At 39.1% G+C, this 288358-nt stretch overlaps 1 protein-coding gene across 1 annotated transcript; it reads right to left on the reverse strand.

Moving 5' to 3' along the window:
- Positions 1-37448: 37448 nt before the first annotated feature.
- Positions 37449-226707, reverse strand: MEI4 (meiotic double-stranded break formation protein 4; the record flags this gene model as incomplete). Its single annotated transcript, XM_079716285.1, has 4 exons — positions 226467-226707; positions 186913-187448; positions 87188-87319; positions 37449-37718 (listed from the first exon to the last, which is right to left on the reverse strand). Exons 1-4 carry the CDS (start codon positions 226696-226698, stop codon positions 37449-37451), a joined length of 1170 nt encoding a protein of 389 aa, XP_079572411.1. The 5' UTR covers positions 226699-226707.
- Between the last annotated feature and the right edge of the window lie 61651 nt (positions 226708-288358).

A 288358-nucleotide genomic window follows, 5' to 3' on the forward strand; every position in this document is an offset into this window, starting at 1 on the left:
CTTGGTAACCGTAAGGCAATGGTAATTTTTTAAAGCTCCCAGTTGAATCAGTATACACCTAGGATTGTAATCTACTGGCTTACACACTTAGAAATGTGTTCCCATGTTTCTACTGGAATTTTAGCCCATTGTCTCTTGGTTTGCCCTTTGTGGCAATGAAAGACATCTGGCCACTGGCATCCTAGAACAGTTCTCCAAATGTTTGAAAGTAAATCCACCCCTCAGGCACTTCCCTGAGCTAAATCAACCTAGTGCCTTCACCTCACGTCTTAGAAGCCTTTCTATCCTTTTCATTATTTTTGTAAGTCTCATGAGGAATTCTTGCAACTTTAAATCTCTTGGAAGGCAAAAGACAAAAGTTTAGGGAAAAAATAGGCTTTACTGTAATTATAGTGGTAAAGTTTATTACCAACTCACACCATTATTCCCTGGTCAAAACATTCTTAGAGTGTATCAATAGTTTCTATTTTTGAAGTAGTTATTGTCTATTGGTGTCTGATATAATTCAGTTTTTCCCAAAACTTATGTTAGAGATTTTCTTAGTATTTTGAAGCCTTCTGTTGAGAAGAGACGACTTATACATTTCATTAAATTTGGGGGGATAAGAGAAGGCACTGTTGAGCAATAAGTCTCAAGGAAAGATTCTATGGAAAGCCCATTTCTATCTTATTATAGCAACGTTTAGGTGTACTGTATTCCTGCTTTAAATTCTGCCTGAAGCTTGTCAAATGGAAGTAAAAGCTAGGTGGGAAAAGTATCTTAAATTTCAACTATTGAACAAAGAGTAAAATTTCCCCCAAAGCAATGAACCATTTAATTTCTACCAATGTAATCTGAGGGAAAAAATATCAATAGAAGAAACTTAGAAACCAGAATATGCACTCAGCCTTCAGAGACTCCAAAAATTCTGGTTCAGGGAAATCAGAAAAGAAATCTTCTCAATACAGCCTTGATTGAATTTTTGGCCTTTATTTACAAATTAAACTTAATTTGACAGAAGATTGGCAAGGACACATAGCTCTTGGGAATTCAAAATCTGCTCCAAAATCATCATAGCACTATGTAAACTGGACAAGCCCTGTACTATGAAGGGGTAAAGAGACTTATCCTAAAATAAAGAGTGGATGATATTTTAAGATGCCACATAAATGGCAGTTAAAACTTACTATATGTTAGGTTTTAGGCAAGAGATCAAATAAGAATTCCTACCTGTGAGCATGCACACTATAAACTTAGAAATAAACTTTGTTTATTTTTTAGATCAGCCCTAAAATCGAACTTTCAGAGACTGGGTGGTGAGACAAAGTAGATCGAAGAATCACAGTAATATTTTTCACAGTTAATTTTAAAATAACTAATTACAAAGAAATGTTATTGAGCACATAATAAGAAAAAGTTTTAAATTAGTCCATATCTATTTCTGTCGAGGAAATTTTAGTTGCGCCCTTTGAGGCAGATTGAACTGGAAGAGGATTTTATTTAATGTGGGGTCTGGGTTGTATGGGGGAAAGCATACAAACTGATTTTTATGACCTATAAAATTAAGTTGTAAAAGTTACTGAGATCAGTATTGACTGAACAGATAGTATTTTTTTTTTTTTTTTTTTTTTTTTTTTTGTGGTACGCGGGCCTCTCACTGTTGTGGCCTCTCCCGTTGCGGAGCACAGGCTCCGGATGCGCAGGCTCAGTGGCCATGGCTCATGGGCCCAGCCGCTCCGCGGCATGTGGGATCTTCCCGGACCGGGGCACAAACCCATGTCCCCTGCATCGGCAGGCAGGCTCTCAACCACTGCGCCACCAGGGAAGCCCTGAACAGATAGTATTTTGAGGGTCATCTAAGATTAATTATCATGTCAGTAACATGCCATTTGAATTAAAAAAAAAAGAATTACTGATCTTAATATTGGTGATCAAAGAGTCAAAAAAGTATTATCTACCTAGAATGCTCTCCATTGTGTGATGTCAAACTGGTGCTGATGTCAAACCTACTGTTTTAGATTCCCTGGGATGGAAGGTTTCAGTAGACACTCTGAGGAAGTTATTCTTGGTCCTTTTCTCTGAGAACAGTCTCCCATCCATAATGGTTGGTCCACAGGGACCATAGTTTTCTCACATCACCCTGGTTCTCTGGCAACATCAGGTTGGCCCTGACTCACCTTGGTTAGTCATATTACCTCAGGAATGTGAACCGAGGGACAGAGCCTGGGCCTTGGGTGCTGAGTCCCCTTAATGGCAGTGCTCTAGGGAAAGACTCACAAACTCTTGATGCTACGAGCCCTAGATCCAGTTTCATCTTTTCTTAAGAGTTGCTTCTCCAATATTTAAAAATTTTTTCTTACCATAAATTTCCTTTTAATAGTGAAGATTTCTCATGCTGTATCTATTATTAAAAAAAATTCTTTACTAAGTAAGTAATCATGACATTAGAGCTTAGGAAAGGCTTCAAGGAGTCAGCTAGTTCAGCTCCTTCATTGCATATGAAGAAACTGACTTTAAGTTTTTGAGTTAATTCTAACATCTACAAGAAGTAGAGATGAGGGATGAGAGCTTGGTTCTTACTTTTGCTGAGTGTTCCATTCTAGTTCCTGTGGTTTACCGAGGTTACAACAAAGACTTATGGAACACAGCACAGACTCTTGGTCCACATATTATGATTCCTTCTCCTCATGCTAAATTTCTCACTTTTCATATTTCTTAATTTTTTATTGCTTTCACTTTATGACTGAAGCAAAAGAACCAAGGATTTTCATAAACACTCTATCTAGAAAAAACCCAAAATTAAGTCTCATAGATTATTATTTGTAAATAAAATGTATTTGGATAGGGAGAATTCAAAATTATAAATTAATCAATTAATTCAAAATTATTTATTACGTCTTTAGCGTGTACCAGGCACTCTTCTAGTGTCTAGGGGATACAGTGGTGAATATAGATAAATCTCTGTCCTCTTGGAGTTTCTATTCTAGTAGAGGAAAAGATAATTATGAAATGTATATAAAATATACAGTCTACTACATTGGAGTGAATACCAGGAAGTAAAATACAGCAGGAAGGGAGATAGGCACGTGTGGTGTGGTATGGCAATTTTAGAGAGGGTGGCCTCACTTAGAAGATGACTTTTCAATAAATCCTCAAAGAAATAAAGTAACGAGCTATGCAAATACCTGGAGACAAGCAAACCAGAAAGAGAGAATAGCATATGCAAAGGCCCTGAGGCAACACCATATCTGATTTTTGCCAGAGACATGGCTGGTGCAGAGTGAATAAAGGGGAAAATCATAGGAGATGAGGTTAGAAAAGTAAAGGAGTCTAGGAGACACAGGTCACATAGTGCCTTATATTCTACTGACTTTGTCTGTTACCCTGATGCAAAACCATTGTGGGGACTGAGGAGAGGAGAGATGTATTTTTACCTGCCTCCCTGTGGCTGCTGAAGTCAGAAGCAGGGAGACAAGCTAGGGAACTTGAAATATTCCAGAAGAAAGATAATGATGGCAGCAGAGCAGTGAGAAGCAGGAAGATTCTGGGTGTATTTGAAAGATGGAGCTGACAGGATTTATTGATGAATTAGATACAGAGTATGTGAGACAAAGAGGAGTTAAGGAGACCTCCAGTGTTTCCACCCAAACAACTCAAAAATAGAATGGCCATTTACCAACAAATCCCCTAAGGTTGAAGCAGATTCCATAGGCAATGTAAAATGTAAAAATAAGACTGTGATGTAGGGTGCCAGGGATTAAGAATATTCCAAGAAGGAGTTTCTTTAGTGTCTATCATGTGCTCAGACATCACTGAGTGTGTACTGTAAACCTGTGTCTGAATGTGGGTATGTTTTTACCCCAAATTCTCAGAGACATTATAACCATCTACAGTTACTCATCAGGACATCCTTAACCGTCTTTCCAGACAAGGTGAATTGCATGCTTGTGACTCAGGCACAGTGAGACTGCCCATTTTTTCCTGATTTTCCTATCCAAAGGCTTGGTTTATGAGTGAAACTGATTGTTCAAATGTTAAATTTCTTGTGGCCGGGACTGAATTGGAATTTTTAAATGAAGTCCTAAACACATTCTTGTTACAAGTGCTTCTTGGGTGATTAATCAATGTATTTAGGACGAAAGTTTATTCTTTATTGTTATTTTGCCAAATATAGCAGAAAAGCATTTGACTAATAGATAACAGAAAACATAAGGAATCAGAGAAATTGATTTAAATTCAACATGTTCTCATTTTTGTGCCAACTTCAAGTACGTCTGTGAAAGTGAAAATTTTCTTCTCAAATTAAACTAATTTCAGATGAGAGATTTGTTTTCCTCTACCCCAATAATGGACCATCTGCTCAATGGCCTTGGCTTTCTGTAAGCCCAAAAGAGCACAGTACCACCCATTAAGAGAGAAGGAAGAAGTATTTCTCTCTGGTTTAGAAACATCGCCCACTTCCAATAAATGTGAGCCATTCTTTCTTTCTGTTTCCAATAACTCTTAAAACCAATTGGTCAGTTTTTGCAGAATGAAGCTATCTTCATGGCTGTACATTCATTTTTGGTGTCGGAACACGAGTAGGACCCAACTTTTCCAATTTTCTAACAAAAACCCAAATTTGTTCCTTTCACTGAAAAATAAGGAAGAATTTTCTTTTTGTATTGTTGTTCGGAAAGAGCCACACTTTCCCATCTGAGTTGCTTCTGACTAGATTCAAGAATCATCATATTCATTAATTATTTACTCAATGCTTCCCTCCTTCCTTCCGTAAGCACTTATTAAACATCTACTAAGTGCCAGGCATTTGCTGGATACTGACAATAAAAAATGAACAAATCAAGGTCCACCTTTAAGCAATTTACAGTAAAAAAAGCATAAGCAACTAAATACAAAATAAGTGACACCAGTATTTCTCAGCAGGGATAATCTCCCTCTGAACTTGCTGCTTCCAATCCTGTCCCCCTCCAGTCTCTTCTCTACATAGCGGCCAGAGTAATCTTTTAGATGGTGTAATTCTCATGTCCAAAACCTTCCTATGGCCTCTCATCACACTTAAATTCTGAAGTCCTTGGTAGGGTCACAGTATGACTTGGCTCAACCATCTCTCTGAACGCCTCCCCCACCAATGTGCCCAGGACACATTAACCTACTTACTCTTCTTAGAGCTCCCAAACATGTTCCTGCCTCAGGGCCTTTGCATGTGCTTCTGCATGCAAAGCATCCCTTCAAGTATCTGCTCAAATGCCATCTCCTCAGCATCCTTCCTTGATTATCCCATTCCTTTGTATATAATGAGGAAATCAGGGAAGGACTCTGATGGTGTTACACCACTTTATTTTAAATACCATTTATCACCACTTGACAACATATTTATTTCCTTATGGCATAAACCATGTTCCAGATTTTAAGTGTCATGCAGGAAGGAATTTTCTTTCTGTGTTGTTTATATTTACAATCCCTTACTTTAGAGATAGGCCTGACATAGAGGAAGTACTCAACTAATACTAGTTAAGTGGTGTCACAAGTTATGGAAGCACAGTTGGGTAAGTGGATTGAGTGGCAAGCTAGGGAATTCAGGGGATAATTCACTGAAGTAGCATGTGAATAGGGTATAAAAGATGAGCAGAGATTTGATTGATGGGGAAGGAAAGAAAGGGAATGTCATGAACAATATATGCATACAAAGCAGGTACCCAATAACGTGATGAATTAAATGAACTCAGAGCATGGTGTGCTTGGGGGAAATTGTGTATCCAGAAGATACAGATATGGCATTCATTACTGTTAGAGAAGTGACTGAGAACAGTGGAATTTCTTTGAGGTTAAGCATCAGGGAAAACCAAGAGAGATTCTAACTCCGGATAATGCATTTGCTTTAAGGCAGTCTGTCCTTTCCCCTAACCTTCTTATTGATGACAAGTATCTCCATGAAGAATTTGCATTCATCTCTAATGAGTTTATGGTAATTAGCAGTTTTAAGGAATAAGCCTTCTGCCATTCTATTATTAAAATTATCTATAAGCAGACAGGTATACTCTCTGCTCCTACAGTCTTGAAGTTACATCCTCTTTATCTTTCCTTCCCTCCTAGCTCCAAGCACAATGCCTGACACATGGTTAGGAGCTCAGTAGATAATGACTAGAGCAGAAGTTTAAAATTTTTTATTTCAAATGTAAATATTTTAAATGAATCAGGAGCACTATTTTGAGCATCTCTACGGCGTTTTTGTAAAAGGACTAACCATCTTCATTTATCCATCTGAATTATCAATTGCCGTGAGTATTTAAAATGGGGCTGTTTCGGACTGGTCAGAATGTCCGTTCATCATGTTTGCAATGACTTTGTGTCATTGCCATCCTTTAGTGACCAGGAGAGGGGCCATCTCCTCTGAGAGGGACATTCTGTTCTCAAGAGTTTTAGGAGTCCTCAGCACCACCGTAGAGCTTTAAGAGTCCTCAGCACCACTACTTTGGTACAAGTCACCCCACCTTTTTCTAACAACTTAGATTTACAAGTTTGTGTTGTAAATATTGGTTCTGCCACCCACCTGTATATGGCATTCCCCAGGGATGGGAATAATTATTGATGCTTAACTCTGTGTCAAGCATCTAATGGAATGTCTTTCATTTATTCAATGAACACATATTTCTGAGGTCTGTATAAGTTAGGCACTATTTACTGTGTTTTATATGGGGCATAAGACAATGAACAAAAAACCAAAACCCCTTACCTCCAGTGTCTTATATTCTAACGGGAATAGATAGGAAATAAAAAATAAATAAATAACATATGTGGTGTGTGAGAAGTCGTTAAATGTTAAGAACACTAAAGCAGGGAAGAAAGTTGGTGATGTGGTCAGGAGGAAGCTTGCAAGTTAACATAGGATGGTCTGAGCGACCTCAGAGAGAAGACAGCATTTGTGAACGGACCTCAAGAATGTGAGGTTGTATGTTTATCTTTAGCCATTTTCAGTTGCCTGGGTACAGATGGATATTTAGGAAGAGAAATCTGCAGATATGGAAAGCAACAAGTAGAGAAGACTTGAGGTGAGGGTGTGCCTGGAATGTTCTTGAACAATAAGGAGGGCTGCAGCAGAAGTGAGGAGGAGAAGGAAAGGAAATAGGTCAGAGACAATGGGTGTTCAGAAGGTAGAATATCTTGTGGGTGACACAAGGATTCTGGCTCCTCTTAGAGTCTGTCTGGGCCACCGGAGGATTTTGAGCAGAGGTGTGACATTATCTGACTTCCAGGATTACTCGGACTTCTGTGCTGAGGATCAAATGTAGGTGGGTGAGGCAGGACTGAGAATCGTAAGTGCTCATGGGATGCTGATCAAGCCAGATCTCCACCAGAGATGGGAGACGGCTTGTGCACGTGAGCAGGCTTCGTTATGGGCTCCTGAGTTCCAGAACTCTCTTAACTGTAGTCTCTGGACACTGAGCTGCCTGCCCTTTCAGATCGCCAGAACCTCTAACCTATCCTGAGCTTTCTCTCCTGAAAGCTGAATTCTGGCAAGTTTTACCTCATACGTCTAAGACATCTTTTTTTTTTTTTTTTTTTTGACAGGAAAGTAGGATTTATTGGTGGGCAAGAGTAAGGAGGGGACAGTGCCAAGGCCCTCATGAGCTCGGGGCCCGCCATGTGTCCAGAGGGTCACGATTAGGGATGTATCCGACCCCACAGCCATCGGGGATGAGCTACTTTTCTCCCACCATGTTTTCAAACTCGTCTGCATTAAACTTAGTAAATCCCCACTTCTTGGAGATGTGGATCTTCTGGTGGCCAGGGGACTTGAACTTGGCCCTGCGGAGGGCCTCAATCACATGCTCCTTGTTCTGCAGCTTGGGGTGGATGGACATTATGACTTGGCCAACGTGGACCCTGGCCACTGTGCCCTGGGCTTTCCAAAGGCACCGTGCATACCTGTCTAGAGCCTAGATTAGGGACAGCATGCCGGTCACTAATGTCCACTGGAAAGGGCTGTCTCCAAGGTCCCTTAGGGCAAACCATACAGGCAACAGGCTGTGTACACTATACCCAGGAGGCTGCTGTTTGCAGACATTGCACACTGGGCCCTCATGGGGAAAAGAGCGCAGTCAACTTAATTGGCTGCAAACATCTAAGACATTTTTTACTTTACATTTGTTTCCTTTGAGTGTGGGCAAGGCACATTGGATTAGCAAATTAAAATGTACTAATTGTACATTATCTCTCCTAAGAAAAACAGATGGTTGTGTTATTTAAAAAAAGAACGATTTTAGAAAAATATCCAGTTGTGAATGAAGAAGTGTCTGAAGATAACCTAATGCCAAGGTTGGGCCTTATCTAAAATGTGAAACTGTCAACATTTACCTGGAGCTCCTGTTCCCTCTTTTTTCTTGCTCATCCCTTCTGCAGTTAGGCTCCTGGCTGCTCAGGGCTCGCACGCCTGGATATCTCCACCTTCCTCACTCTTACGTAGATCCACACATTACAGCCCCCTGTTTACATCTTGTGCTCTGCTAGGTGCCTAAGAGTTAAGATCATTTTCTCATGAGATACGGCTAAAGGAAAATGACTACATTACCACTCTCAAACAATGTCATTCCTTAATCTAGTTAAAATTACTAGTATATATTTGAGCAGGTTGGTTGCAGGTAGTTTTGATTTAGAAAACTTGTTGACACCTTTCAAATCACCTAGAAAGGAGACACCCACTCGGACCAAATGAATGACCATTAGCATCCCCGGGAATACTGTGCAACCTAGGATATTATTTTAAAATGTAGGGTTTGTTATTATTCAGGTGTGAGGAGGCCAACAGGTCAGAGGATGATTGTTCTTGAAAAGACAGATCATTAAAGTCGCAGATGCCAAGAGGAGAGGGGCGTGCTGTCCCATGAGGGGCCATGTGTGGAAGCCGCGGGGTTAGGTAAGAGGCTGACAGAGCAGGGAACACAAGGGCGATAGCCTTTCCTGTGGTTTCCATAGGACAGTATGGGCAAGCAGTGTAAGCATGTTCAGGATTGGTTAGTTTGGATCATTTCAGCAGGCTCTGGGGTCTAGGGACTGTCCCTAGTTATCTGGCACCTGGCCCTGGAGTGATTCGGGCAGGTGGAGGGTACCCAGAATGTAAGAGGCCTGTGAAAGCCCCTACAGGAGTGTTGGGGTATGGATTTTGGATTGGATGGTTTGCATATGAAAGCTGTGCTCTCAGCCTAGTAGTTCCCTACCTTTAGGAATTGGCTAGCCCTGGCAGGGACAGTCTCTCCAGGATCAGCAAGGGCCCAGATGTCAAAGATTCAGAGACATGGTAAATATAGACATTGATGCATATGTCCTGACTTCAGAAGATTTCATGTCTCCTGAACTCTCAACAGAAGAAAACATAAAGTGGATCTTCCCTGAGTGTGAACCATGATAAGCAAAGCAGATGTACTGATGAGGTTTTATGTATTTATTTTTGGCTGTACCACATGGCTTGTGGGATCTCAGTTCCCCAACCAGGGATCGAACCTGGGTCCCTTGCAGTGATAGCGTGGAATCCTAACCACTGGATCGCCAGGGAATTCCCCTGATGAGGTTTTAAATTTCCTCTAAATTTCACTACAAGAGAGATTTTTCAGAGGTTTCAGATTATCATTATACTCTTTTGGAACCTGCCAGGCTGTAAACCTCTCTACTTGGAATAAAATCCTTAAAAGGATCTTTGACCTACTCATGATGGTAGACAAATAGTCTTGTCCACATAGAAGTCTAAGTAGTTTCTGACTCATACTTGCACCTAAGAGTTATGTGTCCTCTAAAAATCTCTTCATATAGAAAAATTCATTGCAGACAATACTTCAGTTACACTAAAGTGTTCTGTAAAGATGTGGCAAATGCAACTGCATTTTAACTTCTCCCCCTTGATGTTTGCTGAGAAGCTTGTTATTTCTTTATTTCTCTGAACAATATCCAGGCAGCTTCAAGAGAAAATCCATTAAGGCCCCTAAATTTGCATTTGTATAGCAGTTTTCTCAATTCTTTAACACAGTATGGAGGAAAACATTATGACAGCTGCCATGCACCCCTAAAGAAACACTGTGTTGGAAAGTAAGAGAGGTCTGTGGAGGATTTGGACTCACTTGAAAAAATCAGCTGCAGGACCTGCCAAATTGCTGCTAGCTATCGCAGACACGATGCTCATTAAGAAGCCCCACTGGCTCACGATTTATTGATTAGAGACCAAATATCCTGGAAGACTCATAAATTACTCTTTAAATGGGCTTTTAAACATCCCTCCTACATCCCACCAATGGATTATGCTTCAGATACATTTGCAACTGACTTAATCTATGTGAAAATTTACCCGTTCTTCCTATCTCATTACTTAGATTGTTATATAAAAAGATTATGTAACTGGAATATATTTAAACAACAGAGTTTTTGTTAACAAGATATTATCAGTCCTATTAAATTCTAAAAACGATTTTCAGAGAGATGTTATTTCAAATCTAGGTTTTAATATTTGAGTGATTTGCTAAAATGCTTTCTGGATGTAGGGGTTAGGGCATTCACACGGATCAGGCTACGGATATTTTTATTGTAAAATAGCTTTCTTTAATTTGGAGGAGAAAAAAAATCAAAGTATCAGAATTTTCTCTACCTCCCCAGATATGAAGGATATTTAATAGTTTCTGCAAAAGCTTGAATCCAAAAAATTGTCAGCATTCTGTGCATGAGGTATGAGAATTAAAGAAACCAACCCCTGGTTTCAAACAGTTTAGAAAATTGAAACTAAAATGATTCCATGCTAGCAGTAAACTGGACATAGAAAAATAAAACAAAATAAAGAACAGATGGGCAAACAACATCATGTAAACAACAAACTGGTAATTTTTAAAACTATGAAGTTAAAAAATAGCTGGATATGGGCTTCCCTGGTGGCACAGTGGTTAGGAGTCCGCCTGCCAATGCAGGGGACACAGGTTCGATCCCTGGTCCAGGAAGATCCCACATGCCGTGGAGCAACTAAGCCCATGTGCCACAACTACTGAGCCTGCGCTCTAGAGCCCGTGAGCCACAACTACTGAGTGTACATGCCACAACTACTGAAGCCTGCATGCCTAGAGCCCATGCTTCACAGCAAGAGAAGCCACCACAGTGAGAAGCCTGTGCACCACAACAAAGAGTAGCCCCCGCTCGCTGCAACTAGAGAACGACCACACGCAGTGATGAAGACCCAACGCAGCCAAAAATAAATAAATAAATACATTAATTTTTTTTAAAAAAGAATTTCCTTCCTTTTAAAATAAAATAGCTGGACATAGACTTAAGTAGGTAGAACAACTGAAAAACTGGAAGACGATAAATGTGTTAAAGCATCTTCTAAGTGTCATTCATTTATTCAAAGACAAACCCTTATTCAGAACTATACTATTGATGGCCTTTGTCATGTTAGACATTGAAGAAACAGTGGCAATCTAGCCAATGTTTTCTTTATCATGGAATGTAAAGACTATTTTGAGAAAACAAAGATAAGGTACAACAAAAGGATGGCATGAGTGAACATTAAGTATGAAATACTTTGGGAGCATATCACTGGTCCAGAGGACCAAGGATGAAGACTTGTTTCCTGAGGCAACAGCATTGAACAGAGATGTAGATGAGGCCCTGGCATCAGAGACTGAGTGATGTCGTAAGATAGAGGTGGTGGTGGTAGTAGTGGATGTATTGGGTGGTTGGGGAAGTGACTACAGATAAAGGACACAACAGCAGAACAGAAGCTCTGAGCTGAGGAAAAGGATAGCAAGTCTTCAGAACTGAATGCCAGTCAGCACTTGCAGAGAACAGTATGAAGATCTGATGAGCAAAAGGCTAGACCACATAGAACCTTAAAGGTCTCAGTCAGGAATTCCAACTTACACTAAGAGAAATGAGAAGCCATTGGTTGGTGGCTTTAATGAAGAGGTTTTAAATCTATACTTAAAACTAAACAAATCACCTGAAGAACCATGTTGGCAGTAGCATGGAGGCTGGCTTGTAAGGCAGTGATAAATGGGGGGTAACTAGGTATGAGGTTATTTCATTAAATTATGTAAGAGATGATGGGTTTTTTTTGGACTAGGCTATTGGAAGTAGGGTTCAGGACTAGAGAAACATAGAGGAAGTGAAAAACCATAGCACCTGGACATTGACAGCATGTGAGTAATAGAAAATAGGAAGAATCAGGAAAGATTCTTAAGTTTTTAAATTGAGCAAACGTACAGTTGTTGGAGGATTTATTGAGGTAGGAAACACTGGAGGAAGAATAATTTATGGAAGAGTTCATGAGTTCTGTTTTGGACATGTTGAACTTGAAGTGTTATACAATAGTCCTGTGTCATGACTTGCAAGCTGTTAGCTATGTATAGTATAAAAGGTGCAGTCAGAAGAGAGGTCTGGGCTTTGTCAGTCAGCATGGGCTGGATTATGTCACAGCAAAATTTCAGGAAATTAGAACAAGTTTTTGTTGTTGTTGTTGTTTTTTTGCGGTACGCGGGCCTCTCACTGCCGTGGCCTCTCCCGTTGTGGAGCACAGGCTCTGGACGCGCAGGTTCAATGGCCATGGCTCACGGGCCCAGCTGCTCAGTGGCATGTGGGATCCTCCCGGACCGGGGCATGAACCCGTGTCCCCTGCATTGGCAGGCAGACTCTCAACCACTGCTCCACCAGGGAAGCCCAGAACAAGTTTTATTTCTTGCTTTTGCTACATGTCCATTGTAGATCAAGAAGGGAGTTTTTCAGATCATTTAGACACCCAGGCTGATTGAAGACTTACTTTGTTATGATGCTGCCACCTCTATTGGGGGCTTCAGTGTTGACCGTGGCAAGGCAAAAGAGTACATAGAAGGCATATCAGCTCAAATATGTCTTGTCCTGACATGACACTTGTCACTTCCATTTACATTACATCAGCCAAGGGAAGTTATATGACCTCTGCTGCAGTTTCCAATTATCTTCTAGGAAGAGGAAGAGATCCATAAATTTTTTTGCGAGTGCTAGTAATGGCTACCACAGAATTGATGATGTCATTTTAGGTGATCTTAACATATGGCGCATGTAGTGAATACTTATCACGTGTGATGCCCCAGTATTTTGCCTAAACTTTGGTAACTCCTCATATTATTAATCTATCTTCACAAGACAGAGGACAGAATATTTATATTCCAGACCCTCTTGCAGTTTTAGATGCAGGCGTACGACTTAGATTTTTCCAGTCATTTGAACCCACTTGAGATTTGCATAAGAAAGTTAGAACTGTGAAGAGGTGACCATGACATGAAGAATACACACTCTAGCACATGTGATGACCGAGGCTCTGGCTCTTTCTGGGTGTGGAGGAAAGGAAGGGAGTGGAGCATCAGGCTTCCAACCCTGAGGGCAGTCAGTCCCAAGTGGCATATGGCCGTGGTATCTTTTCCAGAGCCGCCCCTTTGGTGCAGTGTCATTGCCCCTGGATGGGTAGCTTCAGAATCTGATCCTCTGACTCTTCCCTAATTTACATTAGCTCATAAGTTCCCTTTAAAAATCCATTTTCTCTTTAAATAAATCAGAATATTTTATAGTATTTGCAGTTACAAGCCTGACCAATATGGTATTTGATTCCAGGAAAGGCAACAAGCCCTCAAAGAAATGGAAATCAGTGAGTGGGTTATTTAACCTGGTTGAGCTTTCGGGTATTGAAGATCTAGCTAGTCCAGAACTGGGGACTCTGGTGGTTAATGGCAGAGCAAGTTAAAAAGTTACTTAAATCATCCTCTACAATGAAATGGCTATTGAAGGCAAGACTTCGGAAAAGCATGTAGCTGTTGATAAAGAATGAGTAGGGAGGACTGAGGATTACCAGGAAGAGAAGGAAGACTGGCTGCTTCTAGCTGGACTGGGGAGCTTAGGGACAGAAAATGATTAGATCAAAGTTTTAGATTCTTGGCTCAAGGCAGATGTTAAGAGAATCAGGGACTTGCTGTGCCTGTCAAAAGTATTTGTTGCAACAGCAAGATTGACATAGTTAAGAATAAAACATCAGGCTTGATGCGCTGGGTTGCTGAAATTCAGATTAGCTTGAATTCACCTCTTTGTCAGACTCCTTAGTAACAGCATGGTGAATGGAAAAGATGTGGACACTAGAATCAAAAAGAATGCATTTGGGAGAGCCCTAAAGGAAGAGAAATACCTGGACATTTTGTTGAGTTTTGGACACCAACTCTGAGTTTATACTACTGGCTGAGCCACTTCTGTAATTCACTAAAAATGCTGGGTTTATTGGGGGTCAGGTGATTAATGGATGTCTCAGCCAGCTTGGTCTACTACAACAAAATACCACAGCTGGGTGGCTTAAACAACAGATTTTTTTCTCACAGTTCTGGAGGCTGGGATATTCGAGACCAAGATGCCAGTAGAGTCAGTCAGCCCACCTTCAAGACTCATCTAAATGTAATTACCTCCCAAAGGCTCCGCCTTCCAATACTGTTGCATTGGGGTTTAGGGCTCCAACACAGTAATTTGGGGAGGGACACAAACATTCAATCCATAGCAAGGGAGGTTGGGCGCGAATATATTTCAAAGTAGGCCCTGTGGGTTTGCAAATATCCTGTTGCTATTTCCCTAGTTCCTTGTGATAGTTGGAATAAATATAATCAGTAAATGGAACGATTTGCATATTGGATTCATAACTCATGGAGCAAACTCTATTATGGCTGGCTAAGTAGAAGTTCCTGGACCTATTCTTTGCCTTTAAGTTTAAATTTTAAAATTAAAAGCCAAAGTGTTATCATATCTCAGGTGGAATTATAGGGATTTATATTCCCACCAAAGTAGACTTTCCTACATTTAATTAGGTATTAATTCTAATTTCAAGTACTGTTTTAGATTCAGTCTTATTTCATGAGGAAAATTTTAAAAAACAGGCTTGGAATAGCACTTGGAATGCAGCTATTGATATAGTAAATACCATTTCCTATCCTAATAGGAATACTAGAGAACAACAGTAACAGTTTGCTTTTACCTGGTACAAACAGCAGTACATCTTTAGTATCTTGTCTTCAGAACTGCATTACATCTATGCCTCTGTACCATAATTTATTCTAGGGGGACCTTGATCTTCTCACAATGTCAGGGAGCATCAACCAAGTTCACTATATTGACAACATCATGAGGAAAGGAATTTGAAAGCAAGTACTCTAGATTTTAGGTGGACAAATTTTGTATGCATGCTAAAGTCTGGGTAATAAATACCATGAAAATACAGAGGTCTGCCGCCTTAGAAAAGTTTCTGATTATCCTGTGGTATAGGACATGGTACGATATACTATTTGAAGTGAAAGGCAAGTTGCTGTACCTTGCCCCATAGTTCTCTAAAAAAGAAGTCCAGTGAATTTCTATGGATATTGGAGAAAATTATCACCACATTTGTGTTGGCTGCTTGATTGATTTGCCAAGGGACTCCAAGGATGCCTTTTTTAAAGGGAGTCTCAGCAAGAGAAGGCTTTTTAGTTGGACCACATGCCATGAAAGCAACCCTCCAATGGGCCCTATGACAACCAATCCGATTGTGCCCAAAGTATCTGTGGCAGAGGAGATGTTGTATAAAGCGTGTGTCAAGTCTTAATAGGAGAATCATAGTATAGGTACCCAAGGTTTTGAAGCAAAATTGCAACCTCTTTGCCAGTAACTCTTTCCTTTTGATTAACAGTTTTTGGTTTTCTCATAGAAACAAGATCATGATAGGCACTGGACAGCTAGCAATAGAGCACCAAATGACCTGATCTTATATTCATAAACTCGGTGTTACCTAATAGTCCAAGCTCTAGAACTGATTACGCCCGGCAATAATCCATCAATTAGAAATCATATATACATGTTTGACCTCAAACAGGTCCTGAAGGACAAATAAGTTGCATAAACACATTCGTCAATCAAAAATAAAAGAAGCTGGGAATTGAAGTGCGGCCAAGATGTCAGAGTAGGGTGTCCCTGACCTTACCCCCTCCCATGGGCACACCAAAATTACAACTATTTACAGAGCAACTATCTATGAGAATGACCTGGAGACTAGCAGAAAAGATTTTCCACAACTAAAGATACAAAGAAGGAACCACAACAAGATGGGTAGGAGAGGTGGAGATGCAATATAATCAAGATCCACAGCCCCAGGGAAGGATAATGGTAGGATAATCACAATTGCAGAGGTTCTCCCCAAGGAGTGAGGGGTTTGAGCTCCCCAGCATGGGGGGCTGCACCAGGAAGATGAGTCCCCAGAATGTCTGGCTTTGAAGGCCAGAGGGACTTGCATACTGGAGAGCAATCCCTATCAAAATACCAATGGCATTTTTCACAGAACTAGAAAAAAAAATTAAGTCAGTTATTCTTTTATTTTAAAAAGGGCATCACATGTAGCTACAAAAAGACAAGTAAAAAATAAACAAACTGGACAATAAAGTGATAAACAGTTTTTAATCAATATACTATATAATACAGCATAATTATTGCAATAGGGAAGGGGGTTCAGGGTAAATTAAACTCAACTTCAAGTTTTACAAACGTGACTGGGCAGAAGAGCAGAATGAGGGAGTGAGGTAGGGGCCTGGAGGAGGCTTGAGCAGAGCCCGGGAAGTGAAAACATTGCAAAGGGTTGGTCAATATAAATGCATTGAGGCCAGCTGTGTCTGTCAGCTGGCAATTATTGAAGTTAGGATTCTTTCCTACCACAGAGACCTGGAGACAGAGGCACTGTCCTTCCTAATGGTGATTACATTTCAAAAGAATGAACTTTCAGGACCTTGAGAAGACATTCCTGAGTTCAAGGACATACCTGTATATCTCAAGGGAGTAGGGGAAGGGTGCACAGTTGTAAGCTCTGTTTAGCAAATGCTCTAAGAAAGTCAGAGGCCTACCTGATGAGGTATTGGCTAGAACACACAGTATATTCTTTGAGCAGCCTTGAGTTTTCTTTCATCCTAGGGGGTTAGGGTCATCCTACGGATGCAGCCTTGAGCTGTTAGAAATTATGCTAGTGCTGTTCAAGTCTTTTAATGGGGGGTGTGCATGCGCGCGTGCATGTGTGTGTGTGTGTAGGTGATGAACTAAATAATTTGCGCTCAGAGTCTGTAGTCCTTTTGGCCAAAGTTGAGGCTTTGTCAAAGAGAGAGATCAGAGGAGACTGACTAGAGTTTGGTCAAGGAGAGAACTTCTGTAATGTCATAATCCCAGTGTCCCACTGGTTTTCTACTATCATTCCCCATCAACTTGCTTTCATAACTCATGAGGAGGTCCTATAACAAACAGATTGAGAAGGAAATAATCTGAGCCTAGTTCACTTGGCACCACATGGTGGCACTAATCAGAACTGGACAGTTGTCACATTAAACCCATTCAGAGGTGGCCATAAAGACAGTAGAAAAGGAATATCCTCTCAAAATACAGAAGTTCAAGTGTTCAAGTTCAAGTTCATATTTTGTGTTCTGCTTAGAGAGAGATATGGCTGAAGGCTGGCTCCATGCTGACTCATGAGTAATAAGCAACAGTTTGACTGGTTGGTCTGGCACTTGATGGAAGAAACTTGAAGTGTTGGTGAAAAGGAAGTTTGGGGTTAGATTTATGGACTTATTTCTCAAATGTATTCCAAGTGAATACTTTGTAAAAGGTCCTCACCGTGGAAGAGGCTCTCAGTAATCAGTTGGACAAAATGACCTTCCTGATGGATGAAGGTCTGATCCCTTCCCAGTCACCCCAGAATCTGCCCAGTACACTCAGGAATAAAGTGACCATGGTGCCAAGGACAGTGAATTTCGATGGATTTCCCCACAACAAGGCTGACCTGGACACCACAGCTGCTGATTACCTGATTTTTCTGCATCAGGAAACAATCCTAAGGCCCCAGTAGGGTTCTATACCCCAGGGAAGCTATTCAGTTTGGGGTGGTAAATTAATTATGTAAGGCTGCTTCCATTATGGAATAGAAATTTGTCCTTAGTAGGATAAATGCTTAATTTGGATTTATTTTTTCATCCATGCTTATTCTCCTTCCTCCAGCACTGTCATTCACAGACTTTATGAAATATCATATTTAGTGTTAAGACTTTGCACATAACAGTTCTGCCTTTTTGAGAACTCATTTTTCAGTAAAAGAAATAAATCAGTGGGCCAACTGTGATGAAAATCACTGGTCCTATGGATACTATGATTGACGAAACGCTTGCTTCCTTCTCGAGAAGGTGATGATATATTTGTTTATAGGTAGTTGCAATGGGATGGGTGGTGGCCTGTGGCTATTTGGAAGATTAATTTTGAAAGAAGGATATTAATGTCGGGTCAGTAAGAGTGGACTGCTGTGGATCTTTGCCATTTTTGGTCACCTGAGGTCTTAGAATACTCTCCCTATTTTTTATAATCTCTATATTATGAATCCTGTCCAGCTAGGAATCAGAAAACTCACATTTGTTGACTCTTTGCTGTCTGAGTGAGGACAGATGCAGACATGTGACCTAAGTTCCCCTAATTAGACACAATTTTTTTTTTAAATGTTGAGCCTTCTTTTAATTTATTTATTTTTATTTTTGGCTGTGTTGGGTCTTCGTTTCTGTGCAAGGGCTTTCTCTAGTTGTGGCAAGCGGGAGCCACTCTTCATCGCGGTGCGTGGGCCTCTCACTGTCGTGGCCTCTCTTGTTGCGGAGCACAGGCTCTGGACACGCAGGCTCAGTAGTTGTGGTTCACGGGCCCAGCTGCACTGCGGCACATGGGATCTTCCCAGACCAGGTCTCGAACCCGTGTCCCCTGCATTAGCAGGCAGATTCTCAACCACTGCATCACCAGGAAAGCCCCAGACACAATTTTGAGAGACTTGGATGCATACGTGAGAAATGTGAGGAGGTTGCTGTGTAGGGGGAAGCATAGTGGCAGAGCCCTCCCATTCTTCAGAGGCACCACTAGCATTTTCACTAACACATTTTCCTAGCATGGGTCCTATTTCTGGGATTACCTTTACAGACTGTCTCTCTCACCCTCCTCCAGATTTTGTGAGCACTCGAATATGAATAAATTCCTTTTCTGCTTAAGCTAGTTGATATGCAGGTGTTTTCAACTAGGCACTCTGACCCATAGGGCAAAATTATGGTCACTAAAACCATGGGGACAAATATTTCTCCTAGAGAGAGAGACTGTATGAAGTGAAAAGAAGGCCTGAGAGTAGAATCCTGAGGACCTTCACGGTGACTCATCAGGTAGAGGAAGAGAAGCCAATAAGGGAGAAGGATATAGAGGTGTCAGGGATGTGGGGACACCATGCAAAGAGCGTGGATCACTGTGTCCAGAAAGGAGAGTGTTTCCAGAGGAGAGTGGTTGTCCTGAAAGAGTAATGGGGAATAACAATCATCTTTTATTGTGCTGTTTACCCGACTACCACATTTCATCATCACAAGAACCCTATCAGAGAGGCAATATTTCCTAATATGAATTGAGGAGAATGAGGATGATAGGGAAATAATAGTAGATACCACAGAAAATTATTTAAATTAATGAGAAATAGAGTGTTAGAGGAAGATGTGGCACACTGGGAGGCTGTTTGTTTGTGGTGTGGAAATTTGGAAAAATTTAAAGACACTGGAGAGAGGACATAGAATGACATAGAGAGAACGTGATACAAAATGTAAATAACCTCATTACCTTTGATAGGAGGAGGCCAACATAACTTCATTATTATAAAATTGATAAAGAGAAGATGGTTGTAGATGGACAGGCTTACGTTTGATAGCAGGAATTAAAGAGAATTCCTGTTTTTTTCTTTTTCTTTTTTCTAATTTCTATGTAAAGTACAAGATAAAGTTATTTGCTGAGAATGAGGAGAATTTGTTCAAAATTCTGAGGAAAGAAGAGGTGCTTTGAGAAATTTCTTGAGGACGAGAGTTGAGGACAAAATGAGAAAAAAAGAAGAGGTTCAGGGTGCAGCTACGCTGAAATTGGTAACAGTGAAAATATAGCAGCACGATTAGGTCTTCCTTTGTGGTTTTCTCCAGGAACACTCAGCAGGTGGGTATAGGACACAGAAGATGGATCACAGTCCTCATCCAGAGTTGGAGAAATGGAGATGTAAGATACCCGCCACCGTCTTTGTCAGTAGGACAGAGATATGCACACCCTATGATAAAACTCAGTATGGGCCATAGTGGTGGCACAGAGCAGGAAGTGATCAACCCCACTGGGGGACCACTTCATAGATAAGGTGCCCCTCGACTTGGTGCTTGGAAGACTTGAGGATGGGCTATGTGTGACGTGAGGAGTGTACTCAGGGCAAAGGTAAACTTTTATGAAAACGTCTTGGTTTTGATAATCGACTCTCTGTGCATTCTGAGTAATGTAGGGAAATAGGTCATAAATATTTCTCACAAAATAAATATTAAACTGGGGTTGCACATCCAATTCCAGTGATTTAGTAATCTTGTATTGCCATCTTGTCATTGATACTGGGACCAACTGGAGAGACTAGGCCAGCTTACACAAGACGTTACTGCTACATTCAGGTGTGTAGCTAGTATCAATAAATGATATTTCACTGTGCCTATGAAGCTCCAGGTGGACAATAGTGACCCACTGCATAACAAACCCATCAACCAGCATTTAACCTTAGATGATTGCAAACAAAACAAACAAATGAACAAACAAAACTGTGTTTCTCAACACATGCTAAGATTTTACTTTCTAGTGCTAGGTTAGTGATGAGTGTATCAGTAACTTAGTTTCATATGATGTCTCTCATATCCAAAGGCACTATGGTAAAAGGTACCAGTTATGGTATCTGGAAACTAGTCTATAATTTAAAGTGATGGAGGTAACACAGAGAAAGTAAAATAGTCTATGGATATTAAGTTAAATTTGCTGAAATAGTCAAAGGCTGTGAGTGCATGTCTGAATGTCTGAGGTATTTCCATATATGTTGTTTCTAATGTATACTATATATTTTTTAAAATAAATTTATTTTTTGGTTTTGGCTGTGTTGGGTCTTTGTTGTTGCACACGGGCTTTCTCTAGTTGTGGAGAGCAGGGGCTACTCTTCATTGTGGTGCGCGGGCTTCTCATTGCGGTGGCTTCTCCTATTGTGGAGCACGGGTTCTAGGCATGCGGGCTTCAATAGTTGTGGCACGTGGGCTGTAGAGCACAGGCTCAGTAGTTGTGGCGCATGGGCTTAGTTGCTCCACAGCATGTGGGATCTTCCTGGACCAAGGCTAGAACCCGTGTCCCTGGCATTGGCAGGCAGATTCTTAACCACTGCACCACCAGGGAAGTCCAAGCCTATATTTTCACACTTGCTTTATTTTCTTTTTTTTTTTAACAGTGAGAATAGATCACTTTCATTGTTAGTATTTAGGGAATACTTAATGAGTGTTGTATCAGAAAATTAATGGACTTTAAATGTTAAAACGTTTCTTGACTTCTCAATTATAGAATTGCATGTAGGATTAACATTTCTTTCCAACAAATATTATGTAAATTATTATATCATTCAAAATAGAAGTAAAGGCTTCCCTGGTGGCACAGTGGTTGAGAGTCCGCCTGCCGATGCAGGGGACACGGGTTCGTGCCCCGGTCCGGGAGGATCCCACATGCCGCGGAGCGGCTGGGCCCGTGAGCCATGGCTGCTGAGCCTGCGCATCCAGAGCCTGTGCTCCGCAACGTGAGAGGCCACAACAGTGAAAGGCCCGCGTACCGCAAAAAAAAAAAAAAAAATCTGGTGGCTCACAGACCGAACTGGAAAGCTGAGGATCAGGTTTAGAAAAAGGCAGAAAGCAGGCAGCAGTGGGAATCTAGGAGCAGGAAGTGTGCAACAATCTCATCAGCGTGCTGTGGCTGGGAGCAATGAGCTACAGCTTGTTTCAGTGATTCTGCACAGGAGTCAAATGTTAGAGAGGGAGTTTCCAAATGGTTCAGCTTGTGTCATGCGAACACCTTTCAGCTAGATAAAAAGGCATCTTGATTTTTTTTAGTGTTAAAAAAGACTGTACACAATGGGACAAGGAAATTCACAAAAGAAAATTAAGATGCTCTTTCCAAAAGATGAGGAACTAACATCCTCTCTCCAGATCCCATTTAGGAGAAGGACCCAAATTCAACAGGAAATCAGAATGAGAATCAGGAGTCAGTGCAGGAAGCCTGGCATGTGAACCACACACAAAAAACTGTCTGTCTAGGCTGCAGGCATGTGAAAGCCAGAGTCCCTGGCTGGCAGGAAAAGGTCTCCTAAATTTACCGCTATTTCAGAATGTCACTGGTTCTAGACTTCTGCATGACTGGTTTGTCTACGGCAGGTCAGCAAATTAAATTACAGAATATAGTGAAGCATGTTGCAGTTTCTAGCACACATAACTTATGGCTGACATTTGTTGATTATCATAAATATAATGGGAAAGATTCAGCCAGAGATTGAGTTTCATTACGGCTCAGCTATGAGTCCACTTAGAATTCATGTAGAACATTTGGAATCAAAGGGGATAGGAATAAATAAAACTTGTTTAATACGATCTCTGTCACATTCTTTGTGACTCTGGAAAGTTCTTAAACTCTCTGTGCCCGTTTCCTCATCTGTAAAATAGGACTAATAGAAATAATAGTACTGGCCTATGTTAGAGAGTTGTTATGAGGGTTGAAGGAGGAAGTACATGTAAAGTGCCTGGTGCATAATAAACACTAAGTGTTCACTCATCTGCTTCTTAGTGTCATTATTTTTATTATTATTATTATTATTATTTTTTGCGGTATGCGTGCCTCTCACTGTTGTGGCCTCTCCCGTTGCGGAACACAGGCTCCGGACACGCAGGCTCAGCGGCCATGGCTCACGGGCCCAGCCGCTCCACGGCATGCGGGATCTTCTTGGACCGGGGCCCGAACCCGTGTCCCCTGCATCGGCAGGCGGACTGTGAACCACTGCGCCACCAGGGAAGCCCCTTAGTATCATTATTTTAACTGTAGAGTTCACAAAGTAGTTTTCACAGATATCATTCCATTTCATTCACACAATCCTATGGTGAGATTGTCCTTGTTAAAAAAAAAAAAAATTAACAATGAAGAAATGGAGTTTTTATTTATATGACAGGTATAGAATGATACCCTCATCTTTTAACCCAAGTACTAGAACCTGTTGCATGTGTAAAAATACATATCAAGGGAAGACTTCCATGAAGACAGAAAAGAGACAAAACTTCCAATGCTGGGCAGTCACATTTAGTAATAAGGGGTAGGTACCGTGAACAATTTTAGTCTAATCATTTATGCATACATTCAGAGAAACACATTTTCCAAGCAGAGATACAGATACTTTTTGTTCTTTCCACTTGAAAACTGAAACACAGATGCTCTGTATTACAAGGAGAAACCGAGAGTATTAATTTACTTGTCCTAAGTCACACGATGGCTGGGCCCGTGATGGCCCTCTGTTCTCCGTTCTTCCGTCCACTCCACAACACATTCCCCTGCATCTGTGCCTTCCACAGCCTGTTCCTTTCTGGGCTTCACTGTTGTCTCCCTGTGGGAAAAATAGAAAAGCTCTCAAATGAAACGGGGAGCAGTGAGAGCTGATGGACAAGGCAGATGGCCAGTCAAGTCCCCATATCTCTTTTCCCGGATCAAAGGAAAATGAGTCAACAAGAACTGCCTAAACTTTTTGGGGGAACATGTCACTGAAATGCTTTATTTATTTATTTATACATCTTTTTCCTGTGATGTATAGAGTTATAAAGACATTTTCTGTCTACTTCATAGGATTGTTGAGAAATGCCAAATACTGTCAACAGGCTCATACTCATCAATTTCAATCATGAAATGGAGATATTTTTCTTTACACTTACAACAGAAAAGTATGATTTTGGAGCCAATATAGAGAAACTGTGCTTCACATGTATTATTTATTTCCATGCCTAAGACTTAGGAATTAACTCTAATCCATATACGGTTGTCTGATCTTGATCCTCGCATTTTGAAAGATTTAACCTCCTTTATCCTCGGAAAGTGTTACTCATACTGGCTTACAAAACAATCAGATACTAGAGCAGAATTTATATCTATTTCATTTAAATAAATGCCACCAATTGGATATCGCTGGTGTCTTTCTGAACTTCTTTTATTCTTCCAAATATAAAGGAATGTTTCAATCATCCCAGTTTTACTTAATGGAGTGTAAATTGCCCACCACTGTAATTATCACAGGCACATGCTCTGTATGTCTAAAATGAACTCCTAAAAAGAGTGCACACTGGAGTTTTACTGTCAGGGTAACTTTATTCTGTACACTTAGTTTCCACTTTTGCAGAGCACATGGCAGCTGAGGGCAGCTGAGTGCTCAGAATGCAGGCTCTTGACTCAGTGGCTCGTTACCTCTTTGAATCTTGGCTCTGATTTTTTTTTTCCCAGCCTTTTGATTATGAGCTAATTACTTACATGCTCTGTGCTTGCTTCCTGAAGCAAGCACAGAGCATGTAAGTAATACATGCATTACTTACAACATACACAGAGCATGTAAGCAATGCATGCATTACTTACAATACTCTCAGTTTCTCCTTGTAATATAGCATGTAAGTAATGCATTCCTAAGTATATTATCATCCAACTGGGGATGATAATATACTTACCTCATAAGGTTGTTAGAAGGATTAAGCAAAATAATAAATGTCAAGAATTGAGTGGAGTGCCTAGCACATACCAGGGGTTCACTAAACGCTGGTTATTACAACCTGCCTTAATAAAGTGATGGTGCAAAGGCACATGGATTAGATGGTATGTATGAAAGAGACTCTAATTAAAAGGAAAGTGTGTCATGAGCCAAGCTCATACTAACCTTAGAAATTATTTTTAACTTTTCACATGGAAATAATATCAGTATATTCATTTGGAGTTGGAGACATCCTCACATTTCTATAGTAACTTCTAGCTCTGTTTTTTGGTTTGTTGGTTGTATAATTGGAGTTGCTATATTTTCTCAGCCCAGTCTCTGGAACTCCCTCCTAGATTTTATCAAGTTGTGAGGTAAGATGCCTAGCCAGCTGTGGCGAGCTACACTTCTTGGTCATGAGCCACTGTGGAAGGGGACAAACCACACATTTTAATGGACCGTGGTCACTCCTCCCAGGAGAGTGCCCTAGCTCTGGAGTCCTCGCAGAGGGGAAGATCATGTCAGGGTAGTTCCAGGACCTGCACCCCGTCCTCAGTGCAAGTTAGCTATCAACACTTAAGGACCACGAGGTAAAATATAAGAAAGGATAATTTGTTTTCCAAACAATAGACTTAGTTTCAAGAGGTTTGGATCTCTTTTTACAAAATGAATGTTGAAGTCGAGTGTGAGTTTGAAAGAGAAATAAGAACAAATACATCCTTTTCCATGCTGGTGGAGTGTCTGGTGTTTCTAGTGTTCCTGAAATGATTAATCATTCATGAAAATGTCTTAGCAAGTCATTAAAGCTAAAAGGAGTGATGGTTCTGTTCCGTCATCACATCATCACATCATCGGGGGTGCTGTCTTTAGGTCACTCTGGAGATTACAGTAACATGGTAAAGCCTCAAAGTGGTGAAAATAAATTAAGCACAAGAGTTGAGAACAGGCCATTGTTTATTATACATCTCACCATATTCCAGGATTGAAAGAAGATAGAATTTCATCTCTAGGGTTGAGAAATAGAATCATATATTTATAACTAAACTATATTTACTGTATGTATAAAAACAGAACTGGAATAAGAGAAATATTCTGATACTATTTGGGATGCCCAATATCTCGACTTAAAAGTAACATCCTGGGGGCTTCCCTGGTGGCGCAGTGGTTGAGAGTCTGCCTGCCGATGCAGGGGACATGGGTTCGTGCCGCAGTCCGGGAAGATCCCATATGCCGCGGAGCGGCTGGGCCTGTGAGCCATGGCCGCTGAGCCTGCGCATCCGGAGCCTGTGCTCCGCAACGGGAGAGGCCACGGCAGTGAGAGGCCCGCGTACCGCAAAAAACAAACAAACAAACAAAAAAACATGTAACATCCTGTCTGCATCTCTCTGCATGCTCCATACTGGGACTAATGCAGAAAGCTGTAATTAGTTTATATCTCTTAAACTCAGATTATAATAATTTTTAAAAATACCATCAACAGAGAGTATTTTAGTGAAGGAACTAAAAGCTAAGTGTAAACATGCTCATTTTTAAAGTGCTATTAAGGTTGATATGTTTATAAATTTGCTACTCATTTTAAGTAAATCATGAATAATTTAGGTTCCCCAAATCCTCCTTTGGAATTTTAAAGCACTCACTGGGGAAGTTTAAAAATTCAGTAATTTGGGATGACTGAATTTCTACTTTCTGAATGATCTTATATGTGGTAAGCCCTCCTGTTCAGTAAAAAAACAATGATTATGGCAGTGGTTCTTATTTTTTGTTTTTTAATTTTTATTGGTGTATAGTTGCTTTATAATGTTGTGTTAGTTTCTGCTGTACAGCAAAGTGAATCTGTTATACGTATACATGGCAGTGGTTCTTAAACGTTGGTGGAGGGCTTGATCCAACACAGATTTCTGGGCTCTACCCCAGCCTTTCTGATTCTAACGTAGGTCTGGTGTGGGACCCTAGAACATGTATTTCTAACAGCTTCCTAAGAGTTGCTGATGCTGATGGCCTGGGGCCCACATTTGAGAACCACTGCTTTACATCAGAGACAATTGAGTTTAATGTTATCACTGTAAATCTGGTTGCTTGAATGGATTGGCTATGGAACACTTAACAACTACGGAATAAAATACAACAGAAGTTCACCAACCAGTTAAGCAGCCACAAGAGAAATTAGATTAAAATATCAAAAGAAAATATTACAAATTCAGAATGTACACCTATGAATTATAAAATGGAGTTTGATGTCTTGAATATTAGATTCATATTTTCTTTTTACAAGCTTTACTTCCTATTTGTAGTTGATTCTTAAAACAACTTAGAGCACTTTCATATTAAATGAAAGACAAATAAGAGGCCAACATCATTTCCTATGTGTCAATCATATTCTATAATATTTAGACAATTCTTAAAAGAGTAGCCCATTCTTTAGCCAGATAAATTTAGTTCTGTCCAATTCTATAAATACTTTTAAAAGAATAAATGGACTTTAAAAAATAATAAAAATCCTATATATATTTTTTTCAGTATTGGGTAAATATCATCACCCTAATAATCTCCTTCAGCAAATACAAGCTGATTTTTTATTTGGTGTTATATTGACTGTTGGGTTGTTATATTGGCTGTTAAAAGAAAATTTCTGTTTTATAATCATGATAAAAGATAAAGTTTAGTACGCTTATTTTTCATATGTACAAATAATTCATTTGCACAAAGTTGGTGCTTAATAGTTGATGAATAAATGAAACCACATTATCACAAACCAGAGCCATCAATATTTTTTAAAAATCTACAAATGTACATAAAAATATGGAAACGTGAAAGGCTTTTTTTGCTTGCCTCTGTAGGAATATCCTGCCCTTACTTATAGGACGACAACAGACATGATTAATCAGTACCACAGGTTGTGAAAGAATTGCATCTATTTATAGATTCAAGAACAAAATAATCAGATTTGTTTCCTCTGACCACTGGGCTGAGCACTGCACCCTGACAGCCCACCTACCCTACCTTTAGAGAGAGCTTTGCACTTTTTGAACATTATTGTTGGAAGATGCTCTATAACATATCTAAAGAGTCTTGACTATGGTAAAATGCTACAATCCAGAAAAGGACAGCTGCTCAGCATAGGTTGAAGAATCCAAAATAAGCTAAAAATGAACCGCCACGCTATAAGAGTTGTAGTTGAGGGCTTATAAAGCTTTGATGACAATCACAAAGAAGTGGTATTTTTGAAAGTTTCATGAAGTGCCAGGACAGCTGATTAGGGGAGTCGACTGCAAAGACAGAATTCCTGGGGGTGAAACCCAAGTCTTCCCTTCCTGGTTTGCCTGAGTTCCTCATCTCTAAAACGGAGGTAACAATGTTACCTATCACATAGAGTTGTTGGGGGAATCGAATGAATAAATATATGTAAAATGCTTAGACCAGCGCATCTGTTTATTACATATATATGTATACTACATATAATAAATACTATATGAGTGTAAGCCCTTAACATTTTTATTATTTCCTCCATTTTAGGAGTGTTCTATGGTCATTATTTCCCATCCTATCCTACATCCAATTTCATCGCTGCCTAAATGCTAATGTCTCCATTATTATTATCCCCCAAGTCTTAATTGCTACACCATTCTTAGATATTGTTAATTCTAGCTTAAATCATTCATTCATTCATTCTCTATCTTTCACCATTTTACTGAAACACAGAGATACAAATATCTCATTTGATCTTTTTCACCAGCAGGCAATTTAGACCTCAATACTATTGGGTTCACCAAGTAGTTACTTGGGTCAACTTTTCAGCCAGCCCAACACATACACTGCACAGTTAACAGTGTTGTAGACCTAAACACAGGAAATGAAGGGTTAGGTATTGTAGAAATGACTGAAGTTAAGTGTTTACATAAACCTAATACCAAATAGAAATAAAATGTATCTCCATATTGTACCTTAAGGATGACCCCCAACACCTTGTCTCTTCTTCTGTAAAAAATACATTTTCTAGGCTAATTTTCAGACCATGAAGCTTTGAAGATTACTGGAATTATTCTTAGGGTCACTACATTGTTTGACTGCAGTGGAAAAAGGGCCACTGCTGTTGCTTGTATATTTATCCACCTTGTCTAATCATTACAGCAGAGAGATGATAGGGTGATGTTGTGGGTAGTGAATTTGTACAAATCTTCAGAGGTGTTCCCAGGAATCAAATAATAGAAAAAAATCCATCTAATTCAGGATCGGGAATATCTTTCGTGTGTTCAACTAGGAAGTGTGGTGCAGAAAATTATCTGCCCCAACTCTTTAGCCTCTCGTGTATCCATACCCTTTGACATGTAACTAAATTTGCAAGTCTTCCCACTCAAGGTGGAGTGTACTTCCCTGTCTCTTTCCTCTGGGCTTGACCCTTTGAAGTACTCGGCCCAGGCATGTAGGCAGGAGTAACAATGTGTGCATACTCAGCCTAGACCTTTTGCTCTTGCCCAGGGTAAGCACATGTGGAAGAGAACAAAGCCCAATCTATAAAAAGGAAACTTGCCCAGGGGGAGCTGCCAAGTGAGGAGAGATTTCCAGCAGAGCCCAGATGAACTGACCCTGAAGCAACCCACAGATATCTGAGAAGAAACACTTATTGCCATATACCACTAAGATTTTGAGGATCTTTGTTACATAACAATAACTGACACATTTTGTTTCAGTATTATAAAAAGGGCTTTATCTTTTCTAGTGATAGAAAGCTAGAAATAACTCCACAAATGTGTGTCAAATAACGATACGATTTTATATAAATTGTTTTTTAATACCAATGACATTCAGGAATGGTAATTAAATTATAAACAATATCACATACAATTAATAAAGCAAATTTGTAGTGCCCTAAATTGCACTATAGGAAAGTAAATAATGTTTTCGCATTAAGTTAGTTGGTTATGATTTTTTTAAAAACTTTATTGGAGAATAATTGCTTCAAAATGGTGTGTTACTTTCTGCTATTTTTTTTTTACAACTTTATTGGAGTATAATTCCTTCACAATGGTGTATTAGTTTCTGCTTTATAACAAAATGAATCAGTTATACATATACATCTGTTCCCATATCCCTTCCCTCTTGCATCTCTCTCCCTCCCACCCTCCACATCCCACCCCTCCAGGTGGTCACAAAGCAGCGAGCTGATCTCCCTGTGCTATGAGGCTGCTTCCCACTAGCTATCTACCTTACGTTTGGTAGTGTATATATGTCCATGCCTCTCTCTCGCTTTGTCACAGCTTACCCTTCCCCCTCCCCATATCCTCAAGTCCATTCTCAAGTAGGTCTGTGTCTTTATTCCTGTTTTACCCCTAGGTTCTTCATGACCATTTCTTTTTCTTAGATTCCATATATATGTGTTAGCATACGGTAGTTGTTTTTCTCTTTCTGACTTACTTCACTCTGTATGACAGACTCTAGGTCTATCCACCTCATTACAAATAGCTCAGTTTCGTTTCTTTTTATGGCTGAGTAATATTCCACTGTATATATGTGCCACATCTTCTTTATCCATTCATCCGATGATGAACACTTAGGTTGTTTCCAGCTCCGGGCTATTGTGAATAGAGCTGCAATGAACATTTTGGTACATCTCTTTTTGAATTATGGTTTTCTCAGGGTATATGCCTAGTAGTGGGATTGCTGGGTTATATGGTAGTTCTATTTTTAGTTTTTTAAGGAACCTCCATACTGTTCTCCATAGTGGCTGTACCAATTCACATTCCCACCAGCAGTGCAAGAGTGTTCCCTTTTCTCCACACCCTCTCCAGCATTTATTGTTTCTAGATTTCTTGATGATGGCCATTCTGACTGGTGTGAGATGATATCTCATTGTAGTTTTGACTTGCATTTCTCTAATGATTAATGATGTCGAGCATTCTTTCATGTGTTTGTTGGCAGTCTGTATATCTTGTTTGGAGAAATGTCTATTTAAGTCTTCTGCCCATTTTTGGATTGGGTTGTTTGTTTTTTTGTTATTGAGCTGCATGAGCTGCTTATAAATTTTGGAGATTAATCCTTTGTCACTTGCTTCATTTGCAAATACTTTCTCCCATTCTGAGTGTTGTCTTTTGGTCTTGTTTATGGTTTCCTTTGCTGTGCAAAAGCTTTGAAGTTTCATTAGGTCCCATTTGTTTGTTTTTATTTCCATTTCTCTAGGAGGTGAGTCCAAAAGGATCTTGCTGTGATTTATGTCATAGAGTGTTCTGCCTATGTTTTCCTCTAAGAGTTTGATAGTTTTTGGCCTTACATTTAGGTCTTTAATCCATTTTGAGCTTATTTTTGTGTATGGTGTTAGGGAGTGGTCTAATCTCATACTTTTACATGTCCCTGTCCAGTTTTCCCAGCACCACTTATTGAAGAGGCTGTCCTTTCTCCACTGTACATTCCTGCCTCCTTTATCAAAGATAAGTTGACCATATGTGCATGGGTTTATCTCTGGGCTTTCTATCCGGTTCCATTGATCTATCTTTCTGTTTTTGTGCCAGTACCATACTGTCTTGATTACTGTAGCTTTGTAGTATAGTCTGAAATCAGGGAGTCTGATTATTCCACCTCCGTTTTTCGTTCTCAAGATTGCTTTGGCTATTCAGGGTCTTTTGTGTTTTCATGCAAATTGTGAAATTTTTTGTTCTAGTTCTGTGAAAAATGCCATTGGTAGTTTGATAGGGATTGCATTGAATATGTAGATTGCTTTGGGTAGTAGAGTCATTTTCACAATGTTGATTCTTCCAATCCAGGAGCATGGTATATCTCTCCATCTATTTGTATCATCTTTAATTTCTTTCATCAGTGTCTTATAATTTTCTGCATACAGGTCTTTTGTCTCCTTAGGTAGGTTTATTCCTAGATATTTTATTCTTTTTGTTGCAATGGTAAATGGGAGTGTTTTCTTGATTTCATTTTCAGATTTTTCATCATTAGTGTACAGGAATGCCAGAGATTTCTGTGCATTAATTTTGTATCCTGCTACTTTACAGAATTCATTGATTAGCTCTAGTAGTTTTCTGGTAGCATCTTTAGGATTCTCTATGTATAGTATCATGTTCTCTGCAAACAGTGACAGCTTTACTTCTTTTCTGATTTGGATTCCTTTTATTTCCTTTTCTTCTTTGATTGCTGTGGCTAAAACTTCCAAAACTATGTTGAATAAGAGTGGTGAGAATGGGCAGCCTTGTCTTGTTCCTGATCTTAGTGGAAATGCTTTCAGTTTTTCACCATTGATGATGATGTTGGCCATGGGTTTGTCATATATGGCCTTTATTATGTTGAGGAAAGTTCCCTCTATGCCTACTCTCTGCAGGGTTTGTATCATAAATGGGTGTTGAATTTTGTCGAAAGCTTTCTCTGCATCTATTGAGATGATCATGTAGTTTTTCTCCTTCAGTTTGTTAATATGGTGTATCACGTGGATTGATTTGCGTACATTGAAGAATCCTTGCATTCCTGGAATAAACCCCACTCGATCATGGTGTATGATCTTTTTAATGTGCTGTTGGATTCTGTTTGCTAGTATTTTGTTGAGGATTTTTGCATCTATGTTCATCAGTGATATTGGCCCGTAGTTTTCTTTCTTTGTGACATCCTTGTCTGGTTTTGGTATAAAGGTGATGGTGGCCTTGTAGAATGAGTTTGGGAGTCTTCCTCCCTCTGCTATATTTTGGAAGAGTTTGAGAAGGATAGGTGTTAGCTCTTCTCTAAATGTTTGATAGAATTCACCTGTGAAGCCATCTGGTCCTGGGCTTTTGTTTGTTGGAAGATTTTTAATCACAGTTTCAATTTCAGTGCTTGTGATCAGTCTGTTCACATTTTCTATTTCTTCCTGATTCAGTCTTGGCAGGTTGTGCATTTCTAAGAATTTGTCCATTTCTTCCAGGTTGTCCATTTTATTGGCATAGAGTTGCTTATAGTAATCTCTCATGATCTTTTGTATTTTTGCAGTGTCAGTTGTTACTTCTCCTTTTTCATTTCTGATTCTATTGATTTGAGTCTTCTCCTTTTTTTTCTTGATGAGTGTGGCTAATGGTTTATCAATTTTGTTTATCTTCTCAAAGAGCCAGCTTTTAGTTTTATTGATGTTTGCTATCGTTTCCTTCATTTCTTTTTCATTTATTTCTGATCTGATTTTTATGATTTCTTTCCTTCTGCTAACTTTGGGGGTTTTTTGTTCTTCTTTCTCTAATTGCTTTAGGTGCAAGGTCAGGTTGTTTATTCGAGATGTTTCCTGTTTCTTAAGGTGGGTTTGTATTGCTATAAACTTCCCTCTTAGAACTGCTGTTGGTGCATCGCACAGGTTTTGGGTCCTCGTGTCTCCATTGTCATTTGTTTCTAGGTATTTTTTAAATTCCTCTTTGATTTCTTCAGTGATCACTTTGTTATTAAGTAATGTATTGTTTAGCCTCCATGTGTTTGTATTTTTTGCAGATCTTTTCCTATAATTGTTATCTAGTCTCATAGTGTTGTGGTCGGAAAAGATACTTGATACAATTTCAATTTTCTTAAATTTAGCAAGGCTTGATTTGTGACCCAAGATATGATCTATCCTGGAGAATGTTCCATGAGCACTTGAGAAAAATTTGTATTGTGTTGTTTTTGGATGGAATGTCCTATAAATATCAATTAAGTCCATCTTGTTTGATGTATCACTTAAAGCTTGTGTTTCCTCATTTATTTGCATTTTGGGTGATCTGTCCATTGGTGAAAGTGGGATGTTAAAAGTCCCCTACTATGAATGTGTTACTCTCGATTTCTCCTTTTATGGCTGTTAGTATTTGCCTTATGTATTGAGGTGCTGCTATGTTGGATGCATAAATATTTACAATTGTTATATCTTCTCCTTGGATCCATCCCTTGATCATTATGTAATATCCTTCGTTGTTTTTTCTAATAGTCTTTATTTTAAAGTCTATTTTGTCTGATATGGGAATTGCAACTCCAGCTTTCTTTTGCTTTTCATTTGTATGGAATATCTTTTTCCATTCCCTTACTTTCAGTCTGTATGTGTCTGTAGGTCTGAAGTGCGTATCTTATAGACAGCATATATATGGGTCTTGTTTTTGTATCCATTCAGCAATCTGTGTCTTTTGGTGGGAGCATTTAGTCTATTTTCATTTAAGCTAATTATTGACATGTATGTTCCTAGTCCCATTTTCTTAATTGTTTTGGGTTCATTATCGTAGGTCTTTTCCTTCTCTTGTGTTTCTTGCCTAGAGAAGTTCCTTTAGCATTTGTTGTAAAGCTGGTTTGGTGGTGCTGAACTCTCTCAGCTTTTGCTTATCTGTAGAGGTTTTAATTTCTGCATCAAATCTGAATGAGGTCTTTGCTCAGTAGAGTAAACTTGCTTGCAGTTTTTTCTCCTTCATCACTTTAAAATGTCCTCCCACTCCTTTCCAGGTTGCAGAATTTCTGCTGAAAGGTCAGCTGTTAACCTTATGGGGATTCCCTTGTGTGTTATTTGTTGTTTTTCCCTTGCTGCTTTTAATATGTTTTCTTTGTATGTAATTTTTGACAGTTTCATTAATATGTGTCTTGGCGTATTCCTCCTTGGATTTATTCTGTATGGGGCTCTCTGTGCCTCCTGGACTTGATTAACTATTTCCTTTCCCGTATTAGGGAAGTTTTCAACTATAATCTCTTCAAATATTTTCTTAGTCCCTTTTTCTCTTCTTCTTCTGGAACCCCTATAATTCGAATGTTTGTGTGTTTAATGTTGTCCCAGAGGTCTCTGAGACTGTCCTCAATGCTTTTCATTCTTTTTTCTTTATTGTGCTCTGCAGTAGTTATTTCCACTATTTTATCTTCTCTGCCTCAGTTATTCTGCTATTGATCCCATCTAGAGTGTTTTTAATTTCATTTATTGTGTTGTTCATCGTTGCTTGTTTCATCTGCAGCTCTTCTAGACCCTTGTTAAATGTTTCTTGCATTTTCTCTATTCTATTTCCAAGATTTTGGATCATCTTTACTATCATTATTCTGAATTCTTTTTCAGGTAGACTGCCTATTTGCTCTTCATTTGTTAGGTCTGGTAGGTTTTTATCTTACTCCTTCACCTGCTGTGTGTTTTTCTGTCTTCTCATTTTGCTTATCTTACTGTTTGGGGTCTCCTTTTTGCAGGCTGCAGGTTCATAGTTCCCATTGTTTTTGGTGTCTGTCCCCAGTGGCTAAGGTTGGTTCAGTGGGTTGTGTAGGCTTCCTGGTGGAGGGGACTAGTGCCTGTGTTCTGGTGGATGAGGCTGGATCTTGTCTGTCTGGTGGGAAGGTCCACATCTGGTGGTGTGTTTTGTGGTGTCTGTGGACTTATGATTTTAGGCAGCCTCTCTGCTAATGGGTGGGGTTGTGTTCCTGCCTTGCTAATTGCTTGGCATAGGGTGACCAGCACTGTAGCTTGCTGGTCGTTGACTGAAGGTGGGTGCTGGTGTTGAGATGGAGATCTCTGGGAGATTTTCACTGCTTGATATTACGTGGAGCTGGGAGGTCTCTTGTGGACCCGTGTCCTGAAGTTGGCTCTCCCACTTCAGAGGCACAGCACTGACTCCTGGCTGCAGCACCAAGAACCTTTCATCCACACGGCTCAGAATAAAAAGGAGAAAAAGTAGAAAGAAAGAATTAGTAGAAGTAGAAAGAAAGAAAGGAAGGAAGAAAGAAAGAAAGGATGGAGGGAGGGAAGGAGGGAGGGAGGAAGGAAGGAGGGAAGGAAGAAGGGAAGGTAGGAAAAAAGAAAGAAAGAAGGTAAAGTAAAATAGAAGTATGTTAAAATATAATAAAGTTATTAAAATAAAAAATAATTATTAAGAATAAAAATTTTAAACAAAACAAAAAAACAAAACAAAAAAACGGATGGATAGAACCCAGGGACAAATGGTGGAAGCAAAGCTATACAGACAAAATCTCACACAGAAGCATACACATACACACTCACAGAAAGAGGAAAAGGGGAAAAAATCATAAATCTTGCTCTCAAAGTCCACCTCCTCAATTTGGGATGATTCATTGTCTATTCATGTATTCCACAGATGTAGGGTACATCAAGTTGATTGTGGAGCTTTAATCCGCTGTTTCTGAGGCTGCTGGGAGAGATTTCCCTTTCTCTTCTTTGTTCTCACAACTCCCGGGTCTCAGCTTTGGATTTGGCCCCACCTCTGCGTGTAGGTCACCGGAGGACATCTGTTCTTCGCTCAGACAGGATGGGGTTAAAGGAGCAGCTGCTTCGGGGACTCTGGGTCACTCAGGGCAGGGAGGAGGGAGGGGTACGGAGTGCGGGGCGAGCCTGCGGCTGCAGAGGCCGGCGTGACGTTGCACCAGCCTGAGGCGCGCCGTGCACTCTCCCGGGGAAGCCATCCCTGGATCACAGGACCCCGGCAGTGGCGGGCTGCACAGGCTCCAGGGAGGGGAGGTGTGGACAGTGACCTGCGCTCGCACACAGGCCTCTTGGCGGTGGCAGTAGCAGCCCCAGCATCCCACACCCCTCCTTGTGGTCCGTGCTTTCAGCCGCGCCTCGCGCCCGTCTCTGGAGCTCCTTTAAGCAGCGCTCTGAATCCCCTCTCCTCACGCACCAGGAAACAAAAGGGAAGAAAAAGTCTCTTGCCTCTTCGGCAGCTCCAGACTTTTCCTGGACTCCCTCCCGGCCAGCCGTGGCGCACTAGCCCCTGCAGGCTGTGTTCACACCGGCAAACCCAGTCCTCTCCCTGTGCCCGAGCCTCACCTCCCAGCCCTGCCCGCCCGGCGGGTGAGCAGACAAGCCTCTCGGGCTGGTGAGTGCCGGTCGGCACCGATCCTCTGTGCGGGAATCTCTCTGCTTTGCCCTCCACACCCCTGTGGCTGTGCTCTCCCCCGCAGCCCCGAAGCTTCCCCCCTCTGCCACCCGCAGTCTCCGCCTGCGAAGGGGCTTCCTAATGTGTTCAGTAGGTGTTCTGTAGGAGTTGTTCCTCGTGTAGATGTATTTCTGATGTATCTGTGGGGAGGAAGGTGATCTCCACATCTTACTCTTCTGCCACCTTCTCCGGAAGTCACCCATCTTCTGGTTATGATTTTAATAATTGAATGAAAGTCAATGAAATTGTGTGACTTGAAAATTAAACCAATATGTTCATAAGTATAAATATACTTTTAATAAATATAAAGTATATTTCTAGACAGATGTTAGACTTCATTTCACATAACAACTACATTTTAACAACAGGAATATTTTATATAATCAATAGAATCAAAACAAACAATTTGAAAAACAAACAGAACATTTTTAACTAATTAGTACTTTCAAAAGGACTTGACAAATATGTTGATTAGATGAAATTAAAGGCCGTTAGTTTTACAAATGTTAAAAACTTTTCCCCTACATGAGTCCCCTCTAAGACAACAGAAAATTATATAAGTGAAACTATTTAAGAAAGAAAAGTTTAAAAAAATCTTATTTATAACCACTTATTTTAAATGCTCTGTTGATAAAGTAACAAAACATAAGATCTCTTCTGTTACTTTTTAGCATCTATTACATGAAAATCTTTTAAAATGTAATTTTTTAATAAAAGGCAATTAATGGTCCATTTTAGAGAATAACAGAACTAGGCTGTATTGAGTAACATATTGTAAGATACCATTCCATAAGAATAAGGAGGGCATTCTCAACTAAAACTGGCTGATTTTAGTATAGAAATATGACTCATAATCTTTTATACACAATTTAAGACTATTAAATTGATTTAATGATTATATTTAGAGATGCATTTAAAATGCTCATTTAAAAATATTCTTGAAAATCTGTTAAGCACAAGATCTTCATATATTCAACTTTAGTATGCTTCTGATATTTGGTAAATTGCTAAGGAAGTGAGTTATTTTCAACAGTTCCCATCTCTACTGAGTTCAAGAGAGTGCCCAGTCTCCATAAATAAAAAGTAAATAAAGGAAATGCATCAGAGAGTTGCAAAATAGTTTCATCATGCTTCTGAAGAAATTTCTTGATTTCTTGGTCCTCATGCCCTATTCTTGAAGCGTTGCCTTCTTCAGTTTCCTTCTGAAGAAGTTGTTCCAGAATGCAGAACACAGAGAAAATATTTTCATAGCGTGTCACATCGTAACTGGCTTGCACCTACAGATAAACAACAAACTAATGAGAACCTACTGTATAGCACAGGGAACTCTACTCGGTGCTCTGCATGACCTAAATGAGAAGGAAATCCAAAAAAGAGGGGATATATGTATATGTATAGCTGATTCACTTTGCTTTACAGTATATACTAACACAATGTCGCACAATACTGTAAAGCAACTGTACTCCAATTAAAAGAAAAAAAAACTCCTTTAAAAAAATACTGGTTGTAGCTCAGATCAGCAAAAGCCAAATAAAGAGGTCAAATTTTTCAACAAAAAGTAAAATATTTGGCTTATTTAACACCTTCTATCTTCCCATTCCGCTGATTGGAGTAGGGGGAGAGAGGAAAAAAAGAGAACATTTCCGCTTCCAATCTTGGTGAATGACTTTTCCTTCTCACGGTTTACAAAGTTCTGAATCCTTTCTCTACGGTGCTGCTATAATTTGTTACTGAGATGAATCTGCGAATACTCGGCAGAGAGTCTAACACACAACAAATCTTGTGTGTTGAATTCAACGTTTCACCAAAGACTTCCAATGCCTGATACTCCTGTCAATGATAACAAAAGGATCTTTGGTGGTAGGACTTTAGGAACGTGTTTCGAAGTATAACTCAGTCCTAAAGCAGTTAGGGTTATGACCTGTAAGCGACTGGATGTGATCTCATCCTGAGACTACACAAACTGGGGAGGAGAAGGATTAGACTGTGTGGAATCAGACAGATGGTCATGAGAAGAAATGTAGATGTTTCTTGTAGAAATTATTTGGCCTAGATGCCTGAAAGTGAGAAAAAAATCAAAGGAAGGCCTAAAAAGTGCACAATGGAAAGCAGAACATGAGGGGATACAGGAAGCATGTAAAGATATAAACTGGCTTTATCATTTGCTTATTAAGAAATATGTTGGAAACATTCCAACAAATTTATCCACTGTAATAACACATAAATAAATAAACATTCTGTTAGAGCCCAGAGGAATTATCTTCAACAAGGTTGTCTGATAAAAGAATCAAACATATACAGATAACTGATACTTTCTTTTTCTTGATTGAGGTATATAATTGACATCACATTATATTAGTTTCATGTGTACAATGTAACGATTCAATATTTGTATATGCTGCAAAATGATCATCACAATAAGTCCATTTAAAATCCATCAGCCTACATAGTTACAAATTTTTTTTCTTGTGATATTTTAAGGTTGACTCTCCTAGCCACTTTCAAACATGCAATACAGTATTATTAACTATAGTCGTCATGTTGTACATTACATCCCAATGACTTATTCATTTTATAATGAAATCTGCACCTTGTGACTCCCTTCACCCATTTTGCCCCCTACACTCACCTCAAGCAACTCCCAATCTGTTTTCCATATCCAGGAGCTCAGTTGTTTGCTTTTCGGTTTCACATATAAAAGAGATCACACAGTGATTATTATTTTTTTACAACTTTATTGGAGTATAATTGCTTTACAATGGTGTTAGTTTCTGCTTTATAACAAAGTGAATCAGTCATACATACACATCTGTTCCCACATCCCTTCCCTCTTGCGTCTCTCTCCCTCCCACCCTCCCCATCCCACCCCTCCAGGCGGTCACAAAGCACCGAGCTGACCTCCCTGTGCTATGCGGCTGCTTCCCACTATCTATCTACCTTACGTTTGGTAGTGTATACATGTCCATGCCTCTCTCTTGCTTTGTCACAGCTTACCCTTCCCCCTCCCCATATCCTCAAGACCATTCTCAAGTAGGTCTGTGCCTTTATTCCTGTTTTACACTTAGGTTCTTCATGACATTTTTTTTTCTTAAATTCCATACATATGTGTTAGCATACGGTATTTGTCTTTCTCTTTCTTACTTCACTCTGTATGACAGACTCTAGGTCTATCCACCTCATTACAAATAGCTGAATTTCGTTTCTTTTTATGGCTGAGTAATATTCCATTGTATATATGTGCCACATCTTCTTTATCCATTCATCTGATGATGGACACTTAGGTTGTTTCCATCTCTGGGCTATTGTAAATAGAACTGCAATGAACATTCTACTACATGACTCTTTTTGAATTATAGTTTTCTCAGAGTATATGCCCTGTAGCGGGATTGCTGGGTCATATGGTAGTTCTATTTTTAGTTTTTAAAGGAACCTCCATACTGTTCTCCATAGTGGCTGTACCAATTCACACTCCCACCAGCAGTGGAAGAGTGTTCCCTTTTCTCCACACCCTCTCCAGCATTTATTGTTTCTAGATTTTTTGATGATGGCCATTCTGACTGGTGTGAGATGATATCTCATTGTAGTTTTCATTGCATTTCTCTAATGATTAATGATGTTGAGCACTCTTTCATGTGTTTGTTGGCAGTCTGTATATCTTTTTTGGAGAAGTGTCTATTTAGGTCTTCTGCCCATTTTTGGATTGGGTTGTTTGTTTTTTTGTTATTGAGCTGCATGAGCTGCTTATAAATTTTGGAGATTAATCCTTTGTCAGTTGCTTCATTTGCAAATACTTTCTCCCATTCTGAGGGTTGTCTTTTGGTCTTGTTTATGGTTTCCTTTGCTGTGCAACAAAGCTTTGAAGTTTCATTAGGTCCCATTTGTTTATTTTTGTCTTTATTTCCATTTCTCTAGGAGGTGAGTCCAAAAGGATCTTGCTGTGATTTATGTCATAGAGTGTTCTGCCTATGTTTTCCTCTAAGAGTTTGATAGGTTTTGGCCTTACATTTAGGTCTTTAATCCATTTTGAGCTTATTTTTGTGTATGGTGTTAGGGAGTGGTCTAATCTCATACTTTTACATGTCCCTGTCCAGTTTTCCCAGCACCACTTATTGAAGAGGCTGTCCTTTCTCCACTGTACTTTCCTGCCTCCTTTATCAAAGATAAGGTGACCATATGTGTGTGGGTTTATCTCTGGGCTTTGTATCCTGTTCCATTGATCTATCTTTCTGTTTTTGTGCCAGTACCATACTGTCTTGATTACTGTAGCTTTGTAGTATAGTCTGAAGTCAGGGAGCCCGATTCCTTACTATTTGACTTATCTCACTTAGCATAATGCCTCAAGGTCCCTCCATGTGTTGCAAATGGAATGACTTCATTCTTTTTTTTACAGCTGAATAATAGTCCATTTTACATACATATATATGTATATGTGTGTGTGTGTACATATATGTATATGTGCATGTGTATATATACCCCACCTGTTCTTTATTCATCCATCGATGACATTTAGGTTGTTTCCATGTCTTGGCTATTTGGCTGTTGTAAATAATGCTGCAATGAACACAGGGGTGCAATGCACATATCTTTTCTAATTAGTGTTTCAAATTAGTTAAGACTAATACTCAGAAGTGGAATTGTTGGATCATACAGTAGTTCTATTTTTAATTTTTTGAGGGATCTCCATACTGTTTTCCATAGTGGCTGCACCAGTTTTCATTCCCACCAGCAGGTGCACAAGGGTTCCCTTTTTCTCTACATCTTCACCATCATTTGTTATTTCTTGTCTTTTTGATAATAACCATCCTAACAGGTGTAAGATGATATCTCATTATGGTTTTAATTTGCATTTCCCTGATGACTAGTGATGTTGGGAATCTTTTCATGTACCTATTGGCCATGTGTACATCTTCTCTGGAAAAACATCTATCCAGCTCCTCTGCCCATTTTTTAATTGGATGGTTGTTTGCTATTGAGATATATGAGCTCTTTATATATTTTGGATATTAACCTCTTAACAGGTATATGATTTGCAAACATTTTCTCACATTCAGTAGGTTGCCTTTTCATTTTGTTGACTTTCTTTGCTTTGCTGAAGCTTTTTAAAAGTTTGAAGTAGCCCCAGGTTGATTTTTGCTTTTGGTGTCAATCCAAAAAATAATTGCCAAGACCAGTGTCAAGGCACTCAGTGCCTATGTTTCTTCCAGGAGTTTTATGGGTGTAAAGCAGGCAGAGTATGTCTTGGTCCCTTTCCATTTGCTTGGAGAATCTCACTTTGGGCATATTTAGCTCTGCTTCCAGGTGGGCTGGGGTTCCCTGTAGTTATCGCATTTCTCTACATTGTTTGGGACTTTGATTTTACCAGAATTTATCTGTCTTGAGTTCCACCTTTATCCCAAATGCCTATTCTCATAATATTAATTGGATAAACTCTTTTTGCTCCAAGATATTTACATGTCATGGAATGTTAACTTGAAACTAACTCCTCCATTTAGAGACAGTATACATTTAACTTACACCCCTTAGCAGCCCTCCTGCTCAACGTGACTCAGATGGCATGTCTGTGGGGGAGGTCTTTCCTGTAGTTCCCAAATTTTATCACACTGGCAGCTGCCTGCTCTGCCTAATCATATGTTCAGACACTTTCTGAAATAGTGCATGATCTGAATAAAAACTAAAATAAATGGAATTAAGATGACAGCTGATACCCTTCTACTATATTTTGATGTAATTTTTACATTCTCACTGTCAAATTAGACTGAACCACACCAGTGCTGGAAAATCCGCAACACAGATGAAACATACTCACCTGGAAAACGCCCACGTGTTTTTGCCTGAACACCTACCAGGAAGACTGAATGAAGCCCGATATACAAGCATGATGGCTCTATACCTCCAACAGAAGGCTATCAATTTGTCTCTCTATCTGGGTCTTTCTGAACTGAAGGACCCCTGAGAGGCAGCTTCGATAGTCCCATGACTACTTCTTATACCTAATCCCATTTTATACAGTAGGGGACCTTCAGAAGAGGAAATACTTTCCTGGTAGGAAAATCACCATGTATTTTTGTAGGTCACTTTTAGAATTAAATATTTCTTTATTTTTCTTTTTCTGAGTTGGGCTTGAGAAAGTCAAAGTATCCAAATATTTATTTAAATAATAAAAAAAATAATATTTCTTTACATGCTGCAAAATTTTACTTCAAAACTTAGATTATGAAATTAAGGCTATAGACAAATGGTGCCAGTTTCCTAATTGTTGTTTCAGTTGAAATTCAGTCAAGGTTAACTTGATATTTTTATAAAGACTTATTATCCTTGAAGCAGACATATGTACTTGCTTACTCTATACCCACTTCTCCCTCATTTTTCATCAACAGAACCCCAGTTTTGTTCAGAATGACAACAGATGAACAAAAAATGTATATTTTCCAGTCTCTCTTAAGGCTAATTCTGGTCAAAGAAATGGAAATATAAGTAATTGGGTGGAGCTTCTGGGAAAGTGCTTTAATAGCAGGCAAAATCTGGTGGAATGCACTTTTGCCTTCTCTCTTCACCATTGGTCCTGCTTGGAAATACAGATGTAATGCTTGGAGGTCCAGCAGCCTTGTTGTGAGCCTGAGGATGAAGGCTGCCCATGGATAAGTAGGAAGGGCCAGATTCTGGATGGAATCGTGCCGCTCAATATACCCACGCAGGATGGCTGTACCTTCCTGCACTGTGCTGGGGCTCCCTTCTTCCATTTTGTCTTTAAAATCGGAAGCTTGAGACTTGATCTAGGCAGGAAGGAAACTCTTACGTTTCCTTTGTCTTGGAAAGGTGCTGCTTGCTGCTGTCTCTGACACAGAAGGGACAGAGATGGCTAAAGGGACAAAAACCGTCACACTCCTTGGCAGCTGATCATGTAGCAAAACGTACTGTACATTTAAGGTGTGGCTTGCAGTTTGGATGCTTATATTTAATGCTGAAAAATATGAAAATGTAAATAGTTCACTAAATTCAATAATTTAAGTGTGCTAACCAAGGCCATGCAGAAGTGCAGTCTGACTCTTTCAGAAATAATCATGCTGCTATGGAAAGGGTAAAAACACAACACGACATTTTTCTTATTGCTCCAAATGTAAGAGATGAAGGAGAAAACTGGATCGTTAAAGGGCAGAAAACCAAGTCAAAGAGTACAGGTGCATGGCCTAAATGTTAAATTAAATGTTCACGGAATATAATATGCCACTGGCTCAGTATCCCACATGCCAGATTTTATTAGACAGAAGCAATAAGTAAGATACAATTAAAACAAGCAGTTTCTAAAAGAATGAGTTCAACACAGTACTTTAAAGGAAAAGGTCAGTTGTCTACCTGATAATTAAGTGAAAAACTTACCCCTAAGTTTTAATAACTTAGCATTTTTTATCTACTAGAAGGCAGTAGATTTCAGTCAAGGAGCTGAGGAGGATGAAAGTTAACTCTCTAGCAGCTGTTTACTAAGCAGATTGCAGCTTCTGAAGCACACGAAAGGTACTGAAAGAGCCCAGTGCAATACTGCACATGACCATGCTAGCAACAGTGCCTGAGAACAGAGTAGCAGAGCCACATGCATCTTATATATCATCTGTATAAAATATAAATCTCTCACACACACACACACACACACAATCAAGGAACTTATGGCTGCAACAGAACCCTGGCAACCTGGGTGCCAGACCCATACCGAGGGAGTATAAGGCAAAAGGCTGATCAGAGCAGAGTGTAGTTAGTTAATTAGGGAAGATTTCCTAGAGATGATTTGTGAGCCAAGGCCCAAAGGGAGCGAGGGGTATAGACTGGTGAATCACCTTTTGATCAAAGTGTCAGGTCAAAAAGAATAAAAAGGATTCAATGGATATTAATCCATTTTGCTTTAACAGATAATGGTATAGTTATCTCCCTAAAATGTTGCATCCTAGAGACTGGTTCTAAGGGGCTTATTACTAATTTGTAGGTAACTTAGATGAAAAATTCTAAACTATTAAACTATTACAATGACTAGCATTTAGGATCTTGATATTTTGCCATGTTTCCAGTGGGAAGATTTATACATAAAAATATCAATGAAAGAAAGACATAACAGAATTTTTTAAAAATCTGTCATAATTAGCCTTGTTTAAAGATGATGGTTTTCTCATTAACCAATTTTACCTACTTTTCTCAAATCTGTTTCTTGAGGCTGAATATTAAAAACACAGCACAGGATCACAAATTTTCAAATAAGTATTATCTATTATCATTTATCATCATCATCATCGTTATGTTTTTACCCAAAGTGAAAAAGATATCATCCCTATCCCTACCCATAAGGTACTTTGAACCTAGAGGAAAGCTACTGGTATTATTCAAGTACTGTACTATGGTCAACTGTTGGGGGCATTTCACGTTTACTGTGAACTGTTCCTGTAGAGATGTGTGAGAACCTGATGATGCACCTTCATCTACTTTCCTCTACCAAGGAAATCCTTCATGAATAGCAGTCATCTAGCAGACAACTCCTTTTTGCATAGAAGGGTGGTAACAAGGAACCTAAGTGTGAGACGATCGTCTTTCTGATATTAGAAGGCCCTGAAGTAGGCATAGGTGTGGGTTAAAGATGGCATCTTATAGGAAATAGAAAAAGGTCCAGTTATTTGACTAGTGTGAGATGAATCAACTTGTTCATCTATTCTAGTGGTAGGTTGGTAAAAATGACCTTCTAAGCAGTATGCCCTTTTGGTGACTAACTCAATAACATCACAGATTAAACCCCAAGTGCTTTAAATTTTATATTTGCACATTTCTCTGGGGAAATCTCCTGTGGTTTGACTCCAATTCATCCCTTTCTTGGTCATCAGAATAGCAGATTGTTGGACATAATAATAAGATAGATCCCACATCATTTTTAATTCTCAAATCTCTTCGTGTAAAGAACAGAGAGTTCCCGATACAGGGACAAAGCATTTCTTTGTTCTATGAGATCCCCTGAGTCAACTTGAAGTAGCTTTACCCTGCATCCCCACTGCTTTCCTTAGGATCTGCGCCCTTAATTATGGGGTCATCAACCCCACTCAGAGAAACTTTTTCACTACTTTATACCACAATATTAAACTTAGTCTCAGGCTGGAAATGCCTTTCAAGCATTTTGAGAAGCAAACAGATCATTTATTTGTCTGGACTTCCATAACAGCAGTTCTTGACAAAGCAGTACAAACCGGATGACTTTGTTATTATTATAAGAGTCTATTAAGTGAAAGAACAGGGCTCACAGACTGGAATAAAAGTAGCTGAATTCATTAAGGATGAATTTAGCTGCGAATACTTAGCACTTTATGACGTTATGTTTCTGCCTGCCTCACGCGCCTCCTCTCTTGCTTCAGTCCTGTTACAAGCACTGACTGGGTACCTTCGAATGCCAGACCCCACGGTGAGAGCTGAGAACGCAGAGGTGGACAGGACAGGATACCTACCTGTAGGAGAGCTCCTCGTATGCATCTAGGGAGACAGAGAAGTAGAAAATAATGGCAATGCAGAGTGCGTGCATGCTCTAAGGGCTACGGAGGAACGCTAAAGATAGCTGAGTCACATGTGTGAGAAGACACTGAAGGGCAGGAAACGAGTTAGTCACGAGTGATCACCCTGTAGGCTCAGCTCCTTCTGGATGGGCTAGCAGGATTCTTTTGGAGAGATGACTTGAAAGTTATTGTCAGCACAGGCCAACGCCGAGTTAGTCACGAGTGATCACCCTGTAGGCTCAGCTCCTTCTGGATGGGCTGGCAGGATTCTTTTGGAGAGATGACTTGAAAGTTATTGTCAGCACAGGCCAACGCCTGTTTGGCTTCCACCACAGGGCTCTCAGTCTCTGGTCGTTCAGGATGCACTGAGGCAAGGGAGCAGCAGAGAGCTTAAAGGGGGAGTTGGGGGCTGTCAGCATTCTCTGCAACAGCTCACTCGGCACAGACCCCACCTCTCAGCCTTCTTTAAGGCAGTGGAACCAGACCCATCTGACCGGTGCATGCAGTCAGAGGCCAAGTCAGGTCTATACGTTAAGAAAATCTTAAAGACTGTGAGTTTGGTTCCATGAGGTCTATAGTCACTTTCATGCCTGACACACTTACCTTCCTGAAGGAAGGCACAAAGAACAAGAGAAATGACGAAAGTATAATTTGTCATTATTATACTTTATAGCAGAGAGAATGCACTGCTTCACTAAGTTAAGCCACCACCGCCATGCAGTTCAGACACCGCGTGAGTAGAAATCAGAGCTGGTGAAATGTCTGATGTATATTAGAACCAGAGATCCAGATGGCTATTATTTACGGCAAACACATGTCCAAATAGCCAGTGGGGATAAAATCAACAAGATACTTTCTTCTTTAGGACTCTAAATAAAGACTATCCAAGATCGCATCAAAACCTGCGCAACCAGGCAGGAACCAGATTTGCTGGAGTAGAATCGATGACCACCCAGACTAAAAAAGAATCTCCTAGAGGCTGCTTAGCTAAGCACTGATAAATGTGCCAAAGTAAGCAAGAAATGTAAGAGCACTGGATCCAAAGCCTAAGATTAGTGGCAACAAGGGGGTGGACTCATAGTGACCAGATCTTTTCCAATGCTTTTGTTTGGAAACTGAAAGCTAACTTTGGCCTCAGATAAATCTACTAATTATCTCCCAAAGCACAACTGAACGGGATTGTATTTATAGAAATTAAAAGCCAACACATTTGTCCCTTTTTCTTCCTATTTTAAACATGTGTCACCACTGATTCAATGAAATCATTTTATCAGAACTTGCTTTCAAAGGCTAAGTGGAACTGCACAACACCCAGGAAAGTCTGGAAACACAAAAGAGAAAAAACTGAATGTGTTCTCATGAACATTTATTGACATAGAGACTGTGTCTATAGCAAAGTGAGTACTGCATTTCTTGTTCTTTTGTTCTTTTTAAAAAATCAACTGACCACCATTTCTCTTTTTTTTAAAATCAGATTTTTTGAGATATAATTGACATACAGTAAAATTTACCCTTTTTAAGTGTTTGGTATCGTGAATTTGATAAGTTACTTTTAAGAACAAAGAAATGTCATAATAGAAATAATCTTTGAATAAAAGAAAAAGCAATCATGCTATAGCCATGTGATATTGTTTAACAACATTTTAAATGTTTTGCTACCTTCTAGTTGATTTATTAAAAGATATATAAAACATTTAGTGTTTTTTTACTATTATATGAAATACTTCTATAACCATGATTATAATAACTATAATTTGTTACTTGAAGATACTCTAGAGAATTTTTTTTAAAGTAAAGATCCATATGCAATGCAGAAAGTTTAGGACAAGGCACTAGACTTCAAACTATGAGACAGTTATCTGGTTTGACTATTTTCATTACCTTTGTGCTGAGAGGCTGCTGGGGAAATTTATCTGTTACAAAAGTGCTAAGTGGTTCTACAGAAAGCTTTGGTATGTTAGTGCTGGTGAAAGTCACTGCCTGATAACAAATGTAAAGAAAGGAATATAGAACCAGAGGACCTAACCTTCTGTCTCTCCTTCAAAGAACATCTCCTCAGTAGCTACAGCCAACCGCATGCTGAGATGGAAATTATAGAAAGATGACTAGAAGTATGGCTTCATATCCTTTAGGCATCACGGTTCAAGGTAGAATTACATATGGGAATAAGCATAATACAATGGGATGTATATTGTAAGAGTGTTATTCTATTTGCATTGCTCCTGGATGAGTTACAGTCAAAAACATGAAGAATGCGCTCAGCACATATTCTCAGTGGAGAATGCTAAATGCCTCCGTTTTAAACTAGCAGTGGCTTACAAGGAAAATTAAATACGTTACGGGGAATTAAGTTAACTTAAATGCACTGAAAATAAAACAAGTGGGAGAACAACTCAGTATACGTATATTAATACACAGGTTATAAAAGTCTTTTTTAGATACATGTTGCAAAACGAAAATTGGCCAGTTGGTCAGAAGTGCAGACCCCTGAACCAGTGGCTGGCATCTGAAACGAGGGCAGTCTTGTTGGGGACTATGTCTTTGCCCTGTGAAGTCTGCACTAAGTCCAGGTGACTAGCATCAGGACTGAACTGATCTGGAATACACCAGTCTGCCTTGAAGTTGAGGCAAGTTACACGAAGGTATTCAAAAGTTATAAGAAGTCACAAGAATGTAAAATAAATTTCCCAAGATTTCTTCCTCATCTTTCACACTTGTTTTTACTGAGGTATAACATCTAACGTTATATTAGTTTCAGGTGTACAACATCATAATTCAATATCTGTATATATGTGAAATGGTCACCACAATAAGTCTAGTTAACATCCATCACCACCAAACAGTTACAAATGTTTTTTTCTTCTGATGAGGACTTTTCAGATTTACTGTCTTTGCAAGAGGGAAGGGATGTGGGAACAGATGTATATGTATGACTGATTCACTTTGTTATAAAGCAGAAACTAATAAATAAATTTAAAAAAACAAAAAAATAAAAAAAAATTATATGGAGTTTATGTAAAAAAAGAAGATTTACTGTCTTAGCAATTTTCCAATATGCAATACAGTATTATTAACCATAGTTACCATGCTGTACATTACATCCTCATGACATGTATTTTATAACTAGGAGTCTGTACCTTTTGACCACCTTAACCAATTTCACCCATCCCCCCCCCAGCCTGTTGCATCTATGAGCTTGTTTTCGGTTTGCTTGTTTTGTTACCATCCATCACCATACAGTGGACCCCTTTCACCCATTTTGCCCACTCCTAACCTCCTTCCCCTCTGATAACCACTAATCTGATCTCTGTATCTATGAGTTTGTTTGTTTGTTTTGTTCTTTTAGATTCCACATATGAGTGAAATCATACACATTTCACTTAATATAATACCTCCGAGGTCCATCCACATTGTGGAATATGGCAGGGCTTCATTCTTTTTAATGGCTGAGTAGTATTCCACTGTATTCATATACCACATCTTTATCCATTCATCATCCATCAATGAACACCTAGGTTGTTTCCATATCTTGGCTCTCATGAATAGTGCCACAATGACATTGGCATGCATGTATCTCTTTGAATTAGTGTTTTGTGTTCTTTGGATAAACACCCAGAAGTGGAATAACTGGGTCATTCTTTATTTTTTGAGGAATCTCCATACTGTTTTCCATTGTGGCTGTACCAAGTTACAGTCCTTCCAAAATGTACAAGCATTCCTTTTGCTCCACAGCCTACCAACTTTGTAATTTCTTGTCTTTTTGATAATAGTCATTCTAACAAATGTGAGGTGATCTCACTGTAGTTTTGATTTGCATTTCCCTAATAATTGGTGATGTTGGACATTTTTTTCATGCACCTGTTGGCCATGTGTATATCTTCTTTGAAAAAAAAGTCTACTCAGATCCTTTGCCCATTTTTAATCAGATTGTTTTGTTGTTGTTGCTGTGTTGTATAAATTCTATATATTTTGGATATTAACCCCTTAACAAATATGATTTGAAAATATTTCTGATTCAGTTGGTGGCCTTTTAATTTTAATCATGGTTTCCTTCACTGTGCAGAAGCTTTGTAGTTTAATGGAAACTCATGTTTATTTTTGCTTTTATTTCCCTCACTTTTGGAGCTAGATTCACAACAACATCGCTAAGACCAATGTAAATGAGTTTCTGCCTATGTTTACTTCTAGAAATTTTATGGTTTCTGGTCTTACATTCAAGTCTTTAATCCATTTTAATTTTTGTGTATACTGTAAGATAGTGGTCTAGTCTCATTCTTTCACATGTGGCTGCCCAGTTTTCCCAACACCATTTACTGATGAGATTGTCCTTTCTCCACTGCATGTTCTTTGCTCTTTTGTTGTAAATTAATCATCCACACATGTGTGGGTTTATTTCTGGGCTCTCTATTCTGTTCCATTGATCTGTGTGTCTTTTTTGTTGCACCAGTACAATGCTGTTTTTATTACTATAGCTTTGTATTACAGTTTGAAAAACACGGAGTACTATATCTCCAGCTTTGTTCTTTTTTCTCAAACTGTTTCGCTTATTCAGGGTCTTTTGTGGTTCCATATGAATTTTAGGATTATTTGCACTAGTTCTGTGAAATATGCCATTGGAATTTTGATAGGGATTGCACTGAATCTGTAGATTGCTTTGGGTAGTATGGGCAACATTTTAACAATATTAATTCTTCTAACCCAAGAACGTGGAATACCTTTCCATCTACTTGTGTCTTCTTTGCTTTCTTTCATTAGTATCTTATCATTTTCAGGATACAGTTCTTTCACCTCTTTGGTTAAACTTATTCGTAGGTATTTTGTTCTATTTGATGCCATTATAAATGAGATTTTCTTAATTTCCCATTCTGATAGCTCATTATTAGTATATAGAAACAACATCATTTCTGTACATTGATTTCATATCCTGTGACTTTCCTGAATTCATTTATTAGTTTTAACAGATTTTTTGGTGGAGTCTTCAGGGTTTTCTATACGTAGTATCATGTCACCTACAAATAGTGGCAGTTTTACTTCTTCCTTTCTGATTTGGATGACATTTAATTCTTTTTCTTACATAATTAGTGTAGCTAATAAGACTTCCAAAACCATATTGAACAAAAGTGATGAGAGTGGGCATCCTTGTCTTGTTTCTGATCTTAGAGGAAAAGCTTTCAGCCTTTCACCTTTGAGTATGATGTTAGCTATTGGTTTTTCATATATGGTCTTTATTTCGTTGAGGTACATTCCCTCTATACCCAGTTTGTTGACAGTTGTTATGATAAATGGATGTTGAATTTTATCATATGCTTTTTCTGCATCTAATGAGATGATTTTTACTCTTCATTTTGTTAATTTGATGGATCATGATGATTGCTTTGCAGATGTTGAACCACCATTGTGTCTCTGGAGTAAATTCCACCTGATCATGTTGTATGAGCCTTTTAATGTATTGTTGGATTCAGTTTGCTAATATTTTGTTGAGAATTTCTGCATCAGTGTTCATCAGGGATATTGGCCTGATATTGCTCTAACTAAGTGACAAGAATACAAATAAAATTTGCAAAATTTTCACCTCATATTTCATACTCTAGTGACCTCACATGGTACTGTTTAATTAGGTGCCCCTTGCTATTTAAAACCCTTTCACACCATCACTTAGATGTCTATTCCTCCAGCTCAAAATCTTTCAATTAGATGGCACAAACAGTCCAAAAGGTAAGTAAGTATTTATAACTAACAAACAAAGGTAAATATTCCCACAATATTTATGTCTGCTTGTTGTTCTGCTTCTCTGGAGCTTTTCTGTTTTTCATCAATAATAAAATCTATGTCATTCTAAGGCACAGCTGCCCCACCAGAATAGCTTTTCTGGGATAGTGGAAGTGCATCGAACAGTGTCTGTTCTCTTTGCTCTGGGTTTGCTCTAGACACTTTCAGGGTCCAAATATGGATTCTGAGGGATCGAATGTGAGCCTCAACTACTCAGGGAAGAGCAGTCCTTAAAACAGACCCTGAGGCCCTTGTTCTCATGAACTTCCACAGATCATTCCTAGCATGGCATGTCCTCGTTGTACAGACAGAATCCAAGACAACTTCTAAAGCAGCAGCACAAGTCTACACTGAAGATGGCTACAAAGGTCACTGGTAGGAGGGCGTTCTTCTCTCTTCAACCACTAACGGGGCAACTGCAGCATGTAGAGAGGAACTTCTCAACCTTTATATGAGACAAGGATGCTGTTTACTGTGAAATGCTGTGAGGATGCTATGAAATCAAAGATGTAAGTTTGCATGGCCTATGTGTTCTAAATTCAGCCCTGGCACAGTTTCAGAGAATACTCAGAAGCTTGATTTAAAGGGGGAATAAAACACTTATGATTAATTTCGAGTTTGCTTGAATTTAAGCCTTGTGATTTGGTGTTTTAAGTGTTGTTGATGTGCATGGTGTTTTCTCTACATAATACAAGACAATCCCTACATGTACTTTTCATGTCATCATTTTCTAATTCTAAATGTTTGACTCAGTTTTAGAGACACAAAAACAGGCAGTTGATATTGAAACTTGAAAAATTTGATAGCCTATAAATATAAAACAGCATCATATTTTGCTTAATACATTTACTTAATATGAGGAAATATTATATACATATTTTATTTTGAATCCAAAAGAAGTAAAATGTTTTTTTTTGTGTGTGTGTTTATTTGTTTTGGTTAATTTGTTTTCCCAGGTTACTCATGTTTCAAGAGACATGATAGCCTTGTCATGCCAAAGGAATATCCGGTATCCTGAACAATTCTATCCTCAGTATCACTGAATAAATTTGGATTCTGATTGTTTTTAAATGTTGACAATTGTAGAACAGATATTTAGGTCACTGACTGTGGGATCCTCATGAGATTTCAAACGTTTTCCACCTTAAATGTCTATATGTTGCCACATCATACAGATTCTTACACAAAAACCTGGAGTGTAACCTAACCTTTAGGAGATCCAGACCTAGACCTATATCCTTGTTGTATTAGGTTAAGCCATATCAAATTTTCTATATTTGACAGTTGTGACCTACAAAAACAGCAGTTTTATATGGTTCAATACTATATGTATGTATCCCTATACCAGTAAATAAACTTTAATGGTTCATTTGATTAAGAACAAAATGAAAACAAAACGAAAAGACAACCTACGGACTGGGAGAAAATATTTGCAAATCATGCGGCTGATAAGGGCTTAATTTCCAAAATATACAAATAGCTCATACAGCTCAATATCAAAAAAACAAACAGCCCAACTGAAAAATAAGCAGAAGACCTAAATAGACATTTCTCCAAAAAAGATATACAGATGGCCTATAGACACATAACAAGATGCTCAACATCACTAATTATTAGAGAAATGCAAATCAAAACTACAATGAGGTATCAACTCACACTGGTCAGGATGGCCATCATTAAAAAGTCTACAAATAACAAATGCTCAAGAAGGTGTAGAGAAAAGGGAACCCTCTTGCACTGTTGGTGGGAGTGTAAATCGTACAGCCACTATGGAGAACAGTATGGAGGTTCCTCAAAAAGTAAAAAGAGAGTTGCCATATGATTCAGCAGTCCCACTCCTGGGCATATATCCAGACAAAACTATAATTCGAAAAAATGCACGCACCCCTATGTTCATAGCAGCACTATTTACAATAGCCAAGACATGGAAACAACCTGAATGTCCATTGACAGATGAATGGACAAGGAAGAAATGTTAGGTATATATACAATGGAATATTACTCAGCCATAAAAATGAATGAAATAATGCCATTTACAACAACATGGATGGACCTAGAGATTATCACACTAAGTGAAGTAAGTCAGAAAAAGAAATACAAATGCCATATGATATGACTTATATGTGGAATCTAAAATATGAAGTAAATGAGCATGTCTATGAAACAGAAACAGGCTGACAGACATAGAGAACAGACTTGTGGTTGCCGAGGGGGAGGGGGTGGGGGAGGGATGGATTGGGAGTTTGGGGTCAGCAGATGCAAACTATTATATACAGAATGGATAAACAACCAGGTCCTACTGTAGAGCACAGGGAACTATATTCAATATCCTGTAAAAAACCATAACAAAAAAGAACATGAAATAGTATATATATATATGTATAACTGAATCACTTTGCTGTACAGCAGAAATTAAAACATTGTAAATCAACTATACTTCAATAAAAAATGAAATAGAAAAAATAAAATAACAAACCTCTGATCAAATAGCTGTAGGTCATCTGAAATTAAAACATCCACTATAAAGTGACTATTTCTGACTTAGCTAGCTAATGGTCAACAATTAACTGCATGAAACTAACTTTTATAAAGATTGCCATCTAAAGATTTCACCATGTCCCTTTACAATGTATTATTATGCTTACCTTTTCCGAAGACTTCTATGCTCATCTCCTATTAATTGTGCATTTTAGACATCTATTTCAAATCATTTCCAGTATTCATTAGGAAGAGTCCTATGATGATTATTTATTGTTGAACACTTCAAGTTTGGAATATTGACAATCAATGGTACTTAATATACTAATTAATTCCTTTTTATTTGTCACCTACAGGTAGTCAGGCTTTCGAATCAGGGGGTTATTTATTTATTCTAGTAGGGTGTGTGTGTGTGCGTGTGCGTGTGCGTGTGTGTGTCGGTCGGGGTTGGGGAGAGAAAGCGCACGTAAGCAAGAGAGCTATAAATGACAAAACACAGGCAGAAGCCCATGGAATCAGCTCTTCCCCACCCAGCGACACAGCACTGCTGCCCATGATGACCACTCAGGGCCCGGTGCAAAGCAGTCTTTCAAAAGTGGTCACAGCAAAGGAATTAATTGTTTGATGCATTTTATTGCTAATTTGCTATATTAAATTTTAATTATTAAAGACTGAATATCATTAAATGCTCTCTTACCACTTACTTGCATCAGGTTCAACATATTATGACTTCACTTCTATTTCACGGTGAAAGTAGTAATGCGGTTTTCAAAAAAGTCATACCATGGATTATCTTCTCCAAGCAATCTTCTGATTCTCACATCTTTTTTTTTTTAATGATGTTTCAATAAGAATAAGAGATTTTTGAGAGGAGGAAGAATCATTCTCACATTTTCCAGTGCCTCAGGGAAAACGGCATAATTTCTTTCCTTTTGAATACGGGCATTTCAACCGTCGAAAGATTATCTTCCTAAATATTTGGCCAAAGAAACCTGAGCAACGCCATCTGCTAATGGGCTCTTATCAATACAACCTGGAAGAATCGTAAGAAACTTGGAAGGAAAGCTATATATATCTTCTGTTTGTAGCTAGTAACACTAAGAGTTAAGTGTGATTCCATTTTATTTGCTTCAGACAAAAAATAAGTATATATATTATATATATATGTAAAATTATATATTATATATATGAATATATAATATATATGAACAACATGAATAAATAAGCAGTTAAAAGCAAAGTGGGTATTTCTAGGATTTCCATTGGAATGTACTTTAAAACTCCATTTTTTCTTAAATGTTCCACATTCCATCCTGAGCCTTAAATCAGTGCTGCTTCATAAGTAGTATCCATTCTACAAAAGATTAACAGAGTCCTTGTACTAATGGGCATGACCCTAACATTTGACAATTTCACTGTGCATTTCCGTTTTCTTTTCTTTCTCTTCCTTCTTTCTCTCCTCTTCACCCCCACTTCACACTTTTTCTATTTCTCTTCCTAATTTGAGAAGCACTGCCTGAGACATTTTGTCATTGAAGTTGTTATGGTATTTTGTCTCATATTTTGCTAAGTCATTATGTTTTATATTTTTAATGGCTTTAACTGATCAGTAAACAGCTTGTCTTGGCAGCAACATTGTGGGGTTGCTATTACTGGACATGGTATGAGGAGAGGTAATATGTAGGAGAAGGCAGAGGAAACTGATATTTATTGTGATGCCAGGGACCTGACATATAAACTCTTATTTAAACCACACTGGGTTAGGCAGTTAGTATTATCATTGTTATTTTATAGACCAAGGAACAGTGCAACTGACCTGGGTCATGGTATAGCTGTGATCCTCCATAGGTCTCTATGGCTCTGAAGCCTGTTCTTTTATATCCTAAACTCCAGTATCTGGTGGTGAGACCTTGATTTACATCATCACATTGCAGAAAAAGAATTTGAAGTAGATAAATTACCTAATCTCTCTGGATTACAGCTTCTTTGTCAAAAAATGAGGATTTCCATTCAACTATCCCTTGAATACTGTGGTTTGATCACTTCCATATGGACTAGCGCTCCCAAAGTGCCCAGATTAAGTGGTACATGCGTCTCTTATGCTGCATGATTGGCATTTTATCATGAAATACATAATTTAACGCAACTCTTAATTCTTTCAGCAGTCTTAAGATCTGTTAAATTCTGTTGCCACAGAACAGTATTACAAAATTTATTTAGTATAAAACTATATGGATCAGTATTAATCCAGTGCTTGTCATTTAGTATAGAAATCCCTTTCCAAGATTCTGAATTTCTGAATTTTGAAGCCCTAAAAATCACTGACTATGGTTAAAACTACTCTTTGTCCAGTTTGCAGAACATTTGCAAAGCTTGTTTCACAATTTCAGAGATGTCTAATGGGGTTTAAAGGCTCCTAGATCTTCTGCAGTCATGTCAAATAGAGCAAAAAACTAAAGCTATTGTTAAACTACACTTTGTTCATACTTATCATACAGTCAGTTATTCAAGGAGTCATTCATTCACATAACGTTTCCTAACTGCCGATGGGCCACATAAAATTCAGGGCCTCTATGTAGTAATGAACCGAAAAGATGTAGACTGTGCCTCGTGGAGTTTACAGTCTAATTAAGGAGAAAGAAAAGAAACAACTAAACGTGCACGCGCACACACACACACAGTGATGAGCACCACGAAGAAAACATGGAACGCTGTGACAGATCGGCTTAGGGGATGGGGAGCTACCCGTGGTGGGCCCAGCAGGGGAGGGGGTGCCTATGGAGGGGCCACCCTTGTGAAGGGCGTGGGCCGAGCACGCCAGTACATGAGCTGGGCTGGGTACCTGGGTCCATGTACACACCTGGACAAGCTGAACCCCATCCTTTAGCCATGACCCTTCAGCTTTTTTTTTTTTTTGCGGTACGCGAGCCTCTCACTGTTGTGGTCTCTCCCGTTGTGGAGCACAGGCTCCGGACGCACAGGCTCAGCGGCCATGGCTCACGGGCCCAGCCGCTCCGCGGCATGTGGGGTCTTCCCGGATCAGGGCACAAACCCGCGTCCCCTGCATCGGCAGGTGGACTCTCAACCACTGCGCCACCAGGGAAGCCCGACCCTTCAGCTTTTAAAGGAACCAAATTGCTAACAGGCAAGACCTTCCACCTCCCTGCCTCCTTCAGGGCTCACAGAAGACAATTTTGCCTTCCTGTGTAAACATTTCTCCTGAACGTAACTTTTTATATTATGGTGTAACATCTGTTTCTAAATCTACAAAATTAAACTGAAATTAAAATGAGTATATTCTACAGCATGATTATAATTTCTCAAGGTTTTTTTCAACGGACTTCGGGTTCTTTCTGGTCTTTTTTTTTTTTTCTAGTAGGACAAAAGAGCACCAGATGTCAAAAGCTTCCAATCCTAGCTCTGACTTTGCAACTTGCTGGATGAAGTCCTTTCTCTCCCTTGAGTTTTGTCTCTTCATTTGTAAAAAGAAGGATTGGCTGTGAGGTATGTAAGTACTTTAAGTCATCTCCAGCTGTAAATTCTATGATGATCAAAAACGAGGTAAGGCTCTGTCTGAATGTTAAGGAATCCACCTCATGGTGCTAAGTCTACAAATACGAAAATATGTGTAGGAGGTGTGTTATTTACTATAGAAGTCTTGTTTAAACATAATTCATAGGCATTTGCCAAAAAAATGCTTAATTAACTGATGAAATCTCCCTCAAAGGAAACCTACAGTTTTGAACCTAATCTAAAATGGTATTTCAGTAGTTAATTTAAAAGGAAGAACTAGTTTCAATAATTTATTATCAGAAAGCATTACGCTAACCAGATATTCACTACAAATTCAGGACATGTTTTAGAAACTACACTGCCCTGCTGTAAAAAAAAGAACTTTTAATAATGCAGCTACCTGATGAAAACCAGCACATCACAGCTTCGCTCAGTGTAATTACAGTTTTGCTGGCTCTGTAACAGTCATGTTTGTAAACTGTTTGATTGGCGTGTAATTATGTTTTCTCCTAAAACTCTCCCTGAACCTCTCTGTTAATGTCAAAAAAAAAAAAGGCGTTCCAAAATTAAAGGCAGTCAAATTGAAGCGACATCCGTTTAACTTTACAGTTTGGGCACCTCGCTTTAGGAAGTAAAGTGATGTTGCGCAGTGTTGCATAACTCACTCTACACTTTATTGGCGATTCTTTTGTTCATCCCCCATGGCGTTTAAAACGTGGGTTTAACACGCATCATTAGAATGTTTACATTGGAAGGGAACCAGTTTACCCATGTCCCTTCTGTCTCTCCTCGCCCCATCTGCTCTTCCGCCTGCAGCCCCTGCCCGTTGCCCCTCCGGGGGTGGCAGGACGGCCCTCAGAAGCCTCCCCGCGGAGCCGTTCCACATCGTGCCCAGCCTGACCTCGGAGCCCTCGCCAGGTGGCGTGTCCGGCAGCCCCACAAATCCCGATTCGGCAGGTACCCGCTGCAGACCCATGTCCCCCCTCCACTCCGCCATTCACACGCTCACCAGGTATCTGCCCCCAGCACTCTGCAGCCTCAGGACGTCTGTGCTCGCTGCCCCCTCTCCCTGACGGTCCCCGCACTGAACAGTCACAAGAGTCCATGCCCTTGCTTCACCCAGGCTGGTGTTCAAACGTCACCTCTGCAGGGAGGTCCACCCTTCCTAATGACAGCGCCCCATTCCGTTCCATCTCCTCCTCTCTGCAACTGACTTCTCTTCACAGCACTTACTAGGGGACATTATTGATATGTAGCTTTTTTTCATTTAAGGTCCAGGAAATACTTTGGCTCACTGCACAGTATTCCCAGCATGTAAACTGGTCTCCAGTATGGAGTCGCCATTCAGAATATAAAAGCTGAATGGGGGAGTGACTTTTCTGAGGACCTCCGCTGCCTAAGGCAGGGGTCCCCAACCTCCGGGTTGTGGCCTCTTAGGAACCGGGCCGCACAGCAGGAGGTGAATGCAGACGAGGACCGAAGCTTCACCTGCCGCTCCCCATCGCTCGCATCACCACCTGAGCCATATCCCAGTCCCCTCACCGGCCCCTTCCCGTGGGAAAAGTTACCTTCCACAAAACCAGTCCCTGGTGCAGAAAAGTCTGGGAACCGCTGGCCTAAGACACTGGACTGGGCCAAGTGGGAGATGCAGCCAAGAGGAGGCTGCATCCCAACAGCAGGGGAGCAGAACCCAAACAAGGACAGGGGCTGCGCCAAGCACAGGGCTCCTCTTCAGCTGCCCGTCCCTGATCTTCCACAGCGGGGGCCACACTGTGCTTCATCTGGGCACTGCTGGTGGGGACCTTGGGATGACCCCAGAATCCAGGCAAATGTGAACACCTACTTCATACGTAGCCTAGACGTTAATCCAGTCTTAGACTCTTTCTCTAGAGAGTTTGCTCAAGAGCTCTGTCTTTTGACTTAAAAGGCAGGGAACAAGAACTTTAGAGGTGGGTTCTTACCTTCCTTTCTTTCTCATTACCTTCAACACCTATACTTTTTCCACTTTTGAGTAGAAATCACATAGCTGTTCTTTTGGAGAAACAAGGGGGCATTGAGAGAAGAATTTATTGCACAGTGCTCTAGATTGTGCCTTTAATAGCTTGTTTGTTCAATTTTGCAAGGTAAAAAAATATAGTTTTAAATATATACACACACACACATGTATGGACATGGAAGACTTCATTTACATATATGTTACTGCTGGTGTGTAATGGTTTAACCTACCCAAGTTTTCCTTTTCTTCAAGTATGTGTAGTGCTGATCTGTTCACAGAGGCCCTGCAGTCTGATTGCCAAAAGCACATAATATCAGTGTCTGAACATATACTGCTACTAGGGAAAGCAAGGCAAACGGATAAATGTTCTGTATCCTGAGTTTTCTTATATAATCTAAAAAATTAAAAGTACTGTACTTACTTGCGTAATTAATGAAATTAGTATAATATTTGTAACCAGAAAAATGCTACTTCTACTCATCAATTGCATATCTTTCCTGCTATTGGCAACTTTTCTTTTTAAATTTTTCCTGCACATGTGCCTAGGCTTCTGAAACTCACTGGCCACAAAACATGTCCTAGAGTAGTGTTTCCCAAACTGTGTTTGATTAAAAGATGCTTCATCCCAAGAAGATAAAAAGATTTCATGGTCAATAAGCTTGGTAATATTCATAGTAAAGGCTCCGATAAGTTCTTCAGCAAATACATATGAATAACTTTCTTTAAACCAATGTTTCCTATACTTTTATTTTGAATGCCTTATTCACAGAACAACAAGATCTAGTGAGACAATGATCTGTGGGGTATTGATTTGGGAAATGCTAGTCTCCAAGCCTTTTGGATCATACTCTTCTTTCTGTTATCCTTCCCCTTTTTCCTTCTCCCAGGTCGTTGCACCTGCCATGACACTACCCATCACTTAGAGCCCATTGCAAACACTCTCCTGGGGATTACCCTGCGTCCCTTCCTCCACCCTCTCTGCCCTCCTTCCAATAACTATTTTCCCCACATCTACTGTGTGCCAGGCTCTGTGCTTGGCTCCCACGATGTAAGATCAACAGACTGATTACCCTTGAGGAGTCCTGCGGATGTGGAGCAACACGGAACCCAAGCTGAGCTGATAACTGGGCTGAACAAGGATGAATTAGGGAAGTGATCCAGATGAAAGGGGACACAGGACCGTATGTGTGTGCAGAGGAGTAACTGGGGGAGGGTTATTTGGTGCACATGACACATTATGTGCAAAAGTAGCTTGACCTACAGGAATCTGCGGATTTCCCTGCCCTCTCTAGAACTCTCTCTAGGGAGAAAGTAGGGAGGTGGGCTGCGAAGGAGAATGATGGAGAGGTAAGAATGACTGTGATCACAGAGGGCTCTGCATGTTAGGCATATTGAATTTATCCTCTAAACCAGAGGTTCTCAACCTAGACTCCGCTTTTGCATTACCTGGAGCTTTTAAGAAATGCTTATTCATGCAGCCGGCATCAATTCAGGGGGCGTCGAGAGGACACTCTACTGCATAATGCTCTAGATTTTGTCTTTAACAGTTTGTTTAACTTCGCAAAGTTAAAAAAATAAGGTTCTATATATCTTTTTGGGCACGGAAGATTTATTTTATTTACATGTATATTACTGTTGGTATATAAGGGCTTAACATACCCAAGTTCTTCCTTTGCTTTTAAGTATCTGTATCGCTGCTCTGTTCACAGAGGCCCTGCAGTCTGACTGCCAAAAGCACGTTATATCACTGTCTGGAGTAGGGCCTGTCTTTCTGTTTTGTTGTTTAAACTTCACAGGTGATTTAATAGGCAGCCAGAGTTGAAACCGCTGTTGGATGCCTTGGAAACTTTGAAAGCTATTGAAAGATTTTGAAAAGTATGAAACAGGATCAGATTTATATTTCAGAGATATTACTTTAAAGGAAAACAAAAGATGTCTATGATTACAGAATGATGTTTAACCCCGAGAATCCCTGGCATGCAGAAGCCATCCAAGAAACATTTGGTGCAAGAATAAATAGGAAGCAAACAAAACATTTGTGGTAGACACTGGAGCCCTTGCTTTCCAAGCTGGTCAAGGGAGGAGTGACAGCAGCAGGAACAGAGCTCTCTAATAAGGACAGAGAGCAGGAGAGTATTGTCTCAAATCTGACCCTTTTTGTCAAAACCTTTCTCTAAGGGCTGTCTGGTACCCAGGGTAGGGGCATGAGGTTGGAAGCAAACAGACCTGGTTTCTAATACCTACCTAATACATACAACTGTTTACTTTTGGATGAGTTATTTATTCTCTTTAAGCCTCAGCTTTAAGATCTGTAAAATGGGGATGAAGATAAGACAAATGAGGTAATGGTTAAGAATCATTTAGTCTAATGCCTGATATAGAATGAAAACTCATTAAGTGTTCACGGAAAAAAAACCTTATGACTGACACGTACTTCCTGGGAATTCATGGAATTTCTCCCCTTTCTGTTCTATGTGTAGCCACCAAACACACCAACTATAAAGAGAAGTTTCACCTACAAAGTATAGCTGTTAGCATACCCTAGGCATATGCTTAGTCTTTCTTAAAGCAAACATCTTGGGATGCCAATATGGCAACACAAAAACATGTACATAGCTCAAAACTTCGCCCAAATGCACTTCTAGGTGAACAGTGAATGAGTAGCATGGTATAGAGAGATTGTGGGAGGCCTGGAGAGGTCAGGCCAGTAGACGGTATGGCAGGCTGCAGGACCCAGCATCAAAGGGTCTAAACCAAAGAAAGCTATAGAGAATATGAATATTATAAAACTTTGTGGCTGTTTTAATCATTATAAAATGTCAACCTCATAGAAAATATAGTATTTATTCAACTGTCTATGAAATATTCACAAAAGGTGATCATATATATTATATATGATTCAATATATAAAGTAAACACAAAAAGAAATACATAGGCCGCATGATCTAACCAGAACACAATAGAAATAGTAATTAATAATAAAAATATAAATAACCAAAAATAATAGTTAAGATTAACTAAATACTACAAATACTGCTTTGGGCGTTTTATATGTTTTTGTTAATTTAATGCTACCAAACACCCCTTGAAGTATTTATTACTATCGTCTGCATTTTACAGATGAAGCTTAAAAAAGATGAATGACTTGTCCAGCTAATTAGAGGTGAAGACAGCACTGAAATTCAAGAAGTCTTATGTCAAACTTTGTTTAACCACTATTCTACACTGCCTCTCAAACTCTTGGAAATGAAATTTTCTTTCTCAGAATGAAACTTTAAGTTAAAATAGTTTTTTTTTAAACAAAAGAAATGCAATTCAAGAAAGAAGAAAAAATAAAGTCAAAAGCAGAAGTTAATGAACTAAAGACTGAAAACCAATATACATACTAAAGATTCAACATGTTTTTTTTTTGAGATGTGCACAATAATAACAAATGACCACATACTCTAATTATAGAAAAAATAATTAGCAGCATTGCTTCTACTAGTAAGAGTAATGACAATATGAGAGCCAACTGTTACACAGAATTTACTATGTGCCAGGCACTGAGCTAAGTGCTTCAATTTGTACTACATCAATTAATCCTCACAATAAACCTTCATGATAAACACCCTAAAAAAACTCATTTTACAGATGAGGAAACTGAGTCTCAGAGAAGTTAATTAACTTGCTTAAGTTCACCCAATTACTAAGTGCCTGCATCAGGTTTTGAATTCATGTCCTTTTGATTCCGGAACCCAATCTCATATGATTATACATGTAGCTACTCAGAGAAAACAAATATCTAAAATTACGAACAAGAAAGTACATGTAACAAAGTAAGTGAAGAATATTAAAATTTATTAGAGAATACTAGGAAAAAAAATTGTGTGGCACAGAAGTCAAAACCTCTATTAAATGACTGATTTTTACCAGGAAAATGGTATTGACTCAAGCTGATGTAAGAAGGAGTTTAAAAATGCATAACCATAAAAAAATGGGAGGTGCTGTTTTAAAACAAAACAAAAACCTTTCAATAAAAGAACCCGGCCTAGATCGTTTTATATGTAAATTTTATCAAGCTTTAAGAGGCAGATAATTCCATTACTATGTAAATCTTTGCAACCCATCAAAAGGGCACTAGGGAACAAGACAGACAAATGAAGATGGCATTACAGGGGGTGAGGCAGACAATAAAGTAGCCGTTACAATGAAGTAACTTTAGATAAGTTCTATGAAGGCGATGGGGTTGAGAGGAATTCTGCTTCAGATGCTACTGCCAGTACAGCCCTCTCCGAGAAGCGGCTGGACATGACCAGATAGGCAGAAAGCGGCATTCAAGGGAATAACAGAGAGAATAACAAGGAAAAACACCCTGCGGCAGGAATGTAAGGAACATGAACGGGAGACAGAAGAAAGGACAGAACAAAAATATTAACAGTGAAGAGGGAGGAGGGGCTGAGATCCTTCTGGAGAGGCAATTCAGTCATCCAAGTGACAGAGGGTGGTAACCGGGGAGACGGTGAGACGGGAAAGTTGTGAATTGTATTTTGGAAATGCTGACATTCAATATACACGTGTAATATGTTATATATATTGTATATGTATATATACACACACATATATCTGTTTTACTCTGAACATGGTCAGGGAGGCATAATGAAATGCAAAAAAATATTTTTCTATAAGTGGTCTGATATAATGATATGAAATGTAATAAAAGAAACTCTGAGTTTAGACTGAGACATGTGGTTTATTAATGAAAAGATGCTTCTTTATGAAATAAAATCATTCTACAGCATTTCAATCCATCATGATGACCCCTGTTCACACCTCTCTGAGTGGGAACAGATCTCCTAGTAAAGTACACTGACCAGAATGTTGTTTGGTGGAATGGAAAAGAATAGGCAACAAACTGTGCCACAGAATCTTTGAAACTGTCAGTTCTAAGGAATCAATAGGAGTACCTTCAAATTATTGTCTGTGTAATTGGAGAATCTGTATCAAAGCAATAGGAATCATTCTTCTATGATGAAGTCAATGTTCCACTCCTTTGAACAATGCTTTCTCTAATCAGTTCATCAGTAACAACTTCCTGTCCCTTTCTTCCAACTATTTGCTGAATAGCAACCAAAACGAAAATGTATCCATATTTTAAAAATAGGTCTTCTTTTTTTTTTGTGGTACGCGGGCCTCTCACTGCTGTGACCGCTCCCGTTGTGGAGCACAGGCTCTGGACGCGCAGGCTCAGCGGCCATGGCTCACGGGCCCAGCTGCTCCACGACATGTGGGATCTTCCCCGACCAGGGCACGAACCCGCGTCCCCCGCATCGGCAGGCGGACTCCCAACCACTGCGCCACCAGGGAAGCCCTAAAAAATAGGTCTTTTAAGAAGTCCGTGATTACCAAAATGAGAAATTCTGTCCTGAAGACGACTCATTGTATTATAATTTTGAGATATAGAGATGTTCCAGATTATCACAGCATAATCTGAAATTTCTGCTCATGAACCTTCTCTAAAAGAATTGCTTGAGGATCTGCTTCAGCAAATGAAAAAAGGATTCTAAAAAGTGGATATAAAAATGGAATACATACTAAGGAAGGCTCTGATGACTATTTTTCAGCAATAAAGTATTTTTAATTAAGGTATGTACATTGTTTTTTTAGAAATAATGCAATTACACACTTAACAGACTACAGTATAGTGTAAACATAACTTTTATATGCACTGGGAAATCAAAAAAATTGTGTGGCTGGCTTTACTGCAGTTGTCTGGAATTGAACCCGCAATATCTCTGAGGTCTGCCTGTCCCTAACGGTAAGACACAAAACAGCACATCACTGTTTACCTTATTTAACCTGACCTCCATTTAGGTCTCCAATTGCTTTCTTAATAAGGCTTACCAAAATGTGTAATTATTTTATTCTTTCTTGTTCAGGGTCTCCCTGTTCCACTAGAATGTAAGCATCACAAGGGAAGGGATTATCACCTTTTTATTCACTAATATATTCTTAGTAACTTGCAGTGTTATATGCTGTTTACATCAGATAAATAATAAATAAAACTAACAAAGAAAAGTACAAAATAATTGGTTGGAACACAGATACAACAGGAAAATGCTAATAAAAATCAAGTAAGCATGGACATATAATAGACAAAACAGAGTCAAGATGAAAAGTACTGAATAAGACAAAAAAGGCTTATTTTGTATTGAGCAAAATTATAATTCACCACAAAGATATATTGGTCATTTATCAATATAGCTGCAAAAAATGAACAAGCAATAAAAACCTGTCAAAAACAGAAGCAACAGATGTGCCTACAATCAGAATAATTTAACATTTCTAAGGTTGTGATAGATGAAGAAGACAAAACATAAGTAAGCCTATAAATAATATAACCAGATAATTATAACACAGAACTTGTTACCAGACAAAGAGAATACAGTCAGCCCTCCATATCCGTAGGTTCCACATCTGTGGATTCAACCAGCTGTTGGTTGAATCTGCTGGATGCAGAACTGGCAGATGTGGACGGCCGACTGTACTACATCTTTTTCTATGAGGGACTTGAGTGTCCTCGGATATTAGCATCTGGGGAGGGGGAGAGGGGTCCTGGAACCAGTCCCCCCCAGAGATTGAGGGATGACTGTGTATTCTTTTGAAATAACCCTGGAACAGTTTTGTTCTTTTTTTTAAGTCATGTATTAGGTTACAAAGAAATTCCAAAACACACCAAAAAGTGTAAGTCATAAAGGTCTTGCTAAACCATAATATAATTAAATTGGAATTTAAAAAGAAAAGGATAGCAACAATGCCCATAACCAATTCAAACCACTTGGAAATAAAGATACACAGCGTGTAGCTGGAAGAAAAGACAATACCGTAAGAATGAATTATCCTTATATCAAACTAAAGAATCACTGCAGTACCAGTGAAAATCCTAAGAATATACTTTAATGACCTCACCAAGCTGGCTGTAAAGTTCACTAGGAAGAGAAAATTAAACTTATCAGTAAATAGATGAGTGAAATTAAAAAAAAAAAGAACCCTATTCACATAACAGCAGAGTTCTACAAAGTCTCATGCTGTCCATCAGATACATGGCAAATCAGCTGTATTCAAAAGGCCACACACCATTTAGGATTCAGTTTGAGACACCTTTGATTCCCTCTATAAAAGCAATAACAGTAACACCAATTGGTTGTAAGATTTAAAATTTTAAAATATTCGAAAAATATCAAAATTAGTACTCTCTTTGAATTCTATATAACCTGATTAAGTAATGTGTCTATTAATTTCTTGAATTTTCATTATTTGCCAGATATTTTCTCCTTTACACTTAATGACCTTCATTTGAATCTTACTGTAGGGTGTCCAGTGTCCTTTCACATACCTGATTTTAACATCTGCGTGCAATAGGTACATTAAGATTATCCTGCTTTATAAATAAACAAACAGCCCCAAAGTTTAGTTTGCCCAAATCTATGTAGCTGTGAGTGACACAGGTCTAAGCTTAGCTCTTGCACTCCACACTCTGAAGCCCTGAGGGGCCAATGCAGAAGATCTTGATGTACGGTTGGAGATCAAAGGGCATTCCCCAAACCACATGACATGCTCCTGGGCTCTGTCTCTAAACGGGTTATCATCGGTCTGTTTCCCTTCTCCATCTCTCAAATAGTTACCAATGTTAATTTCATGAAGCCTGTCCTTCTTTATACCTCTGGGTAACCCTTCATGTGTACAATGGCATAAACAGATGGGGTTTCATGGGAACATAAGACAGGGATACGCAACAGAGTCTGGGGAGAGTCAGGTAGGCACCTGAGCTGAATTTGAAGGATGAGGAGTCAGCAAAGAGAAGGAAGGCTGGGGTTAGGGAATGACATTCTAGCAGCGAGGGAGTAACCAAGGCAAGGATGTAAGAAAGAGAACACCGCCTGTCAGTACAAACTGTGCCAGACTGGCTGGAAGGGCCAGTTCACACAGCGGCTTGTCTATCATGCGAGGGAGCTTGGGTTTAACCAGGGGACTAATGAGGTGCCGGGGAATGGATGCAGGTGCAAGAGAAGCACTGTTGATGGAGGCCTGTGGGAGCTGGGTGAGGAACTGATGCCCAGGGTAAAATGATGAGAGTAAGGAAATCCTATTAGGAGAGAAATAGCAACTTCTTCTCCCAAGAATACAAAGCGCCTATTTTGAATTCTAATTCTTTGTTAAAGTTAGAGTTAAGCCAGCTGTCTCAATTACCAGCTCCCGATTCTACTGAGATGAGTAAACCATTACAGTTATGTTTCCTTGACAGTGTGATTTCTTTCCAAAGGGAGAGTGGGGAGGAGACTTTTTTGAAGCTACCTTTTTAGCGATCGCAGAGTTTTTCTCCATTTTATCTTAGCAAACCAGAAAGTCTTTTAAAATTTATCTGCTTTGACCTCTCCCAAGAAGAAAGCTTACTAGTTAAGGGCCCTGAGTTTGGAGTCAGATAGGCCTGAGCCTTAGTATCCATGTGACCTAAAGCAGTTTATCCCCCGTCTCTGAACCTCAGCTCCTGAGCAGTAATGCGAAAATAATATATATCTTGGGGGGCTTGTAATGTTTAAAAGCAGTACTTTTCTTAAGTACTTAGCACAAGTTCCATACATAGAAAGGGCTCAAAAAATAACAGCAGCTATTATTATTATTATATTGACGTAGCATAGGTTGATACCTAAAATCATGAGGCTTTGAAATTAGTAAGGTTTGAATTCCAGCTCAGACACCAAGTTTCTGATCTCAAAAGTTATTTATCATCTCATCTGCAAATTGGAAAAAAAAATTATACCTACACCAGAGGGTCGTTTTGGAGATTAAATGAGACAATGTAAGCCCAGCACATCTCTGGGCTGGCACACAGCGAGCAGTCAGGGCATGTTTACACTACCATGTGCACCACCACTACCACGACCCCTGTTGTTAGTAACCTCTTCCCAGCTCAGTCATGAGTCTAACAGGCCAGACACAAACGTTTTCACATAAGCTCTTTACATAAGCTACTGCAATATGGCTATTACTGGGGCAAACATATATTTTGGCCAAAATTACTTCCTTTCTTTCCTCCTTATCTTTGTTTATAACCATGTGTTTTAGTCTTTAAAGAAAAATAATACTTTTTTTTTCCTTATTAAAAAAGACATACCACATGATCCATGAAAGAAATAATTGGTGAGCTGGAGTTTATTAAAATTAAAACCTCTGCTCTCAGGGCTTCCCTGGTGGCGCAGTGGTTGAGAGAGTCCGCCTGCCGATGCAGGGGACACGGGTTCGTGCCCCGGTCTGGGAAGATCCCACATGCCGCAGAGCGGCTGGGCCCGTGAGCCACGGCCGCTGAGCCTGCGCGTCCAGAGCCTGTGCTCCGCAACGGGAGAGCCACAAGAGTGAGAGGTCCGCGTACCGCAAAAAAACCCCAAAAAACAAACAAACAAAAAACAAAAAAACCCCACCTCTGCTCTATGAAAGACAATGTCAAGAAAAGACAGCAAGCCAGAGGCTGGGAGAAAATATTTACAACAGACACATCTGATAAAGGACTGTTAGCCAAAATATACAAAGAACTCTTAAAACTCAACAAGTAGAAAACAACCCAATTAAAAAATGGGCCAAAGATCTGAATAGACACCTCACAAAAGACACACAGATGGCAAATAAGCACGTGAAAAGATGCTCAACATCACATATCATCAGGGAAATGCAAATTAAAACAACAGGAGATCGTTATGCACCTACTAAAATGGTTAAAATCCAGAACGTTGACAACACTAAGTGCTGATGAGGAAGGAATTCTCATTCACTGCTGGTGAGAGTGCACAGTGGTACAGCTACTTTGAAAGACAGTTTGGTGGTTTCTTACAAAACTAAACATATTCTTATCACATGATCCAGCAATTGTGCTCCTTGGCATTTATCCAACGGAGTTAAAAACATGTCTACACAAAAACCTGTACACAGATGTTTACTGCAGCTTTATTCATAAATGCCCAAACTTGGAAGCAACCAAGGTGTCCTTTAGTGAATGAGTGGATAAAGAAACTGTGGAACATCCAGAACATGGAATGTTATTCAGCACTAAAAAGAAATTAGCTATCAAGCTACGAAAAGACATGGAGGAACTTAAATGCACATTACTAAGTGAAAGAAGTCAATCTGAAAAGGCTACATACGGTGTAATTCCAGGTATATGACATTCCAGACAGGGCCAAGCTATGGAGACAGTAAAAAGATCAGTGGTTTGGGGAAGGGGAAGAGGTGCAGAGGCAGAGCACAGAAAATATTCAGATCATGAAACTACACTGTGTGATGCTACAGTAGTGGGGACCTGTCGTCAGACATTTGTCTAAACCCACAGAATGCACACCACCAAGAGGAAATCTTAATGTAAGCTCGGGACTCTGGCTAATAAAGATGTGCTAGTGTAGGTTCATCAACTGTAACCAATGTACTGCTCTGGTGGGGGCACTGATCATGGGGGAGGCTGTGCATGAGTGGAAACAAGGGGGTACATGGGAAATCTCTGTAACTTCACCTCAGTTTTGCAGTGACTGTATAACTGCTCTAAAAGTAAAGCATATTAAAAAAAGGCATGCATAGTATAATGGAAACAGAGAATGTAGATTAACAAAGAATAAATAAAAATCATTCATAATCCATCACTCTACAATTACTGCTGACATTAACATTGTATTGTACATTATTTCACTCATTTTTACATTTGTTTCTGTTTTTTTCTTATTTAAAAAAAAGATTAGTTCTAGGGCTTCCCTGGTGGCGCAGTGGTTGAGAGTCCGCCTGCCGATGCAGGGGACACGGGTTCGCGCCCCGGTCCGGGAAGATCCCACATGCCGCGGAGCGGCTGGGCCCGTGAGCCATGGCCGCTCAGCCTGCGCGTCCGGAGCCTGTGCTCCGCAACGGGAGAGGCCACAGCGGTGAGAGGCCCGCGTACTTCAAAAAAAAAAAAAAAAAAAAAGATTATTTCTAGACAAAAGTCTTATATTGAGCACGATGGCCAAGGCTTTCATCTCAAACACTGAAGCAAACAGTTGGGGTGAGTGATACCATCTCTCGTTTACATTTAAAGGGTAAATTTAATAGCATGTCTTTAATAGAGCAAATTCTCAAACAAAAACCTTAACTAGAATCCAAAGGATTTAGAATCCTCATTTAACTTGCTCCCCCCTGCCTCCATGCTGTGCTTTTAGGAGAAATATTACAATAAGAATAAGAAGAGAACACATGATTTATTTTTTAAGAGGAAGTTCACTGTCACAAAGAATCACTATTAACGCAGTCTCTTTAGTTCAGCTAAGTCCAAGGACAAGTGATATTCACCAGCATCACACTTTTCAAGATTATCTAGAAAATATTTAATTATGTTGAATTGATTCGTAGTTAAACATAAAATCCAATTAACCAGAATAGCCCATTACTTGGATATTCCAATAAAATATTACATAGTCTTTGAAGAATGAGTCATTAAAAATGGATCTTCTTTAACATAGCTACCTTTTAGATTGTACTTTCTAAGACTCTCATTATTTCATTTGCTAATCTTCTAACAGAACCTATTTATTTATTTTTGTCTGTGTGCCGTGCAGCTTGCGGGATCTTAGTTCCCTGACCAGGGATTGAACCCATGCCCCTCCCAGTGGAAGCAGGAGTCCTAACCACTGGACCACTAGGAAATTCCCTAACAGAACCTAATTTAGACCCTGAAATAGAAAATTCCTGAGACGTACATTCAAGGATTCAGGCCAACCTTCGGATTTAACTCTTCTGGAAGAGACGGAGCTTTAGTACTTTGACAGAGAATAAGAATTCCGCAGACCTTGATCTGTCACAGAGTTTCAGTATAGTTTTCAAAGCACCCAGATACACACTGTCTCATGTGCTTTTCACAGCCATTTAAGTTATGTAGTGAAGATATTGTTATCTTTCACTTACAACAAAGACACAGATTCAGAGATATTAAATGGCTTTTTTCCTATGGGCACAAAACACTGAAATTGCAGAGTTAGCACAGCCTTCTTGTTTTTCCTACTGTGAAAATGAGCAACCTTGGGCATGTCACAGAATCTCCTAGGAGTTCTTCTTTCACTAGTAAAATGCAGGGATCAGGCTAGATGACCTTTTCTTTCCCACCCAGCGGGATGATTCTATGAGCTATCACCCTCTAGAGCACAATGCTCCTGGGCCCTAACAGTTAGGTAGTAGGAAACCTTATTTTGCTGGAAATAACCTTTCTTACTGACTTTATTGATCCCTTTTCCTCTCAAAGTGTGGTTCACAAATTCCTGGGGGCTGAAGACCCCTTAATAGTGTCTGTGAGTTAAAACTATCAGAATAAAAGTAAGAAATTATCTTTTTCACTATCTTAATATCTGTTAAGATTATACAAAAGTGATAATGGGTCAAATTGTGAGCACCTGAGCACCAAATCAAAGCAGTGGTACCAAACTGTCTAAGCAGGTATTGTTTTCTTCATCATCTAGCAGTACAAACAAAAGTAAAGAACAAAACAAAACAACAACAACAAATGCTACCTTCAAGAATGTCCTTCACGGAGCAGTAAACATTATCCATCTTATTAAACAGCCATTCCTGAGTGCACATCTGTTTAATCATCTATATGACAAAATTGGAAGCATGCATAGAGCACTTCTGCTGCATGCCTAAGTATAATGGTTTTCACAAGAAAAATGACTTGGGTGATTGTCTGAGTTGTAAGCTGAACTAACTTCTTTTTAGATGGAACAACATTTTTACTTGGAAAAATAGCTATTAGAAAACTATGAATGACGTGAAACCACCATTTCAAAGAAAACAAATTACAGTATTTGCTGCTGATGCTAAATTCTAGCTTTCAAGCAAAAATTAGACGTTTGAAAGATTTGTATCCACCACAATGGGCTGGTAAGTTTTCTAATATTTAGAGACTTTTCTAATGAGATCAATGGTAATATTAACAGAAATAATTTTTTTAGTATTGTATAATGAAATGTGTCAACATTTACAAACTTTATGTAACTCAGTGAACCAGTATTTTCCAAATAATTAATGCATGGGTACAAGGTCCATTCAAAGTGCAAGCTAGACCAAAGGATTTGAAGATAACACAGTATGAAAAGTTCACTGTTGTGATTTCAAATCAGTTGATGCCCAGAGCAAACACGTCTGGTGTTTCTCATCTTTCTTCTTGTGTGCTTCTCCATTCCTACAATTCCCTCCCATTTTTCACTGTGTCTCTATATTCTCATTCTTTAAGGTCTATCAAATCGTGCATATAGGAAGCGCTAAAGAAGCATGTATTAATTTGTGTTAAATTATAACACAAATACACAACAAGCCAAATCTTTCAAATCTCACCTCACTCAAGAAAAACAAGTACTTACTGCCCATTTCCCATAAGGAATTGGGGATTCAGAGGTGCATGTAATACACATTCTCCCTGGAGGACAGACATGCCTCCTGCACACTCTCTACCTGGGAACCTCCCACGGCAGCCCAGTCCCCTGTGGTCTCTTAGTCCACATCTTGGGCAGCAATCACTTGAAGCCTCTGAGTTCTATGTCTATGTCTATGTTAATATATGTTGGCATACACTTCACTGCTCGGGAAGACCAAGCCCTTTGAATGCTTGCTTGACTGGTTTTAGTGCAATGAAAAATTCACTTGCTCCTTGTCCACAGTTTAGACGTGAAGACTTTTCAATTACTTAGTTGCTGTCTTTCTGTAAAAGTTTTTGCATTTATTTGTATCGCATCTTGATTCAAAAAGGAATCAAAGCATACCAAATTGTTACATGTATATGCTTTACACATACTTTGAATTGTGAACTTCGACTTTTTCCCGGGTAGGGACACGTGCTACAACACTCTCATGATGCTGTGCAGTGGCTGCTACTCCCATTCAGTTGGCCACACCATCACAAGGGAAAACAATCAGGACACTTAACACCATTCTGTGTCCATAAGACCATTCTGTTTTTCACTTTCAGTATAGTATTCAACAAATTATGCACGAGACGTTCAACAGTATATTATAAAACAGGCTTTGTGTTAGACGATTCTGCCAACTGTAGGCTAGTTTAAGTGTTCTGAGCACATTTAAGGTGGGCTGGTCTAAGCTCTGAGGCTCCGTAGGGTAGGTGTCTGAAATGCATTTTCAACATACAACATGTTCAACTTATGACAACCCATCGTAAGTCCAGGAATATATGTACCTCCTCCTCTGTGACCCCAAAGAAACCTGGCTCTGAACTAACAGTGGCACCTCCAGAGTTTCCTTGAGAGAGGAGCTTAGGCAAAGAGAAGGGGGTGGGATAACATAGCAGATCTGGATGTGCTGTGTCACGGCCACCAAGCTCACCTTCCCAGACATCCTAGCAGAGCTGAGCCCAACGCCCACAGCAGCGACCTTCATAGCGCTCACTCACCACCCTCTCTTCTCTACTTCTCATCCAAAGATTTTTCATTCTTTCATTCATTTTCTGAGCTTAGATGTACCCAGCACTCTCGCAGGCACTGATCAAAGAGTCAGGTACCTGTCTCTCAGGCCCCTTTCCTTCTGCTTTACTGTCATTTGACTGATTCCTATGCCCACTGAATGAACCATCTTAGAATAATGAACCATACCTCGAATGATTTCTCGGCCTTGTCAATTGCGATAAACTTCACCACCTTCACCATAACCGAAAGCTACAAGTGGGTGCCCCAATTCTAAAATCTTAAAACTCTAAACTTCCATACGCAGGACACAGCTTTCCTTCTTTTTGTTTCTCTCTTTTATTCACTAGACTTGACACTTGACACCCCAGGCCATCCAAAACACCTCTCTTTATCACTGTACCTTTTAGTTGCTTTTGTTTTTTCCCTGTTTTACTGTGATATAATTGACTTATAACTTTGCATTAGTTTAGGTGTTTTGCCTAATGATTTGATAGATATTTTTATCATGAAATGATTACCACAGTAAGTTTAGTTAACATCCACCACCTCACACAGTTAGAAAGTTTTTTTTCTTCTTTTTTCTATATATATATTTATTTATTTATTTATATTTTTGGCTGCATTGGGTCTTCATTGTTGTGCTCAGGCTTTCTCTAGTTGCAGCGAGTGGGGGCTACTCTTCATTGTGGTGCACGGGTTTCTCACTGCAGTGGCTTCTCTTGTTGCAGAGCACAGGCTCTAGGTGCGCGGGCTTCAGTAGTTGTGACACGTGGGCTCAGTAGTTGTGGCTGGTGGGCCCTAGAGCGCAGGCTCAGCAGTTGTGGCACATGGGCTTAGTTGCTCCGCGGCATGTGGGATCTTCCCCGACCAGGGCTTGAACCCGTGTCCCCTGCATTGGCAGGCAGATTCTTAACCACTGCACCACCAGGGAAGTCCTAGTTTTTCTTTTTATAATAAGAACTTTTAAGGTCTACTCTCCTAGCAACTTTCAAATATACAATAGAGTATTGCTTACTATAGTTAACTATATTGTATCTTACACCCTAGAACTTATTTATCCTGTAACTGGAAGTCTGCGTCTTTTGATCACCCAGCCCCTATGTGACAGTATGGTATTTGTCCTTCTCTGACTTATTTCACTTGGTATAATGCCCTCAGGATGCAACCATGTTGTCATAAATGGAAAGATTTCATTCTTTTTTAATGGCTGAATAATATTACATTGTGTGTGTATTGTATGTACATGTACACTATATCTATATATATTTATACCCCATTTTCTTTATCCACTCATCCACGGATAGACACCTTGTTTCCATGTCTTGGCTACTGTGAATAATGCTGTAAAAAACATAGGAATGCAGATTCCCGTTCGAGATCCTGATTTCATTTTCTTTGAATATATACCATAAGTGGGATTGCTGGATCATATGGTAGCTCTATTTTTAGTTTTTTGAGGACCCTCCATACTGTTCTCCACAGTGGCTGCACTGATTTACATTCCCACCAACAGCATACATTTTCTTCATGTCCTTGCCAGCACTTCTTATCTCCTGTCTTTGGATGATGGCCATTCTAAGAGGTGTGAGGTGATGTCTCACTGCAGTTTTGTTTTCCATTTCTATGATGATTAGTGATGTTGAGCATCTTCTCATGTACACATTGGCCATCTGTACATCGTCTTTGGAAAAATGTCTATTCAGATCCTCTGCCCATTTTTCAAATCAGATCTTTTTTTTTTTTGCTATTGCATTGCATGAATTCTTTATGTATTTTGGATATTAACCCTTTATCAGGAATAGATTCGCAAATATTTTCTCCCATTCCATAGGTTGCCTTTTCGTTATGTTGATGTTTCCTATGCAGGAAGCTTTTTAGTTTGGTGTAGTCCCAGTTTATTTTTAATTTTGTTGCCTTTGCTTTTGGTGTCAAATTCATTTCTTTCTATTTCTTCAATAAGTACTTTTTAAAGTACCAAATATGTACCTTCTCAGAAAAATACAGAGAGCCATAGATCAGCCTTTCACCTGAAATCATTCTTTTTAGGTCCTCAGAGGATTTCTGCACAAAGTGAACATGGTGAGATTTAGATTCCAACATCCTTTTCTTTCTTTTTTTCCTTTTTAATTTTGAGTGAATCACAGCTTAGAAAACAAGTGGTGTGTGTTTCAGGGTCAGTGAGAGTTGCTGATTATGGGTTGATTCCTTTCTACTTAAAGTGAAAAATCCTGATTTGATCAACACATTTCTTTCTTTCATAGGTGAGTTACAGAGAGAGAACAATGGATAAGACGTTTTCGCTAACCTCAGTACATTAAAAAAAAAAAGCATGTAAATGATACTGGATTCTAATGATTTCCAATAAAATGTGTTAATATCTATCATACAGAGACAGGAGTGGGAAGGATTTGGGTGCTCTTGCCCTTGGTGATTAGAGAAGACTTCCAAGAAGGCATTAGGTTTCAAGTGCATCAGAAAATCGTTCAGAACAAATATAATTTTACTTGCCACAGGGAGCAAAAGCAAAACAATCAGGAAAGGATGCATTATTGAAATACATTTGGATTTTCTCATGACACTGAAGTGACTCTGATAATTTCTTTTCAGTACTGATAGATCTCAATCTGACAGCCGTTAAAACTGCAGCAATACATTCTCCCGCTTATGGAAAAAAGAAAGAATCATATTTAATTGACATTTTATTGCTAGCCTAGCCAAGTACAGTGGAAATAACTGGTTTTATTTTCTGTACTTACTCAAAACTTCTCTTATATTAATTGTACTGTAAGGCACAGAATTGTTGTGACAGCCACTGGTCACCTGGTCTCCCCACAACATTTTGCTCCTGCATATAACAAATGACTCCATATACCGCCTCAGAACTTGTAGAAAGAGCCCCAATGATTCTTTTATTTAAGCACATTTAAATTTTTTTTATTAACTTTCCAAAATAAATGAATAAGGAAATGTCCCCTCACTCCTTTCAACTCCTTATAAGGGCACAGAACCTTTAAAGGTGATAGGAATTCTTGTTAAAAATGACTTCCCCAAGAGTCCTCCAGTTTCGCACTAAAGAATCTGTGATGGCAAAAGAAACTCTAAGCAAGAAGCCGACTGAGCAGAAGAGAGAAACATAATCCATAACCTCCCCCTAAATTCTCCTGTACTTGCCAAACAACAGGCTGGGGGATTGGGGGCACTGGTGCCATGTACATGGCAAGATGTGGCAGAAGCTCTGGAAACCGTCAGTGCTTGGCACTCTAGTCCTACTGTTTCTGGTTAACTCATCAAAACACTATGGTCAAGGCTACCGGAGTCCATGTCGGGTCAACAGAAATGCGCTGACCACAGGTGCCACAATCTGCTCTCCAGGACAGGAGTGGGAGGGGTGTTTCTCCTGTCATTGAGTGCACTGACCAGGGAGAAAGGACACAGGCAATTGTGGGAAAATTCTGGTCAGATCCAATGATAATTTTCTCCTTATAAGGGAAAAGGAAAAAGGCAATTAAACAAACGAAAATATAGATCCCATGAGAAACACTGAGGTGACACAAGAAAAGGGATAGCATCCTAAATACAAGGAGGAAGAGCACAACGGAAAAGACTTACCAAGGAGACCAGAGTAAACAGAGGGAAGCGGATGTGGTAAGCTCGGCGGTAGGCAAGGATGTGTATGTACCATTATGAGAGGGGGAAGCCAAGAGAAGATAAAAAGGCAAGCGTATTTAATTACGGAAAGCATGTAAAAACTGAAATAAAAATGGAATGCGGTGAAATGATGAAAATTTATGAGAACTAAAATTCCAAAAGGAAAACTGAAATCCACCATTGAAGATAATAAACTGAAGAAGCAATACTACAGAAAGTCAAATAAACAATGAAGGAAGAACTTGAAAAGTTCTACTTGACATATAATGGGTAAAGACAAAGAAATTAAAATAATAAGAAAATATGATACATATAGAGAATGTCAACTATAAACTACAATGACTGGTCTTTTTGAAGACATAATTTTTAAAAATGTTTCCTCGAAAAAATTCTCAATGAAATTCTATATAGTTTTATTTTTGAACTTGAAAAAAATTATTCTCAAGGCCATTTAGAAGTATGAACAGGAAGAACACCTAATAAAAAGTAGTTATAACAATTGGGTATTAAAATATCTAATAAAACTAAGGTAACTAAGTTAATGTGGTGGTAGCCTAGGAACCTACAGGTTAGATTAATAAACAAATGCTGTATGTGAAAACAAAGTATAAACTAAAGGAAGCATCACAAACCAAAGGAAAGTCATTAGAGTGATTCAACAAATAACTGGGAAGTTGATTTCTTTTTCCACTTGGAGCCTCAGTTCACTCTATGCATCAATATATTTTCCAAATATATTAAATAAAGGTAGAAAAGTAAGATATGAGATGAATCAATTTTTAGCAATATGATGAACCAGGCTACCAAATTAACCCTCATGCTACAGAATACCTAAGAGTATTAAATAGATACATTCCCCCTCACTGACCCATACAGACACACAAACCTAGAATTAACAGGAGGAGGAGAGGGGCTGAACTGTCTAGAAAATAAGGATCACTGTGGGAGTCTGAAATAACAAGAAAGAGCAAACACGAAGAGCTGGTCTGCCCGACACTGCTGAAGCTGTGCTACTGGGGAATTTACCAATTCCTTGCTGACAAACATTTTGGGTTTTGCCTGGCTACCTCCACACAGGACGGAAGACAAAGGCTGCTGCCTGTACAGGGTGAGATTTTGGAACTGAGGCAACCACACGAGGCCGAAGCCATCAAAAGTCACCGTAAGTAGGTGAACTAGGGAAAAAAAACAAAAGGAGAGTGTGAAATCTTCTCTGCTTCACTTGGTTCCCAGTGGATAAGACAAAGGGAAAAAGAATTTCTGAAAATTCGGAGTTGTAAACCAACCCTCACCCAGGTTGGAGACCAAGTTCGCATCTATTTTAACATTTATATGGACTGTCTTATTCCTTGAAGGTTAAGTAGTCCTAGGTCCTAAAGCCACTTGCATGTATTGCTTTGTCCAGGAGTCTAGGAAAGGGTGTGGAGATCTTGGCTTCCCTTTCATTTTTTACTATCCATATAATATAAATATATTTGTGGATTATATTAAATCCACATAATATAAATCTATATAATAAAATATAAAACCATTGCCTTTAACTTCCTTCCTCAATGTGTGGCAAGGAGTGGGGGATGGATTCAGGCATGGTAAGTGTTGTAAATATAACAATAAATATACTCTGATATATTAACTGCATATTTTAAATTTTTGCCTCAAAAATTTTACCAAATTACTGATTTCTGTGTAATTATTTAGTGTTTTGTATTTGTCCCATCATTCTTTAACATAAAGATTTCAATTTTCAATACACACTTCTGAATTAATAAGCAAAAATTTAGAGAGCTGAGAAAGCTTGATCAATCATGGAGAAATGACTAGCCTAGATCTTCAAGACAGAGGAAATTAACCCCAATATGTTCATGTATTGCTAGAAGGCTTCTGTTAGGTTTTCAGGGTTTGAAAGACGGTGACCTTTCAAGGTAGACAGAGAGATTTGGTTTGCAGGTGTGAAAATACTCAGAAATTCCACATTTAAATTTTAGGACATGGCTTTGTGATCACGAACTCTACTTTTAAAAGAATTATTCATATCATGATTCAAAAAGTTATGAACAATGTTTGTGTCAAGAGAAAAACAAACAGAAACAGATTCATGATCCATTCTAACAAGCATCAGTAATGTCGCTATGCTTTGTGTGGGCATCTGCTCTATACAACCCTTGAGATGTTCTCCAAACTAAAATGGTAAAATGGCCAGAAAAGTGGAGTGACCATGATGCAATCTGTTTGAAGAATACCCATAAACCACATGTTGGATTGGCTGCCACTCTAAGTCTTTGATTCAACTGCCTGAACACAAAAAACATACTTCTCACCAAACAGCAACTGCATCTGATTTTAGAATTAAGCTCAGAGGAGTGGATTTTCCAAAGCCACTAAACTAGTTAATGATGGAGCCAGACCAGAACCCAGGGCTCCCAGCTGGCACTCTGCTCTATGTCCCCACATTTCCCCAATTCTATTACATCTCTGTCTTCATTATGATCAAATCATGAGTAAATTAATAATTACTTGAAAATGTCATTTTTAAGAATAACTCATTTTCATACTTTGAGTTGCCTTGTCACAGCCTCTTCAGATATGGCTTCTGAAATTAGAACATAGAGGCCATCAAAATACTCACAAGTACATAGTAATGTATGGCCTTTAGTGATAAATCACCCTAGCCTTTATCTTTCTTACAAACTGATTATGCCCTCTAGCATGAACTACACAGGGATTCAAATGGTTATTTTGAACTACTTGTTCTTTAATAGGTTTTTTTAAATAAAAAAGTCTGCCTATCTTTTTATAGCTTTCTCCTTGGTTTTTTTTTTTCTCAACAGGCCTATGGCTTTGAATTTTTTTTTTTTTTTTTTTTTTTTTTGCGGTACGCGGGCCTCTCACTGTTGTGGCCTCTCCCGTTGCGGAGCACAGGCTCCGGACGCGCAGGCTCAGCGGCCATGGCTCACGGGGCCAGCCGCTCCGCGGCACATGGGATCTCCCCGGACCGGGGCACGAACCCGTGTCCCCTGCATCGGCAGGCGGACTCTCAACCACTGCGCCACCAGGGAAGCCCTGGCTTTGAATTTAAAGAGAAAAAATGGGTAATTAAAGTTACCAAACATTTAATGAGGATATTATGGTAATAGAGAAGATTATGCAAAATAAGGCATCTTAAACAGATCTTAAGAAATTTTACTTTTAGATAAAAATAAACGAAAACATCCACTTATTTATCCAGTGTTAACTTCTCAGTAATATTATCTAAGTGGAAGCCATACTCCATAGAAATGCTGTAATGGTGTTTTATTTTAAATACTCACCACCTGCACGCCATTCTACCATAAAGCATTTATGTGAAGTAAGCACAGTGTCCAAAGCTTTAGCAGGTTTCTAAAAGGCTAATTATTTTTACATCCCACCACCGCAGAAACTTATAATAGTCAAACCTGTGAAACCAATCTTGGAAATAGAAAAAAACAAAAACAAAAGCAAAACACATGCTACCTAATGTCTCTCAAAGACAATCAGAATTTATGTTTACTCCTCCCATCTCCCCCCTACCCTCTCCTGCTCTCATTTCTCACTGCTTTTTGCCAGAGACACCAGGTGTCTCTCAGTTTTAACCATTCATGCTACTGGTGCACATTGACATGACCGTGACCATTACAGAAGGCACTGGAGAGAAAGCAGATACAAAACCAAACGTCTATAGGATTCCTGCCACACTTTCCAGCTCATCAAGGCCCTGTTCCCAGTCTGCTTGCCAGAGATGTTTCTGCCCAAGCTTTTGGGCAGACGCTGTCTTAAAATAGAGCCTCCTTATTCCTCTCTTTCCCCCCCTTCCACTTCTTCTCTCTATAATACAATCTATTTGTTGGGAAAATAAGTTGTTTTTCCTATATAGGCTGGATTTTACCAAAGGTTTCCTCATGGTTAATTTAACAGGTTCCTCTGCATTGCCTGTAAGTTTGTAACTCATTCTAGAGCCTTCAAGTTCGATGTGTTGACAAGACAGACTACTTCAGAAGTCACGTGGCATTTTAACCAGGCATCTGATTCCAAAGCTCATGCTCTGAGCCAAAATAATTTCACTTCCCCTTGGAGCCATCTCTTAAAAAGATCTAGTCTCCATGTGGCAAATGCCCCAGTTAACGTTCATCTTTGTTGCCAGTTGAGCTGATAGATAGAAGTTTTTTCTTAATAAGCAGTAGCTACAAAAAGGCATTCAGTGATGTGGACACGTTTAGGCCAATAGTATATTTTGACAAATTTTAAGCCTTATTTCATCCTTACCTAATAAATTATTATTTGCATCAAAAACACTGGTAAAGGAAAAATTGCGCTAATCTAAAATAGAGCTCATTATTGGGAATTTCTAAGTCCTTGTTAAAAAATTCAAAATAAAAAGGGAAAAGCCATACTGAAGACCCCTAATCCCTATATTGTCCACTTGAGCACAGTTTGATGCAAACTCTATTCTCACCGATGGACTGACTGCTGACTGCATCAGGCTTCCCAGATCTTAGAGATGATCAAAATATGCATCATTTGAGAAAACAATATGGTTTCTCTCTCAGCTGAAATAGGTCAGCTGTTTCTTGCTCTGAGCTATGATTACTTTTCTCTTTATCTTACTAAAAATGATTATTTTGTTGCCACATTTTGCCCTGATGTAAAAAATTAGTTTACTTTGGAGAAAGTATGCATAAACTCATTCCAGATTCAGAATCTTTAATTTGCATGTTCTATTTTTATAAATGAGTTGCTTAGCTTTTATTTTAATTAACAAGCTAAACAGACATTTGAAAAGTAAAAATGCTTCCTGATGTAAGCAGGCGAGTTTTTCTGCTTTCTTTTGCTAATATGCTTTACTTCCAATTAAAAAAATCTGTTTTCATGTAGAAATTTCATTTACTTTGTAAACATTAGGCTTATAAAGTATTTAACATGAGTAGGCATATAATACTCTAAATTCAGATTTCACCCCAACCTTATCAATATTCCAAAAGCATTGCCATTTCTAATAGCTTGGCTACTATACCCAAAACATGCTGAGAGGTATGAACTGTAAATAAGGAGAAAATATTTCTGTAAAAAAGCCATTAAAAACTGAAGTTTCATTTTAAATGAATATTATAGTTCTGATGCTCAGAGACTTTTCTTTTAGAATCTATTTTATATTTTTAATTCTGAAATATTTTTTCAACATAAAAATATTTCACAATATAAAAAGCATAGCTCTTGAGTACACAAACTATATATTTTCAACACTCATTGATATTTTTCTTATATTTACTTCAGATTCCATATTTTTAAAAGAAACTTTAGAAGTATGAATATACTGGAGAACTGTTTCATGTGTTTGTGTGTTTGTTAGAGTTGCTTTGTGTATATAATTTTCAAAACTGGTTTGAGAATCTCTCCTCCTTGGATACTTCCTTCTTCCCTATAAGTCAACATTTATGCTTTCAAAATTTATCACTGTTGACACATGAAGACCTAATTTATTCATTTTAACTGCTACAGAATATTCATTTTTACCATACCACATCCAGCCATCTTTTGAAAAGGGACAATGTTATTTCCAAGTTTTAGCTACTTCAGAAATGTTAACATGCACATCCCTGTACAGGTGTCCTTTGTACAGTATACAAAGTATCTTAGAGCATATATATCTTTAACTTTACCCAGTGATAAACTCCATTTCCCCACACAATCACTAACACCTGATATTGTTGCTACGTTATCTTTTTTTTAAAGTTAATATCAATAGAATCGGTATGAAACATCTCATTGTTTTCTAGACTTGCATTTCCTGGAACTGCTGAGGTTGATCATCATTCAGGTTAATTTTCCTTCTGTGTTTTCCCTTCTATTAAAGTGCCTTTTCATATTGTTACCTCACTTTTCTATTGGATTGTTTACCTCTTCTTATTGGTATGCAGTTCATTGTATAATATACAATATTATATAATTATAATGATAAATTTTACAGATTTTTTGAGGGAAATACCATAACTCTATTTACCATGTGAACAACTGAAATATACCTTTATAAAAACATTTTCTTTCTCAGCTGTCTTGGTTCCATAAACAATTCTAGCACACCGAGGCCTTGGGAACTTGACAGCCAGTTGGGAGGAAGAAGACAAAGCTGCTGGTACTTACTGGGGATATGCCCCCCGGGAGAAAGACAAGAAGTTGATGACTAGGCCTATCTCCTCCTCAGGTGGACCTCCTGGTATTTGCTAGTAGGAGGAAATTTTATCTATGGAACATTCTTAGTTGGACATTCCTAGCAAAAGAATTACTTATTTAAATGGACCCAGAATCTATGAGACATAGCTCCTTGAAGATGGTCATACAAGCTGTAAAATTCTCCGGGTTATAAAATGGAGATGCTTAACAACTTAAAGCTCCCTCTGTGTGAGACACCCCACAAAATCTCACTTGGGGACCTCATCTACTGTTCGAGGATAGAGAGACACATCTCTCAACAAGGACCCTGGGAAACACAGAGAATGTCCCACATTTCGTTCTGATTCACCTTTGCCCTGTGATTTTCTGTCTCTTTGAAATAATTAGTTAAGCTGGTATTGAATAAGGTCTCTCTGATTCATAGGATCCAATCTGACAATCCAATCATGAGTGTGCTCACATGTATGGGCAGCGATTTTGCCTGGATAAGCCTGACCCTCTCTGAACCTCTGTATTATCTACTTTCTGCCTCGTTTCTGGACTCCATTTCTGCCTATCTGATTTTACTTGAAACAACATAGAAATGGTCTTTCTATTGATTTCAGTTTCTTCAAAAAATACTATCTTTGCCACCTTCCTACTTATTCTCGCCTCAAGGCAACTGGTTTGTTAATGAGGCCCAAATTGGAGCCAGGATTGGAGTTAGGATTCTTCAACATTCATATAAAGTATAAACTAAACAGTTATGCCTCTTTTTCCATATTGCCTTTCTGCATTAACAAAACACTCCACTTGTGTTAAAATTTAAAAATAAAATATACTGATAAACCAGCTTTCAGTAGTATAATATTTTTGTAATGCCTGATCAAAAGGATGATTCTGTGAAAATCAGGTACCATCTAGATCTAGACAAACCTATAAACTTATTAATAAAATTCTAATAAATAAAACAGGAAACTTACTAAAAACATGTGTATTGTTTTTTATAGAGATATCCACCCCGTGCATTCTCTGTAACTATTTGTGTACTGGCTGGCTTTTCCTAGATGGCAGCTGCTTGAATTCTATCTGAAAAGAGGAAGAAAGCTATTCAAAGAAGGAGTTACAGAATTTTCCAACACAAAGTCCCAATGGCATAAGGATAAAAAAATTAAAATCAATGTCTTGATTTTGTTCTCTGTTTTGAACAGCCAAACAATGCAGGCCCTTAGAAAATCAATATGTCAGCAGTCTATGGAATCCTATGGGAGCCACCTTTTCAAAGTTATTTTAAAAACAAATAGAAAATAAAGGTGATTATGTCACAAGGTGGTGAATATACAATAACTGTGGTGAGAAGATTCTGTCACTCCAAAAATGAATGACAGACACAAATTCTTAATTTTAATCAATTGATAAAGAAAAGACTCCAACAGGAGAATACAAAAAAAATAATTTGTCAAGATATTAGGACAGTTTTATGCTCAGCATCATGTAAACAATTTTTTCAAGACCTAAGAAAACTGCATTCAAATAAGCACAGCTATAGAAAAGGGTAACAAAATAAAAGGATACAAGCCCACTTTATCATAAATCTGGTTCACAGATTACAGATGAAGGATATATTAAAATTGACACAAATATATTATCTACTATAATTTTACCTCTATAAAAATAGGTGAGACAGTATACATATCAGATGAAGACAAGTTAAAATAAAAACTGTCAGTGAAATACAAAGAACTAAGGTGGGCAGTCAGTGGCTTATTTATTTTATAACTGGAGGTTTGTACCTCTTAATCTCGTTCACTTATTTCCCAGCTGCCCTGGCAACCACCCATTTGTTCTCTGTATCTGTTCCCTTTTCATGAAATCTTTTCAGGACTTGCAACCTACCTTGATCACTTCCTTGATCTTGGAGCTCCTACAAATGGCACCATGCATTTTAACACTTCACTGTTTTTTTTTCCACTAGTAAATGTGCCTTAATTCTTTCTCAAATGGATTTTTAGCTCCTTGAGATCAGTAACAACTACTTTTTAAAAATATATCTAACAGGGGCTTCCCTGGTGGCACAGTGGTTGAGAGTCCGCCTGCCGATGCAGGGGACACGGGTTCGTGCCCCGGTCCGGGAAGATCCCACATGCCGCGGAGCAGCTGGGCCCGTGAGTCATGGCCGCTGAACCTGCGCGTCCATAGCCTGTGCTCCACAATGGGAGAGGCCACAACAGTGAGAGGCCCGCGTACCACACACACACACACACACAAATATATATATATATCTAACAGAGCTCTTACAAGGGGTCACCATTTAACAGTCACTTGAAAAACTGCTGACTAGACGATTTACCATGACATTGATTGAATTCAAGTAGATTATATAATATTTTGGAATATGTTATTAAATGTAGAGAATTTAGACGTAAGAACTTGGTTTAAAGCATTTAATATTATATAAATATATATATATTTCTCTTATTAATTTATTCTCTTTACCAAAACATTTCTGTCTCTGATTTCCTTTATTTGTGTTTAATTCTAACCACAGAAAGAATAATATTAAGTGAGCTGAGAAAGTGAATACGTAATATGTCACTGTCAACATTAAAACATGGGAATGACTTCTGTTCCTTAGACACATTTGTCAGCAGTGACATAAGATTTTGCACAGATAAAAGAGCACTGTTTTCAACCTTGGTTGCACACTGGAATCATCTGGAGAACTTTAACAATACCAATACCTGCATCTTAACCCCAGAGACCTCCATTTAATTGGACTGGCATATGGCTTGGCAACGGAATATTTAAAGTTAGCCACGTGAGTGTCATGAGCAATTAGGAGTAAGAACCACTGGTCAGAGGCTGTTCTCCATTTATCATCCTCTCCTGTTCACTTTGCTCTCACTGCTTTGCTTTAGGAACACATTGCCTTCTTGGAGAGGTTTAAGGCCATTCCTTTGCCATCACTAGTGACACCTCTGGCACAGATATACCAGTAGGGATGATAAAACGGCATTACTCTGAAAACTATTTTCTGAAAATATCCTTCTGTAATTTCAGCAGGCAGCAACAGTATTCATGTACATTAGAAATAAGGTAACGACTAAAATATCAGCCTGGCAAAAAGAGAGGGGAGGAGAAAGGGAAAGAAAAGTTTACAGCTGCATTAACTATAAGTGAAAGTTACAGTGTCAAGTTATATGTACCTGATTGATGGCGCCCAGATCATCAGCGAAGCTGTTTACTTCTGACAGAAGCAGAGACATTATAGATTTTCTCAACAAGCTGCAACTTCCCAGGGTTACCAGACTCTGAGAGACGTAACGCTGCACCTGAAACTAAAGATCAAAATGAGTTGATTTCTATTTTCTATCAAGTTAGCTCAAAATATATTTAATGGGCACTTTCTAAAATTTACTGTTGAGCTCCATGCTGCAGGGAGTACAAAAAGTGTCAACATAATTCTGGGTCAGTCTCAAGCAAAACTGTGAAACAGACAGACTATCATAATAGAAGTAATGAAATTTTATAGCAGTTAATATTTTGAAATGTGTGACAAGGTGCTAAAATGGAAGTCTTAGCTGAAGAACCAAAAGATCATATTATTTAGAGAGAGTACATACAGAATGAATCAAGATGATAAAACAAGACTCTCAAGCCCTTACCCACTAAATATATTGGGTGGGCCAAAAAGTGCCTTCATTTTTTTAAGTAAAAATAAAAGACACAGCTTTCCTTTTCACCAAGAACTTTATTGAACAACGTATTCACCCTTTTGCTCCACTACCTTCTGCCATTTTTCAGGCAACTTCATAATTTCATCTATCCAAAACTTTTTATCTTTTTGAGCAAAGAACTGTTCCAGGTACCTTTTACAGTCTTCCAGGGAATGGAAATTTTTTCCATTAAGAGAATTTTGTAAAGACCTAAATCAATGGAAATCTGAAGGTGCAACATCTGGTGAATACGGCAGATGAATCAGAACTTCCCAGCCAAGCTGTAACAATTTTTGCCTGGTCATCAAAGAAACGTGTAGTCTTGCGTTATCTTGATGGAAGATTATGCGTTTTCTGTTGACTAATTCTGAACACTTTTCATTGAGTGCAGCTTTCAGTTGGTCTAACTGGGAGCAGTACTTGTTGGAATTAATCGTTTGGTTTTCTGGAAGGAGCTCGTAATAGAGCATTCCCTTCCAATCCCACCATATACACAACATCACCTTCTCTGGATGAAGACCTGCCTTTGGTATAGTTGGTAGTGATTCATTTCACTTGCCCCACAATCTCTTCTGTGCCACACAGTTGTACAGTATCCACTTTTCATTGCCCGTCACAATTTGTTTTTAAAATGGAACGTTTTCATTACATTTCAGCAGAGAATTGCATGTGGAAATATGGTCAAGAAGGTTTTGTTCACTTAACTTATGTAGAACCCAAACATCAAAGCGATTCACATAACCAAGCTTGTGCAAATGATTTTCACGCTTGATTTGGATAAGTTGGATTTGAGTATGTCGGCTATCTCCCGTGTGGTATAACGTCTCAATTATTGTTTCAATTTGATCGTTATCAACTTCAACTGGTCTACCCGACCGTGGAGCATCATCCAGCGAGAAATCTCCAGCAAGAAACTTCGCAAACCACTTCAGACACGTTCAATCAGTCACAGCACCTTCTCCACACACTGCACAAATCTTTTTGTGTGTTTCTGTTGCATTTTTACCTTTCTTGAAATAATAAAGTGTAATATGCCAAACTGTTGCTTTTTTTCTTCCATCTTCAATATTAAAATGGATACACAAAAATTCACCAATTTTGATGTCTTTTTTTAAAAAGCACGTTGATATGACAGCTGTCACATACAGTCTTAACAAAATTGTTTCGAATGAAGTTAAAGACAACTAAGTGCTACTAAAGCCATCTAACGGAGAAAAAATCAAACGAACCTTTTGGCCCACCCAATAGATATGGAGATATAGAGGTAGAAGTGGATAAACAGGGTAAGAGAAAAAGTTTGAAGACGTTTTTGAGGAGAGTCCCACCTCCAGGTTGCAGAGGGACAGGTGTGGGTGTGGGCGTGGGCGTTTATTTTCCACTAGCCAAAAGTCTAAAGTCACAATGTTTTAGAGTGAGGAGAAAGAAATGTGGGACTCTGAATTTTCATCTAGAGGCAGCAAAAGAACTCGTCATTAAATAAATTTCAAAGGATTGTGGGAGACAATAAACTATATCCCCTATAGTTAGTAGGAGAAAGGCCATTTGACTATAATTCACATTAAGTTGAATATAACTCTATCTGGAATTTCATTAAATCTTTCCTTTAATATATCTGGGAGAAAGGAGGCTCCATGGAGTATCTCAAAACACAGAAACAGCATCTGCCTTGCCACTGTTCTCTATGGGCTTAAAATCAGATTGAGGAGACACTGCTTTTATATGTAAAATGTTTAAATGACAATGCTTAAATAACTAATGCCATATGAAACTAGGAAATGCCATCTGTGTCCTTTACGATGTATACTTAATATAGATATTTCTCAAACTGATATTTTAATAATATACTTTAACTTTCAAAGTTAATCAGTGGGGCTTCCTTGGTGGCACAGTGGTTGAGAGTCCGCCTGCCGATGCAGGGGACATGGGTTCGTGCCCCGGTCTGGGAAGATCCCACATGCCATGGAGAGGCTGGGCCCGTGAGCCACGGCCGCTGGGCCTGCGCGTCCGGAGGCTGTGCTCCGCAACGGGAGAGGCCACAGCAGTGAGAGGCCCGCGTACCGCCAAAAAAAAAAAAAAAAAAAAGTTAATCAGTGACACTAAGAAAGTGAATGGATTATAGACTTCAAAAGAAATTTCTATTATAAATCTGGACATGCGTAACTAGCTGTTAATAATAATTTTTGAAATCGACTTATCAAATTTAAAACTAAAACCACATCAATTTATTATCATAGAAAATCATAGTTATTTATTATTGTTATTTCCTAACAATGTAATCAGCTAAGACTCCCATCTTTTGTAACTCTCCAGTATGACTTATTAGATGTCACATGTTTTACAACATTTTAATTTGTACCTGAAAAAAGAGTACTTTTACCTAAGCCCTAAAAACTTCGGTTGAGTATTTCACTGATGCTTTAATTGTTTATTTATCTTTTTTCCTCAATATTTAATCTTTAGGAGATAACTTAAAGAGAAGAAAAATTTCACCATAAACTGAAAGGGACTTTACAGAATGGGGATGAAATGAAAGTGTGACAGGGTAGGCTACAGACTCTGGAGCCCAACACTGCCTGAGTCAAATCCCAACTCCATGCTTACTAACTTGTACTAGCAACTTACTTAACCTTTTATGTCTCAGCTTATACATCTGCAAATCAGTGACTGGGACAGCACCCACTACCTAGAGCCGTGCATATTAAGTTAGACAGCAAAACTGATTAACATAGTGTCAAGCCCCTAGCAAGTGCCCAATAAGTGTTAAACGTTATAATGTAGGATAATAATGTAAAAGCATTGAAGGTTATACGTGTAATTCATTGACTCTTAAGAAGTTAAATACTAGAAGTAAAATCCATTTGTCTAGAGTTAATACAGTCCTCTTAGAGGACATTGCTGAGAAGGAAAGTTCACCACAAAGAGATTTTCCACAATACAGCTATGAACTGTGACTGTCTCCCCAGTATGACTGAGGTTCAAACGAGAGCAAAGACTAAGTATAGAGCCATTAAGGTGATTTAAAATTCTGTGGAGCCGGAGGAAGATGGTGGAAGAGTAAGACGCGGAGATCACCTTCCTCCCCACAGATACATCAGAAATTCATCTACACGTGGAACAACTCCAACAGAACACCTACTGAACGCTGACAGAAGACCTCAGACCCCCAAAAGGCAAGAAACTCCCCACATACCTGGGTAGGTCAAAAGAAAAAAAGAATAAACAGAGACAATAGGATATGGACGGGACCTGCACCAGTGGGAGGGAGCCGTGAAGGAGGGAAGGTTTCTACACACTACAAGCCCCTTCGCGGGCGGAGACTGCAGGTGGCGGAGGGGGAAAGCTTCGGAGTAGCGGAGGAGAGCACAGCAACAGGGGTGCGGAGGGCAAAGCGGAGAGATTTTGGCACAGAGGATCGGTGCCCTCAGGCACACACCAGCCCGAGAGGCTTGTCTGCTCGGCCACCGGGGCGGGCGGGGCTGGGAGCTGAGGCTTGGGTATCGGCTTTCAGTCGGAGCGCAGGGAGAGGACTGGGGCTGGCGGCAGGAAGAGAGCCTGAAGGGGTTAGTGCTAGCCCAGAGGGAGTCCGGGGAAAGGGTCTGGAGCTACCGGAGAGGCAAGAGACTTTTTTCCCTTTTGTTGCCTGGTGCGCGAGGAGAGGGCATTCCCCTCCCTCCCCTCTGCCTGAGTGAGCCAGAGCCCCCGAATCAGCGGCTCCTTTAAACCCGTCCTGTCTGAGCGAAGAACGGACGCCCTCCGGCGACCTACGCGCAGAGGCGGGGCCAGGTCCAAGGTGAGAGCAGAGACAGGGAAATCTCTCTGTGCAGCCTCGGAGGCAGTGGATTAAAGCTCCACGGTCCATTTGATGTGCCCTGCGTCTGTGGAGTGTATGAATGGACAGCGAATCATCCCAAATTGAGGAAGTGGACTTTGAGGACAAGATTTAAGACTTTCCCCCCTTTTTACAACGAATTATCCCAAATTAAGGAGGTGGACTTAGCAAGATTTCAGACTTCTCGCCCTTTTCCTCTTTTTACAACGAATTATCCCAAATCGAGGAGGTGGACTTGGAGAGCAAGATTTTTGATTTTTCCCCCTGCTCTCTTTTTGTGAATGTGTATGTGTAATCTTCTGTGTAAGATTCTCTCTGTATAGCTTTGCTTCCACCATATGCCCCAGGGTTCTATCGGTCCGTGTTTTTTTTTTCAATAATTACTTTTTAATTTTAATAACGCTACTATATTTCATACTTTACTCTATTTTACTTTACCTGCTCTTTCTTTTTTTCCTACCTTCCCTTCCTCCCTCCCTCCCTCCGCTCCTCCTTCTTTCTTTTTCTTTCCTCCCTCCCTCCCTCCCTTCTTCCATTCACTCTTCCTTTTGCTTTCATTCCTCCCTCCCTCCCACCTTTCTTTCCTTCTTTCTTTCCATCCTTCCTCCCTCCCTCCCTCCTTTCTTTCTTTCTTTCTTCCTTCCTTCCTTTCTTCCCTTCTTCCTTTCTTTCCCTCTCTCTTTCTTTCTTCTACTAATTCTTTCTTTCTACTTTTTCTCACTGTTATTCTGAGCCGGGTGGATGAAAGGCTCTTGGTGCTGCAGCCAGGAGTCAGTGCTGTGCCTCTGAAGTGGGAGAGCCAACCTCAGGACACGGGTCCACAAGAGACCTCCCAGCTCCACATAATATCAAGCAGCGAAAATCTCCCAGGGATCTCCATCTCAACACCAGCACCCAGCTTCAGTCAACGACCAGCAAGCTAGAGTGCTGGTCACCCTATGCCAAGCAACTAGCAAGGCAGGAACACAACCCCACCCATTAGCAGAGAGGCTACCTAAAAACATAATAAGGCCACAGTCACCCCAAAACACACCACCAGACGTGGACCTGTCCACCAGAAAGACAAGATCGAGCCTCAACCACCAGAACACAGGCATTAGTCCCCCCCACCAGGAAGCCTACACAACCTACTGAAACAACCTTAGCCACGGGGGACAGATACCAAAAACAACGGGAACTACGAATCTGCAGCCTGCAAAAAGGAGACCCCAAACACAGTAACATAAGCAAAATGAGAAAGCAGAAAAACACACAGCAGGTGAAGGAGCAAGATAAAAACCTACCAGACCTAACAAATGAAGAGGTAATAGGCAGTCTACCTGAAAAAGAATTCAGAATAATGATAGTAAAGATGATCCAAAATCTTGGAAATAGGATAGACAAAATGCAAGAAACAGTTAACAAGGACCTAGAAGAACTAAAGATGAATCAAGCATCGATTAAAAACACAATAAATGAAATTAAAAATACTCTAGATGGGATCAATAGCAGAATAACTGAGGCAGAAGAATGGATAAGTGAGGTGGAAGATAAAATAGTGGAAATAACAGATGCAGAGCAAAATAAAGAAAAAAGAATGAAAAGAACAGAGGACAGTCTCAGAGACCTCTGGGACAACATTAAACGCACCAACATTCGAATTATAGGGGTTCCAGAAGAAGAAGAGAAAAAGAAAGGGACTGAGAAAATATTTGAAGAGATTATAGTTGAAAACTTCCCTAATACGGGAAAGGAAATAGTTAATCAAGTCCAGGAGGCACAGAGAGTCCCATACAGAATAAATCCAAGGAGAAATACGCCAAGACACATATTAATCAAACTGTCAAAAATTAAACACAAAGAAATCATATTAAAAGCAGCAAGGGAAAAACAACAAATAACACACAAGGGAATCCCCATCAGGTTAACAGCTGATCTCTCAGCAGAAACTCTACAAGCCAGAAGGGAGTGGCAGGACATAATTAAAGTGATGAAGGAGAGAAACCTGCAACCAAGATTACTCTACCCAGCAAGGATCTCATTCAGATTTGATGGAGAAATTAAAACGTTTACAGACAAGCAAAAGCTGAGAGAGTTCAGCACCACCAAACCAGCTTTACAACAAATGCTAAAGGAACTTCTCTAGGCAAGAAACACAACAGAAGGAATATACCTACAATAACGAACCCAAAGCAATTGAGGAAATGGGAATAGAAACATACATATCAATAATTACCTTAAATGTAAATGGACTAAATGCTCCCACCAAAAGACACAGAGTGGCTGAATGGATACAAAAACAAGACCCATATATATGCTGTCTACAAGAGACCCACTTCAGACCTAGAGACACATACAGATTGAAAGTAAGGGGATGGAAAAAGATATTCCATGCAAATGGAAATCAAAAGAAAGCTGGAGTAGCAATTCTCATATCAGACAAAATAGACTTTAAAATAAAGACTATTAGAAGAGACAAAGAAGGACACTACATAACGATAAAGGGATCGATCCAAGAAGAAGATATAACAATTGTAAATATTTATGCACCCAACATAGGAGCACCTCAATACATAAGGCAAATACTAACAGCCATAAAAGGGGAAATCGACAGTAACACAATCATAGTAGGGGACTTTAACACCCCACTTTCACCAATGGACAGATCATCCAAAATGAAAATAAATAAGGAAACACAAGCTTTAAATGATACATTAAACAAGATGCACTTAGTTGATATTTATAGGACATTCCATCCAAAAACAACAGAATACACATTTTTCTCAAGTGCTCATGGAACATTCTCCAGGATAGATCATATCTTGGGTCACAAATGAAGCCTTGGTAAATTTAAGAAAATTGAAATTGTATCAAGTATCTTTTCCGACCACAATGCTATGAGACTAGACATCAATTACAGGAAAAGATCTGTAAAAAATACAAACACATGGAGGCTAAACAATACACTACTCAATAACGAAGTGATCACTGAAGAAATCAAAGAGGAAATTAAAAAATACCTAGAAACAAATGACAATGGAGACACGACGACCCAAAACCTATGGGACGCAGCAAAAGCAGTTCTAAGGGGGAAGTTTATAGCAATACAATCCCACCTTAAGAAACAGGAAACATTTCGAGTAAACAACCTGACCCTGCACCTAAAGCAATTAGAGAAAGAAGAGCAAAAAACCCCCAAAGTTAGCAGAAGGAAAGAAATCATAAAGATCAGATCAGAAATAAATGAAAAAGAAATGAAGGAAACAATAGCAAAGATCAATAAAACTAAAAGCTGGTTCTTTGAGAAGATAAACAAAATTGACAAACCATTAGCCAGACTCATCAAGAAAAGAAGGGAGAAGACTCAAATCAATAGAATTAGAAATGAAAAAGGAGAAGTAACAACTGACACTGCAGAAATACAAAAGATCATGAGAGATTACTATAAGCAACTCTATGCCAATAAAATGGACAACCTGGAAGAAATGGACAAATTCTTAGAAATGCACAACCTACCAAGACTGACTCAGGAAGAAATAGAAAATATGAATAGACCAATCACAAGCACTGAAATTGAAACTGTGATTAAAAATCTTCCATCAAACAAAAGCCCAGGACCAGATGGCTTCACAGGCGAATTCTATCAAACATTTAGAGAAGAGCTAACACCCATCCTTCTCAAACTCTTCCAAACAATATCAGAGGAAGGAACACTCCCAAACTCATTCTACGAGGCCACCATCACCTTGATACCAAAACCAGGCAAGGATGTCACAAAGAAAGAAAACTACAGGCCAATATCACTGATGAACATAGATGCAAAAATCCTCAACAAAATACTAGCAAACAGAATCCAACAGCACATTAAAAGGATCATACACCATGATCAAGTGGGGTTTATTCCAGGAATGCAAGGATTCTTCAATATACGCAAATCAATCAACGTGATACACCATATTAACAAGTTGAAGGAGAAAAACCGTATGATCATCTCAATAGATGCAGAGAAAGCTTTCGACAAAATTCAACACCCATTTATGATAAAAACCCTGCAGAAAGTAGGCATAGAGGGAACTTTCCTCAACATAATAAAGGCCATATATGACAAACCCACAGCCAACACTGTCCTCAATGGTGAAAAACTGAAACCATTTCCACTAAGATCAGGAACAAGACAAGGCTGCCCACTCTCACCACTCTTATTCAACCTAGTTTTGGAAGTTTTAGCCACAGCAATCAGAGAAGAAAAGGAAATAAAAGGAATCCAAATTGGAAAAGAAGAAGTAAAACTGTCACTGTTTGCAGATGACATGATACTATACATAGAGAATTCTAAAGATGCTACCGAAAAACTACTAGAGCTAATCAATGAATTTGGTAAAGTAGCAGGATACAAAATTAATGCACAGAAATCTCTGGCATTCCTGTACACTAATGATGAAAAGTCTGAAAAGGAAATCAAGAAAACACTCCCATTTACCATTGCAACAAAAAGAATAAAATATCTAGGAATAAACCTACCTAAGGAGACAAAAGACCTGTATGCAGAAAATTATAAGACACTGATGAAAGAAATTAAAGAGGATACAAATAGATGGAGAGATATACCATGCTCCTGGATTGGAAGAATCAATATTGTGAAAATGACTCTACTACCCAAAGCAATCTACAGATTCAATGCAATCCCTATCAAACTATCACTGGCATTTTTCACAGAACTAGAACAAAAAACTTCAAAATTTGTTTGGAAAAACAAAAGACCCTGAATAGCCAAAGCAATCTTGAGAACGAAAAACGAAGCTGGAGGAATCAGGCTCCCTGACTTCAGACTATACTACAAAGCTACAGTAATTAAGACAGTGTGGTACTGGCATAAAAACAGAAAGATAGATCAGTGGATCAGGATAGAAAGCCCAGAGATAAACCCACGCACATATGGCCAACTTATCTTTGATAAAGGAGGCAGGAATGTACAGTGGAGAAAGGACAGCCTCTTCAATAAGTGGTGCTGGGAAAACTGGACAGGGACATGTAAAAGTATGAGATTAGATCATTCCCTAACACCATACACAAAAATAAGCTCAAAATGGATTAAAGACCTAAATGTAAGGCCAGAAACTATCAAACTCTTAGAGGAAAACATAGGTAGAACACTCTATGACATAAATCACAGCAAGATCCTTCTGGACCCACCTCCTAGAGAAATGGAAATAAAAACAAAAATAAATAGGACCTAATGAAACTTCAAAGCTTTTGCACAGCAAAAGAAACCACAAACAAGACGAAAAGACAACCCTCAGAAGGGGAGAAAATATTTGCAAATGAAGCAACTGACAAAGGATTAATCTCCAAAATTTATAAACAGCTCATGCAGCTCAATAGCAAAAAAACAAACAACCCAATCCAAAAATGGGCAGAAGACTTAAATAGGCATTTCTCCAAAGAAGATATACAGACTGCCAACAAACACATGAAAGAATGCTCAACATCATTAATCATTAGAGAAATGCAAATCAAAACTACAATGAGATATCATCTCACACCAGTCAGAATGGCCATCATCAAGAAATCTAGAAACAATAAATGCTGGAGAGGGTGTGGAGAAAAGGGAACACTCTTGCACTGCTGGTGGGAATGTGAATTGGTACAGCCACTATGGAGAACAGTATGGAGGTTCCTTAAAAAACTATAAATAGAACTACCATATGACCCAGCAATACCACTACTAGGCATATACCCTGGGAAAACCATAATTCAAAAAGAGACATGTACCAAAATGTTCATTGCAGCTCTATTCACAATAGCCCGGAGCTGGAAACAACCTAAGTGTCCATCATCAGATGAATGGATAAAGAAGATGTGGCACATATATACAATGGAATATTACTCAGCCATAAAAAGAAACGAAACTGAGCTATTTGTAATGAGGTGGATAGACCTAGAGTCTGTCATACAGAGTGAAGTAAGTCAGAAAGAGAAAGACAAATACCGTATGCTAACACATATATATGGAATTAAAAAAAAAAATGTCATGAAGAACCTAGGGGTAAAACGGGAATACAGACACAGACCTACTTGAGAATGGACTTGAGGATATGGGGATGGAAGGGTAAGCTGTGACAAAGCGAGAGAGAGGCATGGACATATATACACTACCAAACGTAAGGTAGATAGCTAGTGGGAAGCAGCCGCAGAGCACAGAGAGATCAGCTCGGTGCTTTGTGACCGCCTGGAGGGGTGGGATGGGGAGGGTGGGAGGGAGGGAGACACAATAGGGAAGGGATGTGGGAACAGATGTGTATGTATGACTGATTCACTTTGTTATAAAGCAGAAACTAATAAAAAATAAATTAAAAAAATAAAAAAATATAAAATAAAATTCTGTGAATATTATTATAAAATGGCCTCTCTTCTTCCTTACATTTAATTAATTTATTTATAAATAAATAGGCCTCTCACTGTTGTGGCCTCTCCCGTTGCAGAGCACAGGCTCTGGACGCGCAGGCTCAGCGGCCACGGCTCACGGGCCCAGCCGCTCCACGGCATGTGGGATCCTCCTGGACCGGGGCACGAACCCGCGTCCCCTGCATCGGCAGGAGGACTCTCAACCACTGCGCCACCAGGGAAGCCCTTCCTTACATTTTAATTGTCACTTGCCCTTTTGTAAATGCAGTGGAACTTTGAGGGAGGCTGACGTGGAGGCCTGGGCTCACATTACGCACGAGGCAACTGCAGCGGAAACCGCGGGAGGACCTGCCAACAGCCACGCCATCATTTTCTCCTCTAGCACATCTTTCTGCATTTCAGGGACAGAGGAGATAGAAATCAATTTCCCCAGATTCCTCTGCAGTTAGGATTTTGGAGGAGGTTTGAGTTCTGCCAATCAGAGCACTCATTTGAGAACCGGATTTAGCCGTGCGTTACGGAAGAAGAGGAGGGGGCTCAGGGCAAGCGTTTTGCTGGCGCGGACTGTAGCAGAGGCGGCACAGTTCTGGGTTATCCTGCAGCTGGTCCAGAGGCTTCCTGCGCTTCCAGGTTCTCAATCCTAGTAGAAGCAGCGGGATGCTATCTTGGTGACCCACTGGTTTAGGGAGTCATTGCTGTAAGCTCAGTCTTCCCAAAGGTGCTTGGATCTATATATCCACCTGGAAGATTCACAGAGCTCAGTGCCACGTTGAAGTCTTGAAATATTCAGGGGTGGAAATTCCTACCACATGCCCAATAAATGTGCCTATTTGACCTGTTCAGGACATTGAAGGATCTTGGAGAATAACAGTGAGTTATCACAAAATTAATCGGGTGGTGTTTGTAATTACACAGTGCTAATTACTGTTCCAGATGTAGCTCCCTGCCTCTGATACATATTAGACAGGTCTTGATCTGGGGGTTTGCATTCACCTAGGAGACAGCAGGGCACTTTTCCTGTCCTATTAAGGCTATGTCAACTTGCTGGCTCCGGGCCATTATTTAATAGTTCATAGGATTCTGATCATTGAAACGTTCCACAGGACATTGTGCCAGTGCACTGTACTGATGACATCATGCTGATATGGCAGGGGTTTTGAGGGCCCTGGTAAATCACATGCATTCCAGAGAGGGAACCCCAGAATTCAGGTGCCTGATACACTTGGGCAGTTTCTCGGTCTTAGGCATGTTGGAATACACCCCTAAAGTGAAAAACATGTTGCTTTAGATGTACTTACTATCACTAATAAACAGATACAATGCTTGATGGGTCTCTGGATATTCGAGGCAACATATATTTCTTTGGTTTTCTACTCAGATGCACATATTGAGAAACCACAAGGCTGTGAACTTTGAGAAAGGCCCAGAGGAGCATATTAAGATCTCTAGCTGGTCTACGTTGGGGAACAAGAGGCTCTGCCCCATGGACCTTATGACCAGTAAGAGCCACTATTCCTGGAGCTAATCAGTACACCTGTAGCTGACCCTAATGAGACAATCACGGGGCGGGGGGGCACTTGGGTTTGGGAAGAAAGTCATAACTTTCTTAACAAGTAAATATTACCCTTTATAGAAAAAAAGAAAAACTCCTTGCTTATGCTATTTGGCCCCAGTAATGACTGAATGCGTGCCTGATAGTGGGACACCACGTGACTATACGCCCAGAGCTGTGAACTGGGTATCACCTAAGGTTAGGTATACACAGCGATACTCCATCATCAAGTAGTTGTACTAGATACAAAATTGGGATCAAGCGGGAACTAAAAACAGAAGTAAATTTTCCTTCAACAGTTAGTTCCAACTGGAATACCACTTCTTATAAGGTTGAGGGACAGGAAACTTATGTTCTAAACCAGTGACCAATATCCGATGCTCTTTCTCCCACATCCAGAATATACAGGTTGAGGAGCCAAGGTATGAAGGTCAGACTGGGAACTCTCGATATTACATCTAATGGTTTATTGGCAAAGTGTTATTGCCATCCTTGTGGCATTGGATTTTGTCTTAGAGGTCTACATAACCACGTGAAAAGGGTTCCGACCAAAGGACCAAACAATGGCTCCGTGGACTGGAAGCTGAGATTGCCACCTGGCTACATGGATTTCTTCATGCCACTGTACCAATGGCAAAAAAGAAGTTCCTGTGTTGGCTGGTGCAATTGACCACTATGGTGGAGGAAAACAGGCATTTACAGTGCCGTGTCAGCAGGGAAGATTACATCTGGAAGCCAGGGATTGCCCTCTATTTCTGACATGTCCCAGTGGCAGAAATAAATAGAATACTACAGCAACCTCATGAGGCAAGATGACCAAAAGGTCAGATCCTTCAGGGATGAAACTCTGGGTAGATCAACTAAGTGAGGTTCTGGCTGAGGACAAAGGGAGAATGTAATTGGCAGTGGAGGGAGAAAATCAATACAAATTATGGACTTATAACCAGTTATAGAACCGAAGGCCATGATGGGTTACTTTATTCCTTCTTTGTGGGTATGTGTGCGTGTTTGTGTATTTTATAATTTAGTCCATGAATTACAAAGTATCAAACTAGAACTGTGACTGAACTAGCATAGGGATGATCATCACATCACACTATATCACATGAAAAGATCGAGACTGAATCCCTCCTTTTGATAAGAGGTCTACAGGTTTTTGTTTCTACAGAGCACTGGTGCATTATGTTTTCACAGCACATTGCTGTTGCTATTGAGATTTGGTGGAAGTTTGAATACGGGAAAAAGGGAGTCTATGAACACTGAATAATTAGAGGAGCAGTCCACAGCAGGTAGACTGGGATCACCACTCAAATATTCTTCAAGCATTCTTCCAGTGCTGAAGAGGCTAAAACTCTTTTTAGAGAGGGTTCTGGATATAACGTAAATGTTTGTAGTAAGTCGATCTTATGTAAGACATAGTCAGAATTACTTGAGGTGAAAGGCAGGTTGCAGGGCATCCCTTTTGAATGATGATACAGTTCCTAGAAGATGCAGCATGATTCTGGAACAGGTGGCAGAAGTGTTCCTGATTCAGGAGATTCCTGATGATGACAGAAGTGCTTTCGATCTGGGACTGGCAGCTTTGGAAACTTCTATCTCTGTGCTGCCTCGATCATGGCAGAAGCAGCAGAAACCGTGATTCTGTGGTGTGGTTTACAAGAGGAGATTTTAAGACAAATTTCAGAACTGTGCTTAATGTGAGCACTGATCCCAAAGATGCAAGTTCAGTAGAGAAAGAGAAAAGAGTAAAGAGAACCAAGCAGAGATTCAAGAACGTGTGAAATAAAAACTCAAGGCAGATGAGCTCAGGAGCAGAATGAAGATGACTGAGGAAAGAGTCTATGTACTTGAATACAGGTCAGTAGAATTTATGCACCCTGAGGAATGAACAGAATCTCAGGGGCGCATGGGACAATACACACACGTCTATCAAGTGTAACTGGGATCCAGAAGGAGAAATGGGTCAGAACAGGCAGAAAATGTTTGAACAAATAATGGCTGAAAACTCCCTGAATTTGGCCAAAGACATACATTAAAGAATCTCATTGAACCCAAGCAACAAATATAAAAAGAAAAAGTAAAGCCTAGGCATATCAGAGCCAAACCCTTAAAACTGTGGTTAAAGAGACAAAGTTGAGAGCAATCAGAGAAAAATGACACCTTACAGGGCACATAATACAAATAACTGTGGACTTCCCATCAGAAACTAGGGTGGTTTGAAAAGACTAGATTATTATCTTTAAATTGCTGGGGAAAAAAAGAAATGTCAACCTAGTATTCTATATCCAGCAAAAAATCCTTCAAGAATGAAGGTAAAATAGATATTTTCAGGTAAAATAGATATTTTCAGATAAGAAGTAAAAGTAAGAAAATAGGTAACCCACAGAGCCACAGTATAAGAAATGCTAAGATAAATTATTTTTATGCTTAGTAGAAATGATACTAGTGGAAAATTTGAATCTTCATGAAGAAATGAAGGCCATCAAAAATGGTAACTATTTGGGTAAATATAAAAGTTTATTTCCCCCTTAATTTCTTCAAAATACAAGTAAAAATATATACAATATTGTCTTGGATGTGGATGTAATATATGGGACAATTATAGCATAAGAAATAAGGGCATGAGCCAATGATCAATTTATCGCCTCCCAGCTCCAAATTCACCCTTCAATATATGATCAGCGACAGCAGACACCATTTTTTAAAATATCTCTCCTTTACATGAGCAACACAGTAGGTTTCTCAGCACAGGATGCTGAGAAAGGATTAACTGCATGAGAAAGGTTTCCTGCTCTTTCTGGCTGCTGCACAGCGGGCCGGCGGCGTCGATGGGAGGACACCTGGTGGAGCTCAGCCCCAGCTGCCCATCCAGAACATCCGGCCCCCTGAAGACCTTGCAAGCTCACCGTAGCCTGGCGATAATCCTCCCACAACCCTCTCTCCGCAGAAACCAGCAGCCTGAAGTCCTCCTGCCCTGGGTGCCTTCTGCAGGCATCAGGGTGGCTTGTCTGCAGCCCAGAAGGTTCCTGCCAAGCTGACCCTTCCTCTGTGGCTTTCCTGTGACCTGGAGGGTTTCCTCTGAGCCCTCACTCCCTGTGTACACTCACTCCACTAATTGCTGACCACCTGAATCCTGCTGCATGAAAATACAACATATAGACCCTCGTGTAATACAGCTGAAGATGCTCTTGGAGGCAAATTTAGGGGGGGAGCATGGGAAGAAAAGCCTAAATCAAAGTAACTGATCGTTCACTATTTCTTACCTTCATTCATCTGGAAAGCAGAAGCTAAGCTGCCTTTGAGGGCCTTAGAGATTACATTGCCCACCTCTCATCAGCCAACCATGATTTTGCAATTTGATCTTTTTTTAATTCTGGATAACAGCTCTCCCTTTGCCACCCCTCCCCCAACAGCCCCTGGCAACCACTAATGTACATTCTGTCTCTACTCTGTCTCTATAGATTTACCTATCTGGACATTTCATGTAATAGAATGCTACTACATGTGGTGTTCGTGTCTGCCTCGTGCCATTTAGAATATTTTTTCGAAGTTCATAAATTCTGTAGCATGTATCAGTATGCCATTCTTTTCCATGGCCAAATAATAGTCCACTGTATTTATGAATATACCAGTTTTGTTTATCCACCCATCAACTGACGGACATTTGGGTTGTTTCCATTTTTTGGCTATTAGGAATATTGATGCTATGAACATTCATGTACATGTTTTTAGATAGATACATGTTTCAACTCTCTTGAACACATACCTAGGAGTGGAACTGCTCAGTAACATGATAACTCTATATATAACTTTTTGAGGAAATGCCAAACTGTTTTTCAAAGTGACTACACCATTTTATATGCCCGCCAGCCATGGACAATGATGAGCTTCTCCACATCCTTGTTCCATCCTCATCAACACCTGCCATCTTTTTTATTTTAGCCATCCTACTGGATGCGAACTGGTATCTCATTGTGCTTTTGGTTTGTACTTCCCTTAAGGACTAACACTTCTGAGCATCTTTTCATGTTGTTTATTGGCCATCTGTATATTTCCTTTGCAGAAATATCTACTCAACTCATTTGCCTATTTTTATTGGTTTATGTATCTTTTTTTATTACTGAGTTTTAAGAGTTCCTTATATAGTCTGGATATAGATCCCTTATCAGATATATGACTTGCAAAAATTTTCTCCCATTCTGTGGGATTTCTGTCTATTTTCCTGTTATCATTAGTAGCACAAGTTTATTTATTTTTTGTCTTTTGGCATCTCTGTGTTTGGTTTCACATCTAAGAAACAAATGCCTAGCCCTAGGTCAGAAATAATTACTCCTATGTTTGCTCCTCAGAATTTACAGTTTTAGTTCTTTAACCTACAATCCATTTTGAGTTAGTTTTGGTATATGGTCCATTTGCATGTGGATATGCAGTTGTTCCAGGACCATTTGTTGAAAAAACTATCTTTACCACACTGAATTGCTTTAGTACCCTTGCTGAAATCAACTGTCTACAAATTTAAGGGTTTACTGACAGATCCTCAATTCTATTACATTAATATATATACGTATCCTTACCCTTACTCTTTGCTATAGATTTGTAGCAAGTTTTGTATTTAGGACATGTGAATCCTCCAACTTTGTTCTCCTTTTTGAAGATTATTTTGGTTATTCTGGGCCCTTTTTTTTTTTTTGGCGGTACACGGGCCTCTCACTGTTGCGGCCTCTCCCGTTGTGGAGCACAGGCTCCGGATGCTCAGGCCCAGCGGCCATGGCTTACGGGCCCAGCCGCTCCGTGGCACGTGGGATCCTCCCAGACCAGGGCACGAACCCGTGTCCCCTGCATCAGCAGGCGGACTCTCAACCACTGCGCCACCAGGGAAGCCCTCTGGGTCCTTTTTATTTCCATGTGAACTTTAGTGTCAGCTTGTCAATTTCTGCAAACAAATGTGGCTGGGATTTTAGTAGGGATTGTGTGGAATCTCTAGATCAATTTGAGGAATATTACCATCTTAAAAATATAATTCCTGAACATGAAATATTTTTCTCTTTGATTTCTTTCAACAATGTCTGGTAGTTTTTAGCAAGGATATCTTGTACTTCTCTTGATAATTCATTCCTAAGTATTTTGTTATTTTCATGCTAATATAAACAGAATTATCTTAATTTCATTTTAGAATCAAATCACTTTTTGAATATGTATTTTATATATAACTTCCCTTAATATATTTTTTTCTTAAACATGTGCAAGAAACTTGGGTCAGAAACAACTAAATTATCAATACATTCTTCCTATAGTATATAAGATAAGTCAATAAACCTAAGAATTGTGGGTGGGAAGCAAAAAAAAAATTACATACAGCATCTCCTTTGGTTCCCTTTTTGCTTCAAAAAAAATTAACTTCAGCCATTAAAGATAGGAAATGAAATTTGTAACAGAATTATATCATCGAAGTGGTACTGCTGTGTAGCATTTTCATGAATATTTGGGATATACAATACTATGGATTCTGTAATCATCTCTATATTCTCTAAAATGTCCATCACCTAACCTCTCAGGAGGCTCCCATAACTTGGGGTGTAACTTGCCTATCCCTCTGCTGCTGCTATAGCTACTACTAGGATACTTACAACTATTACTACTACTACTACCAGAGATAATCTGGTCACTAAGAGTTCAGACTCTGAAGCCAGACGCCTGTTCAAAACTTGACTCTGCAAAGTACTCCCTATGTGACCATTGGGAAGTTACCACACTTCTCTTCACCTCAGTTTTCTCACTTGTAAAAGGGGGATAAGAAGAGTTAAAATTTCATAGGTTTGTTTTGAAAAATAGATGAGTTAATACACATAGGTACTTGTAACAGTGCTTGGCACATAGAAATGCCCAATAAATGTCAGCTATTTTCAACTCCAAGAAAAGAAGATAACAAAATGGAAGTATGGAAATGTCTTTCTTTCATCTCACCTGCAGCTTTATGAAGTGCTTACATCTCCTCTACCCTATTTCTTTTCTCAAGGAGGAGAAGTGCAGGAATGACTGGGCTCTGGACTGAAGTGCCAAAGAAGGAACAGGCTGGGTGAAGAAATAACAGGATCTGTGCCTTTGGCTTCAGCTCTCAGGGAACATCATCTCTTTGTGACTGCAGTGATAAGAGACTCTCAGAGGGTGCCTATCTCCTGACTAAGAGTACACCCCAGTTAAAAAAAAAAGAGGGCTTCCCTGGTGGCACAGTCGTTGAGAGTCTGCCTGCCGATGCAGGGGACGTGGGTTTGTGCCCTGGTCTGGGAAGATCCCACATGCCGCGGAGCGGCTGGGCCTGTGAGCCATGGCCGCTGAGCCTGCGCGTCCGGAGCCTGTGTTCCGCCACGGGAGAGGCCACAGCGGTGAGAGGCCCGCTCAAAAAAAAAAAAAAAAAAGGGTAAAAGGGTGACAATTAGGAGGAACAAGGTATGGCCAAGAATGCCTAGATCAAGCACTGTTGTTGGCCAGAGATATGCACATATGCCTGACACAGGTACATCCCAGTCCTTTAAGGCAACGTAACAGGTAGGCCTTCATTATAGTAGGGCTTTTGCTCTAAAGACAGTGCATAGGTCTGTGGGCAGAATTCTGGAAATCTTCTCCTCAGAGGTGCCGCTAAGGAGAAATCTACAAACTAGAGCTTAGCAGGTTTCCAAAGGAGAGACCTAGTGTTGGATAACACTGGTCGGTGGGAGGGATAACTCCAACCAAGTGTGTTTAGAAAGACAGTAATAGTAGACAAGTTCAGACCTTGTCAGAAGAACAGCAAGAAGTGACAGGCACCCTGGCAATCAAGTTCAATACAAGAAAGAAGGGTCTGAGAAGAGGTCATGTTTGAAAATCCATGATCAGCTGTACACTGTAGGATCTCAGTTTTGAGGATAAAGTAAGAAATTGGGAAGGCTGACAATGCAGGGAACCAAGCAGAGAGAAATAAGACAGGAACTCAGTTCCCATGCCTGCCAGACACAGGCAAAGCACAAAATATGCTTACTGGGATTAGAATATGAGGTCTGCAGTTCTAGAAGCACTACTGATTTGAGATGAAATTATCCAGGGCTCCTCGAATCCTCGCCATGGAACAGCTGGGAGCCCAGGGCTTGAGGAAGAGTTAAGCACACAGATATGGGTCAACTGACTGCTGGGGAAATAGGTAGAAGGGACAACGTCCCACTATGTGAAGATGCTCAAATACTTCGTGTATCATGGAGCTTCAAAATAAAGCAAGGCTTTAAAAACAATCAAAAGGTAGGCAAACGTTTGATTAAGTTTAGGGCAAGGAGTAAAAAATGTAAAAAATAGTGGTACAGGGCTAAAAGATGACCAAAAAAACCCTTATGCATTTACTTCCCATTTTTCCCATTCAAAGGGATGATCTTCAATCTGGAGATAATAAAAAATAGTCTAAATAGAAGATAATATAATGCAGAATTAGAAGTTCAAATTCAGTGATTACTGGGTAGAGCAGATGTAAGTGCTTTATAAAGCTGCAGATGTGATGAAAAAAAAGACATACTGTGAGAACTGAACTACCTGAACGGAGCTCAATGTTTAAAGAATTTTATCCTAAAGTACACAAGGTACTTGTAAATGTAACTGATAATATATTCATGATAACTGTTGAGAAATCAGAAAAAAGGCCCTAAGGAATAGAAATGGGCAAGTGACACATGGATTTTAAAAAAATATGAGAGTAGACGTCTTGATTCATAGAATAATACATATGTGGGTACTGGGACAATTCTAGACATTACTATGCAGAAAATTTTTGACAACTAAGAACCATACAGAGTCCAGGAGAAAAGTGCATCAATTAATAAATGTCAGGCACACTAACCTTAATTCCTGTCCTGTTATGATAGAGTTGGTATACTCAATCAAAAGAAGTCCCAGACATAGAATGTAGTGATTTCAACAAAGGCTCTGAGCAAGCCTTTAGGATTTCTTGTGGTTATAATAGGGGCCGTATGAGTTTCAGGCTGGTTGAATGAACTGCATATGAATTGCATGTGTGGATTGTAACTGCAGGGGCTCCTCTAACATCATGCCACAGTATTGGTCCTTTGGTCACATTTTTAATGAATAATTTGAACAAAATCTTGCAAATCAAAATTTAAACTATGCAATACTGGAAGAAACAGCTTGTGCTGTGGTACCAAATCAAGATTCAAATGAACTCCCTCAGCTACAATAACTAGCCCTAATTACGTGAAATTTAATAGGGATGTGTGAAAAGTTATGTTTATTTAAATTTCTATAACTGCTGAAAACAAGAATTGTAACTACAGATATTGAAAATATCTTTTAATATGCTAAGTACCTACTCAGGTTGGTGCTAAGGACAATTAACATTCAGAAGAATCCAAAAGGTCCCAAAAGGGAACAGTGGTACCTTCATAAAGGTCTTCATATTTCCTATAAGATTTTCTCACGTAGGCTCAGACATGGGATAGGCAGTGATTTCTGTTAGACTTTGTCATTTTGTTCAAGCCAATGTGACTGAGAATCTGGAAAGGTGTGGGGCCCTACCCAATAAACTTTAAAACAGCCATCTGCCTATATGCAGAGCGGGTCTTGCTTATTTATGAAACTTCTCAAAGGTAGCAGATTAACTGAACAAAATTTCATTTCCTTATCACTGGGGACTGTGTGACATTTGAATGGAAGTCAAAAGTAAATAATAATAATAACATGGCATTTTATATGCTCAGCAGGATCTGAGGGGGTTGTAGAAATTCTATGCTTTGTCATTTATTCAAATGGTTCCTATCCTTGAGTCACTGACATGTGTTTAAAGATGTACATGCTAGTAAGAGATACATCATATCACACTTCACAAAAGAATAACAGCAAACATGTAAGTGTTAGCAAGTTCACACTGAATTCTGGGAAACAATCTGAAGAAAACAGTTTGAGATCAAAGGTACATAATTATCACTGAATAACCAAACAAGTAGTAGAGATTGGTTATATGGAAGGACTGCCTTGGACATGCATTAGGATGCTGAACCACGCCTTCTATTTCTATGATATCTATTTGTATAACTCTACTAATGAAGGAAACTAAGTTAAACCAACTAAAAATGTCTATTAGAACAACAAGAACTATGCTAGTTTTTTCTGCCTAAGAATTTAGGCAAAAGGCTTGGGATACTCCATTTACTATCCTGACAATACTGATAATGGCATTTCCCATTTTTAAAAGAATTTGAAAAATGAGGCAATTAAGACTCAAAAATGTTAAGGTTACATGGTGAGTGGTAGAGTCTAGTACTAGATTTAGATTGTTTTTTCAACTTGAATGCCTAATATCTCTGCTGCGAGTAAAGTAAAACTTACAGGATAACATGGCAACAGAGTAGCAGAAAATAATATCAGTAAAAATACACTGCAATTTATTAAGCTTTTATGTTGCATTATGCACAATGCTTAGTGTCTATATATTATATCATTTAATCCTCAAAACAATCCTAGGAGGAGGTGTAATCTCAATATAAATAATAGGAAATCGTTTGAGAGAGAGTAATCTGTTCAAAGTTAGATCAAATACACATTAGAATCAGAATTCTCCTGTGCTCTTAACCATTGCATACCTAAAGCTATCATATCCCAATCTCTCTTGGAGGCATAATTAATCTGAAAGCCTCCAAGAGCATTCATGGAGAATGTTCAACCACTTGCCATATTTTGATAAGAATGTTATTACCACTTTGAATTAAAGATACACTTGCTGGACTATAAAGTATTGATTTCTGTTACTAGACCAACACTGGAAACAAGCTGAACTGTAAGGGAAAAGAGACTCAAATACACAGGTACAGATGGTATCAGCCCTAAATCTGGGTGGACAATGCACTGATAATTGTTTCCTACTTCCTGAAACATCTAACATTATATTTCACCCCTTTATTTCCCTAGTATTCTACAGTTAACATGCATTAATTGTATAAAACAAGAAAACCAAAAGTCTATGTAGAACAAAATATATATACTTTAGGGAATGTTACTCCAGGAAAGCTGGGGAAATAAACAGGTATGAAAACCCTCTTCCCATAAATGTTACAAGCGTACCTATGAAACTTCTGAAATAACCAAAATATTCAGCAATATAAACTGTAGCTATTAATATAAATCTGGATTATCAGAATTGAGGTGACCACAGTAGTCAAGCAACTTAGAGGTAGAAATGTCCAGAGAATTGACCTCTGGAACTAACCACAGCTTTACACAAACCATATGAAGGGCCCTGCCACCGCCCTAGCCCTCCAGGATCTGAGCAGTGCCAATCTGTGGAAGAAAAGCTGTTTTACAAAGATCTTAGAACTTCAGCGCAACAAGAGTGAAGGTTAGCAATCCAAACTCAATCGAAAGTAAATCACAGTAAAAAATTTTCAAGGCTCTCACTCATATGAAAAAATATATACTACAAAAGTAAATATGTTGTACAGTTTAGAGTAAAAGTTACTGCTGCAATTAATTACATAAAATGATTTTTTTTAAACTGCATGTGTTAAGATTTCCTATGAGGTAGGAGATTATTCATGAAAATGCCATGATTCTAAATAGGACACAACAAAATTAAAGCTATAATAGTCAAAAGTAAATGGTCATACATTCATTCATTCTTTATAGCAAACTTTGACTGAGTGTAGACATTGTGCAAATGACTGAGCTAGTCCCCAATGTCACTTAGAATTCAATAAAGAATAAAATAAGATTACTTTTGCTTTAGTGGTTACTTCTGCCTATGGTGGGAAGATAATTTAAAAAGCTTTCAAAATGCAATCCGATTTGATCCTGATGTGAAAGGATTCTTTTCAAAAAGTTTAAAACGTGACTCCTACAAATTTGGAGTGAACACATCAGTGGTGTATTTGTATCATTAATGAGGGTAAAGAACATTTGAGGAATTGAGCATTGGCTTTAAAGAAAGAATACTGTAATAAGACTGCTAGGTTAGATACAAAACTGGTTAATACCTTACAGAATAAATCCCTAACGTAACCTCCAGGATAATCTTTTTCTTTTCTTTTTATAAGGTTTGAGAGAGTTTATGCATTTATGCATTAACACAAATGGCTGTGCCTAGTAGGGCTTATCTTTTCAACTGTACAGAATCATTTGCATCTATACTAGACAAGAATCAATGTGTTAATACAGAACTTTACAGAGTCAGGGCTCTGATGAAGTACATTCCCAGACATTTCAATACTCCTTGGGTTAGCCTATTAGATAAGGCCCTAGTATGTCACTAAGAGGATGATCAGCCAACCTCTTGTCTTATTTCTAGCTCTTGATAATGTATCTTAACACTAGATAAAGCAGTATATTTTAATGCATTGTTGAATTCTTAAGAAAGAAAGAGGGATCCTCAGAGGCCAAAAGACAAAGAGGAAATAAAGAGAAAAAAGATGAAATCAGACAATTAACTTTTAGAAATGGATAAGCTGGGACTGCCTTGTCAGTAAACAAGTACTAACAGCACAGAATTCTCAACTAATGACTGGGCACTTCTGACGCAAGCGAAAGCCTGAGATTCCCTAGATTAAGTCTAAAGGGTTAAAGTACTAATGAAAGGCATCCTGGGAAACATCTACTAGCAAAAGAAACTTCCAAATTAGTAATAATAATACCAGTGGAAGAACTAGTAATAATCATCTCTAAGGACATGCAAAGTCAGCTATGTCTACATGGGGTCTGCAGTTCAAATTTATACTACTGAGTATTCCAGGACCCCAAGCTGAGAAAGTCAGCTAATTTCTTCTGGCAACTAGAAGATGCAAATATAAAAACACTTTTTTTCTAGTTTTACTGAGATATAATTGATATATAATCTTGTGTATGTTTCAGATATATAATTTGATGATTTGATGCACTTACATATTGTGAAATGATTACCACTGTAGGGTTAGTGAACACCTCCATCACCTCACATAATCACCGTTTCTTTTTCTGTAGTAAAAGTTTAAGATCTACTCTCTTAGCATCTTTCAAGTATATAATACAATATGATTAACTATAATCACCATGCTGTACATTAGATCCCTAGAACTTGTTCATCTTATAGCTGAAAGTCTGTACCCCTTGACCAACATCTCCCAGTTTCTTCCACCCAACAGCCCTTCATAAACACCGTTCTAATCTCTTTCTATGAGTTCAGCTTTTTTAGAATTCACTTATAAGTGATATCATATGGCATTTGTCTTTCTCTGACTTATTTCACTTTGCATACTGCCCTCAAGCTCCACCCATGTTGTCAAAAATGGCAGGATTTCCTTCTTTCTTGTGACTGAATAATATTCCATTATATGTATATATGCCACATCATCTTTACCCATTCATCTATAGACAGACACTTATGTTGTTTCCTTCCTTATCTTGGCCATTATGAATAATGCTACAATGAACATAGGAATAAGGATATCTCTTTGAGATCCTGATTTCATTTCCTTTGGATATATAACCAGAAGTGGAATTGCTGGATCATATAGTAGTTCCAATTTTAATTTTTTGAGGAACCTCCATACTATTTTCCCTACTGGCTGTACATTTTACATTCCCACCAACAGTGCACCAGGGCCCCTTTCTCTACATCCTCATCAACATTTATCTCTTGTCTTTTTTATGACAGCTGTTCTAACACGTGTAAGGTGATATCTCCTTGTGGTTTTGTTTTGCATTTGCCTGTTGATTTGTGATATTGAGCGTTCTTTCATGTACCTGTTGGTCATGTTTATGCCTTCTTTGGAAAAATGCCTGTTCAGTTCCTCTGCCCATTTTTAAACAGATTGTATGTTTTTTTTGTTATTCAGTTGTACAAGTTCTTTATTTTCTCCCATTCTGTAGGTTGCCTTTTCATTTTGGTGATTCTTTCTTTTGCTGTGCAGAAGCTTTGAAGTTTGATGTAGTCCCACTTGTTGAATTTTGCTTTCGTTGCATGTGCTTTGGTGTCATATCCAAAAAAATCACTGCCAAGACCAATGTTAAAGAGCTTCTTCCCTGTTTTCTCCCAGGAATTTTATAGTGTTAGCGCTTATGTTTAAACCTTTAATCCATTTCAAATTAATATTTGTGAGTGGTATAAGATAGGACTAGGGGTCTGATTTCATTTTTCTGCATGTGGTTATACAGTTTTCCCAATACAATTTGTTGAAGAGACTATCCTTTCCCCACTGAGTGCTCTTGCCTCCCTTTTCAAATATTAGTTGACCATATGTGTGGAGGATTTATTTCAGCTCTGTATTCGGTTCCATTGGTCTATGTGTCTATTTTTATGTCAGAACCATACTGTTTTAATTACTATAGCTTTGTAGCATGGTTTGGAAATGTGTGATGCCTCCAGCTTTGTACTTCTTTCTTAGGATTGTTTTGGTTATTTGGGGTCTTTTGTGGTTCCATAAGAATTATAGGATTGGGGTTTCTATTTCTGTGAAAAATGCCATTTGAATTTTAATAGGGATGCCATTCAATCTATAGATGGTTTTGGGTAGTATGGACATTTTAACAACATTAATTTTTTCTGAGCAATGAATATAGAATATTTTTCTATTTATTTGTATCTTAACTTCTTTCTCCAACATCTTTAAGTTTTCAGTGTACAGATTTTTCACTTCCTTGGTTATACTTATTCCAAACTATTTTTTGGTTTAATTTATTTCTGGCTGTGTTGGCTCTTTGTTGCTGTGCAAGGGTTTTCTCTAGTTGTGGCGAGCAGGGGCTACTCTTCATTGTGGTGCACGGGCTTCTCATTGTGGTGGATTCTCTCATTGTGGAGCATGGGGTCTAGGCACACAGGCTTCAGTAGTTGTGGTGTACAGGCTCAGTAGTTATGGCTTGCAGGCTCTAGAGCACAGGCTCAGTAGTTGTGGTGCACGGGCTCAGTTGCTCCGTGGCAGGTGGGATCTTCCCAGACCAGGGCTCAAACCCATATCCCTAAAATTGGCATGCAGATTCTTAACCACTGTGCCACCAGGGAAGTCTCCAAAGTATTTTATTGCATAATACATTTGGGAGTGCTCCAGCCTCTTCAATTATTTGGAAGACTTTGAGACAGATTGGCATTAATTTCTTAAACATTTGGTAGAATTCATCAGAGAAACTACTACAAAACCACTCTTGAGGAAAACATTCCCAACTTAGTTCTTCAGGATAAACACAGATTAAATTCAAATATGGGCTTATAATAAAAACTGACCAAATAAACTTGAAAATAAGCCATCATCCATTAAACAGCAATAACAACGTAACAAATTTGGATCTCTGATGACTTCAGACATAACTAGATTTATGAAATATAGGCTATAAAATAACTATGAATGAAATGATGAGATTTGAAAAAATAAAAGTAACTGAAAAATAAAATATTAAAATTATACACAGTTAATGAGAGAAATAGCAGTTTAGTCACAGTTAAAGGGAAAGGTAGTAAGTTAGAAATGGATATAAAGAAATCATCCAGAATATAGAAATATAAAAAATAGAAGATATTTTTTGGCCATGACATGGCTTGTGGGATCTTATTTGCCTGACCAGGGATTGAACCTGGGCCACAGCAGTGAAAGAACTGAGTCCTAACCAGTGGACCATCAGGGTATTCCCAAGAAAGGATGTTTAATATGTGAATAGAGGTTAAGAGACATAGAGAATAGAATGACAAGATATATGTTTATAGAGTTGTTGGTTTTTTTTTGTGGTATGCAGGCCTCTCACTGTTGTGGCCTCTCCCGTTGCGGAGCACAGGCTCCGGATGTGCAGGCTCAGCGGCCAAGGCTCACGGGCACAGCCACTCCATGGCATGTGGGATCCTCCCAGACCGGGGCACGAACCCGCATCCCCTGCATCGGCAGGTGGACTCTCAACCACTGCGCCACCAGGGAAGCCCCTGCTTTTTCTTTTAAAGAGAGAAATCTGGACAGGAAACAATATAGGAAAATATAAAGGAAGAAAGTTTTCCAGGCATAAGGAACAACAAGAATTTATAGATAAGGGAAGCATAACGTATACTAACAGAAAAGAACAGACTGACAACATAATTCCTCAATAGCAACAATTAAAGCCATAAGTCTTTGGTATATTATCTTCAAGATACCTAGAAATAACTGTGTACCTAGCAGAACTATTCTTCAAGAACAAAGACAAAATAAGACAATTTTAATGACTAAAACATGATTTCAACACTTAACTGTACTGAAGGCACCTCTGAAGGTTGGACTTAAAGAAAAAGGAAAATGGTCCCAGGAGTCTCTTTTTGTTTAGTATTCTGAAGAGGTCTGTTTCCCTTTTCTTATGTCTATTTATTTAAAAGTTTTTTTTTAGACATACTTTTATATTCATTTTAACCTGCATCAAAAGAAAGCTTATCCCAATACTGACATTCGTTGGATGTGTTAAGTAAAGCCACACACTGCATAGTGAAAAAAGGGATAACATGGTAAAAAAAAAAAAAAATAAGGCTTATGTTCTCAGAAAGCTCAGTAAAAAGCAAACACAAACTTAAATAATACATGGAGGAAATAAATGAAGAAAATAAAATAAGAAAAGCAGGTACATATAAAGGTTAGATATTGTGAAAATCAGACTTTCTTAAAGAAGAAAATAGAACAAATGAATCAGAATAAATTCTCAAAGATCAAAGTAAATAAATCTTCCTAGAAGAAAACAAAAGATCAGATATAGGAAACTGAAGGACCTCTTCTTCCAAACAAAATTGATACACTGAAACCAACACCAAGATATATGTAGGAAATATTAAATCCCAGTTAAAAAGAAAGGCTCTTATTATTTCCTTCCTAAGGCAGTTGTTGGATCTCTTTAATGGAGGAAAGCTACCAGCCAATTTCCAGTTCTCAAGCATCACTTAAAAGTATTTCCCACATCGCAGGTTAATGTATTCATAGGGGGAAGACAAGGGCAAAGTGAAGAAAACTTTGGATGGAAAGAACTTGGGGTGATCAATGGTTAAACATAGACAGCCTTTTGGGGAAGAGCCTGGACTCTAGAGCAGGAGCTCGCACCTCTTCATTCTTTGATCCATGAGTAAAGCTTTCCTTTGCTTCTGAACCGAACTTGGTCTCACTCTACTGACGCAAGCAACACCAGACAGAAGGACCAACTCAAGAGGATCCCATTAGACTACTGCATTTATTTTTCTCAAGTTTGTTTTTCCCTTCAGAGAAGATCTCTTAACAAGCATGAGCACCAAAAGTACTTGTTTTTGGCTTTAATCTTCACTAGCTCTTTAAAAGAGCCATTACAGGGGAGAGACCTTCAAGATGGCGGAGGAGTAAGATGTGGAGATCACCTTGCTCCCCATAAATACATCAAAGATACATCTACATGTGGAACAACTCCTACAAAACACTTACTGAACACTGACAGAAGACCTCAGACTTCCTCAGAGGCAAGAAAATCCCCACGTACCTGGGCAGGGCAAAAGGAAAAAACAGAGAGAAAAGAATAGGGACAGGACCCGCACCTCTGGGAGGGAGCTGTGAAGGAGGAAAAGTTTCCACACACTAGGAAACCCCTTCACTGGCGGGGATGGGGGGAAGCTTCAGAGCCAAGAAGGAAACGCAGCAACAGGGGTGCGGAGGGCAAAGTGGAGAGATTCCTACAGAAAGGATTGGTGCCGACCAGCACTCACCAGCCTGAGAGGCTTGTCTGCTCACCCGCTGGGGCAGGTGGGGGGTGGGAGCTGAGGCTCAGGCTTTGGAGGTCAGACCCCAGGGAGAGGACTGGGGTTGGCTGCATGAACACAGCCTGAAGGGGGCTAGTGCGCCACAGCTAGCCAGGAGTGTGTTTGGGAAAAAGACTGGACCTGTGGAGAAGCGAAAGACCTTTGTTTTGGGGGTGCGCGAGGAGAGGGGACTCCTTCTCAGTGTGCCCACAGAAGCAGAGTACCAACTAAGTGAGCTCCAGAGATGGGTGCGAGCCGCGGCTATCAGATTAGACCCCAGAGATGGGCATGAAATGCCAAGGCTGCTGCCGCTGCCACCAAGAATCCTGTATGCAAGCACAGGTCAATATCCACAACATCCCAGGAGCCTGCGCAGCCCGCCACTGCAAGGGTCCTAGGAACCAGGGACAACTTCCCCGGGAGAACACACAGCACACCTCAGGCTACTGCAACGTCACTCTGGCCTCTGCTGCCTCAGGCTTGCTCTGCAGTTCAATTGGACAACTGTACCCCTCCCTCTCCCTGGCCTGAGTGAGCAAGAGCCCCCTAATCAGCTGCTGCTCTAACCTCCTACCATCTGGGCGGGTAAGACTCCTGCAGGCAGCCTACACACAGAGGCGGGGCCAAATCCAAAGCTGAACCCCAGGAGCTGTGCGAACAAAGACGAGAAAGGGAAATATCTCCGTGCAGCCTCCATGCAGACTCAGGAGCAGCAGATAAAATCCCCACAATCAATTTGATAAACCCTGAATCTGAAGAATACCTGAATAGACAACGAATGTTCCCAAAACTGAGGTGGTAGACTTTGGGAGCAACTGTAGAGTTGGGGTTGCCTTCTGTATCTGATTTGTTTCTGGCTTTTTATTTATCTTAGTATAGTATTCAGTGCTTTTTATCACTGGTGGATTTGTTTATTGATTTGGTTGCTCTCTTCCTTTATATATATATATATATATATATATATAGTGTTTTTCCTTTTTCTCTTTTTTTGAGTGTCTATGTGTAAGCTTCTTTGTGTGATTTTGTCTGTAGAGGTTTGCTTTTACAAACCTAGGGTTGTCCTAGGGTTCTGTCTGTTCTCTTTTGTTTGTTTGTTTCTTTTCTCTCTTCCTTTTCTTCAGAGCAATGTAGCTGGCAGGGTCCTTGGTGCTCCAGCCAGGTGTCGGGCCAGAGACTTCGAGGTGGGAGGGCCACATCCAGGACACTGGACCACCAGAAACCTCCCGGCCCCACGTAATATCAATCGGTGAGAGCTCTCCCAGAGATCTTCACCTAAACACAAAGACCCAGCTGCACCCAAGGGCCAGCAAGCTCCAGCGATGAACGCCCCATGCAAAACAACTAACAAGACAGGAATACAACCACACTCATTAGCAGAGAGGCTGCCTAAAGTCATACTAAGTTCAAAGAAACTCCAAAACACATCACTGGACATGGCCCTGGCCACCAGAAGAACAAGATAAAGTCCACCCAGCAGAACACAGGCACAAACCCACTGGGGGCAGACACCAAAAATAACGGGAACTAAGAACTTGCAGCCTACAGAAAGGAGACACCAGAAACAGTAAGTTAAACAAAATGAGAAGACAGATATATATGCAGCAGATGAAGGAGCAAGGTAAAAACCCAATAGATCAAACAAATGAAGAGGAAATAGTCAGTCTACCTGAAAAAGAATTCAGAGTAATGATAAAAAGGATGATGCAAAACCTTGGAAACAGAATGGAGAAACTACAAGAAACGTTTAACAAGGACCTAGAAGAACTAAAGAGCAAACACACAATGATGAACAACACAAGAAGTGAAATTAAAAATACTCTAGAAGAAATCAATAGCAGAGTAACTGAGGCAGAAGAACGGAGCAGTGACCTGGAAGATAAAATAGTGGAAATAACTGTCACAGAGTAGAATAAAGAAAAAAGAATGAAAAGAATTTAGGACAGTCTCAGAGACCTCTGGGACAACATTAAATGCACCAACATTTGAGGTATAGGGGTCCCAGAAGAAGAAGAGAAAAAGAAAGGATCTGAGAAAATATGTGAAGAGATTATAGTTGACAACTTCCCTAATATGGGAAAGGAAATAGTCATTCAAGCCCAGGAAGCACAGAGAGTCCCATACTGGATAAACCCAAGGAGAAACAGGCCAAGACACATATTAATCAAACTATCAAAATTTAACTTCAAAGAAAAAATATTAAAAGCAGCAAGGGAAAAGCAACAAACAACACACAAGGGAAACCCCATAAGGATAAGAGCTGATCTTTCAGCAGAAACTCTATAAGCCAGAAAGGAGTGGCAGGACATATTTAAAGTGATGAACGGGAAAAACCTACAACCAAGATGACGCAGCAAGGATCTCATTCAGATTCAATGGAGAAATTAAAACCTTTACAAACAAGCAAAAGCTAAGAGAATTCAGCACCACCAAACCAGCTTTACAACAAATGCTCAAGGAACTTCTCTAGGCAGGAAACACCACAGAAGGAAAAGACCTACAATAACAAACCCAAAACAATTAAGAAAATGGTACTAGGAACATACATATTGATAATTACCTTAAATGTAAATGGATTAAATGCTCCCATCAAAAGACACAAACTGGCTGAATGAATACAAAAACAAGACCAGTATATATGTTGTCTACAAGAGACCCACTTCAGACCTAGGGACACACACAGACTGAAAGTGAGGGGATGGAAAAAGATATTCCATGGAAATGGAAATCAAAAGAAAGCTGGAGTAGCAATACACACACCAGACAAAACAGAATTTAAAATAAAGAATGTTACAAGAGAAAAAGGAGGACACTATATAATGATCAAGGGATCAAACCAAGAAGAAGATATAACAACAGTAAATATTTATGCACTCAACATAGGAGCACCTCAATACATAAGGCAAATGCTAACAGCTATAAAAGAGGAAACTGACAGTAACACAGTAATAGTGGGAGAGTTTAACACCCCACTTTCACCAATGGACATATCATCCGGACAGAAAATTAATAAGGAAACACAAGCATTAAATGACACAATAGACCAAATAGATTTAAATGATATTTATAGGACATTCCATCCAAAAACAGCTGATTACACTATCTTCTTAAGTGCACATGAAACATTCGCCAGGATTGATAACATCTTGGGTCACAAAACAAGCCTTGGTAAACTTAAGAAAATTGAAATAATATCAAGCATCTTTTCCAACCACAACACTATGAGATTAGAAATCAATTACAGGGGGAAAAAACATAAAAAAACACAAAAACATGGAGGCTAAACAATACACTACTAAAAAATCAAGAGATCATTGAAGAAATCAAAGAGGAAATCAAAAAATACCAAAAGACAAATTACAATGAAAACACGATGATCCAAAATCTATGGGATGCAGCAAAAGCAGTTCTAAGAGGGAAGTTTAGAGCAAATAAGCTAAATCTAACCTTATCAAATAAAAAATAAAATAAAATAAATAATCTAACCTTACACTTAAAGGACCTAGAGAAAGAAGAACAAACAAAACCCAAAGTTAGTAGAAGGAAAGAAATCATAAAGATCAGAGCAGAAATAAATGAAATAGAAACAAAGAAAACAATAGCAAAGATCAATAAAACTAAAAGCTGGTTCTTTGAGAAGACAAACAAATTTGATAAAACTTTAGCCAGACTCATCAAGAAAAAGAGGGAGAGGACTCAAATCAATAAAATTAGAAATGAAAATGGAGAAGTTACAACAGAAACTGCAGAAATACAAAGCATCCTAAGAGACTACTACAGGCAACTCTATGCCAATAAAATGGACAACCTGGAAGAAATGAACAAATTCTTAGAAAGGTATAACCTTCCAAGACTGAACCAGGAAGAAATAGAAAATATGAACAGACCAATCGCAAGTAATGAAATTGAAAGTGTGATTAAAAATCTTCCAACAAACAAAAGTCCAGGACCAGATGGCTTCACAGGTGAATTCTATCAAACATTTAGAGAAGAGTTAACACCTATCCTTCTCAAGCTCTTCCAAAATATAGCAGTGGGAGGAACACTCCAAAATTCATTCTATGAGGCCACCATCACCCTGATATCAAAACCAGACAAAGATACTACAAAAAAAGAAAATTATAAGCCAATATCACTGATGAATATAGATGCAAAAATCCTCAGCAAAATAGTAGCACAAAGAATCCAATAACACATTAAAAGGATCATACACCATGATCAAGTGGGATTTATCCCAGGGATGCAAGGATTCTCCAATATATGCAAATCAATCAATGTGATACACCATTTTAACAAATTGAAGAATAAAAACCATATGATCATCTCAATAGATGCAGGAAAAACTTTTGACAAAATTCGACACCCATTTATGATAAAAACTTTCTAGGAAGTGGGCCTAGAGGGAACCTACCTCAACATATTAAAGGCCATATACGACAGACCCACAGCAAACATCTTTCTCAATGGTGAAAACTGAAACCATTTCCACTAAGATCAGGAAAAAGACAAGGATGTCCACTCTCACTGCTATTATTCAACACAGTTTTGGAGTCCTACCCATGGCAATCAGAGAAGAAAATGAAATAAAAGTAATACAGATTGCAAAAGAAGAAGTGAAACTGTCATTGTTTGCAGATGACATGATACTATACATAGAGAATCCTAAAGATGCCACCAGAAAACTACTGGAGCTAATTAATGAATTTGGTAAAGTTACAGGATACAAAATTTATGCACAGAAATCTCTTGCCTTCCTATACACTAACAATGAAAGATCAGAAAGAGAAATTAAGGAAACAATCCCATTCAACACTGTAACAAAAAGAATAAAATACCTAGGAATAAAACTACCTAAGGAGACAAGAGACCTGTATGCAGAAAACTGTAAGACACTGATGAAAGAAATTAAAGATAATATAAACAGATGGAGAGATACACCATGTTCTTGGTTTAGAATAATTAACATTATGAAAGTGACTATACTACCCAAAGCAATCTACAGATTCAATGCAATCCCTATCAAACTACCAATGGCATTTTTCAGAGAACAAGAACAAAAAATTTCACAATTTGTATAGAATCACAGAAGACCCCGAATAGCCAAAGCCATCTTGAGAAAGAAAAACAGAGCAGGAGGAATCAGGCTCCCTCACTTCAAACTATACCACAAAGCTATGGTAATCAAGACAGTATGGTACTGGCACAAAAACAGAAATATAGATCAATGGAACAGGATAGAAAGCTCAGAGCTAAACCCACACACATGTGGTCACCTTATCTTTGATAAAAGAAGCAAGAATATACAAGGGAGAAGAGACAGCCTCTTCAGTAAGTGGTGCTGGGAAAACTGGACAGCTACATGTAAACGAATGTAATTAGAACACTTCCTAACACCATACACACAAAAAAAAAACCCTCAAAAGGATTAAAGACCTAAATGTAAGGTCAGAAACTATGAAACTCTTAGAGGAGAACATAGCCAAAACACTCTATGACATAAATCATAGCAAGATCCTTTTTCACCCACTTCCTAGAGAAATGGAAATAAAAACAGAAATAAATGAATGGGACCTAATGAATCTTAAAAGCTTTTGCACAGCAAAGGAAACATAAACAAGATGAAAAGACAACCCTCAGAAAACGAGAAAATATTCGCAAATGAATCAACGGACAATGGATTAATCTCCAAAATATACAAGCAGCTCATGCAGTTCAATATCAAAAAAAAAAACAACCCAATCCAAAAATGGGCAGAAGACCTAAATAGACATTTCTCCAAAGAAGATATACAGATTGCCAACAAACACAAGAAAGAATGCTCAACATCATTAATCATTAGAGAAATGCAAATCAAAACTACAATGAGATATCATCTCACACCAGTCAGCATGGCCATCGTCAAAAAGTCTACAAACAATAAATGCTGGAGAGGGTGTGGAGAAAAGGGAACCCTCTTGCACTGTTGGTGGGAATGTAAATTGATACAGCCACTATCAGAACAGTATGGAGGTTACTTAAAAAACTAAAAACAGAACTACCATATGACCCAGCAATCCCACTACTGGGCATATACCCTGAGAAAACCGTAATTCAAAACGAGTCATGTACCACTTTGCTCATTGCAGCACTATTTACAGTAGCCAGGACATGGAAGCAACCTAAATGTCCATCAACAGATGAATGGATAAAGAAGATGTGGCACATATATACAATGGAATATTACTCAGCCATAGAAAGAAATGAAATTGAGTTATTTGTAGTGATGTGGATGGACCTAGAGTCTGTCATAGAGAGTGAAGTAAGTCTGAAAGAGAAAAACAAATACCATATGCTAACACATATGTAATCTAAAAAAAAATGATTTTAATGAACCTAGGGGCAGGACAGGAATAAATATGCAGAGGTAGAGAAGGGACTTGAGGACACGGGGAGGGGGAACGGTAAAGTGGGACGAAGTGAAAGAGTAGCATTGACATATATACACTACTAAATGTAAAATAGATAGCTAGTGGGAAGCAGCTGCATAGAATAGGGAGATCAGCTTGGTGGTCTGTGACCGCCTAGAGGGGTGGGATAGGGAGGGTGGGAGTAGGGCACAGGAGGGAGGGGATATGGGATATATATATACATATAGCTGATTCACTTGTTTTACAGCAGAGGCTAACACAACATTGTAAGGTGACTATGCTCCAAAAAAGATGTTAAAAATAATAAAAAATTTAAAAAATAAAGTAAAAAAAAATAAAAGTGCCACTATCAAAAAAAAGGTTAATCATAATATCCCCATCACATTGAATTAAGAGTAGATTAAGGAGTTAATGTTTTAATCCTTGGAATAATACCAGAATGTAATACTAATATCCATTAGAGTTCTGATCAGGTAATAATTTTTCTAAGTTTTGAGCAGTAATATGATTAAGAAAAAAATAATCACCTATATAAAATGTTTAAACTACAGTACCACAACTTTAAGTAAATTAAAAGTGAAAAACAATTGTGAGAAAAAACACCTACTAAATATGACAAAAGAGTTAATGGTGCTAGTCAAAAAGCACTTAAACCAGTTAAAACATTATTGAGTACCCAATGATTAACAGCAAAATGTTACTAGATAATTCATACAGAAGTAAACAGAGATAATACACCCTACTATATATAGATAACTAATAAGGACCTACTGTATAGCAGAGGGAACTCTACTTAGTACTCTGTAATGGCCTATGTGGGAAAAGAATCTAAAAAGAGTGGATATATGTATACATATAGCTGATTCACTTTGCTGTACACTTGAAACTAACACAAGATTGTAAATCAACTATACGCCAATAAAAATAGAAAAAAAGAAATAGAAATAGTAAATACAGTAAATATATATAAAAAATGTTCTACACCTCAAAATAACCAAATTTAAATTAAAACAAGGTATCACACTCATTAAATTGGAATATAATATTTAAATGTGAATGAATGAAAATACTGTATATTTACACTGAAACTGTATTTTTTAAACAGCTAAATAACCAACAATGTAGGAACAGTAAGATTAGGTTGTATCCACTAAATAAGTACCATAAATATTAAAATTATATAATAACACAGAATACTTATAATACACAGCAGAAAAGTATGAAAAATAATAGTGTAAAAAACTAACTGATGGTTTTTAAAATAAATTTTTAAAATGTGTGTATACTAAAATGACCAGGAAGGAAATTTTAAGTTTCTAACGAAGAAGGATTGTGAAAATTAATTCAGTGTAATTTGAGAGTTGTATTGATGTTGACATTTCTGTTTAAAAAGCTCAAGAAATCGTGAATTTAAGAAACCAATTAGATTGATATAAATGTAACTCATATACTGCTGTACATCTGAGACATACAAATGTTTACCTTATGAAAAGATATGAAAGATAAGACTCCTATTTTGACAGATCCTCTAATGCTTTCCAAATACGATATAAAGGAAAATTAGATATAAAATAAACTTTTCCAGGGACACTGATTATAAACACTAGTTTCAAATGAAAACTTAAGGTAGTAAACATACAAAGCACCAAAACATAATGAAAGTCCTGAAACATAGGCTATGCAGCAAAGTAAATTTTCCAGACTAGTGGGTAGGTGGCAGAAATCATATTTAAAAAAAAAAAAAGACAAGCTCTAATTGAATAAAACTTTGAAAAAGCCTTGTTCTGTTGGCTTCAATGACTTGGTTTATAGATTGTGATGAGCAGGTTCTTACACACTGGCTAAGGGCTCTTCAGCCCGTGAGCAATGAGGCTCAAGTCATTACCAAGACGACAAGGCCAGTGAGCAGCAGGAAGACGGCGCTGCCCGAGTGAGGGACAGGAGCACTGCCTAGTGCAGCCCTTAAGAGCACGGTAAGCCACGGGATATGTGAGATCTCTTCCTGTGTTACCTGAGCTCTGGGCCCTAAAAGCCAGTCTGCTTGAATTATTCTGGCCTATTTCAGGGAGGAAAAGAAAAGAAAAAGAGCGAAAAAGTAAAATGTTTTTTCAAGAAGAACCAAAACATTGTCAGAGTAGTTAAGAGTAAGACTAGAGAAATAAGAAGAGGTTGTAGAGCCTACAAAGGCTAAGCTAATTATTGCTTTGAATACGGCACATGGCAAACTTCCTTCAAGATGGTACAGATTCATGGGGAATGAACAGAGAGCAGGCCAAGTCCAGAGACAACCCAACTGGCCATGAATGACAATCAGAACTCAGGTCTGCAGAGGTGTAAACAGAAAGGCAACTCTGATAAGGATTCAGTATCAGGTGGCGAAGGTTACCCTGGATGTAAGAATTGAAATCTAGGGATCCTAAGCTCATGGATGCTCCTCGCCCCTCAGGGAACTTTAGCATTCAATCCTCACAAAGGGAGACATCTTTCAGAAGGATGCAGGAGACCGTCAAGGACAACTTACCCCACAGGGTGCGAGAAAGTGTTGCCTTTATTGCCTATATTTTTTTCAGTACCTGAGTTATACCAAGGATAATGTACATAGAGTAATAATAAAACTGAGCTACAGATAAAATGCTGGAAAGCAGGAATATTTTAAAAAGTAAAATAAACAGGCACACACACACACACACACACACACACACACACACACACACACACACCAGTGTCATCCAGCAACAAATACAGGATGAATTACAGCTTCACTCAATAACATGATCAGATCTTACAGACATAACATTTGTCTCAACACATTAAAGAATGTTTATGGTATTTTATTTGCAAAAAGTTCAAAAACAGACAAAGCTAAACTATATTCTTTAGAAACACATGCATAGGTAATATAACTATTTCAAAAAGGAAAGTTATTGGTGTAAAAGTCAGAAAAGTGTCTATGTCTGGTGGAGAGGGGTGCCAGTTAAATTTTATTTCTTGACCTGGGGTGGTGGTTACATGGGTGTTCATTTTCTAACCATCTGTTAAAATGTGAATGTGCGTGTGTGTGTGTGTATAACAAAGCACTTTTCTGTATGTAAGTTAGTTGGAAAGAAGAGGCCTAAAATTGAATAATGCCGTCATCATACTCTTGCAAATTCAAGAGAACATGACAGAAACTGAGCCCAGGAATGTGTGGGTCAGTATAAAGGGCCAGCCACTAAGAAGCTTGGTAGAAGACCCGGGCCTTTAGCACATTCGACAGTGAGTCTTCTTGTGAGATGACACTGAGCACCATTTTAATGAGGAGAATAAAATAGGAGTCCTGTCTAGTGAACTCAAGTAGAAAACCATATGGGAAAAGCATGTACAGATTTGATGTTTGGGTGTACACTCTTCTGGATACTTCTGACAGATTTTGCCCATGGTCTGAATCTAGAATTTTGGCCGACATGGTGTTGTTTCACTTAGCCACTCCACTGTCCCTCCACCACCACACAGGGAAAGGGAGCAACTAGGAATCTGTTCACAGCTGGAACACGGTCTAGCTCTTTTTAAGACTCCACCCACCTTTTAATCAGCATTCCCTGTAATTGGCCCCTTGTTCTTCTATAGATGAGAAAACAAAAGATAAACTGATAGTGATTATAAGAAATGGAAGTGATGTTGGCTTCTCTAAGGTACTGATAACTTCTTTTATGTATCCAGGATGCAGCAAAGTCAGAGTTTGGGGTCAAAGGTAACAGCAGTAACAGTCTGGGAGGTTGTGTCAGGAGAGGGGCTTGGGAATGCCTGGGATGATTTCCTCTGACTCCTGGGGCTTGATATGATTTTGTTTCTCCTCATCTGGGTCTCCACTTTAATTTGGTCTGTGGGCTGATTTCTACTGAGCTGAAGGAGATTCACTGTCCATCAGAGGCCAAAACTAATATCCAAATGTGCCCTCACTATGTACAGGACTGCTCAGAGCCCTGTAGGATGTCCCCATAATACCTTTTAGGTCACATCTTTGAACACTTTAAGTATGGAGCTAATATTTTATGACCAAGACATTTTTATTAACAAAAAGTGTTACTGCTTCTTTTTCTTAGTGGTATTTTAGACTATGAAATCCTCTTTCTTATTTATAAAAGTTTGCTTTGTTTTGCTCTTGATTTCCTTTTTTTTTTTTTTTTTTTTTTTTTTTTTTTGCGGTACGCAGGCCTCTCACTGCTGTGGCCTCTCCCGTTGCAGAGCACAGGCTCCGGACACGCAGGCTCAGCGGCCATGGCTCACGGGCCCAGCCGCTCCGTGGCATGTGGGACCCTCCCAGACCGGGGCACGAACCCGCGTCCCCTGCATCGGCAGGAGGACTCCCAACCACTGCGCCACCAGGGAAGCCCTTGATTTCCATTTATTCTAGTGTAGCAACTCATCACTTCTTTCCATTCTCAAAATTTCTGTATACTATCTTGCTGCCTTCATTAGGTAGCTTCAGTTTTATTGTTTCCTCCTTACCCATACATAGCAATGTGCGTTGTTATTCTCCCTTCTGTAGGCACTTAACTGTAAATACAATTAACTTCCTAAATAATATAAGTAGCTGAACTAAGCTAAAATACTACCTTGCCTAGATGTTTTAATACACTGTCAACCTGACTTTGGCTTTTTATTCATTCTCTTGTAAGTAGATATTTTAAATTATTAATAGTAAATATTTAAACTACTGTTGGCAAATTTTGAGCCTAAAATATATCATTTCATAATTAAATAACCCATATCCAATTCAATCCAATCCAATTTGATTTTGTTATTTAGAATACTAAATCAAAGCTTTACATCAAATAAGAGCCAAAGATGGACTGTCAATACAAGTACTCTAACATGACTTCAAGTAAGCATTTAAACAGTTTATTCCCTAAGTGATGTTTTGAGCTGTAAACTTATTGCAATTGTGAATACCAATGCTTGGAATACTCTAGTGTTTAATGTTCAATTCCAACTTGTCCTAATGAAATTCTCACCATCATCTGAATACTGTCATCATCATATTTATCTTTTAAAGACTACATTTGCTTACTCCTTCAGGCTATAATTCATATAACTGCTCTTTTTCACAAAAAATCAAAGACTCTACTTATTACCTGGTTAGAGACTACAGAGAATAAAAAATAAACATTAACTTTGTTATTCAACATAAACTCCCAGGCACCATTATAATTCTGTGCATTATTACAGATCTTCCTTGACTTACAATGGGGTTACATCCCAATAAATCCATTGTAGTTGAAAATATCATTATGTCGAACATGCATTTAATACACCAAACCAACCAAACATCATAGCTTATGCTAGCCCACCTCAAACGTGCACAGAACATTTGCATTAGTTTACAGTTGGGCAAAATCATTTAACACAAAGCCTGTTTTACAATACAGTGTTGAATATCTCATGTAGTTTATTGAATACTCTACTGAAAGTGAAAAACAGAATGGTTATATGGGTACAGAACTGTTGTCAATCACTAAGAACTTCAACAAGGAGAAAATATGAGAAAGTTCATAACAGAAGTCACAGACCTGAAGAATACAATAACTGAACTGAAAAATACACTAGAGGAGTATATGAACCAGTAGACTATATGAACAGCAGACTACATGAACCAGGAAAGGAACATGAAGGCAGAGGAACTCACCCAATCAGAGCAAGGAAATAAAGAAAGAGAGGGAAGGAGGAAGGGAGGGAGAGAGAAGGCGGGGAGGAAGAAAAAAAGTGAAGACAGCCTAAGGGACTTTTGGAACAACATCAAGAGGACTAACTGTCAAATTACAGGAGTCCCTTAAAGTGAAAAGAGAAAGGGGCAGAAAACTTATTTAAAGAAATAATGGCTGAAAACTCCCATAACCTGGAGAAAGAAAAAGACATCCAGATCCAGTAAGCTCAGCAAGTCCCCCCAAAAAATAAATCCAAGGAGGACCACAACAAGATACATTATAATGAAAAAGTCAAAAATTAAGGACAAGAAGAGAATCTTAAAAGCAGAAAGGAAAAAAAACATCTTGTTACATAAAAGGGAATGCCCATAAAACTATGGGCAGATTTCTCAAGAGAAACTTTGCAGGCCAGAAGGGAGTGACACAATATATTCAAAGTGCTAAAAGAAAAGAATTCCAACCAAGAATATTCTACCCAGCAAAGATAAGAGTTTTCCAGACAAGCAAAAGCTAAAGGAGTTCATCACCACTAAGCCAGCCTTACAAGGAATGTTAAAGGGATTTCCTTAAGGTGACTAGCTAATAAGTAACAAGAAAATATATAAAGTGTAAATCTCACTGATAAGGTTAAATATATAGTATATATAGTGTATTAATCACTTATAAGGCTAGTATGAAGGCTAAAAGACAAAATTAGTAAAACTGTAATTACACAGTTAAGGGATATACAAGGTGAAAGGGGCAAAGTGAGACTAGCATTGGCATATATACACTACCAAATGTAAAATAGTTAGCTAGTGGGAAGCAGCAGCATAGCACAGGGAGATCAGCTCGGTGCTTTGTGATGACCTAGAGGGGTAGGATAGGGAGTGTGGGAGGGAGGCTTAAGAGGGAGGGGATATAGGGATATAGGTACGCATATGGCTGATTTACTTTGTTGTACAACAGAAACTAACACAGTATTGTGAAGCGATTATACTCCAATATAGATTTATTAAAAAAAATATAAAACATGGTTGGGGAGAGAGGAAAAATGTAGAACTTTAGAATGTGTTCAAATTTAAGTTTTTTATGAACTTAAAATAGACTTTTATAAATATTAGTTTTCATATAGAAGCCTCACATTAACCACAAAGGTAAAACAATGGATAAACAAGAGACAATGAGAAAGAAATCTAAGCATACCACTAAAAAAAGTAATCAAACCACAAAGGAAGAAAACAAGAGAAGGAACAGAGAAACTGCAAAACAGACAGAAAACAATGAGCAAAATGGCAATAAGTACATACCTATCAGTAATTACTTTAAATGTAAATGAACTAGATTCTCCAAACAAAAGACAGAGTGGCAGAATGGATTAAAAAAAACAAGACCCATCTATACGCTGCCTATAAGAGACTTACTTCATATGTAAGAACACACACAGACTGAAAGTAAAGGAATGGAAAAAGATATTCCATGCAAATGCAAACCAAAGGAAAGCTGGGATAGCTACACTAATATCAGATAAAACAGACTTCAAAACAAAGACTGTAATAACAAAGAATGGCATTACATAATAACAAAGGGGTCAATCTAACTACAGAATGTAACATTTGTAAATATTTATGCATACCATACAGGAGCACCTAAATATACAAAGCAAATATTAACAAATCTAGGGGAGAAATAAACAGCGATACAATAATAGTAGGGGACTTTAACACCCCACTTACATCAATGAATAGATCATCAAGACATTAAATCAATAAGGAAACATCACATAATAAATAACGCATTAGAACAGATTACCTTAACACGTATATACAGAAAATTCCATCCGAAAGCAACAGAATACAAATTCTTCTCAAGTGCCCTGGAACATTCTTTAGGATAGATCATACGATAGTCCAAAATACAAGTCTTAACAAATTTAAAAGGAATGAAATCATATCAAGCATCTTTACCATTGTGGTAAAGATGGTATGAAACTAGAAATCAATTAGAAGAAAAAACTGGAAAATTCATAGATATGCAGAGATTAAAAAACATTCTACTGAACAATCAATGGATCAACAAAGAAACCAAAATCAAAATCAAAAAAATCTGAGACAAATAAAAATTGAAACACAATATACAAAAACTTATGGGATGCAGCAAAAGTAGTCCTAGGAGGGACATTCATAGTGATAAATGCTTACCTCAATTAACAAGAAAAATCTCAAATGAAAAACCTAACTTTACACCTCAAGGAACTGGAAGAAGAACAAGCAAAGCACAATGTTAGCAGAAGGAAGAGAATTACAAAAATTAGAACAAAAATAAAGACTGAAAAAAATAGAAAAGATCACTGAAAACAAGAGTTGGTTCTTTGAAAATATAAAATTGACAAACACTTAGCTAGATTCACCAAGAAAAAAAGAGAGAGGACTCAAATAAATAAAATCAGAAACAGATGATGAGACATTACACTGATACCACACAAATATAAGGGATCATAAGATGGTACTTTGGTATCAACAATGGTAAGATAGTATAAACAATTATATACCAACAAACTGGACAACCTAAAAAATGAAAAAAAATCCTAGAAATAGACAATCTTCCAAGACTAAATCATGATGAAGTAGAATATCTGAACAGACTGATTGCTAGTAAGGAAACTGAATCAGTAATTAACACTCTCCCAACAAACAAAGGTCCAGGACCAGATGGCTTCAAATTCTACCAAACATTCAAAGAAGAATTAATACAAATCCTTCTCAAATTCTTCTAAAAAGCATTAGGGAAGGGAATACTTCCAAACTCATTTTATGAGGTTAGTATTACCCCACTACCAAAATGAGACAAGGACACCCACCAGAAAAGAAAACTACAGGCCAATATTCCTGATGAACATAAATGTAAAGTTCCTCCAAAAAATACTAGTGAACTAAATTCAATGATATTTTAAAAGGATCATACACCATGACCAAGTGGGATTTATTCTAGGGATGCAAGGATGGTTCAAAATATACAATTCAATGGGATACATCACATTAACAAAATGAAGGATAAAAGTCATATGATCAAATGTATGGACACCAAGGGGGGAAAGTGGCATGGGGTGGGTGTGTGATGAATTGGGAGATTGGGATTGACATGTATACACTAATATGTATAAAATGGATAACTAATAAGAACCTGCTGTATAAAAAAAAATTAAATAAAATTCAAAAAGAAATTTTTAAAAAAAGTCATATGATCCTCTCAATAGATGCAAAAAAAAGCATTTGTCAAAATTCAACATCCATTTATCATAATAATTATCAACAAAGTTGGTATAAGGGAATGTACCTCAACATAATAAAGGTCATTTGACAAGACCACAGCTAACATTATATTCAACAGTTAAAAGCTGAAAGCTTTTCCTCAAAGATCAGAAACAAGACAAGGATGACCACTCTTGGCACTTTTATTCAACGTAGTATTGGAATTCCTAGTCTGAGCAAAAAAATAAATAAAAGACATCTAAATTGGAAAAGAATAAGTAAAACTGCCACTATTTGTGGATGACATGATATTATATATAGAAAACCCTAATGAATCTACAAAAAAAACTGTTGGAACTAATAAATGAATTAGGTAAAGTTCCAGGGCACGAAATCAATATTTAAAAATCTTTTGTGTTTTTATTCACTAATAACAAACTACCAGAAAGAGAAATAAAGAAGACAATTCCATTTACACTTATATCAAAAAGAATAAAATACCTAGGAATAAATTTGACCAAGGAGGGTGAAAAAAACTGAACACTAAAAACTGTAAGACACTGATAAAAGAAATTGAAGATGACACAAATAAATGGAAAGACAGTCCATGCTCATGGATTAGAAGAATTAATACTGCTAAAATGTCCATACTACTCAAAGCAATCTACAGATTCAATGTAATCCTTATCAAAATTCCAATGGCATTTTACACAGAAATAAACAAACAGTACTAAAATTTGTATGGACAGAAAAGACCATGAATAGCCAAAGTAATCATGATAAAGAAGAAGAAAGTTGGAGGTATCACACTCCCTGATTTCAACCTATATTGCAAAGCTATAGTAATCAAAACAGTATGGTACTGGCATAAAAACAAACACACAGATCAATGAAACAGAAGAGAGAGCCCAGAAAGAAACTCATGCATATGTTGTCAATTAATTCATAACAAAGAAGCTAAGACTATATAATGGGAAAAGGACAGTCTCTTCAATAAATGTGTTGGAAAAACTGTACAGCCACATGCAAAAGAATGAAACTGGACTACTGTCTTACACTGTATGTAAAATTTGGCTCAAAATGGATTAAATATTTAAATGTAAGATCTGAAATCATGAAACTCCTACAAAGAAACATAATTGATAAGCTCCTTGACACTGGTCTTTTAGATGATTTTTTTAAAAATTTGACATCAAAAGCAAAGGCAAAATTCAACAAGCAGATTACATCAAACTAGAAAGCTTCTTCACAAAAAAGGAAACTATCAAAAAAAAATGAAAAGGCAACTTACTGAATGGGAGAAGACATTTGCAAAGTATGTATTAGAGGTTAATATCCAAAATATATTAAGAACTCAACACCAAAAAATAAATCAATTGAAAAATAGGCAGAGGATTTTAACAGAAATTATTCCAAATAAGACATACAGAAGGCCAGCAGGTACATGAAAAGATGCTCAATATCACTAATCATCAGAGAAATGCAGAGCAAAACCACATTGATATATCACCTCACACCTAGTCAGAATAGCTATCATCAAAAAAACAAGAAATGACAGGTGTTGGTGAGAATGTGGAGAAAAGGGAACTATTTTGTGCACTGTAGGTGGGAATGTAAATTGGCATAGCCTCTATGAAAAAGAGTAAGGAGTTTCCTCAAAAAATTTTAAATACCGTATGATCCAGCAATTCCAGTTTTGGGTATTTATCCAAAGAAACAAAAACACTAACTCAAGAAGATATATGCACCTCTACGCTCACTGCAGCATTATTTACAATAGCCAATTTATGGAAACAACCTAAGTGAATGGATAAATAAAATGTGATACACACACACACACACACACACACACAGAGGAATATTATTCAGCTATTAAAAAAGAAGGAAATCCTGCCACTTATAACAACATGGTTGAACCTTAAGGGTGCTAAATTTGAAATAAGTCAGATAGAGAAAGACAAATACTGTATAATCTCACTTATATGCGGCATCTGAAAATAAAATAAAACCCAAGCTCAGATACAAAGAACATATTGATGGTTGACAGAAGTGAAGGGTGGGGAGTGGGTGAAATGGGTGTAGGGATTCAAAAGGTACAAACGTCCAGTTATAAAATAAATAAATTATAGGGATGCAATGTACAGCATGGCAACTACAGTTTATACTGCATTGCATATTTGAAAGTTACTAAGAGTGTAAACCTCAGGCACATTGTTTAATATATCTTTTAATTTTCTCCTTCAAAAGTTCTATCTGCTTACATTTTTTTCTCACCCAAATTAATTCATTAATAATCAGTGATCAGCATGGATTATATAATCAAAATAATACTTAGTACCTTGCATATTTAAACTTTTGATAATTAAGGAATATAGGAAATGTTTCTTTGTGGATTCCCCAAAGAATAGTTATTGTATGGGTTAACAGCAGCTGTTATATATTCCATTGCTGTGCTTTCCAAATCATTCATAAATATTAACCAGAAACTGAAAAGCAACTACTCAGGGAAAACATAAAGAAAAGAAAACTATAAGTAATATGTTTTAGCTCTAACTTCACAGAAAAAGGTTGTTTGTTACCATTATGTAATACCCCCTTTTGAACAAGAATGAGATATATTTCCATACACACCTCCCAGGATTCTAAAATGCACAATTTCATAGAGTGTAAGAGTTTATTAACTGCCTTCAAAAAGATCTGAGAAATCAAGTACACACATTAAATAGTTATTGTGAATGTCCAAAAGTAGCAAAAATTAGCTAAGTGTTGCATATCCTTACTTGCATACATAAATACTGTTTTAAAGATATTACATAGGCATTTTTACCAAATATATCTTCATACTGCTAAAATACATTATTAAGATTTACTCCTAAGGTGACTTATTTTAAATGCCCTTCTAGAGAATATTTTGAAATTACTTCATCATCTCTAAAGCAATAAGCTTATCATAAACAATAGCATCAAAATACACTGTATAGAATTCATTATGCTAGGTAGCATTTTGAGTATCCTCTGTAGATTAACTCATTCAATCCTCACAGCAATCTTATGAAGTAGATATGATGATTTTCCCTCTTTTACAAGATTAAGGAATTGAAGTTCAGAGGGGTGAAGTGACTTTCCCAAGGTCACACAGTAAACAAACGGTGAAGCCAGGATTCAAACCCAGACCATCTGACGTCTGATACAAGAGTCTCTTTTCTTAACTACATGCCGACCTACCAAATACATATGTATGCTTGAATAAATTTGTTTTCCAATACTGGAGATGCATCTATAAACAATGGAATGATGTCTCTGATGCCTATTTACACAGCTTTAATCAATTGTTAAAAGAAAATTAGAGTACAACTGAGATTTAATTAAACACTCTTGAATATCCAATCATGCAATCAATTTCAATATAAGCAGTTCTGATTTTAAGTAGATAGATTTTTTCCCTTCTCTTCCTGCTCACAGCAAGAGATCTAATCAAGAAGATATATCCAAATGCATTAATTTGGAGACAGATCATGGATTGTTACGATATAAAAGGAAACCATTTGTCACATCCAAAGGACAAACAAGGATAGATTCTGCTGCTTGTGCACTAGAAAAAAAATGTATTTCATTTCTGGACCCTTCCTTCTATATTTTGTGACCTATTTATGTATTGACCTTTGATGATTAAGAATTCAGGGTGTCTATGACTTGCATTTTCCCTTTGATAGCAGTAAGACTCTACTAATGGGGCCAAAACTAAAATGGCCCCCCAAAATCTGAGTTTTAATTACTTTTTTTTTTTTTTTTTTGTGGTACGCGGGCCTCTCACTGTTGTGGCCTCTCCCGTTGCGGAGCACAGGCTCCGGATGCACAGGCTCAGCAGCCATGGCTCACGGGCCCAGCCGCTCCGCGGCATATGGGATCCTCCCAGACCGGGGCACGAACCCGTATCCCCCGCATCGGCAGGCGGACTCCCAACCACTGCGCCACCAGGGAGGCCCCTTAATTACTTTTTACATTACAAAAATAAGAGCCTAGGAGCTTTGTATAAGCTTTACATTAACAATGATGTTCAAACAAATGCTTGCAAAATGTATTGAATAACTTGCCTTTACCTTTTATTCGCTGGCACTAGGCAAATGCCTTCTTTACCTCTTGCCAAGCTCATAAACAGCTGTATTCCTATGATCATACTCCTCAAGATGCCTTCCCTGGCAGCAGCTGGCCTAGAGATCAGTGTCCAATCATGGTGTACCGAGACACACCGCTCCCATTCCCTTCTTTCCAGGACAGTTACCGTTCTGAGGTCAAAACAAGGCTGCCAGAGTCCCGAACAGGTGGCGGAAGGAAGATTTGGAGATCCACTCAAATGTTAACCACAGAGTTTCACTGCTTGGCACTAAAAATGCTAGACCATCTGCCAGGTACACCTCCACACTCATGAAAGCCATTTTGTCATGTCTCTCCTCACCTGGGAAGGTTCGGTGGACATTAATGAGATTCCACATCTGATCGCAGGCAACATATACAAGCTGGACTTGCTCAGCAGGCACTGATTTAGCTCACTCTAACTTACATTCATGTATGCATGCCCAGCAACATGGCTCTTCTACTTGGCAGGTGTTACATTTCTAATGTCACCAATTGCAACTGCATATGCTGTGAGGGAATTCCTTCCTTCCTTCCTTCCTTCCTTCCTTCCTTCCTTCCTCCCTCCCTCCCTCCCTCCCTCCCTCCCTCCCTTTTTTTTGGCACAGACTGTAAAGGCAGCAAATACCATCGTGTCATACAACCAGAGCTGCCAGACTTAGCAAATTAATAGAGGAAATCCAGTTACTTTGAATTTCAGGTAAACAAGGAATAGTTTTTTAGTATAAGCATGTCCCAAATATTGCCTTTCATTTGGTAACTCTACAGGCAACATGATTATCTGAATTTGATCAAAGATGTTTAAGCCCTGGTTAGTAGGTCAGCTTGATTTAACAGATTAGTGGACAATATGTCAAAAGATGGGTTTCTCAGCCTCATTCCACCTCTTCCCATATGCTAACTCTCAGTTTATCCCCTCCCTCTGTGAACTCCAGTCTTCCTTATAAAATAGGCTGAATGATGATTTTCCTGTCAGTCTTACAGGGCAGAAAATGAACTAAATGAACAGAAGTGAAAGAATTCTAAAAATTGAATGTAAGACAACCTTATCTATGAGTCATTATTAATCAGTATGTTTTTAATAAGAACAGTTGACATACTATCTTTCCACATAGAAACAATTCATAACTTACCTGTTTGAAAATAAAACTATCCCATTAATTGTTCAAACTACTTCAGTCTGTTTCTCTCCAAACCATGCCATCCAACTACTATTGTAAAGGTCACAAGGGCCTCCTTAACTACGCTAAGTAAATCCTAACCCAGCAGTCTCCATTACTTATCTCTGTTCCCTTTGTTCACTACAACTTATTACAATGTGTGAAATTGTTTTACGTATTTATCCACCAGCACGAAGCCCACTGCCTGGCATACTAGAGATGTTCAATAAATATGCTAATTAAGTAAACAAAGGTCACTAATTGGTCCTCATCTAGCTTGTCCCTTGTAGTCGACACTAAGATGGGTCCCCAGATCCCCATCCAATGAAACAGCTGTTGCCCCAGCTGTGAGGAATGCTCTTGGCAGATAGCCTTCAACGGACAGTGTCTTCAGACACTGCCTCGGCTACAGGGAGCTACCTCACCCAAAGTATCAGCCCTTCTCTGGGTGCCCACACTCCAGTGGGAATACGATGACCTGGCTTTTTGGCCCAGCCTGGGAGAGCTCTGAAGGACCATCCCAGCTGCGGAGCTCCACTGAGGGGTCAGCCGAGGTTGCTATCGGGCCTACACAGGGGCTCCACTTCTCCTGTAACCCTCCTTCCTGACCCTCTCTTCCACAGATTCTGATCCCAAAGACCTCCTGGATAGACATCCTGCACGTTACACTTCTCAGAATTTGCTTCCCAGAGAATTCAACCTGCGATAGTCTCACAATAGCTTCTAACAGAGATGAAACTCCCTCTTAGAAACAAGCGCCGCCCAAGATTTTCATCTTTCGCCAGTTCTCTTTTCCCTTCTTACAAACATGAAGGTGCCAGAATTACCAGAGCCAGTCCTCCTGGTTCTCTTGCTTTTTATTTTATTTTTTAAATTGTTTTACATTCTCTCTTTAGTCGATCTCAACCATTTCTATATTTCTTGATGTTAAGGGTTCCCACACTGATCTCTAATCCACACTGCTCTTCTGAAGTTCACATTTGTACACTTCATCTGAATGGCATCCCCATTTGGCACCGTCATCTGGAAGCAGGGACACCTTTGCTGCCTTTCAATTAATTCTTCACATGCCGACCACTGATCTTTGAAAAACAAATCAAACCACATTTTTCTACTTCAGTGGCTTTCCATTGTATTTTTAGATAAAAATTCAAATTATTTTCATGACCTAAAAGGAAGCTGAGGGCTTCCCTGGTGGCGCAGTGGGTGGGAGTCTGCCTGCCGATTCAGGGGACGCGGGTTTGTGCCCCGGTCCGGGAAGATCCCACGTGCCGCGGAGCGGTTGGGCCCATGAGCCATGGCCGCTGAGCCTGCGCATCCGGAGCCTGTGCTCCGCAACGAGAGAGGCCACAACAGTGAGAGGCCCGCATACGCAAAAAAAAAAAAAAAAAAGAAGAAGCTGAATACTTTTCATATCAGTGAACATTTGCTCTTCATATTCAATCAGATTCATAATTACCCAAACTGGGATGCTTTAGCGAGTGACACAGAGTGCTATTAACAATTACTCCAAGACAACACACAACAAGCAAAACAAGCCCAGGAGATCGGAGACGTATGTTCAATCTACGTATAAGATGTCCACTACATTGTTTTCACTTTCTGAAGTTAGAGAATGCCTACAGCTAGTTCTAGTGTCCTAATGTTCACAGCTCTCAGTACTAATTTAGGTCCCAAATGCAGTAGCTACATACATGTTGTGTGTGAAACCATAAAGATAAGATGTCTCGTGGAGACATGGTGTTTAACTAAGCCGGTGCTTCACAGCCTTTGGTGTTCTTCAACATCACTGCTGGGACATTTTCAAAATGTATGACCGTAGGATCTTTCCAGAACCACAAAATCAAAATGTCTGGGGATAGGGCCAGGCATGTGCATTCTGGAAAACCTTTCCAGGGTGAGAACCATTGCACAACTCTATGACTGCTTCAGCCACTTTTTAAGTTAAAAGGCAAATACACTAAAATTGATTGTGAACCCATATCTGCAGTGAGAGTATTACCAGACTTAGCAGTACTGATTACGCTTAGACTAGTGCTTGGCTTTGCTTTAGAATACTCCAGCAATAATAGTATTTTTTTAGGAGTGAAGAGAGATAAAACATGAATGGCAAATGTTGATTACTGTTGAAACCAGGGGCTCATTACATGGCTGCCCACCCTTACAGTAAGTCCCCTACATATGAACCTTCAAGTTGCGAACTTTCAAAGATGCGAACACATGTCCAATCACATAAGTTAGTTCACGTGTCTGGTGTATATTTTCAGGTGTGTGCATCCTCTACAAGTGGTTGTGCTTTTGTGTACTTTATTGCACAGTACTGTATAGAGTACAGTAGTACAGTATCTTTATTTCAAGCCCAGGATGTCCAGAAGCAGTGGTGATGAGGCTGGTACTACCGTACTTTTCAAGGCACTGCACTGTAAGATTAAAAATGTTTTCTTTATTTTTTGTGATTGTTTGTTTTTTATGTATTATTTGTGTGAAAAGTATTATGAACCTATCACAGTACAGTACTATATAACCAATTGTGTTAGTTGGGTACCTAGGCTAACTTTGTTGGACTTATAAACTGGACTTATGAACATGCTCTTGGAACAAAACTCCTTCTTATATAGGGGACTTACTGTACTTTTGCATATACTTAAAACTTTTGATAACTAAGTGCTTAAAAAATAAGATCCATTGGTAGAAACAAACAAATGACTGATTTACTAAAATGAACAAGTGAAGTCCAGCTATTTCTATTTCTCAAATAACTTTAATTTAGACCCTCTCTTTCCACTATCCTTATTTAAGGCTTTTATTAACTCTCACCTGAAATCTGAATTTACTTTTTTTTTTTTTTTTTTTTTTTGCGGTACGCGGGCCTCTCACTGTTGTGGCCTCTCCTGTTGCGGAGCACAGGCTCCAGATGCACAGGCTCAGAGGCCATGGCTTACGGGCCCAGCCGCTCCGTGGCATGTGGGATCTTCCCGGACCGGGGCACGAACCCGTGTCCCCTGCATCGGCAGGCGGATTCTCAACCACTGCGCCACCAGGGAAGCCCCTGAATTTACTTTTTAACTCACTCTAATATCCCATAATGAATAGAGTCATTCATTTTCTCATTCATTCTTCAAAATGCCTTTATGAAGCAGCGTATCTATTTGCAAAGAACTAGGATATGACAAGAAGCTACTACCCTTTTAAGGCTGCCAACGTGATAAGTCATAAATCCGATGAAGCCATTTCCCAGGGAAAAGAAAACAAAACTATCATCTGTGAAAGAGGTGGGCAAACCTTTACTGTAAAGGGTCAGATAATAAATATATTAGGCTTTGTGGGCCATAAGAGCTCTCTTGCAACTACCCATTCTCCTATTATAATGCAAAAGCAGCCATAGATAATATATAAACAAATGTGTTGATGTGTTTCAATAAAACAAGGTGACAGGCTGAATCTGACCCACTAGCATAGTTTTCTAACCCTGACCTGTATTAAACAAAAAAATTTCTTTAAAATAGTAATCTAAGGTACTTCATGACTACCCCAAACCGCACTTATAGTTGTATTTCCTACTACTACCCCATGTCTGGAAGCTCACATTTTTTATGTTGCCACAGATTTGGGTAACTCTTTGGTTGAGCACATATTAATACTCTAATACCCAGAACAAATATAACTCTGTAGGTGAATCCTGCCCCATATTTCAAACATTCCTTGAATTCTGGTAGAGTTAACAGCACCCCATACATGTATATGTAAAATGCTGTGAAAGTACTTATTACATATTCTTTAAGTTCTTATCTCCACCATCACTGACCTGGTTAATCTGTAATCATAGGGTTTCTGAAGGGAATTTCTGGGTGTTTTAAAACATCAATAAATATAGAATCATAGACAGTACCACTTCAGCCTCTCAGATTAGATACTGCACTTCTTCTAGGAAAAGACAACCAAACAGTACTGATAAAATTGAACTTTATTTCTCTTTCTTAAAGGCCAAAGCAATATATATATGCAGAAATAGGACTTCATGGAAATTAACAGCATGACTCATGTGCACTTTATGTATGTGCTTTCTAAAATCATTCCTTTAGTCCTCTTTTTTTTTTTTTTTTTTTTTTGCCAAGACCCTAATGAGGTTTCTGAGCATGTTTTTTCCTCACACTCAGTAACCTGAAACAGGCCAGGTGAAAGGGACAGTTACAGTCAGGTTATTCATCCCTCTTCTCTTAGGAAGAAGCATTCCTAACATACCAGGAAAAGGAGAAATCATTCTATTTTTAGGGATCTCAAGAGAAAGCGATTTTACAAACTCCTCTGGTAATCTGTTCTAATGCTTAACACATTTTGCTGTCAGAAAACAATCTTCGTAAGTCCCTTATGCTACAGAATAAAATGATTTTTTCTTGCTCTGTTCTTGGGGGAAATGGAAAACAGCTTGTATTACCTGTGTAAGAGACGTGAATATGTTTAAAACCTGTATGAAATTATCCCTAACCTATCTGCCCTCATCCTTATAGAATTTTTCATTTCTTGAAGCAATAATCCTGGTTCCAAACTGCAAGGTATTTGAAACTTAATTCCAAATATTTATTTTTCTTGTCTAACGTACTAGTACTAAGTAACAGCTTATACTGGCTTTCTTTCCCTACATTTTATAAAAATAAGAATTATTCATCAGACTGTAAAGTTCTAATTATTATTTAAGAGAAATTTAAAAAATTAGAAGTTAAAATTCACCTCCTATCTTTTGCTTAGCCCCTGAGCAATAATGTTCCCCCAGCAAAGTTTTTTTTTAACTTGAGAAGATTCTTCAAATATCCTTTTTTTTTTTCTTGTGGTACGCAGGCCTCTCACTGCTGTGGCCTCTCCCGTTGCGGAACACAGGCTCCGGATGCGCAGGCTCGGCGGCCATGGCTCACGGGCCTAGCCTCTCCGCGGCATGTGGGATCCTCCCGGACCGGGGCATGAACCCGTGTCCCCTGCATCGGCAGGCAGACTCTCAACCACTGCGTCACCAGGGAAGCTCTCCATTTTTATATAATAATATCTAACTGAAAATAAATGAACATGGCATTATCTAAAGTAGGAGGTCTGAAAGCACATGAAGTTATAACGATTCACCTTGAATAAGAAAAACATATAGCGGTATTGAGATAGTTTGCAGATACTATTTCATTCATATTCAACACACCATTGTCTGAGTTAATCAGAAAGCTAAAGGGATGACAGAGGGAAGGAATTCTTATTTGTGTCTAAGTCTTATCATTCTTCACTACTTATACTTTACTTTTCCAGCCTGAAGATATTTTCTTTATCTTTCTCATGCAAGATCAAAATATCTTCTATTATTTTATTCTACTTTATTGTATAATAACAAAAGTTACAAATAACACACTGCTCAACAGGATTTCAAAGTGTTTTATCATTAAAATGTCATATGCCTAATAGTGATGCTGAAAGTACAGATAAAGCCTGCTGATCGATTACCCATAAAATATATTTGATTGGCATATTATACCAGTATTAAGATCTGTAGGATCTTATAGGATCTCTATGAAATAAAATTGACAGATGATTCTATCATAGGAGACTAGAAAACTATCATGTGTAGATCAGTGCCTCTCAAGCCTGGATATACTTCAGAATCACTTGGGAAGCTTTTAAAAGTAGGTTGATACCTGAACCACATCACCCAGATATTTTGATTTCTCTGAGATGCATCCTGGACATCAATATGTTTAAAAATTGGCCAAATAATTCGAATACACAGCAAGGGATGTGAACCACTGATGGAGCTACGTAACAGAGAAAGCACTATACTAAAAAATGGAAATAGAAAGGAAGGAAAGAAGGAGAGAAAAAAAAAAGAGAAAGAAATGGTCTGGTAGAAAGGGGCAGTGTGCTGAATTGAATAGACAGGCCAATGAGAAATGAAGTTGTCAATGGCTAGTTTCTCTGTCTCTGCTGGGAACCACTGCCTTTATTGTTTCTACTTTTCTGTTTACTCCATTCTCCTCTGTAAAATCTGGATGCTACTATTTCCCCACAACTCAACATTCTGATCAACCCCTGGATTGTATAACCCTAAAGTTCTAGTGTTCACCATCAGCTGACTTCAGTATCTTGTTCCAGTTCTAAATTCCTAGAGAGCAAACCTGTCTTTACTCACTTGAATTAAGCATTCTCTCCTGGTCAATTTATTAGTTGTAACCAAGAACGAAGCAGGTACAAACATGGCCACCTACACCTATCCATCACCATGATCTGTGGATAGGGGAAGCTTTTCTTAAATGATGTTAGAGAGATGAACTAGAATATAAGGACTGTTTTCCATTCTGAATATATTATTATATACATTATTATATATTTTATTATATATTTATTTTATATATTATATATTTATATATATATAAATATATAAATATATAAATATATAAATATATATTATATATATTATATATTTATATTATATAATAATTTATTATATATATATATTATTATATATATTATGTATAACATATTATTGTATATTTTATATATATATATATATATATATATATAAAATAGTATATTATATATATTCAGGTTTAGCCTGAATAGGTTTGTCCACTTTGCCAAACTTTGCTATTTATGGCTGACTCTAAAACTCACAGAGTGCACAATATGTATGATCACCTTGAATTTTGCAAGCTCAAACTGCAATGTTCCCAACTGGTCCATCCATAGTTCAGCATTCCCAAGGGTCAACTGCCTCTAGCTTGATTCTTTGGCTTTTATTTCTTCTGCTTATATTCTCAGTTATTACACTCCTACTAACTGCATAAAATCTAGTCCAATAAAGCTGGAATGAAACCTGAATGGCTGTAATTTTGGTACACCAGGTGGACTAATGCTCAAGTAGTCACACTGACAGCGCAGATAACAGAATATTTCCATAACTGCAGAAAGTTCTATTGGACAGTGCTGGAATCCTGTTCTATTATCCAGGCATCAGTATTTTACTGTATTGTAGGTTTTCTATGCTGTATGTAGGTATCCAAAATTATTTTCTTCAGTTTTAGTTTTGGTTACCGTACCAGAACATAATGAAAATACAAAATGTTTCAAATGCTTGGTCCAGATATGATCAACTCCTGATTTTTTTTAATTAATTAATTTGTTTATTTATTTTGGCTGTATTAGGTCTTCCTTTCTGTGCGAGGGCTTTCTCTAGTTGCGGCGAGCGGGGGCCACTCTTCATCGCGGTGCACGGGCCTCTCACTGTCGCGACCTCTCTTGTTGCGGAGCACAAGCTCCAGACGCGCAAGCTCAGTAGTTGTGGCTCACGGGCCTAGTTGCTCCGTGGCATGTGGGATCTTCCCAGACCAGGGCTCGAACCCATGTCCCCTGCATTGGCAGGCAGATTCTCAACCACTGCACCACCAGGGAAGCCCAACTCCTGGTTTTTTGTGTGTGGATATCCTGAGAGCTTTGCCCAAAAAGCTGTCCAATTCATCAGCACTGTTTCCAATAGGACATGTGACCAACCTATCTCATATCTTGGTTTAAATTGTTTCCTAAAACACTATAGCTTCCTCGTGTTTGGAAGCTTTAAATAAAAACGTTTTTAAAGAAAGCTTTAAGCAAAAACACAACATCTAAAATAATAGCTAGGAAATAAGCAGTCATATTATTTAACAGTCTTTTCAATACTCACCATATATTCTTCCCAAAGTATCACAAGTCATGGCTACCTTTCTGAAACTAGAATGCAAATGTCATACTATTCTAAGTCTACACTAAAAACCAGAAGTTTTCTTTTTACATATCTCAAATGTAATATATAAAAGATGTTAATGTCCCACTTTCAAGTTGGTTTGTAGCTTGGAAATACTGCATGGAATTTTTACCACCTACATGTTTCTTGTTTTAATTATTGAAGTATAGTTGATTTACAGTATTACATTAGTTTCATCTGTACAACATAGTGATTTAGTACTTTTATAGATTATACTCCACTTAAATTTATTATAAAATATTGGCTATATTCCTTGTGCTGTACAATATATCCTTGCAACTTATATATTTTATACATAGTAATCTGTACCTCTTAATCCCCTACCTATATTTTACCCCTCCCCCTTCATATATCCAGAATAATGTTCAGAAACTTGCCAACTTGGTTTCATCAATAATAGGTAAATGGGATCACTCTGAATAAAAGTGTCAAAAATCTATAGATCCCTAGTGAATAATTTAAATTATGGAAAAAGATAACACATAACCTGTATATTCTGAAAGGTAAAAAGAAACGACTTAAGAGGTAAGTGAATTTAGTTACTCACAGTTAAAGCAATTTCTTCTAAAACATATAAGAAGTATATTTTGAGCTGAATTTTTTTTTTTTACCGATGTGAGTGACATCTTCCTATTTTGAATTTGGTAACACCATTAACCATGTCAGAAATAAAAACAAAATACTACTACTAAAACAGTAAAGAAATATTTGTACAAAACTGATACTAAAAGAAAAAGACATACATATGGTAAGTTAATCATAGACAATTTTTAAAAACTGATCTAAAACTGAGGAGAGGGGTTGGAGCAAATCAGTAAGACTAGTCTCATTGATTTGAACCTGCAAGTGATGACTATTAAAGACAATTTTATAAAATTCATGACTGTCTTAGTATCAAAATAATCATTTTTATCCCAAACAGTTCTGTTAAAGACATAAGGTATTCAATCCACACTCCCTCACCACCATCCTGAGGTAACCACTGGCCTTCTTTCTGTCACTATAGTTTGGCTTTTTTCTAGAAATTTCATATAAGTGGAATCATACAATATGTAGTCTGTTTTTGTATGGAATCTTTCACTTAACATGATGTTTTTAAGATTTATCTATGTTGTAACATACAAGTAGTTTGTACCTTTTTATTGTTTAACAGTATTTCATTGTGTGGATATACCACAATTTGTTCATTCACAAGCAAATGTACATCTGTGCTGTGTCCATTTGGGGGTTGTTATGAAAATTCACAAGCAAGCACTATTATAGTCTAGCATATAGCCTATGTTCATGAATGTATCAGGTGTACTTAAAAAGAATGTGGAGTCTGCTGTTGTTGGATGGGGTTTTCTATATATGTCACTTGGGGTTGGTGTTTGATAGGCTTATTGATTTTCTACCTACTTGTTCTATCATTTATTGCAGGAGGAGTATTAACTTGTCTTACTCTTTTTAATTCTGAAAGTTTTGTGGTTCCGTTATTCGGTGCGTATACATTTATAAATGTTATATCTTCCTGATGTACTGACACTTTTAACATTACGAAATGTCCCTCTTCTCTCTAGTATTATTCTTCCCTTAAAGTCTATTTTGTCTGACATTAACGTACCCACTCCAGGTCTTTTATGCTTACAGTTAGCATAGTGTATCTTTTTTAATCTTTACTTACAAACTATTTATGTCTTTGAATTTAAAGTGCCTCACTTATATTATAGATACCATATAGTTGAATCTTACATTTTTGTCTAGAATGAAAATCTCTTAATTAGAATGTTTAGTCCTTCACATTTAATGTATTTAAGGTTATTTATTAATAATATTTAATAAATTTATGTTCAATGTTTAATATAATAGTTAAATGATATTAAATATATAAAATAAATTATTATTTAATTAACTATTCAGATGTTGGGATTTAGTACTGTCATCTTGCTTTTTGATTTATATCTGTCTCATCTCTTTTTTGTTCTACTATTCCTTCTTTATTGCCTTCTTTGTGTCAAATGTATAGTTTTTTATTTACCTGTCAATTTTTTAGTGGCATTTATGTGTTTGTTTTTAGTGTTATACTGAAAATTATAATATGCCTCTATAACTCACCATGATCTCCTTCAAGTTACTACTGACATTTCCAGTACAATACAGTAAGTTTCCTCCAGTTTAGCTCCATTTTCCCCTTCTTGTACTATTGTTAAAACATACATATTTACTTATATTAGAAACACATTTATAGTAGTTTGTACATAAGTGTGTGTTTATAATTTTTACTTTACTGAGTCATTAACAGAAGAAATTAACAGGAGAAAACTATAAATATATTTCCTCACACATTTGATACTTCCAGTACTCTTAATTCCTCCTAGGATCCCAGTTACATCTGTAGTCACATCCTTTCAGCCTGAAGAATTTCCTTTAGTGATTCTCTTTTTTTTTAATTGAAATACAGTTGATTTATAATATCATGTTAGTTTCAGGTGTACGGCACAGTGATTCAGTTATTTCTTCAATTTATATTCCATTATAGGTTATTACAAGATATTAAATATAATTTCTGTACTATACAGTAAATCCTTGTTGCTAAGCTATTGTTTGTATCTGTTAATCCTACATTCTAATTTGTCTCTCACTATGCCCTACCTTTGGTAACCATAAGTTTGTTTTCTGTGTCTGTGAGTCTGTTTCTGTCTTGTATATAGATTCACTTGTATTATATTTTTAGATTCCACATATAAGTGATACGATATAGTATTTGTCTTTCTCTGTATGACTTACTTCACTAAGCATAATATTCTCTAGGTGCATCCATGCTGCTGCAAATGGCAATGTTTCATTATTTTTAATGGCTGAGTAATATTCCATTGTATGTATATACCACATCTTCTTAAGCCTGTTGATGGGCACTTGGGTTGTTCATAGTTTTTGTCTTTTCTGTATATATAACCAGGAGTGGAATTGCTGGATCATATAATAGCTCTATTTTTAGTTAGTTTTTTTTTTTTTTTTGTGGTAGGCGGGCCTCTCACTGTTGTGGCCTCTCCCGTTGCGGAGCACAGGCTCCGACGTGCAAGCTCAGCGGCCATGGCTCACGGGCCCAGCTGCTCCATGGCATGTGGGATCTTCCCGGACCGGGGCATGAACCCATGTCCCCTGCATCGGCAGGCGGACTCTCAACCATTGCGCCACCAGGGAAGCCCTTAGTTTTAGTTTTTTAATGAACTTCCATACTGTTTCCCAATAGTGGCTGCACCAAATTACATTCCCACCAACAGTGTAAAAGGGTTCTTTCTTTTTCATACTCTCTCCAGTCATTCTGACAAGTGTAAGGTGATACCTCACTGTGATTTTGATTTGCATTTCTCTAATAATTAGTGATGTTGAGCTCCTTTTCATGTGCCCGTTGGCCATCTGTATGTCTTCTTTGGAAAAATGTCTATTTAGATCTTCTGCCCATTTTTTGATTGGGTTCTTTTTTCAATAGTGAATTGGATGAGTTGTTTGTATATTTTGGATATTAACCCCTTGTCAGTTGCATCATTTGCAAATATATTTTCTGATTCTGTAGCTTGTCTTATTGTTTTCGTGGAGGTTTCTTTTGCTGTGTAAAAGCTTTTTGGGTCCATTCAGTAATTCCTGAAGTGCAAGTATGCTAAAAACAAATTCTCTCCATTTTGCTTTATCTGTAAACATCTTTACTTTACTCTCGTTTTTAAAATTCTGTTATCTCCTAGATACAGAATTTTTGTTGTCAGCTTTTTTCATTCAACACTTTGACTATGTCATTCCATTGCCTTCCCGCCTCTTATTTTTGATGAAAAGCCAGATGTTCATCATGTCATTGTCTTTCTTCTCTTGCTGCTTTAAATATTTTTCCCTTTGACTTTGCTGACAGTAGTTTGACTATATTCGGTCTATGTGTGTTTTTATTTATATTTATCCTATTTGACATTCAGTGAGCTTCTTCAATCTGCAAGGTAATGTTTTTTTCATCAAATTTATATTGTTTTCTACAGAAAGCCTCCATTAGCAGAAGTAAGAAGTGGTTCCCAAAATTTTAACTGGAATCATTTATGAATCGATGAATCTAGTAACCAGAACATAAATCTTGAACAAATACACATAATTACAAATCAACTGGAGAGAACTGACATCCTTACCATATTGAGTTTTATTATTCATGAATATGGTGTAGCTGTCCATTTATTTTACTTCCCTTGTTAATGTTAATCTTTTTTCCACAGAGATCTTACATAAATCTTCTGTGTTTCTTCCTGTTTGTTTTTTGTTGCTATTGCAAGTGGACTTTTTTCCTATCCAATTTGTTAATTAATCATTACTAGTATAAAAACCTTTGAATCTGAATAATGACTTTGCATCTAAGAACCTTCTTAAACTCTGACTTTACATCTGAAAACCTTGTCAAATTCTAATATTTCTAATCTGTACGTTCTCTTGTATTTAGTACATAGATTAATCATATTAACTACAAATATGGACAGTTTTACCTCTTCTCTTCTAATCCTTAGTACGTATTTCCTTTTCTTGTCTTACTACATTACTTAGCACCTTCACTAAAATGCTGTATAGAAGCAGTGATACTATTTCTTATTTTAAAACAGGCATGTTTGAAATTGATCATCAAACACTTCTACTTATAACAATGTTAGAGTGTTTATTAATATAGGTTTATTAACAAATTTTTGACTGGAGACATACTACAGCCATAGGCATTAGTTTCTGCAAAAATCCCCCAGTCAATAACATGTTAAGGGAGACCTTCAACATGCTGGGGGAGTAAGATGTGGAGATCACCTTCCTCCCCACAAATACATCAAAAAGACATCTACATGTGGAACAACTCCTACAGAACACCTACTGAACACTGGCAGAAGACCTGAGACTTCCCAAAAGGCAAGAAAATCCCCACATACATGGGTAGGGCAAAAGAAAAAAGAGAAAACAAAGACAAAAGAAGAGGGATGGGACCCACACCTGTGGGAGGGAGCTGTGAAGAAAGAAAAGTTTCCAAATGCATATATATGGGACCTAGAAAAATGATACAGATGAACCAGTTGGCAGGGCAGAAATAGAGACACAGATGTAGAGAACAAATGTATGGACACCAAGGGGGGAAAGTGGCAGGGGGTGGTGGTGGGATGAATTGGGAGATTGGGATTGACATGTATACACTAATATGTATAAAATGGATAACCAATAAGAACCTGCTGTATAAAAAAATAAATAAAATAAAATTCAACAAAAAAAGTTTCCACACACTAGGAAGCCCCTTCACTGGCGGGGACGGGGGGTTGGCGGGGAAGCTTCAGAGCCTCGAAGGAGAGTACAGCAACAGGGGTGCAGAGGGCAAAGCGGAGAGATTCCCGCACAGAGGATCGGTGCCGACCGGCACTCACCAGCCCGAGAGGCTTGTCTGCTCACCCGCCGGGGCGGGCGGGGCTGGAAGCTGAGGCTCGGGCTTCAGAGGTCAGACGCCAGGGAGGGGAATGGGGTTGGTTGTGTGAACACAGCCTGAAGGGGGCTAGTGCGCCACAGCTAGCCGGCAGGGAGTCCAGGAAAAAGTCTGGACCTGCCAGAGAGGCAAGAGACCTTTGTTTTGGGGGTGCATGAGGAGAGGGGACTCCTTCCCAGTGTGCACAGCAGGCAGAGCACCGCCTAAGCAAGCTCCAGAGACAGGCTTGAGCTGCGGCTATCAGCACGGACACCAGAGATGGGCATGAAAAACTAACGCCACTGCCGCTGCCACCAAGAATCCTGTGTGCAAGCGCAGGTCACTATCCACCTCCCCGTGGGAGCCCGTGCATCATGCCACTGCCAGGGTCCTGAGATCCAGAGACAACTTCCCTGGGAGAACACACGGGTGCCGCAGGCTGGTGCAACCTCACGCTGGCCTCTGCTGCCTCAGGCTCACCCCACATTCCAATTATGACTGCAGTACCACTTCCCCCCAACGGCCTGAGCGACTAAGAGAGCTGTAATAAGCTGCTGCTTTAACCCCCTCCTCTCTGGGCGGTAACAGACTCCAGAGGGCAGCCCATATGCAGAGGCGGGGCCAAAACCAAAGCTGAACCTCAGGAGCTGTGCAAACAAAGAAGAGAAAGGGAAATTTCTCCATGCAGCCTCAGAAGCAGCAGATTAAATCCCCACAATCAACATGATAAATCCTGAATCTGAAGAATTCCTGAACAGATAACGAATGTTCTCAAATTGAGGCGGTGGACTTTGGGAGCAACTGTAGATTTGGGGTTTGCTTTATGCGTCTAACTTGTTTCTGGTTTTATGTTTATCTTAGTTTAGTATTTAGTGCTTAATATCACTGGTGGGTTTGTTTATTGGTTTCATTGCTCTCTTCCCGTTTTTTTCCTTTTGTTTTATAAATATATATATATATATATATATATATATATATATATATTTGTGTCCTTTTTCTCTTTTTGTGAGTGTGTACGAGTATGTTTCTTTGTGTGAGTTTCTCTGTATACGTTTGCTTTTATTATTTGTCCTAGGGTTCTGTCTGTCCGTTTTTTTGTTTCTCTTTTTGTTGTTTTTTTCTTTCTCTCTTCCTTTTCTTCTGAGCCTTGTGGCTGGAAGGGTCTTGGTATTCTGGCTGGGTGTCGGGCTTGAGCCTTCGAGGTGGGAGGGCCGAGTCCTGGACACTGGACCACCAGAAACCTCCCTGCCCCACGTAATATCAATCAGCTAGAGCTCTCCCAGAGATCTTCGTCTCAACACAGACCCAACTCCACCCAAAGGCCAGCAAGCTCCAGTGCCAGATACCCCATGCCAAACAACTAGCAAGACAGGAAAACAACCCCACCCATTAGCAGAGAGGCTGGCTAAAGTCATACTAAGTTCACAGACACTCCAAAACATACCACTGGATGCAGAACTGCCCATCAGAAAGACAATATCCAGTCCACCCACTAGAACACAGGCACCAGGCCCCTCTAGAAGGAAGTCTACACAAGCCACTGAACGAACTTCACCCACTGGGGGCAGACACCAAAAATAATGGGAACTATGAACATGCAGCCTGCAAAAAGGAGATCCTAAACACAGTAAGTTAAACAAAATGAGAAAACAGAGAATTATGCAGCAGAGGAAGGAGCAACGTAAAAACCCACCAACAAACAAATGAAGAGGAAACAGGCAGTCTACCTGAAAAAGAATTCAGAGTAATAATAGTAAAGATGATACAAAATCAAGGACACAGAATGCAGAAAATACAAGAAACATTTATCAAGGACCTAGAAGAACTAAAGAGCAAACAAAAAAAAATGAAATAAAAAATGCTCTAGAAGGAACTGATAGCAGAATAACTGAGGCAGAAGAATGGATAAGTGACCTAGAAGATAAAATAGTGGAAATAACTGCCACAGAGCAGAATAAAGAAAAAAGAATGAAAAGAATTGAGGACAGTCTCAGAAACCTCTGGGACAACATTAAACATACCAACATTTGAATTATAGCGGTCCCAGAAGAAGAAGAGAAAAAGAAAGGGTCTGAGAAAATATTTGAAGAGATTATAGTTGAGAACTTCCTAACATGGGACAGGAAACAGCCAATCAGGTCCAGGAAGCACAGAGAGACCCATACAGGAGGAGAAACACACCAAGACACATATTAATCAAACTATCAAAACTTAAATAAAAATAAAAAATATTAAAAGCAGCAAGGGAAAAGCAACAAATAACATACAAGGGAAACCACATAAAGTTGACAGCTGATCTTTCAGCAGAAACTCTGCTGAAGCCAGAAGGGAGTGGCAGAACATATTTAAAGTGATGAAAGGGAAAAATCTACAACCAAAATTACTCTACCCAGAAAGGATCTCATTCATTCGACAGAGAAATTAAAACCTTCACATACAAGCAAAAGCTAAAAGAATTCATCACCACCAAACCAACTTTACAACAAATTCTAAAGGAACTTACCTAAGCAGGAAACACAAGAGAAGGAAAAGACCTACAAAAACAAACCCAAAACAGTTAACAAAATGGTAACAGGAACATCCATATTGATAATTACCTTAAATATAAATGGATTAAATGCTCCAAACAATAGACAAAGACTGTCTGAATGGATACAAACTCAAGACCTGTATATACGCTGTCTACAAGAGACCCAATTCAGACCTAGGGACACATACAGACCGAAAGTGAAGGAATGGAAAAAGATATTCCATGCAAATGGAAATCAAAAGAAAGTTGGAAGAACAATACTCATACCAGACAAAATAGACTTTAAAATAAAGACTATTATAAGAGACAAAGAAAGACACTACAGAATGATCAAGGGATCAATTCAAGAAGAAGATATAACAACTGTAAATATATATGCACCCAACATAGGAGCACCTCAATACATAAGGCAAAGGCTAACAGCCATAAAAGGGGAAATCGACAGTAACACAGTCATCATAGGGCATTTTAACACACCACTCCCACCAATGGACAGATCATCCAAAATGAAAATAAATAAGGAAACACAAGCTTTAAATGACACATTACACAAGATGGACTTAATTGATATTTATAAGACATCCCATCCAAAAACAACAGAATACACTTTCTTCTCAAGTGCTCATAAAACATTCTCCAGGATAGATCATATCTTGGGTCACAAATCAAGGCTTGGTTAGTTTAAGAAAACTGAAATCACATCAAGTATGTTTTCCAACCACAACCCTATAAGACTAAATATCAATTACAGGAAAAAATCTGTAAAAACTGCAAACACATGGAGGTTAAACAATACACTACTAAATAACCAAGAGATCACTGAAGAAATCAAAGAGAAAATTTTTAAAAACCTAGAAACAAATGACAATGAAAACACGATGACCCAAAACCTATGGGATGCAGCAAATGCAGTTCTAAGAGGGAAGTTTATAGCAATACAATCCTACCTCAAGAAACAAGAAAAATCTCAAATAAACAACCTAACCTTACACCTAAAGCAATTAGAGAAAGAAAAACAAAACCCCCCACAAAGTTAGCAGAATGAAAGCATAAATAACAGATCAGAAATAAATGAAAAAGAAGTAAAGGAAACGATAGAAAAGATCAATAAAACTAAAAGCTGGTTCTTTGAGAAGATGAAGTTGACAAACCATTAGCCAGATTCATCAAGAAAAAAAGGGAAAAGACTCAAATCAACAGAATTAGAAATGAAAAAGGAGAAGTAACAACTGACACTGCAGAAATACAAAGGATCATGAGAGACTGCTACAAGCAACTATATGCCAATAAAATGGACAACCTGGAAGAAATGGACAAATGCTAGAAAGGTACAACCTTCTGAGACTGAACCAGGAAGAAACAGAAAATATAAACAGACCAAACACAAGCACTGAAATTGAAACTGTGATTAAAAATCTTCCAAGAAATAAAAGCCCAGGATCAGATGGCTTTACAGGTGAATTCTATCAAACATTTAGAGAAGAGCTAACACCTATCCTTCTCAAACTCTTCCAAAATATAGCAGAAGGAGGAACACTCCCAAACTCATTTTACAAGGCCACCATCACCATAATACCAAAACCAGACAAAGATGTCATAAAAAAAGAAAATTACAGGCCAATATCACTGATGAACATAGATGCAAAAATCCTCAACAAAATACTAGCAAACAGAATCCAACAGCACATTAAAAGGATCATACACCATGATCAAGGGGGTTTATCCCAGGAATGCAAGGTTTCTTCTGTATATGCAAATCAATCAATATGATAAACCATATTAACAAATTGAAGGAGAAAACCATATGATCATCTCAATAGATGCAGAAAAAACTTTTGACAAAATTCAACACTCATTTAGGATAAAAACCCTCCAGAAAGTAGGAATAGAGGGAACTTACCTCAACATAATAAAGGCCATATATGACAAACCCACAGCCAACATCTTTTTCAATGGTGGGAAACTGAAACCATCTCCTCTAAGACCAGGAACAAGACAAGGTTGCCCACTCTCACCACTATTATTCAACACAGTTTTGGAAGTTTTAGCCACAGCAATCAGAGAAGAAAAAGAAATAAAAGGAATAAAAGGAAATAAAAGGAATTGGAAATGAAAAAGTAAAACTGTCACTGTTTGCAGATGACATTATACTATGGATAGAGAATCCTAAAGATGCTACCAGAAAACTACTAGAGCTAATCAATGTATTTGGTAAAGTAGCAGGATACAAAATTAATGCAGAGAAATCTCTTGCAGTCCTTCACACTACTGAGGAAAAATCTGAAATAGAAATTAAGGAAACAATCCCACTTACCATTGCAACAAAAAGAATAAAATACCTAGGAATAAACTTTCCTAAGGAGACAAAAGACCTGTATGCAGAAAACTATAAGACACTGATGAAAGACATTAAAGATGATACAAACAGATGGAGAGATATACCATGTTCCTGATTTGGAAGAATCAACACTATGAAAATGACTATCCTATCCAAATCAATCTACAGATTCAGTGCAATCCCTATCAAGATATCAAATGCAATTTTCACAGAACTAAAACAAAAAATTTCAGTTTATATGGAAATACTAATGACCCTGAATAGCCAAAGCAATCTTGAGAAAGAAAAACAATGCTAGAGGAATCAGGCTCCCTTACTTCAGAGTATACTACACAGCTACAGTAATCAAGACCGTATGGTACTGGCACAAAAGCAAAAATATAGATCAATGGAACAGGATAGAAAACCCAGAGATAAACCCACACACATATGGTCTCCTTATCTTTGACAAAGGCAAGAATATACAATGGAGAAAAGACAGCCTCTTCAATAAGTGGTGCTGGGAAAACGGGACAGCTACATGTAAAAGAATGAAATTAGAATACTTCCTAACACCAAAAGAAACTCAAAATGGATTAAAGACCTAAATGGAAAGCCAGACACTATAAAACTCTTAGAGGAAAATATAGGCAGAACACTATGACAAAAATCACAGCAAGATCCTTCTTGACCCACCTCCTAGAGAAATGGAAATAAAAACAAAAATAAAAAAATGGGACCTAATGAAATTTAAAAGCTTTTTCACAGCAAACGAAAACATAAACAAGACAAAAAGACAGCCCTGAGAATGGATAAAATATTTGCAAATGAAGCAACTGACAATGGATTAATCTCCAAAATTACAAGCAGCTCATGAAGCTCAATATCAAAAAAACAAACAACCCAATTCAAAAATGGGCAGAAGATCTAAATAGACATTTTTCCGAAGAAGATATATAGATTGCCAACAAACACATGAAAGGATGCTCAACATCACTAATCACTAGATAAATGTAAATCAAAACCACAATGAATTATCACCTCATGCCAGTCAGCATGGTCATCATCAAAAAATCTACAAACAATAAATGCTGGAGAGGGTGTGGAGAAAAGGGAGCCCTCTTGCACTGTTGGTGGGAATGTAAATTGATACAGCCAATATAGAGAACAGTATGGAGGATCCTTAAAAAACTCAGGATAGAACTACCATAAGACCCAGCAATCCCACTACTGGGCATATACCCTGAGAAAACCATTATTCAAAAAGAGACATGCACCATAATGTTCACTGCAGCACTATTTACAATAGGCAGGACGTGGAAGCAACCTAAGTGTCCATCAACAGAAGAATGGATAAATAAGATGTGGCATATATATACAACGGAATATTACTCGGCCATAACAAGAAATGAAACTGAGTATTTGTAGTGAGGTGGATGGACCTAGAGACTGTCATACAGAGTGAAGTAAGTCAGAAAGAGAAAAACAAATACCATATGCTAACACATATATATGGAATCTAAAAAGAAAGAAAAAAAGGTTGTGATGAACCTAGGGGCAGGACAGGAATAAAGACGCAGATGTAGAGATGGACTTGAGGACACGGGGAGGGGGAAGGGTAAGCTGGGACCAAGTAAAAGAGTAGCATTGACATATATACACTACCAAATGTAAAATAGATAGCTAGTGGGAAGCAGCCACATAGCACAGGGAGAGCAGCTCGGTGCTTTGTGACCTCCTGGAGGAGTGGGATAGGGAGGGTGGGAGGGAGACGCAAGAGGGAGGGTATATGGGGATATATGTATGTATATGTATAACTGATTCACTCTATTATACAGCAGAAACTAATACAACATTGTAAAGCAATTATACTCCAATAAAGGTGTTTAAAAAATTAATGTGTTAAGATTTATTAAGATTGCCTCTTAAGAAAGATGCTGATAATTTATTGAACATATATTATTCCGTATATTCTACAATCAAGCTTACCACTATTACAATTTTCTCTTAATAAGAGTTTGTTGATAATTAAGTAATCATGCATGAACTCACTGTCATTTGTCACCATAACAGTCACTCAAAATTTGGTTAATTTACATATTCCTCATAAAAAATTCCTCTCTCCACTATTTCTCCCTTTAGTGAATTTCCTTCCACAGTTCCAATTTAAAAAAAAAATTAAGGAAACAGTTTAACTAAATAGTTCCCAAGCTGTAAGTTTTGTTTGTTTGTTTTTTCTACTTTGAAACAGAAATAGTGGATACTTGAAGAGCCATTTCCGTTTGTTGAGTAAGAGACATCAAAGGCAGAAACAGGATGAAATACTGGCTATGCATCAGATGTTTTTGTGTCTCTCATTCAAAAGTAAATATGCCCCAGGTACTAAGATCCTAAAACTGTATATGTAATGGGAACTATGAGGGCGATTCTGAGGTTTAGTGAGAACTGGGGATGTCTGTGCAAACCAACAAAGCTGATGATGACTTACATCAACTGCAGGAAGAATGACAGCTCCTTGCTCAGTTTCCTGTTTTCTATCTAGCTGCTTATTTCTCCACTTTCTCCTAATCCATCTCCTCCAAGCTACATTTGTTAGGTTATTCTTACCCTAGGGCCAAAGGTCTTCCTTATAAAAAAAGCTGAAAAGTCTACTCACCTCTCCTGCCCCCAAAATACAAAACTAGTAATTTCTCCCATATTCTCACAAAAATAAGCTAGCAGGGCTTCCCTGGTGGCGCAGTGGTTGAGAGTCCGCCTGCCGATGCAGGGGACACGGGTTTGTGCCCCGGTCCGGGAGGATCCCACATGCCGCGGAGCGGCTGGGCCCGTGAGCCATGGCCGCTGAGCCTGCGCGTCCGGAGCCTGTGCTCCGCAACGGGAGAGGCCACAACACTGGGAGCCGCCCGCGTACTGCGAAAAAGAAACAAACAAACAAACAAAAAAAACTAGCAGATGTCCAGTGGTACGTGCATACACAATCTCTGACACAGTGTCTTGCTTTTTCTTGTCCATTCTACCTAACTCCTTTATAGAATCATGTAGCAGAGTCTGATAAGAATGAAGGAAGGAATAGTGAAATGTGAGAAATTTCTAGCCTGTGTCCTACTGTTTTCCTTCTCAATGACCTCTTATTCTACTTCTATGCCTTCCCTCATTCCTTAGAGTTTACTGCAAATATGTAAAGTATGATACCTCTGGATAGCAACTTAGGCCTATTATCCCCAAGCTATGATCCGTAGTTGTGATGTGCATTGAAACAAACCCTCACAAGGATTTTAATGATGAATTGGCTTTTATGTATCATCTCTCACTCCAGAGAGAGCTGCATTAATAATAAAATAACAGAATTTGCATAAAGCTTCAAAACTTTACCAAGTGCCTCTACAAACACCATCTTATCCTTCTCTAATCCGTTTTCAAATGACAAAATGCAACGGCACAGAGGTTACGTGACTTTCTGAGACATGAAAAACTCTCTCACGTCCCACTCCAAATCCCTAGTGACTTCCTATATTCTATACTAGCTTAACCCAAATGTCTATCTGTTGGAGAAACTGTAGAGCCAGGATGTTATTCATAAAGGTAACTGGGAGAGAAGGAAAAAGTATGGACAATTTCTAATATGCCTCAATCCTGAGTCAGCAATGTGCCTTGCCACTGATTTCTTGGAAATTCTGGATAATTACCTCATTAGAAAGTAAGAGGAAGAAGTAGGATTTATGAGTTGCCTAGAATGAAAACTTAAGAGGACCCAGATGGTGAGTTATATTTCCTCTTCTATTTATCATGGGGTATAAAGGGAGGAAATAATGCATATAAATATGGTACTCTGAAAAAACAACCTAGGGCAAGTCAATTTAATTCAACATTTACATTTAACAGTGCTCGGTATCCAGCCGTTTGCTGTTAGTTACCAGACTGCAGATTTTAAAAGAGCTTCTTAATAACCTCTGTGATTGAATTGTTGCTCTGCCAGCTTTAACTGACACTCTTGCACCTAAGAATGTACAGTGTTTCTTCAGCATTAAATCCCTTGGTATTTAATTAATTCATGGAGAATGAAGCCTCATCTTCATAAACTTGAAATGCATCAAGGGCATACATTAATCTACTTTTAAATAGCATTTGTCCATGAACAGAAAATCTCTCCTGGTTGCTAACTCAGGTTTTGTCAACGCAGTAGCTGCCAGAACCAACCAGCGTGAGATGGCTCACGGTGGCTGCTTAGTAACAGCTTTAACTAGCTGACACACAAACACAGCACTGAGAGATCAGTGTTCATTTCAGCATCTGAACACTTCAGGACCCACACCCCATCATCTAAAAAAAAATGTATCTGATCAGTTACTAAATGGGGTGTGTGTGTGTATGTATGTTTGTGCACGCACGCCTGCATTTTGTTTTTTAAATAGACCATCCCTCTAGCTCAATGGTTCTCCATCATACATACAGAGTGTTAGGATCATCTGCGAAACTTTTAAAGACATCAGATGCCCAAAATTCCATTTCAGTGGGTCTGGCATGGGATTCAAGCACCAGTATTTTTTAAAGAAACAGGTTAAGGACCATTGTTAATTTCATGTAGAAATTATTTGAAGATGAATTCTACACTCAAGTTCTCTATAATTCTGTCCAACTTGATTTCTCTCACATCAATTATTTAAGATTAGTTTGCTATAAAAAGGAAGTTTCAGTACTGTTTCTAGGGAACTCATCTCTTAGCAAAAGACTGAAACTAAGCATTAGTAAACATATTTATAAGTAACTATGTATAAATCTTCATTTAAATGTAGCATGTATTAGTGTTTAAGTGTTCTTATTTTATTATTTGATTTTACTCTGAAGCAATGAAAAGAAGATCAGACTGATGATATTTACTTTCTAGTATTTTCCTCAATTTTGTGTTCTTTCTCAAAAATAATTGCTTTGCATAAAATAACAGAAATATTCATGAAAATGGCTAAAATAAAAGAAAATAATACTTTGGATAAAAATTTATGTCATATTTCTGAATAACTCTTCCACAGTACAAGGTAAAACTCCTGGTGAAGGAAATTAAGAGACCTTTCTAAGCCTTTTCTGGTTTCAATTATCTGAATACATATTATTGTTATATTTCCTGTTTGCCTTATGTTGAGAGATCAGCTTCATCAGATTTTTTCATGGCTTTTATCAAGACTCATGGAAAAAACTGAACGCATTTGAAAAGTAAACCAAGCTGTTTATCATGAAGGAAGGCGTGGGTTTTTTAAAAAATTATTTTGCCATTTTCCCCTTTTATACCCTTAGGTATATACCTATCACAGGCTAAGGATATATTATTACATATATGTTCACCTGTACTCCAAATCATCCAACTAACTCCTTCTCTTAGATGAGCCTAAATTCATTGTTCTGTGATTGCTAGGGAATAGGTTGGAGGAAAGCCCCCACCTTTCAGACAGTGATCCCAGGAATGTACATGAAAGCTCAAGTCTTCTGTTTCCCAGACAAATACATCCCATGGTTTCCCTTGAAAGTGCAAAGCTGCAATGGACAGCAACACAGGAGTGCAAGAAAACAACAGATTTACAAAGAAATATAATGACTCCTTCTGAGTTTCAGGTAAATGCCCTAAGGAGAAATAAAGTCAACTAAGATGGAGGCTTACTACTATATGTGCTATACTAACTCAGTGATAGACTGATATGAATTTGAAGTTGCTAGGCCTTTGGTGAAAAACAAAAGGCCTGTTGGTGAAAAACAGTAAGCAATTTTACATATGTTCAGTAAGTTACTCATTCAAAACTCATAATTAATTTGTTACTTTTATTAGCAAAGCAATGGATGAGCAATGGTCATGCTCCTAGTTCAGCCACAGCTACATACAACAACCCTTTTGTTTATACACATGATAATAAATGGGCTAAAACTGTCAAATTAGAGAACTGGCCCCAATCTTCCCTTATTCCAATTTCAGGTGCACCCTGTTCCTCACCCCTTGAAGTCAGCCTGTGACTTCTCTCCTCTAGACCTCTTCCCTTATCAAAACAAAAAGATTCAATATCATTTGGCCAAGATCTCAACTACTGTGGTATAAACTTTCCCACATAATTCTAATTTTAAATTTTGTGGTATAAGAGTGTTTGCCTCCTGTGAAAAGAATTGCAGACAAAACCGAAGAGATGAAAGTTTATCAAGTTGGGTATTTTAAGCACATGTAGTTTACTTTACAACTCAGTAAAGCTGTTTTAAAAACCTGAGTAGATGAAGATATTTTTCTGAGGTGGAAATCCTTTCCCTTATGGTAAAATCACGTCTTGGGCTGATACTGAAGATTCATCTACTTCCATGGTTTTAGGGTATCTAGACCACAAGGGACTCAGACTCTCTCCTCGTTTCTCATCTTTCCCTTAAGCCTAACCAACAACTCCCTAAGGGAATTATAAATGCCAGAATCCAGACCGTATTCATAACATTCCTCCCTCTCTACTCTGCCTGCTCCTGAGGGCTAACACACAGCAGGTACACAATCCATGCATGTGGCTCCAAAACCCTCAGGACCCAGGGCAGACGGAAGGTGAACATTCTCCTCAAACACTTCTGTGCTTAGGGTGTGGGGAGGAAAGAGATTCTCTGAGCTTAGAGGACAGACACCACACCAGTGGAGCACAGGTTACTAGGAGCTGGGCATAAGCAAACTACAGCTTTGGGAAGGCAGCCACTGTCTTGATGAAGAACAGAGCCTGCTGAGTAGGACTGCCTGGGTCGGATCCAGGGTCTGCCTAGCTCTGTCTATGGAAAAGTTCTTATACCTCTTTTTTTTTTTTTTTTTTTTTTTTTTGTGGTACATGGGCCTCTCACTGTTGCGGCCTCTCCCGTTGCGGAGCACAGGCTCCGGACGCGCAGGCTCAGCGGCCATGGCTCACGGGCCCAGCCGCTCCGCGGCATGTGGGATCTTCCCAGACCGGGGCACGAACCCGTGTCCCCTGCATCAGCAGAAGGACTCCCAACCACTGTGCCACCAGGGAAGCCCTCTTATACCTCTTTATGCCTCAGTTTCTCCATCTATAAAATAAGGATAATAAAAACACCTTTCCTGGGTTGTTATAAGGATTCCGTGAAATGATCTATGCGAAGAACTTAGCAAGAATTCAATAAATACGGGACTTCATTACTGGGGAGTTAGAATCAAAATTTATTTTTTAATTCAGTGCACCTCACACTTTCATATGTGTGTGAATCACCTGGGGATCTTGTTAACATGCAGAATCAGATTCTGTAGATCTGGGAGGGGAGTTGAGAGCCTGCATTTCTAACAAGCTCCCAGGTGATGTCAGCATGGCTGGTCCCTGGAGCAGGCTTTGAGGAGTAAGGCTTTAATGTATTTAGCATTCACGTGCTATGGGGGAGACCAGCACACAGTATTTGGAAAATCTAACTGCACTGATGTGAACAGATCAAAGGCATTAGGAAAATAACACGGAAGAGGAAAGGCAATGTCAGTCCAGCTCTATAAAAACAATCTCGAATTATCACATAACACAATATCAGTATAATTTTTACCATGATTTACCTTCAGAGTACATTCTGCATATAAATATTAATCTTCATGTGTGTTGATTATTTGAGCACATTTGGTGATCCTGGCATGATGGTCTTGACTTATACTTTTAACAGAAGGAACATGAGCTCCTCACTCATTAATTATTCAGTTTAGTGAGACTATATTAGAATTAGAACTATTTAATTCAATTAGACTGTAATATGCCAGGGACTGTGCTTAGCCCTCAACTTAGTTTCAAGCACAGAACTGAAAGGTCATGATATGTAGAGAAGAGATGAACAGTAAGCCAAAATTACAAGTGAGCTAGAGAAGCAGATGTGCACCTGTATAGCCTGAAAAGAGCAACCCTGAGAGGGTCACAGAAAGCACCTTGCCTTCAGCCGAAGGGGTTGAGGTTGAGCTTTAAGGAGTCTCCGTTCCTCGCAACCTCCCGAGAAGGCTGTTACCTTCCAGGACACACCCCTATCAGGCGACTACTACCTAAAACGCTAACGCCCAGACGTCCCCAAGTAACTTCAAGTAGCTACCATGCCATTCCAAAACGGTCATAGGTGTTTCTTCATTAAGACATAAGACTTTTTGTTTGAAAGTGTTAAGAATCCTTCCTGTGAACATGAACAACTATAGCCAGTTCAATGCCATGTTCTTCTGTTGTTTGTTTCTAAGAGTTTCTGAATAAAAGTGTAGAACTAAAGAATTAAAGTGTGGAAGTAAGGGGGGGTGTGAAAAGAGCATTTGACAGAGAGAACTGATAGAAGCCCAGGAAAGCGGCAAATTGTGACCAACAAAAAGACGGCTGTGGTAAATGTCGTAACATCTTTCCTTACACACTAGTCACAGAAAGAGCAATCAACAGGTTCCAATCAAAAGCCCGCCAAAAGTTAAATCCAAATATAACAACATATTTTAAAAGGATACATAATTTTAAATTATTATTTTGAATTATCTATAGTATGTTTCCCCAGCATTAACTCAAAAATTAAGGTGTTTGTGTACAAGTAATAAAGTGACCACCAGTACTTGAAGATTTGAAAGCAACCTCAGTAAATGCGTGGCAACAGCACTAAGTTATCAAGTTACATACGAACAACATGAGCTTATGATGGACACTTTTCAGCTTCCCCGTCCCAAAGCTCTGAGTGTCATGCAGCAAGGCAACAACCCCTTCTCTCTGAAAGACGCTCTTCACTTCCATGACGACACTCGCTAACTTTTCCGCTACTGCTCAGTGCTCTGATTCTTTATCTCCTTTTCAGGATCCTTCCTCGCTCCTACAACACCAAACGCCCAGGGATCCTAGGGCTCATCCTAGGCCCTGCTCAATTTCTGCTTATGATCTGTCTCCCACAGCTTTAAATAACCTCTATACGCTGAAGAAGACTCAATAATCTCCAGGCCAGTTCTCTCCTTTGGGATCCAGGCTGATAAAGCCCACTGCCTTGCTAAGCACATCACCTTACAGTCATCATAAAGCTCAGCATGTCCCAAAGGGCACTTGGTCTGCCCAGCCCCACTCCTACCCCACAGTCTCAGCCTGTCCTTCCTCCTGGCTGTCCTCCTTGAATCTGTAAACGGCACCTCTATTCACCTGGTTGTTAGTGACCAGAAACCAAGGAATACTGCTGAATGACTGCTTCTCCCTCATCCTCCACGTCGTCCATAGCCAAATCCAGTGGATTCTCTCTTTAACATACTTTTTGTTCAGTTTTTAATTTTTTTAAAGTGTTGCAAGCAGATACTGTCCAATCGTTGTACAGCATTTATCCCAAAGACAGTGGTACCCTACCCCTCTCCACCATCATTCTCATTTGAAACTATTCTAGCTGATTCTTTTGGTATTTACCTTCATGATTATAAGCAACATACTTCCTTAAAAAACACTGATTTTCCACTATGGAAGGGACTATCTTTCTTTGCCCTGTACTTATCTCCATTCTCCTCCTCTCTCTCTCTCTCTCTCTCTCTCACACACACACACACACATATTCACACACACATCCACTTTTCATCCATTTTGGATAGATATCCACTCTATGTTTATATTATTGTAACTACATAAATTCATGAACAGCCAAACCATGTAGATTACTATACATTTTTCCTTTTCTGCACATTTTCCCCTGTAATTAATAACTGCCTAGTTTTATTCATTGGTTAATTTTTTATGCACATAATAAAAATTCACCCCCACACTCTTCTTCAATTGTCTTAATCTGCTCTGAAGATGTTCCTACATACTCCACACTCTGTCAGTCTTACTTTCTTAAAGGCTTGTGCCTGGAGCCTCTGACCGACTCCACAAGGTTGCTCTCTAGGCCTTGTGCCACGCTGCCACCCTAAAATTGCCTTCAGCATAATCTTCCATCATGTGTTGTTCTTCAGTTTCCTGTATTTCCTGCCTTCTACTGCTGGTTCACTAGCTCATTTTGTGAGAGAATAGCATCAGTAGTGTCCTGAGAGAAAATACATACATGGGAGGTATAATCCGAGACCTAATATGCCTGAAAATATCTCCATTTACTCTTATACTTTTTTTTTTTTTTGCGGTACGCGGGCCTCTCACTGTTGTGGCCTCTCCCGTTGCAGAGCACAGGCTCCGGACGCGCAGGCCCAGCGGCCATGGCTCACGGGCCCAGCTGCTCCGCGGCATGTGGGATCTTCCCGGACCGGAGCACGAACCCGTGTCCCCTGCGTCGGCCCCCAGGGAAGCCCTAATCTTATACTTGATTGATAGTTTGATCAGGTACCAAATGCTGAGTTGGAAATCAATTTCCTGGAAAATATTCGGTAAGATTTCATTGTCTTCAATTCTTCCACTATTTTTGCTTTTGAAAAATCTGAAATATGTGTATTCCTGGTATTTGGCTCATAAAACTGTAAATGTGTTTCCTCTTCTCTCTGGAAGCAGCTTTTTTCTTTGAGATAGTATTTAGAAATTTCACAGTGATGGCCTTAGTTTAAGTCTATTTTCATCCAAGTACAGGGTACTTGGTAGTCTGACAACCTAAAAGTACAGGTTTTTCACCGTTAGGAAATTTCTTAAGTTGTATCTTCAATGATTGCCTCTTATTTTCTTATTCCCTCTTTCCAGAACTCTATAATTCAAATGTTCGATTCCAAAAATTGGCCCTCTAGTTTCCTTTATTTTCTATTTTCTTTCTTCCTTTACACTTTGGAAGATTTCCCTACCTAAACTTCCAAACCTTTAGTAATTTTAATTTTAAAAGTCTTATTTATTCCCTGAAATTTTTATTTTAAAGCACCATTTTCTTTTTTGTTACAAAACATGCTTTTACCTTTCTGAGACCATTAAACATATATATATATATATATATATATATATAATACATATATTTGTGTGTGTATGTGTGTGTACACAAACATATATACATACATTTTTTATTTTTAAATTTAACTTTTGCCTCTCTGCCTGCTCTCTGAATCCACCAAATTGTTTTCAGGCACTGACTTTCATATTAGACACTTTCCTCAGAAATCTGCTAATTCTGCGTCATAAGAGCCACGACTGAAAGCTGACTGGACGCTCCCATTTGTGGGTGGGGCTAGTGCACTATAAGCTTTAGTACAGGATCTACTGCTGTTTCCTTTAGGGAAACTTTGATTTCAGTGTGTCCGTGCTTTTCCTCTTGGGATGTTCAACTTCCCCAGAAAAGATTTCTCCTTTGCTGTCTGAGAGGTAAAGGTCTTATTGCCAGGGTTCTGGAGCCAAATGGGAGAAGAAAGTTGGGGAAGTATCAGCAACCGTACACGTAGGTTTATTTAATCCCCGTTTAAAAAGAGTACCTTTACCCTCAGCTCTGTCTAATTTCCAGAATAAGATGCCTTATCATTATTATTACTACTACTATTTCCAGAGGATAGATCCCCAGGCTTTTTCCGGTTGTGGGAGTGGCACATCCCTGCCATGTGTGGTAGGGGAGGGATCCAGGGCTCTAATGCTTCCAAAGCACACCTCTGACCAAACCTCCTTATTTTACCTACCGTCACCTGGTCTCCATTTCCTCTTCCAAAGGTAACTAGCAGAGCTAATTTCTGAGTCTTTGGCAAGTCTACCGTGTAAACGAGTTTGCATAATAGCTTTCTCAAATGCTCCTTTACAATTCTGTTTTCTTGGATCCACTAAGGCATTTACCAATTGTCTGAGTCTTCTCCAGCTTCTAACAGTTTGTTGCTATTGTCTGGTTTCCCATTTCCCCCATATGCTTATGCCTTTAAAAAGTCCTTCACTATTGTTTTAATCAGGTAGAAGCCAAGTTAGATGTCTGTCCTCACTCTACCAACTTTAAGGAGAAATCTTCCAGGACATAATTTGTCCCCAGTATCTATTTTAAATCTGTATAATTCTTTTCATTTCTACCTCCATCAACCTAGTGTAAGCCGTCATCCACTCTCACCTGGACTGCAACATGGCCTAAATGGTTTCTCTACCTCCACCTCTTGTCCCCCTTCTAATCAATGACCTCAGAGGTATTCAGAGTGAGGTTTTGAAACCTAAAGCAATGACTTCCATTGCATAGCAAATAAAATCCAAACTCCTTGCAGCAGCCTGTCCAAAAGATGCTGCGGGCTGCAAGTTGCAGAAAACCCAACTCAAACCACTTTAAAGGCTAACGAAATGCACTGACTCCTGTGAGTGGAAATCCAGAGACTGAGGAGGCTGCTCTGGCTGCTGACCGGCTCTGGTTGGATTTCCTGTGATTTTCTGGACTTGACCCTCCTTTATGTAGCTACTCTGCCCTTCAGATGCCAGCAGGATGATTGCGAGTCCCAGCTTTACATCTTCACAAGACAGTAGCCAGAGGAAGAGATGGAGAATTGCTTCTAGGAATCTCTCAAGAGAATGAGAAGAAACTTCCTAAGAAGCCCAGAGGAACACGTGCATGGCCTGTACATAGATAGGGATAGACATTTTAATAAAATCAAAGGGTAATAAGAGTGGAAATGAATAGTGGGTAGGTGCGGTAGGCTAGAACATGGCCCTCAAAAGATATCTACATCAAGTCCCTCTAACCTGTGAATGCCACTATCTTATTTAGAAAAAGGGTCCTTGCGGAGGTGATTAAGTAAAGGATCTTGAAATGAAGAGAGAATCCTGGATTGTTCAGGAAGTCCCTAAATACCATCACCAGTATCCTCATAAGTAAGAGGCACAGGGCGCTTGGACACACAGTGAAGAAGGCAACGTGAAGATGAAAGAGAGCAGGATGCAGCCACAACCCAGCAATGCCAGAAGCCACCAGGAGCTGTCAGAGGCAAGGAACAGACTCTCCCCTAGCATCTCTAGACAAAAACACCTTTATTTCAGATTTCTGGCCACCAGAACTGTGAGAGAATAAATTTCTGTTGTTAAGCCTTCGAGAATAGGGCAGTTTGTTTCAGCGGCCCCAGGAAATAAACACAGTAGGCATCCTACCAATCCATTACAGTCCATACTTTCCCAAACTCATTACGCAGCTCTCCGCCCTTCCCTCTCTCAACGTGAGCACACGCCACCTTCCAATCACTCACCCATCCTGTCTCAGGGGCACATGCTGCGACCACTGTCTCAACAGTCCTTACTCCAAACTCCCTCTCATTCTATTTAAAAGCTACTTCCTCCATGAGGCCTTGCCTGTCCCACCAATTTAAATTAGATCTTGTCTTTCATCCTCTCCCATTGCACCCTGCTCATTTCTTTTTTGCATACCTGTTATGTTAGTTTACAGTTTACGGCTATCTTGATTATTAGCTCCCTAAGTCAGTGACTGTGTCTCATTAGTCAACCACAGTATATCCAGCATCTCTGGCAGAATCCAGCCCATTAGAGGGGTCCCGTGTTTCACATTAGAGACCTCACACTCAAAAAATACCATGGGAAAAACAAATAAATGAGTTAATGGTTAATTATATGCTCAGAGTAAAATGTTCTGCTTCAAAGTCATCATTGCCTATAAATAAAGGGGAAGCAATTTAATGTTCTCAGAATTCTTTGATTTTCCCAGGTCTTACATTTGATAGCTATGATTTAAGCTTTTCCAACCCTTATGAGTACTGATAACTAAGTGGGGTGGGTACTTTAAGCAGATTCCGAACTCAGTGGGAAAAATAAACTAAAAAAAAATGATAGCTTCAAATTCCTATTTATAAATTTATAAAGAGCAAACTTTAAATGTATTTCACAAAACTTATTAAAACAGGAAGGAAGATATTTTAATTTTTATGTAGACACAAGCAAAACCACATAGTTTACATACTCAATTAGAAACTAGTGCTATACGACTCAATATACAATCATAAAGTCTCCAACAGACTGTTATTTATAGCCAATAAAGAATAAAAGGAACAAGTGACCCTATATTATAATGCAGAGCAGTTTTTCTTCCATTATTGCTTTTTATAAACATAAACCTTTGTACAGAATAAAATGCAGCAACTCACCGAAGCAAACTATACATATTCTTGTTATAAAATTGACAGAAATATTGCTAAGGTCTTTGATTTCCAATGAATAGTTTTTGATCCCATAAATTGAAGTCAGTTTACTTCTTTTGCATTTAGGACAAAAACATATGGATCATTTTTTAAATTAATGATGGAAATAAGATATAGTAGAAAAGGGGAAGAATTTGTGGTCACATCTATAGGTTTGAGAAGCAGGTGTTCCATGACTGGTTAATTAAGTAACTTTACTGAGTCCTTTAACCTACCTATCCTCAATCTTTTCCACTATAAACTGAAGATAGTAATAACAGCCACGACACAGAGTTGCTGACAGAAGAGATAATAAACTCCATGTGAAACTGCTTCACAATCTATGAAGTATAATATGAAGATAGACTGCTGTTAATTATCTTAGGAAGAGATAAACTATACCTTGAAGGTAAACTGAACCAAGTTCTGCTCTGTCTACTCCTGGTTCCTCTGAATGAGGTAGAAAATCCAAGGAATGTCTGATTGATGCAATGGTCAAATGAGTATTAAGATTTTAGTTTATGACACAACTTGCTTCAGTAAATGCTTATTAAGTTAAACTACAACCGCAGGAACATTAGCCCAGAATTCTTTTTTTTTTTTTAAACACAGCTCTGCAAAAAGATGCAAAGGGGCATGGAGGCTTAACCTTAGACACAACTTCTGTTTACCCAGGAGTGTCCAAAAAACAAAAAAGCAGACTGTAAGTAGCCTTAAAAATCTGGGAGGCAAACTTTAAGAAACTGATGAACACCTATGACAAAAACAGAAACAGAGGATAAGTCAGCAAAGGAGCAAAAGCCTATGTCATTACTACAATGATGCCCTAACTCACAGCAAAAAAGAGGTAAAACAAATGCTGCTACCTAGACAGAACTATAATAAAAAGTTAACAGGTTTTATTGGTTGATATGATTGTGGTATGATTGAGTTTCACATAAAACTAGGAAACACACATTGGTGAAAAAAGACATCTGATTTCATGAAACCTATCTTCAGATTTACCTAAAAACTGCCTGAAGGCCACATCATTGGTGATCTAAGCAAAAAGGACAGGCTGAGGGGAATCAACAGCGAGCATATCTGACAGCAGAAACATAACCCAGACAGGAAGGGATGGGTGCAAAGAGTGAGTGAAACCATGACACTCAAATAGTTAATTTACAATGGATTTTCTTTTAAGATTTTTTTTTTTTAATGTGGACCACTTTTAAAAAAGATATCTTTCTCGGAATATAATTGCTTTACAATGGTGTGTAACTTTCTGCTTTATAACAAAGTGAATCAGCTATACATATACATATGTTCCCATATCTCCTCCCTCTTGCGTCTCCCTCCCTCCCACCCTCCCTATCCCACCCCTCTAGGTGGTCACAAAGCACCGAGCTGATCTCCCTGTGCTGTGCAAGTGCTTCCACCAGCTATCTATTTTACGTTTGGTGGTGTATATGTGTCCAGGCCACTCTCTCATTTCGTGCCAGCTTACCCTTCCCCCTCCACGTGTCCTCAAGTCCATTCTCTACGTCTGAGTCTTTATTCCTGTCCTGCACCTAGGTTCTACAGAACCTTTTTCTTTTGATTGCATACTTATGTGTGAGCATTTGTTTCTATTTCTGACTTACTTCACTCTGTATGACAATCTCTAGGTCCATCCACCTCACTACAAATAACTCAATTTCTTTTCCTTTTAAGGTAGAGCAATATTCCATTGCATATATGCACCACATCTTCTTTATCCATTCATCTGTTGATGGACACTTAGATTGCTTCCATGTCCTGGCTACTGTAAATAGAGCTGCAGTGAACACTGTGCTACATGACTCTTTTTTTTTTTTTGCGGTACGCGGGCCTCTAACCATTGTGGCCTCTCCCGTTGCAGAGCACAGGCTCCGGATGCGCAGGCCCAGCGGCCATGGCTCATGGGCCCAGCCACTCCGCGGCATATGGGATCCTCCCGGACCGCGGCACGAACCCGTATCCCCTGCATCGGCAGGCGGACTCCCAACCACTGCGCCACCAGGGAGGCCCTACATGACTCTTTTTGAATGACAGTTTTCTCAGGGTATATGCCCAGCAGGGGATTGCTGGGTCATATGGTAGTTCTATTTTTACTTTAAGGACCTTCTATACTGTTCTCCATAGTGGCTGTATCAATTTACATTCCCACCAACAGTGCAAGAGGGCCCCATTTTCTCTACACCCTCTCCAGCATTTACTGTTTGTAGATTTTTTAATGATGACCATGCTGACCGGTGTGAGGTGATACCTCATTGTAGTTTTCATTTGCATTTCTCTAATGATTAGTGATGATGAGCATGCTTTCATGTGTTTGCTGGCAATCTGTATATCTTCTTTGGAGAAATGTCTATTCATATCTTTGCCAATTAGTGGATTGGGTTGTTTGTTTTTTGACATCGAGCTGCATGAGCTGCTTGTATATTTTGGAGATTAATCCTTTGTCCGTTGATTCGTTTGCAAATATTTTCTCCCATTCTGAGAGCTTTTCGTCTTGTTTATGTTTTCCTTTGCTATGAAAAAGCTTTTAAGCTTCATTAGGTCCCATTTGTTTATTTTTGTTTCCATTTCTCTAGGAGGTGGGTCAAAAAGGATCTTGCTGTGATTTATGTCACAGAGTGTTCTGCCTATGTTTTCCTCTAAGAGTTTTATAGTGTTTGGCCTTACGTTTAAGTCTTTAATCCATTATAAGTTTATTTTTGTGTACAGTGTTAGGGAGTGTTCTAATTTCATTCTTTGACATGTAGCTGTCCAGTTTTCCAAGCACCACTTATTGAAGAGGCTGTCTTTTCTCCAATGTATATTCTTGCCTCCTTTATAAAAACTAAGGTGACCATATGTGTGTGGGTTTATCTCTGGGCTTTCTATCCTGTTCCACTGATCTATATTTCTGTTTTTGTGCCAGTACCATACTGCCTTGATTACTGTAGCTTTGTAGTATACTCTGAAGCCAGGGAGCCTGTTTCCTCCAGCTCAGTTTTTCTTTCTCAAGACTGCTTGGGCTATTCGGGGTCTTTTGTGTTTCCATAAAAATTATGGTATTTTTTGTTTTAGTTCTGTAAAAAATGCCATAGGTAGTTTGATAGGGATTGCACTGAATCTGTAGATTGCTTTGGGTAGTAGAGTCATTTTCACAATGTTGATTCTTCCAATCCAAGAACATGGTATATCTCTCCATCTGCTGGTATCATCTTTAATTTCTTTCATCAGTGTCTTATAGTTTTCTGCATACAGGTCTTTTGTCTCCTTAGGTGGGTTTTTTCCTAGGTATTTTATACTTCTTGTTGAAATGGTAAATGGGAGTGTTTCCTTAATTTCTCTTTCAGATTTTTCAGCATTAGCATATAGGAATGGAAGAGATTTCTGTGCTTTAATTTTGTATCCTGCTGCTTTACCAAATTCACTGAGTAGCTCTAGTAGTTTTCTGGTAGCATCTTTAGGATTCTCTATGTATAGTATCATGTCATCTGCAAACAGTGACAGCTTTACTTCTTCTTTTCTGATTTGGATTCTTTTATTTCTTTTACTTCCCTGATTGCTGTGGCTAAAGCTTCTAAAACTATGTTGAATAATAGTGGTGAGAGTGGGCAACCATGTCTTGTTCCTGATCTTAGTGGAAATGGTTTCATTTTTTCACCATTGAGAACAGGTTGGCTGTGGGTTTCTCATATATGGAGTTTATTATTTTGAGGTAAGTTTGATCTATGCCCACCTTGTAGAGGGTTTTTGTCAAAAATGGGTGTTGAATTTTTTCGAAAGCTTTTTCTGCATCTGTTGAGATGATCATATGTTTTTGTCCTACAGTTTGTTAATATGGTGTATCACATTGATTGATTTGCGTATGTAGAAGAATCCTTGCATTCCTTGGATAAACCCCACTTGATCCCGGTGTATGATCCTTTTGATGTGCTGTTGGATTCTGTTTGCTAGTATTTTGCTGAGGCTTTTTACATGTATGTTCATCAGTGATATTGGCCTGTAGTTTTCTTTTATTATGACATCTTTGCCTCATTTTGGTATGGGGGTGATGGTGGCCTTGCAGAATGAGTTTGGGAGTGTTCCTACCTCTGCTATATTTTGGAAGAGGTTGAGAAGGATAGGTGTTAGCTCTTCTCTAAATGTCTGATAGAATTCGCCTGTGAAAGCCATCTGGTCCTGAGCTTTTATTTGTTGGAAGATTTTTAATCATAGTTTCAACTTCAGCGCTTGTGATTGGTCTGTTTATATTTTCTACTTCCTCCAGATTCAGTCTTGGAAGGTTGTGCTTTTCTGAGAATTTGTCCATTTCTTCCAGGTCATCATTTTATTGGCATATAGTTGCTTGTAGTAATCTCTCATGATTCTTTGTATTTATGCAGTGTCAGTTGTTACCTCTCCTTTTTCATTTCTAATTCTATTGATTTGAGTCTTCTCCCTTTTTTCTTGATGAAGCTGGCTAATGGTTTATCAATTTTGTTTATTTTCTCAAAGAACCAGCTTTTAGTTTACTGATCTTTGCTATCATTTCCTTCATTTCTTTTTCATTTATTTCTGATATGATCTTTATGATTTCTTTCCTTCTGCTAACTTTGGGGATTTTTTGTTTGTTTTCTCTACTTGCGCTAGGCATAGGTTAAGTCGTTTATTTGAGATGTTTCTTGTTTCTTGAGGTAGGACTGTATTACTATAAACTTCCCTCTGAGAACTGCTTTTGCTGCATCCCATAGGTTTTGCGTCATTGTATTTTCATTGTCATTTATTCTAGGTATTGTTTGATTTCTTCTTTGGTTTCTTCGGTGATATCTTGGTTATTTAGTAGTGTACTGTTTAGCCTCCATGTGTTTGTATATTTTACAGATTTTTTTCCTGTAATTGTTATCTAGTCTCACAGCATTGTGGTCAGAAGAGATACTTGATACAATTTCAAGTTTCTTAAATTTACCAAGCCTTGATTTGTGACCCACGATATGATCTATCCTGGAGAATGTTCCATGAGCACTTGAGAAGAAAGTATATTCTGTTGTTTTTGGATGGAATGTCCTACAAGTACCAAGTAAGTCTATCTTGTTTAATGTATCATTTAAAGCTTGTGTTTATTTATTTTCATTTTGGATGATCTGTCCATTGGTGAAAGTGTGGTGTTAAATTCCCCTACTATTATTGTATTACTGCCGAGTTCCCCTTTTATAGCTGTTAGCATTTGCCTTATGTATTGAGGTGATCCTATCTTGGGTGCATAAATATTTTCAATTGTTATATCTTCTTGGATTGATCCCTTGATCATTATATAGTGTCCTTCTTTGTGTCTTGTAACAGTCTATTTTAAAGTCTATTTTGTGTGATATGAGAATTGCTACTCCAGCTTTCTTTTGATTTCCATTTGCATGGAATATCTTTTTCCATCCCCTCAGTTTCAGTCTGTATCTGTCCCTAGGTGTGAAGTGAGTCTCTTGTAGACAGCATATATATGGGTCTTAATTTTGTATCCATTCGGCCAGTCTGTCTTTTGGTAGGAGCATTTAATCCATTTACATTTAAGGTCATTATCGGTATGTATGTTCCTATTAACATTTTCTTAACTATTTTGGGTTTGTTATTGTAGCTCTGTTCCTTCTCTTATGTTTCCCACCTAGAGAAGTTCCTTTAGCATTTGCTGTAAAGCTGGTTTGGTGGTGCTGAATTCTCTTAGATTTTGCTTGTCTGTGAAGGTTTTGATTTCTCTGTTGAATCTGAATGAGGTCTTTGTTCGGTAGAGTATTCTTGGTTGTAGGTTTTTCTCCCTTATCACATTAAATATATCCCACCACTCCCTTCTGGCTTGCAGAGTTTCTGCTGAAAGATTAGCTGTTAACCTTATGGGGATTCGCTTGTGTGTTATTTGTTGTTTTTCCCTTGCTGCTTTTAATATTTTTTCTTTGTATTTAATTTTTGATAGTTGGAATAATATGCGTCTTGGTGTGTTTCTCCTTGGATTTATCCTGTATGGGTTTCTCTGAGCTTCCTGGACTTGATTGACTATTCCCTTTCCCATATTAGGGAAGTTTTCAACTATAAGCTCTTCAAATATTTTCTCAGTCCCTTTCATTTTCTCTTCTTCTTCTGGGACCCCTATAATATGAATGATGGTGGGTTTAACGTTGTCACAGAGGTCTCTGAGACTGTCCTCAATTCTTTGCATTCTTTTTTCTTTATTCTCCTCTGTGATAGTTATTTCTGCTCTTTTATCTTCCAGGTCACTTATCCGTTCTTCTGCTTCAGTTATTCTCCTATTGATTCCTTCTAGAGAATTTTTAATGTCATTTATTATGTTGTTCATCATTGTTTGTTTGCTCTTCAGTTCTTCTATGTCCTAGTTAAATGTTTCTTGTAGTTTCTCTATTCTAGTTCCAAGATTTTGGATTATCTTTACTATCATTACTCTGGATTCTTTTTCAGGTAGACTGCCTATTTCCTCTTCATCTGTTTGGTCTGGTGGGGGTTTTTACTTTGCTCCTTGATCTTTTGTGTATTTCTCTGTCTTCTCATTTTGCTTAACTTACTGCATTTGGGGGTCTCCTTTTCACCAGCTGCAGGTTCGTAGTTCCCGTTGTTTTTGGTGTCTGACCCCAGTGCGTAAGGTCAGTCAGTGGGTTGTGTAGGCTTCTTGGTGGAGGGGACTGGTGCCTGTGTTCTGGTGGATGAGGCTGGATCTTCCCTTTCTGGTGGGCAGGGCCACATCCAGTGGTGTGTTTTGGGGTTTCTGTGAACTTATTATGATTCCAGGGAGCCTCTCAGCGAATGCATGGGGTCGTTTTCCTTTCTTGCTTGTTGTTTGGCATGGGGTGTCCATCACTGTAGCTTGCTGGTCATTGAGTGGAGCTGGGTCTTAGCATTGAGATGGAGATCTCTGGGAGAGCTTTCACTATTTGATATTATGTGGGGCTGGGAGGTCTCTGGTGGACCAATGTCCTGGACTCGCCTCTCCCATCTAAGAAGCTCAGGCCTGACACCCAGCCAGAGCACCAAGACCCTGTCAGACGCACAGGTCAGAAGAAAAGGGAGGACAAAAAAAGAAAGAAAGAAAAATAAATAAATAAAATAAAGTTATTAAAATAAAAAATAAAAACAATATTAAAAATAAAATTAAAAAGCAATAAACAAAGAAGAATGAAAGAATACAGCAACCAAACCAATAACCAATGATAACAAGCACTAAAAACTATACTAAAAAAAAGAAAAAAAAATGGACAGAAAGAACCCTAGGACAAATGGTAAAAGCAAAGCTATACAGACAAAATCACACAATGAAGCATACACATACACATTCACAAAAATAGAAAAAGGAAAATATATATATACATTAAAAAAAGGAAGAGCAACCAAATCAATAAACAAATCTACCAATGATAATAAACTGTAATTCCTAAACTAAGATAAACAAAACCAGAAACAAATTAGATGCAGAAAGCAAACCCCATGTCTACAGTTGCTCCCAAAGTCTACTGCCTCAATTTTGGGATGGATCGTTGTGTATTCAGGTATTCCACAGATGCAGGGTACATCAAGCTGATTGTGGAGAGTTAATCTGCTGCTACTGAGGCTGCTGGGAGAGATTTCCCTTTCTCTTCTTTGTTCGCACAGCTCCCAGGGTTCAGCTTTGGATTTGACCCCGCCTCTGCGTGTAGGTCACCTGAGAGCGTCTGTTCCTGCCCAGACGGGACGAGGTTAAAGTAGCAGCTGATTAGGGACCTCTGGCTCACTGAGGCCAGGGGAGGGGTACGGAATGTGGGGTGAGCCTGTGGCGGCAGAGGCCGGCGTGATGTTGCAACAGCCTGAGGCACGCCGTGTGTTCTCCCAGGGAACTTATCCCTCTATCACAGGACTCTGGCAGTGGCGAGCTGCACAGCCTCCTGGGGTGGGGTGAGGTGTGGATAGTGACCTGTGGCTTCACACAGGATTCCTGGTGGCTGTAGCAGCAGTCTTGGCATTTCATGCTGGTCTCTGGGGTCCGTTCTGATAGCCGTGGCTCATGCCTCTCTCTGGAGCTCGTTTAGGTGGTGCTCTGAATCCCCTCTCCTCGCACACCCCAAAACTATGGTCTCTTGCCTCTTCAGCAGCTCCAGACATTTTCCCAGACACACTCCTGGCTAGCTGTGGTGCACTAGCCCCTCCAGGCTGTGTTCACACAGCCAACCCCAGTCCTCTCCCTGGGGTCTGACCTCCGAAGCCTGAGCCTCAGCTCCCAGCCCCCACCTGCCCCAGCAGGTGAGCAGACAAGCCTCTCAGGCTGGTGAGTGCTGGTTGGCACCAATCCTCTGTGCGGGAATCTCTCCACTTTGCCCTCTGCACCCCTGTTGCTGTGCTCTCCTCTGTGGCTCCGAAGCTTCCTCCCCGCCCACCCCCCGTCTCCACCAGTGAAGGGGCTTCCTAGTGTGTGGAAACTTTTCCTCCTTCACAGCTCCCTCCCACTGGTGCAGGTCCCGGCCCTATTCTTTTGTCTCTGTTTATTCTTTTTTCTTTTGTCCTATCCAGGTACGTAGGGAGTTTCTTGCGTTTTGGGAGGTCTGAGGTCTTCTGCCAGCATTTAGTAGGTGTTCTGTAGGAGCTGTTCCACATATATGTAGGTGTATTTCTGATGTATTTGTGGGGAGGAAGGTGATCTCCACATCTTACTCCTCCGCCACCTTGAAGTTCCCACTATGTGGACCATTTAAAAGTTTTTATTGAATTTGTTACAACAGTGCTTCTGTTTTATGTTTCATATTTTTGGCCGCAAGGCATGTGGGATCTTAGCTCTCCAACCAGGGATTGAACCTGCACCCTCTGCATTGGAAGGCAATGTCTTAACCACTAGACCACCAGGGAAGTCCCTACAATGCATTTTCTATAATTAAAATAGGAAGAAAAATCCATGATACCTGCCAATAAGCTCATCGGTCAGCGGGAAGCCGTGGCCATTGGAAGGGTAGTTAGTGACACCACGAAATGAGGCCCTGTTGCCTAGTACATGGAGGTGCTTCAGAAATGTCATTACAGTGTCAGTAAGACAGAGCTGCTCCTCGGGAAGGTTTTATACACAGAAAAATTTGATCAAAACACAGAAGATGGTATTTAAGTATATAGGGGTATATGAAGTGTAACTTGTCATTTACTTTCATTCTCTTATTTTCAATTCAGAAAATACTTCATCTTGCTCCTGGAATGAGCTCAGCATTATATCAGGAATAGTAGAGAAAATAGGATATGGCCCTTCCTCAGGAGAGCATACGATACCTGATATTATGCTAATAAGCACTTCATTTGCATCTACTCATTGAAAATTCCCAACAGCCCTGTGAGGTTATCACATTTACTGACCCCATTTTATAGATGTGGAACTCCGTATCAGTTATCTAAGGCCAGCGCTAGTAAATAAAAGTTAGGGCATGCTAACCTAAGCTGTTCATCTCTGTGATAAAAACATTTGACAGGTTTAATAAAACATTAAAAAAATTCAAGCCATACTAGATAAGTTGAAATAATATAGCATATGGCAAACTGAGAAGTGAATTATGTAGACAATAATCACTACAGAAGTTCAGAAGAGGAGCCCATTTCAGGATCAAATTGATAAGAAAGAATTTATGAGTGAAGTAAGATTTGAGTCATGTTTTGAGGTATTTATTTGGGTGGGGTGTGCAAGTCAGTCTCAATGGTTTTCCCAGATGTTGTTTACTTTGGGGATCACATCATCGTTTCAGAATCACATGAAAAGGATGAGTTTCCTCCTAGGAAAAAAAGCACATGCTCCTACACACAAAATTGTGCACATGATTTTAAATTGTACACCTTATACCTCAGGGTTGCAGAAGAAACTCAAGTATTTAACAAAACAATACAAGAACCTTCACTACCTGGACCTTCTCATCACATTAGGTGCATGTCTTCCAAAGCTCCACTACTTCCCAACCGAACCCCCCAGACCGCAGCAGTTCCAGGGCTCTCCAAGCTTCCCTCTGCCTCAGTGTCTCTTGTCAAGCAGCTGGCATACCTCCCCCAAGTTATCTTTCAGGGGGCCCTTCTAAATCTTGCCTATCTTTCCAGGTTAGTTCAAGGCACTGGAAAGCCTCAAATATGAAAAACAGTGATCAACTGAGATGGGGAAATCAAGACCAGAAGAAAATAGAGGCAAAGCAGGGAACAAGGAAAATATAAAAGTTTTACACATTATTGTACATAAAACAAGAACTGGGAGCTATGAAAAGGAACAATCAAGAGAACAGGAACTCATAGAAACGAAAAATATTTCAGCAGAAATAAAAATTCAATAGAATGACTAAAAGAAAAAGTTGAGGAAATCTCCCAGGAAAAATAAAAAGAAAAAGAATAAACAGTACAAGAAAAAAAGATAAGAAATCTAGAGGATCAGACCAAGAACTGTTCTAGAAAAAGAATACAGAGAAGATAAAAGGCAGAAATATATGAGAAAAACTATTCAAAAATTTTTCAGAACTGAAAGATGGAATCCCAAATTCAAAGACCCACCAAGGACTCAAGAAAAAGACCCACACTGAGGTACACCATCCTGTAATTACAAAACAATGGAAACAGGAGAGATCCTAAGTGCTTCTGCGGGTGTGTGAGGTTGAGGGATAGATCATGTTGAAGGAATTACAATCAGAATTACACTGGAAATCTCATTAGAAACACTGGAATCCAGAAGTTAGTAGAAAAATGTTTTAAATTCTACAGAAAAAAATGATTTCCAACCAGAAAATCTATCTTAATCCACTAATAAAGTTTAAAGTTGGAATAAAATATTTTAAGCAAACAAATATTTTTAAAGTTTACATCCCAGGAATCCATTCTAAGTGAGCTCGTAAACAATGTGCATCACCTAAATGAAGTTATAAACTAAGGAGAGGAATATATGAGATCTAGGGACTCAGAGACACAGCACAAAAAAGCAGCAAAGGGAATTCCCAGGGTGGTGATTAAAAGAAGTCTATGGAGTAAAGCTGATCAGAGACACAGGAAGCTCAGCCCAGATGAGAACAGGAAGATGAAGGGCTCCAGAAGGTGTATCTTAAAATAAATAAAAGATGGAACTGATAAATGACTTAATTTGTTTGGCCATAAAATAAATAAAAGATGGAACTGATAAATGACTTAATTTGTTTGGCCATACTGAGAGGATGTTTACAACCCTGTCAAAGTATCTGAAAGAAGCATCAATTATAGGTATGCAGAAAACTAAGCAAGTGGAAAAAAAAATCCTAAGGAAAAAAAAAGCTGTAAAAAAAGGAAATGAAACCATTGTATATTAGATGTGTTGGTGTTAAAAATTACATATTTATAATAATATAAATATGCAGTAACATATTTATAATAATACAAATACATCATGGCATATTTATAATAGTACAAATACATCTTGGCATGTTTATAATAATACAAATATGTCATGACATATTTATAATAATATAAATATGTAATATTTATTTAACCAAAACTATGACAAAACTATGATTGAGGAGTATGATTGGAAGAGAGCAGCCACATAAGACATACATTTTTGTCTTCTATGATAAAAAGTGAACAGATAAAAAAGAAAATAATCTGAGAAATAGTAGCATAAGCCTTTTGTTTAAAAGCACAGGTGTGAGTGGGGGCATAATGAGAGTACAGACCTGGCCATGGTGGTCTCGGGTAGGACAGAGGGCTAGCTCTGTCATTAGAATATGGAATAGTACATATTTAAAAATACATGCACAGGTTTCCACTTCTGGAAAGTGGACTTGTGTATCTCTCATCCTCTCACTAAGTACTAAAAACCCTAGGCATTATATTTAAAACACACCCAAGAAGACTGACAGGTGGACAGGCTATGAGCCTTAGGACCAAAGGAAGGACTAGGTGGTGAGCTCTCCGGTTTTCTTTTCCTTTTTTTTTTTCTGTAATTACTTAGTTTTTGTTTTGTTTTGTTTTGTTTTTGTTTTTTTTAATTGAAGTATAGTCCATTTACAATGTTGTGTTAGTTTCAAGTGTACAGCAAAGTGATTCCGTTATACATATATATACATGTACATATACATATATATATATATTCTTTCTCAGATTCTTTTCCCTTGTAGGTTATTACAAAATACTGAGTATAGCTCCCTGTGCTGTAGAGCAGTCCCTTGTCGGTTATTTTATATACAGTAATGTGTATATATCAGTCCCAAACTCCTAATTTATCTCTCCCCACCTTTCCCCTTTGGTAACCATAAGCTTGCTTTCCATGTTTGTGGGTCTATTTCTATTTTGTAAATAAGTTCATTTGCACCATTTTTTTTTAGATTCCACATATAAGTGATATCATATGATATTTGTCTTTCTCTGTCTGACTTACTTCACTTAGTATGACAATCTCTAGGTCCATCCATGTTGCTGCAAATGGCATTATTTCATTCTTTTTTTATGGCTGAGTAATATTCCATTGTGTATATATACCACATCTTCTTTATCCATTCATCTGCCAATGATCATTTAGGTTGTTTTCATGTCTTGGCTATTGTAAACAGTGCTGCTATGAATACTGGGGTGCACGTATCTTTTCGAGTTACAGTTTTCTCCAGATATATGCCCGGGAGTGAGTGGGATTGAGAGGGTGTGGAGAAAAGCGGGAATGTAAATTGGTACAGCCACTACGGAAAACAGTATGGAGGTTCCTCAAAAAACAAAAAAAATAGATCTGATTTCCTTTTTGTCTCATTTATCCCACATTTGGAACTAAAAAAGCCAACAACCCAGAAATGCCAATGGGTACGGACAAAAACAACAACAACAACAATAAAAGTCTGCTCTCCTAGCCACAGGATGGAAAAGGGGCATCCCAGCAAGATGGAGAGCTTTAAAAGACAACCTCCCTAAGGCTGCCAAACTTCACTGGAAAAGACTGTGGCCCAGCCCCCTGTGGGAGCCAAGGCCACGGGAGGAACCTAGACCCCACCTGCACCAGCTACAATGAGACCCCCACACCCACCCCACCAAGCACCGCATGGAGCCCTGAGGACACAGAGTGAGGACAGCCTGGCACTGGCCCAGAGCCTGGATTCTGATGGAGGAGAAATCCGAGTCAGGAGCCCCTGCACCGTGAGACGTGTGCTGCGGTGAATTCGTGGGAAGGGTATTTAATCAGCCAAAGGAAAGGGAGATGGAGGCAGGGGACGAGGGAAGCTTCTCCAGGGAGCTGAGCCTCAAGCTCCGTCTGGAAAGCCGGGTGGAATTGGCTGGACCGCAGAAGGGCCTGGCAGGTCCCGCAGCACAGAGGGCAGGAACAGAACCGCGAGTCCTCGGACAACCACAAACACGTCTGCCTGACCGGGTGAAGAAGGTCCAGGATGGAACGGAGAGAGCTAAGGCCAAAGAGGCTGGACGAGGCCGTAGGGAAGGGCCCCACGGGCTGCGATGAGGAACGTGCCTCCTCACGGATCCAGCAGGGCCACCGCCGGACTCCCAGCCGTGCGGCGGGGGTCAGACGGGGTCAGACGAGTCGGGACTCTGGCAGGAAGGGATGAGCATCAGGGAGCCGGCAGCAGGTGGGAAGAGGACTCTGTAGGCGACACCTGCAGACCTCTGGGTCTGTCTTCCGGATGTGAGGATTGTGAGGAGAGAGGAGGGAGCGAGCAAGCACAGCCACGTGCCATTCTTATCCAAGGGGCTAGTGTGCACAGCCCCACTAACTAGTTTTCTGAGCCTCATCTTTCCTATCTATCAAATGGAAATAAGAGTGGCAACCGCACATATCTCACAGAGTTACTGTATGAAAATGGGCAACACAGCTTATTACGTCCTGTTGCTGCTGTATCAAACTACCACAAACTTAGTGGCTTAAAAGAACAAACATTTATTCCGTTACAGTTCTGGGGGTCAGAAGTCTGAAGGGGTCTCACTGGGCCCAAGGGAAGGGGCTGGCAGGCCTGCGATCCTTGTGGAGCCCATTTCCCTGCCTTCTCCAGCCTGCATTTCTTGGCTCTCGGCCCCGTCCTCCATCTCTACAGCAAGCAGCACAGCATCTTCAAAATTCTCTCTGATTTGGACACTGACTCTCCTGCCACTCTCTTTCACTTACAAGCACCCTTGTGGGTACTGGGCCCAGGTGGGTAATCCAGGAAAACCTCATCCCAAGGTCAGCTGATAAGCAACCTGAAATCCCACCCACCTGCCGTCATGTAAGGTAACATATTCACAAGCTCCAGGGATTAGGATGTGGACATCTCTGGGGGACCATTATTCTGCTTACAATACATACAAAAGATTCTAATTTCATGTCTATTTGATAATCAGTTTTTTTTCTATTTCACAACTAATATGTCTAAGAGTTGTTTTATGGTTTAAAAAAATAAGAAATCTGAAGAATATGTGTTCTAAGTAACTCATTATTATGTCTCTAAGATTTAGCAATGTATGCTAAATATCTAAAAAGCTCAATGATAACTATAGGTTTTTATATTTAACTTAATATAATCATTCCCATCTCTTTAAAACAAATGAAAATTTAAGACAAAGATACCACTGCAAAATCTAAATAGAACTATAAGCATTCTAGTGTTAAACTTCCATGATAGTAGAAATAGTTGGCCATACACTGCTAGGATTAGCTCATGCTGTTTCTAATCATAGAAATAAGCACATTTTAAAGTCTGGAAGTATAGGAAAGGTCAGTTTGTCAGTCAAACAAAGGGAATTAAATAACTCAAGGGGAAACCTTCCTGACCCCAAGCAAGTACCCAGAGGAATGAGGAAGGTGCCATACTGGAGCCTGTAAGTAGAAGACAGTTCAACCCAAGTTAAGTCACAATTGCATCCCAGGACCCCTAGAACAGGCCCAGTGCAGACCCCTGGAAGCCATCTGGTTTCAAGACATATATCTTCCATGCCTGTCAAATGTTACACTATAGATTATACCTTCAAGTCCTACCTAATGGTTATCCTAAAAATATAATACAGACATGGAACTAAGATAACAATTCCTAAAAAATTTGTTATTAAATAAACATAATATAAAGTTCCTTTAAAAAAAAGCACAAAAATAAATAGGATTTATTCAAATCTAAAAAAATCAGAAATCATATACTTTCCCCTAAACTTATTAATAATTTCAACCAAGCTAATATCAGAGAATTACTCAAAATAATTTCTAAGATATCTCATTTCAATCTCCTATTTCTTGAACATATGTGTATATATATATCTATGTATATACAGCTCTAATATAACTGATATTCATCATGAAGACCTCAAGATTTTGAAAGATACCAAGTTCTTACTGGTATCATTAAAGAAAGACTAAGTTATGGTCAGAATAATTTTACTACTGAATGCGTTGAGAACATGTTGTTGAATATTTAGATTTTATTTAAAACCTGACTGTACATGAATTATAGATACATGAAATCCCTCAGTCAGAATATTAAAGTATTCATACCACACCTTTTCGTATCACATTGCACAAACATAGGTTCACTTTAATGAAATCAGTAGCAGGGCTCACGTTTTTAACCAGTATAATTTAATTAACACTTCCAATCTATGGAAACAAGGTTTTTCAAAAGAAGTACTTTTTTCCCCTAAACTAGGATATTTTGTTTTAATAAATCAAGAATAGTATCAATAAAAAATATAATAGTAGGAGCTATCCTATATTTCATGTCAGAATATATTCTTTCTTGAGATTTTGTTTATTACTCAAGGAAAGCTAAAAAAAAAACCCACAGAAAAGCATTTATAAAGAGTAATTGTTAGTCAATTTTTCTACTAAAGAAGTTTTGTGAACATATCTGGAACAAGATGACAATGGTAATAATAATAATGATGGTAGTAATAACGACAAAAGTTTGAATGATTTAGTCTAAGATGCTTTTGCTGGGGAGAAGAAAAATCCCCAGAGATACAGTCATTAAAACTTATTTATGAACCATCATCCTAACTGTGAATGCAGTGAGCAATTTTATGATCCTACTTTCTCTAAATGGCAACAATGACCTCTCCAAGAAAAGTAGAGGTAATTGCAAGCAGAGGACAGCTTAACCTTCCCAGACAGACACAGGACTAAGATAACAATTAGATATTGGCTAAACAACAAAGCCGCTCATTCACTCATTCTTCCACTGCTGACCAACTATTCAACAAGGGCTTGTACCATGATAAATGGTATGAAAATACACTTTGACCCACCTGTACCATCACAAGTTTCCTCTATACATACAGTTCCCAACTCTACTCTTGTGTAGGCCAATCCTTCAGTGAGAGAAAGACTAGACTGAAAAAAATATTTGCATCATCTGGTAACTGATAAGGAATATGAATGCTAGTATCTGGAAGGCTCTAAGTCACACAAAACCTGTTTAAAGTAGTTTTAAAAGAAAGCAAACATATGCAAAAAAACAGATTTAGGAATATTAAGTATTCGAGGTATTTACTGATGGCTAAGAAGCTGATTATGTATCTCAGATAGATACCGTGGAAAATCTGATATTTGATTCCTGATTGACCATATTAGGTAGAAAAAAATTTCAGTTCCCTAGACAGAAAATTCATGATCTTTCAAAATGCCAACAGCTTAATTGTAAAGTTTTCTATAATATTGATCAAATCACACCGTAATAGAGAAGGAAAGAACAGATGGACGTGTAACAGATTAGCTCATTAGTTCAATTTTGTCACAGTTTTGAAAATTCAGGTAAAGCTGATATTGTACAAAATCTCTGAGCATTAGATAATGACACTGGGAACAAACATGAGACAGAGAGGTATCAGAAAAAACAAGGTCCAACAACCTTGTGAACCTTTACCCAATGAAATGTAGTAAATAAGTTAAATGGACCTTTTGGTCTCCTCTGATATTTTTAGTAGTCAATTAAAAAAGATTAAAATATGAAGGCATTTACAACCATCCCAAAGGATCAGATAGTGAAGAAGATAGAAAGTAATACCAAAAAGAAACTCTCCATTATGTCTCAAGAGCCAAACAACAAAACAACTTCAGGTTGCCTCAATGTCACCTGTAAGAAAAGAATCCCTGAGTCAACTTTTCTAAGCCATGTTAAGTAAATAAGAAAAACAAAAACCAAAACAATGCCATATAGTGTCTGTTCCTCAGCCAATGTATTCTATTAACCCACATCTGCAGTGGGTCCATGGGATATTATGCCACTTACAAGGGAAATTCTAACAGAAGAGAAAAACAGTATTTGACCTTCAGGCATCTGCTAGTCAATGCCAGAAAAAGAACAAACTCAATACAGTACAGGTAATCCATCCTGAGGAATTTAATGGTCATAGACGTTACAGATTGGAAAACCATAAGTATAAGTGGTGTTCTGAAAAGCATTGAGACTTTTTGAGCAATAGGAAGTAAATGTAGGCAGGGGAAAACAAAAGAGAAGCATCCAGGGCTTCCTTGGCGGTGCAGTGGTTGAGAATCCGCCTGCCGATGCAGGGGACATGGGTTCGATCCCTGGTCCAGGAAGATCCCACATGCTGTGGAGCAACTAAGCCCGTGTGCCACAACTACTGAGCCTGCGCTCTAGAGCCCATGAGCCACAACTACTGAGCCTGCTCTCTAGAGCCCGTGAGCCACAACTACTGAGCCCACGTGCCACAACTACCAAAGCCCACGTGCCTAGAGCCCGTGCTCCACGAGAGAAGCCACAGCAATGAGAAGCCCACACACTGCAACGAAGAGTAGCCCCTGCTCGCCGCAACTAGAGAAAGCCACGTGCAGCAACAAAGACCCAACACAGCCAAAAATAAATAAATAAATAAATTTTAAAAAAGAGAAGTATCCAAAGATACCAATAAAAAAACAGGGAAGGTAACTCAAAGTGGAGAAGCATAAGCTTGAAAGCACAGGCATCTATGGAGAGAACAAAGCTATGGCATCAGAGGCCACAGCTGGGTCATGAGTACCCAAGCAGATGTTGCTGGGTCAGAACTCCAGATGGCTGCAAAACAAGGTCCAACTGGTGACTGAGCCACGAGGCCAAGGGACCACAACAGGCATTACCCAGTGGGCGTGCTCACCCAAACTACTGACATGGTATTTCATACATAGAAAAGATGTATTACTTACCCGATTGATATGGCTGCTCCTTAAAATAACCTGTAGCAGGGTCTTCTCAAATTCTTCCAACTTCTTGGAACACTTTTTAAGAATATGATTAGATAAGTTACAATCACTCATCAGTCTAGCTAAAGTATCCACAGCTTCGATCCAAAAGCTTGAACAAGGAAGTCTGGGTTCTCGGTAAAAAGCGATCAAGCCATCCAGCAACTGAAAAACGGAATCGGATACTGTGGAAGAGGCGTTTTCAAAGTGGCGTAAGTCTGTTTTCAGACTCTCTGACTCGGTCAAGGTCTTCAGTCCAAGCAGATGTTGCAAGAACCCCATGTGGGAAGACAGAGGCTTTTCCAGAGGAGCACAAGGTCTGTCCACAATGGACAGTGGTGGGAAGGGGGTGGAGATGCAGCTCTCCCCAGAATGCTCGGTCGTCTCTGAAGGTTCAGTTCTCTGATCATTTGATAAAACGCACCCAGAATCTTCCAGCGGAGTCGAAGTGTTTTCAGAACTTCTAGGTTCCTGAGCTTGCAGCTGGGAAGATGGACCTCCTGAAATAGAAAGCAACAGAAGTGTTATCTTTCTGTATCTAATTTTTTTTTTTTGCTGCACCACACAGCATGTGGGATCTTAGTTCCCTGACCAGGGATCAAACCTGCGTCCCGTGCTTTGGAAGCACAGTCTTAACCATTGGGTCACCAGGGAAGTCCCTAACATTTCTTCATATAAAAACTAGACATTGATTTTTCTAACTTAAAATACTAAATGAAGCATGAAATATGTATTAAACATTTGAAAAGCAGTAGTATAAAAACTGATAGAGGAGAAACTGTGAATGAAATTGCTTAGACTGACTGCAGACAAGGTCTTTATCTGGTAGAAAGCACAGATGATTCATACATGTTTTGTTAAGTCACTATCTCCCAGTCAAGGCCATGCTTGAAAGATACAGAGGAGAGACCACGAAACCTGAAGGAGGTCACTGTCTGGTATAGATTCCAACAGGTACCTGCAAAACAACAGGTGTATGTAAGATAGAGATATGCTCAGGGCACTATGAAAGCAGGAGGAACACTGCACAGCCCACTCCAGTTAGATCAGTGCCTCCTGGAAGAAGTGATGGTAGAACTAATTTATAACACATAAGCAAGAATTCCAAGTTAAAAAGTTGGGGGAATGGAGGAAGAGAAGAGAATTCCATCTACCAAAGGGTACGCACAAAAGCACAACTTAAGAAGGAAAAGAAAAGCACTGTATATATAAGGACCCACCAGTAGTTTCATGTTCCTTTTACAGAAAATATACGGCAAGATATTAAGTTGGAGAAATACGTAGAGGCCGGTCGCAAAAGATCTTAGAAGAGATATTAAGAACCTCAGAATTTATACGTAGAGCGTAGAGTGAGTGTAAATTGGAAAAATTATCTATATACCCACACATATACCTAATATACAAAAATAAATATACAATGTATATATGTATGTGTACTCATTTATAATTATTCAAGTATATCTATCTATATCTATGTGTATATATGTGTGTGTGTGTGTGTGTGTGTGTGTGTGTCACAGATCCTTGAAACTATATATATAACCACCAGAATTTTCTGACATCAGCTGAGACATACTGCAGTTCAGGCTTAACTTAGTAACTTTAGGTCATTCTGTGACAGAGGTGCCATCGTAAACACAAAAAGGCTGTTGTTTGTAAAATGATTATCAGTAAAACGTACACACAAAATTCTCGCTGAATGTTCTACAGCACATGCATATACCTAGGCAACCACGCTTGAGAAATACTGATGTCAGCAGTGGAAGCAGGAATAGGACAGTAAACGACTTTCCTACGTAGGAAAGTGAAAATGGTCGTATTTTCATTTCACAGATCACTCTGTGGGCTTTGTGAATGGCACACTGGAGAAGGACCCAATGAGACACTGAAAGATCAGTTCAGAGTCATTCCTATCAGTCCTGATACCAAGTGATGAGAGACATGAAACAAGCAGTTACAGTGGAAGACTGGAAAGGAAACACAAAGGGAAGCCAGCTGACTGACTGACAGGCATTAAGAGTAGAGTAGGAATAAATGCATCCCGTGATTCTGAATTAGGTGACCGGGTGGACGACGGTGCTACCAACTGATCAGTAAAAACAAAAACAGAAAAATGGCTTAGGAGAAACAAAGAGAAGCTAGTCTTGGTCACGTAAACTTGGAAGCAACCAGAGGAAATCTAGGTGAAGATATTCACCTGGAAATTGGCCACATGAGCCGATGGATGGGGAAGAGGTCTAGACTGAAACTACATTTTAGGAGTCATCAGTGTGCAGGTGGGATGTGGAAGGATGAAAATGGTAATGATCACTCGGGGAGAGGATGCGCAGTGACCAGAGCAGAGGCTCCGAGAGGGACCCTGAGAAGCATCAATCTGAGGGCTGAGTAGAGAAAAGACAATCATCAGGGAGACAGAGAAGGAACCATTAAAGAGGTACAAGCAGAATAAAAACAACAGTGTCATGAAAGGCCAGGGAATAGTTTCAAAGAGAATTACACACAGGAGGGCAGTCCAATAAAATACAGAGCTAAAAATACATGTCAGAATTACCAGCTAGAAAATCACCAGCGATCAAGTCCAGAGCAGCTTCGGTCAGTCGGGGTGGTGGGCAGAAGCCACGGTGAGCAGACTGGAGAGTGACGGGGCAAGTCACAAAGACAGTCAAGAGTGGCGAAGGCTTCTGAGGACCTGGATCGGGACGGCTTAACACAGAGAGTAACTGCAGGCAAACATGGCCGGACACACGGGGAGAAACATGAGCAAATATAGACTATGAAGAGAAACGCTGGAGAAGCAAAAGCTGGAGGCAGGAGAGAAAAGAGTTGGGGCGTGACTCGGGAGCAGGCGGAAGGAGACTGAGTCGAGGACCAGTGGATGGGTTGCACTTACTGATGAGGAAGGAGTTTCCGCCCCCCACCCAGGCTGAAGGAAATAGGATGAGAATGTACAGGGATGTAAAAATACCCCTGGCACATAGGAAGTTAAAGGAGATCTCACCCAACAGTCTTTTTTAATTTTTTTTTATGTTGGAGACAGGGGACACTGGTTGAACAGGACATAAGAACAGTGGCAAAAGCAGCATCCTCTCCCTGCCCAGCATAGACTGGAGATCTATCTAATTTACTGCTCTGTTTTCCTTCAGTAAAATGAGAAGCTGATGAGGCAGAATCAGAGGATTAAGCTTTAATTTAGCATGCATTCATTTAACAAGTGTCTACTATGACCACTACAAATGTGCAAATGTGTGCTTGGGAATTATCACTACAGTATCTGTACTCCAAGTTAGGGAGGTGATGCAGCAAATTCCCAAATGTGGTGGTACCCAGAGCAGTGGACTGTCAGCAACATGTTTAACGACAAGTGGCTATTTCTATATTAAAACAGGCAGACAGGGCTTCCCTGGTGGCGCAGTGGTTGGGAGTCCGCCTGCCGATGCGGGGGGCATGGGTTCGTGCCCCGGTCCGGGAAGATCCCACATGCCGCAGAGCGGCTGGGCCCGTGAGCCATGGCCACTGAGCCTGCACGTCCGGAGCCTGTGCTCTGCAGCGGGAGAGGCTGCAGCAGTGAGAGGCCTGCGTACCTCAAAACAAAACAAAACAAAACAAACAAACAAAAAAAACAGGCAGACAACATGTTCATTTTAAGCCAACAGACACTTTCTTTTTCTTAGGAGCAAGGAAAAACATTTGAAATAACTTCTCAAGACATGCATCTCACTCTTCACACAAGTAAAACAGGGGGTACTATAGTAATTATTCAGGTAGATTACATATTTCTTTCACAAAATTCAAAAAGGTTCTCCACTAAGAAAGTGAACATAAGTTTAAATATTTTATTAACCTACTCAATTTTCCAGCAAAGTAAGCTGAACTTCACAGGTGATGATTTCAGGGAAGACTCGTGAAATGAATTCTCCCAACAACTAAGTTGGGAAGGGAAAGCTGCTTTCTTGTTTCTGCTTCTCACTCACTCCTTACTGAGGTGCCTTTGGGCAAGTAATCATCATGCCATCTCATCTGAGGTGCTCACAGGTGCAAATTTGAAGGGAATAGTTCTAACCACGCATGGGCTCTGGTGATAGGAATACACAAAACCAAGTACCATTCTTCCTCTCTGGTTTGTTTCTGTGTCCTCAGAGAAGAGTGAGAAGGCCATACGCTGAGGATGACAATTACTAAGGTCATGCTACCAAATCGAAGAAAGGAATCGATATTCACATTTCACTTTACAAAGTAGCTCCAGGGAATAATTCAATTGTTCAGAGGAACCCTGGAAAGTATGCTGTTATCCCTAATTTACCAATAAGGACATAAACACAGACTCAACTTGATGAAGAGGCCTGAGAAAAGCCACACAGTGAGCAAGGAAAACCAAGCCTTCTGTTTCAAGGCCTTCCAACCACAGCAAAGAGGCCTGTGTGTTTCCATACCAGCTTCTGTATATTTCCACTATGGCATTCATCAATTTCTTTTTTTTTTAAATAAATTTATTTATTTACTTATTTTTGGCTGCATCGGGTCTTCCTTCGTTGCTGCGCGCGGGCTTTCTCTAGTTGTGGTGAGCAGGGGCTACTCTTCGTTGCAGTGCGCAGGCTTCTCATTGCGGTGGCTTCTCTTGTTGTGGAGCACGGGCTCTAGAACACAGGCTCAGTAGTTGTGGCGCACAGGCTTTGTTGCTCTACGGCATGTGGAATCTTCCCAGGCCAGGGCTCGAACCCGTGTCTCCTGCATTGGCAGGCGGATTTTTAACCACTGCGCCACCAGGGAAGCCCCCATCGATTTCTATATGTTATCCACTTGTTTCTGGGCTCCTGAATGGCAGAAGTCCTGTCTCTTGTCATCTTTGTGGTCCCCTCACTGAGTAATGTTTTCATCTGTAGAAGACACCTTATCAGGGGAAATGCTTAGGGCGACAATCTGCTGCTGGCTGAGACAGACCCCGCCTCATCCCTCAATATTCACGGCGCAGCACGACCTTACACCAACCCGTGACAATTACATACATGGATAAGAGAAATCAAACAGAACAGATAAAGACAGTCAGAAATATGGTTATTCCAATAATAACTGATAATGTCTCAGGGTACTTGCTAACAAAAAGCCAATAATTTACTTTTTACAGTATCTACTACTTCTGGTAACCACTAACCAATTAATTTCCTCTTCTATTTGTCCTCAGTGATGAAGCTGTGCAGAATGCAAACAGCATTAGCACTGGAAACCAACACTTTCAGGGTGGAAACCCCTCACTGCCTACTAAATAAAGTAAATAATAGTGGGCAAATGTTCCTATTGTATATATTCTTATAAAATGGAAAAGACAAACAGGGGGAAAAAGCTTTCCTAGAGAGGATTAACCATTTTCAGTGATACTGAATATATTAACAGGTTATAATCTTGCAATAGTCATAAATGAAATATTTATTCATAAAACAAGATTTTTAAATATCCACCCTTATTTGGGTAACACAGAGCATGGAAACAGAAAAGGATCCCTGTCTCTTTAAATGAATCTTACATAACCACAATCAGATTTCACTCATTTGCTTGGATGACTTTTCTCAACATAAATCGCAAAGCATGGCTAACAAAGCATCATACCCAAAGGAGAGGAGAGAAAATGAAGCCATGCTCCTGCAACTTTTTGTAATTCCTGTCATTCCAGGAGGGATTAAGGTAAAGCAGAAGTCCAATGATGCTTCTTTCTTAACTTCTTATTGGGCTGAAGGGACTGAGGACTGTAATTTCCCTCCAAGTCACTGGATATGATCTAATTAACACGTGTGTTATTAGATTTAAAAGAGATAATAAACTACACACACACACAAACTGATCAAGCACAGTCCAGTACATATGAAATGCAAATTTTATCTATTATTGTTAAATGCTTGTAGATATCAAGAATCTAAATTATGCTGAAGTGTGAAACCATATACAAAAGGACATGAAATAAGATAGCAATTAAAACTACAGATACTCCCTAAAATATTCTATAGTCTCTCCCATACACTGGATCCCAGAGACCTTCTATTCCACTTTACTGGACCCTTAACTCTTCCATTTTCTTGCAGTTGTTAACTTCCACTTTAATCCACTTACCATTTCAGAGTGGATCGCAAGCATACTTAACAAAACAGAGCCAGTGCCCTCTTGCCAGACATCCTGCCCTAGAAATGCTCACCCTTGAACAGTAAGTATATATTCTGCTGCCCCCCCCAAAATATTCACACCCACATCAACTTTCATGCCTTTTCTCATCCATTTCCACAGTTCCTACTTCATTTATAAAAGAACCAGCTGTTTAAAATGCATCTGTACACCTTGCAAACCCCATGAACTCTATGTTTATAAAACTGAACAAGTCATCTTCACACTCTGCACACACAAACAACACAATTTATGTTTCTCCTACGTACTATCTATGTGAGCTGACAGCAGGACTATTCCTCCAGTCACCAGGCCTGGGGAGAGGGACCAGCCTCACCCCCCTCTTTTTCCTATCCTACACACACACTGCAATGCCACATTATGTTGGTTCTACCTTCTGCATGTGTTTAAGTCAGGACAATCCAGAGAAACAGAACCAATAGGGTAGAAAGAGAGACAAAGAAGTCAATTTATTATGAGGAATTGGCTCACATGATTATGGAAACTGAGAAATTCCTAGATCTAGAGTCAGCAAGCTGGAGCCCCAGGAGAGCTGATGGTGTGAGTTCCCGTCTGAAATTCAGCAGGTTCCAGACCCAAGAAGAGCCAAGGTTTCAGTTCAGTTTGAGTCCAAAGGCAGGAAAATACAGACATCCCAGCTCAGAACCAGTCAGGCAGGAGGACTTTTCTCTCAATTTTCTTAAATTTACCGAGGCTTGATATGTGTGACCCAAGATGTGATCTATGCTGGAGAATGTTCCATGTGCACTTGAGAAGAAAGTGTAATCTGCTGTTTTTGGATGGAGTGTCCTATAAATATCAATTAAATCTATCTGGTCTATTGTGTCATGTAAAGCTTGTGTTTCCTTATTAATTTTTTGTCTGGATGATCTGTCCATTGGTGTAAGTGTGGTGTTAAAGTCCCTCACTATTACTGTATTACTGGCGATTTCCTATTTTATAGCTGTTAGCATTTGCCTTATGTATGGAAGTGCTCCTATGTTGGGTGCATATATATTTATAATTGTTATATCTTCTTCTTGGATTCATCCCTTGATCATTATGTAGTATCCTTCCTTGTCTCTTATAACATTCTTTATTTTAAAGTCTACTTTATCTGATATGAGTATTGCTACTCCAGCTTTTTTTTGATTTCCATTTGCATGGAATATCTTTTTCCATCCCCTCACTTTCAGTCTGTATGTGTCCCTAGGTCTGAAGTGTGTCTCTTGTATACAGCATATATATGGGTCTTGTTTTTGTATCCATTTAGCGAGCCTATGTCTTTTGGTTGGAGCATATAATCCACTCACATTTAAGGTAAGTATCGATATGTATGTTCCTATTACCATTTTCTTAAATGTTTTGGGTTTGTTTTAGGTCCTTTTCTTCCCTTTTGCTTCCCACTTAGAGAAGTTCCTTTAGCATTTTTTGTAGAGCTGGTTTGGTGGTGCTGAATTCTCTTAGCTTTTGCTTGTCCGTAAAGCTTTTGATTTCTCTGTCGAATCTGAATGAGATCCTTGCCGGGTACAGTAATCTTGGTTGTAGGTTCTTCCCTTTCATCACTTTAAATATATCGTGCCACTCCCTTCTGGCTTGTAGAGTTTCTGCTGAGAAATCAGCTGTTAACCTTATGGGAGTTCCCTTATATATTATCTGTCATTTTTCCCTTGTTGTTTTTAATAATTTTTCTTTGTCTTTAATTTTTGTCAGTTTGATTACTATGTGTCTTGGCGTGTTTCTCCTTGGGTTTATCCTGTAGGGGACTCTCTGCACTTCCTGGCCTTAGGTGGCTATTTCCTTTCCCATGTTAGGGAAGTTTTCGACTATAATCTCTTCAAATATTTTCTCAGTTCCTTTCTCTCTCTCTTCTCCTTCTGGGACCCCTAAAATGCAAATGTTGGTACATTTAATGTTGTCCCAGAGGTCTCTTAAGCTGTCTTCATTTCTTTTCGTTCTTTTTTCTTTATTCTACTGTGCAGCAGTGATTTCCACCATTCTGTCTTCCAAGTCACTTATTCATTCCTCTCAGTTATTCTGCTATTGATTCCTTCTAGTGTATTTTTCATTTCAGTTATTGTATTATTCATCTCTGTTTGTTCTTTAATTCTTCTAGGTCTTTGTTAAACATTTCTTGCATCTTCTAGATCTTTGCCTCCATTCTTTTCCTGAGGTCCTGAATCATCTTCATTATCATTACTCTGAATTCTTTTTCTGGAAGGTTGCCTACCTCCACTTCATTTAGTCATTTTTCTGGGGTTTTATCTTGTTCCTTCATCTGGTACATAGTCCTCTGCCTTTCCATCTTGTCTATCTTTCTGTGAATGTGATTTTCATTCAACAGTCTGCAGGATTGTAGCTCTTGCTTCTGCTGTCTGCCCTCTGGTGGATGAGAATATCCAAGAGGCTTGTGCAAGCTTCCTGATGGGAGGGACTGGTGGTGGGTAGAGCTGGGTGTTGCTCTGGTAGGCAGAGCTCAGTAAAACTTTAATCTGCTTGTCTGCTGATGGGTGAGGCTGAGTTCCCTCCCTGTTGGTTGTTTGGCCTGAGGCAACCCTGCACTGGAGCCTACAGGCTCTTTGGTGGGGCTAGTGGCAGACTCCAGGAGGGCTCATGCCAAGGAGCACATCCCAGTACTTCTGCTGCCAGTGTCTTTGTCCTCACGGTGAGACACAGCCATGCCCCACCTCTGTAGGAGACCCTCCAACACTAGCAGGTAGGTCTGCTTCAGTCTCCTATGGGGTCACTGCTCCTTCCCCCTGGGTCTTGATGTGCACACTACTTTGTGTGTGCCCTCCAAGAATGGAGTCTCTGTTTCCCCCAGTCCTGTCGTAGTTCTGCAATCAAATCCCGCTAGCCTTCAAAGTCTGAATCTCTGGGAATTCCTCCTCCCGCTGCTGGACGCCCAGGTTGGGAAGCCTGACGTGGGGTTCAGAACCTTCACTCCAGTGGGTGGACTTCTGTGGTATAAGTGTTCTCCAGTTTGTGAGTCACCCACCCAGTGGTTATCAGATTTGATTTTATTGTGATTGCACCCCTCCTACCATCTCACTGCAGCTTCTCCTTTGTCTTTGGATGTGGGGTGTCTTTTCTGGTGTTCCAGTATCTTACTGTCGATGATCGTTCAGCAGTTAGTTGTGATGCGGGTGCTCTTTCAAGAGGGAGTGAGCACACGTCCTTCTACTCTGCCATCTTGAACCAATCTCTAAGTTTAATAATAATCCCTCACTTGTACATTGAACAACTTAAAAGTAATGTTTACATTACCTGGAGGCCAATTTGGAAAAGTTATTTTAAAGTGAATTCATCTTCTAATAGACAATTTTCAGTTTAAAGGAATTGTTTGACTTCTACCTCTGGAAGGATATATTTTAGCATATGACAAAGCATGTTTAAGAAATTCTGACCAAGAAAAGGCTGCAGTTTTGTTTAATTCCTCTCTTGAAGCCTGCATTACAATTCTAAATTTGAATACACCAAGACAGGCAGTAGTATCAAATGCATGAAATTATAAACTAATGAAATAATTGCCTTAGCTGGACTGTCTTCACTGCATGAGATTCACAAAGCAAAACAGTATATTTGTGTGCCTGGCTGGTTCAGGACTATATGACAGTATGATTCCTCCTGCCTTCGGATGCTCAAACTCTGGACTTTCCTGGTTATCCCCATACTCTTTCTCCCAAGTCATCCTCTAGTTCCCAAAGTAAACCATCCTCATGGCTGTGCCTTTGGCTTTTCCCCTCTGTTCTAACTTCCTGGACATCCCCACCTTTCCTACAGCCTCAAAGAATTCCTTTGGTCGGATGAGTCTCAAATCTCTATCTCCAATCCTACTCCTCTCCCAAGCTCAAGCCCCTAGGTATCTTGATGTGACTTGCCCTCTCAACATTAAACCACAAATGTCCAAAACAAATCGTCACCTTCACCTACACTTGGTCCAGCTTCCAAACAATGGTGCTACGACGTTCCAGACTCCAATGTTTGAACCCCAAGAGTCGACTCTGTCTTCTTCCTTGACCCCCCCTTTACACTCCACTGACAAATAACACGACCCGGCCTCACCCCTCTGCTCCTCGGAATCCCTCAGTTGGTTCCCCTTTTAGGGCCTTTGTGCTAAACATTCGCTCTACCTCCGTTGTTGTCCCCACAACCCATTCCTAATTTTCTCAAGGCTGGTTCCTCCTTATCATTCAAGTGTCTGTTTAAAGTCACTTCTTCAGGGAGGCCTTCCCTGACCACTCAATTTAAAGATGTCACCAGATCAGCCTCTGTCACATCTCCCTGTTTTAATTCTCTGAATCTCCCTGTCACTGCCTGATCATTTCCTGCTGGTAAAATCTGTCTCACCCACAAGAATGTGGGCTCTATGAGAGTCTTGGACGGCCTGGTTTACTGCCATAGCCCAGAGCCTGGAATACTGAGTAAGAGTTCTATAAATATTACTCAGTAAATAAAAATCTTTTTATATCACCTCTTTATTTCTATGCCAAAATAATTACATGCCAGACATGGGCTGTGACAATGATGTTCCCATCTCCAATCTCTTCCCTCCCCAAACGATTCTAAACACGCAGCCCAATTACATTGCCTGAATAATATTATCCCTCAGGTCACCTAGAGGAATCACTTTCGGAAAGAATACTGCTTGGCACGTGCAGAGCACACACCCAATCAATGTTGGTTTCTCTTCTATTCTTCTGCTGGAAAATCTCCAAAGGCCCCTTACTGCCTATAGAATACTGCCGTTTCCCACTGGCTGTCACACCTCTTCTTAATATGCTCCAACCTTTTTTTCATCTTATTTTCCAGAATACCTCTTCATGCTCCACATGCCCTAGTCAAATTAAACCATTTGCCAGTAGTAGATTCTCGTGTCCCTAATTTACACTGTTCCTTCTTGCCTGAAATACTCTAGTATCCATAGCTTTCTAAATCCTACCCATCCTTCAAGGTCAGCAACTTCCTCCAAAAAGACATTTAAGAGTCCTAGTTCTCTAAGGAAAAAAAATCACTTTCTCTCTCCTCTGAACATCAGTATCAATCTTTGGACCACAGAGTCTCACTGGGTACAAAAAGTGATATGATTTTGTTCCCAATAGACTGAGCAGGGCTCAGACCTTATCCCTCTCTGTAATCTTCACTTTGTAACTGACAGCTAGTGAATAAAAAGGGGCTGATTAAATGAACAGGAGAATTTCTCCAAAGAAAAAGAATGACTGGGATAAAATTAGGAGCTGATAAGAAGTGCCTTCTCTTTGGATGCAATCATTTAGGGGTCAGAGACGTGCAGTATAGGGAATATGTATTGTCCTAATTCCTAACAAATGGGAAGTGTGAGGCTGAGAGATGGTGGATACTTCTACTGATGCCAGTATCACAGCCCCATAGAATAACATGAAAACTATGAAAAGACAACTCACTGTCAAGGGAACTGATGACTCTACTGGCATAACTTCCACTCATCAGTGGGTGGGTGCTATGAACACCACGGGGAACTGGGAGAAACAATAAAATGACTGAAGTCAGCAATACATCACATTCACTGGCCTCCTAATACTGTGGAAGCCAAACCACACAGCTCTCTGCCATCTTGCCCCTGTTTGTTACCTTTCCTGCTGAGATCCCACATACCTTCAATCTCTCCTTGACCAAGCCTCTTCCAAGAGAATTTGCCTGAATTTGTCTTCCACCAAACCGCTGAAAGCACTGCTTTGACTTCAGCTCTTGGCCTCAGGGCTCCCCCTGCTCACAGGGTACACTGCTGAGATGGCACCTTGAAGCTGGCTTGGTCCCCTAGCCTTCCTGCTAGACAACTGAAATTGACATTCATTTCCACCCGATGTGTCCTCTTCGCTCTCTTTATCAGAAAACAAAAGCACTGAGATCTGTTACCCAGTTCAGTGTTTCCACAACCATAAAGGGAACACACTAAACACAGGCCTTCCTAGGTACGGTAATCAGAGTTTCCATGGGAGGACTCTAGGAGCCTGGGTTTTACATGAACCTCTCAGAGGAGTCCCATAATTGAGAAAGCTTCAAAAGCACTGCTTTGCTCTCCTCCTAAATCATGCACTCAGCCCGCTTCGTTAGGTTTTTGCTAGGCTCAAAGCCTCCTGCCTGGGTCTAAGAAGCTACACTGAACTATCTTACAGCAGTGGTTTTCAACCTTGCTGCACATTACAGTGACGTGCATACTAGACCACACCCCATGCCAAGTACATCAGAATCTCCAGGGCTGGGGACCAGATATTAATATTTTTTTAAAACTCCCCAAGTGATTCCAGTGTCAGGAACATGACCTTAGATCAGTTCATGTTTGTTCTGCTTTCTTAGGAGAGCAGAGGAGTGGGCTGTGCCCCCTTCACGGCATCTCCACCCCTGCCTGCCAACCTCCTAGAAAGGCCTTTCTCCTTCCTCTCTACATGTTCATGTTTAATTCATGTGGAACCTTTCAGAGTTCAGCGGGGATGCCACTCCCTTTTCAGGGTTCACCTTTGCCACAGAATTTGCTCTTTTGTAATCGGAGAGCCTCATATAGCCTAGCTGTCTGCTTCCTGCCTTATCCTAAGACAGCGGCACCTGACTTAGGGACCGCAGCCTTGGATTCTATGCAGCAGCCCTGCCTCTCCTCCCACTTATGTCCTCCACACAGCAGCCAGTGCAAGAAGCTTAACACTCCTGCTCAATACCTACCAAAGGATTCCACTCTCCTTAAAGTGCTACCCCCTGGAACAAGCCCGACGTGACCTGTGCTCCTGCCCTGCAGCAGGCCTCCTCCCCCGCCCTCTATTGCTCACTCTGCTCCGCAGCCATGCCATCCACTTGCTGCTCACTGAGTACACAGGCTCCTTCCTGCCTCGGGGCCACGTGGATGACCCTGCTCCTTCAGGAGTCAGCTCCATCGCCTCTCCTCCTCACGAGGTCTCATTAGCAACACAGTCTAAGTCTGCAGCCCTGAAGCATCCCCAGACACATCACTTCAACCTGGTTTAGCATCTCCACAGCTTTAACACACTTGGAATTTTTCTTGCTTATAGCTTTACTTGCTATTGTCTGCTCCCCCCAACTCCATAGGAATATAAATTCTACTTCTTCTGTTGTTTTCATCACCACTCCAGAAATTAAGTTTCTGTGGAATAAATAAATTAATGAATTAATCAACGAATGAATAAACATGAATAAATATAACTTAAGACAAATTTATATACATCACATGTAGTATCTTTACAAGTGACTATCTCAAGAGCTCTTGCCTCTCTGATCATACTATAAACTCATAATGGCACCAAATAAACCTCTTCTCCTTTTCCAGCCTTGAAAGTCAAGCACTGTACTGAGAAAATATCATCTTTAGTATGTACAAGTTGATATTTCTTGCTATTGTAGAAGATCCTCTGTACTGTATTCAAAAAGATATGTGTTTTTCAGCATATCTTCTCAACTGCTCATGGAACATTCTCCAGGTTAGGTCATATCTTGGGTCACAAATCAAGCCTCAGTAAATTTAAGAAAACTGAAATTGTATCAACTATCTTTTCCAACCACAATGCTCTGAGGCTAGATATCAATTACAGGAAAAAATCTGTAAAAAATACAAACACATGGAGGCTAAATGATACACTACTAAATAACCAAGAGATCACTGAAGAAATCAAAGAAAAACTAAAAAAATACCTAGAAACAAATGACAACGAAAACATGAAACCCAAAACCTATGGGATGCAGCAAAAGCAGTCCTAAGAAGGAAGTTTATAGCAATAAAATCCTACCTCAAGAAACAAGAAACATCTCAAATAAACAACCTAACATTACACCTAAAGCAGTTAGAGAAAAAAGAACAAAAAACCCCCAAAGTTAGCAGAAGGAAACAAACCATAAAGATCAGAGCAGAAATAAATAAAAAAGAAATGAAGGAAACGATAACAAAGGTCAATAAAACTAAAAGCTGGTTCTTTGAGAAGATAAACAAAATTGATAAACCATTAGCCAGACTCATCAAGAAAAAAAGGGAGAAGACTCAAATCAATAGATTTAGAAATGAAAAAGGAGAAGTAACAACTGACACTGCAGAAATACAAAAGATCATGAGAGATTACTACAAGCAACTATATGCCAAGAAAATGGACAATCTGGAAGACATGGACAAATTCTTAGAAAAGCAGAACCTTCTGAGACTGAAACAGGAAGAAACAGAAAATATAAACAGACCAATCCCAAGCATTGAAATTGAAACTGCGATTAAAAATCTTCCAACAAACTAAAGCCCAGGATCAGATGGCTTCACAGGCAAATTCTATCAAACATTTACACAAGAGCTAACACCTATCCTTCTCAAAGTCTTCCAAAATATAGCAGAGGGAGGAACACTCCCACACTCATTCTATGAGGCCGTCATCACCCTGATACCAAAACCAGACAAAGATGCCACAAAAAAAGAAAACTACAGGCCAATATCAATGATGAACATAGATGCAAAAATCTTCAACAAAATACTAGCAAAGAGAATCCAACAGCACATTAAAAGGATCATATACCATGATCAAGTGGGGTTATCCTAAGAATGCAAGGATTCTTCAATATATGCAAATCAATCAATGTGATAAACCATATTAACAAATTGAAGGAGAAAAATCATATGATCATCTCAGTAGATGCAGAAAAAGCTTTTGACAAAATTCAACACTCATTTATGATAAAAACCCTCCAGAAAGTAGGCATAGAGGGAACTTACCTCAACATAATAAAGGCCATATATGACAAACCCACAGCCAACATCGCTCTCAATGGTGAAAAACCAAAATCATTTCCACTAAGATCAGAAACAAGACAAGGTTGTGCACTCTCACCACTATTATTCAACATAGTTTTGGAAGTTTTAGCCACAGCAATCAAAGAAAAAGAAATTAAGGGATTCCAAATAGGTAAAGAAGAAGTAAAGCTGTCACTGTTTGCAGATGACATGATACTCTACATAGAGAATCCTAAAGATGCTACCAGAAAACTACTAGAGCTAATCAATGAATTTGGAAAGTAGCACGGTACAAAATTAATACACAGAAATCTCTTGCATTTCTATACACTAATGATGAAAAATCTGAAAGAGAAAATAAGGAACAAATACCATTTACCACTGCAACAAAAAGAATAAAATACCTAGGAATAAACCTACCTAAGGAGGCAAAAGACCTGTATGCAGAAAACTATAAGACACTGATGAAAGAAATTAAAGATGATACCAGCAGATGGAGAGATATACCATGTTCTTGGATTGGAAGAATCAACACTGTTAAAATGACTCTACTACCCAAAGCAATCTACAGATTCAATGCAATCCCTATCAAACTACCAATGGCATTTTTCACAGAACTAGAACAAAAGATTTCACAATTTGTATGGAAACACAAAAGACCCCGAATAGCCAAAGCAATCTAGAGAAAGAAAAATGGAGCTGGAGGAATCAGGCTCCTCGACTTCAGACTATACTACAAAGCTACAGTAATCAAGACAGTATGGTACTGGCACAGAAACAGAAATACAGATCAATGGAACAGGATAGAAAGCCCAGAGATAAACCCACACACATATGGTCACCTTATCTTTGATAAAGGAGGCAAGAATACACAATGGAGAAAAGACAGCATCTTCAATAAGGAGTGCTGGGAAAATTGGACAGCTACATGTAAAAGAATGACATTAGGATACTCCCTAACACCATACACAAAAATAAACTCAAAATGGATTAAAGACCTCAGTGTAAGGACAGACACCATAAAGCTCTTAGAGGAAAACATAGGCAGAACATTTTATGACATAAATCACAGCAAGATTCTTTTTGACCCACCTCCTAGAGAAATGGAAATTAAAAACAAAAATAAACAAATGGGACCTAATGAATCTTAAAAGCTTTTGCACAGCAAAGGGAACTACAAACAAGATGAAAAGACAACCCTCAGAATGGGAGAAAATATTTGCAAACGAATCAAGGGATAAAGGATTAATCTCCAAAATATATAAACAGCGTATACAGCTCAATATTAAAAAAAACAAACAACCCAATCCAAAAATGGGCAGAAGACCTAAGTAGACAATTCTCCAAAGAATACCTACAGATGGCAAAGAAGCACATGAAAAGTTGTTCAACATCACTAATTACTAGAGAAATGCAAAGCAAAACTACAATGAGGTATCACTTCACACCAGTTAGAATGGGCATCATCAGAAAATCTACAAACAACAAATGCTGGAGAGGATATGGAGAAAAGGGTACCCTCTTGCACGCTTGGTGGGAATGTAAATTGATACAGCCACTATGGAGAACAGTAAGGAGGTTCCTCAGAAAACTAAAAACAGAACTACCATACGACCCAGCAATCCCACTACTGGGCATATACCCCAAGAAAACCATAATTCAAAAAGAGTCATGTACCACAATGTTCACTGCAGCTCTATTTACAACAGCCAGTACAATGTTCATTGCAGCTCTATTTACAATAGGCAGGACATGGAAGCAACCTAAGTGTCCATCAACAGATGAATGGTTAAAGAAGATGTGGCACATATATACAATGGAATATTACTCAGCCATAAAAAGAAACGAAAGTGAGTTATTTGTAGTGAGGTGGATGGACCTAGAGACTGTCATACAGAGTGAAGGAAGTCAGAAAGAGAAAAACAAATACCGTATTCTAACATATATATGGAATCTAAAAAAAAAATGGTTCTGAAGATCCTAGGAGCAGGACAGGAATAAAGACGCAGACGTAGAGAATAGACTTGAGGACACAGGGAGGGAGAAGGGTAAGGTGGGACGAAGTGAGAGAGTGGCATGGACACATATACACTACCAAATGTAAAATAGGTAGCTGGTGGGAAGCAGCCGCATAGCACAGGGAGATCAGCTCGGTGCTTTGTGTCCACCTAGAGGGTGGGATAGGCAGGGTGAGGGAGACGCAAGAGGGAGGGGATATGGGGATATATGTATATGTATAGCTGATTCACTTTGTTATACAGCAGAAACTAATCTTTGTAAAGCAGTTATACTCCAAAAAAGATGTTTAAAAAAAGTGTGTTTTTTTAACCAACTTTCAGTTACCTATAGTCCTCCAACCCCTAAACATGTACCTGAATTGTTACATTTACTGTATCACACCTGAACAAGCACAGCAAAAGTCTTTTATTTTAAATCTTCCAATGTTGCCACCTTCAATCCCACTCTCTAAATTACATCCATCTTATTAGGTCCTGAACAACTTCTGAGTTTGCAATTGCAGGCTTTGCCTGGATGTGGCCATTGATCTGCCTGATATAGAGCCAAGCACATTTCTGTCTAACTGACGTGCACCTGTTCAGATCAAACAGACAGAGACCTCAGCCAGGACACTGCTACAGGGATGCTCCAAGTCCGAGCTGCGTCTATGGAGATAAGGCCTTCCTCTGACTAGGATATCTCTGAAAGCTTGCCTCAGATAGGCTATTGGTTCTGGTTTCAAGATTTTATTGTATTTGTTAGTTTCCATCTGACATATCAAAACCAGTCTGTGAAATCTAGACTTTATTAAGAAGCAATCAAAAACTTATTGGGCAAGAAGATAATCATTTATTTTCCCTAAAACCTTGCTGACAATCTCAGATACTAAGGAAACTGCTTTTGATGAAATAGAAGGAAGAAAAAACCCACAAAATTCAGGCAATTTTGTTAGGATCACTTAAAATATAATTTTATTTATGCCCATAATGGGCAATACTGCCTTCCAATGCCTCCTTCTTATTTACTTCAGAATCAGTAACAGTTCAGTCTTTCCCCAGATAACTGCTAAACATGTACTTCAAATAACTCAGGCTTCTCCAAGGAAATAATCTCATAGTCTTAGGATACACAAAACATTCATAAAATCCCCTTTAATCTTCAGTCCTGATGACTAAAGATGATGTTTCTCCCTAGGGCAGATGATTATAATACGAGCCATAAAACACACCAGTCCTCCTACTAGTATCTTCCAGAGCCTTGATGTATGTACTTATTGTCCCCCAGGTTCTGGGAGGCCCCATAAATTCTGTTGACCCAGGTGGGGGGACTCTGCCCCAAGACCCTCACTGACCCTGCAGGGCTCAGAAATCAGCACTCACATCCGAGACATCCTCTCCCCCTTTCACATGGAGACGTCACTCCACCAGGACTCTGACAATGGATCTTGCTGGTACCAAAAAGACATTTTTCAATGTTGGTTCATTAAATACGTGTTTCCTTTCCCTCTCAAAATGCGAAATATTTTTGACCTCATAATCAACTAAATCAATAAACAGCATATACGTGTATCACTGTTATCACTGTTAAATAAAACGTTCTTTCTTCAAACCACCAAATTTCAAAACGTTGAATCCAACTTTGAGCACTCTCTTTTTCTTCTCTCCCTACAGCCAGTTATTTGATAAGCTGTATTATCTTTGTTTCAGAATGCATCACTTTGCCCCTTTTCATTCCCTCTTCCAGCATCCTAGGCCATGCTCTTCTCATTCATCTACCATCTTCTCCCATCAGGCTTTCCTGCCCTCAGTATAGTTTCTCCCCCTCTTCTGCAATCAATACTTTGCTGCTGGACTAACACCAGTCCTAGTGCATAACTTTTAATGTCTCCTCATTATTGGAAAATAAAGCCGGAACTTGATAAAAGCAATCATATATTCTGGTCCTGGACACACCACACCCACACCACGGGATGTTCTTTTCCTCCTGGGTTGTGTATTCCCATTTACTGAAGTTCTACGTGTCCTTCAAGGCTCACTCACGTGCTCTTTCTTCCCTTAACGGTTTCCTGATCACATTATACCAGTTACTTTTCTATTATTATTCAAGGAACTCATTGCCTACTGCATGTGGATGGGTCTTTCATATATATTCTACTTCTCTAGGCAAAGATGCTACTGAACAAAGGACCTCCTGGTCACTTGAATAAATGGACAGTCAACAGTTTCCACATTGCTTGATCTCTCACCTCATACATTTCCTCATTCTCAAATTACTCTCTTCATTTGGTTTATGTGATATTAACTTCAGATTTTCTCAGAACTAATTGGCCTCTTTTCTCTTTGCCAACTGCTGTGGTTTGAATGTTCATGTCTCCTCCAAAATTGATAGGTGGAAATCCTAAGCCCCAATGTGCTGGTTTAGGAAATGGGACCTTTGGGAGGTGATTAGGTCATGTGGGTGTAGCCCTCATGAGTGGGATCAGTGCCCTTACAGAGAGGCCCCGGAGAGGTCCCTCAGCCCTTCCACCATGTGAGGACACAGCGAGAAGGTGCTGCCTATAAACCAGGCAGCAAGCCCACACCAGAAACCAAATCTGCTGGTGCCTTAATTTGGGACTTCTGAGCCTCCAGAAGTGTGAGAAATCAACGCCCGCTGTTTATGAGCCACCCAGTCTGTGGTATTTTTGTTATAACAGCCTGAAAAGTCTAAGACACCAACTTTTACTCTCACCATTGTTCTTCATCCCAGCTGACGCTGAGCTGTTCCCCTCTGTTGCCCAGTTCACGGCAGTGCCTCTCAGTGGGTCTGTGCCCACCCAGCCTCAGCCCTCTGCAATCTGTCTCAGGCTGAAGCCCAGTGATCTCCTCCCACAATCAGACTGTGTCACCCACCTGCTGAAAATACCTCAATAATGGTTTTCCAAGTATCCAACAGTGTCTCTCAGAATGGGATCTAAGCAGTGACTTTTTTCAAACTCTTCAGGTGATTCTAATGTGCACCCAAGTTTAGAAACCACTCCTCTAACTATATTTACCTCCACACCTCTGTGTTTTGCTTTGTTTTTATCTAGAACATTCTCCTACCCCTTATAAACCCACCTATCCTGACTACTATTCAATCTTCAGATTTTAATTTAAATGCCTTCTCGGATGCTTGGATCAGATCAGATTCCTCTGAAATGGGCTCCACAGGAACTGTTATTACACATTAACTGTCTTCTCTTTGTGACTGTAAACTCCAAACATCAGTCTTACGCTATATCCTAAGCACTCAACACAGTGCCAGGCACACGGTGGGTGGTCAGAGGTCCCTGATAAATGGATATTATAACAGCATTACAAGAAAAGGGTTAGGAAAGCTCAGAGGTGAAAAGATTATTTCATCATGGAATCACATAAATTATTCTTTTCTTTAAAAACTCACAAGACTATCTGAAAATATGAATAACAGCCCTAGACAGACAGACAATCCAGAAATAGAAAAACACTGTAATTGGCCAATTTTGAATTTCATTTCACTGTGGAATAAAACATTTGAAGGATGACATAATAGCTCATCATATGCCTTAAGTATGTGAACTAATTATAAGCTTATTACAAAGACCAAGAGTCATTCACATGCCACTGTCTGGAGACATATGCACTTTCAGAGCTAACATTCTCTTTTTAAGTACAGTCTATCTGCCAGTAAAGTCCCAAATGACAACTCTGTAAGAACATATGGATATGGCCAAAAGTCACATACTTAATTCTGTAGAGTCTGTTCCCTAGTATAAGGAGACAAAGTAAAAATAGTCTTAATTCTGATAAAAGAGGCATAACCAGAGAGAGCTCAAATAGTCAATTATTACACTGTCAATTATGATTAAAATTTATTCTTTGGTAAAAAGGAAAGCTCAAAGACAGTTTTCTGCAGACACCTTACTGCTAACCAAGCAGAACTCATTTCCACTGCTCTTTACTATTGTGATATTCCTGAAAATAAAGTCCACTCTCAGGAGTTCTGGTTTCCATAACTTGCAAGGCTGGGTTATAAAGCAGTACAGCACAGCTTTAGTATTACAGTTCATCCGTCCATCACTCATTGTAAAAATCAGTGGTCTAGGAAATTAAATAAACTTGACCAAAAGTGCAGCATAATCTCTTGCCATTAAAAAAATGAAATGAACACACATTTTTCAGGGAGAAAATAAACCAAACTAAGTATATCCTGCCTTGCCAGATCAGAGGATTTCACAGAGCTTATACTGTATTCAATTTAATTCATCAGATATGTGTTGGGTGCCACAATGTAAAGGCACTAGAATAAGGGGTGAGAGGACTCAAAGGGTAAAGAAGGCAAGGCCTCCTACCAACACGTAATAAGAAAAAGGCAGGCCAAGAACGAGCTCTACCACAGGCAAAAATGCATCACTGTCAACTGAGGTCCCTGTGATGGAACAGGAACCTGAAGGAATCAGTTCTGACCAGGGAGAAGCCAGAAAGACCTGATGTGGTATGAGTGTCAAGGGATCACAGAGCTTTCCCCAGGGAGTCTTTTGCAGAAGCAAGGAGCATGGAGGAAGGGCACAGAGGCAGGTGCGTGGGCAAGGGCTGTGTGAAGGTAGAGCTGGAGCAGAGGGAACGAAGAGGCACGTAGAGACGTGCATGTGGGGCTGAGAAAAAATTCTGGGTTCACGACAGGAAAGGACCTGAATTACATCTGTTCTGACACAATGGAACGCCATCACTGCTTAAAAACTGATCTTAACTGTGCCTTAGGAAAAACCGCAGAGGCAAAATGGGTGGTAGATGACCTGCAGGGTGCTCCTACAATGTTCAAGGGGAAATAACGTTTTCAGAAAAGACAGAACGCACAGGGCTCCTTGTGGAAGGAGTACACTGAAAATTATATGATTGAGAAATGAGAACAAAAGAATAGAAACGAGATTAGAATTTTTAATAACAATACAGAGACAGGGCAGAGAATGAAAGTCCAGTTCCATTAATGTAACTCCCAAACTAATGAGACAGGGTAACAGCTAATTCCTACAGAGTGTTCTAAAGCGTTTACTTATTCCTAACAGAATCAGACCTCCAGGGCTGGAGCACACCAAGGAGCTTCCACTTTTGCTTCCGGACCAAACTGAAAACACGGCAATGATGCCAATCATTCAATTTTACTACTGGAAAAAAGAAAACTTACACACACCCTTAAACCTTTGGTCTTTCCTTTCCCTCCAGAATAACCTGCTAAAAAGCTAGATTCAGGTCTTTGCAAGATAGAATTAAACAATAAAACTCTCAAGTCAAAAAACAAAACACAAAAAAACAAGAAACTTAAGTTCTTCTGCTGTTAAGGAATCAATGACAATTCCCATCAGACTATCAAGCCGAGGAAGAAAACTAGTATTTATTTTCTGTCTTCGTGTCAAGAAGCTTGGGGCCAAGCATTCCCCATTAAACCTCACCACTGCCCATCACTATCCTCCTCCTCCTCCTCCTCCTCATTTTACAGAGGAGGAAAGTGAGACTCATAGAAGGAAAGTGAGTTGTCTAAAGGAACTTAGCCAATGTCGGTAGAACTGAGATTCAACCCAGATTCCTCTAATTCCCAAATCCATGCTCTTTCCAGTAAGCTATCCACCTCCAGAATTTGTCCTCAGCAACCTTCCCCCCATCAATAATACCTCCTCTTCCTGTGCTGGTTCTTTTTTCATTCATTTATGTATGTTCATTCTTAAATTAATCACTGAGCACCTACAGGGTACTAGACTTGCACGATGACCACTCATTCGTGTATTCAGGTGTTTTACACCAAGCATGGTGCTCTAGGCATTGCCCTTTTCCTTATTCAAACATGTCAGAATGGATGTTAAAATCACATCATTTCCACTTGCTTACAAGATGCCTTCTGGTAAACATAAATCCATGATAGTCAAGCCACAAAAAGTCAGTATCTACTACCTTCCAGTAAATATTGAAGATCTTAGCTAGTTGGGGGGAAAAAAGCACTTACTTCAGAACTATCTGGAAGATAACATCCTAATTAATTCATTTTCGTAGCTGAGAATTCTTGGTAAAATTGTTCACAGCATTAAAAGCAGAATATATGAATTAAGACCATGCTGCCACAACGTTTTTAGTGTAATTTTAACTAAAGCATTATGTAGTTGTGTGCATATATATATTAAGTACTTTATTAATTAAATAGTTATTTATGAATCATACAATAGAAAACATCTCTGCACCAACGGGTATAGGGTTTCTCAGTAATATACCACAGTATTGCTAAGACTTCATCTGCAAATGTTAGTCAAAGGGAGGAATAATACTTGATTCTTTCCTAAGAGGTACCTTAACTCATCGTGAACTGCGGAGTATTACTGCTAATTCAAGGACCCTGAACAGTACAGTAATTACAGCAATAACCTAAGAAGAAGCATTTTAAAAGCATACCACAGATTGTTCAATAAGCCATATACTAAAGTGAACAAATAATACTGGAGAAAGAGCAGAAATACAAGTATTCCCTAATTTTAAAAATGATATGCCTGTGATATTGCTTTCGGAGCTAGAAGAAGCTGTCTACTACTACTGCTCTCTGCCCTTACAGAATAAAGGAAGAGGAGATTGAAAAGAAATGCCATTTCATTTAATAGTTGCTTACCGTCCCCACCAAAGAGCTTGCGAACCCCACCAAGGCGCCGGCTCCAATCCTAGTTAGGTCACCAGCACATCCAAACACACACACAGGCAACTGGACAGTCCTTCCCCAGCTGCCTGCACACCCACCACCCCCTCCACGGGTACCACCCATGCTCCCAAATCCCATAATTACAGTAAATTAGTGTGGACTAAACCTATCACCAGGTAACTCCCCCAAAGGGCCAATATCAGCGTGTTCTACTCTTTCCAGTCAATAACTGCAGCATTCCACAGAGAATATGCCAAGAAAACAGGGGCATTAAAACTACATGGGATTAGTAATGAAAACTGGAAATAAGGGCATTTGGTTGAACACAGAAAATAAAAGTTGGCCTTAAAGCAGTGTTTCTCAATCTTGGCTGTACTTTAGAATAACACAGGGATAGTGAAAGAATAAGGATACCTCAGTCCAACCCCTAGAGATTCTGATGTCATCCGTCTGGGATGCAACCCAGGCATCAAGATATTTTCACAGCTCCCAGGAGATCTGAATGCAGGGGCAAGATTTAAGCCACTACCAGGAACTCTGGCCTGATGTCTACCAGCTCTGAAGAGGAAAAGCCTTTCAGAAAGTCACTTAAAAATAAAAACAAAATTTAAAACTGTACATTGCACGTCTGATTAAACATACTTTTCTTTTTTACACAGACCTGTGGGTACAAAAGGCCTAGGTGCATGTGGCATTTGCTGTCTATAAAGGAAGTGAGCAGCTAAGTTTGTCATCACTGTGTTCACCGTCACAGATGCCTGTGCACAGACTAAGTGCTTCTTTAAAGAAAAGCTTCAGAAGGCCTGGAAAAGTACAGCTCACTGAGGCCCAGAGCCCTCTGGGCCACCTCCTCTGTCTCCCTCACACCATCAGACATGAGAGAGCTGCGTGACCACACAGAACAGCCACCAGCATGGACCTGGTCTACTTTGGACCAACTCCTGCTTGGAAATTACAGATATGAGGAGACGCTCTGTGGTTCACAGGGGCAAAACTAATCAGGTCAGGATAAACACTTCATAAAATACACAGACAGAAATAACTGCAGAGTTATTAAAGGCATAATGATCATCAAAATTAGATATTAAATATGCAAAATGCCATCTTATCTGTATGACCTGGGTTGAAGAATAAGGTCATTCTAACAAAAATATTATCTTAGATAAAGAATGGACAAATTACTCCCTCTTGCGAGGGCACCAGAATCACAACTAACTGTTGAACAATCATCGAAAGGAAGACACTGAAACTCACCAAAAAAGATACCCCGCATGCAAAGACAAAGGAGAAGTCACAATGAGACAGTAGGAGGGGTGCAATCACAATAAAACCAAATCCCATAACTGCTGGGTGGGTGACTCACAAACTGGAGGACACTTATACCACAGAAGTCCACCCAGTGGAGTGAAGGTCCTGAGCCCCACGTCAGGCTTCCCACCCTGGGGGACTGGCAACGGGAGGAGGAATTCCCAGAGATTCAGACTCTGAAGGCTAGCGGGATTGGATTGCAGAACTATGACAGGACCGGGAGAAAGGAGACTCCACTCTTAGAGGGCACACACAAACTAGTGTGCGCATAGGGACACAGGGGAAGGAGCAGTGACCCCACAGAAGACTGAACCAGACCTACCTGCTAGTGTTGGAGGGTCTCCTGCAGAGGTGGGGCATGGCTGTGTCTCACCGTGACGACAAGGACACTGGCAGCAGAAGGTCTGGGAAGTACTCCTTGGTGTGAGCCCTCCCAGAGTCCACCATTAGCCCCACCAAAGAGCCAGGTTAGGCTCCAGTGTTGGGTGCCTCAGGCCAAACAACCAACAGGGAGGGAACCCGGCCCCACCCGTCAGCAGACAAGCAGATTAAAGTTTTATTGAGCTCTGCCCACCAGAGCACCAGCCAGCTCTACCCACCACCAGTCCCTCCCATCAGGAAACCTGCATAAGCCTCTTAGATAGCCTCATCCACCAGAGGGCAGACAGCAAAAGCAAGAAGAACTACAAACCTGAAGCCTGTTGAACAAAAACCACATTCACAGAAAGAGAGACAAGATGAAAACGCAGAGAGCTATGTACCAGATGAAGGAACAAGTTAAAACCCCCAAAAAACAACCAAATGAAATGGAGATAGGCAACCTTCCAGAAAAAGAATTCAGAATAATGATAGTGAAGATGATCCAAGATGTCAGAAAAAGAATGGAGGCAAAGATCGAGAAGATGCAAGGACGTTTAACAAAGATCTAGAAGAATTAAAGAACAAACAAACAGATGAACAGTACAATAACTGAAATGAAAAATACACTAGAAGGAATCAATAGCAGTATAACTGAGGCAGAAGAATAGATAAGTGACCTAGAAGACAGAATGGTGGAATTCACTGCTGCGGAAGAGAATAAAAAAAAAGAATGAAAAGAAATGAAGACAGCCTAAGAGACCTCTGGGACAACATTAAATGCAACAACATTCGCTTTATAGGGGTCCCAGAAGGAGAAGAGAGAGAGAAAGGAAATGAGAAAATATTTGAAGAGATTATAGTCAAAAACTTCCCTAACATGGAAAAGGAAATAACCACCCAAGTCCAGGAAGTGCAGAGACTCCCAGACAGGACAAACCCAAGGAGAAACACACCAAGACACTTAGTAATCAAATTGGCAAAAATTAAAGACAAAGAAAAATTATTGAAAGCAGCAAGAGAAAAATGACAAACAACACACAAAGGAAATCCCATAAGGTTTAAAAGCTGATTTCTCAGCAGAAACTCTACAAGCCAGAAGGGAGTGGCATGACATATTTAAAGTGATGAAAGGGAAGAACCTAAAACCAAGATTACTCTACCCGGCAAGGATCTCATTCAGATTCGCTGGAGAAATCAAACGCTTTACAGACAAGCAAAAGCTAAAAGAATTCAGCACCACTGAACCAACTCTACAACAAATGCTAAAGGAACTTCTCTAAGTGGGAAACACAAGAGAAGAAAAGGACCTACAAAAACAAACCAAAACAATTAAGAAAATGGTAACGGGAACATACATATCGATAATTACCTTAAATGTGAATGGATTAAATGCTCCAACCAAAAGACACAGGCTTGCTGAATGGATACAATAACAAGACTCATATATATGCTGTCTACAAGAGACCCATTTCAGACCTAGGGATACATACAGACTGAAAGTGAGGGGACGGAAAAAGATATTCCATGCAAATGGAAATCAAAAGAAAGCTGGAGTAACAATACTCATAACAGATAAAATAGACTTTAAAATAAAGAATGTTACAAGAGACATGAAAGGACACTACATAATGATCAAGGGATCAGTCCAAGAAGAAGAAACAACAATTATAAATATATATGCACCCAACATAGAGGCACCTCAATACATAAGCTATAAAAGCTGTAAAATACAAAAGCTATAAAAGAGGAAATCGACAGTAACACAATAATAGTGGGGGACTTTAACACCTCACTTACACCAATGGACAGATCATCCAAAATGAAAATTAATAAGGAAACACAAGCTTTAAATGACACAACAGATCAGATAGATTTAATTGATATTTATAGGACATTCCACCCAAAAACAGCAGATTACACTTTCTTCTCAAGTGCGCACGGAACATTCTCCAGGATAGATCACATCTTGGGTCACAAATCAAGCCTCAGTAAATTTAAGAAAACTGAAATCATATCAAGCATCTTTTCTGTCCACAACGTTATGAGATTAGAAATCAATTACAGGGGGAAAAAACATAAAAATCACAAACACATGGAGGCTAAACATTATGTTACTAAATAACCAAGAGGTCACTGAAGAAATCAAAGAGGAAAACAAAAAATACCTAGAGACAAATGACAATGAAAACAAAATGATCCAAAACCTATGGGATGCACCAAAAGCAGTTCTAAGAGGGAACTTTATAGCAATACAATCCTACCTCAAGAAGCAACAAACATCTCAAATAAACAACCTAACCTTACACCTAAAGGAACTAGAGAAAGAAGAACAAACAAAACCCAAAGTTAGTAGAAGGAAAGAAATCATAAAGATCAGAGCAGAAATAAATGAAATAGATCTAAACAAAGAAAACAATAGCAAAGATCAATAAAACTAAAAGCTGGTTCTTTGAGAAGATAAACAAAATTGATAAACCATTAGCCAGACTCATCAAGAAAAAGAGGGAGAGGACTCAAATCAATAGAATTAGAAATGAAAAAGAAGTCAAACAGACACTGCAGAAATACAAAGCATCCTAAGAGAGTACTACAAGCAACTCTATGCCAATAAAATGGATAGCCTGGAAGAAATGGACAAATTCTTAGAAAGGCACAACCTGCCAAGACTGAATCAGGAAGATATAGAAAATATGAACAGACCAAGCACAAGTAATGAAATTGAAACTGTGATTAAAAATCTTCCAACAAAGGTCCAGGACCAGATGGCTTCACAGGTGAATTCTATCAAACATTTAGAGAAGAAATAGCACCCATCCTTCTCAAACTCTTCCAAAAAATTGCAGAGGAAGGAATACTCCCAAACTCATTCTATAAGGCCACCATCACCCTGATACCAAACCAGACAAAGATACTACAAAAAAAGAAAATTACAGACCAATTTCACTGATGAATATAGACGCAAAAATCCTCAACAAAATATTAGCGAACAGAATCCAACAACACATTAAAAGGACCATACACCATGATCAAGTGGGATTTATCCCAGGGATTCAAGGATTCTTCAATATACGCAAATCAATCAATGTGACACCTAAATGAAAGACAAGACAGTATAAAACTCTTAGAGGAAAACATAGGAAGAACACTCTTTGACATAAATCACAGCAAGATCTTTTTTGATCCACCTCCTAGAGTAATGGAAGTAAAAACAAAAAGAAACAAATGGGACCTAATGAAACTTAAAAGCTTTTGCACAGCAAAGGAAACCATAAACAAGACGAAAAGACAACCCTCAAAATGGGAGTAGATATTTGCAAACGAATCAACGGACAAAGGATTAATCTCCAAAAACTATAAACACCTTATGCAGCTCAATATTAAAAACACAAACAACCCAATCCAAATATGGGCAGAAGACCTAAATAGACATTTCTCCAAAGAAGATATACAGACTGCCAACAAACACATGAAAGAATGCTCAACATCATTAATCATTAGAGAAATGCAAATCAAAACTACAATGAGATATCATCTCACAGCAGTCAGAATGGCCATCATCAAAAAATCTAGAAACAATAAATGCTGGAGAGGGTGTGGAGAAAAGGGAACACTCTTGCACTGTTGGTGGGAATGTGAATTGGTACAGCCACTATGGAGAACAGTATGGAGGTTCCTTAAAAAACTACAAATAGAACTACCATATGACCCAGCAGTCCCACTACTGGGCATATACCCTAAGAGAACCATAATTCAAAAAGGCACATGCACCCCAATGTTCATTGCAGCACTATTTACAATAACCAGGACATGGAAGCACCCTAAATGCCCATCGACAGATGAATGGATAAAGAAGATGTGGTACATATATACAATGGAATATTACTCAGCCATAAAAAGGAATGAAATTGGGTCATTTTTAGAGACGTGTATGGACCTAGAGACTGTCATACAGAGTGAAGTATGTCCGAAAGAGAAAAACAAATATCGTACATTAATGCATATATGTGGAACCTAGAAAAATGGTACAGAAGAACCGGTTTGCAGGGTAGAAATTGAGACACAGATGTAGAGAACAAAAGTATGGACACCAAGTGAGGAAAGCAGCGGGGGTGTGGTGGTGGGATGAATTGGGAGACTGGGTTTGACATGTATACACTAATATGTATAAAATGGATAACTAATAAGAACCTGCTGTATAAAAAAAATAAAGAAAATAAAATTCAAAGATTCAACAACAACAACAACAAAATAAAACAAAGAAAATACCTCTAATAAAAAAAAAAAGAATGGACAAATTATACTAAATTCCAGGGGAAGTTCTAGATATAATCTGTTACTAGAATAACAAGGGAGGGAGGAAAGATGCTTAAATTCTGCATATTCTGTTTTATTAATAATTTAGAAAAACTCCAAATACAATTAGAAGTATGTAGAAGTAGAAGGATCAGAGGAGGCATTACTTAAATTTTTACCAGTTTCTTTTTCACCAAGTGGTTACTTTTCAAATTGATACAAAATGTTAACATTTTACTTTTTCACCAAGTGGTTACTTTTCAAATTGATACAAAATGTTAACATTTTGTCTGTATTACATTACATTTTACACAGAAAATCCCACGTTAGCTGGAAAATTATTTCTGCTACAAATATTTACAAGCCTAATCAGAGTCAATAATTTAAAAATCAAGCCAAGGAACGTCTTTGAAAATCGACTGTAAGATGGTACTGAATGAAGCACCAAGGGAGGACACAAAGGCAACTTAGTCTTTGTGCTTCGTGTGACATTAATTAAAAGAGTAACGAGGAATGTTTAGAGCTGGGCTTTGAAAGCATAAGAACTAGCTTGCTCTGGCAGCAATCTTTTTCTTGTTTACGTCAAAGCACAAAACTTGGCAGACGTGGTCTGAATGAATTAAGAACACACAGGCAATATTTCTCTCTGACTCTGAGAGAAATGGGAGAGACCGAAAACAAGAAAAATTATCACACGCTTATCATGAAATAACTGACTATGTGATAGGACGGATCTGCTGGCGGCTGAGAGCAGCTCCCAGCCTCGTTGTCCCCTTCACAGTGCACACTCCAGCCAGGCACTCACCCATGGATTTAATTTTCACACTAACTCTAAGAAAGGCTTACAAGAAATTTAATTTTTAAAAATCACGGAAATGAGGTCTCTAAAACAGGAGATTCAATTGAAAAGACCGCAGTTTAGGTGCAGTATGAGAAATATGTAATGATGTCCTTCCTCCTGAATGAGGGCTGTATCTCCATATTCCATTTAGGAATTCATTCAAATTCATTTGATAACCAGGTCACCTGGTTCGGCCCTCAGAATCACCCGGAATACAATGTAAGTACCTGTGTTTATAGTTGGACACGTGTGACAGGCTTTATTTATGACTCAGTGTTTTTTGTCTTGTTGCCTGCACCATGCTAGCATTCATTGTTGGCAATATATTTCTTTTTAGGTATGTTACATTATATTCTTTTTGAAGGATTGGTAAAATATTATCAGAATTTAAGGTTTTCTACAAGTTTTTAGAATAGAGTATATTGCTCCTCCTATGCAACATTTTCCCCTACAATGTATTTCCAAAATTACTTGAAATAGATATAAGAAATATCTTCCCCTGCAAAAATGGGAGCTGTCTTATACAACTGTACATCTTATATACAGAAAACATGGCATATATTCAGGATTGCACATAGGATGCTTATGAAGAAGAGATGAGGGAAGCAGGATGGAGGGAGGAGGAGAGGAGAGAGGGATAAAGAGGGAAGAGAGAAGCTCTCCTAGAACAAGAACGTACAATACTCATGCCTTGTGTTCCTATGATGCTTCCATACGTATTTCACTGAACGGTATGGAATAGTATCAAACACACTTGTTAGAGTCATGTTAATGTTACAATTTTATATTTTTATTCATTTTCTCTAAGTTCTACTACCTGCCTCAGCTCAATCAGGCTCTAAATGAACATTTTCTCAGTTCTTTGGTGACTGAGGGTATCAGCTGGTATTAAGGAATCTTTCAGAGTCTTGCCAACAAATCCCTTGATGTGTGACATTCGGATGGTGTGACCCCTTTTCTGGAGAGGTCTCGTTATGCTCCCTGAACATATATTTCACATTTATGTGTTTAATTCAGTGGTTTCAGTGGTTCTCAAACTTCAGTTTTCAGCAGAATCACTGGGGGAGCTAGTTAAGCCACAGATGCTGGCTCTCCCACCAAGGTTTCTGATTCAGGTCAGGGGTGAGGTCTGTAAATCTGTCACATCTCCACCTGATGCGGACACAGCTGGTCTGGGGACCACAGTTTGAGAAATACCTGTTTAAGAAAACACCTTCAAGTACTAGAAAGGCATGGTTCAAGGATCCTACAGGAATCCCACTCCATTTACCATCCACTTAACCTCAGGCGAGTTAGCCAACTTGCTTTCCTCATTCCTTTATCTATACAACCAAAGCAAGAGGTAGGGAGGTCTCAGACCAGAGTTGAAACAGCAGGGAAAGAAATGTGAGGATGAGACTCCAAAGGCAGTTTGAAAAAAGAAACAACACAACCAGAAGTCACTAGGAAGCAGGGGCGCTGGGTGGGACGGGAGAGCTTTAAAGGGAAGGAACTCCTTGAAGAGCTGCCAGGAATGACTCAGAGAAACACAAATCAAGGGGCAGCGACTCCCTCCTTCAGAAGAGAGGGCGGCTCCTTTTGGGGCCCAGGGCCCGTCTCTCCGTCTCTCCGTGTGTGCTCTGTAATTCTTCTAGGTTTAGGGCCCCAAGCCACCTGGGATTCCTTTATTATCTTCCTTTTGTATCTTCCCCTTTCCTCTCCCTGCTAATTCCTTCCCACCAAAGTACCAGTGGGCTAATGTCTTTTCCACCCTAAAGAGAAAACTTTCCCTCCACCGTGCACGCCCCGCCCCCAACTGCCAACCTATCACTTCTCCTTCCTTCACAGACAAACGCCCCACCAGGGATTCCCCAGCCCCGCGGCTCCTTACACTGTGGTCTTCAGAGCAGCAGCACGACGTCACCTGGGAGCTCATCAGAAATGCACAAGCTCAAGCCTACTCCCATTTACCCTCATCATCTGATCTCCTGGCTTTGATAATGGAATTGATATTATTCCATTAATTTTCCCACTCCAAACTGTAGGTCACAGCTACCTACCTGGATTCTCTTCACTGCACACTGAACTTATCCAAAAAAATAAATTTTAGGATGTTTAGGATCCAAGTATTGAATCCAGAATCCTCAAGGTACTTTCATATTTCTAACAGAATCTTGAAATTTGAAAACCAACAGCAGGGCATTCAAAAAACACAAATAAAACCTGCAAAAAATTAAATATAATCCTAAATGAAAGGACTAGATTAAAATTTGCTACAGGGTAAACTATTCCAAAAAAACCACAATGAGCAAAGACCTAGGAATACACAAGTACTCTGAGCAGTTTTAGCTTTTGTTCCGCAGAGGGGCCCCCAACATTGTCACTCTTCATTTATTCTGCTCTGATTACATGACTGTGTGCCTGCACAGCTCCCTCCGAGGAGGAGCCCTGACACTCACCCTACCTGAGTGGGTTCCCTTTCCTAGGATGCTGGACCTCGCTCTCTGATTCTCCTTCCATCGTTACAGGGGTTTGGTGGATCTCCAGAAATGACAGATCAGCCAGGCCACTTTGTTCGAGGAATTAACACCCACATAAACCTTTCCTAAACATATTAATTCAAAAATGTCGCCAAGGAGCCCTTCCCTGCCAGGTACTGGGCTAACCTAGGAGTACAGTGGTAATGAGAAAAGACACACTCCCTGAAAGCATGGAGTGTAGGCCCTACAGGGAAGACAGGCTGATTAAACTATTGTAATTTAGCTCAAAAATGCCATAAACAGTACAGAATATCATGGGGACCCCAAGCAGAGGAATCTCATCTAGTCTAGGGAGGTAGTCAAGGAAGGCAGAAGAGATTTTAAAACTACATCAGCAGAAAAGAATACTGCAGTGCACAACTAGACCAAAAGGAGAGGGAGAACACATCCTCCAAAGAGAAACCACGTGTGCAAAAGCCTGGAGCTGAGAGAGAACAAGCTGGATTCAAGTAAGTGGAAGAAATTTCGCATGTCGCCGAGCAGAATGTGGAGGACACAGTGGTGAGAGGCTGGGCTGGAGAGGGAAGCAAGTGCCACACTGTGGAGAGGCTTGGAGCCCGTTTTATGGGTTGAGGACTTCATCCTAAAGTAAGTGAGAGGACCTGAGACTAGGCTGCAACATGGACTTGAACACAGCAAGGCTACAACCACAGACATGGAGTCCAGTTGGGATTTTTCAGACAAGACCAAGACAGTGGTACTGGGAATGCAGAGAAGTGGAGGGAATCCAGAGATGCACCCCAACTAGGGCATCACCTGGACATGCCAGATACCTACCTGAAACCCAGCTTAGGCTGCATCACACAGTGACATTCGGAGCCTGGTACAGGAAGAGCATGGGAGGACGGATGGCCTCCACCTGGAACACTCCACACGTGAGACGTCAGGCTGCCTTGCCCAGGCCCAGCCTCTGGGGCTCCCTCAGGCCTCGTCCACGTGCCAGGACTTGTGCGGCCCTCCTGATTCCCTATCTCCACCATTCCCACCAGAGCCACCGCCTGTGATAAGGAAGGTGTTCACATTTCTAAATTATCGCTGTTACTGTTAAAGCCATTTGATACTGAGCTTTTTCAGTCTTAACCTTAATTTCTTTGCATGTTGACAGTGGTCTCTAATATCAAAAGTTTAATTCAGTTTTTATATATAATGAGTAAAGCATTTCTAACGTACAATTATAAGTTTACTTTAAATTATTTTACAGACTTTCATTAGAATCCATACTAAATTAAGGGCGTATTCTCTGATGTGTATGTACATTATGCATGTGTGCTTTAAATCAACTGCAATTTTAGGCAAATTCCCATTATTATTATATTTGACAATTTATACTCTGGGAGCTCATGTGAAGAAGGAAATGCTATGCATTCACAGTCTATGCTCTTTCAGCCTCTGTAAAACAGGGAAGGCCCCAACACATAAATGCTGAGCTCCACAACTGTGTCTGCAAGTCTGTTATTTGTGGTGTCTCCCCATTATGTGGTCGGGAACAGGGTGAGAAGGAAGGGAGGGCACAGAGGCTGAGTAGGCGGGACCAGAAGAGTGGCAGCCGGCAGCCACGACAAGCTCCGAGCAGGGTGGTGGCGATATCCAGCCCCTGCTCCGACACCTCACCAGCACCAGTCAGCTGAGAGCCTTTGCCTGAACGCAGACTTACAGGGAATGAGAAGTGGGGTCTGGGGCAGGCAGTGCTGCAGTAATGGGAACTGCAGGGGAGGCTGGACAAACCTGAACAGTGTCAGCAAGAAGGACGGGGAAGCTTCCACAGCCATCTGGTTGTGCTGGTCCTGCTCCCAGGCCCCCAAACGGAGAAGAGCTGAGTTCAACCTAAACTGACGGTGCTGCCCTGCCCACCACGCTTCCCAGCCCCAAGCCCGTGACACCTGAGCCCCAGATTCAATGAGTATTTACTAAATAAACAGACAAATCGATGAGCTAATTTGGTTTGATTTTCTTGTACTGTTTTACTTTAGCTAGTTGCTCATCCAGTAACCTATGTAACATGTATGAAGATACTGAGTGCCTATGTTGTAGGGGAAAAAGCATATGCCTGACAGGACATCCATCTCTGTCCCTCCTGTAAATGCCAAAGCACTGTGCAAGTCTCACAACAACCGTCCAGGTCCCACCAGCACATTCACACACACACTCAAAGCTTAGATCTAAATCTGCTCACTGAAGTCCTAGGCCAGTCTTCCCACTAACAAGGCCCTGTGCCTGTCGTCACATCCCTTTCAAACCCTGGTCAACATTTAAGAACAACCACTAATGTCTTCCTGGCCGATCTCTATGCTCTGTGTCTCCCTCAGCTACCTACTCAGACCCCACCTAAATCCTCGCAACGTTATAAGGCCATCACTTAACAGGAAGCTGTTCTAGATAAAAGAACACTTTTTTCTCTCTCTCTCGTTTTCTCCCGTATAAATCAAGAAGTTTCTTGGGGAAAAAAACAGCTCTCTAATTTACTCATTATCCCTACCACTTCCCCACTCTTTAAGTTAGGATGTGTTCAGTTACAAGGAAGAGAATTATGTGGATAACAGTGGCTTAAACCATTACTTATCTTTTAAAAAAAATTCCTAATAAAATAATCCTAGAGTTGCTTTGGCTGGTCAGCAGTGACAAGAAGGACCAAGGCTCTTCTCACCCTCCTGCTTATATCATCCTTACCATGTTGACATTAATTTTTCAATATTGCCACATGGTTGTAAAACGGCTACCGCAGTTCCAGGCATCACATCTTCATGTGGCAGTGCCCATACAGGAAGCAAGTGGTTGAGGTAAAAACATTTCAAAATTGCTACCTTTCACGGGCCTCAATCTCTTTATACAATGAGGTGAATCTTTACCAAAAGCTCTAAAGATTCCTCTTTAGCTTCCACTGCCCAACCATAGAACAATACTGGCAAAACAAGTCTAAGCCTTTCATAGATTAACCCACTAGGCATGGGCACATGTCTGTCAAAACAAAAGTGGAGTGTCTTAGTAAAGACGAAGGAAGCTCGCTATTGAGTAGACAGCTAACCTGTCTGTCACACATCACCTAGAAGTTTTTAAGAAATGTGATACCGGATGTCTGGGCTTCTTTCATCCATCCATCCTCCCTCCCTCCCTTCCTTCCTTCCATCCTTCCTCTAATAAGAAGCATTTAGGTAAAATTAAAATGTGGCATAATTCCAAGAGCAAGTTCTATGTATCCCTTCTCTATATAGTCTAGCCCCTTAATAAATACAATAAAGAAGAATATTTCCCTTTAAGAAACTACAGAAAAGTAAATCAGAATAAAGAAATAGCTGAGTTCCTGAAATGCTGTATAAACCATATCATACTTCCTTATTTGTTTACTTTGCCATTTCAGCTCTGCTTTATCTAATTCTGGGTTGTTCGGTTGCTTCAATGGATAGCGGATGCTGTAGATTAAGTTCCTCAGACTCTCAATCCATCAGGAAGGATTCCATTAACCATTTTTTGAGGGCCTGTGGTCTCTGAACACTGGAGAACATGCATGTGTAAAGAAACACATAATATAAATACACCTATAAAACAGTTTGATTTTCAGCGATGGAGTTTTCTTAGAGCAAGGCATGTCAGTCTTTCAAGTCATACATCTTTAAAAACCAACTATGTCCCTCCTTTATTTTCCTATCAATCTAATACCCCCTTTTCTTAGGTTTTTTTTCCTTTCCCCTTTAATACTGACCCTATTTATCTGAATCTATCCATTTATTCCTCATTTTTCAAGGTTAAGCTAACAGAGGGAGAGTCAGACTACTTCCAAACATCTGCACTGAGACGCTTTACCTGCAACTCTCACTGTGAGTAAAAGAGATTTTAATTACATGATATTTGAAAATTCCTCTCACAGGCACTGTAAGTGAAAGGTTTCAGCATAAAAACAAGTCACCCTGGAGGCTCTCACCGTTAGGTCCACTCACGTCCCAAACAAATCACACACCCCACCGTATTGGTGTTGTAAACAGACCCTTGATGGTAAACAACAGTTCTGATACCATGGATGTTTATGATATAGTTCAATATTACTGGGAATTTTGACATGTGTGCCATTATATCAGTCATATGACTGCACAAAAAAAGTTAAAAATAAGTATGTTTGCCATTCACAGATATTCTCAAAGAGGCCATTGCCTAGAAAGACGAGAGAGACTAAAATGTGGCTATAAATCATGTAACACTGTTTCTGGTCACACAGTGATGAGATCTAGTAACACCACGGGTATTGCGTTAGCAGGGTTTGCCTGAGTCTAGCAGGTACCCAACTAGCACCCACGGCAGGCACCAGTCCACTACGCCTGCACATCCTATATGACAGTCACGCTCTTTCCAACGGCCCCTTTCCCTCTGCCCACCCTGCAGTGTTGGAACCTGCAGCCTCCCTGTCAAAGCTGCATCCTCCCCATAGCCTCATCCATGGTGATAACTTCACTATCACTTAAATACCAGGAAATCCCTACTGTCAGTCTGTATTTCCAGTCTGCTCATCCCCTTAGAGATTTAGGACCATACTTCCACCTTCCTTCTAGGTAATGCCTATATACTCAGGGATATGTTCAGAACACTCTCAGACAGACCTGGACTCAACCTGTTATCCGATAAGCTTTTTTCTGTGTTCACTATCTGGATTCAAAGCATCACAATCAATTTAATGAACGAAAACTAGAAACCTCAATTATCCTACACGCCTCCAGCTCCCTTAAAACCCCCTCTTAACTCATTCACAAACTTCTGAAGTTTGTACTCCGAAACTGTGCATTTTGGTTCTCCCTATCAGAGATCTAGTTCAATGCATCACTCTTTTTGGGGGGTGGGGGTTTGCGGGCCTCTCACTGTTGTGGCCTCTCCTGTTGCGGAGCACAGGCTCCGGACGCGCAGGCTCAGCGGCCATGGCTCACGGGCCCAGCCGCTCCGCGGCATGTGGGATCTTCCCGGACCGGGGCACGAACCCGCATCCCCTGCATCGGCAGGCGGACTCTCAACCACTGTGCCACCAGGGAAGCCCCAACGCATCACTCTTCACGTGGGCTTGGTAAACCCTTTTAGAACCTGCCTCCTTGCCTCCAAACACTGCCACAGCCGAAGCAACCTCTACGCCCCACTTCATTTGACAAATACGGATTGAGCACCTTCTGTGAGGCAGGCTTTGGGGTGGGTCTTGAGTAGAGAGTGGTGAGCAAATCAAAGACCCTCTCCCTCAGCAAATCCAGACTCAAGTCAAAGAGATCAAGCAGCAACCAAGTAAGCAAACAGAGACATAACCCACAGTGGCGGGGGTTTGGGTAAAAAATAACTGTGCGTGGTGCTATACCTGTAGTGATCACTGAGCAGGGGTCACTTAGAATAAGACCCCTAGGAAGGCAAGAGGCAGCCACACGTCAGAGAGACGAGCATAGCAAAGACCCGAGGCAAGGAGAGCCTGCCCAGGCTGGAAGGAAGCCCAGGGAGACTGGAGCTGTGTGCACAGCGGGGAGGGTATATGCGTGCGGGGCAGCAGAAGTGAGATCACCATGGCGTCAAGAGCCACGGCCACAAGGGGGAGTCTAGTGCCAGGCACAACGGGAAGTCAGGGAAAGGTGTTAGGCAAAGGAGTAACACGATCTGATTTACATTTTCAAAGAATCGGCAGAATTATGTTTCATAATCACAACGTGAGGGTCAGTCCTCTGAGTCAAAAAGGTGAACGGCTCCTGAGGAAGGAGGTGCCCACGTGCTCTGGTTTGTCCTAGCGGGTCCTGGTCTTCCCTGCTGTCCTCGCGTCATTATCACAGTCCCCCTTTTGCTCTCTCTCACGGGTTCTATGGAGATCACACATCGTTTGCCAGCTCACTGATAAGGAACATTCCTCAGGCTGACACCCAAAGCCCTTCTGAGCCTGGTCCCCACTCACCTCTCTGCCTCTCCCTGTCAGGTCTCTACCTTACAGCGTTCTGGGCTCTGGGCTGTCCCGCTGGCCATGGTGAATGGGGCATATATTCTCCCTGCTGCCCAGCTCACGCTGCTGCCTCTTGCTGCAGGCTCTGACCACCTCCCTATTATGGACAGACCCGCGAGGGGCAAACCTGAGAAGCCTTTCCAGAAACCAGGCAGAATGAATGGCTTCCTGCTCTGCACTTTGTCACTGACTCTATGGGTGAATTATCTATATACAGGTCTGTTTTCCCTGCTGGAATGGTAGGTACTTCATGGTAAGGACAGCACCTCTCTCTATGTGTTTTTGGGTCCTCACCACCCACTGCATGCCTGGTCCAGAGCTGGTACTTGATACAGGGCTGCTGGATGAATTATGTAATATAAAAGCAACATAAAATACAGAGTAAAATAATATGGATGAGTGAGATTTTTTAATTAATTTCTCCAGTAAACTTAAAGTATTATTGCCTTTGCATCTAGACAATTTATTCTCCAACTTCATCCCCAGGTGTAATGCAGCCCCATCCATTAGAAAGTGACAATAAGTTTTTCATGAATGATTAGAAGTAAAAAATCTTTATAGGGTAAGAAGAAGCAGTCTAATTTTAGGAAACTAAACAATGGTGTCTTGGTAACAAATTTCTAAATAACTGTGAAGCTGAAACAAAACAGGCTGATACATCCCCAGGTTTCATCCACTCACCACTCTCAAATGATCCCGGACAAATACTGCTCAGAAGTTGCTTTTGACGTAATTGCAGAACTTCAGCTTCCAAGGCTTCGACTTTTGCTCTCCACTTTGATTCCTGCCCAGACACCATCCTTGCAAGATGCTCTGTGTGTTCTCTGCTGCTTTTGTCTGCTGGTTTTGAGTGGATAATTGCCAAGGCCAGAGCCAGCTTTGAAGTTCTCAAATACCATGCTTGATCATCCATCCTGGCTTTTGTCCCTATCATGTAATAAGAAAAAAAAGTTACAGAAATTCCTTGCAGTACATTTCATTTGCTCAAAATGGATTTCGCAGAATAACACTAACTAATAAGGTTACAACTTGAAACCAAATAGCAGAAAAATTTCTCAGGAACTGAAGACAGTTTGAAAAAAACACGCAGAAGAGAAATGCAAACACATGCACATTAAGTGTATTAAGATTCAAAACAGTAGGTGAGGATAATCTGACAATTTCTCGGAATGCAAAAAACACCAATTAATTCATTTAGTGGTTTCTAACCAGAGACACACATTGAAATCTCTGAGGTACTTTTTTTTTTTTTTTTTTGCAGTACGTGGGCCTCTCACCACTGTGGCCTCTCCCGCTGCGGAGCACAGGCTCCGGACGTGCAGGCTCAGCAGCCATGGCTCACGGGCCCAGCCGCTCTGCGGCACGTGGGATCCTCCTGGACCGGGGCACGAACCTGCGTCCCCTGCATCGGCAGGTGGACTCTCAACCACTGCGCCACCAGGGAAGCCCTCTGAGGGAGCTTTTTAATATATATACCTGGTCTCATCCCTCCAAAATTCTGATTCGGCAAATCTGGGGTAGGCCCGAGGCTTTTATATCTTACAAAGAGTTCACTGTGTAATCAGAATCACTAAATTATATCCTGCGTTTAAATGTAAGCCCTTCTATGCCTCTAACCCACTCTAAGTCTTGAAGTCAGTGCCCCCCAATCCTGAAGGCCTTAGTGAACCTTTACCCACTATTCCTGCTTCTCACCAAGCCCCTCTGATCTATATTTAGAACAATCTTCCAAATATTTGCATCATTTTAGCTATGACTCTGCTCTGACTCCACACCTCCAAAGCTTTCCAATTGCCACCGTGAGGATACTTTTCCAAACCAACACTGTACCACAGTCTGACAATTATGAGGACAACATGACACTACGTTCATTGGTTTAATACCAATGAATATTCATTGGTTTAATACAAATGAAGTATAAGCCCCTGTGGACCTCCACCATGCTTTACTGAATTTAGGGGCTTTGCACATAAAACATGCTACATAAACATTTTTAATGAATGGTTAAGAAGTACAATGGTGCAGAAAATTCAGGACTTTTAGTTGCCACATCTACATACTAACATAATTTCAAATTCCACACTTCCACCTTCATTTCCTTCAGTTTCTCAAGGCTATTCTCCACCATGGTTGGATCACAGTCATACAAATAGATGTACACAGCCCAAGGTCATTCCCATTCACTTCTCTGCTCATGAATTTTCCCCAGTTATGACTCCCTGACAGTCTTACAGCTGCCAAGGCCCTGTGTACACCTTTCAAAGAACAGCTTGAAAGGCTGCATATCCAATCTTACCAGATGTATTCCCACCCTCTACAATGAGTATCTATCTGATATCCTAAAAATTTTCACTGAAAACATACAATCTAACAGGTAGCATAATGCTGTTTTATTATAATCAGAGATGAACACAAGAATGTATGTACAGTATGTTCATTACAGGATTATTTATAATATTTAAAACTGGGACCAACAACGAGTTAAGTAAATAATCATATACCATACAAATGATAATTACATATCCATTAAATACTGAATTTTCAGAGAAATCTTTATTAGCATGGGAAAGTGTTAATGATGTGCTGAGGGGAAAAACAGTGAGTTCATGAAATTATATGTAAAACCCAATTATGTACAAAAATTAAGTAGTACTTCCCTCTACTGTAGAATTATTACTGATTTTTTCTCTTTTTCTCTAAATTTTCCTTATTTTCTGCATTGAATATATATCTACTATAATCAGAAGAAAATTTATAAAAAATGGATTTCTAAAAGCAAAATACAGCTGCCATTTTCCAAACTTTCGCAGCTGGAGAATACACCAAGGACTAGATACTGTTAAGATGGACAGACTAATAGGAGTTACAGCTCCACTGATTTTAGCTGTCACAGCACCCCTTTCACTTGGCTGGTTCATCCTCCATCTGTTGTGTCGGCGCGGGAAGCAGGAGAACCCACCTCTCAGCGCTCCACAAAGGCACGCTGTGCAGAAAGCGCACAGGGACGGATGCCTCTCCCTAAGGAAGGTTAACACGTATGTACAACAGTACTGACAGAAGATAACAACGGTAATAGTAATTAATAATAAGTGACCTATTTAAAGTGTTTCTGTTAGAAAAGAATCTGACATTCAATTATGAATGGTGGGAATCTTGGCTAAAAAAAAAAAAAAAAAAGAAAACAGTTTATTAGCATAAGAGGACAAACTTCTCTGATAATAAAACACAGCAAACTCCCTGTCACTTTGTGGAAATATTTAATTAATTGATTCAAGCAAGCTGATTAATTAAATGTTCTGATTTTTAAGTCATCATATGTGATTTGTTAATAGTCTTAAAACCATGCTGAGTATCAGTGAATGGAAAAAAGATCAAATTATAAAGTGCTTCTGGATCATAAATATCCCAGGGTCACTTTTCTGAACATTAGTCAGAAAGAAATGTATCATAAATAAGCAGAATACGACTGCTAATAGACATCTCTGGTACAGACTCTATGGTATAAATCACACTCAAAACGCACACAGAACCACAACCTACACCCAAACAGAGCAAGCTTTTAAACTCCTTCTTCATGTTTGTTTGGGTTTTTTTTTTTGTATGTGTGTATTATAAATATATACCTTCTTTATTTTAGGATAGCATTCCTATCCTCAAAGTACCATTTGCAAGGTGAAGATAATTCTATTTCCCCTAAAATTTCATGGAGAAAAAGATGAGCTTCCTAGATATATCCTCTGTTTAACTGAGAAAAAAAATCTGTAGTAACTTTCAGAAACACTTTTGTAAATTCAATTTATGCTCAAATAATTATACTAAACAATTAAAATGAACATTTAATGTTCCTCAATAAGGTATTTAGTGTCTTTGAATTCTTAATAGCTTAAAATATAAAATTTTAACAGTCTTTTTAGAATAGTGCATTTGATCAAATGGGCTTTCTTTTTCCTGCATTTGGGAACAGTCCTCACCATAACGAAGTCCCCACTGGGCTACGGAAAAATCTAGTCATTTTCCCTCTGTCCTCTACTCGCCTTCAGGCACGCGTGCAGAAACAGCTACTCGGCAAACAGTATTTTAGCAATTTTTATCTACCCTATTTCTGCTACCCTCATCTTCCCCTACTGAACTTAAATTTGTTATCAACTAACCAATTCTCTGTACTGTCAAAACTGTTTTAAATTATAATCCTGAATTCTGAAGTTAGTTCATCTCCAAGATCATTGACGAAAATTCTATGAAGAGCCCCAGATCACTCATATATAAGAATAATGGAAGTTTAAATTAGATAACCATTCAGGAAAATATTTTCCTAATATGTACCAAACATCTTCAAAACATTTATCCCCCTTTGGCCCAGCAATACAAGTCCTAAGATTTTATCTTAAAGAAATGACCAGAACTGCAACAAAACTTTATGCCCACAGATGGTCTTACAGGATTATTTATAACTACCAAAAAAAAACAAAAACAAAACAAAACCTGTCACCAGCTTGAACATCTAACAATCAAAACGTATTAATTAAATTGTCACATATTATACAATTTAATTGAAAATGTTTTTGAAAACATTTAAAAGTATGGGAAAATATTTCCCACATGATGTTAACTACAGATGCAAATGTTAACTACTAAATGCAAAACCACAATGAGATAACACCTCACACCTGTCAGAACATCTATCGTGAAAAAGAACACAACAAATGTTGGCAGGGATGTGGAAAAAAGGGAATCCTTGTACACTGTTGGTGGAACTGTAAATCGGTGCAGCCACTATGGAACAGTATGGAGGTTTCTCAAAAAACTAAAAATAGAACTATCGTATGACCCAGCAGTTCCACTCCTGGGTATATATCCAAAAACAAAAACAATAATTCAAAAAGATACATGCACCTCAATGTTTATAGCAGCATTGTTTACAATAGCCAAGATATATGGAAAGCGACCTACGTGTCCATCAACAGATGAATGGATAATGAAGATGTGGTACATATATATGCAATGGAATACTACTCAGCCATAAAAAAGAATGAAATTTTGCCATTTGCAGCAACATGGATGGACTTGGAGGGTATTATGCTAAGTGAAGTTAAGTCAGACAGAGAAAGACAAATACTGCATGACATCACTTATATGTGTAATCTAAAAAAATACAACAAACTAGTAAATATAACAAAAAAGAAGCAGATTCACAGATATAGAGAACAAACTACTGGTTACCAGTTGGGGGGAGGGGCAGTATAAGGGTAGGAGAGTGGGAGGTACAAACTACTGAGTGTAAGATCGGCTCAAGAATGTATTGTACAACACAGGGAATAGAGCCAACATTTTGTAGTAACTGTAAATGGAGTGTAATGTTTAAAAATGGTATAAAAATAAATAAATTTTTAAAAAGTGAAATAAAAAAAGAGTAAATGCAATAAAATCAGAAAAAAAAAGAAATAACCACACATTAAACATGCTCAGAAATGTTTAACTGTCCAAGTGCTTTCAGAATTGAGGAAACACAGCCAACGGAATGAGAATTCTGCCTCCTAGGTTTTCTAGTCTCCCTTCCTGATCAGCCTTCACCAAATTCTACTAATGAAACCAAGTCCCCCTAAAGCGGAGTTCCCTTACCGAGTTTATTACTAATCTCTCTGTCCAAATCTTTATTCCCTTTCTTGTCCCCTCTGACCTCCGTCCTGTGCTAACTGAACACTAATCAACCAGAGTCAGATGACTAAGATTTCTGCTGCCAATAACAGCGTTAATGTCCTAAAATTGCTCTAACAGTTATCATCATTAACGTACAAACTCAGGTTGTTTCTCCTAACAGGCCCCTAAGCCGTGGACCATCTGGCCAGAGAGTAATAAACCAGAGTCATCCTGACCCCTGAAACTATGATTAAGGACTAAGAAACATCACAGAAATGTCACAAAACAATGATTAATCCCTGCACCTTTGTTCTTTGCCTTTAAAACATCCCTAACTCAAAGACGAAGCTAAAGTGGATCTGAGGCTTGTCTCCCATTCCCTTGCCTGGTGCCCTGCAATAAATGCTGTGCTTTCCTTCACAACCTGGGGTCAGTAGATTGGCTTTGCTGCACATCGGGTGAGTGGACCCAAGTTCGGTTTGATAACACTTAGCCTGTGGACTTCAGATCTTTCCATGTCCATAGGAGATGCATGTCCTTTCGTTACATGTGTTTTGTGTTCCTTCTAATTCAAAATACACAGTGGATTTTGGAGGTAGTGGGGGCAGAAAAACTTTCCAGTGTGACTAAGCAGCAAGCTACTAGCCACTGTATCCCCAGTGCCATGATAGCTGACTGGCTCATAGCAGGCATTCTACTGAGTACCTGAAGGACTGAATGAGTGAGTGACTGTATCGGTGCGGGTCAGGCAGTCACAGAGGGCTGCTTGGCCAGCGCTTATCCCGGCGCTCTGCTAGTCCTTGTTAATTACATACTAGGAAGAATGGCACTGCAGGGAGAATGGATTAGGAGGGGAATTTAATTAGTTAACCTGAAGGTCACATCTGTCTCTCTTCACTTTACAAAGCCTCCTTTCTTGACTACCTCCAATGGGTCTACTCCCTCTAAACATATGCCTTTCTAGAGTACACCCTTAAACTTTCACCAAGATAACTCCTGAGTGAAGAAAATACAAGACAAAATCTAGTTCATACACAGGTTTAGGTCAGAGGGTAAGCTATAAGGAAGAAAACCACATTTTATCTCATGTAAACCCTATGATAAATACTTGTTTTCCCAGTAAAGCAAGAAACTGAAGAACATTGGCTGAACATTCCCTAAATGACTGAGCTGACTACGATAAGATAAGCCCGGATGTTGGAGGAGATCCCAAGGACCATACGCCATACGCATTTATCAAATACCAGTCTGGGGACAGCTGAGCTATGGCAATGCCAGAATGGTAAGACATTACAAAACTTTTTCGATAGGTTCAGTAAAGTTTGGACAAGGCCTAACATGCACTTTTTAGATCAGATCCGGCTGACAAATTCTCTAATTACTGTTACAGTTTCAGCACATACTGTACTGTGAATTGTTCTGCAGATTAACATCATGTGAAATTTTACATAAAAGAATCAGGAGTTCCTCAAGATTTCAAATCTCTCCACTTTAATTATTAAGGGGGTCTTTAAAGCCTTCTCAGCAAAGAGTCTGTGCATAACAAGAGGCTTAGAAAGATAAAAGGATATGTGCTTTTTTTCTTTCTGTTTCATTCCCATCATAACAGGCCAACTACCTGTAATCTTCCTCTTGTTGAAAGAATTAATTAAACATAGATTTAAATTGTCTACAGAGTCTCTTAACATGGTTTTCTTTTCATGCAACCCCCCAACTCTCACCTTTTGATTCCTCAATGCCTCTTTTTTGTCCTAGAAAAGATTTTCTCTGGATTTTGGCAAGAAATACTGCAGAATTTCACACAGGAAAAGTGCATCACACATATTTCATAAGTCAGCAAAAAGTACACTGATTCAGAAATTTAGAGTCATGTATATTCATCACAATCAGTAATCATCTTCCACTATGCAAATCCACAGAAGGAACGGGGATCTGATACATACTGTTAACACGTATTTAGAAAATAAATTGGAAGAATTATAGGTATTTCCTAGTTCCTAGTTACTTCACACATTGATAAAGACATAATGCTTATCACAAAAACAATCATATTGTTCTATTAAAAAGTCTGACAATCTACATAACTCAAATTCACAAACTGCACAAATTTGGAATCTTTGTTAGTCAGAAAATGAGGAAGACTGCAGAATGAAGCCAGAAACCAAAGAAACCACCAGAAGAGGCAACTGAGAGAGGATCAGTCAATCCCAGGAGAGAGAGAGGAGCAGCTGGGACCACTGAGCCAGGGCCTGAGCTTCAAGGAAAACAGAAGACTCAAGAGGGAAGATGGTGCGCACAGAGTACCCTGCAGAAGGTAAAAGGCCCTATCCAAAGAAGTCCCCTTTTGTAAATGACACATAAGGAAATACGATGTGTTTTCACCGCGCCATCTTAGACTTCACCTGTGCACTTGAAATGTGAACTCAAGGAAGCACAAGCAGCAGCACAGAAACATTTTCTTCAAGGCTCATCTAAACTCTGAACAAGTGCCCCGATTCCCATCTATCTCACTCATGTAAGTCTCACCAAGGAGACCGCCACAAATTTCACAGAGCAACTGACAACGCTTCATGGCCTCTCACAGGGCCTCATTTCACAAGTAAGTCTTTGTTAAGTAGAAAGTTCTTTTACTTTCTACTTAGATTTGCATTTAAAATATTGATAGATTAGAGTTCTACTTTTTTACTTGCCTTAGAATGGCCCACAAAAAAGGGAGACCGTTTCACAGATACTGAGCACTTTGATGCTAGACATCCTCTAGCACTTGATGTTCTTTGCCCTTTTGTCCCTTTAAACTCAGCCCCTCAACTTGCTGCAGACAACAAAAACAGAGGCAATGTAGCCCTTGCTGTAGGGAAGCCGTCACTCAGGACTGGTCCCCATGCATTCCTCTAGTATGCATTTCTACCTGCTTCTGCCCAGACTCTCAACCTACTCCAACTGTTCCTCCAAAATCAGACAGTGACAAATATCTATATCAATATAAAGCTCTTCTCTACCAAGAACCTGTCAATTCACAGGGTCCATACTACTTCCCCTCTGAGTACGACTGTGACCCTTAACCAACTAAGCAACACCAGAAGGAGCAGCAGGCCATTCCACAAGACCAGCATGCGACCCTCCAGGGGAACAAGACGGAATAAGGCACACGTCTCTGGGTACCAGGTGCGGGAATGGGGCTGGAATTGGTTCCCGGCTTTCCTCCCATCATTGTAACCAACACCTACCTCCACCCATGTAACAGGAACCTTTCAAGGTCAAAGGCATCAGCAATCCTGTGGCATAACGACTGCTGTCTAATTTTCCCAGGCAACTATACCACACTTTCCAAACTCCCTATTTTTTCTACCATCAGAACTTGCCTCCCTCCTTAAAATGTAGACCTGACCAACCTGAGATTACCAACCCAAACAAAGTCATGATAGCTAAGAACTGGCCTCATGATGACACCATGGCCAGGTCTGAACCTTGGTGCCCATGGAAAATATAGGCAGAACAGCAGCTGCATAGGCATCTTTTTTTTTCTTTTAGTAATATCATTTGTATTAAGAATTTCTAGAACCTTTTATTATGCTATGCTATGGCCATGGAAGAGGCCTTTTATTGAAAATAGTATCAATCTACTTCATCTTCTAAATGGTATACTCCAACAAAAACTAGACTTAGCTGTATCAGGAGTTCAATTTTACTCCAGGGTAATCAAGTAAAGTCATTTGTTTAAAGCCATAGGAATTTCCCAAAGTAACTCAGGCTGTAAAATAAATTCAGATCTTTAACTCATCATGGTTTCTGTATCTATTTATCCTTTCAATTACTATAAGAAAATTGTAAGATTTGGGTTTTACTCCCTAATTTTTCTGAAATAAAGAAAATAAAGGAGGATCATTAATTTACACATATATTTGGCAATTTATCTCAAAGTAAAACTTTTACCTGGATGCTCTACCTAAAGTTATTTGATTTGTGTCTGAAGGGCTAAATTGAAAATATGTAGGTTAAAGCAATTAACTATTTTCAAACAAATACGGGCTGAAAGTAACTGAAAATGCAAACAGTAAACATAAGAAATCTGCAACAGGTATATTAATGTCAGACAAAAGAAACTTCATGACAAGAAAATATTACCTGAGATGTAGAGGAGCATTTCATAATAATTTAAAAAGGTCAATTAATCATGAAGATTAACAATCCTAAATCTGTATGCACATAAAAGCAATAACAGAACTTCCAAATATATGAAGCAAAAATTGAAAGTACTTAAGGAAGAGAAGGACAAATCCACAATCATATGAGAAGATTTTAACACATTTCTTTCAGTAATTGGTAGAATAAATAGACCTTGAATCAAATGACGATTATATAAGATTTGAAAAATACTACCAACCATCTAGAACTCACTGGTATTTATAGAACATTACGACTTATAAATGTGGATGTATGCATATTCTTTGCAAGTTAACATGGGACGTTCAACAAGACAAATCATATGCTGAGACAAAATAATTCTCCTTAAATTTCAAGACAGAAATCTTACACAATATGTTCTCTAACTATAAGAAAAACAATTAGAAATTTTCTAGAAAATCTCTCAACTATTTGGAAAATAAGCAATACATGTCTAAATAAACTAGGGGACAAAGAAAAACTTGTAAATGTAATTAGAGTACTTTGAAAGCATATTTCAAACTGAATAATAATGAAAACACAGCATATCAAAATTTGAAGGAGGAAGCTAAAAGAGCCTGTAAAGGAAATTTTATTTTAAATAAATACTTATCTTTATAAAAGAAAAGGAGTTTAAATTCAATGACCTACATTTCCACCTTAGAAAATTAGAAAAAGAATAGCAAATTAAAACCAGAGAAAATAGAAGGAAGGATGTCATAAAGATATAATCAGAATGCAGTTAAATAGAAAATAAACAATTTTTAAAAGGCAAAAGCTATTTTTTAAAGATTAATAAAATTGATAAATGTGTAGAAGGAATTATCAAGAAAAAAGAGAAATAACACCAATCATATCATGATCAGGAGTAACAGAAGTGATTTCACTATATATCCCTTCAACCATTAAAAAAGCAAAATTATGAACAATTTATTTTAATAAATTTGAGAAGTTATGATGAAATAAATACATCTCTTGAAAAAAATATACTGACCAACACTGATAAAAGAAGACAAAGAACTCTGGGGAGCCCTATACCTATTAAAGAAATTCAATGTTTATTAAAAACCTCACCCACACTCATACAAAAATTCCATTCCCATATGGTTTCACTACTAGATTCTAGTTAACAATGAAAGAATAAATTGTACTAAGTTTATCTCTTTCAAAAACTATGGGAATTCCCTGGAGGTCCAGTGGTTAGGACTCTGCACTTCCACTGCAGGGAACACAGGTTCAATCCCACGTCAGGTAACTAAGATCCCACAAACCGTGTAGTGTGGCCAAAACACACACACACAAAAAAAAACAAAACAAAAAACTAATGGAAGTAGGGTAGAACAAACTTCATAAACTCTTTCTGTGAAAAACAGAAGAAAGAGAAAACACCACACATTGTTTTATAATTTGATATGTATACTGCTATAACCCTGATACTAATATTATAAAAATATTACAGGGGAAAAAATAAACACTACAAACCACTATATTTAACGAACAAAGATTCAAAAATCCTTTACACAATACTAACTAGCAAATCAAACAGCAATTTATAAAAAGAGTAATCATCATCACCAAGAAGAGTTTTTCCAAGAATGCAAGATTACTTTAACATTCAAAAATCAATCACTGTAATTCAACATATTAACAAAATAAGTTATTTTAAAAGCAACTTATGATCATCTTAATAGTTTCATAAGTAGCTTTTAAAAAATGCAAACTGATTCGTGATAGAAAAAAACTTCTTCATAAACAAACAAAAACAAACAAACAAAAGAATAGAATAGAACTTACTCACTGTGATAAAGTTCTATAAAAGTGCACAGGAAATATTATACTTAATGATGAAACACTGAATGCCTTACCACTAAGACTGGAAATACAACAAGGATACCCACTCTTCTCAACTCTATTAAATACTTTACTGGATATAACAGGGAGTAGAATACAGAAAAAAGTAAGAAGATATATAGATTGGAAATAAAGAAGTAAAATTCTACTTATTAATAAAGAGCATGAATGTCTACAGAAAACCCTCAGGAAGCTGAGAACAAACAATTATTAGAATTTATGAATGAATTTAGCTAGGTCTCAGGACACAAGGTCAATATGCAAAAATCCATTTAAGTCAGAATAATAATAATGATGATGATGATGATGAATAAATTTAACAGCAGATGTGAAAGACTTCTACCTTGAAATCTATAAAACATTGTCCAGTAAAATTAAAGACCTTAATAAATCAAGAGATGTACAATGTTCATTGACTAGAAGACTTAACACTACTAAGATCTTAATTCTCCTCAAATTGACCCATATAAACAATCCTAAATCAAAATTCTAATCAACTACATTGTAGAACTTGATAAGTTAATTCTAAATTTTATACTGAAATTAAAAAAAAAAACTAGAATAGCCAAAATAATCCTGAAAAAGAACAAAGCTGGACAAATCAAACGGCTTTAACTGCAACACAATATACAGACAAAGCAATCAAGACAATGTGGTATTAGAATAATAATAGACAAATATATCGATGGAACAAAATAGCGAGTTTAGAACTAGATCCACATTTTTAGAGTCAATTCATTTTTGACAATGGCAATTGGGAAAGTAAAGTCTTTTCAACACACAGTGCTAGACCAATTAGTTAAATATACGGAAAAAAGGAACACTGCCATCTATTCAGATCTTACACAAAAATCACATCTAATTAAATCACAGGCCTAAACATAAAAACTAAAATGAGAAGAAAACAGAATGAATTAGGGAATGAGAAAGATTATTGATAAAAGTCATAAAAAACACTGATCATTGAAGAAACATTGATAAATTAGACATCATCAAAATTAAGTCTGCTACTCATCAAAAGGCATCATTAAGAAAAGAAAAAGCAAAACCACAAACTAGGAGGAAATATTCACTATATATTTACCTGACAAAAGACTTGGATACAACTCTATAAAGAACTGCTAAAAATCCTTAAGGAAAAAGACAAGCAACCCAACTAAAAAATGGCCAAAAGACATAAACATATATCATAAAAGAAGCTAGAAAAATAGTCAATAACCACATGAAAAGGTATTCAAAGTTATAAGTTATTAGAGAAACACAAATTAAAATCACAGTGAGATACCACTTCACATCCATCAAAGCTAAAATTAAGAAGTGTATGAAGTAATTGAGGCTCTCATACCTGGCTGGTGGAAATGTAAGATGGCTTAACCATTTTTGGAAAAGGTTTCACAGTTTCTAAGAAAACTGAACATATAATCTCCCTATAGTCCAAGAAATCTACTTATTTATTTACCCAAGAGATAATATAAATATATGTCAAAAAGACTTGTACCAGAATGTTCATAGCAACTTTATTTGTAATAGCCCGAAACTGGAAATGGCCCAGGTGTCATCAGTAACAGGATGGAATAAAATAAATTCTGGCATATCCATACAATGAAATACTACTCAGCAATAAAAAGTAATGAACTACAGATACACTCAATATCACGAATGAATGTCAAAACATTATACTGTGTGAATAATGGAAACATACATAGAAGTATACATACTCTAAGTTTCCATTTAAATGAAGTTCTAGAACACTCTTAGCAATGGTGGAAAAAATAACAATAATGTTTTCTCTATGAGATGGGGAAAGGGATTAACTGGGAAGAATAATGAAGGGATTTTCCAGGGTGACAGTAATGTTCTATATCTCATGGGGCTGATATACACGGGTGTGTTAATTTATCAGAGCCACCAATGGTACACTTAATCTTTTCCATTTCCTTGTATTTAAATTTTACCCCCATAAAACAGGGGCTTTCTAGCAAAGATGGAGTTTAAAAGGACCCGATTTACACTCCACCTTAAACAACTAGACAGCAAAACAAAACTGGACAGAAAGCATGCAGGGCTCTAATTTCCTAGAGAAGGAAACCAAGGTGAACCCCACACTGCACCAGCTTCTTGCTTGAAGGCAGTTTCCAGGCCACAATGCAAGGAGCTGGAACCCAAACAGAGCCTGAATATCTCAGAGAAATGAGCAGACTGAGGTCAGAATTCAGAAGCCAGAGATACAAGAACTGTCAGGGCAGAGTCCCACAGAGGAGGGAACTGCACAGAGAGAAAGCTCTGGAAATCTGCAGGAGTCCCTCAAAACGTCAGCTACTTATTTGTGCATGTGTGAAATCAAACTATCCCAAGTCCGGTGGTTCCAGTGTTTTTCCACTTAATGGTAAGTGACAAAGGCAAATCCTTCAAAAGAAGAATATGAAGAAAGGTTAGACAAACATGATAACCACTTGCAGCATCCACTTTGACCATGTGTGGCCACCACTGTGGGCAAAACATCTGATAAAGGAGGGTCAAGAAAAGGCAACAGATGAAAAGGCAACCCACGGAAATGCCACAAACACGAAGCAGTCCAAAAAATAACAGAATTGGTGCTTCCTTCTCCTTTATCCTGTTTCAGTAATTCCTACACTTGAAGCTGCCTTGGAATCACCTGGAAGCCTTGTAAAACACAGATCCCTTGGGGCCACAACCAGAGTTTCTGATTTAATAGGTCTGGAGTTGGCCTAATAATCTGTATTTCTTACATGTTCGCAGGTAATAGTGATGTCGCTGGTCTGAGGACTACACTTAGAGCATCATTACCATACTCCATTCCTGGAATAATACCACTTTCAAAAGTCTATAAATACTTCCTCTAAGCAATGGTCCATTCCAAAACTGTTATGACTTTCAGCCCCAAAACAAGAATAAAACAAACAATAAAAAGCACTCATATTTTAGGTAGTTTCATAGTTTATCTCACAATAACCCTGAAAATATTTCTACCTTCCACTCCTCTCTAACATATTTTTTTTCTTTTTTAACAGATTAGGAATCTGGAATTCAGAGATATTTTTAAGAACCCATCCTTAATCTCACAGCCCATCTGATATCAAAGCACATGCTCTTTTCTATATGTCATGCTGTCTCCCTCTGAAATCCCCAAGTGCCAAGCCTCTTATGGGGGCCTTGGCTGTTGATATCCACCCACACTGAGGCTGTACCTAGTACGCTGTTACATGAAAAAGTCCAAATTCCACTTTGTATTGGAACAATACATATTTGACTAAACTACTGAGAATGGTAGGTGAGATTCTTTCGAACTTTAGGAAGTTCTCACAAAGCTCAACTTCCTAAAAACTTACTTTAGGCAGACCTTTACTCCTCCCACCCCAAGAACTGATAACAGCCAACATTTAATGAGTATTTCCTATGTGTCTCTTAGCAACTTTCAAATATACACTACAGTAATTTTAACCATAGTCACCATGTTGTACATTACATCCCCAGAATCAACTGTTATCTCAAGATAAACCTCATAATATTTCTCATAAAATTTTCTAGGGTAAGTGGTTTAAAGTAATGCAAAGATCTTAACCATAGTCCAAACAATTTGCCATTCTATAGCCCATTAATCTTATATTTTTACCCACAAAGACTAAACATGTGGTCAGTGTTCTAATAACCATTCTGTGTGGTACAGGGCAACTTGGTGACAGCAGTTTAGTTCGACAAACATATTGTGAGTGTGTATAACACTCAAGGCCAAAACTGTATTAGAATTTGACCAAAGATGAATTATATGTATTCTCTGTTTTCTTAAAGTTCATAATAACATCTGTTTTCTTGGGGGGAAGGGGTCAGGGAGAGAGAGAAAAGCATAATTCAATCTGATAAGAGACTTTTCAGAGTCAGAGCACAAAAGATGATACCCATGAGGTCATCATAACTTCTGGCTCCGATCCAAAAGCTCTTAAACGCATACTCAGTGGGTCTCTAAGAAAGACAATGCCTGGAATACTGAAGCCAGCATCCAACTACATCACTGCTGTACAGCAAAGCCCGACAAGATCATTTGGGAATCTTACTGAGGGCTTCACTGGGGTTTTTCATCCTCTTCTGAAATCCAGTAGTAGTTTAACTTTTACTGTTAATGGTAAATCATTACAACAAATACAACCATTTCATAGTAAACTGTAGCTATACTTTATGACTGATGATTTAAAAAAAGGAGATAAAACAAATAACTGAGACATGATAGATAAATTCAGACACATCAAGAGATACACCAGTGGTTTTTACCAGCATCTCTCCTTACAAGACTTCACACTTGTGAACAGTTTCACGAAAGACAAGATTTCAGGAGTTCTGGACACCGAGGATTAAAGCATTGTGCAACTAAGATCAAACTTATCAAAAAAGATGATGACAAGTAAGCAGAAAAGCTTGAGAAGGCTACGAGAACAGCCGTATGAATGAAACACTTCAGGGTCACTCCACCAAAATTACATCCAAAGCCTCTTCTTCCTTCATTACAGCGAGCAATGGCCTATCTGAATTATTTATGGTTACTATGAGCTTTCTGTACAGGAAGGAATGTGCACATGTGTGAATAAACACTTTACTATAAATGAAAAATGTTTTATTAATAAACAGACTGATAATTCTGTAAATACTGAGGTTTTACCATGGTTTCCTCTCCCTAAGCTCTCATTTTATAAAATGAATTACTGAGTTTGGGCAGAAGATTTATATATACAGTAGTTATGGTACAATGGTGGGCTCTGTTTTGAGTAAACTGGTATTGATAAAAGATATGTCAAACTGCACTGAGCCAGTTTTGACTTTTGACTTTTTAAAAAAATCATGCTTTTCATCTTTACATTTAAGGATTACTTTAAATTAAATTTCCTTCCCTCAATATGGAAGAATTCTTAAATTAGACACATATGGTATAAATGATAAAAGAGAAAATGACAAATTTTACATCAAAAGTAAGTCTGTTCATAAAAAGACACCACAAAAAAGCGAAAAGGTAGCCCACAGTCTAGGCAAAGACATTTTCAACATATATAGTCAATAAAGGGTAAATATTCATAACATATAAAAAGTCTATAAATCAATAAAGAAAAGATCATCCATTATTAAAAAAATGAGCAAAAGAGATGAACAAGCAAGTCACAGAAAAGGTAAGAAAATGGTCTGTAAACATATAAAAGACTTGCACATATATACACAAAGAGACATGTTCAAAACTGTTTATAACTCATTGCTTGTAATAAAAATTACAAACTAAATGTCTGCTAATAGAAAAATAGCTAAATAAATTGTGATATACTAATGCAATCAAATACTATTAGGTGATAAAAAAACAAATGAACTAAAGCTATACACATCAAAATGAATGATTTCATAGTTAAAAGAAAAAACAAGAATTAAAAATGCATATAACTTAATATAATTATTTAATATAAAGAGTACTATATATTGCTTAGAAATATAACCATATGTAGGAAAAATACAAAGAAATGCATGGGGTGATACATTCCAAATTTAGAACTATGATTACTCCTGCAGGGGAAGGTGAAATCAGAAAGAGGAAGGTTTTTTTCCTGCCTTGCAAAGATCTAGTTTTGTAAGCTGGAAGTTGAGTACAGTGGTATTTGTTATATTATTCTTTATGTTTTTTTTGTATGTCTTAAAATGTTAGAGCATATGTGTATTTTAAAGATTATTTTCTGTTGGAATGATTGAATGATCTTATATGTGAGTTAAAAACAATGGTTCAAAGGTGAGATCTGAATAAACAATTCATGTAGTTAACGCAGTCAAGACCAACCCAACTGCTAAAAGAAGGAGGCATCTGCTCTGGGTGTCACCACAAAACATGGAAAGTTGTCTTCGTAAAGCATTGTTCTCTCTTGCAGCAGAATACTACCTTTCAGTTCTTCCTAAACACCTCTCTGAACTCTGTTTCTTCCACATCTATACAGAAGACACCATTAATAAGCTAATATTGTCTGCTTCCACTTTTAGAAGGCACAAGCAATAAGTTATATCAATTTTCAGAAATGAACTACATCGAAAGTATACACATATTTGAGCTATTTTTAGAAGTATCCAAAACCCGTTTAAAGATAAACAAGGCTATAATTTGTTAGGGTGCAGTTCATAAAATTCTTATCAGAATCTGAACACTAGAGGATACAATATGCTGTGGCAAAAAGCTTATTCAGCACTTAAGGGATAAGCCAAAGTCCACCTCTTCCAGGAAGCCTTCCCTAATCAGTTCAGCCCATAGTCATTTTTTGTTTTCTCAGCAGTTGCTGGAGCACTCATTACCTGAACCACTGATTCTGGCTCTTAATCAATAACCATCTGCTTGTCTTTTCTCTCTGGCAGGATTAAGTTCCTTGGGGCTCACGGGCTACGTCTCCTTCCCTTTCTTCACTCCTCCACCAACACCCGCAAGAGGGTCCAGAGAAGTAGGTACACGTTTTCTCAAATGAATTATACAGCAGAGGGACTAAGAGCCAGATGTCAAAACAGAGGATTTGCATTTGGCCTTTGCCAGAGCTGAATGACAGAGTAATTTCTACATCTCGCTTCATCCATAAAATGAAAAATATATTAGTAACATTCTCATAAGACTGTCTTAAAGACTAAAGTAAATCATGGTTGAAAAGCACATACAGTAGTATCTGGCACTCATGGCCTGGTAGAACTCAAAGAGTTGTTAGTTATTTTTATCACTATGAGTACCAGTACTATTATTACAGCTATGCTACTACACCACTATTTATGTGGAGGAAAGAAATGAGTCTTGGAGGGCTTCCCTGGTGGCGCAGTGGTTGAGAGTCCGCCTGCCGATGCAGGGGACACAGGTTCGTGCCCCGGTCCGGGAGGATCCCACATGCCGCGGAGCGGCTGGGCCCGTGAGCCATGGCCGCTGAGCCTGCGCATCCGGAGCCTGTGCTCCGCAACAGGAGAGGCCACAGCGGTGAGAGGCCCGCGTACCACAAAAAAAAAAAAAAAAAAGAGTCTTGGAAGCACATAATTCCTAATGTTGTGCTCTCCTACCCAATTTTATCAGTTTAACCATTACATTGATCAACGTCTTCCTTGACACCCAATTAATAAGCATGAATCCAAATGCAGTTCTGGTGTAACTAGAAAAACAATTATTTAATTCTGTGCCCAGATGTTCACTTCCCTAGACAGGGGTATTCATTTACTTAACAAAAGCTTCTACCATGATTGCTGCTATTGATAAAAGTTTATACTGACCTTGTATCCATGATATATTAATTTTGTTTAATTACAATATCCTTTATAAAGTCATAAAGACATTTTCATGCATTTCGTACAATACAGATTCTTCTATAAAACACCCCCCTTCCCATTTAAAACAGAATGTAAATAAACAACTTGTTCATTTGGTCATTATTCTCCCATGCCAAGTATATTTGCAACGTTTGGTACTTAGCAATGATAGACTTATAGCATTCTGCTGAAAGCTCCTCAGTGATTAAAATACACTATAGAGCAAATTAAAAATTAGTTTAAATAAGCAGCTGTGGGATTCTTCAGGCACTCTGACCAAACATTATTCTGCAGCTTTAAATTCAGGACAGTTTGGCCCAACACTAACTGCTGACAGCATTATTTGATCTGGGTAGACATGCAAACGTTCAACAACAAAAAAGCGTGTGTCAATAATTCACAGCTCCTGGGGCTTCCCTGGTGGCGCAGTGGCTGAGAATCTGCCTGCTAATGCAGGGGACACGGGTTCGAGCCCTGGTCCGGGAAGATCCCACATGCCGCGGAGCAACTGGGCCCATGAGCCACAACTACTGAGCCTGCGCGTCTGGAGCCTGTGCTCCGCAAGAAGAGAGGCCGCAACAGTGAGAGGCCCGCGCACCGCGATGAAGAGTGGCCCGCGCTTACCACAACTAGAGAAAGCCCTCGCACAGAAACGAAGACCCAACACAGCCAAAATAAATAAATTAATTAAGCACATTTCGTAAAACCTTAAAAAAAATAAAATAAATTCACAGCTCTAGAGTCAACTCTCTGGGGGAAGGAAAGTGGATCTTTTTATTTTGGTTTCCCCGTACCCCAAGACTTTTTTTTTTTTTTTTTTTTTTTGCTGTGAGTTAATTCTTCCCTCTTCAGTCTGCCAGGAGTCAGATCACCTGCTACAATCAGATGTTCCGTCCAGGACAACCAGGCAGCCAGCTAGTTCAATGTGCAAGTCTCTAAACCACCAAAGACAGCCATCAGTCTGGAAATGGGACACTCCTTGCACTCCCAGTTACCAGAAGCCCACCACCTCCTTCACGTAGATGAATGAAGTTTTCCCAACCCAAGCCCGAGAACTCTATCTAGGCAGAAAACATGTTTCTAGACTCTGCTCATGCAGGAAGGCAAGCTAAGACCTCAGCACCCTTCCAGTCCCGCTTAATCTCCCATTTGTAGGATCTAAATGCGTTTGCATTTCTGCCTCCCTTGCCCTGTTAATTCCCCTGCATCCAGTAACTCCAAAAACCATATTAACACAGAAACAGCCAGCAAGTGGCAGCTGTAAGATACACTGTCAGTCAGAAACTGGGATGGTGAGCAGCTACAGTGAACATATAAACAGAAAACCGAATGATCTGTTGTTACTTTAAAATAAAAACGAGTACGCATTTACCCATCAAACTGTGACCTTGAGTCATTAGAAACTGAAGCCAGTGATTAACTACATTTTCTTCATTTTCAGTAACATGCTTTAAGTTGAGAATTTTAACATTTCACTCCAGGAGTCCAGCTCAGATAACTGTTCTGTGAGAAAATACCCTTGAAGCACAAGGAAATCAACTGACAAATTAATTTATGAAACTGAAATATTAGAAGAGCAATTAATAAATTTTCCAGCTGTACTTTTATTCTGTTAAAAAAAAAACTGAGAAGCACCTCACTGGGTTTTTTGATGGTAAGACCACATGAGAAACATAAACATGATGGTAATTCATTCATTTATTCACCAAGTATTTTTTATGACCTGCTCTGTCCAGAGAATATATAGCAGTGATGAAAACAGATGCACTCTTGAGCTCACAGTTTTTACATTCTGGTTGGGGGAGTCACAAAATAAATACATGTAAAATAGATGTACATTGAATTGTCATAAACACAGCTGAGAAAACTAATGCAGGCAAGATGGAGAGAGAAGGTAAGGGATTAGTTGCCATTTAAAATACAGCGGTTAAGAAAGGCCTCAATTAGCAGATGACTATTGAGGGAGCAAGTCATTCTGACGCAGAGAGCATGAAACAGGGGGGCCAAGGAGAGGCAGGGGCTGGGGTACACAGAGTACTCTCCCCAGCACCAGCTTATTTGACCTCCATAATAACGCTGTATTTTAGGGCCGTTATCATGCCGGTGTTACATCAGGGTCTGAGGCTCAGCTATGTCACCACCTGCCCGAGGTCACACAGGAAGCAGCAGTGCTGACACCTTAACCCAGGGGTTACAGCTCAGGCCAGAAGCTTTTCCACTGCGTCCAATTCCGTTACTACAACTTGTCAGAAACGACCGATTAAACTAGGATGTCAGAAAGGGCGACTGTCGTGGTGAGGGCTCTAGGGCACAGCAAGTGGAACTGAAGAAGCCTTGGAGAAGCACAGCAACTGAAGGGCTGCCAGACAGAGGAGGAGAGAGAGGTGCTCAGCACTTCCCCAGAAGGCCAAACTAGGCCCAATACCTGGAAATCACAGTAAGACAAATTTCCAATAATTAGATGAATAAGAGATCTAGTGGTAGGAGCTGTCCAACGATGGAATGGGTTGGCTTGTGAAGTTATGAAGCTCCAATTACAGGAGTTACTCAAGCAGAGGCTGAATGGCCACCTGCCTGAGATGAAGACAGGTTCTGGCACTGATGTGAAGGCTAATGACCGACAGCTTTTCCAATTCTGAGTCTGTGGTTATCCAAGCATCTGCACAGTATGGTGTGGCACTGAGAAGTTCTAGCTGTGGAGTCAGACAGCCTGGTTAAAATCCAGTCTCCACCACTGATACGCTTTGTACCCTTAACCTCTATAAGCCTCGGTTTGCTTACCTGAAAAAGGAAGCAAATAATAGAAGCTACTTCATAGCGGTTGTTGTGAGAATTAAATGAGATAATCCATGTAAAGGACTTAACACAGGGCCTGGCACACAATCAAAGGTCAGTCAAGTTTAGCTTATCCATACATGTATATTTGGGAGCATGTGTATAAAAAGTAAATAAATATGTATAGAATGTGTATAAATTTGTTTTTCTATTTCTGTTTTTACTCATATTCAGTGCAAGAAGAGGTCAATGTCCAAAGCTGAATCGTTACAGCACATTAAATGACAGCATGGTGATACTCACCATAATAGTTATAATAAGCATTTAAACTGTCAGCTTCTTAGCATAATCATTTCATATGAGACCTCTTTTAAATACCAGGAAATATGCAGAAACATTCGTCTTTTAAACATCTGAGGTGCCAGTTTAAAACTTATGAAAGAAACCATCAACATTTTCTCAAATGAAACAACTATTAAAAATTCGGTATTTTAGCATAAGAAAGAATATCTAACAACCTGCACCTGTATTTAATATGCATTTATATGCAAATACATGAGTGCACCAGTGTGTGTGTACACAAAGATACACACACACACACTCTTACACATGCTTTCTATTTTGAAATTATAAACTAGCAAGCCCACAGTTACTTTTAAATTACTTCTTAATAAGCAAAATGATTCCAGATATTTCTCATCAGGGTCAAGTATTTTATGCATATGTGTCTGTATTAATAGAAAATGAAGAAGAAATAACCACAGAATGTTGCCTCTATATGCTAGAATCCAGAGATGCTCCCAGATGGCAGAGAGTGAGTTATAAGTTTAGATTAATTTGCCAGCACTCTTTTTTTTTTTTTTTTTTTTGCAGTACACGGGCCTCTCACTGTTGTGGCCTCTCCCGGTGCGGAGCACAGGCTCCGGACGCGCAGGCTCAGTGGCCATGACTCACGGGCCCAGCCGCTCCGCGGCATGTGGGATCTTCCCGGACTGGGGCACGAACCCCTGTCCCCTGCATCGGCAGGCGGACTCTAAACCACTGCGCCACCAGGGAAGCCCTGCCAGCACTCTTTTGTCATTCCGGATAAACTCACATTTACTATTCGTTGAAAAAACATTCAAGAATGGACCTGATTGATAAAAGGAAGCCTCCACTTTAGGAAAAACTCAGGCAATGTTTTATTTCTTCACTAAGGTACTCAATGCTTTTAGAAAGTGATAGCATGATACGTTACAGAAAGAAAAAAAATACTTCCAATGATGATGATAGTATTTGTATGATCCAACGGTATACGTATGGATGTATATCCACCATCACACTGATCCTCCCTCTGACATAAGTGCTATTATTCCTGCTCTATCAGTATGCAAACAGAGGCTCAGGGAGTCACTTGCTCAGAGCCACACAGGAAGAAATGAAGATACAATCTGACTCTAAAACCTTTCATCTTTCTGTATTGTCTGCCATGTGGGTACATTAAATTAACATATTTGGGCACAGATAATCTCTATTAATAAATGCATTTGGCACCAAAACTCTGTTGAATCTATTTCCTGGACTCTTAAGAGCTTGGTGTCAGAAGGGATGATGCAGTCTGTCACCCAATGACAGCGTCAGGAATCCAACCCAGTCTCCACAGACAATACCATAAGGAAATGTGGTTACCTAACCATCAGTTCTTAGAAATTCCTGCCAGACACTCTATAATGTCTGCTTATATTAATCCCAGGTCCACCCTTAAAGCAAAATAATATAAAGTCCACTTTCCCAAATCACCCTTCAAGGATCTGAAGGGAGCACTGTCTCCCCTTATAAAATCCCCCAGACCCTCTCTCATGACATCATAACATTTAGCCTCTTTTCATTCTGGCAGCCTCTCCTGGCTGTTCTTTGATTTGTCAAAATCCCTCTTCAGTGACACCCAGCACTAAACCTCCAATTCCACGATGAACATAATCAGTTACAACCCTTGAACCCTTTTCTTAATGTCACCCAAGATGGTATGAAGTTGTTGAACTGTCAGGTCTCAGTGATGGCTCAGATGGACATAATGGAAAAACAATTAAAATCTTTTTTCCAAGAATCTTGCTTTTAAGCTAGATCTCTAGTTGCACAACTGATTCTGCTGAGAACCAAAAACCTGACTTATCTCCAGTGCCCGTGGGCCATCTAGCCATAGAGCAACACACCATTCTCATGACTGTGCGCCTCTCCCGTGATGCATGATGCTCACTCCTGGACAGAAACACCCTTCCCCAAGCCGCTGTCTGCGGACTCTCCGCTCACCCTTCACTGCCTTGTTCAGCTGCCTGGTCTGAAGTCCTCTGGGTTCACCCCTCCTTCCTTCCTCACCCTGGGCTACCCGCTGCTCCTTTACCTGCATTTCCACAGCACTCTGGAAACACAGAAACTTGTTCTTACCACAAGGTAGGATCAAGAGCCATCTGGGGGTCCCGCTCCCCTACTAGAACAGAGAGGGAGCTCATCAGACATGTGGACTCTGCCCTCATCTATTATTTCCAGCGCTGGGCTCGGTGGGAAAATCAAGCCACGCTGTACATGAATAACTACAGAAAGGGTCAGAAGTGGAAGGAACAGTTCACAGAAAGGAGAGCTAAGACAGGAGAAGTTCAGGAGACGTAGCTACACGGAATTGAGGGCCTGCTTGGATATATGGACCAAGGAAAAGATGTCAGCAGAGGGGAGAAAGCCTTGAGCCTGGAGCATGAAGCATGAGGAAGCATGAAGCCTCAAAGGGAAATATAAACACCTCTTGGACACCTCTGCACACCAGACACCACACATTCACTTTACAGCCAGTACCTCGTGTAATGACCTCAGTTAATAATTCTGTGATTGCATAAACAACAAGGTCCTACTGTAGAGCACAGGGAACTATATTCAATATCCTCTGATAAACCATAATGGAAAAGAACATATGTATAACTGAATCTCTTTGCTGTATAGCAGAAATTAACACAACATCGTAAATCAACTGTACTTCAATAAAATTTAAAAAAATAATTCTGTGGGGCTTCCCTGGTGGCGCAGTGGTTGGGAGTCTGCCTGCCGATGCAGGGGACACAGGTTCGTGCCCCGGTCTGGGAAGATCCCACGTGCCGTGGAGCGGCTGGGCCCGTGAGCCACCTCCGCTGGGCCTGGGCATCCGGAGCCTGTGCTCCGCAATGAGAGAGGCCATAACCGTGAGAGGCCCGCGTACCGCAAAAAGTAAATTAATAATAATAATAATAATTCTGTGATGTAGAATTTAGTATCACTTTTTGGAGCTAAGGAAATTGAAGTTCAGAGGGTAGCTTTCTCAAGGATATCTGGTTAACAGATGGTAGAACTGGACTTTTTAATATTTCTCTCTCGGCATGTATTCTTTCTACGACACAGCTCTGGATAGGACTGGGCCTCCCTGAACTGCCCTGTGTTCTTGCGTCTACCTTCACACGCATCTTAGCTTATCACTACAGCAGCGCACACACACACACACACACACACACACACTGACAGGCCCACTAACTCCATAAGCACTGCTAGATAAGGGATTTTTACCCCCAAGCACAGCCCAGTGAGACAGGAAAGAGAAACACTGCATATTAATCAACTCTAAAACACCCCATCAGAAATCATTTCAAATATGTCTTCAAGAGGCAAGGATAACATAGGGAATAGGAGAGCAGGTTCAGGAGCCAGGCTTCCTAGCTCTGTCCTGTACTAGCTGTGTGACCTCAGATAGGTTACTCAACCTCTCTGTGCCTCAGTTCACGCATCTGTAAAAAGGGACTCAAAAGAGTACTCAACTTACTGTTACTGAGGAGATGAAATGAGTTAAGGCACGTGACCCCTGTGAACTCTGCTGGGCACACAGGAAACACTCAATTCAATGCTTGGTCCACTTAAGACTGGTATGTGGCCATGAGTCAATCCCAGGCCCAGTGTCTCCAAAGGCTGTGCCTCTACACGGCGTAAATCTAGTAAGAGCTCAAGGAAAGAGACGTGTGGGCTGACGTGAACAGGAGAAGAACAGACCTCTGGAGCCAGTGTGGAAGATCCAAAGGATGAGTAGGACTCAGAAAGGCAAAGAGGGGGCAAAAGAGCCCCCCACATGGGGTGAACAGTACAACCAGCTGGCAGATAATGCCATGCATATACGTGGGAGAGTGCACGGATCTCTTTGACTAAAGAATAAGGTATTTCAGGGAAGAAAAGGAAATAATATAGAATAGGGAAGTTGGGATCTTGAAGGTGAGTTAGAGGAGTCTGAACTTACTGCCGTGGACGGCGGGAAACAGGCATGGTCTTCTGAGTGGATGAGTGCAATGGTCCCAGTGATGTTTCCGGAAGAGAATATTGCTGGGTAGGAAGGACTTAGGGCCTGTTGATGCCCCGCAGGGAAGAAGGGATGGAAGGAGAGGCAGGCCAGGACACTAACGTGTCACACAGAATACGACATGCCCTGAAAGATGTCTGTGACATGGTAGGGCTCACTGCCAGATTGGAAAGAGGGAGACAAAGCGAGGGGATACTTGAATACGACTCCAATATTAGGCCAGCAATGTGACGGACTCCAATCAGAAACTCATACTAAAATTACTGGGAAGTAGAAAACATACAAAATAACGCTGATAAAATATTTACTCAGACCACTGGAACTATTCTCGGGAGCTGTTTCCTTAATTCTTTACTGAGCCTTCACTTCTTAACACATGAGTGATGAAAAGGAGGTAAGCACATTAATAATTAAAGAAGCCGGCTTCCTGCCAAGTGGTTTGAATCAGTGCCTTTCTCAGTGATCTTATGCAGTAGTCACATGCTGGGAAACTGGGAAACTGTCTATTATTTATCACTAAAGAGTTTTACATCAGCAACCTAGTATGAAATGTACCTTCAGGGTCTTTGAGCTGAAACACTGCTTCATTTGCTATCCACAATGATTCTGTAGTTACCTGCCTGTGTGCATGCAGCACTTTTTAAATCACTACAGTTTTGGTTTGGGGAAACTGATTTTGATGAAGTGTTTGTTGGTAATATTCACAATTTTAAAAATCTGTGCATTATATAGATGAAATAGTGCTTAGTAATTGTCAAATAAATAGATGAATGATGGATGGTGGATACATTTTTTTTAGTTAAAAGACAAGACAATCTTATAAGAGTGGATGCTTTAGGAGCCATATTTATTAAAAAAATCATTTTTTAGAAAACAGCGACCTTTTGAGAACTACATAAGCGTTTTGTGCACTGTCATAAAAAGGCGGATTGGCATGAGAAACTTATATTCTGCCCACTAACATATAACACCATTTATCGGTTATGCCAGGCATTGGAAGTAAGGATGTCCCTTCCCTCAGGAGCGTTCTCTCGGGGGCAGGCCAATAAATAAGAAAACAGATAAAATACCAGCTAATGCATAACAACTCTGGATAAAGTATAAAACAGTTCAGAAGAGAAAGAAAGGTTTCTCTTACCATTGTTGCAAGAGATAAAAGTAAATGGGTCATAAACAATCAGCAATTACAAACCCATTTGGGGGGGTTTGTAAAGAATCATAAGTATATTTTGTTTTGCTTTTTAATCTTTCAAGAGAAAGCTATTCGTGAAAGTAGAAGGAAGGTGTGGGAGAAGGGTCCATCAGCAAGCAGCCTCTGAAATATATTTCCTAGAAATTATTAAAGATTAAGAAAGTCACATCTCTCTCTCCAACAATCAAAATTACTTTCTAATGGGTTGTTTTCATTCTTTTATTCATCCAAATTAAACCAAAGCATACATTAAATACAAAAGGATTTATTTTCCAGAGTTCTGCCAAGGTGAAAGCCATCTAATCAAAAACGAAATGGGGAATGAGCTCACTGAATAAATCAGAAGGAAGAATTAAAGAAACTGACAGATATTTTGGAGGCCAGTTAAAAAATAAATTGGACTTTCATTATAAAAATTGACTTAAATGAATGATACACTTAAGAACCTACTTCAGAACATTTCCTTAAAGTCAATTTGATGATAGACCCCAAGATACTACATTTCAATATATTTTGGTATATTTCCAAAATGTAAGAGGCACAGTAATGGGCATATATACACAGTAAATGTCCAGAAAATAAAAGGAACGAAATACTAAAAGAATCTATGAGTCTGCTGATATCTGCTGTTCAGATTTGAAACCTAAATAAAAATTTAGGCAAAATACTTTAAATACTGCCTCCAAAGCAATTAAAGGATAATTAAGGTACATTTGACATCTGAGGAAAAGCAAAAGAAAATGGGATAGTAGACACAGCCCTCTAAAATCTATAATTTATAAACTACTTTACCCTCTTGATGGGTAACCTGTAAGTATAGATAAATCTAATAACAGGGACAAAATTAAGCCTTCATCAAAGACATCAAAGTTCATATGACGTATGATACTTACATCAGCAGACGTGGGGCATGTAGAGGGGGGTCGGATCTGTCCCCCTTATATTTCCAAGCAGGGAATGAGGAAATGTAGATCTTCTCATAATCACTGGAGGTAGTAAGCCTTCCAGATAAAATTATCATGTTCATGCTCACTCAGCATGATCAGACGACACACGAGAAAAGAGATTCTGTTCTAGGCACCCTGCTTTTAAACAGACAGAGCTGGAAAAGGAACTCAAAACCTGCTGTCTGAAGAACAGAGGAGTGAAATGTAAATTGGACTTGTTCATGAAACCCCAAGGAACAGGACAACGGCAGGGGCTGGACGTTGCGTATACATATTCTATTAGTCAGATGTGTCTAAAGATGTGTGAGAGAGCTTTAGGAGGAGTGAGTTCCCTGCTGTGGAAGGTATTCAAGCACAGAGAGAGATGACAGGGATGAGGCAGAACGCACCCAAACTCTGAAAAGTTAAATGGATCACCTTCCAGGACAACTTTCACCCTGAGATCTTGTGATTATAAGAAATAGAAGCCACAGTCACCAACTCTGGGGGACTTAAGAGTCATTCAGTGACAGTGACATACAATAGGTGCCTTTGAAAAAAGTGTTAAGGACGCTATACCCATCAGGGTCCAGGCAGAAAGCTAACGGTACCTCAATTTGGGTAATATGACGAAAGGCTAATAAAAGAGACAATTTCTAAAGGCGTGGGCAACCTAAGGGGGTAACCCAATGTGCTAAGGGCCAGAAGGAACAGCAGTGGGCCAGGGGTATCCTCCACTTCCCCAGGGCCTAAAGGGAAGAGAGGGAGGAGGGAGCAGTTACCAGAACGGGGAGAGAGCACAGTGAGGACAGGACCACCTGGCAGGAGCTGTGACTTTCCATCCTAGGACCATCCTCATGACAGGGGAGGGATCAGGGGCTGGTGTGCACCTGCAGGGTGGGGTGGGGGGAGGAGATCTGGGAGGCCAAACAGAAGGTATCCAGCACAAATGCCAGCAAAGCCACAGGAAACAGAGCAGACGTGAAAGCCCTGGACTGGGGAAGAGGCTGGACTGCCTTCTCTCTCAGGTCCCTTCCAAAGAGAACAACATGCATTTTTACCGGTGGGGAGTCACAGACCTGTGTTCTTTATCATCCTTTTACAGCGCTGGCTGTTTTTCATTCTTCAGGCACCCCCTGCCCCCATGGATTTGTTTTCTGAACTAAGCACTCAACTGCAATACATTTGCTCTGCCCAAAATTGGTAGTGCCATAGAATACATGTTATAGGACCTGAAAATCTGAATATAGAACCATCTAGCCTACCTTAGTCGGGTAGTTTTCCATCTGATATCCTTGCTACTCATTCCTTTATTCAACAGATATGTTTAATGATCTCCTATCTGTCAGGTGCTGTGCTAGACCTGGGGACACAACAGTCAACAAGAAAAGTCCATCACTGCCTCCTTAGAGCTTTCAGCTGACTATCAATCATTCCAATCTACAACACCCTCTGCTCAGTAAAGAAATCTCGTAAGTGCTGTGGATCAGACGTTGGCAAACTATGGCCCACAGGTCAGATCTGGGGGGCCTTGCTTCCATCAACCATGTTTTATTGAAACAGCCATGTCCATTAGCCTATGTGTTGTCTATTGCTGCTTTAGTGCTACAACCTCAGAGTTGCTACAGGTAGATTGCAAAGCCTGATATATTACTAACTGGTCCTGTACAAAAAAAGTTTGCCAACACTTGCTTTAAATAAAACCTAATGTTTTAAGGAAAAACATATTAAAGGATACATACTGTCACTCATAAAACATCCCTGGGGGCCCTAGTTACAAACCAAGTCATCATGAGGGGGTTTGGCTTCCTGCAGGGTTGCATTTCTATTGTTGTAAGTTTTGTTTCTTTTATTTTTTCTTCTTTCATTATAAAGGCAGATAACAAAAATGTGTCATGTGGCTAATGTCTTCTATTAACAGCTAGCCTTCTTCAGATGATGCTCACATTCTCTTACGTTATATCTAGTCTTTTGATTGATCAGAGTTCTTCCACATCATGGAAGGCCCAGTTTTACAAAGATCTTTTTCCCTGAATCACACCAAACAAAATTTGACAGGGGTGATTTTAGGCTGTCTTCTAAATTGAACAATAAAATTGATTGTAAAAGCACTTAGCCAACACTCAAGTGCTATATAAAGGCAAGATCACAGCAGCAATAGTACCTTCACTTCCCTGCAGAGAGAAACATGAGTGGATGCTTATTCCCCAATCACTTGACCCAGAGAGCATTAAAATTGTAGATGTAAGAAAAACAACAACAACAACAACAACAACTAGCTTTCATTGGCTGTTACCAAAAATTCCTAAGAAGAAGTGACAGGATCTGTGCTTGTTGTGGTCCCTGCAAAGGCTGTTAAGAGGCTCAGTCCCAAAACCCTTTTCATCCCCTAATGGGAATCAATGTAGCATGAATAAAATTAAACGGCCATTTAGTTCCTATTTAGTCACTATAACGAAGCAATAGCTGGCTTGAGAAAGATCCTTGCCAAGCCTTGGTTCCTGAAAGTTTTCCCACCCGCTAACCCACTGGAAACGTACATTTCAAGTGTCAAGAGAAGGGAGACTGAGCCCACCAGGAACCAAGAACCGGGAATAAGATGATTACAGGAGGCAGCATGGGGAAGGCATGGCTGAGCTGGTAACCAGGGGGGTTTCTGCCAGGTACCAGCTTAAGCATTCTACCTTGAGAACGGCTTCCTTGATACCCTTAGACCACATCAGTTCCCTTTAATACACGTGCTCTTAATATTCCATACTCTTGCATCGCAATTGCAGCTGGGTAATTCCTTACTTCATTGGTCGTTTGATGTCAATGGCCCTCAGGGGCAAGTGAGTTCCGCTGAGCTCATGACCTGCCTGTGCAGAGCAGCAATCGCTACCGTGAACACACGATGAGCACTGAAAAAAACATTAGCTGGCTGACCTGACGAATGAATGGATGGGTAAGCAAGCTAGATCCTAGGCACTCTGCTAGCATATAAGAACACCTGGTTGTCCTGTGACATGCTCCTCAAAACTAACGGCCAATGTCTCCTGTCCTTACAGACCCTGAGCTAGGCTCTAGGAATATGCGCGAACTGCAGACCAGCTCCTGGTAGCTTCACCCTCCACCATCTCTTCTCTGCTCTTTCAATCTCTTCTTCTGTCCTGACTTCTCTCAATATATAATCATGCTCAGATTGCTCCCAGCTGTAAAAAAGAAGAAAAAAAAAGCTATCCCATCACCCCCACCCCACCCAGGTGTTGTTACTAAGGCTGAAAATGAAATCATCACAGTGGCCAAACCTGATGCCTATTTATAAACTCTCATTCCACTTCTCTGCAGACCTGACCCTAAGACCACGCCTCTATTCTTAAAACGCTTTGCTCTCTGCCTTTAGTGCCACTATTCCCCTGATTCTCCTTCTAGACCAAGCCTTGTCAATTCTATAACCCGATATATCTAAAAACGTGTCTACTTTTTCCCTCAAACCATTAACAACTCTTGCCTTTATGACCGCATCAGGCTGCTGCCGGGCCTCTCAGCTCCCTTCAATCCATTCTGCACAGTGAAGTCATATGTTCACCCCAATAATGCTCCAAAGTAATTTAACTGGTTCTATTAAGTCGTGACTCTGACCCTCAGCTTCAAGTGCCTTTGGACAGCAGAGCTTAATGTACATATGACATACACAGGCCCCATGAAAAAGCTAAAGTATTCAGGCTGATCTTCACCACAACACCCAGTGGACTTGTAACATCTTTACATATGTCAAAACATATTTAAGGTAACGTTTTCTAAATCTTAACCAGGCCTCCAAAATACCGGTTTGGGAAAGCTGGTTCCAAATACTGGTATTCCCACCATCACCCAAGAAAAAAAGAATAAAACCCTTACTCAGAGTCATCAATCTGTGCTCCTGACCTTCATTCCCAAATTTTACCTCTGAATTTTGTCATCTGTCGTCCATTTCCCTGCTCTGAAAGTCATCCGGATTATGCACGTTCCAAATTACAAAGTCTCTTTATTGCACTTGATCTAAAACCCTTCTAAGGCAGTAAGTCTTCACAAAGAAAAACAAGTAGAAGGGTAGATAGCAACACACAATTCTCTGCCAAGTGACTGCGTCTCATTGCAACCACGTGATACACTGTAAATCTCTCGATTTTAAGTAGAAAAAAGGCAATGCAAACAATCCCAAGAAAGTGATCAATGTGCGTGTAATCAGACACAAATATTGCTCTTGAAAAATACATCCTGCTCATGAACACAGTCTATGTTATCCTGGGTTTTTTCTACATTATGAGCGTTTTGTGAATATTACACAACGGTGTCTTTATAATCTACGGATCCTGATGGAACGCAAGTCCAAAATGTGTTTCTGCACTTCCATAATAAAAAGCCTTTCATAATTCGGTACAAACCACTTTCCCACCTTATTTCCTGCCACTTTCGACACCGTAGTTACACTAAAATACTGTTTTCTCCATGCTTCTTGCCTTTACTCTTACCCTCCGTTTCATCTGTAATAGAGTCCCCACTTCTACCCCTATTTCCCAAATACCTTGTACTTAGGCCTCCGTTGAGGTGCCATCGTCTCCAGGAAGCCTCTCTGTCCCACAGCATTTTATCTGATCCTCCTACTGCAATCCCACCCTGTCCCCGAATGTCTCCTAGCTCTACATCCATCTGCAGCCCAGGCCTGCGAGGTCCTTGAGCGAAGAGGCCATGAGTGTCCCATCTTTGACACCTCCGGCACTTTACACGGTTCCTGCAATACAATGGGGGCTCATTAAACGACCCACCAATGGTCTCCAAGCACAAGCCGCTCCTTCCCCAGGAAGGAGCCATCTTGATGGTCAGGCCAGGCTCGAACCCGCCCGGAAGCTGGAACACCCCTCAGAAACCCACCAACTTGGGGGCCCACGCCTGAGTCTACCTCCAGAAGCTCCAGCGCACAGGCGATCGACTTGATTCGGTAGAGAGACGCCCACGGTATGTGCGGCGCACCGCGGCTCTGTGAACAGCGCGAACTCGGGTGGGAACCCGCGTCAGGGGTGAGGGGCGCTTCCCCACCTACCTTCTGGGCTCCCGCAGAGGAGGGAGGGCACCCCCGGCGGGGAGCCGGTGCAGGCGGGGAGAGGGGCGCGGGGGCGAGAGCTCCCCGGCCGGAGTGAGAACGCCGCCCGGCGCCGGCTTCCGCCCTCCGGCAGGAGGCGGGGAGGGCCTGGCCACGCGCCCCACAAGGCCCCGCGGCGCGCTCGCCCGTCGGCGCCCGGGCTGCGGGCCCGAGGGGCCGGCTCGCGGCAGAGAGAGCGCCTCCTGCGGGGTGGGAGCAGGCCCGCCTGGCCGAGGGCCCGCGCTGCGAAGGCAAGGGAAGAGGAAACGCCAGGCGCTTTCCCAAGGAGGGCGCCCCCTGGGCTTTGTAGCCGGAAGGGGAACTCGGAGCCTCAAAGGAAGGCCAGAAAAGAAGGAAAAAGGCCTCTGGGAGACTTCTGGTAAGAGGTGCAGTGATTCCACTGGGGGCGGGGGAACTTCGACGACTGAAGACAGCATGAATTCTACTGATGAGATGAACTTGCCTTTTTTTTTTTTTTCTTTTAACATTGATAGGAGGCATAGAGTGTAGTGATTATGGGCAAAGCTCTGAACTAAGACTGCCTGGTTTCAGCTCCTAGTTTTACCTCTTAGGAGCAAGTGACACAGGATAAATTGCTTGACTTTTAAGATTTCAATTCCCTAATCTATAAAATGGAGATGATGACAATTGCACTCATATTAAATGATATAATTTATACATAACAACCTAAAAGCTGAGAGTTATGTATTAATCCGTGGACAAAACTGAGGACTTAAGCCCGGGACACAGCATCTTAGATAGCTCTGAGGGACTGCTCTGAAGAGGCAAGTGTCGGGTGAAGGGGGAGCCAGGATACATAGGAGTTTTTTGGTTTTTGTTTTGTTTTGTTTTTTGCGGTACGCGGTCCTCTCACTGCTGTGGCCTCTCCCGTTGCGGAGCACAGGCTCCGGACGCGCAGGCTCAGCGGCCGTGGCTCACGGGCCCAGCCGCTCCGCGGCATGTGGGATCTTCCCGGACCGGGGCACGAACCCGTGTCCCCTGCATCGGCAGGTGGACTCCCAACCACTGCGCCACCAGGGAAGCCCACATAGGAGTTTTTGCAACCAAGACCAGGTAGTCGGAATATCAAAAGATTACTGCTAGGGCTTACCTGGTGGCGCAGCGGTTGGGAGTCCGCCTGCCGATGCAGAGGACGCCGGTTCGTGCCCCGGTCCCGCAAGATCCCACATGCCGTGGAGCAGCTGGGCCCGTGAGCCACGGCCGCTGAGCCTGCGCGTCCGGAGCCTGTGCTCCGCAACGGGAGAGGCCACAACAGTGAGAGGCCCGTGTACCACACACACACACACACACACAAAAAAAAAAAAAAGATTACTGCTAATTAAGGAGAAACAGTCATCTCAAGTTAAGGAATTTAGCACTCTTCTATGTATGGGAAGATGCAAGAGTCTGGGCTTTCTGAAATTATTCCTTTGATATGCATCTCAGCTATCTGGGGCCAGTATCCTGTGTTTTCTCATCCTGAGTTGTCTCAGGGTGCACATCGGGGTGGCTGCAGCAGCTGACTGCTAGATGGGGGGGGGGGCATCCTGCCTCCACCCTGAGTTCCCTCAGGGCTCATCGTCAGGCTTGATGGCTGCAACATCCTTTGCTTACGGTTAAAGCAGGCTGTATTTTTCATTCACAAGTCTTTAGCACACGCTAAGTTTTACATAAATATTAGCTATTATTACTACCTGAATTCTGACCTCCCTTGCATACTGATTTGTTTTAGCAACTCAAATATAAAAGTAAGTAGATTACTGTAGTTCATATTGCTGTGTTTCTCTGACCATTAGCAAAGGAGTATAGCAACTACTATCCATAAGAAAACCCTCAACTGCTTTTATCCTCAGTAACAAGAATTCATAAGTAAATTTGGGTCTCCTAACAGAACACAAATTTTCCAATAAACTTTTTCCCAAACACTCTCCTATGCACTGAGCCTCCCAAAATCATATAGAAAACCACTGCCTTTGAGCACATCTTTTAAAATAAGGTTTATTATAGAAAGGTGCGATAGAAATTGAAGATATTCCAACTAGCCAAAATAACCTTCTTCATAGTGTCAACCAAAAAATTATTCACAACCTGAAAGTTGAGAGTTATGTTTCATTTGGCAGAAATTTTTAGGACTTTGAGCCCAGGAGGCAGCATCTCAAGTAACCCTGAGAGAGCTGCTCCGAGGAGGTAAGGGGGAGCCGGGTTATAAAGAAGTTTTGCAACAAAGGGCAGGTCTTGCGCACGTCAGAAGATTATTGTTAATTTAAAAAAAAACCTGATATGTCAAGTTAAGGAACTTAGCGCTTTTCTCTGTTTGGGAAGATGCAAGAGTCTGGGCTCACTGAAATTATTCCTTTGATAGGCACCTCAGCTATCTGGGGCCAGTATGCTGTGTTTTCTCATCCTGAGTTTCCTCAGGGCTCACCATAGGGAGTGGCTGCAGTCTGATGGCTGCTAGATGGCAGGTATTCTTTCCTTCCTGAGTTTCCTCAGGGCTCACTGGCTTACGTTGGAGGGCTGCAATCGCTGATGACTGTGACATCCTTTGTTTACTGATATGGCAGGCAATATTCCATTTATCAATAGTGTCCTCAAAATGTAAATTTTAAACAGCTGTGTAAAGATTATCCAAAATACAATTTTTATCCAAAGAGAAGTTTACATAGCCAACAGTATCAAATTTTTTATATGACATGCAGCCCAAGAGAAGAGAAAGAATCTACACAGTTATGATGTGTTGAAGACAAATTTCACACATTATTTTCGGCTTCGACTTATGTTTGTTGAGTGTTTATTTGGGTACAGACCTCAGCCAAGGCTGTTAAAGCTGCACATCGGAAATGTGCACACAATAACAAGTAACCACAATATCTATTGTTTATTGATGCCTCACTCTTTGCTGAGGTCTTTGCATGCCTCTTCTCATGTAAAGCTCACCACAACCCTAGGAGATAAGTATTCCTATTTCCTTTTCCCTCCATTAACAAATCACAGAAGGTGAGGAACATTCACAAAGTCACCCAAGCATTTTAAGTAGCAAAACCAAGGCTACAGCCCGTTTCAGACACTCCTTTACCCTCTGAGTAGTCACTTTCAGCCTCAGGTTTATTTCTTCCAGCTGAAGCAAGTACCCCTCTAGCTCCCCCCACCCCTCCCTGTACCACACACACACATAACTCACACACACACTGAGATTTGTTGACTTCTGTCTATGTTCAAAGACTTAGTTCAGGCCAGACTTTCTGATGATGCACCTTCAGCGCCAAGTGAACCACATTTGTATCTCCTGACAAACTGTGAGACTAACTGTACCCTAAAATCATATTCCTTTGTATTCTACTAGTTAGCCAGCAAATGATCTTGTATAAAGGGTTATTCATTTGATTCTAATGGTATTGCCTTACTACAGCAGGAGGAATTTGTGTCACAAATGGCGACAGACATTTTCTACTTAAAGCAATAAGCATCTGTTATTCCTGTTGCTAACTTGGAGCCAGAAACATGCAGTTTCTGCTTTCCCTGTTGACGGGATCTGTGATATCCTGAAACAGACAGTGGATTTAGAGCCAGAGCACCTGGGATTTCATCTGTATTCTGTCATTTATTGCGCTGTGACCCTGGGAAAATCTCTTTACCTCTCTGTAAAAGGAAGGATTTGGGCACGATGACCTCAGAAGTTCCTCTCAGCCCTGAAGTTGTAATTGTCCCCAGACCATATTATTAATTTTCAATTTCTGAAATTGTCATTTATCCTTCTGCATAACCTCCACATTTCCCACCATTCTTCTAGAAAAAAGAAAAAGTATTTCTGCACTCCCTGTTTAAAAAAAGGTCACATATGACCTTATTAAGAAAAATGGATAAATGTATAATACGGATCGTGTATAGAATTTAAGTATGTTCAATTAGTTACTAATCTTCAAGTGTTTGGTATATCGCTTACAAGAATCAGGCTGCCTTAGCTGCTCCTCGAATATATAACTTGCCAGGGGGCCTTGGAGAGACTGAAAACCCTGTATTCATTTCTTGGTGGCCCATGCTGGTTAGACTCCTATGAGGTGCCATGCAAAACACTGGGCAAAGAATGTAGAAATTGCCATTAAGGAACTCACAGCGTCTCAGGGGGCACAGACAGTTAACAAACATCACAGGGCAGCACGTCTTTTAATGATGGCCAACACTGGATGCTATGGGAAATACGGGAACAGACACCAGACTTACTTAGGGGAGGGAGTTAGGAGTGGCTTTTTAGAAGACGTAATGTCAAAGGTGAATTCTGATAAGATGAGTAAAGTTATGACAAGGGAGGATAAACAGTGTTTTGGGAAAAAAGTGCCCCGTCTCAGATCCCAGGACTAACGGGGTCTGGTGTACCAGGATGTGTACCAAAGTAGATCTACTGGTAATTTTTAATTGCTACCTCTTTAAAACAAACAAAAACACTTTCCAGTTAATATCCCTGATGTACATTATCAAAATAAACTGAGCTGTGCTGGTAGATTAATAACAACTGAATATTCGTTTTCTTACCTATATACTACTTAACTCCCTGCTGGAAAAGCTGTCTCCAGTTGTTTATTGTGAAAAGACCTTTGGCCTTTTGTATGCTCTTCAGAAATTGTAGTATTTTTATTTATTCTAATTCTTACCTGTCCTTTCAAGTTGTACTCCTCAGGCTGAAAATCAGCAGCTTTTGTTCACAAATAATAATTCATTTTAAGAGTTAAAACTGAAGATCTGATACTGTGTCTTGAGATCACTAAAGCTCTTTGTCCTCAATGATTTCACTATTTGATTCTCTTTTAGAAATGCTATGCTATTGAGGATTGCTTTCTGTACTATCTAATGCCTCATCCAGTTAAACAAATTTTAAAATCCCAGCTGGAGGTGAGTGTTTGCCTTCACGGTGGACTCATAAGAGGCTTATTGTCTCCATCCTTTTCTTACTCTAGCTTAAATCCATCCTCAAGCAAATCCTCTCCTTTTGTTTGTCTCTTGGTTTGGTGGTACAGATGCAGCAACAGCGTGAAAATGTATCTGGAAGAGCTAAAGCTTCATTTATAAATTGTTCTGTGCTAACACTTCATAGAATCGCCATGTCTTTGTGCATTAGGAAAAGAAGCCTCTGCCATCCATAATGGTCTCTTCCAGTTCGGAGTGACGTGGGGTACAAACGAGCCTTGGCTGTGATCCCTGTTTTACATCTTTACTCCAGCATCTCTAGAGGTGAGAGGGGTAAACCATACAAAACTGTTCATTGAAATCTTTATGCATGTGTCTTAGAATTAAGAGGGAGTAAAAATATTCTGGAAGCTACTTTTAAAATCAAATCTGTGCGAATATTAATATGTCAATGTGCTGCTTCAAGTAATAGTTCTGTCTTTCAAAAATGCCTAATTTCCATTCAAAATATTCTGATGAAGTAAAATGGAGTGATTCCCAATATAAAGTAATAAAGTCCCTCAGGTTTTTTAATAAAAAAATAAGAGGAAATGACAGTGGAGGTTGAAGAGGATGGTAAGAGAAAGTTATGATATTAACAACTCTTTTATTCTGTGTTCATTATGTTAATTCTTGTCCAACTATATTTAAGATATGATTAATAGGAGAGAAATGCTTTAAGAGAACAGTAAGGGAAATATGGAAAATCCTTCCTGAAATTCAATCCTGCTTTAAGCTTGAGGCACATAGATCCTCTATCCAATTAAGTGTTCATTCCCTAAATGAGTTAAGAGTTTCAAAAGTACTGGAGCTTTTCAGCACTTTGGTTAAAAGTACAAATTCTAGGGTCAAACAACTTCAACTCCAATGCCAGCTTTTCTACTTACTGGCTGTGTCACCTTAAAAGCTTAACTTTTCCAACTCTCAGTTTTCATATCTATAAAATGAAGATGATAATAAGTTTATTGTGAAAATTAAAAGATAATTCACTTGAAGCACATAGCAAAGAGTCTGGCACACAGAAAATGTCCAATATGTTAACTATTATAAACAGATAAATAAGGCATGTTAATATCTTTACTATGCTCAAGATTGCCTACAGAGTGATTATGGTGCTTGTTCATTAGAGCCATCAGTGGCATGTGAGTATGTGTCAGGGTGAATGTATGTGAACCAGAGGAGATGGTAGGTAATATCATCCCTATTTTCAGGATATCTATGATATTCAACTTAATTTTTCTGGGCAACACATTTGATTTTGATTTTTGTTTATTATGTCCACAAGCCCAACTTATTTTAGAAATTTGGATTTGAAATATTATTTCTAAATTTAGAACAGAACAACAGAAGAGAAATTAGGTACAAATGTTCTGTACTTCAAAAATTATTGCCAGAGGCATATTACAACTACGAACAGAAAAATTGCTGTATTAAATATTCATAACACATTATGGTTATATATCACCTAAGTAGCTAATTAATTTACTTAATCAATCTAAAATACAGAGATTGTTAAAGGTGAAATATGATTATATAACTAGTCATTTTTAATATCAAAATTGATAAGCTATAATTCCCTCATTTGTAAATTAAGACAAAATATAAATAGTCAAAGAAAAATGTTTCCATTAAAACGTAAAAAGTGAAGACAAAATAAGTATATGCTTTAGGGTGGTGTCCTGCACATTGTAGGTGGTTAGTAAATATTTGCTAAATTGAACTGAGATACACAAAATGAGGTTCAGAGTAACCAGAGTAGATTGAAGAGCAAAGTCAAGAACAAAGATTTAAGGGTAAGAGCCTGTTTGGGGAAATTTTAAAACTGGACCCATAACCTTGGTCCTGTGGAGAGCACTGAAATTCCAATTAAATTTCTAATTTTGCAAAGAAAGCCAGCTGCATTCAGCATGTATTATTGTAACTTTTCAACAATTAACTGTGTTACTTTTAATCATGCATTTTAACCAGTCCAGGTTTCCATATTGCCTCATCTTTATTATTACTTTTTTTTCCATGGATCATCATAGCATGTTTATTTTTAATAGACAGAATTGTAACAACCTTGAGCACCCATCAACCAGCGAGTGAACAAACATACTGTGGTATACTCATACAGTGAAACACTACTCAGCAAAACAAAGTAATAAACTACTGATACCCACAAAAATATGAATTACTCTCAAAATAATTACATTGAGTGAAAGAAGCCAGACAAAAGAGTCCTCACTCTGTGAATCCATTTATATAAATTTCTAGAAAAGTGCAAACACATCTGTAATGATAGAAAGCATATCAGTGGTCACCTGGGGTTGTGTAGGGGTGGAATGTGGGGAAGAAAAGGGGGCTTTATGAATGAGGCATAAAAACACTTGCAAGTGATGGATATGTTCCTTTCCTTGATTGTGTTGGCAGTTCATGGGTATATGCATATTTCAGAATTTAAATTGTGTTCTTTAAGTATGTGCAGTTTACTGTGTGTCAGTTATATTTTAACAGCCATATAAAAAGGCTAAGAACAGACGCTTGTCTCAACAAATAAATGTAGCAAAGAACAGAAAAGTCAAGTACAGTATGATCTCTGTCAGTTGAATTTTTTTGTTTGTTTGTTTTTGTTTTCTTTTTTTCACATTTTTATTGGAGTATAATTGCTTTACAATGGTGTGTTAGTTTCTGCTTTATAACAAAGTGAATCATTTATACATATACATATATCCCCATATCTCTTCCCTCTTGCGTCTCCCTGCCTCCCACCCTCCCTATCCCACCCTTCTAGCTGGTCACAAAGCACCAAGCTGATCTCCCTGTGCTATGCGACTGCTTCCCACTAGCTATCTATTTTACATTTGGTAGTGTATGTATGGACATATATACACTACCACTCTCTCGCTTTGTCCCAGCTTACCCTTCCCCCTCCCATGTCCTCAAGTCCATTCTCTAGTAGGTCTGCGTCTTTATTCCCATCTTGCCCCTAGGTTCTTCATGACCATTTTTTTTTTTTTTAGATTCCATATATATGTGTTAGCATACGGTATTTGTTTTTCTCTTTCTGACTTACTTCACTCTGTATGACAGACTCTAGGTCCATCCACCTCACTGCAAATAACTCAATTTTGTTTCTTTTTATGGCTGAGTAATATTCCATTGTATATATGCACCCCATTCATGGATTCTTCTTAATCCATTCATCTGTCAGTGGACATGTAGGTTGCTTCCATGTCCTGGCTATTGTAAATAGAGCTGCAGTGAACATTTTGGTGCATGACTCTTTTTGAATTATGGTTTTCTCAGGGTATATGCCCAGTAGTGAGATTGCTGGGTCGTATGGTAGTTCTATTTTTAGTTTTTTGAGGAACCTCCATACTGTTCTCCATAGTGGCTGTATCAATTTACATTCCCACCAACAGTGTATGAGGGTTCCCTTTTCTCCACACCCTCTCCAGCATTTATTGTTTGTAGAGTTTTTGATGATGGCCATTCTGACCAGTGTGAGATGATATCACATTGTAGTTTTGATTTGCATTTCTCTAATGATTAAGGATGTTGAGCATTCTTTCATGTGTTTGTTTGGCCATATTGCCTCATCTTTAAAGGGGGATGGCAATAATGTTCTGTGCTGTTGTGAACCCCCTGAATCAGGAGTACCTGATGGAGTTTGTCAACAAGCACAACCCAGGGCCTGTATCAGGCCTCCTGAATTGAAATCTCAGGCTGGGCCTGGGGAGCTACAATTTAAGAAGCCCGCCCATGTGGTTCTTAGGCAGAATCAGCCCTGAGAGTCACTGGTCCTCAGAGTTTCTGTTAATGACGGAGTGAGGAAAGGTGCAAAGACATCCTTTACTCTTGGAACAGAATTCAGAGACCTAATGCTTTGCTAAAAATTAAAAAATAAAATAATAAAAATACATCTATAAATGGAAGTAAAAATGATAGTGTATAGTAAACTACTATTTACTGCCTCCCGAATCAAGGAAAAAGTAATGAAAAATAATATTTTCTTGTGTGAGTAGTATATTACAGGTTTAGAAGTTTGTGGTTATTTCTTAAAATTCAGGCCTCGTATTACCCGCCATTCATGCCTTTGCTACTGTATCCATATTTTTAGTTTTCAGATCCATACAGAGCACATGCTTTGTGGCCAGACGTTGTCATAAGCACATTACAAACTCTAACAAATTTAATAATCAAACAGCAGATGTGCTGCTTTTTTGATATAATACAGGTTTCCATTCCCAACATATATTCATACTGGCTTATCAAAAGAAGTATTAATAGAAAATACACTTTCTTCACACAGTATTCTGTCTTCAGAATAGGAATATGAGCAGAAGAATGCATTTCTGTTTGAATCAATTCTCTTTGGCTATTTGGCTGCCTTGTTACAGTGAAAGTGAAAAGGCTCACACAAAATGATTCATTACATGCAGAAAAGAAATCCAAAGATACAAGGGAAAAATAATTCAGAAATATTTAATCTCAGAATTCATTTTCTAGTAGAAAATTTTTAAAAATTGCTGAGATAATTTAATGCTCCTAAATTTTCAATAATAAATGCTTTAAATAATGATTTTATGTGAATTTTTAAAATTTCTTTTGTTTTCAGAATAGAATATACTATTCACTGCCTCAGCTCCAGAAAAAATAAGGGAGAGTCACTTTTCCTCAATGCAGCAAAGGCTTTGAATACAGTTACAAAAATGTTGCACACTTTTAGGGAATCTGACTACTTTTGAGCAGTAGCATATGAGGAGAAACTTGAAAGTGAAAAGAAAAATATTATAGTTTTGAATTAAATCAAAAGATTTTTCTGCTGGCAAGTTTTTCCTATCTCCTTGTAATAGAAACATATCTGATTTTTCAGAACTATCAGTGCCTATGTCTGTTATCTTTGTACAAAAGACACGCTTGGGTATTTTGTTCTAATAGATGTCTTAACTGGAGTCTGAAAATCAGGTAGGTTTTTTGTTTTTCGTTTTTGTCCTCACTTTCTTTTTTATTCTTTCTTCTTCTTTTTTTTTTCCTGCTAGTTCTATTGCCTCACAAGTCATTTGGCTCTTTTGATCCTCAGTTTCTAATCCTGTTTATTCACTGATTCAACAAATTATAAGCTTAATTTGTCACACTATGTTAGAGATAGTGAGTTTAAAAAAAAAAAAAGATTCATTCCTTCAAAGAGTTGATCCCTCGATACCGCAAACCCTTCCAGACATTGCTTTACATAAATCAGGTTGAACCAATCAGGTTCCAGGACCAAAATATCATATTCTAGTCAATGCTGCTTTTATTCCTAGCACTAATATGATGTATATCTCTGCCCTGTATTTTCATATCCCATGTCCATGCATTGAAATTCATTGCTTTTCCAAACAACACCCGTGTTTTGTGTGTGGAAAATGTCTCTCAAAACCAATCAGTATTCCTTACTTACAATCTCTGAATGACCTGCAAAATGGCAAACTGCAACGCAATGTGTATTTCTTTGGAATTTTGACATGTAATTAATATATTGACGCGGTTTATAGCCATCTAAGCGCATAATTATAAACACTTTTTAATCTATGTTACCAGGCTGTCACTTAAGCTTATTTTCCATCAGTAAAAATACTGCTATTTCAGAATTAATGATAGCTCTTAGATAGCCTCATCCACCAGAGGGCAGACAGCAGACGCAAGAAAAACTACAATCCTGCAGCCTATGGAACAAAAACCACATTCACAGAAAGATAAGTGAGGTAAAAAGGCAGAGGGCTATGTACCAGATGAAGGAACAAGGTAAAACCCCAGAAAAACAACTAACTGAAGTGGAGATAGGCAACCATCCAGAAAAAGAATTCAGAATAATGATAGTGAAGACGATCCAGGACCTCGGAAAAAGAATGGAGGCAAAGATTGAGAAGATGCAAGAAATGTGTAACAAAGATCTAGAAGAATTAAAGAACAAACAAACAGATGAACAATACAATAACTGAAATGAAAAATACATTAGAAGGAATCAATAGCAGAATAAAAGGCAGAAAAACAGATAAGTGACATGGAAGACAGAATGGTGGAATTCACTGCTGCAGAACAGAATAAAGAAAAAGCATGAAAAGAAATGAAGACAGCCTAAGACACCTCTGGGACAATATTAAATGCAACAACATTCGCATTATAGGGGTCACAGAAGGAGAAGAGACAGAGAAAGGACCCAAGAAAATATTTGAAGAGATTATAGTCGAAAATCTCCCCAACGTGGAAAAGGAAATAGCCACCCAAGCCCAGGAAACAGAGTCCCAGACAGGATAAAACCAAGGCGACACATGCTGAGATGCATAGTAATCAAATTGACAAAAATTAAAGACAAAAAAAATTATTAAAAGCAATAAGGGAAAAATGACAAATAACATACAAGGGAACTTCCATAAGGTTAACAGCCGATTTCTCAGCAGAAACTCTACAAGCCAGAAGGCAGTGGCATGGCATATATAAAGTGATGAAAGGGAAGAAACTACAACCAAGGTTACTCTACCCAGCAAGGATCTCATTCAGATTCGATGGAGAAATCAAAAGCTTTACAGACAAGCAAAAGCTAAGAGAATTCAGCACCACCAAACCAGCTCTACAACAAATGCTAGAGGAACTTCTCTAAGCGGGACCACAAGGGAAGAAAAGGACCTACAAAAACAAACCCCAAACAATTAAGAAAATGGTAATAGGAACATACATATCAATAATTACCATAATGTGAATGGATTAAATGGTCCAACCAGAAGACACAGGCTCACTAAATGGATACAAAAACAAGACCCATATACATGCTGTCTACAAGAGACCCACTGCAAACCTAAGGACACATACATACTGAAAGTGAGGCAATGGAAGAAGATATTCCATGCAAATGAAAATCAAAAGAAAGCTGCAGTAGCAATACTCATATCAGATAAAATAGACTTTAAAATAAAGAATGTTACAAGAGGCAAGGAAGGACAGTACATAATGATCAACGGATCAATCCAAGAAGAAGATATAACAATTGTAAATATATATGCATCCAACTTAGGAGCACCTCAATACATAAGGCAACTGCTAACAGCTATAAAAGAGGAAATTGATAGTAACACAATAATAGTGGGGGACTTTAACACCTCACTTACACCAATGGACAGATCATCCAAACAGAAAATTAGTAAGGAAACACAAGCTTTAAATGACATAATAGACCAGATAGATTTAATTGACATTTATAGGACATTCCATCCAAAAACACCAGATTACACTTTCTTCTCAAGTGCACATGGAACATTCTCCAGGATAGGTCACATCTTGGGTCACAAATCCAGCCTCAGTAAATTTAAGAAAATTGAAATCATATCAAGCATCTTTTCTAACCACAACGTTACGAGATTAGAAATCAATTACAGGGGAAAAAATGTAAAACACACAAACACATGGAGGCTAAACATTACATTACTAAATAACCAAGAGATCACTGAGGAAATCAAAGAGCAAATTAAAAAATATCTGAGACAAATGACAATGAAAACACGACGATCCAAAACCTATGGGATGCAGCAAAAGCAGTTCTAAGAGGGAAGTTTAGAGCAATACAAGCCTACCTCAAGAAACAAGAAAAATCTCAAATAAACAATCTAAACTTACACCTAAATGAGCTAGAGAAAGAAGAACAAACAAAACCCAAAGTTAGTAGAAGGAACGAAATCATAAAGATCAGAGCAGAAATAAATAAAATAGAAACATAGAAAACAATAGCAAAGATCAATAAAACTAAAAGCTGGTTCTTTGAGAAGATAAAAAAAATTGATAAATCATTAGCCAGACTCATCAAAAAAAAGAGGGAGAGGACTCAGATCAATAAAATTAGAAATGAAAAAGGAGAAGTTACAACAGACACGTCAGAAATACAAAGCATCCTAAGAGACTACTACAAGCAACTCTATGCCAGTAAAATGGACAACCTGGAAGAAATGGACAAATTCTTAGAAAGGTATAACCTTCCAAGACTGAACCAGGAAGAAATAGAAAATATGAACAGACCAAGCACAAGTAATGAAATTGAAAGTGTGATTAAAAATCTTCCAACAAACAAAAGTCCAGGACCAGATGGCTTCACAGGTGAATTCTATCAAACATTTAGAGAAGAGCTAACACCCATCCTTCTCAAACTCTTCCAAAAAATTGCAGAGGAAGGAGCACTCCCAAAGTCATTCTATGAGGTCACCATCACAAGGTAAGAATGAAAAAGAATGCAATAGTTATGCAATCTGAAAGACTGACTGGCAATGAATTAATGATTACTTTAATGTGAAACATTATTTTTACATAGATATTTTAACCACCCTGAAGTTTGATAGCATATATGGCTAGAAGGAGAAATTTTTAAGAACCAAAATGGTAACATTAAAATATGTATGAGGTTTTCCCAGCAATTGCTTCATGGAGAAAGGGATAGATTTCAGAAGTTTCCCTAAGGGAAAAGTAAATTTAGCCAAGTGAGATGAAAGAAAAATGATCAAAGCTTGCCCCTGATTTGCTTGCTTAAAGTCAGTAACAATAATGGGTGGGAAAGATGAGAAGAGAAACTAAGTAGAATTTTTTTTTTTCTTTATGGACAGTCAGAAATACAACCTTGTTCACCTGACAGCCGAAAGGAGAAGTCAAATGTAGAAGTGTAGAATTAATGTGGGCCCTGTACAATTGTGATTAAAACAAATCAAATGATAGAAAATTGTAAACTTCAGTTTAAAAGATTCTGTTTAAAAATTTCAGTTTAGAAGATGAACTGTCACAAAATAAACATCCATATTAAATAATGGAAAGAATAGCAGAGATGACTAAACAAGAGAAATTAAAGAAAAAGGAAAGACAAAGATTGTGGGAAAGAGTTTTAAAATTGTGTCACAATTGAAGTCACAAGATTCAAAATCAGAATAATTGGGATCACTATTTGTTAAACTTGTTACTAATGATCTTTTTATAACAACACAACACCTATTTAAAAGTTTCTATCACTATAACAGTTGCCATTAAAAACCAATAACTTCTTTCTTGTCTGATAAAATTTTCTTCGGAAAAAAAAGACATTATAATTGTTTGTTTGCCAGTGCAATAGACTCTTTTTATGTTTATATCGATCAAATCACATACGTTATCAAAGTTTTCTGCAGAAGATATTTCTTAATTTATGGATTCTAGTTTATGTTAAATCTTGTCATCTTAAATAAAATTTCCAAAGAGCAGATAAATATTCTATTATTTCACATTGAAAGCAAACTACTAAATTGTTTAAAAATATTTTTACAGGGGACTAGAAAGCTCAGTCTGTGGTGTTTTATGAATTTAGCCCTTTTTGGTTAACTTTATTAGATTGATGGGGAAAAAAACACTCAGACAACCCCTCTGGCAGTGATTATGGATTTAATGTACTATATTAGTTGAATATTCCAATACGCCACACAAGTTATTAACAGCAACCCAGAATGTAATATCCCTGAAGTACTGCTTCAGTGATTTTTTTTTTCACATAAAAACTTTATGAACTTCAAAGTAAAACTGATATGTTATTGGCACTTTCTTTCCTCTAATGTAAGAATTTGGGGGAAAAATCAAAAGACACAATTTAGAATTTAATATTACAATAGATAAAACTTGCAAAAACTGGCAACCTTAAATATTCAAATGATGATAATCACTTACTTGTTTATAATGGTAATAATGATAACTTTATAAACAAGTTTATGCTTTCACATTTTTCCCATTTGCCTCCCACAAGTCATTATTTTGCTTGTTTTACACATAGGAAACCAAAGTGTCAAGTGATTTGTCCAAGGTCATTCATACATCTTCAAATTAAACAACTTATGTTGTTTGCAAAGTGATCACTCAGGGATTATAATTAAAAACACTCCTCAATGGATGTGAAAGTCCATAGTTTAATTATATACCTCTATCCATATTTCCTCCTGCACAAATAATTTAGGCACCTCACCAGAACGGCCTACTCTGGTAGCAAGAGAAGGGAAAGCCAGTTTCAATTGTAATTTTAATGGCATACTCCTGAAAAATTCCATGTGTAATGGTATTTCCTAAATTAATGGAAGGTGACAATATTTCATCAGTTAGTGCCTGTCAATTCCAGAATATTCTGTCTTGCCATTCTGAGATGGGGTAGGGGAATATCTTAGCCCTTTGTACAGAAATTTTTCTTTAATCAGAGCTAATGGCTAACATTGATTCTGGAAAACAGTAGGACATATATATATGCTTTGCCTCTCAAAATAATAGTTACACTGTTTCATATTTTTCCTTATCATATTTAATTGAAATGTATTTTAATTTAATATAATTGTCATTCAACATATTACCGATGCAGTAATTCCACATCTAAATAAATAATCAAATACGTGGGCACTGAAGGTTTTTTTTGTGTGTGGTAAGCAGGCCTCTCGCTGTTGTAGCCTCTCCCGTTGTGGAGCACAGGCTCCGGACGCGCAGGCTCAACGACCATGGCTCATGGGCCCAGCCGCTCTGCGACATGTGGGATCTTCCCGGACAGGGGCACGAACCCGTGTCCCCTGCATCAGCAGGAGGACTCTCAACCACTGCGCCACCAAGGAAGCCCCACTGAAGTATTTTTGTACCCTCATCATAGCATGTTGAACAATGCAAAAAATCCTAAGTGTGTTACACTCGAGAGTGGTTAAATAAATCCAAGAGCCCTATGACATAGAATATTATTGCACCATTAAAATGATTTCAAAATCTTTTTGTGATATGGAAAAATTCTTAGATTACAATATTGGAAATGAAATCCAGGGCTCCAAAGGAAATATACAACATGACCTAAACCATTGTAAAAATTATGTGCATAGAATAAAATACTAGAAACACTCTAATGAAAGTAGTTTTTTCTGAGTGGTAAGAATTGTAAATGTTCATCACTTTCTTCCCTGTCCTTATCTGGATTTCCAAATTGCATTGAATGGGTATGCATTTCTTTTATAATCAGAAACACACTACTTTTAAAAAATGACTATTGCTCTTGATATTAACTTTTAAAAAGTAAATCAGGTTTTTTCTGCTAGCATTCATATTCAGAACCAGTCATTTCTGTGACTACACATAATTTTAGTTCCTTCTGAATGTGGAAAATGAGAGACAATATCAAAGAAAACCATAATTATTGTTATTTTTGATAAGATCATTTCATACTTTAATACTTCTTGAACACTTTCAAAAAACATGGGTCTTCATAAAGTCTGTGAAACATGGTATGAATGACGTACAAAAGGAAAAAAATGTGTTTAGTATTGAGAGAATAGAGTTCGTGCTTTCCTACCTGAGTTACTTACATAGTTTAGTTTACAATATGTTTCGTTGCAAGGACTGAAGGAAGGAATTTCATTTTAAAGTTCACATAAAACATAAGAGATTTTGAAGTTTTTGGAAGAAAATCAATTACTAGAAAAAATGATACAAGATTGCATACAAGTAATTGAGTAAAAACTTTTATTCCTCCCTGCAAAGATAAATTTTATATTAATGCGGATGCACTGTAAATGTCAACTTGACATTCTTTCGTTGCTATATTAGTTTCTTGATGTTGCCCAACAAATTACCCATGCTTAGTGAGTTAAAACAACAGAAATTTATTTTTTCACGTTCCTGGAGGCTAGAATATTGAAATCTAGTCTGCAGCGCCATGCTCCTTCTTAAGGCTCTGGGGGAGATCCTACCTTGCCTTTCCCCAGTTTTTGGTGGTTGCCAGCAATTCTTGGGGCAACCCTTGAAGTTCACTGGTTTACAGCTTTATCACTCCAATTTCTGCCTCTTTTTATTCATGTGGCTGTCTTCCCTCTGTGTCTGTCTGTGTCCAAAATTTTCCCTTCTATGTACCCACGATAATCCACATCATCTAAACTTGATTACATCTGCAAAGACCCTATTATTGCCCAATAAGGTCACATTGATGGGTACCAGGAACTATGACTTCAACATATCTTTCCTGGGGACACAAATCAAAACTGTACTCCTTCTCTCTTTCCTGTCCTTCTGTCTTTCCCTCTCCTTCCTTCCTCCCTCCCTTCCTCCCTTCCTCACACAAATTAAACACTTTCTTCTTTTGTCATCCTTGAACCTACAACCTCCCAGATGTATTTATACCTCGTTGACTGCTTTCCCTCAGTCTCCTTGCTAGAGCCTCCTTTTCTGGTCACCTCTCAAAATTTGCTGAGTCCAGAACTTGATTCTTAGCTTCTTTACCTTTAGAATCCTTAGATTTTTCCCTAGATGATCTTATCCCATTTCTAGGCTCTAAGTAGCATTTACAAAACCTTGTAATTTAGAATTGCTTAGGACTGGATACCAGACTATCTAACTATGCACTACTATGCCCTCATTCCCTAGATAATGTTATTAATTTCAGGCTTTCAGACATTATCTACTAGCAAAATATTCTCAACTTATCCATCTCCAGTCTGGTTTCTGAACCACAGTTCCTTTTCCCACCTGCCTACCGAGCATCTTTGTTTGGTGTCTCGCAGGCACTCAAAACGAGCATGTTCAAAATTCATCCTGAAGGGTTCTACCTCTCGTTCCTAAGAGGTTTCCGCCTTCAATGTTTTCCATCTCAGGAGTGGCTTCTACTCAGTTGCTGGTGGTAGGAATTGGTCTCACTTAGTTCAGATTTTAACCCCATTTCTCCTGGTTTGTTTCAAAGTCTTGGTGGAGAAGAGGAAACCCCAAGGAGCCTAAACACAGGGACCAGAGAGGTAAGAGAGTGGAGAGTCACAGGAGTGAAGGGAAAGGTGTCTTAAGAAGAGATTCATCAGCTGTTTTAAATGGTGCAACATTCCTTACAATGAAAACATTTTTAAAAATTTTCTTTAAATGGAACAATGTGGAAGTCAGTGTTTACTTTAAAAGGTGGGCTTTTAATGGAGATGTTGGGATAAAATATGTCGAGGCATAAATGGAGAACAAGGAAGTGGAGACAGATGGCATCTAAGAAGTTTGGCTATGGAGGCAAGTTGAAAGGGTGATGGCTTGCTAGGAGGTATGGTGTAAGGATATATTTGTTGTTTATTTGTTTTTATTGTTTTTAATTTGAAAGAAAGCATATTTGAATGTTGATAGGAAAGGCCCAGTAGAGCCATCAGAGAATGATTTAAAGGAAGCAGGATACTTGATGGAACAAAAATCCTAAGAATGCAGATTAGAGTGGAATCCAAAAATATATGACAGATTTGACCCCTGGCTGAAACACCTGCACCTGTAAGATTGAGACAGAAGACTCCTTCCCCTGAAATAGTTACAGGTTCAGATAAATTTGTGGATGAAGTGATAGGAAGAGGAGAAAATGTCTGATGTCTTCTGTCTTTGTTGGGGAGTATGAGGGAAGGTCATCCACTGAAAGTGACTGATAAGGGGTGAGGCATGATGCATGCGGGTAGTGAATTAGATGGGAGATAGTTTCCTTAGAGATTGGAAGAGTAAACTAATTAGAGAAGCATGGAAGAGTATCTGGCAGTACTGGGGTCAGATTGCGATTGGTAATCATGATTTCAGGGTAATATCAACATGCATGTTTTTAAATATATTGGTGTGACCTAGCCTGCTAACATACCATGTAGGTGTTTTAAGGAAGTTGGAGAGGTAGTATAATAGCCTTGACAACAGGTATGCTTTTGTCATAAGGCCAGAGATACCAGAAAAGTTGGGCCAGGAGACTGTCTTTGGGCAGCAGTGACTCATGCACAGCCAGTGGGGGCTTGCCACCTCACCTCATTTTCAGCTTTCCTAGCTTGTTCACCTCCTTCCAAATGACACATTTTATTTTACTTTGGCCTGGGACCCCTTATGTAACACCAAGTGGCTTTGCCTATCTCTACTTTATTCCGTTCTGGGCGGATTCGTAATAATTCTCACATGGCAATCTCAATCTTCTTTTCCACATCCTTGGAGTATATCATTAGCATGATTAAGAAATGCCATAATTTCTAGTTTTCCCCTAATTTTACAGTGATTTGTTATTTTCAGTTTGTGACCATTTAATGAGAAGAAAGGTGATATTCTTAAAACTTACAGGTGCTATATGAAGATTAACTTCAATTGTTTTCCTTAACATGTATCAGCAACTTCTAGAGAAAAACTTATGAATAACTTACTGTTAATTCGCTCAGTTTACACAAGTAAATATACAGTACTCTTAACTACAGAACAAGTCACATCCTGTTAATTAGCCTGGTTTGTACAAAGTAAACACACAGTAGTTTGAACTGTAGCTGTAATAGTTTAAAAATGAAGTGTGACTATAGAGCACTTCATCCTTTGAGTTTCCACACTAAAATGCTGAATAAAGAAATCCTGAATCCTCTTCTCCCAGTTTCTCAAACTAGTTCCAACCAAAAGATTTTCAAAAATCCACTTTACAAAATTTAGTGGTCATAGGAACATGCTAAAAATCACTAACTTGACCAGAGACAGATTTCTGAAAGTCTTTTGCAGAGGCCTAAAGAATATTTCTATATCTTTTAGTCTTATCTTGCTCTGTTCCTTAAATCAATTCAGCTATTTTTATGCTCCAGTTATTTCTTTTCCTGGATACATGTTCAAAGACTGTTAAGTAGAAATCATCCTTTAAACATTCTCTTCTAGAGGCAACCACGAGACCTAATTTCTGATCTTTTATAAGGCCATTGCTACCAACCAGGCCAGAAGTAGTCAGTGTGGGTTCCCATTTCCACCAGGGACCTCAATATCAAGGTTTTGCACTCTGCTACCTTAAGGACAACAAAATTATAGCAGTCATAATGATAATGATGCTACTTTTCATTGAGCACCTGTGAATCAAGAACTTTCCTTGCACTGTTTCATTTAATTCTACTTAATCCTCAAAGCAAACCTTTCTGGGATTCAGTGGCAGAATAGGCCTGGTAGCACAACTCTCAGAGACTTCTGGGTAAAAGTTCATCATTCTAGTTCCATACCTGGGAATTCTTGAATCTGCCTGGACCAGACTCTGTTAGCCTAGGAAGGCTGGTAATAAACGATGGGAAGTTCATTCAAGACTGACTATATATCACACATACAATAATTCTGGGATTGGTGAGGGCTATCTGGCTCAGGTAACAAGGTTTTCAGCATGTCTCCAGGCAAGGCTATTTGTAGGATGACCCCAGTCTTATATATGTAAGATCACAGCTGTAAAAAACACTGAACACTCAACCTCTAGAGGTTCTGATGTTACTTCATTCCCTCACTGCGTTATCCACCCCGTGTATGCGTCCTCCTACCAGCTGCACCAGCACCATGTGGTTGATCATCCTACCTCCAGGGTGAAGCCTCTCCCTCTGCCTTGGATGATGTATCCCTGCCAGGTATCTTCACCATACTGCTTCCTTCTGTACCTTTCAGATGAGAAAATTCTATTTGATGAGCCGAGTGTTTTCTCTAATTACATCTTTCCATTAATCTGAGCCTACTGTTAGCATGTGTCTATAGCATGGTTACACAGCATAACTATCCCTCTTTTTACTAATTAAAGGGAAAAAAACCTGGAAGGCAACATGGTTGTGTAAAGTTACAGGTCATCCAGCACTGAAACAAAGGTCTGTGTGGTTTGAATATCGTCACCCTGCACATCACTGGGACTGCAGGGTGATATGATGAGGCCATGGGAACCTCACTACTGAGGTATCATGAAGGATCACTCTAGGTATACTTTACATCTAAAGTAACACTCATAGACCTAAAAGAGTGGCTCTAACCAAGGAAAATTTTGCCTCCCAGAGCACACTTAGCAATATTTTTAGGGGGGTGCTTCTGGAAACTAGTGGGTAAAAACCAGGTACGCTGCTGAATATCCTACAGTGCACAGGACAGTTTCTTACAACAAAGAATTATCTGATCTAAAATATCAGTAACGCCAAGTTTCAGAAACCCTGCCCTAAAGATTTTTGGTGTTCTGTAAAATACAACAATACTTTGAATATTTGTGTTGAATATTGAATATTTGTGAGGCAGGTGTGCTTTATCTGTGACCACTCCTCACCTCCCCATCTGGACGTCTCTGCTGGAAGTGCTGTTCTTTCCTCATCTCTCTGGGACAATAGGATGAGTCTCACTTAAAAGTATTCACATTCATGTATTGGATGTTTATTTTTTAGTATTTTTACAAATATTTTTTAAAGTGACCATAATAAATATGTTTTTCAAACCCCTCAAAAACTGTATGTGGAAAAAAATTAATTCTAATTCAGATATTTTCAGTTTATAATCTGTGGCTCTTCTTTTGTTCCAACATGTAACAATAATGGGTAACATGTAAAAAAAATACTAAAAATTCATTACTGTATTTAAAATAAAATTAATACCTTCATAGATCAGAAATGAGAGGAATCATACAGAGGTAAGTGGGCTACTTTCTTACCAGTACAGAAATAAGCAGAGTTGAAGAAAAATTCTAGCCTTGCAGAAAAAAAAAGGAGATTAAAAAGTCTTCAGCCCCAACAATAACAAAAAAGCATGCTGAAAAAAAAAATGAGCAAAGGACTTGAATAAACATTTCTCCAAAGACATTACACAAGTGGCCAATAAGCACATAAAAAGATGCTCATCAACATTAGTCTTTAGGAAAATTCAAATTAAAACTATAATTAGATATCATCTCACACCTATTAGGATGGCTATTATAAAAATAAAAACAGAAAATAACAAATGTTGGCAAGGATGTGGAGGAATTGTAACCCTTGTGCATTGGGAATGTGAAACGTGGAATGTAAAATTGAAATGTGGGATGGTGAGAGTGTAAAATGGTGCAGCCACTGTGGAAAACAGTATGGTGGTGCCTGAAAAAAATAATCATAGAATTACCATATGATGCAGCAATTCATTTTCTGTGTTTATAGGCTCCAAAATTGAAAGCAGAGACTTGAGTGATCGTAAGTCCATGTTCATAGCAGCATTATTCACAATAGTCAAAAGATGGAAGCAACCTAAGTGCCCATCAACAGATGAATGGATAAATAAAACGTAGTATATACGTACAATGGAATATTATTTAACCTTAAAAAGGAAGGAAATTCTAATATATGCTTCAACATGGATGTACCTTGCAGGCTTATACTAAGTCTTGAAATAAGACAGTTACAAAAGGACAAATATTCCATGATTCCACTTGTATGAGTTACACAGAACAGTCAAATTCACTGAGGCAGAAAGTAGAATGGTGGATGCCTGGGGCAAGGGGAAGGAGGGCATAGGGATTTATTGTCTAATGGGCACAGGGTTTTAGTTTGGAAAGATGAAGAAGTTCTGGTCATGGATGGTGGTGATACTTACACTGCAACGTGAATAGCCTTAACGTCACTGAAGAGTACACATACAAATTTAACACCTCAAGGTTAAAATGGTACATTTTATGTTATGTATATTTTACCATACAAAAAAGTTCCCAGTCCAAAACTGGAAACAACCAAAATATCTATCAACACTCCAGTGGATAAATAAATTATGGTACATTCATACAATGGAATACAACACAGCTACAACACAACAGCATGAATAGATTTCAGACATAATCCTGAGCTAAAGGAGCCAAAGAGTACATACTGTAGGATTATACTTCCATTTATGTGAAGTATAACTTCATATAAAACTAGTCTATGGTCATAAAAATCAGAACAATGTTTACCTTTGTGGGGGATATTGACTGGGAAGGGGCACTAGGGAAATTCCTAGGGCTGGAAATGAGGTACATCTTGATCTGTATGTTAGTTATAGGGTGTCTACATATGTGTACTTTATTATATATGTTATACCTAAATTTTAGTAGAAAAAAATCTCACCATGTAAGGCTGAGGACCTAAGTCAGTGTCACTTTCTGAAAAGAGTTATGTGACCTTCTTATACTCATGAAAAAGTTGGAAAGACCTACACCTGTCTTTGCCTGATACTATAATTAAAGGAGCTGCTGGCATGAGGAGGTGGGGATGAAGCCAGTACACAAAGATGCAAGAGGAAATAGACACTATTTGAGGCCAGGTTATTCCACTAGCTTGGTGATGTACAGGCAAAATTCCCAGTGTCACTGGATTGGTTGCCCTGCACCATACACACACACACACACACACACACACACACATATATACATATATATGTGTATATATATGTGTGTAACAGGGGCTATAATTTAAAACTTTAATGTATTTTTGTCTTTCTGAGTAATGACCTCCTACCATCTATGTCCACCCTAGAAATCCTTTTGCAGGGAGAGGGTGGAAAAGCTGGAAGAGATTAGAATTTGCTATGGATCATTGCCATGAGAAAAAGATAATAGCTTCTACATCTCAAAGTCGTTTTTTATACATATGGTTCAAGCTGAACTTGAAAAGATTAATAAAATAGAGATGCTATGACTCCTGATATTTTGCTCAGTATTTCATGCCAAGATGTTATTTTGAATATATGCCACCTTTTTCCCCCCCCAAATATGAGGCTACCACAATTATAAAAGCTAAGGGGAATTGTTTGCCCAATAGGATGCTGGTAAAAGATTGTGTATTCATAGTCAGAAGGTGTGAGGAGAATTTCAATAACCTAGGACTAGTGGGTGTTTTATGTTGTCTTCATTAGCCCTTAATGCTTTCTTTTATTGCCTCCTTTTTTTGTGGCAGTGGTGTCTTTGGGCTGACTTTCTGAGAGTCAGCAGTATAAGAGCCATTCACAATAAGGTATTCTGCTTCCTAAGGGAAGCTGAAGAGGGTAGAATTTAATATTTGTAGTATGTCTTTAATTTCAAAAGTCAGAAGGAAAAATATTGAAATATTCAAATAATTATTAGTCGACACTTTTGTGCTTTATACCCCACACAGGAATTTCATAGCGGAATTCTGTGAGATTGACTGATTAACTACCAGATTTTATCAATTCTAAGATGCATATTAGAAAATATTTTAGCATCTTTAAATTGAGATGCATGTTAAAATCCTGGTATTTTATGATCGTGGTCAGCTAATTATAAGTCATTATCTTGTTATATAAAATTCTTCAAGAAATACCAATATCAAAGATACTTTGCTCAATGAAATATGATAATTCACAGTGGCACGTAGAGTGCCCACTATGTGCCAGGTACTATGTGAAGTGTTGAGAGTAAAGAAAAAGGCAGAGATAATCCCCGCTTCCCATGGAGTTTACAGTCTGTGAAGGAAATAGTTAACAAACAGTATTAAAATAAAGAATAATGAGTGCTATAGCAGGAAAAGCATAGTAAAAATTATTCTGTATGTTACTGTGAGGGTGTTTTTTGATGAGATCTACATTTAAACTGGTGGACTTTGAGTAAAACAGATTGCCCTCCATGATGTGGGTGGGCCTCATCTAATCAGTTGAAAGCCTGACTTGAACAAAAGATAGACCTCTTCTGAGCAAGGGGAAATTCTGCAGTAGACAACTTTCATACTTGAACTGAATTATGGGCTCTTCGCTGGTTTCCAGCCTGCTGGTCTACCCTACAGATTTTGGACTTGCCAGTCTCCATAATTGCATGAGGCAGTTCCTTAAGTAAATCTTTTTCTCTCTGTATATACACATATTATTGACTCTGTTTCTCTGAGGAACCCTGACTAATACAGCAACCTATTCCCTTGGTCAGGTGTCCTTATATCTAGCAAATGCTATGCTGCATTTTGTAACAAATATATGTTAATACTTCCATATTTCCTTCCTAAAATTTAACAGTAGACAATATAACCTACCAAAACAAGTGATAAAAGTCAATATGATGTTGTAACTGTACCATAAGTAAACATAAAATGAAATATACTTAGAATAAGATAATTTTCACCATGAAAATTCACAGTCTTGACTACCCTAAAAGACAGAATGAAGTAGGTAAATGCTTGCAATGATTTACAATAAGTATAGCTCTAAGATGAATAAAAAGGCCAGAAGTTATTTTGAGCCAGAAACACCAGTAAATGAAGAATCAAAGGTTTTGAGTAGACCCTAAAGTAAAAACTACAGTTAGGAAAGGAAGAAAAAAAAAAAAAAAAAAAGACCTGAGTTATTGCTCTATGATAAGGAAAGACGTTAAGTTAACTTTAACTGAAGTAAGAATAATGTTCCAAACCAAACTGAAGACTATTGAAATAACAGAAATGAGAAAATATGATACTCATATCATAAATGAGCTGGACCATATTTATAAAAGTATTGTATCAAGAATATTCTATATATTATACACATGTTATCACATAAAATACGTCTTTACCAAGAAATTCACTAACTACTTCTAGTATTTAATGAGATCTTGAAATCCTATTGGCGTTACAGAGAAAAACAAAAACAAAAATAAAACATAAAAACCCCACCTCTTTTAAACTGGTAGAGAATCCTGACTCTTACAGACATCATTACAGATAGTAAAAAAGCTGGTGTCTAGAAAAGATAAACAACATCCTTCACCAAAAAAAGGCTTATTTTTTTCAAGATGTGCTATGTATAACATTACTCTTAAATATATCTTCTATAAAATTTCTCATGTAAATAAATCATAAGAAAGTTAAATTTTTCATTTTCAGAGATACAAAACAAATTAATTAGAATTTAAGTTTCTTTTGCATGAGTGATTTTGGTTATTGTTTTCTTCCGAGCAAACATGAAATGACTATATATTTACATACTGGATATATTCAAACTTCTCTTTGTGTTCTTTATTAAGCACAATTGTCTAGGACAGAAATTTTGCTCAGTTCTTTCCAATTCACAAACTCTTCTCTTAGCATTAACTATGGCAATGAATAAATCATTTATAATATCTGATTTACAGTGCCCTTCAAATTCTTAATTTAAATTGGAGTTCTGTTAGGTAGTTGATTTCTGTGGTTTCATTTTCAGATGGTATCAACCTATGGACAAAATAATGAAATAACAGATTTAGTGATTCATGGAACTATTATTAAGGTATTATTCACCACTCAATGATTAGACATATTCTTTTCAAGAATACGTCGGCACAAAACACTATAGACTTCAAAAGACTGTTTAGATTAAGAGATATTTCTAGCTAGAAGCACTTGACGAGTTCATTCCTGTTGGAGGATCAGCTGTGACATGGTTCTGAATTTGCTATTAGTAGGAAAACCAAATTGCACTGAAGGAGGAGTCCAGAGAAGGAAAGTGTATTTCTCAGGATTCATTCTTTGGCAAATAACAGAGACCCAACTCAAACAAATTAAAGCAAAACCAAAATCTACTTGCTGACACAACTAAAAAACCCAGAGTTCCAGGTGCTCATCGCCAGAACTCCTCTCCTCTCTCTTAATTTTTTTTTCTAGCTTTCATATCTGTTGTCATTTTTAAAAATTCAAGTATAGTTAATTCACAATATTGTGTTAGTTTCAGGTGTACAGCAAATTGATTCAGTTATACACACATATATATATTTATTCTTTTTCAGATTCTTTTCCCTTATAGGTTATTACAAAATACTGAGTATGCTGCACTGTAGATCCTTATTGGTTATCTATTTTATGTATAGTAGTGTGTATATATTAATCCCAAACTGTTAATTTTGATTTCTTGCATGTGGCTCTACTCTCAGAAAAGCTTTTTCTTATGGTGACATATCCACTAGCAACTCCATGCTGATATTTTCATAACTATGCCCTTGCCCTGCCAACAAAGTGAGAGACCTCTTTCCTCAATGATTTCAGCAGAGTCAAGTCAAATATGTATCTCTGACGCATAGATTGTTTCCAGAAAGATGGAATATGATGATTGTTCAACTTGGTCACATGTCCATTCCTGGACTGGAGACTGGAAAAGGGGGGATAGAAAGAATGGGGCATAGGGTCAGGCCAACCTAAATGATATGGACTGAGTGTGGGGAAGGGGTGGTTCTCAAAGGAAGATCCAAGTGTCCTCTGTAGACACAGGGAGGGTGGGCAGGTGAAAACCACTAGTTGGCCATGCTCATCTCACTCTCAGGGCTTAGAAAGAGCAGATGATGGAAAAAGGGTTGGAGAGTAGAAAAAAAAAAAAAAAATGAAGAGAGAGGAAACCTCAACCTCCTAGCACAATGGGTGGGAGTTGTCAGAGAAAATAGTTCTGAAACCCAGTTTGGCAAAACATGTCAATAAGTCAAGAGACAAGGTGTTGAGGCAAGGAAAGTGACTTTATTCTAGAAAGCCAGCTAAGCGAGAAGATGGTGGACTAGTGTCCTTAAAAACCATCTTAGGGCTTCCCTGGTGGCACAGTGGTTGGGAGTCCGCCTGCTGATGCAGGGGACGCCGGTTCGTGCCCCGGTCCGAGAGGATCCCGCATGCCACGGAGCGGCTGGGCCCGTGAGCCATGGCCGCTGGGCCTGCGTGTCTGGAGCCTGTGCTCTGCGGCGGGAGAGGCCACAACGGTGAGAGGCCCACGTACCGCAAAAAAAAAAAAAAAAAAAAAACCATCTTAACATCTCGGCACAGGCAATGGGCTTTAAAGGCAGAGTGAGGGGTGTGCGAGCAGCTTGTGACAGTTCTGGGATTGGTTGGCATCAAGATGAATTTTCGAGTGTCACCAGTCTTCTGGTTTCCGCCGGTCTGGGGTCTACCTGCTTGTGGTCAGCAGTTTTCATCTGGTGGAGGTCTGCTTCCTATAAAACAACTTAGGAATGTGTGTCAGACCTTTACCTACATCTTTCAGGGAATTTGGTGACCTGGCTATGTGGCTGGTTTATAGTCTAAATTGTCACTGGTGTCCTGATCCAACAGCTATTCTTTGTTTCTACATCTTCATGTTCCCTAATCATTAACTCTTGAACCAGCTTTTGACCATCAGGGGAGGCCTGGGAGACTAAAGCAAAAGCCTTTTACTTCAAAGGACAGGGACACAGGGGCTGGTATACGGTTTCAAGGGTTCAATCCCCCCTTTTCTTTGATATTCCTCAGTTTTGAGGGGAACGGGTTTGGAACAAAAAAGGGAATACAATTTTGTATGGAGAGGTTAATCATAAACTTGGCAACGGAACTGTGTTTCAAAAGCAGACTTAATCAGCTCAGAAATGAGCATGGGAGTGAAGTTCCCAGAGGAACTAACTTCCATTCCATACAGTCAGTGTTGAATTAAATGTGGATCTCACTTTTAACAATGATTGCCAGGACTTCAGGAGTGGAAATGGCTGTTAGCTAAATTATTTGAGCTTCCTGCAAACTCACACTTTCCAGATTACGTGGATGATGGCTTCCAGTTTTATGGTCCAGGGAGTAGTTCCATAGTTTTTTGTTCAGTTTAGTATAATTATAAAGCAACCTTCATCTCTGTGTCTCCTATAATGTGATGAGAAGCTAGCCTGATTTTATTGGGCAGATCCTATATTACACTTTTGTACATGTAATCCAGAAGAATAACAGGCATCTGCTGGAAGAGTAAAACAGAATCTTGTAGGAAGTAAACACATTCCATTGGTTGTGTAATTGAGTGATTAGGGCCGTGTATCTGTCTCCTGCAGGCTGACTAAACGGATTTTATAAACAGCTTTGCTTTAGGCTACTTGCAGCCACATGCCAGCCTGTCTTAAACTTTCATATTCTATTTAAAAACAAAAAAAATTTTTCCTGAACCTGAATCCCACAGCTCTACTAGTCTATATGTGTCAGTGTAGCTCTCTCACATACATACCAAGTACTCTAATTTGGTAGAGAATATTACAATGAGAAGAGAATGGACAGTTCTATCAGGCCAGAAGCTCAGCCTCCCAGACCAGGGAGATTTTCAACTACACTGCCTTGGAAGTCTAGACAAACCATAAAAGGAAAATAACAATGCCTTTTTCTTAATATACTATCAGCATCCTGTTTCATTATGGAATATGTGTGGAGAGCAACAAGAAATATTTTATAATTAACTTTTAACAGCATTTGCATTGTACTTTGGAAACAAAATCAAATATTTGTACCATATGTGGTATACATATAACATTTATGACAGGCTTTTTATAGAAGTTAATTATTTTTATAATCAACAAAGTTCTGAGTCCAGAAATTTTAGTGGTAACTCAGATACATATCAAATTTGAGTATAAGAACATTTAAAAGTTGAAAACTTTTATATATGCATATTTAATAAGGGAGAAGCTAAGTTATTACCTTGTGTAAATACTCCTAGTTGATAGTGATTATTTTAAAAGAAGAAATTTGCTGACATAATAAATAGTTTGTTTGTGTATGATCAAAGTATTTAGTCTGATTCTACCAGCTGTATGACCTGGGCAAGCCACTGAACTTCTAGGGCCTCATTTTCCCATGAGAAACTTGGATTTTATCATTTCTGTGGATCTCTGGAACTCTAAAATTC

Source organism: Hyperoodon ampullatus (genome assembly GCF_949752795.1).
Source record: "Hyperoodon ampullatus genome assembly, chromosome: 12".
Taxonomy (NCBI): domain Eukaryota; kingdom Metazoa; phylum Chordata; class Mammalia; order Artiodactyla; family Ziphiidae; genus Hyperoodon; species Hyperoodon ampullatus.